The sequence below is a fragment of the Raphanus sativus genome, chromosome 4 (genome assembly GCF_000801105.2).
Source record: "Raphanus sativus cultivar WK10039 chromosome 4, ASM80110v3, whole genome shotgun sequence".
Lineage (NCBI taxonomy): Eukaryota > Viridiplantae > Streptophyta > Magnoliopsida > Brassicales > Brassicaceae > Raphanus > Raphanus sativus.
In genome coordinates, this window is record NC_079514.1 from 49,408,250 (window position 1) to 49,639,656 (window position 231,407).

The window sequence follows — 231,407 nt, forward strand, 5'->3', positions numbered from 1 at the left end:
ATTATTTAGTTAAACGCTAAGTCTAGATTAGTCGTGCGCTTATGCCTAATGTAATTTCGAACATGAAATTCAAGTATAATATTCACTATACTACAGTCTACTATGTTATTATAAATTATGATGCCCAAAATTTTTATCATAACAAAATGGCCCAGTTCAATAATTTAAATTAGGTTTGCTAAATAAAATTTTCAAAAATCTGTACTTATTTTTTAATGTTTTTTTAAAAAAAAATTCTTTATTTTTATTTTTCTGTCTAAATAATGTATTTGTTTTTAAAAATTCCAAATTTACAAAACTTATATTCAACTTAAAAAAAATATTTATAACTTAATTTAACAAAACCTACAAATATATTTAAAACTAATATTTTACAGTTAATGTTTATTTTACCAAATAAAACAAATTAAATCACAATAAAAGAAAAACATAATCTCATAGTCAAAAATGGAAACTCAGCACATTGAACAAGACACAACAATGTCAAAGCTGAATAACGTATGAATCAATATACTATATTAAAAGGTAAATAAGCTTCATAGATAGAGTATCCACGTCCTCAAATTAAATCGGCCAATAGGAAGAGAGTTTTTAACCACGTCAGATGTGTGACTCTAACATTTGGGCTTCGAAATCACTGGCCCATTTCGTTTAAATTTGATGAGCCTGTGAAACTCATCTCACGCTGAGATCATCTTTCTCCTTTCGCGAAGAACAAATCCTATTTTTCCAAATTGATTGTCGATTGATTTCCTATTTTTCTTCTCTTCTTAGTTTTCTCCGTTAATAATCTTTCCCCACGAATAATCAATTCTCTCCCCACTCCTTTTCACTCTTTAATCACATTAATAGGTTCTTTTCGCTTTCTTCCTCTGAGATTCTATATAAGATCTTATTCTCTGTGTTTTGGTTGTCATCAGAAGTTTTCAGTGAAGCGGCGTCCCCTCAACTCCGGTTAAACCTATGGTCCAAATCGGTGTCTCTTCCGCGACGTCAGCTCCATGAAACCGAAAGACGATGATAGCGAGGAGGAAGAAGAGGGACCACGAGATCAGAGTTTTAAGGCGGCTCGACTAATCGAACCAGAGAAGGAGTCTTGGGAAGGAGAATCTGGTTGCCGGAGATTCCTGCGGTTTGTGGATCGGATCGGGTCGTTTCGATGATTCTTCCATCAAGTTGAGTTCGGGATTTGGATAAATCAAATCAGAGGTATTGCAAGAATGGTCTGTGTTTCTAAAACTGATCTCCAATTATATTCCAACAGGGCACTGTGATGCAAGGGTTCAACAATACTTGCAGGACCTCAAACTAGGCACCATTTACAGACTCAAACTAGGACCGGTTCTGGTTCCATTCACATGTGGATTTCGAAGCTAATTGTGACCTCAAAGGTGACCTTTATGGTAAGCTCTCTGATATTCCATATCATATCATCTCTGAGTTATATTGTTTTAAGATTCGATGTAGTCTTTAGCTTTTGCTCCTGCATTTAAATAAAGTAATTAGTTGAATACACAATCGATAATGAAAGAGTCTCAAAATTTTAAAATAATGAATTCGTTCAACTTTAAAAAGTTTTTGTTTCTCTTTAAAGTTTTGGGTAGTGGATGTTACTTGGTGTACCTTGGATTCGAACCTGATGTCATCGAGGTTGAACGTAAGGACTTGCGTCCACATATGGTTTGGAAAGATGAAGAGTGGTTTCGGTGCCAAAAACGAGTAAAAGTCTTTCCCCTTTATTATTGATCTTCAATTAAAGTTTTCATCTTTTTAATTACTGTTTTTTTCTTAATTTGTGTGTGTGGCTGAAGGTATTAGTTGACTTGGAGTTTAGCACTGGAACGAATGTAGAAGTCAAAACAAAGGTTGAGCCTTTTGGTAATATTTGGGTTCCGGCTATAACCATAAAGGAGAATGAAGACAGGAAATTACTGGTGAAGTACAAGAGTTTGAACGGTGGAGAAGATGAATACACCAAGACTAGCGTTCCTTACTCTGAGATCCGGCCTTCACCACCGCCTTTTGGTTCAAGAACTTTTGGGTTGATGGAGAATGTGGATGCCCTGCTCGAGTGTGGATGGTGTCCAAGTGTAGTAAGCATGGTTCTCTGTGGGGACAGATACGGTGTCCTGTTGGGACCATGCAAGCAGAGTAAGGACTTTGAGCACTTGCAGTTAAGACCATCCGTGAAGTGGAAAGATGGAACTTGGAAAACAAAACAAAAAAAAGTAAGTTGTTACTTATGTAGAGATTTAGGAAGTAAAATGGCTAATGCTGTGATGAATGGGAACAACACAAGGAAACCGGAAATAGCAGAAAGTAAGTGTTAAAAAAGCAGAAAGTAAGTGTTAAAAAAGCAACTGCTTTCTCAAGCTGGAGAAACACGGGTTTGATATTGCAGCGCCTTGATCTAAGATCGACAAGCTATTGTCCATCAAAGAAAGCCAGACACGGGCATTGGAAGAGTTGAAAGTTGCTGCAGAGAAAGACAATAAAAGAAGGAAGCTGGAAGACAATGTCGAACAAGCCTCAAAGAAGATTGTTGAGTTGCAGTGACAAGAAGCATTGATGAAGGAAGAGAAAGTGACAAAAGAAAAGGAGATAGCTTGGATGAAGTATAAACGCAGTGGCTCTCGACAGAATGGTTCAGTGGGTGGAGCAGGAGTTTCGTGCAACTGTGAAATCCCCATGGTACTAATAAAGTAGATTAACATACAGTATGTCAAAATCTACTTTAACTTTGTTGCATGTGGACGTGTTGATAGTTATAAAATAATAAGAGCCTGAGTTTTTAAACTGATGCCAGATGTTATTAGTTTTATGAACATTTTTTTTGGAGAACTAAAGCTCAAGAAGAATGTGGCATTGTGGCTTCAACCAATTTTTCAGTTGAATTTTTGTACGTTCTAATTTTTTTGTGTACATTGTTTCAGTTTTATTGATTACTAACTATGCATAAACTGAGCATTGAAACTTCAGCAAAAAAATGCATTACTTATGCCAAAATCTATGTGCAGAACCACAAACATATTATTCTATGACAATATTATTAAAAAGGTAATAATATAGTAGGAAACAAAACTCGAGGCCTCTACAAGTTTGAACCCATAGTGAATAAAATTTATTTAGATGAAAATCTAAATGTATAAAATATATAATATAAGTATTTGGACCATAATTAAGGTTTAACTAAAAAATGTCATTTGCATTCTCGCTCACCGTCTCATATGTACCTTTCAATATTTCAAGACAACAAATTAATGATATAATGATGACAAAAGATATAATATAAACAAAAAAGTTAATTTATTTTAAAACTTGAGGTTTAATTTATACTAGATTTTGATCCGCGCTTTGGAAGCGCGGATTATTTTACGATGAAATTTTTTACTAATAATTTAACAAATATTTTGGTAATTTTTAAAGAGTGTGTATTTAAAATATTTTTGCATTTAAATCAGTATTTTTAAATTCAACCCGATTGTGATTATACCGATTAATCCGGAGGTCTGACAATTCAATTTAGGTTTTTAAAATATTTATATTAAAAAAATTCACTAAAACCCGAGACTAACCGATTGAACTGATGGATGACCGATATGTAATCTAATTGGATTTAACTTGTAATAGTTTCATAATTTGTAATCTTATAATCCAAATTTTAAAGTTCATTATTTTGCAATTTATGAAATTACGACGTTTCTACAAAATTTTAAAGAGAAAATGATAGATATAAAATAACTAAGATTAATTATTGTATTGTTTGGAAACATTGATAATAGTATAAAAATATATTGTTTGGAAACATTGATAGTAATATAAAGAAATAAGTATATTGTTTAGAAACATAGATAGTAGTATAAAGAAAAGAACATTAGTGATTTAATGTAGGTTTAACTATAAAGTATAAAAATGTATTTAATTTAAAAAATTACAAAATAAATGTTAGGTCCAACATAATGTTTCTGTTTTAATAAGATAGATTCCTTCCATTTCCAAAACAGTAAAATCTCTATAACTTAATAATGTTAGGGTTTTCATATTTATTTAATTTACAAATATATCCTTTTTAGATTTATATAAATTGATGTGTGTTTTATGTTAAAATATGAAGAACATATGATTTTACGGTATGTGTATTAATTAAATTTATAGATACAAGTTCTATATCGTTCCTATTCGATTATATGGGGTATACAATAAATGCAAATGCATTTTAAGTGTAAAATGAAAAATAACATCGAACATTTAAAAATATTAAGAAAAACTAAATATATACTTTACTGTGAATAGAAAACAAAATATAAAATATAATGATTATATTTATATAATATTTTTATACATTAATTTTAAATTTATATTTATATTATGAACATATATTTACATAAGTTTTTTCACAAAAATTGATCTTATCGAAATTTGTTATATTTTATATTAGCTCAACTCGGAACTGCATGGTGAAGTTTTTTCTAACGTATAGTGATTATAAATTTCTCAAGTATTAATTATATTTGGATTTTTCACACATATTAAAAGTATTTTAAATTTTGATTAGAATTATTTTATTTCTACTTCACCAAATATATATACTAGATTTAGCGGTATATATAAACTAATAAAGGATAATTTAAAAAGCATAAGCCGCGCGTAGCGCGGCAAAGAAATCTAGTCTATATTAATAACATCTAAACTATTACGTTTATGGCATAGTCAAAAATTAAAAACATATAATTATGAATAATAAATATCCGCGCGGACGCATTTAAATTATTTTACAAATTCATTATATAATTTAAATTTATCAAAATATATAAATAAAATAATATATTACATATAAATTGAATAATATATATCAGAATACCTAAACTTAACGTATAAATGGTTTGATTTAAAAATTTGGGTAGAGAATTAATAATTATTTAAAGTATTTTTGACGTTTTGAGGTATACTATAACTATTTTAAATATTTACATTTGACTATTTATATATATTTTTAATTATTTAAACCAACTTAAAAAATACCATATATATATTCTGGATTTTTTATATTCATTAAATCTTAAAAAATAAATATATATATATATATATATATATATATATATATATATATATATATAAGTATATAAATCTTTTTCAAATACATTTGGATATCCGAAATACTTCGACTCGAATCGGATTCAGTTTCAGTTATTTAAATACCAAAATTTTGAATAATTTGAATATTTATCAATTTCGGTTTGGGTTGGCACTTTTTTTTGGATCGGAATCCGTTCGATTTTTTGGATTTTGATTTTTTGTCTAATTCTAGTATTAACATGAAAAAAATAACAATACATTTTATAAAAAATACATCCGCACGTCAAAATCTAGTAAGAGATGAAAGAAGAAGCCATGAAGATCGAGAGAGTAGACCTTTTAAATATTGAGCTATTTTTAATAAATTGATATCTTAAATATACAATCTGTATTATATTGAGCTATTTTTAATAAATCGAACTCTTGTGGGGATGAAATTGAAAACTTTCTTAAGCTACCGATACGGTGGCGTATTAGCAAGTCCACCTACGGCTCGTGACGCGTGCGGTGGTGCTCCGAAAGCTACAAAAGACTTTTCAACTTAAAGCGAAAACTCGAGAAAGAAAATATCCAACGGATCCGCCATGACAGCTCGCAAGAGAGCTTCTCCAGTTACTAATTCCGACAATCAACAGCCGGCGAAGACGGAGCAGAAGAAGACGACCACCATTGCCTCCGCAGAAGATTTCCGTCTCGCAGCGCCGAAACTGAGCGTGATCTTGGTGATCTCTTCGCTACTCTGTTCTCTCTACCTCTACCTTCTCTGTTTCCACTACAATGTCGACAGCGAGCTCAAGCGTCCGATCCTCATCAACGCGGGGCTTAGCCTGGTGGGTTTCTTCGTCACGCTCAAGCTGATTCCCGTGGCTGCTAGATACGTTCTGAGGCGTAACATGTTTGGTTTCGATATCAATAAACGTGGCACTCCTCAGGGAGATGTTAAAGTGTAAAGTCTTTTACTTCGTCTCTCCTTTTGTTGTGTTTGGTTTCAGCTTAGTATTAGTGTTTGAAATGGATGTTCTGTCGAAGTCTAGGCTTTGATTGGATCTCTGTGACATCTGACTTTAGTTTATTTATTTATGCTAAAGTGTAAGTCTTTACCCTCTTTAGATTTGTCTCCTTTAATTGTTTTAGTTTCAGCTTAGTACTAGTGTTTGAAATGGATGTTTCTGTTGAAGTCTAGGCTTGGTTTGATATCTATGACATGACTTCTGTCTGTGTGGTCGGATTAGTTTATTTATGTTAAAAGTCTAAGTCTTTACATCTTCAGATTTGTCTCCTTTAGTTGTTTAGGTTTCAAGTTAGTATTAGTGTCTGAAATAGATGTTCCGTGTGCAAGTATAGGCTTGATTCGATCTCTATGACATCTGACTTCTGCTTTTGTGGTCTGATTAGTATATTAATGATAAAGTGCAACTCTTTAGATTTTTTTTTTGAGTTGTTTTGGTTTCAGATTAGTATTAGAGTGTTTGAAATGGATGTTTCTATTGAAGTCTAGGCTTGATTTGATTTCTAGGACATCTTGTTTGGTCGGATCAAAGAGCTTCTGTCTTCTGATTTTCAATATTGTTCATCTGATTTCATTGTAGGCCTGAGTCACTGGGAATAGTTGTCGGTATTGTCTTCTTGATTGTGGCGATAATATTTCAGTTCTTTAACTTCACTGAAGACTCTTTGGTAAGTGTGTGCTGTACTCTAATCTACAAGCTTGATCATTCACTTCTTTTGGGCTGAATGGGTCATTGTGTATGTGTAATCCCTATTGTTGTTATGCAAAATGTAATATTTTATCTCACTTATTGAAGACACATTTCATCAATCTCTCTATGCAGTGGCTCGTGGAGTACAATGCAGCACTGGCATCTATCTGCTTCATGATACTGCTTGGATTTGTAGATGACGTCCTTGATGTGCCTTGGAGAGTGTAGGTGCACTTCTTATAATTGTTTGATTTAAGTTCATATGCCAACTTCTATCCAAATTATTAATTCTTGTCAAATACGCAGGAAACTTCTCTTACCATCTTTTGCAACACTTCCACTGCTGATGGCTTATGCTGGACATACAACTATCGTCATACCAAAACCTCTTGTTTCCTATGTTGGCTTGGAGATACTTGACCTAGGTACCGTTCTTCCTTTTGCGTAGTGTTATATCATGTTCTTAATTGAATTTGTTATCCTGGCAGGACGGATATATAAGTTATATATGGCGCTATTGGCTGTCTTTTGTACTAACTCTATAAACATTCACGCTGGTCTGAATGGCCTTGAGATCGGTCAAACCGTGGTTATTGCAGCTGCTGTAAGTTCTGTAATCAAAATGCGTTGGAGAATTTTTTTTTTTGTCCTGTGTTCTTTCCTGTATGATGCATCTCAGTTACTTGTAGATTTTGATACACAACGTTATGCAAATCGGAGCATCTGTGGATTCTGAGTTGCGTCAAGCTCATGCCTTCTCTATATATCTTACTCAGCCATTGATGGCAACATCCTTGGCTATGCTTGCTTTCAACTGGTAATTCTTTCTCTGAAAGCCTTGAAATGGTTAAAAAGCTAATGGTTAATCTAACCATATTCAATGTTGTTAGGTATCCTTCTGCAGTTTTTGTTGGAGACACTTACACAGTCTTTGCAGGAATGACTATGGCAGTTGCTGGCATTCTAGGTCACTTCAGGTGTGTTTTTGCATCTAACTAAAGTGTGAAGCCTGCAATTAACTAACTCAATCCTCCTTTGCAGTGAAACCCTCCTAATCTTTTTTCTTCCTCAAGTGTTGAACTTTCTGTTATCGCTTCCACAGGTTTGATCGCCTTTCTCTCTCTCTCTCTCACGCTTTCTTATTAAGCATCTAACTTGCTGTTGTGTAACTCTTTAGCTTGCTGGCATTGTGAAATGTCCACGGCATCGTCTCCCAAAGTAAAGCTATTTTTTTTCCCCTCGGTTACATAGTTGCAGAGCCGACAACACATGACTCTTTCACTCTTTCTTTTGAACCAGGTTTGATCCTGCTACGGGTTTGTTAACGGGAACAAAAGATGGGACGCTCGTCAACGTCTACCTGAGGATTTTTGGTAGGAAAACAGAGAAGTCTCTTTGCATTCATCTTCTTGTTTTCCAGGTAAGCTTGTTAATGTCCGTCCATTCATCTCTAAACACAAGTTGGCTTGTCACTACTTGCGAGAGAGAGAGATTACAAATTTGGGTTCTGTGTGTTATGTTGCAGGCACTAGCTTGCGCCTTCTGTTTCCTGCTTCGGCATTTTCTTGCTGGTTGGTACAAATAAAATCGTTGCAGCATGAAGAATCTTTCAACGGTTCCTCTGTTTTATCTCTCTGCCTTCACAAAACACACAATACAAACTTTTTTTTAATATATCCATTTAGCATCACTGTTGTAGTTCACTTTTCATCCTTAAACGAAAATAGCAATATATTCAATCGTGGTGTCTTTAACCAAATGATTGATAATAGATTTTGGTTTGATTTGGATGGTTTGGTTCAGTTTGGTTCAGTTTGCCCACTTCTATCCAAAACGTTGTAGCCATCATCAGTTATGTGTCTGTAATGGTTGAATTTGACATTTTATATAATAGTATTAACAACGCTTTTTTTTTTCTTTTTTTTTCACAAATTAAAATTATATAAAAGCCCATAGGCAAGTTTAGGGACAAAACCCACATACAACTAGAACATACACTAAAGCCCAAGAACACACATGGGCAATAACAAAAGAGATAAGACCCACGGCCCAATACGTCGACTCGGATCCACCGACAGTCGAAACTCGTTTTCGACCCGAGTCACAAAACCGATCTAGAACGCCACCGCCGAGAGATCCTCCGCCGGAGAACCTTACCACTGTTGCAGAGCCGTCTTCTCACCGGTCACCCGCGCGCGTACACCTACGCCGCTCACCACTTCACTACCATAGCTTATTCTTTTCGGGGAGAGCGTCGATCGATCCAAGTAGATCGAGATCTCTTCCCTCATGCTTGAAACTCCAAAGCTATTTCACACAAACCCATCTACGAACCGTCGGAGAGCATCGTCAACCGCTTTGAGATCTCATCCGACCACCACTTTCAACTCACGATAACCCTAGAAACCACCGCCTCCATCTCTCAGAGACTCCGAACCAAATGAACCCAAACTCCCACCGAGCTTCAAAATCAAAGATCACAGAAACCGGCGAGGCGGAGCTAACGAAGCCTCCATCCCCCGGGGACGAGAACCGGCGTCGGCGGAGCTCTCTAAGCCTCCCCCTCCCGGAAAAAATTCAACCACGATAAAACCTACATATCTCTTTCTTTTAGATCAACTCACGGCTTAACAATCATTTAGAACAGAAGAGCCGGATCGGCGGTGGCTATGGGAGCCCCTCCGCCGGCCGGAGCAAACTTTCTCTCTCTTAGGTTTTTCTCTCTGCGAGGGTATGTATTAACAACGTTTGTAAACGTAAAAAAAACGAAAACAAACATAAAAGCAAAACATTGTTATGAAATCTATTGTGTGGATGGACCATAACCAAGTACTTAACCAAGTACTAGACAAGTCCAACAAGTACAAGAGGAAGTCCAAGGAGGTTTACATCCGGTCTACATCGGTTCATCTACAAACCGGTCCGAGATGAGAAGACTCAGTCAACCTCGTTATCATCACCTTGACCAAGTCTTCTCTATGACATCAATGTAGTCAATGTAATCAATGTGTAGATTTTATTCCTTGTAAAGCATTTGTAAACCCTTGTATCAAACCACTATATATTGTGGTGTTGGCTAATGAGAAAGACACCCAACTTTCTCACAAATTACTCTCCACATTCTCTTTAGTTTATAACACGTTATCAGCACGAAAGTGTTCTCCACCTGAGAAGTCTCTCTCCACCTGAGCTCTCTTTTCCGGCCATCTTTTCCGGCCAGAAAATCCTAAATTCAGACGTAACTTTAAACCGCTGTATCTCTCAACCCTGTGGAGCCAGACGATGATCCACCTATCAATCTGAAGCCCAAGACGAGAAGAATCCGTTGCCGAAGACGGCTTGTCGATCCGATCTCTGACGCGTCGTCAATCGCATAAACTATCCGCGTCGCCGACTCATGGTTTTTCCGGCCAGCTCCTCCACCTCTCTCTCAACCAGCTCATATGTGGATTAGCTCTCTCTCATGGTGGTCCATTCAGATTCATTTGGTGAAAAGGTAAACAAGATCAAAACTTTAAAATCTAAGAACACCATTATATCTGAAAAGAAATCTAAGGATCTATATGAATCCATAATATTAATCTTGTTTCTATGATCCATTGATCCATAAGAAACTTGTTTCTGATTTATTTTTAATCCATAAAAGTTATAATTCTCTAAAGGTTCTAAGTATCTCAAATCAGATTAAAATATGTAAAGATCTATATGAATCTTGATTATAAAATTCTTATAAAATAAAATGTTAAATCCTAAATCCCCTTCTTGGTTTGTAAGCCATAAATCGGCTCTACCTTTCTCCTATATGATCCGGCCTTAAATCCGGATTTGTCTAAAGGATTGAAACCAATAATCAAACCTTTGTTCATTCGCATCACCAGCTGTTCCAGCAGGTTGTATAAGTCGTTTATCAATACCATCAAAACTCTTAAACCTCTTGCTTGGTTTTTCAACCAGCAAAATCGAAAATCCAAAGATCAAAACCATGAATCCAGTCAACCAAAAATAAAATCGAAATTAAATCCCATCATTGCATATCTTTGAATATTGATGTTTGTTTTGTAACTGTTAAAAGTTTTATGTTTTTTATAAATGCAAAATCGGATTTTATAAATGCATATTTGATTTTATTAAATGCATATCTTTGACTTAAAATGTTTATAAAATTTTTATAACATATAGTCTTGATTTTAATAAGATAGAATAAATATGCATGAAATCATTTGATCATATAGGTTGATAGCTAAATAATTGAACCAACCTTGAATAGATTTCATATCATATTGAATATTGATCACATAAGTTGATAGTTAATCTTGATCTTTTACCATGCTTGAAACTGATGATTGAATTGTATACTGATCATGTTGCATAAGCATATATCAGTTTAGTAAAAATTTGAATCATCTTGAATCATCTTGAACCAACTTTGAATGCAATTGTCATATTGTTTAAAATCTGACCGTGCATAATTGTCATATTGCTAAGACTGATTTTATGTTTGCATATCATTGAAAATCCTGATAATAGTTCATATAAATTAAATTGGTTCATATTGCTTGCATCTAAATGATTCTCTCTGCTTGCATATAATTAGACCAAATCGGTTATTATTTTATGATCTTTGAAAACCAAATATCCTCATGCATTAAGAATCACATTTATATTATTTTTGTCCAATGCTTAAGACAGAACATCCGATTAGTTCTTGAGCCATGCATTTATCATTCGACCATTGTGATTGATTTTCATCCATATTGCTTGATCTCATTTAAAATTATGATTGATCCTTATTCAAAATTCTAAAGGGCTTGGAAACCCTATATGAAATTATATACATATATATAATCAATCCAAATATGAATTATAATTAAAAGGATCACTAGATGCAGTGATCAATTGATCATTGTCATACTAGAAATGCTTAAAGCAAATATATTATATGATTTGGGGGAAGCCTTATTAAATCATTATTAAATCATATAAATTAAATCATATAAATTAAGGCTTCTATTGCTTGCATAAATTCTTGATGCTTGAAAGCAATGTTAATTCAGATGTTGAAAATCATCTTGAAATCTAAATCTTGGTGACTATATCTAAATTTCTCACTTTTGAGATAGATACAAGGCGATTTTCTTAATCATAAGCCATCACCTTACTGAAAGTCTCAATGATCAATATCTCACTATTAAGAATCCTCTCGACCTTTGGATAAAACTTAAATCCAGAAATGATCACCATAATACGGTGCTATTACCAAAGGTCCTATATGATTTGAGGGACCTAAAGACCCAAGACTATAAGTCTATGGATGAGTATAACTCGGCTCTATTCATGATAGTCTCAAAGTTGAAACTGTGTGGAGAGACTATCACATATGCTGACATGTTAGAGAAGAAATTCTCTACATTCCACAAGCAATGTTTTGCTTCAGCAATAATACCGAGAAAAGGGTTCCTCCACATATGCAAATTTAATCTCTTGTTTGTTGCTTGCTAAGCAAAACAATGAGTTACTCATGAGGAATATTGAGATGAGGCCTCCTGGATTTTAAGGCATTGCCTAAGGCACATACGGCCACAGAGCCATATGAAAGAGTCAAACCATGGCCATGCGAAAGGCCATGGAAAGATGACAAGGGTGTGCGTGGATATCACCTACAACATTAGTCGAGGCCGAGGCCAAGGTTATCAACCTAGCCGTGGGTATAAGTCCGTGGGAATAAGTCCGATTTTAAAAACCCAGGCCTCGACCAAATCTGCTTGCCATCAGTGTGGGATGAATAATCATTGGGCCAACCGATGTAAAACTCCCAAACACCTTATTGAACTCTACCAGGAGAGCATAAAGGGATAGAACCCTATGGCCCATTGGGTCCATCTAGATGGTGCGAATAATTTCGACCATAAGAATGATGATCAGCTTGAATACGAGACTTCATATTACCTTAAAAAGGCCAATTAGATTTTGACATCATTTTACTTTGTCTTTGTTCTCTATTGTGGACCAAGCCACATTACATTATGAGACAAAAGATATTTTATTCAAGGTCATGGCTAGTCCAACCTCATGATGCCTAAAGGCATGCATCTAAAAATCTTTGATGCATTACATTCCCCATAAATCAAAGTAAAATTTATCAAAGTTTCAAAGACATTCATATGAATGGTCTACATATTGAAACTATGGGCAAAGGAAAGAAAGAATTCCTTATGATTTATGAAAATGCCCTAGCATTTTGAAAGTCCTAGAGACTATACATACTATATCTATAGGCCTTCTTTGAGCCAAGATAAATATGATTGTGGGTTAATACCCCAAATCATTTTCCAAAGAGTTCAGAGAAGCCTTTAACATATGGCACGACATGTTCGGCCATCTAGGCCCTATTATGATGCATAAAATACTCTTGAACTCAACTGGACATTCCTTGAAAGAAAGGAAAAGAAGCCTGACCAAGGCATTGCCTAAAAGGCATTATATTCACCCTATAAGACCCATTGAATTAAGAAGAAAATATGGTTTCCAACGACGGGTAAAAGGGAATAAGAGTACCTAAATTAAAATCGCCTAAGTGGTCGAGACTACATTCTATATTGATCTAGAGATCAATATGATATAAGGCAAATAGCCAGGGCAATCATAATCATGTTTGATTGACCCACGAAACTTATCACTTAGATGGCATTTCCATACTTAAGCCATCTGAATTATGATGCAAAGATTTAAAATGGCACAAAAGCTATCCCATAAGATCTCACGTTTGTGCAATATATATCTATGCACAAGGGAATTTATTGTCCCAAGCAGCACGAATTAGAGTATGTTCATGAGGGGGAGTGAGGACAAATCCCATGATACATGACCATACTAAAATCCGTGAAACATGGTCCACAACCATATTACATATTGGTTGAATTTATGATATTGTGACCATTACCTATAAGGTTCAAAATCTAAAAATCCATATGTTTGGGGACATCATGAGTTATAAAAGATTAACTTGCATCAGACCATAGATATTATATCAGGCCATATAAATGATAATAAATATTCTCACCTCAGACTAATACGGGTCATGAGTCCAGACATATATCATATTAAGATATTATGAATGAATCCACCACAAATATATGTGTCATCTAAAGATCATATGATCTTAGAATCTCATAAGGAGGATTGAGAATATATGTTGGATATATATTATGAATATACTTTCTCCATAACATTAGAAGAAACCTTGAGCCAAAATGGGTGATCTAATCATAGGCAAAGGAACAATGATTACATAAAATTTATGAATCCCAATATCCAACATTTGAAAGGAGAAAAGTAATAAGCTGGTAAAGAATGGTATCAACCATCATTGTCTTGGCAAAGATCCTCGGACTAGAAAAGATTTATAGACGTCCATATGCTACAATGATAGCAAAATAAAATGCCAGACACATTGACCCGAGAAAGAATGACTATGTCATCCCAGCTTAGCACCACACGGTTTTGATGTCTTAAAGACACAACCAAGTTGCTACATAGTCTAATATAAGACCGAATTGGTTCCAAAGAGAAAAGACCTCGGAAATTAAAGAAAGGTTCAAAAAGAAACTGAGGTCATAGAGTTTCCAGACAAGGCCGAAATGGCTATGCCGTCAGTATCAACACTTGGGGTTCGGGACGCCGGGCCTCATGGTACTGAAGGCATTGATAATGATGAGATCTCAATGAATTATTTGATGTCTGGAAGGAAACCATATATATATAAATGTGTCGACACAATACATTCATAAGAAAAAGCGCGAATATTTAGCACATGAATAATGAATCGAGGATCATGAACCCACGCAAGAGTACTCATAATAATGAATAAAGAAAGAAACGTGGGGTTTCTAAAGTGACAAATTAAAGGCGTATTGAATTGGCCATGAATATGTAAACGCCATATGATGCCCAGTGAATAAATAAATCCTGAAAGAAGGATAAATCGTGAGACAGACCAAGGGAGGTCTATATAATCCAAAGTGGTGGATAATACTACATATGTCACTACATATAATGTCTGGAAGAAATTCAAAAGATGTAGTATGTTATATATGACTCACTGGATGATAATAATATTATTGGTACCTAAAAAGTTTACCAAAATGTATTAAGCTCAGAATCATAAGATGAGAAAAGAAGTTCGCATGAACAAAGCTGTCCCGGGATTAAATTAAATTGCTACATATAAGCAAATGAAGAGTTCTATAAGAACAATTCAAATCAGTCTATAGAGGAATTTTAAATTCCTTGTGTTATACTAACCAGCCTAAGATATGTTAAATGGTTATTTATGAAACCTTAGAAAGGTTATAGACCATCACCACCAATTAGCCAAATTTGGTAATACTTATGGTTGGTCAAAATTCTCAGCATGAACCAACCAAGCTGTGGTATGAATGAATAAGCTATCATAAAGATAAGCTATAAGATCAAAGTTCATCTTTGAACAAAAAGGTGTAGGACCGCATTATGCGTCCATATGCGACCCAACGGGTCCGACCATATTATAAGATTTGGTCCATGATAAAGCTGTAGATCATGGATGTCATTAGACATAAATTTGAGGATCAATTAGATCAATTCTATGTCATGACCATGTCCGGCCTAGATCAGTCTAATCGTCCATATATATATGTGTACGAATTGCCGGCACACTAAGACTGCGAAATGAGTTAGATCGATCATAGATAAACTATGGATATAAGGATCATGATCTAACAGACATGACCTATGTATAAAGTTGTCTATGGCAAATAATATTATACTCATAAAGCTAAGGCATGTCCATAAGTCCTAAAGAGCTAAGTAGCTCATACTTGATATAATGATGATCCATGTTATATAAAGGATCTAAAGTACTAGCCGACCAATATTACGGAAAGGCATATAAGAGTGATTTGGTCAAAGACCATAATCAAACGACCAGAGTATAAAATAGTACATTTTATCTAAAGTACTTAAGTGGTCGATATCAAAGTGGTACATTTTCTAAAGTACCATCAGGATTCTAAAAGACATGATATGTCCGAACAATACAAGATTGTTCAAGTAAAGAATCCATGAACATCTATTCAGCAAGTGATGTTCAAATCAGGGGGAGTAATATGTGTTGTACTCTTTTTCCTTAACTATGGTTTTATCCCAATGGGTTTTCCTAGTAAGGTTTTAATGAGGCAACATTAAGCATATTATGAACTCATATGGTTATGGCATCCAAGGGGGAGTGTTATGAAATCTATTGTGTGGATGGACCATAACCAAGTACTTAACCAAGTACTAGACAAGTCCAACAAGTACAAGAGGAAGTCCAAGGAGGTTTACATCCGGTCTACATCGGTTCATCTACAAACCGGTCCGATATGAGAAGACTCAGTCAACCTCGTTATCATCACCTTGACCAAGTCTTCTCTATGACATCAATGTAGTCAATGTAATCAATGTGTAGATTTTATTCCTTGTAAACATTTGTAAACCCTTGTATTAAACCACTATATATTGTGGTGTTGGCTAATGAGAAAGACACACAACTTTCTCACAAATCACTCTCCACATTCTCTTTAGTTTATAACAAACATAATGTATCCTCTCCTTTTTTTTTTTTTGAAACACAAATGAATCCTCTCCTATGTCCAAACCTTGATGCCGAGAGATCAGCTTAACAATTATTCTGAAAACTGACATCAAAATCCAACAATAAATAAGTCTCGATAGGCAGCTCTGGCCTCCTTGGAGATCCAGTCTTCACAATTCGTATCAAATTGTTCACATAAGTTCTTGCATTGTCCGCACTCGCAGCGGTTCCTCCCGATGTTGGCCAACCGGTCTCCGACACCACTATCTTCACTGATCCAGCTCTTGATTTCTCCAGTGCTGCGTAGACAGTGTCCAGGAGTAAGAAGAAGAGGTTTCCGTATGAGTTCGACCCGTCACTGACTACAGTCTTATTTGAAGTTAACAGAGCGTACTCCAAACTGACGGCTCCCATGTTGTTAACGTAGATGAAGTAAGTGTACATGTTCACGAGCAGAGGAGATTTCTTGCTTACCAAAAACTCTATAACCGGCGTAAGAAAGATCCGAAAATCCGGTTTGAACGATCCGATCTGCGTCGCTACATTTCCGAATTAAAGATCATCGGCAAAGAAAATAACACTTTTAAATCAAATTATGATATCATCAATAGGTTAAGAACTGGACCTGCCGTGTCGAAGAAGGAAGCAAGGAGGAAGTCGTGAATAAGCAGTAACAGTGGTGCTGAGGCGAAGCAACTCGAACGATGATGATACATCTTCAAGAAATAACAATGAAAAGATAATGTTAAGAGACAACGGTTTTGTTTTATTTCCAAGAGTAAAATGGGTGACAATTGTAAGTCAATGAAATGAACCAAAGTCATCGAGTTATATCATTCACTAGTTTTGGAATATTATCCATTAAATCCACCGTTCATGAATGTCTCACTAAATCTATGCTTTGAAAAGTCAGAAGTGTGAATTTTCTTAACTTGTAGCCATGACTGGCCAAAATTATTTTGGACCCTAGGGAAAAGTTTTTTTTTTTTGGTCTTTTACATTTGATTTTTTTAGTATATTTTTGCGTTTTGATAAATAAAACCTTTAGAAAAATTTAGTATAGTTTTTCTTTTGGAAGAAGATTTTGGGATTATGGAACCAAAATAATATATACATATATACATTTTTGTATGGAAAATTTTCAGTTTTGTTTTAATTATTGACATACAGGATTGAGTTGGACCGTTGCACTCCATGTCTCCCTAAGAAGAGGTCCTGGGTGGCTTTCAATAGGGCTTAACCAACTTGACACTAAAATCTTACTGTTAAATGGAACGGATCATCGTCCACCTTCTCTAAGTCAAATACTATAATTTGTTTTTTTTTGAAATTAAGCCGGATCAAAATAGCTAAGCTGAAGAATTGTGAATAGGTAATCTTCTAGAGCAAATTTAGTGATAAATTATGTTAAACATTAAAAAATTAGACATAGAATATCTAACTTTCTCCGAGTAATGGATCTTTCCCTACATACCCCACTGCATAAAACCTAAGATTAATTGAGATGATGACTTGCATTTTGGAATCATGGTAAAAGCCAGTAATCACACGCCTATTGAGGACCATTGTATTGTATCCTAACGTCGTTAGACAAACTAATCATCATCAATTATGGTAAGATGGCTTTCGTTACTAATAGTTCTTGAAATCATCAATGGCACTCTAGTTATTTCTCCTTAGTTAGACGATAATTTCCGAAAGTTCTGAAGTTTTTCTATACAGGAAACATTATAGCCATCTTCAATTATGTGTGTTTCTGTAATGGTTGAATAATTGAATTTGGCATTTGATACTCAAAAGAGTACAATATTGTAAATAATATAATGAATTGGCAAATAAAAATGTAGTGGATACTGGATAACCAAGCATTTAAGGGAACACTCCTATACATATACAATTAATAACTTCATCGTATTATATGAATATTCCTTTTTGGTATGAAAATATTAATGAATATTCTTATACATGTGTGAAATATACATTATGTTCTCAATATCAAGTCGTAGCAGTCTAGAAAAGCAGTACAAAAGATGATGACAAACAAAGAATTTAAAATAGTTTAAAACTCAGACCACAAGTTAAGATTGAGTTTGGTACCAAAGATTGCAACCATGAAGGGACATGTGACATGTCTTAGTTAGAACAGTATAAGCATTGTGTAGTTATAATAGTTAATAGCCAAAGAACTTTCTTCTTGGTGTCGATTTCGGTTTTTGACGACAAAAATAGACGCCGTGTTGATGATGGCTTTGCTTAGGCTTTGTGTTATGTCTAAATGTTTCAGCTAAATATTTAAAAGTTTTTGTTTACTATACTCGAACAACTCTCGTTACATTATTGAAACAGATGAAGTAAAAACAACGGTTAAGGCTCATTAGTCCTTATTATTACAACAAGCTCACACATTTTTAAGACATAAAAAACCCTCAAATAGACAAATACCATTTACCGCATCGCCCTTGCTTCTTCAAGAAGTCTCTCGAAGGAGATTAGTTGAACTTAACACCATATTTAAGCTCTCTAGTAGTATGATTAAACAGCCCAAAGTGCCTCTCAGTCTCGTCATCTGGCTTCCCATTCTCATCGAACATGGCGAATATGTAAGTCTCTATAGGTTTCCCTGGCCTTTTCGGAGATCCATTCTGCACACTTAGTCTCAAATTGTTAACATAAGCCTCCGCATTCGGCACACTTGCCCCAGGTCCTCCCTGTGTGGGCCAACCGCTCTCCGACACCACGACTTCCAACGATCCCCCGCCGGATTTCTCCAATGCCGCGTAAACTGAGTCGAGATTGGCGTCAAAGAGGTTTTGGTAATGGAGCTGGTTGTTGAGGTCATCGAATTCATTATTACTATTCGGTTGTAACAGAGCAAATCTTAGAGAGGCGTCGCCGTTCTTGAAGCCGAAGTAAGTGTAGATATTCACGAGCAGAGGAGATCCCTTGTTCACCAAGAAATCTATCGCCGGTTGGAGAAAGTTCAAATACGTAGCATTGAATTTTCCGTTTGACGGAGGATACGTTTCCGTGAAGGCTCCCATGTATGTAGTCGTGGAGACCTTGATATTGCTGAGGTCTGCTTCGGAAAGCGCTTTATCAATGTTTTGCATAGCCTGGATGAGAACCATTGCCTTCCCGGCTGCGTACTCTGGTTTCACCTCGTTTCCGACCGATATGTACTTGAATCTGACATCTTTGTACATCTTGACGTTGTCTTGGACCCATGTGTTAGCCACCGTTTGACTATTTGCGATACCTTCTACTTTGTGATTGGGAATGTCGAGGATGAACTCGATGTTGGAGCCACGGAGAGCGTTGAGAGCTTCAGGGTTGACATCGTACATCCGCATTCGCGGGATGCTGTACTTCTTGAACATAGCCACAACTTCCGGTGGCTTTGGTAGGTTGTTTCCCATCTGCCCGAAGCATACTCCGATTTGTCCAGCTAGTAATAAAATTAATTGGCATGTAATAAAATATATTCAGTAGGGTTATAGAATATGATTAATGGATGCTACATAAGCTTAGAAGATGACTAAACCTGTGGTGTCGAAAAAGGAAGCCATCAGAAGGCTGAGAAGTAACATCAACATTGGTGATAATGCTAACATCCTAACCCCAGACATTTTCATGCAATAATACTGTGTTTTTTTTTATGTCTGAATCGTACCATTTTGCGCCTATTTATAGTGTGAGTTCGGGGTTTAAGTCAGTCAATGCATGCAACGCCCCACAAATTTACTTCAATACATTTATGTTTGAAAAGTCTACGATTATGAGTTTTCTACACAAATAGCTTTCAACAGCTAGGATCAATATACCCACAGACTGAAGAGTCAAATGAGATGGATGAATTGGTTATAAAAATACTCAAATTTAAGTGGTTGTTGTGTTTTCTAGTAATAGGTTGAATCATGTTATTATGAGACGTTAATCATACGCCAATCTCGTCTGAACTAATATTAACTGTTCTTTTACGTTATCAATAATAGTTCAAGGCACGAATCGGATATCCATATTTTTGAAAATATTTATGATTTGTTTTGTATGTTACGGATATTTAATTTTTCGACTTTTTTGTTTCGGAAAAATATGGATATTTGAAAAAAACGTATATTCAGAAAATAAATAAATATTTGCGGATATTTACAGATATCTTATTTGCTTTGACTAATACAAATAATCTTAAAATTCGATACAAATTTTTTGTAAACTATTTTTTGCATGATATATAAGATAAAGATTAAAAGAAGTAGTGAATCTACGTATTTTGTTAATTTTTTAAACTTAGTTAACAAATATGATAACACAAAACTTAAGAAAAATTTATAATTGTCATAAATATTTTGTCTTTCTTTTAAGTAATACTTGTTTTTATATAAATAATAATGTGAATAAAATCTATCAAATCATATGCTAGAATAATAATTATATAATTTTATAAATTTACAACTTTAAATTTAATCAAGATATACATGTATATTTGTATATTATCGATCGGATAAGATATTCGCTTTCCAAAATTTTAATATTTGTGATTTGATTCGATTTTAACGGATATTGATTTTTAATATCTGTTTTGCTTCGAAAGCTTACGGATATCCGGAATTTTCGGATTGAATCGAAACAAATAACGAATCGAACCAAAATTTACGGATAAAATGTCTAGCCCTGATTAATAATAGGTTTTAGACCACTAAGGATAGACTATTCCTGGAGCCCATCACTGGCACCTTCTTATACGTTAAGACACTATAGTCTTACAATCCGTATGAAAGTTTGGTGAAATAAGATCCACAAGAACGAATAAACCCAATTGATTTTCTCTCAGAAAATTAGTGGTAGGTTCTAAATGGCTCGAAGTCATAACCAAATTCTCAAAAAAAATCAACTACTGTTATACTCTCTCCGTTTCACCTAGATTTTTTCATACAAATTAAGAAAACCATTAGAGTTATTGTTTTACCCATAATTAATATATTGTTTTATTGAATATTTTTTAATTAATAAGTTAAAAAAGCGACACTTAAAATAAAATAAAATTGTAACTCTAAAACGACAATTAATCTGAAGGGAGTATAACATTTTAACATAAACATAGTTAAAAATATTAGGAGCAGGTGATAAAATGGAAAATGTTGCATAAAATAACGATAATTTTATCAGTACACCGAAAATGTATTCAAATTTACAATGTACAAATTACATGTACGTATTTTTTTTTCTTTAAGTACGGCTTTTATATATTTGTTAAAAGGAGGTTACATTTACGTTAAAAAGTTTTAGTGGTCCAAATAAATCTGTTACCATCACTTCTTTACTAAATCATTTTTTGGATGAAGGTTAACATCTATCATTATAGATGAACATGCTTCTTGTATTTAAGAACAAAATTAAAATCTTCTTAGGAGGGGTTAAATGAGAAGAATTTATGTAGACTTGGTTGATTCTAAAAATCAATAGATTTGTTAAAAAAATTAAAAAAAATTGTAATGAGGTTTTCATATTTAAAAAGTTTATCAAAATTTGATGGTGTAATGATTTTAAGAATCTAGAGGTTATATGCAAGAGTTTTGAAGTTTTGAAGTTTTATGAGTAAAATTGTTTAGAATTCAAATCTCTACAACACTAGATTTAAGGGTTTATTTGTCCAATAACCAAAAAAAAAGAGTATTTAGTTTTTTAGTAAGAGGTTAGAGAGAGATAGGAAGAAAACTAAGGAGAGAGATAGTGTTTTTGGTTAGATAGTAGGTTTGTGTTTTTCATGGTTATTGAAGCAAATTTCCCTATATGATTATTTACTGCATGTTGGATTCTGCATGCGGTTTGTAATTGAAAACCACTAGCTTGCGCCTTCTGCTTCCTGCTTCGGCATTTTTTTGCTGGTTGGTACAAATAAAATCTTTTGCAACATGAAGAAACTTTAAAACGGTTCCTCTGTTTTATCTCTCTGTCTTCACAAATCACACAGACACTTATTTATATCCAAAATAGCATCATCATTTTGGTTCATTTACAAAGATAGTTTTAACCCTTAAACGAGTGAATCTCAAAAACATCAATACATCCAGATTTTATAGCATTTTTTTGCATCTAATTTAAAGAGAGACTGAACCGGGGATTGAAGCCAATGAGTGAATCAACACCATTTGTATTGGAACGTATCATTGCATAAACGCATATATATAGTACTTTATAATGGGTGAATTTGACATTTGATACTTATCATCAATGATGTGTGTTCAGTCTATAATGGATGAATTTGACATTTGGTACTTTTATAAATTACGAAAAATATAATGGATTGGCAAATAAAAAAGGGATGACCTCATTGTGATGGTGTAGTGATTTTTTTTTATTTGGGTAAAATGATGGTGTAGTGATTTCTACCAGACGAGGATTCACTTTGTTGGTTTAGATCAAGAATTGATTTCTTTGTTCCACATGTAGTCAGGTCGAATTTTTAGCTCAACGTTTGAAGACGTAAAAGAAATAGAACCAAACTTAAAAGCAAAACAGAAAAAAAAAAATCATCTCCTATTATCATCAAGGCTTGATCATGAAAAATCGATCAGAACAATTATTCACCAACTTGACATAAAAATCCAACAATAGATAAGTCTCGGTAGCTCTCTCTGGCCTCCTTGGAGTTCCAGTCTTCGCAGCTTGTATCAAATTGTTCACATAAGTTCTTGCATTATACACACTGGCAGCCGTTCCTCCCGCTGTTGGCCAACCGCTCTCCGACACCATGATCTTCACTGTTCCGCCACTTAACTCCTCCAATGCCACGTAGACAGTGTCCAGGAGTGCGACGAAGAGGTTTCGGTATTTGTTTAACCCGTCATTGACTACAGTGTTTTTTTCAGCTAACAGAGCGTACACCAAACTGACGGCTTCCATGTTCTTAAAGTAGATGAAGTAAGTGTTGATATTCACGAGCAGAAAAGATTTCTTCCTCACCAAGAAATCTATCACCCGCGCGATAAAAATCCGAAATACCAGTGTGAAAGATCCTCTCGAGGGCGGAAACCCTGTAAGGCTTCTGGTGTCTGTAGCTGTGGACACCTTGATCCCGAGGTCTGAAACAGCTCACTCCATGTTTTTTTTTTGGAATTTATTTTGTTTTTCATTTAGGCTTAATCTAAATTCTTATGGGTATAACTTCTAATGGGTGCACATATAATTTACTTAACATTTACACTATTCTTTAGAAAAATTATGGGTGCCTGTGCACCCCTTCTCTATCATTTGGCTTCGCCCCTGGATCCGAGGGTATCACCTTGTTTCCTACCGATATGTAGCGGAATTGACCCCCTTTGTGTAGTTGCGGACGTTGTTACGGACCCATGTGTCCGCTTCAGCTTGGTTGGAGGCGATACGCTGGATATCAGAGTTGGGAACATCGATTATAAGCTCGAGAACCTCATGGTCGGGATCGTAAAGACGCATCAGCTGGATGTTACGCTGCCGGTAAAACGCAACCACATCTGCGGGACGTGGCAGGTTGTTTCCAATTTTCCCGTAGCACACTCCGATTTGCCCAGCTTCATTTCCAGGTTAAGATCCGCAATAAACAACAAAAATGCATTTAATCAAATTCTGAAAACTCTAAACTAAATAGATTATTCAATATGATATCATCAATAGGTTAAGAAAGAGAACTGAACCTGCCTTGTAGAAGAAGGAAGCCAGTACGAAGCTGAGAATAAGCAGAAACAGTGGTGTGGAGGCTAAGCAACTCGATCGATGATGAGACATCTTCAAGAAAAAACAACCAAAAGATGATGATTTTAAGATACCGATCCCTTTGTTTTATTCCAAAACAAAGAGAAAATGGGTGACTGGTCAATGAAATGAAATTAAACAAAGTCATCCAGTCATATCATTCAGTAGTCTGAAAGTGTGAGCTTTCTATACATGTAGCCATGACTGACCAAATTATTTTGGACCCCAGGGCAAAATTTTTTTTGGTCTTTTAAATTTGATTTTTCAAATATTCTTTTTGCGTTTTGATAAATAAAACTTTATTCCTTTTGTATAGTTTTCTTTTGGTGAATAAGATTTTGTCATGGAACCAAAATAACATATACACTAGGTAGTAACCCGCGCCTTGCGCGGGATGAGATGGTTAGATCAGCAATTTTTCGAAAATATTAGAAAGTATATAAATATAGTTTGGAATTTGGGTTTTGTGTGTTTTTTTGTGTTTAATCTCGGTGGTGCTGATTTTACGGTATAGACGTCACTGAGATAGAAACATATATAAATCCTTTACTTGAGTGACATGTAAAAATTTACTGGAACATAAGAGTAAACACAAAACATGTTACCTGCCAACTGCGAAAGCATGTAATCATTTATTTTATCCACTTCATCATTTGCGGGAGTGAGAATGGCTCGATGTCTATACAAATCCTTAACTGTTGAGGATTGAAAAGCTTGTCCATAAACCTCTTTTTCCATAGTCTCAATAGTTTATACATATCACCGGTGTGATTTATCTTACTCTGATTCATTTGCAAGAACTTGCATATAAAGATATAATTATTATTATACAATTTGATTTTCATATGCATGATTTTTGTATAATAACATACCTTCCTCGTAGGTCATTGACTTCAAACATGTAAGGATTCCACAGAACTTGGCTGTATTCTTTGAACCATGTAAGAAGAACTGATTTTGTGTATAATATCTAATTCGAGTAAGATAAATATTATTAATATCTAATCAAATTATATGTACGTAAATATTTGTGTAATCACACTCTTTGCATAGGTTTTATGTATAAATATTATTAATATATAATCAAATTATTATGTATGTAAATTTTTGTGTAATCAAACTTGTTCTATATTTCTTTCTTTGCATCTTACTCTCGAACTCATTTTGTTTATCTCTCTATGGCTTTCTCTCTATGGCTCTCTCTCTCTCTCTCTATGGCTCTCTCTCTCTCTCTCTCTCTCTCTCTCTCTCTCTCTCTCTCTCTCTCTCTCTCTCTCTCTCTCTCTCTTTCAGATTTTATCAGTATTGATGAGTATTTAAAAAATAAGATTAAATTTTTAACATATTTTTATTTTAAACATACGAATCGTATTAATGCCCCTACACGGGCACTAATACGATTCTTATGTTTTATATATAAATATTACTAATGTCTAATCAAATGTTTGATGTATTATTAAAACTAAATTTGTTCTTCAGATGTTTTATGTGTTATTAATATAAATATGTATTATTCAAATACGACTCATATGTTTTATGTATTACTAAAACTAAATTTGTTCTCCATTCGGTCTTTGTGGTTCAAAACTATAAGCATTTTAGACATTACTTAATTCAATATACTTTGAGGTTTAAATTATTATCGCTCTCTCTCTCTCTCTCTCTCTCTCTCTCTCTCTCGTGTCCCCCTCATCGTAAACCTTTTTTTGAGAAAAATAAAAATGTAAACATTCTTTTAATTCATCGATTATCTTTTAACTACCACAATTTTGTTTTTATGGGAATGTTTCATAGTTTTAATATTTTATCATGAATTTTTTGGGTGAATTACCAACTAATCATAGTTTGCCAATTAATGTACAGTTTTTTAAAATATAAATAAATAAAATAATAGTAATTTGTGTTAAGTTTTTAAAATAAATGAAAAATATTAGTAGCTGCCAAAAGATGAATTTTTTTAACAATTTTAAAACCGTCACAAAAGAGTAAATCATAAACATTAAACACTATACCCTAAACCCTTGGACAAAACTTAAACCCTTGGGTAAAAATCCAAACCCTAAACCCTAAATCTTGGATATACTCTAAACCCTTGGGTAAATCCTAAACACTAAATTGTAAACTCTTGGTATACCCTAAACTCTCTCTTCTCTCTCTCTCTCTCTCTCTCTCTCTCTCTCTCTCTCTCTCTCTCTCTCTCTCTCTCTCTCTCTCTCTCTCTCTCTCGGTATCCCTTCATCGTAAACCTTTTTTTTTTGAAAAATATAAAATGTAAACATTCTTTTAATTCATCGATTATCTTTTAACTACCACAATTTTTATTTATATGGAAATGATTCCTAGTTTAATATTTTATCATGAATTTTTCGGGTGAATTACCAACTATCATAGTTTGCCAATTAATGTACAATTTTTTAAATATAATAAATAAAATAATAATAATTTGTGTTTAGTTTTTAAATAAAAGAAAAATATTATTAGCGGTAAAAGATGAAATTTTTTAACAATTTTAAACCATCACAAAAAATTAAATCAAACACTAAACATTATACCCTAAACCATGGACAAAGTTTTAATCCCATGGGTAAAAAATCCAAACACTAACCCTAAATTCTTGGATATACTAAACACTAAATCTCTCTCTCTCTCTCTCTCTTCTCTCTCATCGTAAAACCTTTTTTTTTGAGAAAAAATAAAAATCTAAACATTCTTTTAATTCATCGATTATCTTTTAACTACCACAATTTTGTTTTATATGGGAATGTTTCCTAGTTTAATATTTTATCATGAATTTTTTGGGTGAATTACCAACTAATCATAGTTTGCCAATTAATGTACAGTTTTTTTAAATATAATAAATAAAATAATAGTAATTTGTGTTAAGTTTTTAAAATAAATGAAAAATATTAGTAGCTGCCAAAAGATGAATTTTTTTTAACAATTTTTAAAACTGTCACAAAAGAGTAAATCATAAACATTAAACACTATACCCTAAACCCTTGGACAAAACTTAAACCCTTGGGTAAAAATTCAAACCCTAACCCTAAATTCTTGGATATACCCTAAACCCTTGGGTAAATCCTAAATACTAAATTGTAAACTCTTGGGTATACCCTAAACACTCTCTCTCTCTCTCTCTCTCTCTCTCTCTCTCTCTCTCTTCTCTCTCTCTCTCTCTTCTCTCTCTCTCTCTCTCTCTCTCTCTCTCTCTCTCTCTCTCTCTCTCTCTCTCTCTCTCTCTCTCTCTCGGTATCCCCGTCATCGTAAACCCTTTTTTTTGAAAAATATAAAAATGTAAACATTCTTTTAATTCATCGATTATCTTTTAACTACCACAATTTTTATTTATATGGAAATGATTCCTAGTTTAATATTTTATCATGAATTTTTCTTGGGTGAATTACCAACTAATCATAGTTTGCCAATTAATGTACAATTTTTTTTAAATATAATAAATAAAATAATAATAATTTGTGTTAAGTTTTTAAAATACAAGAAAAATATTATTAGCTGCAAAAAGATGAAATTTTTTTAACAATTTAAAAACCATCAAAAAAATTAAATCATAAACACAAACACTATACCCTAAACCCATGGACAAAGTTTAAACCCATGGGTAAAAATCCAAACACTAAACCCTAAATTCTTGGATATACCCTAAACACTCTCTCTCTCTCTCTCTCTCTCTCTCTCTCTCTCTCTCTCTCTCTCTCTCTCTCTTGGTATCTCCCTCATCGTAAACCTTTTTTTTTGAAAAATATAAAAATGTAAACATTCTTTTAATTCATCGATTATCTTTTAACTAACACAATTTTGATCTATATGGGAATGTTTCCTAGTTTAATATTTTATCATGATTTTTTTGGGTGAATTACCAACTAATCATAGTTTGCCAATTAATGTACAATTATTTAAAATATAATAAATAAAATAATAATAATTTATGTTAAGTTTTTAAAATAAATGAAAAATATTAGTAGCTGCCAAAAGATGAATTTTTTTAACAATTTAAAAACAGTCACAAAAGAGTAAATCATAAACACTAAACACTATACCCTAAACCCTTGGATAAAACTTAAACCTTTGGGTAAAAATCCAAACACTAACCCTAAATTCTTGGATATACCCTAAATCCTTGGGTAAATCTTACACACTAAACTGTAAACCCTTGGGTATACTCTAAACATCAAATCTCTCTCTCTCTCTCTCTCTCTCTCTCTCTCTTGGTATCCCCTTCATCCTAAACCTTTTTTCTAAATATAAAAATGTAAACATTCTTTTAATTCATTGATTATCTTTTAGCTACCACAATTTTGATTTATATGGGAATGTTTTCTAGTTTAATATTTTATTATGAATTTTTCTTGGGTGAATTACCAACTAATCATAGTTTGCAAATTAATGTACATTTTTTTTTTAAATATAATAAATAAAATAATAATAATTTGTGAAGTTTTTAAAATAAATGAAAATATTAGTAGCTGCCAAAAGATGAAATTTTTTTAACAATTTTAAAACCGTCAGAAAAAAATAAATCATAAACACTAAACACTATACCCTAAACCTTTCGACAAAGCTTAAACCCTTGGGTAAAAATCCAAACACTAAACCCTAAATTCTTGGATATACCCTAAACCCTTGGATAAATCCTAAACACTAAATCTCTCTCTCTCTCTCTCTCTCTCTCTCTCTCTCTCTCTCTCTCTCTCTCTCTCTCTCTCTCTCTCTCTCTACATGGATGGGAAGGTCACGTTTTCTTCTCTTTTTTTTTGCAGGGTCTGGTCTGGTGGTGTAAGCCATGTTTTTATTGTTGAAGAAAGAAGAAAGGCTTGTTGCCTTGTTTGTGCGTTATCTCTTAGTTTAAAGAAAAGAGCTCACACCTGAAATTCTGAACTATTTATTTATTTCCTGTTTCTTCTATATATATTTTTTATTTTTATAAAAATCCTTTCGAGAAAAATAAATATATTCACAAACTCTCTCTATAAGGAAAAATATATACAACTTACTGCCAAGAATGGAATGAAACCCATTAGTATTATTCATATATGTCTTTCTATATGTAGATTTCAAAATTATATTTACTTTTTGTTTAAGATAATTGATGATGCATTATGTAGTTAGAGTTAGAGCTGTGCAAATCAAACCAATTATGTAAGCAACCGATGGTAACATTTTTTTAAGAAATGAGTGTCTAGTTTAATGTGAACGTATATTCATCCGAGAATCTCTGATAACCCGTGCCTTGCACGGGATGAGATTATTTTTAAGATATTAAGACGTTAGGTATATTTATTTTGGATATCAGTTTAGTTTTGGGTTGTTTTCGGGTTTTAAGATCCTATGATATAGATACATTCTAAATTCATATTTATTTTTGTTTATTCGGTTAAAATGGTTGAGATTTTTGGGGTTTTAGTGATAAACTAAAGACTATTTGTATTTGTTTGATTTCATGTTCTTTGAATTTTAGACAATTCTAATATAAACCAATCGTTTCATATTATAAATTATGAAAAAATCATAATAAAATCAAATTTATATAACTGTTGAAGAAAACTAAGATGCCTATAAAACAATTCATTTCATTACAATTTGGTTAATGGTGAAATGAAGATTTTAAAATAATAATATTCTATATTACGCCTGATTTAGAATCTTCACCTCACATTTTGTTATATAAGTACTAACTTTAATGTGCATATTTGTGTGTATGTAAATTTTTTTTAAAGTGTTTCATCGCTATATACATATAGCGTTAACTAATATTGAAAGAAATGTTTGTTCATATAACAAATGAAAGTTTTAATTTTTAAATTAAAATTAATTAAATATAAAATATACTTAGTCATTACAAAATATTTTTTTAAATAATGACAATTAAATTATATACATAAATCGTTGTATAAAAATATATACATAAACAATAACATTAATATATCTACACATTGAACCTGCTGAGTTTAATTCTTACAATGTATTAAACATAAGGCCAATGAATTTTAACAATCAAGCATTATGTTTTAACATTTATTTTTCAATTTGGTCTGCGTAAAACATCTTCACAACCTACGAAATAAAAAAAAACTCGAAACTTAGACATGTTTAAATAAAGAAAACGAAATTTATAAAATGTATTCAGGTGAAGAGTAAAGATGCCTACATTGGAGTCGATAAAAACCATTTCAATAGTTAGACCACTACCAGCAGAATATTGCTTCCACAAATAAAGGATCTTAACCATAATCTTCCACATTGACTTGAATAGTTTCAAATCAGACACATAAGTTACCGCAACCATTATAGGAGAATGAGATAAACTTGTTAAGGTTTCGGGTGTAGTGAATAAATAAAATTATGTGGAGCAGTGAGTCTTATATAGGTTTACTAAACCTAATTCAATAAATGTGGTATCTTGGTATAATATCGTATTAAATGAAAAATATTTTTACCTTGCCAATCACTCTTAGATATATAAATTTCCATAACAAAAAATGTGAAATATATGACATTTAGTATCATCAATTTACCTTGCTAATCACTCATAAAATATAAATATTGTCCAAACGTTAATGCTAGCCGGTCTAATTCGGGATGGGTAGAATTCATTGATATCGGTTTAAAAATCTTAACCATATTATTAAAATTCATGTGTAATAAAATTGTAGTATTTCATTCGCTTTAAAATTTACGTGTACTACATGAGAATGACTCGTAAAGCATACTTGACAATGGGAGACTGTAGTAAGAACTCTTATAGTTTGTATAGAATGTGTTATCGCTTGTGTCAAACTGTTATTGTTTGTGAAAACAAATGCTACAATGTCTCGAGACCCGTACTTCGCTAAATGCAGAGACTGTCGGGTCAAGAACAGAGTCTGCGGGTTCAACACAACCCACCCGAATCAAGACTTCATCTGTTACTCCTCTCAAAGAGAGACAACAACAACAACGACGTCCCGGTGATATGCCTCATCTTCGCTTTAACATGTATCCTCTTCGCTATCTCCGTAGCGGTAGCCATCTTCCGATCAAGAAGAGCGAGCTTATATTAGTTATTTTTTTATGAAATTTTCTTCTTTTCGTAGATATTTGAAACTTGTTAAGCAAGAAAATAAATATTGTTATCTCTACTTAAAAAAATTGTTAATTTTAATTAATAAAAAGGTCCTCAAATAAATCCCACACAAAACGCCAAAAATACCAAAAATACCAAGGTCGAAGATTAATAAAAGGGTTAGATATATACAAAGTTCATAACGTAAACAATTGTTCTCGATCTTCTTCTTCTTCTTCATCTGTATACCATGGAGTTCCTTTATATCGTTCTGATATACCATCTGAAGATTATGTTATTCAAACATAGACGGTCGTCACGATAATGTCCATGTTATTAAATAAAAAATGTGTTTGAAGATTATGTTATTCTAACAGACCAAACTCATCAATTAACAAAACCGTTCTTGCATGAATTAAAAAGGCAAAGGAACGTGCATGAATTGATAACAAAAACAGATTGTATGAAGTCATTATCTCTTCATTTTATATAGTTGATCATTAACAAAACCTAAGAGAGACCTCGACCAACCAACCTCGCAACTCATCAACTGACCGCAAAACTATATATTTACGTGAAAAAACAGAGAAGATACTGAGAAGAAACTGAGAAGAAACTGAGACGATGCGGAGAAGAAACAGAGGCAATTGCGCGAGGTTTATATATATAACTCATCAACACGATTGTCATGATCTTGCTCATGTCTCTGCGTCATCCCATTGCGAGAGGTTTATATATATATGAGCAAAATCATTCCACGTCCCAAGCTCAAGACTTCTAAACCCTCTACATCACATCCCTTTGGATTTTTCTTTACAGAACTAAAGCTTCATGATTTGAACCCGAAGGAGTGCAAGAAGTTGTGCGTAAGTCTCAATAGCATCCTTAACTTCTCCTTTGGCTACACGAACCTTTGCATTCAGACGTAACAGCTTCCCTTGTTCCCACTTCCCTGTCTCGTTAAGCGCTGCATCCACGATAAAACCCGAGCCAGAAGCAACCATACTTGAAGACCAGACTCTGCTGCAACCTTCAATGCTTGCATAGCGTATGCTAACGTTGAATCAAGCTTCCTCTCCTCTCCATTCTCTAATGCAAGATGGTATGGCAATGCATAAGGGAACTCAGAAGAACACGTCTCGCTTTGGGTTATGTTCGCTATGAACAATGGTTGTTCCTTTACATCCTCGCGCCTCCTTGTCTTTACACCGTCTCTTCCTCCTCGCTTAGTTACCTTGACAACTAAAATTAAAGCAAGATACGTACGTTTACGTACGCAGAGAAAACGTTCAAGTAGTGTTTCAGAGAGACAAAGAGACATGAAATAGAAACAGAGAAATCTCACCGAAAATGCTTCTAAGTGTTTCTGGTTCGTGGTGGTGAGTTTAGTACGATCTATATCCTTTTGTTGAGATGGGGATTGAAACTATATGTTGTTATTGTGGTTGTTTCTTGTCGTTTGACGTCAAAGCTATGAAAAAAAAATTTGTTATGTTCCTTTGTTATTTAAGCAAAAAAGAAAAGAAAGTTAAGCATTAAATGTTGTGTTTTTTTTCAAATCGCTCACAGAGTGACACGTGGATCCGAGCCTTCTCATGCATTCTCACAAAAATCATTTAAGGAAAGCCTTAAAAATGCTTCTCCTTTAATATATAGGGGATGTATACATTTTTGTTTTAATTATAGACAAACAGGATTGAGCTGGACCGTCGCACTCCATGTTTCCAACAAAGCGGTCCTGGATGTAGCTTTTAATAGGGCCTAACCAGCTTGACACAAAGATCTTACTGTTAAATGAACGCATCGTCCACCTTCTCAAAGTCAAATACTCAAAATCTCAAATACTATTAAGTATTTTTTTTTTTTGAAAATAAGCGGGATGCAAATAGCTAATCAGAATAACTGTGAATCAGTAATCTTCTAGAGCAAATGTGGTCGGTCATAAATTATGTTAAACATAAAAAGAAACAGAATATCTAACTTTCTCCGAATAATGGATCTTTCCCTACATACCCCACTGCATACAGCCTAAGGTTAAATGCGATGATGACTTGCAATGTTGGATATGGTAATTAAAAGCGGGTAATCACACGTCTATTGCGGACCATTGAATTGTATCCTAACATCATTAGACAAACTAGCCATCATCAGTTATTGTAAGATGGCTTTTGTTACTAATAGTTCTTGAAATCATCAGTGACACTTTAGTTATCTCTCGTTAGACGATAATTTCCGAAAGTAATGAAGTTTTTCTATAGAGGAAACAAACATTATATATGGTAACACCAACTGGGGAAAAAAATTGTAGGGAATAGCACGTTCCTGTCTTTTTTCACCATTTACATGAAAATTTTATCATTTGTAGGAATTGGTAGTTCCTCCACGTTCCTTTTATTATGAGGAATTATAGTGTAAATATATTTCATGTCAAATTAGATAAAGAATAATTTTCCTTCTAATTAATTCCATATCATTCTTTTGGATTATTTTCCCTTTGATTCCTTTCATTTTTAATGTAGTCACCAGTTAGATCTAGTGTGTTTCTGTAATGGTTAAATTTGGCATTTGGAACTCAAAAAAGTACAATATGTGAAGAATATAATGAATTGGCAAACGAAAATGTAATGGATACTGGATAACCAAGTATTTAAGGGAACACTCCTATACATATATTGTATAACTAATAACCTCAGCGTATTGCTGACAAAAAAACCTCATCGTATAATTAAAATGAATGTTCCTTTTTGTTATGAAAACATTAATGTATATTCTTATACATATGTGAAATATACATTATGTTCTCAATATCAAGTCGTATGCACGTAGCTATCTCATAGCAGTCTAGAAAATCAGTACAAAAAATAATGAAAAACAAAATGTTTTAAAATCGTTTAAAACTCGGACGACAAGTTAAGATTGACTTTGGTACTAAAGATTGCAACCAGATATGTGACATGTCTGTCGTAGAACAGTATAAGCATTGTGTAGTTATCCTAGTTAATAGCCAAAGAACTTTCTTCTTGGTGTCGATTTCATTTCTGGGCGACAAAAATAGACGCCGAGTTGATGATGGCTAGCCATGCCTAGGCGTGTGTTATGTCTAAATGTTTTTTTTTTCTAAAACAAAGGATTAAATCCGGATATATTAACGATACAGACCTAACCCCCGGATGGAGGTACAGCCCACGGATAGACTTTTTCCTGGACATTCAAATGAACCGAAAGCAATAGCTCATATCCGTGTGGCCGGTGGGGTTTGGACCCGGATTCGCCGTATTGGGTTTTTAATTCTTTCGAGCGCTATTAGTCCACCACCACCGGTTAATTATGTTATGTCTAAATGTTTCAGCTAAATATTTGTTTGCTATGAACAAACACATCATTCTCTTTTTAGCAAGAAAAAACGAACAACTTCATATATATATAAACAACTCCCATTACATTATTGAAGATTTGAAACAGATGAAGTAAAAACAACGGGTTAAGGCTCATTATTAGTCCTTATTATTACAACAAGTTCACACATTTTTAATAATCTTACATAAAAAAAAATCCTCAAATAGGCAAATACCAGTTACCGCATCGCTGCGTTACTAGCCCTTGCTTCTTCAAGAAGTCTCTCCAAGGAGATTAGTTGAACTTAACACCATATTTAAGCTGTCTAGTAGTAGGATTAAACAGCCCAAAGTGCCTCTCAGTCTCATCACCCGTCTTCCCATTCTCATCGAACATGGCGAATATGTAAGTCTCTATAGGTTTCCCTGGCCTTTTCGGAGATCCATTCTGCACACTTAGTCTCAAATTGTTAACATAAGCCTCCGCATTAGGCACACTTGCCCCGGGTCCTCCCTGCGTGGGCCAACCGCTCTCCGACACCACGACTTCCAACGATCCCCCGCCCGATTTCTCCAATGCCGCATAAACTGAGTCGAGATTGGCGTCGAAGAGGTTTTTGTAATGAAGCTGGTTGCTGGGGTCATTGAATTCATTGTTGCTCGGTTGGAGCAGAGCGTATTCTAGAGTGACGTCGCGGTTCTTGTAGCCGAAGTAAGTGTAGATATTCACGAGCAGAGGAGATCGCTTGTTCATCAAGAAACCTATCACCGGTTGGAGAAAGTTTCTATACTCATCCTTGAATCTTCCGCTCGAGGGAGGATACGTGTCCGTGAATGCTCCCAAGTATGTAGTCGTGGAGACCTTGATATTGCTAAGGCTTGCTGCGGAAAGCGCTTTATCAATGTTCTGGATAGCCTGGAAGAGAGCCGCCGCCCCCTGTTCCCCTGGGTTCAGCTCGTTTCCTACAGATATGTACTTGAATCTGACATCATTGTACTTCTGGACGTTGTCTTGGACCCATGTGTTGGCATCCGCTTGGCTATCTGCGAGACGTTTTATGTCGCTATTGGGAACGTCGAGGATGAACTCGATGTTGGAGCCACGGAGAGCGTTGAGAGCTTCAGGGTTGGGACCGTACATCCGCATTCGTGGGATGCTGTACTGCTTGTACATAGCCACAACTTCCGGTGGCTTTGGTAGGTTATCTCCCAACTGCCCGAAGCATACTCCAATTTGTCCAGCTAGTAATAAAATCGTCATGCAATAAACTATAATCATTAACTAGATTTCAAAAATATATTGCTATTTATTTTTCATATCAATAAAAATTTAGATAAAAAATTCAAATCTGAAGAACCGAACCGATTACGATTCGTAAGAATAATATTAAATCCGAACCAAAATTGATTAAATATTCAAATTATTCAAGATTTTAATATTTAAACAATCGAAACCATAATCAATTCGAATCGAAGTATTTTGGATATCAAATGTATCCGAATAAGATTTATATACTTATATATATTAATTATTTTTAGTTTTAATGTATATAAAAACATCCAGAATATATATGATACTTTTAGATTGGTTTAAATACTTGAAAATATATAAAATAGTCAAATATATAAATATCTAACATAGCGGAAGTACACTCAAAACAACAAAAATATTTAAATTAATTATTGATTTTTGATTCAAAATTTAAACCAAACTAATTTATATGTTAAGTTTAAGTATTCTGACATATGTTATTCGGATTTATATACAATATAGGTTATCTCCCAACTGCCCGAAGAATACTCCGATTTGTCCAGCTAGTAATAGAATTGTCATGCAATAAAATATAATCATTAATTTCAGTTACAAAAAAAAAATATTAATATATATATATATATATATATATATATAATTATCTATCCTATTAAAAGTGAAGTACAAATGAGAAATTACTCTAATTTTTCTTTAATATTTACAATCAAATGCCACTCCACTTAATAATGAAAATTCTCTGCAAAGCTTTTATTCGTTAGTGAATCTCCCAAACCCATTAAGAATATGATGACCAAATATAGTTTTGTGGACATATGATTATTGTTTTAAAAGTGATCGTAAAATCAAATTCATATTAGATTTTTTTGTATTTTGATATGGGATACAAGGTCTCTCGGTCCATATGCATATATTGTTATATTCCTTTTGTATATTAATTACAGCATTTATATTTTGATATCTATATTATTAGAACTAAAATACAAATCTATCCTATTAAAAGTGAAGTACAAATGGGAAATTACCCTATTTTTCTTTAATAGTTACAATCAAATGCCACTCCACTTAATAATGAAAATTCTTTGCAAAGCTTTTATTCGTTAGTGGATCTCCCAAACCCATTAAGAATATGATGACCAAATATAGTTTTGTGGACATATGATTATTATTTTAAAAGTGATCGTAAAATCAAATTCATATTAGATTTTTTTGTATTTTGATATGGGATACAAGGTCTCTCGGTCCATATGCATATATTGTTATATTCCTTTTGTATATTAATTACAGCATTTATATTTTGATATCTATATTATTAGAACTAAAATACAAATTAGGTTTACTTTGAAAACATAGATAACAATTTGAAAAAAATGTTTATTTGAAAATTTGGATAACAGTTTAAAAAATACATTTGTTTGAAAATATGAATATCAATTTAAAATAAAAAATTTGATTGGAAAACATAAATATCATTATTAAAAATGATATAAAGTTATTTGAAAACATAGATAACAGTATATTAAGAAAAGAATGAACTATGTTATTAAAAAAATTAGAAATCTATTATATTATGAGAAACTATCTATTTGGATCAACTTTAAAATACAAAAATGAGTTAATCTAATTACCTAAAAAAATTATTTGTCTAAAATAATCATAAAACAAAATTTAAACTTTATATATATATATATATATATATTTCAAATCAAAATAATAATTTAAAGTTTATTTATATCAAAAATTGATTCAAAATATACATATATTCAAAAATTTATTTTTACTAAAATATTTTCCAATAACTATTATTAAAACTATTTTTAATATGTATAAGAAAAATACAATACAAAGTCAAATTTCATATACCAACTTAAATTATTATTTTTATATTTCACATTAAATTTAAAAAATATAATATATGTGATTATTTATATGATAGTACATATAAAATACTATTAATTATATGTGTGCTGTGTTTTTAAAAGAAAAATTGATTGTGAATTAGGAGTGGGCGTTCGGGTACCCATTCGTGTTTGGTTTGGGTTGTTTGGGTTTCAGATTTCTGGGGTGAAAGATTTCAGTCTCATTCGAATTATAAATTTTGGTTCGAATTCGATTCAGATCTTTGCGGGTTTGTTCAGGTTTTGGATAACCCGTTTAAATTATTTTTAAAATTCATTATATCTTTAAATTTCTCAAAATATATAAAATATATATATATATTACGTATAAATTTGAATAACATATATAAAAATACCTGAACTTAACATATAAATTGGTTTGATTTAAATATTGGAAAGATAATCAATAATTATTTAATTATTTTTGGTGACTTGAGTATACTTTAAACTTTTTAGATATTTACATCTGACTGTTTATATATATTTTCAATTATTTAAACCAACTTATAAGTACCATATATATTTTGAATGTTTTTATTTACATTAAATCTAAAAATAATAATATATATAATTATATAAATCTATTTCAAATACATTCACGTCTCTGAAATACTTCGGTTCGGATCAGATTCGATTTCGGTTTTCTAAATATCAAAATTTTGATATTTAATCAATTTCAGATCGTGTTTGGTACTTCTTTTTGGATCGGGATCGGTTCAATTTTCTGGATTCGGATTTTTTGTCCAACTCTAATATTAACATTAAAAACAACATATTTTATAAAAATATACACTGCACGGGTGTGCGGGTCAAATTCTAGTTAGGGTTATAGAAGATGACTAATGGATGTTACATAAGCTTAAAAGATGACTAAACCTGTGGTGTCGAAGAAGGAAGCCATTAGAAGGCTGAGAAGCAACATCAACATTGGTGATAATGCTAACATCCGAACCCCAGACATTGTCATGAAATAGTAAAAAAGACGTTAGAATATGTTTTTCTTACTGTTATACTTTGAGTTTTTTTTATATATATTTGAATCATACCATTCTGCGCCTATTTATAGTGGCGAGCCCGGGGGTTCAAGTCTGTCAATGCATGTAACACATTAAACAAATACAATCACATATATGCTTTGAAAAGTCTACGATTATATATAAGTTCTCCACACAAGTAGCTTTAAATAGCTAGGGTCAATATACCCTGAGATTGAAGCGTCAAATGAGATAGATGAATCGGTTTTTAATATTAAGTTAGACTATTCTTGGAGCCATCACTGGCACCTTCATACAAACATACACGTTAGACACTTACAATCCATACTTTATACTAAATAATAATAAAAACTAAACTACGGCATTTCCCTATGAAAGTTTAGTGAAGTATAACATTTTACAAAAACAAAAAAAAATTGGTGAAGTAAAGATCCACAAGAACGAATAAACCCGTTGATTTTCTGTCTCACAAAATAAGTGTTAGGTTCTAATGTCTGAATTCATAACCAAATTCTCATAAGATTCAACAAATGTTATTTAACATTTTTTTACAGAAACAGATATAGTTAAAAAAATATTAGGAAGTGGTGATAAAAAGGAAAATTTTGCCCAAAAATAGCGATAAATTTATCAGTACACAGAAAATATACGTATTTGGTTTTAACGGATTTTACAAAAATAAACCAAAAAATAATTGAATAAGCATGTCATTCGATTTATATTTTTTTTTTCATCTATACTTTTCTACGGCTTCAAATAACTGAATCTCTATTTCTTCTTCACATATCTTATCCCACGTTTAAAAGTTTTTAGTTCATGATTTCGAACTATTCTTTTCTCCTATATAATTTGTAATTATTAATTATTCTTCATTTGTTTTCCACTCTTTTTCGAGATATTTGGCTGTAACAACAAAAAACCCATACAAATTGATAATTAATAACTATAGTCAATCCCATTATTTTATCAACAACAAATTTACATATATATTTTTGGTTTATCTTACAGAATTACTTACATAACTTTTGCATCAACTTTAGTATTTCAAAAGAACATACTTGGTATTATATTAGATGCACAAGATGTTTGACAAAAGTTATACTCTAATTAAATAAGCCCATAAGAAATTGAGAAGAATAAGTATTCATCCATACCTGCCATACACATGAAACAACCACAATAATAATGCAATATAAAGTTTAATATTTTAAAATTTTACGGTTTGTAGAAAATATATATAATGGATTGGCAAATAAAAAAGAGTGAATTGGTTTAAAAGTTAAAACCCAAAAAAGAATGATGAAATTAGCAAACTTTATTTTATTTGCCAATCCATTATATATATTTCTACAAATCGTAAATTTTTTAAAAATGTTAAACTAGCAAACTCTTTTTTATTTGCCAATCCATTATATATATTTTCTACAAATCGTAAAATTTTAAAAATGTTAAACTTGATATTGCATTATTATTGTGGTTGTTTCATGTGTATGGCAGGTAAAGATGAATACTTATTCTTCTCAATTTCTTATGGGTTTAATTAATTAAAGTGTAACTTTTGTCAAACATTTTGTGCATCTAATATAATACCAAGTATGTCCATTTGAAATATTAAAGTTGATGCAAAAGTCATGCAAGTAATTCTGTAAGATATGCCAAATATATATATATATATATATATATATATGTATATATGTTGTTGATAAAAGAATGGAATTGACTATACTTATTAATTATTCCATAGTTGCCGATGATAATTTTTATTTTGTTAAAAGGAGGTTACATTTTCATAAAAAGTTTGAGTGGTCCAAATAAATATGTTACCATCAGTTTTTTACCAAATCATTTTCTGGATGAAGGTTAACATCGATCACTACAAGTGAACATGCTTCATGTATTTTTTAGAAAAATAAAAATATTCTTAATTAGACCATGTATATTACATGCAAATGTTTCCTGCATGCTGGGTTATGCATGCGGGTTGTAATAAATAAAAAACTATAAACGTCAGATATTTTATTCACATTTTTCTCATTTTTTTTTTCTCAATTTATTGTTGAACTTATCAAAAACTACCAAGGGATTAAACTAATTCAAAATGGAAAATTTGGAAAAATACACTCACATGAGATTTTAATTTGAAATCTACACTAATATTTTTTTTTTTTTGAAAACTACACTTTTATATATTTAAATTTACTATAATGTCCAATCTGACTATTTAAAATTGCTTTAATATATTTTTATTATAATATTTTAATATTCAAACAAATAAAATTAATCAAAATATAATTGTTTATTTTTAATATAATATTATTAATTTGCACACAGTATCTTCTTAATCTTATGTACATAATAAATATTTTACTAAACTCCTTATGCTAAATTTTCATTTGTAATAAAAATATTAACAGATATGACATGCAAGTTTAGCTAACCTATAACCACTATCATTGAGCTCAGCTATTTTTGGAGAGATGATTTGTTTATTTCATAATATCCTTGTTATTTTAAAAACACTAAAAGGTAAAAAAAAATATTTATCTCAACACAACAAATTTATCTTAAACATAAATAATAATAATAATAATAATAATAATAATAATAATAATAATAATTAAAATAATAATAATATTAATTTCGATTATATTTTAATTTTTAAAATATCTGATATGAATATAAAGTAAATTCACACTGAATAAAGTGTAGTTTTCAAAAAATAAAAAGAAGGAGTAATTTTCAAATTTCAAACTATTAATAGAGTAATTCACAAATTACCCCAATTCAAAACCGTCTGGTCTTAGTTAACGAATACTCTTATATGCATTGTAATATATCACTAGATTCTAATCCGTCATTTCAAAGAACTGATATATTTTTTATTTTTATTTTTAAGTTACTTTATATTTGAGTTTTCTGAAATAATATTTGTGATTAATATTAATTTAATTTATAGAATAATTCTTTAAATAAATAAAATACATAATGGAACATAATATTTATCAATATATCATGTTTATATTTTAATATAATAAATGTTGTCAACCAAGTCTTAATTAGTTACATAATCTTTGATGCAGGCTACAAAGCAATAATGCAAATAAATGAAAAATAAAAATTTGGTATAGTACTGTCAGTTCCGGTTTTAACATCCATGGCGCATCTAACACTCTTCCAATATGCTGCCCCCTAACTACATGTTTCATAAAAATGTGAATATATAATCAGATAATATAAGAAATTATTAAATTTAGTTTCATCTCAGAGAAATAAAAGTAAAAAGAAGTAATATATAATTCATGTAAAATAAGGCTTCTTGCTTTTTCTTCCTACAAAATCATTTATCAACTTTGAATAATAAAATTTTCTCCTAATTCATGCTCTATTGATATTACTGACAGTCCGTTCAAATGCTCTTAAGATATAGTCAAACATAGGTAGCTTTTAATGAACTTCAATTTTGATAAACCTCTCTCTACAGAAACAATTGAAATCAAAATTGTTAATAATGCACAATAAACAATCTCAGTGTTTGGATAACAACCATCCATTCTTTTAAGAATTCCAACATCTCCATAGATTTTGTAATTTCTTTTGGCAACATTCATTTCACCATGAATAACGTAGATATACTATAACAAATAGATTACAATGATGAACGGTCGTGGTTAGGGTAGAGTAGTGATATTAACAGCCAAAATAAACGTCGTTGTTTATGAACAACTTGCTGATGTTATACATCTTTCCACCGCTGTAAAAATTTGCCTTACTCATTCCAACATTATTTTAATATTCTATGTATAAGAAAACAACCGAAGAATCTGATTCATTGTATTTTTTTCGTTTTCTATGATGAAAACGGGGTTTTGTCATATACTTATTTTTTTTTCTGTAACTTGGTTTATTCATATGTTCCATAATTTTTTAAGAAAATTATAATTGATTTAATTTCCTCGTCTGTCCTCAAACTACTGACATGCTTGATGTAAGTAGAGTTCAGGGCTCCGGCTATAACAATTCATTAAGATGATCATGAATTACACCATCGACGTTTTAAAAATGAGTCTTAAATTAAAAACAAAAGCCTCATATATATCATTACAAGTTTACAACCAAATCCATCTTTAATTTATTCATTATATATGTTGATTAACATGAATGTGTACCGAAGTCGTACTTAGGCTGCTTGTTAGGATGAATTTGAAATTTTTATTAGCCCCCTTAAATTGGTACCAAAGTCGTACTTAGACTGCCTGTTGGTGGAAACAATCCCCTAAACTTCTCAGCATCAGGAGGAGATCGGCTTCACATTTTCATCATACATCGCAATTAAATAAAACTTGATTGACAATAAACATGTCGTTCTCTATATATTCTTCTTGATTCAAAATGATGAATATTTTCAACAAAATCTAATCAACTTATGTTTCAACATTTCCATTGAAACGATTCATTTGTTGATTTTCTTTTCAACAGCTCAACTATATACAAACTAATAAAGCCTAAAGAAAATACCAGTGGAGATGGTACATTTTTCACAAAAAAACATAAAGAAAATACCCATATATATATATATATCCCCATATATATTTATATCTTTTATATACTAAAACACAAGTCACATAGCCAATTAAATTCTAACACATGGTATATACTTTAAAAATTCTTTTATTTTAAATGTTGACAAAACAAATTAATTTTATCATAAAGTTTAATAAATTCCAAATAACTAAATTCTAAATCCCTGTTTTTCACATTATCATCCCACGTTTAAAATTAATCATTATTTAAAACTATTTTATTGTTTATATACTGTAACTTTGATCTATTAATTTTACTCTTTGTTGATCTCCCCTCTCTACTTCATCTCTCTTTCTGATATTCCATAACTTCAAATTCTTTACGATTGAAATCTTTGACTGATGCAAAAAAAGAATCATATTTTTGGTTTATTATTAGTCTTAATTAAGAATCGCTTTTCACATATTTTAAGTTTTAAATAATCTTTTGAGTGTAATCTTTTTTCAAATCTTAATTTTCAACCAAAGAACGGAAAATCAAAGCTTCGTTCGCAACGAAGGTAACAATAAGCACATAAAAATCTATTACACTAAATGAGTAGTTTTGTGGCATTTTAGTGTTTTTGAAACATCATTGATATTATATTTCTTTTCAATTATTATTTTGGATATTGGACAACATACTCTATACTGAAAAAGGACATGTAAATAAGATAGGTCAATATCCCATAATATTTTCACAATTGACTAAACTAATTCTCAAAAAAAAAATTGAACTTCTAATTCTTAATTTGTTAAGCAAATTTACTTGTTTATGTGATGATTCAGGGAAGGAGAGTTGGAGGCTCACCTTTAAATCACACGTACATTTCCCCTAAAAAACTTGAGAAAATAACACAAGAAGAAAGAAGAAAAAAAATGGTGATCAATAAGAAACTCGGGTAGTAGAGGTACAATGACTTTGTTTATTATCTAGATTGCCTAATCTCAGGTTAGTCTTCCATATTTTTGTATTTGTGTTTTTATCTATTCTGTTAAAATAGGAACATGATCTATCGATAAATGTTCTGTTCAACTAAAATTTTCATTTTTTCAAAAAATATGAAAACCAAAAATATACACCCCCTTTGAAAGGGCGGATCCGAATCTAGTTATTTAACAAGTCACAAGTCATATATCTTATCAAATTATGATACATGACATATTATACAAAAATAAACCAATTGAATAATCATGTCGCTCGATCTATACATTTTTATCTATACTTTCTACAGCATCAAATAACTGAATTCCTATATTTTCCTCCAGATATCTTATCCCAAGTTTAAAAGTTTTTGGTTCATGATTTCAAACTATTCTTTTCTCCTATATAATTTGTATTTATTAATTATTATTTATTTATTTTCCACTCTTTCTTTTTCAAGATATTTGTCTGTAACAAAAAAAAACTATACAAATTGATAATTAATAACTATAGTCAATCCCATTCTTTTATGAACAACACATTAACATATATATATATTTGGCTTATCTTACGGAATTACTTGCATGACTTTTTCATCAACTTTAGTATTTCAAAAGAACATACTTGGTATTATATTAGATGCACAAGATATTTGACAAAAGTTATACTCTAATTAAATAAGCCCATAAGAATTGTGAAGAATAAGTATTCATCCATACCTGCCATACACATGAAACAACCACAATAATAATGCATAATAAAGTTTAATATTTTAAAATTTTACAATTTGTAGAAAATATATAAAATGGATTGGCAAATAAAAAGAGTGAATTGGTTTAAAACCCAAAAAGAATGATGAAATAAGCAAACACTTTTTTATTTGCCAGTCCATTATATATATTTTCTACAAATCGTAAAAGTTTTAAAAAATGTTAAACTAGCAAACTCTCTTTTATTTAACAATCCATTATATATATTTTCTACAAATCGTAATTTTTTTAAAAATGTTAAACTTGATATTGAATTATTATTGTGGTTGTTTCATGTGTATGGCAAGTATGGATGAATACTTATTCTTCTCAATTTCTAATGGGCTTAATTAATTAGAGTATAACTTTGTTCAAACATCTTGTGCATCTAATATAATACCAAGTATGTTCATTTGAAATACTAAAGTTAATGAAAAAGTCATGCAAGTAATTCCGTAAGATAAGCCAAAAACAATATATATATGTAAATATGTTGTTAATAAAAGAATGTGATTGACTATACTTATTAATTATTTCATAGCTTCCGATGATATTTTTAATTTTATAAAAGGAGGTTGCATTTTGATAATAAATTTTAGTGGTCCAAATAAATATCTTACCATCATTTCTTTACCAAATCATTTTCTGGATGAAGGTTAACATCGAACATTACAAGTGAACATGCTTCATGTATATTTTTAGAAAAATAAAAATATGCATGCAGGTTGTAATGAATAAAAAATATAAACGTCAGATATTTTATTCACATTTTTATGATTTTTTCTCAATTTATTGTTGAACTTATCAAAAACTACCAAAATTTTAAACTAATTCAAAAAAAGAAAATTTTGAAAAATACACTCACATGAGATTTTAATTTGAAAACTACACTAATATTTAATTTTTTTGAAAACTTTTATATCTGTAAATTTATTATAATGTCCAATCTAAATATTTAAAATTGCTTTAATATATTTTTGTTATTATAATATTTTAATATTCAAACTAACAAACTCAATCAAAATTAAATTGTTTATTTTTAATATAATATTATTTATTTGCACACAGTATTTTATTAAATCGTATGTACATAATAAATATTTTACTAAAATCCTTATGCTAAAATTTTCATTTGTAATAAAACAATTAACAGATATGACATGCAAGTTTAGCTAACCTATAACCACTATCATTGAGCTCAACTATGTTATCTAATTTCATGGCCTGCTTGGTTTTTTGGAGAGATGATTTGTTTTATTTCATTATATCCTTGTTATTAAAAAACATTAAAAGGTAAAATAATATATTTATCTCAACACAACAAATTTCTCTTAAAAATAAATAATAATAATAATAATGATATTAATTTCGAATTAATTTTAATTATTAAAATATCTGATATGAATATAGTGTCAATTCACACTGAATAAAGTGTAGTTTTAAAAAAAAAAAATTGATGGAGTAATTTTAAAATTTCAAAATATTAATAGATTAATTCACAAATTACCCCAATTCAAAATCGTCTGGTCTTAATTAGCGAATACTCTTTTATGCATTGTAAATACACTAGATTCTAATCCGTCATTTCAAAGAGCTGATATATTTTTTGTTTTTAATTTTTTATAAATTATTTTATTTTTGAGTTTTCTGAAATAATATTTGTGATTAATATTAATTTAATTTATAGAATAATTCTTTAAATAAATAAAATACATAATTAGACATAACATTTATCAATATATCATGTTTATGTTTTAATAGAATAGACTAGGATAAGACATGCGTCTTGTGCAAGTGAATTTTATGATAAATATTTAAATATATAGTATTGATAAATGATGTCAAGTCAGCAATAACTCGGTTTTATTAGGGGTAAACATGTTGGTTTAATTACAGGTTTAGGTTTTGTTCAAAAAAATAACTACGGGTTTAGGTTCGGTTTGGTTTATTAAGGTATAAGAGAATCTTAACCAAAGTCAATTCAAATTAGTTTGGTTTGATTTGTATTCGGTTTTATTTCGGTTTGGATTGTGTTCGATTCAGTTTTAATTTGGTTTGGTCTGTGTTTGGTTGGTTTTAATTTGGTTTTGTTTGTGTTTGTTTAATTCAATCGAATTGATTTTTCAAGTATTGTTTTAATTAAAAAAATATAATTTAAGAACATAAACAAATCATCATTTGACACTAAGACATTATTTTCTTTATTAATATTAGTATACATTTTTAGTGAAACCTTCGAATAATTCAGATATTGATAAATTAATTGCATGATTTTAAATATTAATTATCTTATAATTTCTTCGCTTATTCACCAATCTTTATAATTAATACAAACATTCTTTTTAATGAAACTTATGAAAATTATATACTACATATATCAATTGCACGCATCATATTGTGCAATATTTATATTCACTAATTATTTTCTATTTTTCTCCAAATTATGAAATTATAAAATAATAATTATATATATTAAATAACTAAGAAATCAATTACTATTATGTAATTAGGTGTGCGCATATAAATCAAACGATCACTCTTGTTTTTTGCAATCATTTTAGGGTAAATAAATCAAAACGATCACTCTTATTTGTCGTATGTAATATGTAATTAAATTTAAATGATATTAACATAGATAATACTTTTAATATTTATTTTATTAAATGAGGTTTCTTCTCATATGATTTTATGATTATTTGCAATATATGTTCAATGCAAATATCAAAATATTAGTATGCATTTTCATAAGATGTATAGTTTAAAATGAAATTATTTATTCATATGGTCTTATAATCATTGTATGCTAATATAGAAAAAAATTTAAACCTTGATCACAAAATTTTATATGAGACTTTTAACAGTTATAGTAGTTTATACTCGTTTTGAAAAATTCAACATACAATATATACAAAAAAACTAATTTTTATTATATAAACAATGTAATGTGTAATTTATTTTAATAATAAAGAATTAAACAAAATGATAAAAAGTATACAAATTGTTATCAAATCTTTATTATTTAAGATTATTAAATGTCGTATATATATTTTAGTCACATTAGGTAATTCCGTAGGTTTTATTTAAGGAAAGATATATGCGACCAATATAATGCTAAAGAGTATAATTTTTAGACTATAGTTTATATAAGGTGCTCTAAAATTCTTTGAAATAGGATTTGGAAGGCATACACAAGTGCCACATAGGATGAAATCCTTTTTTAATTTTTACAAAACTAAGGTTCTTATTTTTTAAAAGATTCTCAAATAATATATAGGTGATGTTGTCAACCAAGTCTTAATTAGTTACAGAAACTTCAATGCATGTTACAAAGCCAGAATACAAATAAGTGAATTTTTTTTTGGTATAGTACTGTCAGTTCCGGTTTTAACATTCATGGCGTATTAAGCACTCTCCCAATATGCTGCCCCTTAACTATATTTTTCATAAAAATGTGAATTTATAATCAGATAATATAATAAATTATTAAGTTTTAATTTCTTCTCAGAGAAATAAAAGTAAAAAGAAGTAATATATAATTGATGAAAAATAAGGCCTTTTGCTTTTTCTTCCTGCAAATCATTTATCAACTTTGAATAATATTTTTTTCTGCTAATTTATGCTCTATTGATATTATCGACAGTCTGTTCAAATGCTCTTAAGACATAGTAAAACATAGGTAACTTTTAATGAACTTCAATTTTGATAAACCTCTTTCTGCAGAAACAACTAAAATTGGAATTGTTAATAATGCACAATAAACAATCTCACTGTTTGGATAACAACCATCCATTCTTTTAAGAATTCCAACATCTCCATAGCTTTTTTAATTTCTTTTGGCAACATTTCTTTTACCATGAATAACGTAGATATACTATAACAGATAAATTACAATGACGAAGGGTCGTGGTTAGGGTAAAGTAGTGATATTAACAGCCAAAACAGACATCCTTTGTTTATGAACAACTTGCTGATGTTATACATCCGTCCACTGCAATAACAATTTGCCTTACACATTCCAGCATTATTTTAATATTCTATGCATAAGAAAACAATTGAACGATCTAATTCATTGTATTTTTTTCTTTCATATTCTATGATGAAAACGGGTTTTTTCATATACTTATCTTCTTTCTTTTGTAACTTGATTTTTGTCATATGTTCCATAATTTTTTAAGAAATTATAATTATTAAATCTTCCTCGTCGGTACTCAAACTACTGACATGCTTGATGAAAGTAGAGATTCCGGGCTCCAGCAATAACGATTTGTTACGATGATCATGAATTACACAATCAAAGTTTTAAAAACGAGTCTTAAATTAAAAACAAAAGCCTCATATATATCATTACAAGTTTACAACCAACTCCATCTTTAATTTATTCATTATATATATGTTGATTAACATGAATGTGTACCAAATTCGTACTTAGGCTGCTTGTTGGAGGAAACAATCCCCTAAACTTCTCACCATATCGGCTTTACATTTTCATCATACATCGCAAATAAATAAAACTTGATTGACAATAAACATGTCTTTCTCTATGTATTCTTCTTGATTCAAAATGATGAATATTTTCAACAAAATCTAATCCACTTATGTTTCAACATTTCCATTCAAACGATTCATTTGTTGATTTTCTTTTCAACAGCTCAACTATATACAAACTAATAAAGCATAAAGAAAATACCAGTGGATATGGTATATTTTTCAAAAAAAGCATAAAGAAAATTCCCTAATATATATCTATATATCTTTTATATACTAAAACACAAGTCACATAGCCAATTAAATTCTAACACATGGTATATACTTTACAAATTCTTTTATTTTAAATTTTGACTAAACAAATTAATTTTTATCATAAAAATTTTGAAATTCCAAATAACTAAAGTCTAAATCCCTTTTTTCACATTATCATCCCATGTTAAAAATTAATCACGATTTAAACTATTTTATTGTTTAAATATTGTAACTTTGATTTATTAATTTTACCCTTTGTTGATCTCCCCTCTCTACTTCATCTCTCTTTCTGATATTCCATAACTTCAAATTATTTACGATTGAAATCTTTGACTGATGCAAAAAAAAACCATATCTATGGTTTATTATTACTCTTAATTAAGAATCGATTTTCACATATTTTAAGTTTTAAATAGCCTTTTGAGTGTACTCTTTTTTTTTTCAAATCTTAATTTTCAACTAAGGAACAGAAAATCATTGCTTTGTCCGCAACGAGGGTAACAACAAGCACATACAAATCTATTACACAAAATGAGTAGTTTTGTGGCATTTTGGTGTTTTTGAAACATCATTGATATTATATTTATTTTCAGTTATTATTTTGGATATTGGACAACATAGTCTATACTGAAAAAGGATATGTAAATAAGATAGTCAATATCCCATAACATTTTCACAATATACTAAACTAAATCTCATAAAAAAATTGAACTTCTAATTCTCAATTTGTTAAGCAAATTTATTTATTTATATGATGATTCAGGGAAGGAGAGTTAGAGGCTCACCTTTAAATCACACGTAAATTCCCCTAAAACTTGAGAAGTAACACAAGAAGAAAGAAAGAAAAAAACGGTGAACATAAGAAACTCGGGTAGTAGAGGTACAATGACTTTGTTTATTATCTAGATTGCCTAATCTCAGGTTAGTCTTCCATATTTTTGTATTTGTGTTTTTATGTATTCTGTTAAAATAGGAACATGATCTATGGATAAATGTTATGTTCAACTAAAAATTTCATTTTTCAAAAAATATGAAAACCAAAAATATACACCCCCTTTGAAAGGACGGATCAGAATCTAGTTAAATAATAAGTTACAAGTCATATAAATTATTCAAATTATGATACATGACATATTTATACAAAAATAAACCAATTGAATAATCATGTCGCTCGATCTATACCTTTTTATCTATACTTTCTACAGCATCAAATAACTGAATTCCTATTTTTTTCTCCAGATATCTTATCCCAAGTTTAAAAGTTTTTGGTTCATGATTTCGAACTATTCTTTTCTTCTATATAATTTGTATTTATTAATTATTCTTTATTTGTTTCCCACTCTTTCTTTTTCGAGATATTTGTCTGTAACAACAAAAAGCTATACAAATTGATAATTAATAACTATAGTCAATCCCATTCTTTTATGAACAACACATTTAATATATATATATATATATATATATATATACATATATGGGTTATCTTACGGAATTACTTGCATGACTTTTTCATCAACTTTAGTATTTCAAAAGAACATACTTGGTATTATATTAGATGCACAAGATATTTGACAAAAGTTATACTCTAATTAAATAAGCCCATAAGAATTGTGAAGAATAAGTATTCATCCATACCTGCCATACACATGAAACAACCACATTAATAATGCATAATAAAGTTTAATATTTTAAAATTTACAATTTGTAGAAAATATATAAAATTGATTGGCAAATAAAAAGAGTGAATTGGTTTAAAACCCAAAAAGAATGATGAAATAAGCAAACACTTTTTTATTTGCCAATCCATTATATATATTTTCTACAAATCGTAAAATTTTAAAAAATGTTAAACTAGCAAACTCTTTTTTATTTGCCAATCCATTATATATATTTTCTACAAATCGTAATATTTAAAAAAATGTTAAACTTGATATTGTATTATTATTATGGTTTTTTCATGTGTATGGCAGGTATAGATGAATACTTATTCTTCTCAATTTCTAACGGGCTTAATTAATTAGAGTATAACTTTTGTCAAACATCTTGTGCATCTAATATAATACCAAGATTGTTCATTTGAAATACTAAAGTTAATGCAAAAGTCATGCAATTAATTCTGTAAGATAAGCCAAAAACATATATATGTAAATATGTTGTTGATAAAAGAATGGGATTGACTATACTTATTAATTATTCCATAGTTTCCGATGATATTTTTAATTTTGTTAAAAGGAGGTTACATTTTCATAAAAAAGTTTTAGTGGTCCAAATAAATATGTTGCCATCATTTTTTACCAAATCATTTTCTGGATGAAGGTTAACATCGATCATTACAAGTGAACATGCTTCATGTATTTGTTTTTTGAAAAATAAAAATATGCATGCAGGTTGTAATGAATAAAAAATATAAACGTCAGATATTTTATTCACATTTTTATGTTATTTTTTTATCAATTTATTGTTGAACTTATCAAAAACTACCAAGAGTTTAAACTCGTATTCCTAAGCTTAATGCGCGAAAACAATAAGAAATTAACTCAAGGAGTACTAAAAAAGGTGCTAACGGCAGTGGGACTCCTGCGGGTAATAAAAAGCTGAAAAAAATTCAAAATCATCTTTTCTTAATTAATGAATACTCTTTTATGCATTGTAATATATCACTAGATTCTAATCCGTCATTTCAAAGAGCTGGTATATTTTTTGTTTTTAATTTTTTTTAAAAAAATTAAATTATATTTGAGTTTTCTGAAATTATATTTGTGATTAATATTAATTTAATTTTATAGAATAGTTATTTAATAAATAAAATACATAATTGAACATAACACTTATCAATATATCATGTTTATGTTTTAATAGAATAGACTAGGATAAGACCTGCGCCTTGCGCATGGTGAATTTTATGATAAATAATTAAAATATATAGTATTGATAAATGATGTCAAGTCAGCAATAACTCGGTTTTATTAGGGGTAAACATGTCGGTTTAATTACAGGTTTAGGTTTTGTTCAAAAAAATAACTACGGGTTTAGGTTCGGTTTGGTTTATTAAGATCTAAGAGACCCTTGACCAAAGTCAATTCAAATTATTTTGGTTTGATTTGTGTCCGGTATTATTTCAGTTTGGATTGTGTTCGATTCAGTTTGAATTTAATTTGGTTTTGTTTATGTTTGTTTAATTCAATCGAATTGATTTTTCTAGCATTGTTTTAGTTACAAAAATATAACTTATAAGAACATAAACAATTCATTTGACACTAAGACATTATTTTCTTCATTAATATTAGTATATATTTTTAGTGAAACCTTTGAATAATTCAGATATTGATAAATTAATTGCTTGATTTTAAATTTTAATTATCTTATAATTTCTTCGCTTATTCACCAATCTTTCTAATTAATACAAACATTCCTTTTACTGGAACTTATGAAAATTATATACTACATATATCAATTGCACTCATCATATTGTGCAATATTTTATATTCACTACTTATTATCTGTTTTCTGCAAATTATGAAATTATAAAATAATAATTATATATATTAAATAAATAAGAAATCAATTACTATTACGTAATTAGGTGTGCATATATAAATCAAACGATCACTCTTGTTTTTTGCAATCATTTTAGGGTAAATAAATTTAAACGATCACTCTTATCTGTCGTATGTAATATGTAATTAAATTTAAATGATATTAACATAGATATTGCTTTTAATATTGATTTTATTAAATGAGGTTTCTTCTCATATGATTTTATGATTATTTGCATATTTGTTAAACAAAATTTTACACTAACGATTTTTTTTAATGTGGGATTTTTAATAGTTTCAATGATTTATAATCATTTAAAAACAATGAAAATTTCAAAATTAAAATATTAACTTTTCAATGTATGTTCAATGCAAATATCAAAATATTAGTATGTATTTTCATACGGTGTATAGTTTAATTTAAACGATATGAAAAAAATATATATATATATATATATATATATATCTTTATACCTATTAAAATGAAATTATTTATTCATACGGTTTTATAATCATTGTATCCTAATATAGAAAAAAATTTAAACCTTGACCACAAAAGTTTATATGAGACTTTTAACAGTTATCTTAATTTATACTCGTTTTAAAAAATTCAAAATACAACATATATTTTTTCTTATATGATTAATATAATTGTGTAATTTATTTTAATAATAAAGAATTAACAAAAATGATAGAAAGTATACAAATTGTTATCAAATCTTTATTATTTAAGATTATTAGTTGTCGTATATATATTTTAGACACATTAGGTAATTCCGTAGGTTTTATTTAAGGAAAGATATATGCGACCAATATAATACTAAAGAGTACAATTTTTAGACTATAGTTTATATAAGGTGCTCTAGAACTCTTTGAAATGGGATTTGGAAGGCATACACAAGTGCCACATAGGATGAAGTCATTTTTTAATTTTTACAAAACTACGGTTCATATTTTGTAAAAGATTCCCAAATAATATATAGGGAATGTTGTCAACCAAGTCTTAATTAGTTACAGAAACGTCAATGCATGCTACAAAGCCAGAATGCAAATAAGTGAAAAAAATTTTGGTATAGTACTGTCAGTTCCGGTTTTAACATTCATGGCATATAAAGCACCCTCCCAATATGCTGCCCCTTAACTATATTTTTCATAAAAATGTGAATTTATAATCAGATAATATAAGAAATTATTAACTTTTAATTTCTTCTCAGAGAAATAAAAGTAAAAAGAAGTAATATATAATTCATGAAAAATAAGGCCTTTTGCTTTTTCTTCCTGCAAAATCATTTATCAACTTTGAATAATAATTTTTTCTGCTAATTCATGCTCTATTGATATTATCTACAATCTGGTCAAATGCTTTTAAGACATAGTCAAACATAGGTAACTTTTAATGAACTTCAATTTTGATAAACCTCTTTCTGCAGAAACAACTAAAATTGGAATTGTTAATAATGGACAATAAACAATCTCAGTGTTTGGATAACAACCATCCATTCTTTTAAGAATTCCAACTTCTCCATAGATTTTTTAATTTCTTTTGGCAACATTCTTATTACCATGAATAACGTAGATATACTATAATAGATAAATTAATGATGAAGGGTCGTGGTTAGGGTAGAGAGTTGTGATATTAACAGCCAAAATAGACGTCGATTGTTTATGAACAACTTGCTGATGTTATACATCCGTCCACTGCTATAACAATTTGCCTTACACATTCCAACATTATTTTAATATTCTATGTATAAAAAAACAATTGAACGCTCTAATTCATTGTATTTTTTTCTTTCGTCTTCTATGATGAAAATGAGTTTTTGTCATATACTTATTTTCTTTTCTTTTGTAACTTGGTTTTTGTCATATGTTCCACATTTTTTTAAGAAAATTATAATTGATTAAATCTTCCTCGTCGGTACTCAAACTACTGACATGCTTGATGAAAGTAGAGATTCTGGGCTCCAGCTATAACGATTTGTTACGATGATCAGGAATTACACCATTAACGTTTTAAAAACGAGTCTTAAATTAAAAACAAAAGCCTCATATATATTATTACAAGTTTACAACCAACTCCATCTTTAATTTATTCATTACATATATGTTGATTAACATGAATGTGTATGAAAGTCGTACTTAGGCTGCTTGTTATGATGAATTTGAAGTTTTTATTAGCCTCCTTAAATTGGTACCAAAGTCGTACTTAGGCTGCTTGTTGGAGGAAACAATCCCCTAAACTTCTCAACATCAGGAGGAGATCGGCTTCACAATTTCATCACACATCGCAAATAAATAAAACTTGATTGACAATAAACATGTCCTTCTCTATGTATTCTTCTTGATTCAAAATGATGAATATTTTCAACAAAATCTAATCCACTTATGTTTCAACATTTCCATTCAAATGATTCATTTGTTGATTTTCTTTTCAACAGCTCAACTATATACAAACTAATAAAGCATAAACAAAATACCAGTGGATATGGTATATTTTCACAAAAAGCATAAAGAAAATACCTAATATATATCTATATATCTTTTATATACTAAAACACAAGTCACATTTCCAATTAAATTCTAACACATGGTATATACTTTAAAAATTCTTTTATTTTAAATGTCAACTAAACAAATTAATTTTTATCATAAAATTTCTGAAACTCAAAATAACTAAAGTCTAAATCCCTATTTTCACATTATCATCTCACGTTCAAAATTAATCACAATTTAAACTATTTTATTGTATATTGTAACTTTGATTTATTAAGTTTACTCTTTGTTGATCTCCCCTCTCTACTTCATCTCTCTTTCTGATATTCCATAACTTCAAATTCTTTACAATTGAAATCTTTGACTGATGCAAAAAAAAAGCATATCTATGGTTTATTATTACTCTTAATTAAGAATCGATTTTCACATATTTCAAGTTTTAAATAGCCTTTTGAGTGTACTCTTTTTCAAATCTTAATTTTCAACTAAGGAACAGAAAATCATTGTTTCGTCCGCAACGAGGGTAACAACAAGCACATACAAATCTATTACACAAAATGAGTAGTTTTGTGGAATTTTAGTGTTTTTGAAACATCATTGATATTATATTTCTTTTCAATTATTATTTTGGATATTGGATAACATACTCTATAATGAAAAAGGGTATGTAAATAAGATAGTCAATATCCATAACATTTTCACAATGGACTAAACTAACTCTCAAAAAAAAATTGAACTTCTAATTCTCAATTTGTTAAGCAAATTTATTTTTTTGTGTGATGATTCAGGGAAGGAGAGCTAGAGGCTCACATTTAAATCACATGTACATTTCCCTAAAAACTTGAGAAGTAGCACAAGAAGAAAGAAAGAAAAATATGGTGATCATAAGAAACTCAGTAATAGAGGTACAATGACTTTGTTTATTATCTAGATTGCCTAATGTCAGGTCAGTCTTCCATATTTTTGTATTTTTTATTTTTATCTATTCTGTTAAAACAGGAAAATGATCTATCGATAAATGTTATGTTCAACTAAAATTTTCATTTTTTCAAAAAATATGAAAACCAAAGATATATACCCTCTTTGAAAGAGTGGATCATAATCTAGTTATATAATAAGTCACAAGTCATATAACTTATCAAATTATGATACATGGCATATTTATACAAAAATAAACCAATTGAATAAGCATGTCACTCGATCTATACTTTTTTATCTGTACTTTTCTACAGCTTCAAATAACTGAATTCCTATTTTTCTCTAGATATCTTATCCCAAGTTTAAAAGTTTTTGGTTCATGATTTCGAACTATTCTTTTTTCCTATATAATTTGTATTTATTAATTATTCTTTATTTTTCTACTCTTTTTCGAGATATTTGGCTGTAACAACAAAAAAGACTATACAAAGTGATAATTATTCTTCATTTACATTTTGTATTCTCTTGTTGTATAATAAATACTCTCTGATTTTGTTTTGAATATTTTACATTGAAGACAACACTTGAATCAGAGATTGCGTCTTATTGATAAGTATAGTCAATCCCATTCCTTTATCAATAACATATTTACATTTTTGGCTTATCTTACGGAATTACTTGTATGACTTTTGCATCAACTTTAGTATTTCAAACGAACATCCCCTTACTATTATTTGAGGAGACCACTTAATAATTAACCTTTGCTCATGTGTTTATTACATGTGTGCCATTTCCTATGTGGCAACTCAAAATTTCACTTCACACCATTTTTTAAAAAGCTCATCCTTGCCTAGAATATTTACCTCTCATGCCATTATAATGGACAAATGTTATATTAAAAAGGGAATGAATGTTATTAATATTTACGTGATGTGCTTTAATAAATGTCCAATGCTTTACGTTCATGTGCACTCACATCGCTACACCATAAACTACATATTATATGCCTCTTTTATATTTTATGTTTTTACAGAAGTTATAATGCTCGCAGGTGATATATTATATGCTACTAACATAATGTATACTTCTTTTATATTTTGGTGATGTATTCTTTCTGAACTGAAGTTTTTTTTTTTTGACGGCAAACGGCTATTCTATTACTCAAACTTGAGGTGGTCTGGGTAACCAGACCGGAATAGAACAACCAATAAAATGTAACTTCCTATGGAAGGATCTAGCTGTCTTAGCTAAAAAGTCTGAGATCTGATTACGCGCTCTTGGAATATAAGAAATCTTGAAATCCAGGAAGCATACTAGCAATGTCTCTATCCTCTCTAGTTCCGTAGCAAAACTTGGCCAAGCATGGGGTTCCTTGATCATAGCAATCAATTCTTTGCAGTCCGTTCCAAAGTTCTGACATGTTGAATGTTGAAGCATATTCTCCATCGCCCATCGCAGTGCTTCCACTTCTGAGTGCAGAGCTGATTCTCTTCTGGGGAAGTTCTGTGATCCCATAAATTGCGTATTTCCTCCACTGTCCAACCAGGTCCATCCACACCCACTAAACCGTGCATGAGGTGTCCATGATCCATCCAGTAAGCAAATATTTCCCAAGCTTATGACTTGGGGTTCCTCTACAATACTCTCTTGGATTACTGGTGATATCATCTCATTGGCATTAAACCAAGCTTGACACTCACTCTCAGCATATCAAACTAGTTCCAGAGGATCTCTATCTATACCCCTAAAGAGTTTGTCATTTTGTGCCTTCCAAATATACCAAATTAGCCAGGGATAATGATCCATGTCTTGCTCTGGTTCAAGTGAACCGTTTTTTTTCCCAAAAGAGGTAGCTCATATTCGTGTATATGCTTGCTGCTGGAAAAACATCAGGATTCGTTGGAGTTGATGAGTGTAACCAAACTTGTAGAGCAGGTGCACATTCGAAAATAGCATGTGTTACTGACTCCTCTGGTTCACCACATCTTGGGCAGTAATTGTCACATCTCATGTTTCGTCTTACTAGATTTCTCGTTACTGCCACATGACCAGTTAACAATTGCCATATAAGATGACAAATTTTCTTCGGCGCCTTTATATTCTAAGCAAAGGCTTGAAGCTTTGTAATACTTGGCTCTAACACTTGCTTTTCAGCTGCATCCTTCAAAAGGTTTTGAGCAACCCAGTATCCAGACTTGACCGTGTATTATCCATGTCTTGTGAAATTCCAGCAAAATGTGTCAGGTCTATGAGTTGTGCTTATGGTTAAACTCCTTATAAGGGGTATGTCATCAGGGCTGACATATTGTTCCAGTAGATTAATATCCCATTCCTTCAGCTCCTGATCAATAAGATCACTTACTCTCATATTTGAATGCATAACTGGCGCTATAGGTATAGCTGGCCTAGCAGAATTCAATGGAATCCAGGGGTCCTCCCACACCTTAACCTCATAACCAGAGTAAATTTTATGTCTTATCCCCAGCAACAAAAGCTCCCTCGCAGCGGAAATACTAGTCCAAATATAAGAAGGACTGTTTACAGAATTTACTCGTAAAGGCGAGCTCAGTCTATAATATCTTCCTCGTAAGACACGGGCGACCAGCGAGTCCGGGTTTTGAGCTAGCCGCCATAATTGTTTCGCCAGTAATGCCAGGTTAAACTCATGAATCATACGAAATCCAATCCCTCCTTCTTCTTTTGGTAGACAGACTTTTTCCCATTTCGACTAGTGTATTCCTCTCTTTGGAGGATTTGAGCTCCACCAGAATTGGGCAATAGCGCTTGCAAGGTTTTCACATATCTCCAATGGGATCAGGAAAGTAGACATAACATACGTTGGAAGAGCAAGAAAAATGGATTTAATCAATACTTCTTTTCCACCTTTTGAGAGCCAGCGACCTGTCCAGCCATTCACTCTATGCATTAGTTTATCTTTTAGGAAGGCAAAGAGCTTGCATTTTGAACCACTAATATCTTCTGGAATACCCAAGTAAGTCTCCATCCCTCCATCATTCTGTAGTCCAAGTACATCTTTGATCTCTTGCCTTGTGGTTGCATTAATCCTCTTACCAAAGAGTAAGGAAGATTTATCAAAGTTAATACATTGTCCTGATGCTTTACCATAGATCCTGATTACTTTCATTACTTCTTCACATTCACGGGGCTCCGCCTTACAGAAGAAAAGGCTATCATCAGCAAATAATAGGTGGGATACCGATGGACACGCGCGGGTAACGTGCATCCCCGTTATCTTTCCCTGGTTCTCTGCGTGATTGAGAAGGCTAACGAGCGCTTCCGTGCATAGAATAAAAATGAAAGGAGACAAAGGATCTCCTTGGCGTAGGCCTCTTCCTGGAATAATGTTTCCTCTTGGTTGCCCATTCATGAGGACTTTGTATTGTACTGACGTAATACATCTCATGATCCATGTGATCCAAGTTTCTGAGAAACCCATCTTTCTCATCACAGCTTCAATAAATGACCACTCCATCCTATCATAGGCTTTACTCATATCTGTTTTAATAGCCATTCTCTTGTTGCGTCTGCTTGGCTTGGTCCTGAGAGCATGGAACATCTCTTGAGCAATCATAATATTATCATAAATCTGTCTTCCAGCAATAAAGGCTGACTGGGTTTCCGATATCAATCCTGGCAGCACTTTCTTAAGTCTCTGGCATAGGACCTTAGAGATAATCTTGTAACTTACGTTGCACAAACTAATAGGCCGAAACTGAGCCATTCATTAGGTTTTGTTGTCTTTGGGATGAGACAAATATTAGTTTCATTCAGTCCCTCGGGCATTATCCCTTCAGTAAGGAACTTATTAACCATAAAAGTTAAATCATCCTTTACTATATCCCAGAACTTCTGGTAGAACAGTGCAGTCATCCCATCTGGCCCCGGGGCTTTTTCTGGATGCATAGTAAAGAGTGCTAATTTAATCTCCCACTCCATTACCGGTGCTGTAAGACTTTCGTTCATTGGCTCCGTTATTGTCGTAGGAACTTCAGATAGAGCTTCTTCAATATCCAATGGATTAGTAGACTCAAGGATCTGTCTAAAATAACTAGTAGAAATGGCTACTAATCCTTCTTCATCTTCCACAATATTTCCATTTTCATCCAGAAGCTGAGTGATCTTGTTCCTTGCTCTTCTTTGTTTTGTTAAGGCATGGAAAAATTTCGTGTTGTGATCTCCTTTCCTTAGCCAAAATACACGACACTTTTGTTTCCAGAACATTTCTTCTGCCTTAAGAGCATCAGAAAGCTCCTTCAAAACTGCTGCAATCTCCTCTGTTGTGGCATCATCATCTGCATATAGACCTTCCACTTTTTCTTTAAGCTATTCCACCAATTTTGCAGAGTTTATATTATTTTGTCTCCTCCACTCGCTTAATGCTTTCCTGCAGCTGGAAATATGTTCCATTATATAGGCATTGGGAGGAAGATCATGTTATTTCCATCCCTCCAAAATAACTTGTCTCAGTTCCTCATTGTCCAACCATCTTTTGTCAAACTTAAATTTCCTCGATCTCCTGGATGGTTTTTTGAGGATGTCAGCAAGTATCGGACGATGATCCGAACCCCATAACCTCATGTACTTCGTCTTCGAATGAGGGAACTTCTCATGCCAGTCAGCATTTCCTACTGCTCTGTTCAGACGACATCTAACAGTTACTCTCCATGCCATCTTACCAACCCATGATAGCATATCTCCAGTGAATGGAAATTCTAGCATCCCACAATCACTTAGCATTTGCTTAAAAGGTAGAAAAGAGCTATCAGTACGTTGTCTGCCTCCTTCTTTTTCATAATGACCAGTAATCTCATTGAAATCACCTATCATAAACCAAGGTCCAGTTCTTGTTGTTGAGAAACGCGTAAGACGTTCCCAAACATGATCTCTTCGTTCTAGTACAGGATCCCCATAAACAAACGTCATAAAGACTTTTATTCCATCAATGACTGTCTCAATGTCAATCATTCTGTTATTTGAAAATAAAACATTAACTTGAAATTCATCCATAGAAAAAAGAGCTAAACCTCCGCTGAGACCAAGTGGCTCAACGGTAAACAAATGATCAAATCCTAAGTCGGTCTGAAAGTTTTGCAACAGCAGCCTCCTATTCTCCGTTTCAGATAGAAACACGAGTCCTAGGCGATGCTTCTGACACATCTCCGTAAGGCGTCGAACTGTAAGGTCGTTTCCAATCCCTCGACAGTTCCAACTGATTGTCCTCATTGATAAGTTTTTGAGGTTTTCTTGGACCCCTCTAACTTATAATGCTCATACTAACATAAAATATATTTTTTTTTGTTGAAAGAACATAGCTACACCATAATATAAACATAAATATATTTATATTTATTTACATCGCTACAGCATAAATAAATTTATATATTTATTTTTAATACAATGCTCATAATAAATTTATATATTTATTTTTATTACAATGCTCATACTTATAATACAACCATAATCACATCCCAAAAAATGCCAATATTGAATATGAAATCTCGCAAATCATGAATATAAAATCTCCCAATTTGGTATGAGAGTCAAAAAATAATTATGGTTGTATCATGAATATAAAATCTCGCAAATCATGATTGATTTAGGAGTCAGTGCCTAATCAGATCACAATCTTTCCGTATTAACTCAATCACCACCTAATTGTTAGACTTAATTGACATGATTAGCGATATTTCTTACACCCTTTCATATTATGGTTAGGGAATTGTCAAGTCAAATTTGAGCCATATTCTTAGTTTTTTGTTACCATAATTATAAGAACTCTTTGTGATATTTTTTATAAAAGCAAAGCCAGGTGAGTAATGAACTACCACCCGTGCTTTTTCATTTCGTTCAGTCCCTACACAAATGGCCGTCTTTAGTTCTGTGCCTTTCAAAAATGTCCTCGATGGATCGCTTAACCCTCATATTCTGATTGGTGATTCTAATATTTTTTGATATATAGTTTTAGTATCAGCGTATTGATATATAGTTTCTTTTACTAATCCATTTTGGTTAATATAGATGTCATGGGACATGTTATGCAAGTGGGTCGCATTCAGATGTTTTCAGTTAATGAAAAAGAGATCCCAAAGATTTCACTGCTGATACGTGATGCAGAGTAAGTTCTATTTAAAAATCATATAGAAAGTATTATGATTAAGGTTGTTATTTTAGAAAAATACTTTTGATACACTTGCTCTATTACAGATTATTAATTTTTGAATTTTCAATGGTCTCTCAGTGATGTTTGAAGATTCAGATATAATGCTCATAGTTATAATATTCATAGTTAAGTTATAGTTATAATATAATGCTCACAGGTTATCATCTAGATTAATATAATGCTCATAGTTATAATATAGGAAATTAGATTTTAAACTATATAAAATTGATTTTGAATTTAACATAGGAATTGCATTTTAAACTATATAAAATGAATGAATATGTATCACTCATCTGGTCATGTCCAGCATTAAAAAAATATATTTACATAAAATAAACATATCAGTCTCAACTCCAATCTATAATACATAACTAGGTAATTTATAAAAAAATATTTTATTTAATTGTAAATAAATATGTTTACATAAAATAAACATATCAGTCTCAACTCCAATCTATAATACATAACTAGGTAATTTATAAAAACTATTTTATTTAATTGTAAATATGTAGAAGTATAATTTAGTTGTACATATAAATTTAAAAATAAAAAATTATATGTATTTGGGTTTCTGACGAATTTTAAATTAATGGACCTTTTATAAAGTGAATAATTAATATATAATTTATTTATGAGAAATATATTCAGATATAAATCAGATTTTCTTAATAGTAATTAATACTTAATTTGTCATAAGTTTTGTGACTAAAATAGGAAAAAATCATTGAATGTTTGGATAAAGAATTTCAATTTAAGATATCAAAACAATTTACACCTATTATTCCTCACAAGTAAATCTTTGTAATTAAGAAAAAGCTAAAAATTAGGTAATCAATATAAATGTTGAATCTTTGGAGTTGAAATACTGGAAATCATTCAAATATTTAAATACTATTTAGGTTGACAATAACTCGAATTATAAGGATGCATAAGCATATTGATGTTATTGTATTTGAATACCATTTAGGTTGACATGGTATAACAACGATTTAAATATTTCAATATAATATGTTAACCAAGTATCAATATAAATATTTGGTCACAAACATTTTTTACTGAAAATAATAGATGCATAGTCAATATCCAATCTTATGACGTTTATAACATAGATGCATGGTGCATGGTGAGTAATATTTTGTGGGTTGTATTATATCATTTTCGTAAAGTTTTTCTAAATATTTGTATTTTTTATAAAATATATTAGATCATGAAAACTGATTAGATTAGTTGTCATATTTATAAGTTAACCTACGCGGATATTAACTATCATCACGTAAATGAAAACTAAAGAATCAGAATTAACACGAATTTAGTCCTTGATTTATCTATACTGAAGTTACTAATATCATTTTTAATATGTAAATTTATATAATTTTCCGGGTTAAGTTCGAAGTCAAATATCATTTTTAATATGTAAATTTATATAATTGTTGATAGGATATTTGCCAATTACAATCCATCAGTTAGAATTCTCTGAGATTTGAGTCACTCGAGTCAGCTTCTAATCTTTTTAGATATTAGGATTGAGCTTATTTAACCAAATCTATATATCTTAAGTGATGAAAATAGAGTTCAAATCCAATAACCGAACTGTAGCCCTTTATCTGGTGGCCCCTCAAAACGTGTTAGTAAAAATACGCTTTTGTAACAAAAGATAAATTAAAAGAGTCATTATTGCGTTTACATTTTTAATATCTATAGATTAAAATTTATAATTTCTTTTAATATATTCACTCCGCGCAGGACGCGGATTATCACTTAGTACTTGGTATTATATTAGATGCATAAGATGTTTCACAAAAGTTATACTCTAATTAATTAAGCCCATAAGAAATTAAGAAGAATAAGTATTCATCCATACCTACCATATACATGAAACAACCCCAATAGTAATGCAATACCTAGTTTAACATTTTAAAAAATTTACGATATTGTAGAAAATCTATATAATGGATTGGCAAATAAAAAAAAAGGATAGTATTTTTTTTTTAAAAGGTGGTGGATACTGGATGCCCAAGTATGTGTGGGCCAGTGGTGTTTGAGGGAAATAAACCTAATACGGCGAATCCCGGTTCGAACTCCGCTGGCCACACGGATATGAGTTATTGCTTTCGACTCATTTGAATGCCCAGAAAAAGAGTATATATGTGGACTGTACCTCCACCCGGGGGTTATATGTGTTTTTAATAGATCCGGATTTAACCCTTTTAAATTAAAAAAAAAAGTATGTGTGGGCCACATAAGATTGATAGCGATGATCTCGTGGGCCATATAATTCATGTGAATGTTTTGTTTCCAGTGTGTTTATTATCAAATGTAGTTGTAGATTTAAGTGTTAATTATATAATGTGATTGTATGATAGATGAAGAATTGTAAATAAAAGTTTTAACATTGAAAACTTCATTGTAAATAATCCAATATTTTCGGGGTAGAAAATTATAAACCACCAATAGACAATATAAGAAACCTCAAAAATATAGATAATAAAGAGAAAATTTAGGTTTAAAAGTACAAAAAAACACAATGCATTACAATTTCCGGTTTAATATTTTAAATGAAGTGGATGTTTTATAAATTACATTTTATATATGTTATTCAGTCAAATATTTAATTCATTCAAATAATTTGGTTAGCATATATGTATGACCAAAACCTAAAATACAAGTACAATCTTACAGAAATTAATATCTAAGTTAATGTTAAATTGAACAGAATTTTTCGATAATATCAAATAATGTAAGGTTTTATGGAGTGTTCATGTTTAATAAAAGAGATATCACTAATAATTTGAAATAATAAATTAAATTATTGCATGCAAACTATAAAATTGTTGTATTTGAAAATATTGTATTAAACTATTAGCAATATGGTAAATATTAAAATTATATACCACTAATCATGTAAATCAAATTAAATATTATATGTATAAAATGAAAATAATCATCCGCACGGTTGTGCGGGTCTAAATCTAGTTTCACATTAAAACAACACTTGAATCAGAGATTACGTCTTATTAATAAATATAGTCAATCCCATTCCTTTATCAACAACATATTTACATTTTTGGCTTATCTTACGGAATTACTTGCATGACTTTTGCATCAAGTTTAGTATTTTTTTTTAGGTTTAGTATTTTAAACGAACATACTTGGTATTATATTAGAAGCACAAGATTTTTGATAAAAGTTATACTCTAATTAATTAAGTCCATAAGAAATTGAGAAGAATAAGTATTCATCTATACCTGCCATACACATGAAACAACCCCAATAATTATGCAATATCTAGTTTAACATTTTAAAAAATTCACGATTATGTAGAAAATATATATAATAGATTGGCAAATAAAAAAAGGATAGTTTTTTTTTTTAAAAGGTGGTGGATACTGGATGCCCATGTATGTTTGGGGCAATGGTGCTTAAGGGAAATAAATCTAATACGACGAATCCTGGTTCGAACTCCGCTGGCCACACAGATATGAGTTATTGTTTTCGACTTATTTGAACGTCCAGGAAAGGGTTTATCCGTGGGTTGTACCTCCACCCGAAAGTTAGATATGTGTCTTTAATAAATCCGGGTCTAACTCGTTTAAATTTTTTTTTTAAAGTATGTGTGGGCCACATAAGATTGATAGCGATGATCTCGTGTGACACTAACAGCAATCAGCTTTAACAATTATTCACTAATTTGATATCAAAAACGAACAAATATAAGTCTCGATATCAAATTGTTCACATAAGTTCCTGCATTGTCCACACTCGCAGTGGTTCCTCCCGATGTTGGCCAGCCGGTCTCGGACACCACGATCTTCGCTGATCCGGCTCTTGATTTCTCCAGGGCTGCGTAGACAGTATCCAGGAGTTCGGAGAAGAGGTTTCGGTATGAGTTTGACCCGTCACTGACTACAGTCTTTTTTGAAGCTAACAGCGCGTACTCCAAACTGACGGCTCTCATGTTGTTAAGATTCCCGAGAATTCTATCACCGGCGTAAGAAAGATCCGAAAATCCGGGGTGAACGATCCACTCGAGGGAGGAAACCCACTAAAACCGCTGGTGTCTATAGCTGTGGAGACCTTGATCCCGAGGTCTGAAACAGCTCTCTCGATTTTTTGCATTGCGGGGAGGAGACACATTGCGTATGGTTCCGAGGGTTGCATCTCATTCCCTACCGATATGTAGAGGAATCTGACACCATTTGTGTAGTTGCGGATGTATTTGCTGACCCAAGTGTCTGCTTGCGACTGGAAGTAGGCGATAGTTGGGAGATACTAGTTCGGAACATCGAGTATAAGCTCAATGTCAGAGCCCTGTAGAGCGGCGAGAACCTCATGGTCAGGATAGTAAAGCCATCCGCTGGATGTTACGCTGCCGGTAAAACGCAACCACATCTGTCGGATGTGGCAAGTTGTTTCCAATTTTCTCGTAGCACACCCCGATTTGTCCCGCTTCATTTCTAAATTAAAGATCATACGTAATGAAAATAATATTTAATCAAATTCTGATACTATCATCAGGTTAAGAAAGATAACTGAACCTGCCGTGTGGTAGAAGGAAGCTGAGAATAAACAGTAACAGTGGTGCTGAGGCTAAGCAACTCGATCGATGCTGAGACATCTTCAAGAAATAACAATGTAAAGATGATGTTAAGATACACCGATTTTGTTTTATTCCAAGAGTAAACGGATGACTTGTAAGTCAATGAAATGAAACAAAGTCATCGAATCATATCGTTCACTAGTTTTAGAATGTTATCCATTAAACCCATCGTTCATGAATGTCTCACTAAATCTATGCTATGAAAAAAATCAGAAGTGTGAATTTTCTTTACTTGTAGCCATGACTGACCAAAATTATTTTGGACCCTAGGGCAAAGTTTTTTTTTTGGTCTTTTAAGTTTGATTTTTTTAATATATTTTTTGCCTTTTGATAAATAGAACTTTAGTTCTTTTTGTATAGTTTTCTTTTAGTAGATAAGATTTTGTTACGGAACCACAATAACATATACATAAATAAATTATCATATGGAGTTTTTTCAGTTTTGTTTTGTTTATTAACATACAGGATTGAGCTAGACCGTCGCACTCCATGTATCCCTACCAAAAGGTCTTAAATGTAGTTTTTTTTTTGAATGAATGTAAAAATTATTCAAACAAAACATTATTACATCAAGTGCAACTTTGATTTCTCTAAGAGAATAGAATGAAAAACTCTATGCACAAAGGAAACCCGAAACAAGCTCTTCATGCATTTGGCTTTGCTCCAAACCAGGTTACCAAACCATCTTCAAAGAAATTCCCCCTCCCTTTAACTGAAAGAAGCTTCAATCTCACATTTTTATCCACAAGCCTAATCAGGGTATTTAAACCTCTTGGTTTCTCTCTGTTTGCGAACATTCCTCTCTAAATGTAGCTTCCAATAGAGCCTAACCAGCTTGACTCAGAAATCTTACTGTTAAATGGAACACATCGTCCACCTTCTCAAAGTCAAATATACTCTGGCTCAAATTCTATTAGTTATATATTTTTTGAAAACAAGCCGGATTAAAATAGCTCATCAGAAGAATCGAGAATAAGTAATACTATCTAAAGAAAAATGGTAATAAATTATGTTGATTTTTTTAAAAAAAGGTTAGACATAGAATATCCGAATAATGGACAGGGCCGGCTCAACAGTTTTACGGACCCTAATGCAAAAAAAAAAAAGTTGGACCCTTCTATTAATATTAGTTCAAAATTTTGATAAATTTTATTTTTAAAAACAAATATTATAAGTATATTTTCAAAAAATTGTGATGAAACAAAATATTTATATATATATATATATATAGAATTTTTTTTAACTCATTTATAGATATTTTTAACATAAAATTACATGTATTTTTTAAACTCTGGATCCCTTAACTATTAAGAAATGGAGGGACATCGGACTGGACCCGGGGCGGTCGCGCCGTTTGTCCCCCACCTAAGCCGGCACTGATAATGGATCTTTCCCTACACACCCCACTGCATACAGCCAAAGATTAAATGCGATGATGACTTGCATTTTGGAATCATGGTAAAAGCCGGTAACCACACGTCTATTACGGACCATTGAATTGTATCCTAACGTTGTTAGACAAACTAGCCACCATCAATTATTGTAAGATGGCTTTCGTTACAAATAGTTCTTGAAATCATCAATGGCACTTTAGTTATTTCTCCTTAGTTAGACGATAATTTCCGAAAGGTCGGAAGTTTTTCTATAGAGAAACATTAATTATAGCCATCATCAGTTATGTGTGTTTCTGTAATGGATAATTTTGGCATTTGATACTCAAAAAAGTACAATATTGTAACGAATATAATGAAATGGCAGATAAAAATTTAGTGGATATATACTGGGTAACCAAGCATTTAAGGGAACACTCCTATACATATATAATCAATAACCTCATCGTATCAATGGTGTTAATTTTTGTTATGAAAATATTAATGAATATTCTTATACATGTGTGAAGTATACATTATGTTCTTAATATCAAGTCACAGGCTAGTAGCCACCTCATAGCAGTCTAGAAAAATCAGGGGCGGATGCAGGTTGTGTGGGGAGGGTGCAGTTACCCCCATAAAAATATGATAAAAAGTTAGAACTATAGCTAAATTGTGAAGTGTACGCTTATCAGAGTGGTTGTGTGTGAGATGTCAATCTAAGTCCCACATTGGATATTAGACAAAGTAAAGTCTAATATATAAAGAGATGTTCAACTCTAATTAGTACGAAGCCTTTTGGAATGGAAACCAAAAGTAAATCCATGTGGGCTTGCTATTAAGGCCCAAAGTGGACAATATCGTACTAATCAGATAAAATAGAGTTGGACATGGGATTTCACAATCCCAACAATTGGTATCAGAGCGGTTTGACGAAAAGATGCAAAAGACCAAAATACCTGAATTGTGGTTCTTAGTTTGAAGGGGAGAATGTGAGATGTCAATCTAAGTCACATATTAGATATTAGACAAAGTAAAGTCTAATATATAAATAGATGTCCAACTCTAATTAGTACGAGGCCTTTTGAGATGGAAACCAAAAGTAAATCCATGCGGGCTTGCCATTAAGGCTCAAAATGAACAATATCATACTAATCAAATAAAATAGAGTTGGACATGGGATTTCACAATCCCAACATTGTTGCCCCCACTGCGTAGAAACCTCTGCGCCATGTTTTCTGTTCGAAACCTTTATTTTTTGCATAACTGTTTTAATTTTGAAGCTATTTATTATTTTGAAATAGAAAATAATCTTCTAATTCCATCTCTTAAACAATGTTACGATTTAACTGTTCTTTATTTCTTTTCTAAAAAAGTATATATACCATTTAATTATTCTAGTCTCATCCTCTTTCTTTGTTTTGCACACTAATTTTATTTTAATTTATTTTTATTTATGTCTAAAAAACTACATTCCAATTTTGCTCTGTAATAATAACTGCATCTAATTTATTGATTTTTAACATATTTTTTGTATTCTCTTACAACATTTTGTATATTTTCTATAAATTGTAGAAAATGTTCAAACTGAAGAATAAAATATATTATTTTTAAAAAAGATTGTAAATTTTTCTATTTTCTTACACTTTTTATTAAGTTGTTGTTTTAGAATATAATTTAATTATCAAATTTTTAATAATAGTTATTTAATTTTGATATTTATTATTTAATTTTAATATTTTAAGATAATGAAATTTATAAAAGATAATTTAAATATTAAATAAATGTTCCCCCGTCAAAAAATATTTCTAGAGCCACCACTGAGAAAAATGAGAATACAAAAGATAATGAAAAACAAAAATGTTTTGAAATAGTTTAAAACTCGGACCACAATTTAAGATTGAGTTTGGCACTAAAGATTGCAACCACGAAGGGACATGTGACATGTCTTACGTAGAACAGTAAGCATTGTCTAGTTATCCTAATTAATAGCCAAATAAATTTATTGCGGTTGATTTCAGTTTCGGACGACAAAAATAAACGACGTGTTGATGATGGCTTTGCTAGGCTTGTGTAATGTCTAACTGTTTCAGCTAAATATTAAAAAAGTTTTTGTTTATTATAATCGAACAATTTAATATATATATATATATTGAAGATTTTAAAACAACTCTCGTTACTTTATTGAAACAGATGAAGTAAAAACAACGGTTAAGGCTCATTAGTCCTTATTATTACAACAAGTTCACACATTTTTAAGACATAAAATCTTCAAATAGACAATAACCATTTACCGCATAACCCTTGCTTCTTTAAGAAGTCTCTCGAAGGAGATTAGTTGAACTTAACACCATATTTAAGCTGTCTAGTAGTAGGATTAAACACCCCAAAGTACCTCTCAGTCGCATCACCCGACTTCTCATTCTCATCGAACATGGCGAATATGTAAGTTTCTATAGGTCTTCCTCGCCTTTTAGGAGATCCATTCTGCACACTTAGTCTCAAATTGTTAACATAAGCCTCCGCATTCGGCACACTTGCCCCGGGTCCTCCCTGCGTGGGCCAACCGCTCTCCGACACCACCACTTCCAACGATCCCCCGCCCGATTTCTCCAATGCAGCGTAAACTGAGTCGAGATTGGCATCGAAGAGGTTTTGGTAATGGAGCTGGTTGTTGGGGTCATTGAATTCATTATTACTATTCGGTTGCAACAGAGCGAATCTTAGAGAGACGTCGCCGTTCTTGAAGCCGAAGTAAGTGTAGATATTGACGAGCAGAGGAGATCGCTTGTTCACCAAGAAACCTATCACCGGTTGGAGGAAGTTTCTATACTCATCCTTGAATCGTCCGCGCGAAGGAGGATACGTGTCCGTGAAGGCTCCCAAGTATGTAGTCGTAGAGACCTTGATATTGCTGAGGCCTACTGCGGAAAGCGCTCTATCAATGTTCTGGATAGCCTGGAAGAGAGCCACCGCCCCCTGTTCTCCTGGGTTCAGCTCGTTTCCGACCGATATGTACTTGAATCTGACATCGTTGTACCTCTGGACGTTGTCTCGGACCCATGTGTTGGCATCCGCTTGGCTATCTGCGAGACGTTTTATGTCGCTATTGGGAACGTCGAGGATGAACTCGATGTTGGAGCCACGGAGAGCGTTGAGAGCTTCAGGATTGGGACCGTACATCCGCATTCGCGGGATGCTGTACTGCTTGTACAAAGCCACAACTTCCGGTGGCTTTGGTAGGTTATTTCCCAACTGCCCGAAGCATACTCCGATTTGTCCAGCTAGTAATAAAATCGTCATACAATAAAATATAATCATTAATGCCAGTTACAAAAAAAAAAAATTAGGGTTACAGAAGATGATTAATGGATGCTACATAAGATTAAAAGATGACTAAACCTGTGGTGTCGAAGAAGGAAGCTATCAGAAGGCTGAGAAGTAACATCAACATTGGTGATAATGCTAACATCCTAACCCCAGACATTTTCATGCAATAATACTGTGTTTTTTTTTTTATATGTTTGAATCGTACCATTTTGCGCTTATTTATAGTGTGAGTTCGGGGGTTCAAGTCAGTCAATGCATGCAACGCCCTTAACAAATAGTATAATTCAATACATTTATGTTTGAAAAGTCTACGATTATGAGTGCTCTTCACAAACAGCTTTCATAGCTAGGGTCAATATACCCATAGACTGAAGAGTCAAATGAGATGGATGATGAATCGGTTATAAAAATACTCAAATTTAAGTGGTTGTTGTGTTTTCTAGTAATAGGTTGGTTCATGGTATTATGAGACGTTAATCCTACGCCAATCTCGTCTGAACTAATATTAACTGTTCTTTTAGGTTATTAATAATAGGTTTTAGACCACTAAGGTTAGACTATTAATGGAGCCATCACTGGCAGAGAAGAACGAATAAACCCATTGATTTTCAGACGAGGAAAAAAAAATAGTGTTGGCTTCTTAAATGTCTCGAATTCATAACCAAATTCTCAAAAAGATTGTATAACACTTTTACAGAAACATATACAGTGAAACCTCTATACATTAATAATGTTAGGACTATACCAAAATTATAATTTTTTATTAATTTATAGAGATTATTAATTTATCGAGATACTAATTGAACCAAAAACTCAATTTGGGACTATGAAATTATATTAATTAATAGAGATATTAATTTATCGATTATTAATTTAAAGAGGTTATACTGTAGTTAGAAAAATTTGGAGCCGGTGATGAAATGGAATGTTGCCTAAAATAAATTTATCAGTACAACGAAAATGTATTCAAATTAACAATGTAAAAATTACATTTTCGTATTTGTTTTTGTAACTGCTTTTACATATTTGTTAAAAGGAGGTTACATTTACGTAAAAAAGTTTTAGTGGTCCAAATAAATCTGTTATACCATCATTTTTTTGGATGAAGAATGCTATCAAGGAAAATTGGATCCAATAACCGTCAAACAAAAAATAATTCATTCATTATCTAAAAATAATAATTTCACCTGTACAACTTGCTTTTTATACATAATATTAACATATTGTCTTCACATGCAACCTGAAAAACCTGCAAAAAAAAATATTAATAATAATAACATTTAAAAGTAACTTGTGGTTACTATTGATGCATATATCTTCTCTTCTTCTTTCTCTTTTTACTATAAGTACAAATACACACTACTAAATCTTTTTTTTTGGTCAAAACACCACCACATCTCAAAGTAAAGAAGAAACAAAAATTATAGGCTTACAAAATTGAGTTTAGAGGAGAAGATGACGCACCGTAGAGAATGAGGTGACATTGCGCTTCTATAATCTATTTTTTTATACTCTATTTCTATTTTTATAATGTGTTTCTGTTTTTATACCATTTTATGTTTTTATACGTTGTTTTATTTCAGTTATCCAATGGTGAAAAATAACAATGGCGGACCGACAGAAACGTCGCTGTGTCGGAAAAAATAAGAGGAGATAAAGATGATCTTTATATGGTGGTGAAGAATAACAACGGTGAACGAAGTGAAGGTATATCAGAACGTTTAGAAAAAGAAGAATTGAAGAAGATGAACTCACCGTCTATACTATATTAGATGAACGAAATAGTATAGTATATATTATTTAATGTAGCTATTTATGTAAAGTTACCATACTATTTGGGATATATTTCTATAATATTTCTTAAAAATGTAATAATCTGGTGACTGTCAATATTTGAAAACGGGATAAACTGTTTATATCTCGGATGTGGGTTGACATTTCCGGGTTAGGGTATACTTTTATCATCTGAGTCGAGTTTCACTAAATTACCATCGTTACTATGTTACTTATATTAGTGATATGACTTCATCTATGTCGTAATTTCAGTCTATTTTATTCAATAATATAATAGTACAACATCCATATAACTTTGCTACTAAAGTCTCCTGAATTATTGGACAAGAACCGAAGTTTAGTTTCCCGTACACTCTAAAGGTACTATACTATATCTACCATGTAGTATAGTATTATGAACCTGGTAAATGTCATTATTTGAAAATAAGGAAAACTGTTTATATCTCGGATGTGGATTGACATTTCCATGTTAGAGTTTAGTGTTATCATCTTTGTGGGGGTTTTACTAAATCATTCTTGTTACTATATTACTTGTATTAGTGATATGAACTCATCTATGTCGTAATGTCAGTTTATTCTATTCAATAATATAGTAGTACAACATCCATATAACCTTGCTACTAAATTCTCCTGAATTATTGAACAAAAACTAATGTTTAGTTCCCCGTACACTCTAAAAGTACTATACTATATCCACCATGTAGTACAGTATTATGAACCTGGTGAATGTCATTATTTGAAAACGGAGAAAACTGTTTATATTTCGGATATGGGTTGACATTTCCAGGTTATGGTATAGTGTTATCATCTAGGTGGGAGTTTCACTAACTCACCCTCATTGTTACCTAGGGTTTAGATTTATAGATTGTATTTGAGTTTATAGGTTCATACCTAAGGTTTAGATTTACTAAATAGAGGTTTGGGTATAGTAAACCATATTATATACATTCTATTTGGGTTTATAATACTTCTTTAATTAGGGTTTAGTTTTAATAATCAGTGGTGTGTTTTGTATTTTTAGATTCTTCATTATGTTTGGGTTTATATTTTACTGATTAAGGTTTAGCTAGATTTTATAATTAGGGGTTTGGGTATACTATTTAGCTGATGTGAGAGAGTTTAATATGCAGAGGTTAGATGTCAGATTGATGTCCTATACTACTTCATCAAAATAGAATCACATACCTGCAAACTGTATGTGATGTGGCTTTTTTATATTCTCTCAAATATAAATAATCTACTGTAAATATTAGCCATACCTTCTTTTGTCTACATCATTTGTACATCCCTCCTCCACCTGCTACTTGTACAAAAGAGGGTTAGAACCGAATGAAAAGTGACACAATTGTTAGTTATCTAAATACTATCAAAATCAATGTCATTCACTTAATTTTGATGTTAAAGTTGATTATTCAGCAAATAAGCCTTACTATAAATGTCAGATATTTTATTTACATTTTTCTCATTGTTTTATTTTCTCAATTGATTCTTAAAATTATCACTTTGTCTTGGTTTACATATATAAAATTAACTGCATACATTTTCCAAAACTTCCAAGAGTTTAAGCTAAATGAAAATCACCTGGTCTTCCTAAACCTTATGGCCAAGTGGATGTGTTAACGTTTTGCTCACTGCAACTTTTTCATTACTTTGTTTTTGCTTGTTTTTAGATCCACTATGCTTGTAAATCCTTTTTTCATTATTACCCTTCAGCAAAAAAAAAAAGAAAACCATCTGGTCTTAGTTAACGAATACTTTTAGCCTCGATTGGTACAAATGATGAAGAAACAGTAGAAATATGCTATAAAAATAGTATGTTACATAAGCTACATAATTTCATTAAATTTTTTAATAAAGTAATTGGTAAAGTAGTAGCGGTATATAATTTTAAAATTATCATAAAAATTAGTATATAATATATTTATTTAAAAATAATATATATATATTAAATTAAAATATATATTAATAGTATTTTTTTATTTAAAATAATGAATCTTATTTAATTATATAAATTCAATTCAATTTTAGGTGTGAAATATGTATCTGCGTTATTTGAACATATTCTAATGGTATTCCATAAATTCAATTAACAAGTGGCATAAATTCAATTAGCAGCCAAATATTTTTCTCACCGTCGACAAGTGGCATAAATTCAATTAGCAGCCAAATATTTTTCTCACCGTCGACTTCAATTTTGGACGTACGACAAAATAGACGTTGTCTGTTTATGAACAACTTTTTTTTTTTTTTTGATATCTCTGGTGTCTGGGCAGCCACTATCCCAAATATCCCCGAAGGGGTCCAGCGCCCCAGCAGTAAGGATGTTAAATCGCTGTGGCCGGGTTTCGAAGCTGGGTGGCGGGCACCTCAGCCGAAGTTCCATTACCACCAGGCTACGAAGCCCGGTTGTTTATGAACAACTTGCTGTTATAATGCTGTTAGATCTGTCCACCCCCATACAGGGGGGTCCTTAAATACTAGAGATCCTAGACAAACAAAAAAATGGGGGCCCATATTACATTATAAATTTATATAATACAAAGAAAAAATGATAAATCAGAAAAACATAAATAAAAAATTGAGTCAGTGAAGAGATAGGAAGAAAAGTAAAAACAAAAAGTTTCTATAAAAGTGAAATTTATCTATGTATTATGATTTTTTATTATTAAGTTTTTCTGTTTTCAGTTTTGATATCATTTTCTTTTGGATAAACAAACCAAAATTTAGTTATAAAAAGAAATAAAAATAAAAAAATTGGGGCCTTAAAAAAGTGGGGGCCCTAACCCCAAGTTTCATGTGGATGTGCTCAAGGACGCCGCTGCCGCCATAACATTCCAACATTATTTTTAATACTCTCTATGAGAAAACAATCAAAAATCAGTCATTGTAGTTTTTCTTTTGTTCTCTGTGATAAAAACGTTTTTTGTCTTATATGATCCATAACTTTTTTAGACAGAAAATTATAATTTATGAAATCTCCCTCGTCGGTACTCAAACAACTGAAATTGAAAAGTCTCCTCTTTACGTCACGCACATTTGCGTCACAGTAACATACGTCATGAACGTAGAGACTCTGGCCTCCGGCTATAAGACCATGATTATCTCTGATACTCAAATTGGGTATCTTATTTATTTTTTAATAATATTAGTAGTTAATGTAAGAATAAGAGACTTATATAAGATATCCGAATATTTAGGTCCTCCAATGCAAGTCTCTTATTTTGGAGTTCTTAAAAAAATTTAAATAAAAATAAAATTTATTTATTATACAAAACATTATAAAAGATAATATTTAAAACATGGATTTAAAAAAAAACACAATAACAAATTTATTTATTATACAAAGCATTATAAAAGATCCAAATTTATTTATTCGAGCTCAGTTGTTGTCTTCATCTGATCCAAATTTATTCCATATATGTTCGACCAAATCAGCTTTCAGTTGTCGATGCATTTGTTCATCACGAATTGTAGTTTCAACACCGATCATTGTGGCCATACTTGGAGGCATTACGTCCTCAAGTTCGGGATCGACATGTGAACTTCTAGTGTCTCCTTCGAAATCTGTAAAATCAACAACATTGTATCCATCTCGTTCGTCATTAACTATCATGTTATGGAGTATAATGCATGCTCTCATAATCATCCCAATTTTGGCTTTATCCCAAAAACATGCTGGGTTCTTAATAATCGCAAAGCGAGCTTGCAAGACTCCAAAAGCACGCTCGACATCTTTTCGCTAAGATTCTTGTTTTTTAGCAAATACCACCGCTTTCTCACTTTGTGGTAGTGAAATAGATTGGATGAAAGTCGCCCATTTCGGATAAATACCGTCGGTGAGATAGTAAGCCATATGATACTCTCTTCCATTGACAGAGAAATTGACTTTCGGAGCTTGACCATATATTATGTCATCGAAAACAGGTGAGCGATCAAGAACATTGATATCATTTGAGGTACCTGGAAGTCCAAAAAACGCATGCCATATCCATAGATCATACGAAGCAACCGCCTCTAAAACGATTGTGGGTTTTCCCGAGCCACGTGCATATTGCCCTTTCCAAGCGGTGGGACAATTCTTCCATTCGCAATGCATACAATCGATGCTTCCTATCATCCCGGGAAATCCACGATACTCACCAACATCAAGTAGACGTTGAAGATCATCCGGTGTTGGTCTTCTTAGGTACTCATCGCCGAATAAATTTATTATTCCTTCCACAAAATGTTCCAGACATGCCCGAGTAGTAGTTGAACCAAGACGGAGGTATTCGTCAACAGCATCAGCACTAGAACCATATGCCAAGACACGAATGGCTGCTGTACACTTTTGAAGTGGAGAGAGACTAAGCCTTCCGAGAGCATCTTTCTTTTGTCGAAAGTATTGAACTTCATTGGAGAGTCGATCAACAATATGCATGAACAATGGCTTCTTCATTCTAAATCGTCGTCGGAATATATTTTCAGGATATATTGGAGTTTCACTGAAATAATCATTCCATAAACGTTGATCGCCTTCTTCCCGATTTCTTTCGATATGAATTCTTTTTTTTCTGTTTTCTATTTCTTCCAGTTGATTAGCATAATCAATGGTAAGTTTTTCGAAAAACTGATCAGAATATTGATCAAAGTATTGATCAAACATATCATCTTCTGATTCTTCTGATTCTTCAAAAGTATTATGAGAACCAGATGCCATAGTTAATTGAGAGAATTGTTTGATGAAATGTTGAGACAGAGAAGAACGATAGAAAGAGAATGAGAGAGTTGTTTGAAGTGTGTAGAAAATGAGAGAATTGTTTGATGTGTGTAGAGAACGAGAGACGAGATGAACTTTATATAGAAATAGATAATTGTTTTGTTTAACTTTCTTGTGACACATACACACACAAGACAAATAAAACAAAACATGACACAAAGCAAACAAAACGTGACACATGACAGACACAAACAAAACGTGACACATAACAACAAGCAATTCTCCAGACACAAACAAGACTACACATGACAGACACATGACTACACTCCGTGACTTCACTCCCACAAGACTTCACTCGCACAAGGCTTCACTCCCGTGACATTGAGCTGACCTGAAACAAGCATTTATAAGATTAGTAACCATATGCATTTATGCATTTATATAATTATGCATTTCTATAATTAAGAAGCTGAGACAAAAGACACAAGATGATGCATTTATATAATTAAGAAGCTGAGACAGAGAACACAAGAAACAACAACTACACGAGTTAAACTTAAACTTAAACTTAGACTTAGACTTCACCTAATTAAACAACTCATTGATGAGCTTGTTCTTCACAACTTCTTCACTCTCAGTAAGCGGTTCAGGTTTTGCAAATAGCCTTTCAAGTAGCTTCATTTTCGTCGTGTTTGCTTTGATAGTCAATTCCTCTTTCTTGATTTCCCACATACCCTGATACTCAGCCAGTACCTTCCCCGCCTTAGTCTTCTTACCATACCCCTTTGCAGCCTTAACACCCGGGGGGCGAATGTTAACATCAGGTTCACCAGTATTGGTTTCAGAGGCGTGAGAGGCTGAGGATTGTGCACCTTCATCACACTTCCTCCTTTTAGAGCTTCTGTCCGTTTTGGAAGTGCTCAGGCTACACCATTTCTGATCATATCTAAGCTCCTTCCACGCATGTTCAAGTGTAAATTTCTTCTTATAGTTGTTTAAGAAGATCTCATGAGATGCCTTGAGAACATCATTGTCGTTTTGGCCGCTAGTTTTGAGCCTGGTGGCTTTCTCATACGTGCCACAGAACTTGCTAACCTGATCATTGATCATGTGCCACCTTTGCTTACAGTTACCATGCTCCCTCTCTTCACCCACTCCAATCTTCGGGCTTGCCGCAAAGTAAGCGGCAATTCTTTTCCAAAAAGAATCAGAACGTTGCTCATTGCCTACTAAGGGATCTTTTGACGTGTTTAGCCAAGAGCTGATGAGGACTATGTCATCTGTATGCGTCCATGTTCTTCGTTCTTTACGCCCTGAAGGAGTGTCACCAACGTTTGGATGCTCCTCGCTTTGCTGTGTGCCAAACACAGTATCTTCTCCTAACTCAAACACAGTATCTTGTTGACTATTGAGAAGGTCAACAAAATTTGATGGGTGTGTGTTATAAGCCATAACGAAGAGAAGGGAGAGACGTGTTTAAAAGATGATAACGAAGAGAAGAATGAGAAGACAGAAGAGATGAGCAGAGATGAGCAATGTTTGAAAGATGATAAAGAAGAGAAGGAGGACCCGTGTTTAATAAAAGGAAGTGAAGAGCAACCATAAAGACAAGACAGATATCTAAAACATTCATCACAACCATACAGACTTGACATTTATCTAAAACATTCATCACAACATCTACATCGATTCCTATCCATTTATTACCAAGCTTTAACCACAATCTTTCTCTAACCAGAACATTAATTACCTAAATTCAACAATTTCTAATACTCAACCAGCATCATTTATTGTCGAGGTTCACCCATAACTAGAATGGAGCAAAGATAAAATATTTACCTGTATTGCTCGTGTCGTCTTTGTTTATGATCAGCCTTGCTCATCTCTCATGATCCATCTCTGATCGTCCTTGTTTATCACAAACCTTCCTAATCTCTCGTGACCTCGACACAGAAACATATCAAAATTAATAGATATGATCAGTGAACCAATATATCATTATCAAAAACGCAAATCATTATCAGAAACACAAATAATAGTGAGCTTGAAACCTTTCTGCGAGTTGAAGTTAAACTGATGCGTCGTCTTCGGCTCTCAAGCTTGCGGTCTCGGAACCGCCGGAGAGTAAATTGGTCTCCGATGAGTTGATTCCTCGTCCACGAACAGAGCCACCTCTTATTTGATTCGTCTTCGAGTTGGAGAGAAGGCCTCGATTTTATTCCTCTTCGAGAAGGAGAGCAGCCGTCGATTTCATTCGTCGTCGAGTAGGAGATGAACCGGAGATTTGATTCGGAGTAGAGAAGGAGAGGAACCGACTGATTTGCTTGACTTCGTCGATGAGATGAAACTGATCTTTGCTCCCCTCGTTTTCTCCTCCCAAATGCGCTATAATGCGACGCATGGCAAATAGCATCCGTGTCTTGTGTCATTTAATTAAGATACGTTTTAAGTGATAATTGCCATTTTTTGTTTTCTTTAATTGCTCATTTATTCTGATACCCAATATAACATACAGCGATAATCATGGTCTAACGATTCGTTATATGAATTATACCATCTTTTTTTTTTTTTTTTTTGGCTCAACAACAACTTTCATTAACCAACAAAGTGAACGGGATTACAACCACAAAGATTTTAACCCACCATACAAACAACTGATCTAATACCACCCAGGAACACTAACTTGGATCCTGCGCTATCTGATCTAGTAGTCGTTGTATTTTTCACCTCTACGAAACGAGTACAACTCACAACCCGAGTTGAACCGTTCCTTGAACCTAAATTGGATCTTGGAACCGATTACACACCATGTACGCCAAGAGTCAACTCCGTGCTTCAGTCAAGCACAAACTGATAACCACCATATGATTAGCTTGCAGAGCATGGGCTACCAATATCAACACCAAAGTGCTTACAGAATCGACCCAAGACTATAAGCAGTTCAGACTTACGGTTCCTAGCCCACCAGTGAGACGAGAGTACTCCACGACTCGAAGTATTCCGGCTCTTAAACCACCTAAATTTGACCACAATGATACGACACCATCTACTAACTCAAAAACATAAGCCAAAACCACGATTACAATCCTAAGCAAGCTAATGGTCTCTAAGGATTGGCATGAACTTCGTGACCCAAGAGCATCTTCACCAACGGCGCATATCGGGGCTGACTCACATCATGGTCTTCGATAGTACGATCTTCAGCCTAAAAACCGGACACTCTGATCCGGACTGAAAGTCGGGACTTGACGACGAGCGCGAGCCGGTTGAAACTGAATCAAGAGTTTCAGAGTTGTGAATCCCAAACCGCCTGATGCATCCTTCTGAACTATTCTGACGCTATTGTATGGGGATTCCACCACGACCACCGCATATTAAATCCTTCCGTTCAAACCTCCGTCGGCGTAGAAAAAGTTGTGTCCACTTCAGATCTGAAGTCGAAACTCTGTCTCTTTTCTGGTTGTAATCTCCTCCATTTGCATCACCGTCACAAGGGGACAGAGATCTAAGTTGAGGAAGGTGCCTCACCAAGCCTCGTGCCGTCGTCAACTAGGAATCACCAGAAATCTGTAAAGGGAAAATCAGATCTGGTTCATCCTCAAACCCTAAAAGCTGACCCACTCCTTCACCGTTGCCGCAAGAGACTCGCCGCTGTTCCAGAGAGACTCGGCGACCGTCACCGACACCTTAATCGAATCGCAGACAGATCTCCGAGAAAACCAGATCCAGACAAGCAAAGAGGCCAAGGACGAGACGATGGAGAAGCGAGCAAAGAAAAAAGAGGGAAAAGGGAAAAGGAGGAGCCTCCGGCTACGGCGGCGGCCGAGCCGGAGCTAGGGTTTCACTGCTAGCTTTTACTTTTAGAGATGGAAGAGAGCGTCTCTACAATAATTATACCATCTTTTTTTGTCAACTGAATACACCATCAATATTTAACAGTCTTAAATTAAAAATAAAAGCCTCATTAATCATTACCACCCACTCCATCTTAATTTATTCATTGTATATATAGATATATATATATATACTATATGTGTATATATAGATATATATATATATACATCATTGTATATATAGATATATATATATATACTATATGTGTGTCTGTGTTTGTTTTTTTAACTAATACAATTGTACTCCAAACCTATAGAATTGCCTAGACTAATCTCAAAAAATTGTAATCCACGTATAGATTTTTATTTCGGATATTCAGATTGACGTAAAAATGTCTATAACTGTGTGGTTATACGCTGAAGAAATATAGTGGGATGCATTTGAACTCATGTTGCTTAGGAACCTAGAGCTGGTTTATTTATATATTTATTAATGTATAGCCTTCCCTCCATAGTATTTAAATTGGTACCAAAATCGTACTTAGGCTGCTTGTTAGAATGAAATAATCTCCTAAACTTCTTAACATCAGTAGGAGTCGGCTTCACATTTTCATCATACATCGCAAATAAGACTTGGTTGACGATAAAACATGCAATTCTCTTTGTATTCTTCTTGATTCAAATGATGAATACTTTCAAAAAAATTTAACAATAAAACCCTTCAACTAAGTTTGTTTTGGGTAAAAACCCTCAAACTAAATATTTAACGAAATAACCCATAAACTAACTTTATTTAATAAATTAAACCCTCTTAGGTCATAATTACCAGTACTAGTGGTAAATCTTAATTTTAGGGGTTTTTACATTAAGTAAACATAGTTGGGAACTTTTATCATTAAAATAAAAAAATAAAAAAATCCAACATACAATAACATTATCTAAAAATTAGTAACTTTAATTTTTCAAAATTATCAGTTTTTAATTTATATAGATATGCGAGTCTGATTTTTTTTTAAACCAACACTATATATGTATAAGTTAAAAATGTAAAAACCCAAAAATAGAAAAAAAATTATCTAAAGCTTTACCTGTAATAAAAATTATCTAAAAATTAAAAATGTAAAAGACAAGAAATATACCAAAATTATATATTATCTAGTAACTTTAATTTTCAAATTAGCATTTTAGAAATTTCTATAAATATATGTCTGATTCATTCAGAAGATAATGTTGATTTAAAAAAAAAAAATCAGACTCATATATTTATAGAAATTTTTAAAAATGCTAATTTTGAAAATTAAAGTTACTAGATAAGATATAATTTTTATTATATTTACTTGTCATTTACATTTTTAAATTTTAGATAATTTTTAATACAGGTAAAGCTTTAGATATTTTTTTATATTTTTGGGGTTTTTAAATTTTAATTTATACATATATAATGTTGATTTAAAAAAAAATCAGACTTATATATCTATATAAATTTTTAAAATGCTAATTTTGAAAATTAAAGTTACTAATTTTTAGTAATGTTATTATATTTTGGATTTTTTTTTATTTTTTGTTATTTTTAATGATAAAACCCCCTCCAACTATGTTTACTTAATGTAAAAACCCCTAAACTAAAGATTTACCAGTTGTATTGGTAATTATGACCTGAGAGAGTTTAATTCATTAAATAAAATTAGTTTAGGGATTATTTCATTAAATATTTAGTTTGAAGGTTTTTATCCAAAATAAACTTAGTTGAGTGTTTTTTACGTTAAAAATCCTACTTTCAACACAAATTAGTCCACTTATGTTTCAACATTTCCATTGAATCAATTCAGGTGTTGATATTTTTTAACAGCTCCATTATAAACTTACTAATAAAATATAAAGAAAATACCCTAAAATATATCTATCCGTAGATTTTTTATTAAATATTTTGAATTACTGTAAAACATTGATATCTAAGAAATATATATTGAGTTTTAATTTTAAAAGGGTCTCAAGATGATTCACATTAAATGTAGAAATCCCCTTGGTCCAATGATTTGACTAAGGGTTCATTATTGTTTCTACACCATAAAGTTTGAATTTCAGTTTCAGTTAAGGCAAAATTATGCGAATTAATGGAGAGAATGCTTATAATAGATCTCCAGGATGGCGCAAAGAATACTGTCAAGCATAAATCCGATAGGACGGCTCATGTGATACATTCAAACGTGAATCCTCATAAGGCATGTAGAATTAACGGCTATAAAATCGTCTTTAATATTCTCATAGTTTGTGATAGCATAATTATCCAGCGTTAAAAGAGATGGTTCACACTAAATTGTGTGATTATTCTATATATGGCTCATTGGTATTGCATTTTAGTTTCTGTATACACAAATCAAGAGAGATTGGTGACCTGGAGTAATCGAATTGACGAAGAAACAGCTGATCGAGAATAATAGTTAACGACGCCACAAAGAAATGAAGATACATGACTTGGTTAGAAGAAATTTGACCTAATAGTAATTAAGAGATTAGTCAAAAATCTTTTGGTGTTATCATAGTTGGTTCAAAAACGGTAATCTCGAAATCAACGTCCAAAATTGCCACGCTACTCTTTTGGAAAAACTTTCGAAATAATTTTGAAAGAATCTTAAGGAACAGGTTGTGGAAAGGAGTATACACGAGCGCAGGGAACACCGACATTCCTCCTCCTAGCCCTAGGGCGGGCACACCGCACACCAAACCTTCCCGCCATGGAGCTGGCACGATCCATAACGCTCACTTCCCCGCCCTAGAGCGGGCACAATCCATAACGCTCACTTCCCCGCTCTAGGGCATGCACAGTCTTAGCTTTCGTAGTCTTGATCAAAGTGGTCTTTGTTTCTTCTCGATTGGATTTACCGTTGAATTTACGATAAAACCACAAAGACCGTCTTTCATAAAAGTTTGACATTTGTCATATAAAACGTATTGTACAAAAGGTGATTTCTCGAAAAGAAATCGTAAAAACGCTTAGAAGTCGAAAGGTGGCCTAAACAGGTCCAAAGCGCGGCAAGAGTCGACTTACCACTCTGCGAAGAGAATGAGCCCAACAACGATGACGGTCTATTTAATTCTCACAGAAGATAAATGGCAAAAGAAGATACATGTCAAGTTTTTGGGATAATCATGAAGACGAGGGAAATAAGGAAGATTTCCCGTGAAGGGTTAGACTCGTACCGAGGTAGAAATGGAAGGACAACTGACCTTGGAAGGACATATAAAGAGAGCCAAGACAAAGGCCAAGAGAATTTAGAACTTAGGTGGCTTGACTAGCGAGTTCCATACTTAGAACTTTTTCTGTTTTGTTCTGCGATTCTCCGTTGTTAATGATTTTCTTCTCATCTTGTTTTCGGTTAAACTTTGTATTTCAATTTATTTTATTCAATAAAACGCCTCTGTGTAATTTACTATCAATATTTTGGTCTTTCTTTATTTTTCGTATTCGTATGTTTACGTAGATAATCTAGATTCTCAGAGAATATCGGTAATCTTCGTTTCCTCCATTAACTAAAATCGACTATGTGAATTTTAGTTTCTACACCTTGGTGCTAAAAGTAAGGGGAAAATCGGATTCTATAACTCCCAGATCACCAAACGATTAAGAAGTGATACGTCTGACCAAACAAGCAGCGGCGTCATCTCCTTCAAGGAGAGAGCAACGGCTGATCAGGCCAAACCTTGCAACAATATCCTTGTCATCGAGTTAATAATCCAAATTATCGATGTCGAAAGAATATTAGTTGACACTTTCATCTTTAAAAACCTATGTTGCACCGGGACAGGTACGGAGACAGAAACGGGACGGGAAATGGTACGGCATATATGTGTCTGTCTATAAAAATATATGTAATATCTATAATTTTAAACTACAAGTCATACTATACACTTGAACTAACAAGCAGAGCAAAGAACATATATTCACAATCATAGATTAAAAAACGAGTAAAAAACATATAGATACAATCACAAAGTTAAAAAAACAAAGAAAATTTGATATAACCACGAGCAGTAATCACTTGCCAAACCGCATCAATATTTAGGTAAATAAAAAACTAGAGTTATAATAAATAAAAAATGCCAAAGAAATGTTTTCTCCCGTGCATCATAGTCAAAAACACACTCGAGAGAAGGAAATTGACCTATCCGAAATTCCCAAAAATCTAAGCCCATTAGTAGGAGTCTCAAGGAAGCCACTATGACCCTCAGATCAATTAAGCTAGCAGTTTTTTTTTTTGTCTGGTTGATTATGCTATTACAAATCATGAGAAACATTACATAGACGATATTAAAACCGACAATACTACTTGTCTTGTGAAGATTCACGCCTGACTGCATCACCCTAAGTCGCCCTATGAGATCTATTCCTGACTGTACTCCTTGCGCGATGCTGAAAATCTCTTGTAAGTCTTTTCTCTAATATTCCTGCATAATCCGTCTTTTTCAGGAATTGAAATCCAGACCTCCTCCTGTAGAAATTGCATTGCCTGGAATTCGAACCCCCGACCTGAGTGTAGAAGTCTTTAAACCTTGACCACTAGGCCACGGTGCTTCCACATTAAGCTCGCAGTTAAAACCGGGAGTACGTATAACGAAAACTGTGGAGTTCTTGGTCATCGATCGCCCCGCATCTTACAATGATTTTATCTCTTCATGAGTCCTCTTGCAGCAACTTGCAAGATAAGCAACGACTAACGAGTGGAATTGATTAGGGTTTAGTGGTGTTGAAATCAAGTGGAGGAATGGAAACGACTAGTTCCAGAAGATAATTGGGTTATTTAAAAGTTTTACTGTCTCGTGGTCACCACGGCAGGCAGCGCAGCCATTTAAGATGATGCACCGAAAAAAATAGAAAAGACTTTTGTTGTCGGTGAGTCTTGAGCAGTGCGTTCTGGTTTTATTTGAACATGCATTAAGATGTGAGGAAAAGTCTGATTGACTTTTAGAAATATATTTTTTCTTGGTGTGCAAATTTTTTTCTATTTGTGAAAGCTCTCTTATTATATTTTTATTTTTGTAAAAAGAGACTTTAAAAATTAGTGAAAATATCTCTTATTCGGATAATTAAACTAATATTCACTAATGAATCTGGATTATTAGTTTCGAATAAAAAGTATTGAATCTATTTTAATTTAATTGTTGTTGTAAAGTAAAGATTTTATTATAAAATAAATATTATTTTAAATTTTTAATACAATATTTATCGACAATATTTACGATTTACTTTTCTATTGATTAAAATATAGTAGCTCAGTGTATAGATAATGATATTTTTATTTTAAAATATATAGAATTAGTTTTTTTCTAATCTGCGTGTACGAATATAAAACAAAATAGTGTAATAGTAATTATAAAGATTAATAGAAAAATGCTTACTTGAAATATTTAGCATATTGTAAATATAATCGTCAATCATTTATCTTTGTAAATGGTTTAAAGTTAGGCAAATAGAACCATAAGTTGTTGACGAAAAAAAAGAACCATAGAAGTTCCACAAACAAATGGAGTGGTCGATCGGTACTGTAAAAAAAGTCGTCTACCTAATATTTATTACAATTTGTAATAGTGATAAATCCTAGAGAAAAAAACAGTCTTTATCCTTAAACTCAACAGACTACAACAATTACAGTTAATACGTGTTTAGTAGTCACTACATTCTTTCTGTAATTCTTTGAGAAAATACTGGTATCTTATGATAAGTGGATATGTGAAAATCCATGTAAGTACATTGTGTGATGCAAAGAAGTATCCTTATGTGCACATGAATGTTTATCTTAATGTTTCTGTTCATCTATGAAAAGCTTTTGTGCTTACTCATTCTTTGAAACCCTGAAAATGCAGTGCTTCAGCTGTTGTCTTCTGGAAGAACTTCACAGCTTATTCTGTGGTAGTTCATCATCTTTGTGTCTATGCTTATTGTTTAGCTATTTGCTTGTTTGATTTCAACTCTTAACGTTGTACATTAGCAGACTAAGAAGCTTTTGCCTGCTGGGCTTTTTACTGTGGTCAGGTGAGAGATCCTTTTGTGAGCTACAAGATATCTAAGTGGATTCATGTAACCTTGGGTTTTGTCTGTTTTATTGCAGTGCTCTCATTTTGTGTTTATATTCGTATGTGGTGCTCTCTGGAGGAAACCCACTTCCAAAGAAATTAAAACCATCTGTTAGTCCTTCATAAAAAAGAAACTTCTTTCCGGCGTTATAGTTAGAAATTTTGTATACTGGTTTCATGTGCTATGTTAACACTTAGAATTGCTCAATGTAGAAGTAGAAAACTTATGTAGGCTTTAATCACACATCTTTGTTTAGAAACAATCTTCAGGAGCTTAAACAAGTTTGGTTAACGAAATCTCAACAAGTATGAATCCAAAATTAAATATGACTTTTGCAAAGTGTGTAGACATGTTTCCAAGAAAAGGAAAATTTAAAGCAGAACACAACTGATTCCAGTGACAAACAAAGCAAAGATTATCAAGACAAACGGGCAAAATTAGGCGTGATTACCGAGCTGCTTGCCCCTGTGAGTGTTCTAAGAGCTGAGTCACTAACTTGTAAGTCCTTCCTGACAAGGCTTTGGTGTGGTTAACCAACTGCTCATGCCTGCATCATGGAAAACAGAGTTTAGATTCTAGAATTTCCAAACATTTAAGTCTTACGAAAAGATTGTATTCTTCTTCTTACACGTTGGGCTGAGTAGGCTCCATTATAACGGTTCCTGACTCGGAATCAATCTTGGCATCAAGCTTTGAGGTACGGATAAGGTTCACAATCCATCTCTCTGCCTCCTCATAGTTCAGGTTCAGTTTCTCAGCAAGCACCCTAACAAAGCCATGAGATTCTCAATATGTTTGAGAGGTGAAAAAGGAATACAACTAAACGAACACGATTAACTTACCCCATGTCGATTCTCTGATGAATTCTGCAATACGTTTCGAAGATAAACAGGCGGGCATTTTCAAGAAACTCATCTTTCAGCGGCACAGTTGAAAAGTTCCCATCATCAACTCGCTTTCCAAGGAATGGATCATTCACAATGACCTATACATCATAGTAACATGTCAGACTGTTGATTATATTATCTTATACCACATGTGAATGGCTTTACCTCTTCACACTCTTTCATCTTCTTCTGAGCTCCGTCAAAGTCATAATTGACAAACACACATGCCAGGAACTCCACAATGGGATCCTTGTAGGAGTAGTGTTCTTGTTGAATGACCTTGATGAATTCTTTCAGCTGAGGCCTTCTCCTTTTGTTGACAATGAAAGCAGTTGCCAAGTAACGCAGCAAGTGTGGAGCACTAGTTTGTATGGCATTCATATACCTAAAATTATATATATATAACATTAGTATACAATAATACATCAACTACAAGCACAATCCAAACACAAGGCCCGGACATAAAGAATGAAAACACTCACACTTATTACACATCAAGACTAACTTTGACTCAAAATTGTTTAACAAACCACCAACAATGCATAACTTCATTCCACTCAGATCTTCCATTTCAAGTTCGGCTAAAACTAACTAAGATGGACAAGACTAACAAGGGAGAAGCATAGATAGGTTTCAAATGATATACATGGAGAAAGTAATTTCTAAATAAAGATCTTATTTGCTAACTGTATACAGGAATAGCGCTATGGGAAGCAGATAACAGAAAGGTTTAAACTTACTTGTCCTGGATAAAAAGATCAATGATCTGTGTCCTTCCGTTATCATGGTTAAAGAAGATATAGAGACCCCAATGCATCAACCAGATCCTGTTCTGCACTTGGTTTAACGGCGATGCAAAACTCTGAAACACCAAAAACACTAATTAGTATCTCAAAAGCTACAGAAGCTAGAAGAAACTCGATAAGCAGACCTTAGAGTCAATAATTTCTTTAACACGATTGAGCTCTTCAAGAGCAATGTCCCAGTTCTGCATCAGAATCTCGGAAGCGAGCTTTCCCCACAAGGCGCTAAGACTTCTCTCGAGGTTAGAGCAAAGGGTCCTGTACTGGTAGAGGTAATCAGCAGCGCCCGAGTAGTTCCCACATTCAAACTGGAACTTAGCGTACTGATACAACGCCTCTATCTGGTCTGGACCAATCTGATAAAAAACATTACATATAAGAAACTGAGTTCATGCCAATCAAACAACACAAAAGATGTCAACTTTATCAACCATAATCATAACTCTATCTGGTCTGGACCCAATCTGATCAACCATTACACATAAAAACGAGTCTTTCCGATACAAAATGCAAACCAAACAAGACAAAATAAGACAACCCACAACTCTATCTGGTCTGGACCAATCTGATACACATAAAAATCGAGTCTTTCGATACTATATGCAAACCAAACAACACAGAATAAGACAAAACCACAACTCTTATCTTGCCCTGACCAATCTGATCAAACATTACACATAAAAATCGAGTCTTTCGATACTAAATGCGAACCAAACAAGACGAAATAAGACAAAACCACAACTCTTATCTGGTCCGGACCAATCTGATCAAACATTACACATAAAAATCGAGTCTTTCGATACAAAATGCAAACCAAACACGACAAACATAAGCCAAAACCCAACCTGATAACGTTCCTTGAGCATCTGGAGATTGTACTGCTTATCAGCCCTTAGCTCCTGAACAGCATTAGGGTTCAAAAGGAACGTCACAAGCGGTGCAGCCGCCTCCTCAAGAGACTTAAGCCTCGCCACAACCTCAGCTCTCCTCTCCACCATATCTATCAAAACACCACAACACTCATCAATCAACCAATTAAGCCTTAGAAAAACGCAACCTTTTACTATATACCTTGAGGAGCGTCTTCGGCGTGGTAAAGACTCTTGTGGATATCCATGGCGTAATCGACCATGTTGGTCTTGTTCAAAAGCTCGATCTTGAACTTGAGGATCTGCTCGTCGGGGTAAAGCTGACGCTCTTGAAGGAACTCGAGTATGGGGAACACCAGGTGACGGTCTAGGTTGGGAGCTACTCGAGGGGTTAGGTCGTAGTTCTCTTTGCTTTCCGCCATTTTTTTTTTTTTTTTGCAAAATCTCTCTCAATCTCGGAGGAGCTCTGAAGACGGCCAGTGGTGGTGTGTTTGAATTAGGGTTATCTTGAATTAAGACTTTCGGTATTTATACATTTGCCCTTATATTTCTTACATATTCTGTTTTTGGTTCTATTCGGTTTCGATTTGGTTTACCTCATTCTCAGACTTTTGGTATCGAAGGACAAAATCTCATTTTGATATTTAATTATTTATAGAGAGCGAATTCAATTTTGGAAGTTCGATTGTTTATATTATCTAAAAAATATTTTAAATTCAAATTAGGTTCAAGTAAAAATTAAAATCTAAAATAATATTTGTGTTGGTTTGGTTTGACTCAAATGATTTTTTGGGTCGGTTTGATTTTTTTGGGTTGGTTTGGTCGTAGTTTTTAGTTTGTTTGTTACTCAAAACTAGGGATGTTTAAACGGGCTCAAGGTCCGCGGACATAACGGGCTTGTATTAAACGGGCAGAACCCGTACCCGTTTAGTTATATATAAATGTTGTAACGGGTCCATCGCGGGCCGGCCCTTAAGAATATTTACTAAACGAGACTGCACGACCTTTTGAATTTGTGTTACAAAAAAAAAACTTCTAAGCTTTGAGACCTTTTTGAAGCTGTACACCAACTGCTCGACGAATTGCCCCAAAGAGTTTGTAAAACAGAAGGGCTTATGGAGGAAGAAAACTAGGAAGCATCCTCTTCAAGCGAGAACGAAGAAGCTGGTTTTGCGATTGATGACGACGAAGAGTTTCAATCAGGACCCAAGTTACAATTCAGGTGGATCTAACTTCATCAACTAGTTTCTGTATGTTAAGCTAATCATCCTCTTTGCTTTCTTTTGTTGTAGAGTTGGATCTTCAAAGGCTCGTTGGATAACTGAGCTAGGAATGGCTGAAGTTGAGGTCAAAAGAGGGAAGCTTTGGACAACAACTGGAATCATTCGCAGCGGGAAGACATACTGTTTCATTGAAGAGACTTTGTATGTTCTCAAACAAAGTTTTGTTTTGTTTTTTGTTTTGTTTTTACTCAGTGAACTGATAGTCTTTTCCTTTTGCAGGTATTTGTGTGAAATAGGAGAGTTGTAGATCTTTGGTAATGATGATGTAGTGATCCCTTTGAAGGGTTTGTATGAGATGATTGCAGAGGAAAAAAGTGGATGCTGTTGGGAAAGCTATGAGGTTTATAGATACTTGAAGGGTCTCGGTTACATTCTAAGCAGGCATGGAGTTCCTTAGACGTCAAAGAGTGCTGCTATCATGACACCAAGTGGTGGTGAAGAAGACGAGTGTACTACTGTCACTAAACTGTTGGGAGACATGCAACTCTGTTGTGATGCAAGAGCCGTGTTTGACGTGTATTTGCCAAACAGCCGGTTCAAGAAGTCTTCTCCTGGTGAACCTAGCTTTGTGGCTTGCTTATCAGGGTAAGCGTTTCAGTTTAGCTCCAACTGTTAAAGCAAGTTTTTTTACATTAAAATATCTTTTTCAACAGGGACTCTCCACCAAGCAAAGAAGATGTTAGAGTCCTGCAAAGCCGCATAGCTGCACCGTTGAGGTTATGTCATATCGCTCAGGGCCGTGTTAGTTTCTTTTCATTCAGTTCCATAAACCTCTCTGTCTTACCATAAAAATGTAACCAAAAAGAAAAAAGAAAAAGCGAAATGTTCTTGTATTCTTTAGAATAATAGACAAAGTAACTGAGAGTTTTACATACACTTTGAGTAATCTTGATGATGCTTATTCATGAGGGAATATGTACTACAACTTCTTATTTATTTTCTACAAGGCATTTAGTAAGAATCTTCCTTTGTGAGATGAGCTTGTATCCTCGTAGATGGAGGAGATACACTAGGAGGGACTGTGAAGCTTTTTCAGGTCATATGCGTTGGCAAACCACGTGGGTATTATCTTTGCCAGATATGGATACAAATCCTTGTATGCTTTTCTTATCGTATATTCCTGAACTCCAGTAGCTTCTTTAATATCTGCAACTCATTAAGTGTTAACATAAGTTAGGTAAAGAAAAGAGTCTGAAAACAGATTGTTGTTTTAGATGGAAAAAAAAATTGTATTGCAACCTTTGACCAGGTTCTTCTCATAATAAAGTTGCGCAATGATATAGACGACTGTAGCTGCAACTGTTGACGGTGCCCTGTCGCTGCAATAAGTAGAAATACGATTCTTAAGTCAGCATCACTCAAATATACATTTTAAGTTCCAGAAACTGCCCATATAGTGAAGGGTACCTGTTAACATGGTCACTACACCTTTCCGCAGCTTCTTCAGCAGCTTTAACGACTTGGCTATCCAATTTAAGGTCAGTGGAATATCGCCTCTGCAGAGGAATATACATAGCATCAGTAAATGAGAAGCTGTTAACCATTAGGAGATGCCACAGAAACTCACTGCAAACTCAACAGCTCGTATGTGCATCAACTGAGGCGGGAGGCCAAGTTTGTGAAGTACAGATCCGACTGCATTGGTAATCTTGGACTCTTCTGCTCCATCGGCAACATAAGATATTTCTACATTTAAAAAACAAAAAAAAAGGTTTTGAAGGAAAAGCAGATTCAACATCAAGCAATAGCAGTAACAAGAATCTTTCCAGGTACCTCTGATACTCAAAGCCATGCCATTTTGTCTGCAGGCTATGTAGATAGAAGCAGCGAAACGGACGTTTCTTCCCTTTATTTCTCCCTTTGTTCGTTCAGAGATCTCAGTAGCCTGATTCTACAGTTCAAGAACACACACATGCACACTAGTTCAAGCTTTCTGTATACTAACTTATCAAAAACACACACACACCATTTCAAGTCTTCTGTATACTAAGTTACTAACTATCAGGAACACACACTAGGTTTACTGACGAACCAAAAACAAACTTACCTTGACTGTCGCGAGAAGATTCAACCTGTAAAACAAACGGATAAGACGATAGTTAACTTCTTTAAATAAAAAGAAAGAAATAAAGAAAGAAAACAAAAAACGCTTACCTATCGGACATAGAAGCGATTATGGTGGCATCAGCGGAAGAAGCGTTACTCTGTTGCGTGGTGGCCACGGCAAGAGGATCGAAGCCAAGCTTCTGCGGATCAGAGATGGAGAGATGATCATCAGAGGAAGCGTTGTTCGGCTCAGTGGTTGCTATGGAGATAGATCTAGGGTTACGCGAGGTTCCAAGATCGGAGGTCAAGAAAGCAGTGTCAGTGGAGGCGATGAAGTGACCACAATCGGAGCAAGTTATCTTCTTCCTCACGTAATCGTACACGACCGCGTCATTAGTTTTGCAGCGACTGCAACTGTCGTTAAAGCCCCACATCGTCGAAACCCTAGAAGCTAGCTATCAATGGAGTCAGGTGAGATTTTGAAGAAGAAAGAAGTGGAGGGAAGAGAGTTAACAGAATAAACCGTTTCCATCCTCCTTTTTATAGACAAAATTGAGAAGGAGTGAGAATATTCAGCTGTTTGATGGTGCACCATAAATGTAAGCGTACAATGGAGTAGGAACCGTCTACGTATTTATTGGACGGTTCATAATATTTTCCATATTTTATTAGAGCGTCTATTTGGAGGAGAGAACTTAGTGCCATTTCATGGCTACGTAACCAAAACCAGTGTCGTTTACCTTAGTAAACTCTTACCATCTCACTCAACGACGTATTTCTTGGCCTAAGAAATATGTACTGGGCCTTAAAGGCCTAAGTTTGCTTCGTTATACCTACAAATATTTCTGTTATAATTGCTCCTTTCATTTCTTTTTTTTACTTTATTTTAACAGTGTGTTATTAAATCACCAAGATTCATATTACGAGTAGATATTCGATATACATCAATATTCATTGTTTCTACTTACAAAATATTTTCATATCTCTATAAGGAGAATATTCTATTTTTAGTCTTATCTACCATTTTGTGATTATCATTCCGTTTTATTGTTTTCTGGAAATATATTTTGATTAAAGCTAGTCCGAAAGAAATTGCATGTAATTGAGACAGGTGTGGTTCTCTTATTTTTGGCAGGTTACCAAAAAGAGTTTCATGAATTTAAAGGAAAAAAATTACATCTATTTTGGTTATGCACATGAGAAAAAACATGAAAATTGGTGTGTGTACCATCAATTATGTCATGACACCATTTTGCAGTGGTATGGATACTTTTAAAAAATTTATTTAAAATTGTTAATGTGGAACATTTTGCTAACTCAAGGGCGGTGAGTTGATAAACCCACTTTGGGACATTTTTTCATTCATACTAAATGGTTCTATCCCAAATTAAAATTTTAAAGTTGGATATGGAAGGAATTAAATGGATTAAAAGTTCATTTATAAATACATATCTTAAACTTAAACTGTCATTTACATTGTAAAACAAAAGTGTTGAGCTGTATTAATAAGTACTTGCTTAAATACTTCCAAATTTGTAAAAATATATTTCCATTCAACTTATTGACAAAAATGCCAACCAGAGATTTATTACTTACCCTTTTAGTATTTTCCTATTATTTGGATAATTCCAAAAGACAATGTACGTTCTCTATATACGTTTTCGGTTACAATATAAAGTTATCTTTAAAAAGGAAATTTGCTTTGTTATAGATAAAAATAAATTTGATTTATTCCAAAATCTCACTATCTGTAGAAACGTTATAGCCACAGCTTTTGCTTTTTGGTTTTTGCTTTATTAATCTTGAAATAAAAGAACAAGAAGACATACTAGTTAATTTCGTTTATCATATTTAAATTTATTTAATTTAAATATGAATTACTATTATATAGACATGGCATAGATAATACCAAAAGATGAACAGTATATAGTCTCTAGAATATGAGTGTTGAATGCGACTTATCATGTTGCGAAAAATACAAAATAAGAAAAATTAAGTTATTCGTACACTTTATTGAATTTTCGGTTGACTATGACCAAAAACAGCTAGAACAATTATTTTACAGTGATATACTCTATGATTAAATATTTTCTTGAAACACGTCAATTTTTGTAAAGAAAATAGAAATTACATTTCCTTGTGATTTTTTTTTTTAAATTAACACCTTGATAAAAGCATCAACTAAAGCAAGCAGAAAAGAAAACCCTAGATATGTATCATTTCTATATATAACAAGAATAAAGAAAAAAAAAAGAAAAGCAACTTGGCAATAGAGAAGAAAGAAGCCAAACCAAACAAGGCGTTATAAAAGGGGGAAGGGGAAAGAAAGTTCCAAAAGAAGGAAGAAGCAAATTAGCAAAGCCACCAAAAATGGAAAACTGCTACTTATAGTAACTCTATCTTTTTTCTATGCAATACCCTAATTTTGGTAATACTTTTCCCTTCCTTCCTTAGCCCCGCTCCTCCTTTCCCAATCCTCATATCAAAATCAAATTCCTATATATATATATAAAAACAAAAATCTCTAAAGGAAAGGGCTTTACCACTTCCCTCTGTATAATCTCTCTCTCTCTCTCTCTGTTTTCCCCTGTTTTTGATTAGATTCAGAGAAGAAGAAGATGGGGAGAGGAAGGATAGAGATAAAGAAGATTGAGAATGTGAACAGTCGTCAAGTCACTTTCTCCAAGAGACGTAATGGGCTGATGAAGAAGGCCAACGAGCTTTCCATCCTCTGCGACGCCGAGGTCGCCGTCATCGTCTTCTCCAGCACCGGCAAGGCTTACGATTTCTCCAGCGGAAGGTAAAAGAAAAAAGATGCTTTCTTTTGTTGTTTTTCGGTTCATTTGAGATTCGTAAAAAGGTTATAGCTTTATGGCTTTCTCTGTCTAAAGAAAGCGATTTGAAAAGAAAAAAAACAGAGCAAAGCGATATGCATGTTTCTTAGGGTTGATGGTGAAGTGTTTGTTCTGGGTTCGAGATTGTGGGTTTGGTTTCGTAAAAAGGTTATAGCTTTATGGCTTTCTGTGCGATTTGAAAACAGAGCAAAGTGGTTGTGACTATGTGGGTTTGGTTGTGTCTGAGATTAGTAGAGATTGAGGATAAAGAAGCAATCTTTAGAGGCTTTTGGTGATTTTGGTTGAAAGAAACTAACTAAAGGAGAGGTTTTTGTTTTTGTTTGAAAATGTGTTCAAGTATGGAGCACATTCTCTCTAGATATGGATACAGTGCTGTGACGGCTGGTCATAGACAAAGAGAAGAAGGCCAACAACTTCTACTTTGTTCTTCTTCTCAAGAAAATGGCGATGTGGTATGTGTATATCTATACTAAGCAGTGATCCTCTTCACCACAAGTTAGCCGTTTTACTTAACATGAGTTCCGTTGTTGCAGTTGCGGACAGATGAATCTTTGAGGAGTGAACTTGAGAGATTACAGCTTGCAATTGAGTAATGTCGACAAAACCTTGTGTGTTGTTCTTGTGTTTAAAGCTTCGGTCTTTTCATTTTTTGTTGGTTCAATGTTATTCAGGAGGCTCAAGGGTAAGGAGCTTGAGGGTATGAGTTTCTCGGATCTTGTTTCTCTTGAAAACACGCTGAATGATAGCTTGCATAGCGTCAAGGATCGAAAGGTGAAGAAGACAAAGAACCATTTTTTTTTTAATCTGGAGGTTGAAACTGTTGTGTGAATCATCTCTGACTTGCAAAGTTTTTGTTTTTGATTCAGACACAAATCCTGCTCAACCAGGTGGAAAGATCCAGGTTACAGGTAAAGAACAAGGCTTGCTCAGATTGTATCATCCATCATCAGTTCTTACTCTAAGTTACATCTCACGATCTGTGTTTCATTTTGCTTATAATCAACCAGGAGAAGAGAGCATTGGAAGAGAACCAGCTTTTGCGCAAACAGGTAAAGATTTTACTTTAACTTCCTTACACTAGTTCAGTCTTGTCTTCACCATATATTTACTGAGTTCAAAGCTAATGTACCTTCAGATAGAGTTGTTTGGATCAGGACCCAAACCGCTGAGTGAAATAACTCCATTCTCTAGCCCGCAAGAAGAGCCTGAGAGCTCTTCATCAGACGACGATGACGAAAATGACAACGAGGAGCTCCAGTCCAACACTTCCTTGCAGCTGGGGTAAGCTGCAAACTAAAACCCTACCTTGTGTACCAAGCTTTTTGCTCTAGACTGTTGAGAGAACTTGTGTTTTCTGGCTTTTTTTTTTAGGTTGGCTTCATCAGCGTACTTTGCAAAGAGAAAGAAGCCAAAGATTGAACCTCTCTGCGACAACTCTGGAAGTCAAGTGGCTTCTGATTGATCAATTAGTATTTTCCTAGTTATGGTGTTTAGTAGAGGTTTTATTGTGCATTCTCCTTTTGTTTCATGCCTGGTCTTTTGGTGTACATCGTATCAAGTAGAGTTTTATGTTCTTAGGTAATCAAATGTTAGTTTCTCTTGTTAAAAGTTTCTAACAGAGAAGAAACAGAAGTTGAGAATGAATCAGGACAAGAAACTTGCATCCAGTTTTTTTATTTCACTTCTAAAAGAAGGGTAAATTGTTCTAAACAAGGTTGCTTGATTATAAATAGGCTCAGACGAAGTATCAAAGCCTAGCCCAATTTTTCTGGGTCAGCTACGTAATGGGCCGTACAATGTGTTTTCTTCTTAGCTCTTGGGCTTTTAAATAAGATTAAGTTCAAATGTGTCGAGGCCACCGCCAAATCTGGACAGCTTGATGGTTTGAAACAGTATGGACAGGCTGTTCTCAGACCAACTTGGTACCAAATCAACAGAGAGTTTGACAAGCGCCAAAAGATACCAACTTGGTAATACCAAGTTGCTTTATTTTCTGTCAAGTACGTACTACAAGATCTACCAATGTATTTAATGGACAGTAAAATTTTGGTTAGATTTAACTTTAAGTAGAGCACTAGTGTAGTTGAAAGCTTTTAAAAAATCTTTAAGTTTAGAAGTCATAGAAACAAGTAGTGTAGTTGAAAGCTTTTAAAGAATTTTGATTAGATTTAACTTTAAGTAGAACACTAGTGTAGTTGAATGGATATTGAATTGTTAGGTGGAAGAAAAAAAAGATGATATGAAATGTAAAAATTACAAATTAGGGTGTTGAATCTTCTATATCAATGTACATAGTCTAATATTGCCTTTGAAGTTTAGAAGTCATCGAAACAAGAAAAGACTCGGAACGATTATAGTGTTGCATTAAAATAGTATAATTTTAGTGTTGGTTGGAGAGGTTTAGTGTAAAAATCACATTAAAATAGTATTTTGAAGTTGGGTTGGAAATGAAAATATTTTTAGTGTTGAAATCACACTAAAATAGTGTTATTTTGATATTATAATAGAGTTTTGGATCGGAGATAAATAAAATAATTTAAGTGCCGACAACAAAACACAATAATTTGATTTGAAAGTTCGGACACATTCCTGAATGCGTACGTGTCACACTCTGATAAAAGCTGATATAAATAATTGTAACAAAAGCGATTGATCGGATTCGGATATAGTAAAGATAAGGAAGGGTCATTTGAGAGGATATCTAAGGTCGGTCCACTTTTCGAGTTTGGTATCACTTGGTCAGTATAATTGAGCCAGTACAATTATAAATGGAACGTGGCCCTCGTGACGTTTATATCATTGGGTTAGTACAATTCTTTATCTATATAACACACAAAACAAAATATGTGTTAAACATACTCAAAAAGGAAAAAAAAATGTATACAGAGGAAAAGAAGAAAGACAAAAACTATGGCACGATCTTTGTTTACTTCGTCCTCTGCTTCGTACTCATCGTGGAAGTTTCAAGATTCGCTAAACCTTATCACAGCAACCTTCAGAACCTAATGGAGACAGAAGCATTAGTAGTAGAAGAAGGATTCGTGGACGTCCTGAACTCAGGGAAACTTCCATGTCCCTTCAAAACATCTAGCTCTGCCTCTGCTAGGAGTCACGAGAAGCTCTCGGGACTAATAAGACGAGAGGATAGAGCTCGTCCTCCATCTTCGTACTGCGTGAAGTTCCAGAATTTTGCCACTATGGCGAAACTGGTCAAAGACAACGGTGACAAGTACGAGTCACGTCCTTTCTCCGTTGGTGGATACAACTGGTACGTACATACTACATATATATGTTGAGATTGAGAAGCCAGCCCATATCGTTATGTATATATTAGGGTCAATGCTATCTCAAATTATTTATGGACCATATTAATAACTTATTTTTATATGATATAATTTTTATAATAATAGCTCCATCATTTATTTATTTTTTAACAAATTATAGATCCTAATATTAAAATAGAATAAAAAATTCAGTAACTTTAATGTACTTATTTTATGATTTTTTTTTCATAATCAGAATTTAGTTCGACCTTCAAATTTAAGCAAAAAAAAAAATTTAGTTCGACCTTCCATTTACACATGCTAAAAGATTGATCTAATTAGCGTTGACAAATCACTAATGATATTTTTTTAGCACATTGCTCTGAATCTATCTCATGATAATTAAAATTTGTAATGTTTTAAGTATATATAGTTTGACCTTCTTTTTGCTTGAAATGTTACAAGGACGTTACTAATCTACCCTAACGAGAACAAGCCAGTGGGCTCGGGTGGATTCGTTTCGATGTACGTTAGAATCGATAACTCAAGCCTCATAGCCAACCCACACGATGTGTATGCAGAGATCACATTCCTTACCTATAAAAGCACTATAGACAGATACCATTTTCTTCAGGGTACTAATTAATCTATAGAAAGCGTGAAAGATTTTCTTAATCTTTTTGTAGTTGCTTCGGACTAACTAATTTTGTTTGGTCTGCAGAGACCGATGCGCAGCGGTTTCATTTGTTTAAACAACAATATGGACAGCTAAACTTTCTTGAGATTGGTTACTACAGAGATCCAGGACATGGATTTATTTTCGACGGTGGACAAAGTGTGTTTGGTGTTGACATCCTCGTTGCTAACCCCTTTGAGAAGTGGGAAGTTTTCTCTTACGAAGAAAACATTCGTGACCCTCTTTTCAACTGGAAGCTCATTAAATTCTCTACACGTAATCTTGACTCTTACACTTCTGATTCGTTTTCTTCTGGAGGAAGAGACTGGTGAGTGGTGGCTCTCACTCTCTCTCTCGCACTATACATGTATATCGCTAGAGACTAGCTAGATATATGATGTTTGTGTACTTTATAGGGTGTTGAAAGTGTATCCCAACGGAGTTGGGCATGCAACGGGCAATTCGCTGTCACTCTTTTTGTTAAGTGCGTCAAATGAAAAGGGTTACGTGAAAGCCAAGTTACGAGTTATTGACCAGATCCGGTCCAACCATTTGGAGAAACAAGGTTAGTGTTGACTATTTAAGCTCATTTGTAATAACAAAACATGTTTCTAATCACTTCTTGATTTGTTTACTGTAGTGGAGGGATGGCCTAACGCAACGGAAAATGGATGGGGGTTTGAGAAGTTTATTTCTTTCGCAGATCTCAAGGACTCAACCAAAGGTTTCATTGCTGATGATGCCATCAAGTTTGAAGTCGAGATCTTGTCCTTCTCTAAGACCGATACTCTCTAAAATGGTCACACGATCATTCTTATGTTGTTGTTTTCCCCTGTTTTAACCGGAGATAGTGCGTTCGTAGAAACCAACACACTAATCTCTGCCGCTATGTAATTCCACGGTGGCCTAGTGAATTAACGTCACTTTGGTTTACTGTTTGTCTAATAATAACTTGTTGGAGCTTTCCTGTGTCAAATTGTGTTATAAAAAAAAAAGCTTTCCTTTGTCAATCTTGACTACAAATATCACATATATAACACCAAGCTGGAAAGATCAAAAGGCAAATGATTAATAAAGCAACGTAGCTTGAAGAGATGACAGGTGGAAACATGGTTTGTTAACATACATAACCAAATTTGTACACCACTTGTTTAATTTTTAATAATACCATAATCAGTTTCTCGTAGGTAAAAGTTATTAATGTGGGATCAAAATGTAGGCCCTGAATTACTGTCCACTTAATTTGAAACTGAGAAAATATCTACAACTAAATAGTTCGGTACGAAGAACAACTTATACTGGTTTGTGAAACCTGTACCTCGTGACATGCATCAAAGGCTCAGCAGTAGAGTATTTAATGTCTATATATAGAGAAAAAAACGAAAACGTTACACACATACTAAAAAAATTGTTTACAGAGGAAATGGAGAAAAACAAACAATGGATCATCAGTCTTTGCGTACTGATCACATAAATGTTGGAGAATGGATACACAGCCAGTTAAATTTGTAAATATGATTGGTGAGTACGCTGTAGGATTTAGGATATGAGAATGAAAACAAAAGAGGTTAAACACACAAAAGCATATAAACACAAGGTAGACAATGAAAACATAGGGGTAATGTCAAAAACACAAGAGCATAAACATATACATAAGCATAAGTCTTAGAAACAAGTCTGACAAAGAAGAGGTCTCCAAAACAGTCTTGAGACAAAAGATGGAAGAGACTTTACATAGAGGGAGAGCGACCACAACCAAGATAAAACAAAAGCAAAGACCTCCCTCCTCCACATCTCTCTCAGACTAACTTCCTGAATTTAACCTGTAAAATTGTGAAAATCAAACATTATGTTTCTGTAAGAATAGGTGTGTGTGTATAATGGCAATTCTCAAACTGCTGATGAAATCCCTATATACTAAATCACAAGTCACCTTACCAATTAAAATATGCCACATAATTTATCTTTAAAAATTATTTAAAAACAGTTAAAACAAGATAAAAAAAAACTTATCTACGATTTCGCAAAACAACCCACTACTGCACTACCATGATCCTCATTCTTCCTCCACGATCTTTTCGTTTTCCTATTCCTATATCTTTCAAACTCGACATTAGCAGTCTGTCACGAGCCAATAGTAAATTACTTATGAGTAAACGAATCTCAGCAATTCAAATTCTCCGGTTACGTTATCAAAATTATGTGTACAGTTTTTGCTTCATCAGAACCTGTTTAGGGTGAAGAGGGTTTGAGAAACAAGGGATATGGTGGATCCAAGTTGATGGAGATTATACCAGTGTAAAGAGATTTTACGGTAAAATCCGGTGGAAAATGAGAAAGACGGAGAAGGTAGATCGAGAACAGACGTAGACGTGGTACAATAGCAGTAATGAATTTTGATACATTTTTCTCTATAATTTTAATGTTTCAGATATTGAGTGAGAAAGTTGGTTTTGGTATGTTATAGGAACTTCAAGTGGTGAAAAGAAGCAAAGTCAGTGCTGCCATAGAAACATTCATCAAATTTCAAAAGAGAACCAACAGAGGTATATACTAGCTACATGTCTGTATTATCTTTTTAGTTTCTCAAAAAATTTGGTCCACCTTCACTGCACTGCAACTCTTCACGAGAATATTTTACTTACATAGTAGCATACACTAAGTAGTAACTATCCTCTATTCTCAAAATAAAAAGTTTGAGAACATATAATTCTCTTGATTTGCTTTCATAGAATAGTGTTTCTCTGTAATATTTTTTTTGGTGCAAATGTTAAGAGTTTCTCTGTAATATTGTTTCTGTTTTCAATTAAAATTCTAAATGTGATGAAAAAGTAACCATAAGTTGCAGTTTAAGAATTACTAAAAACAGGTTAACAACTAAGAAAACACACAAGCAGAACAAGACATAAAAAAGAGATGAAAAGCTTCAAACAAAAAAAATATTATTTTGTGAGCTAATTAAGATCAATGCAATTTTAAAAAAAAAATCTAACAGATATATTTGTGGTTATTCAATGATATATTAATGGTTTGTTTATGTATACTCAACTCTTTCTAATAAATTAATATAATCTTAGTTATATATTATTAAAATTTCTTTGTAAGTAAATTATTTTCGTGCGTAGCACGAGGTCAAAACTAGTTTAATAATAAAAACTTACACTTGAAAGTAGAGCCATGCGTTTCCTTTTGCTGTTGCGCACAAGAGGATGCTTGAGTTGCACTAAGCTGGAACGATAAGAGCAAACAAGTGGGGGATAAGCAGCTTTACAGAGCATGTAGGTAAGTAAGGGGGAGCGGCGTTCGAGTATGAGGGTTTCTCCGAGGTTGACGGAGGATTTGAAGTAGCCGTCTTGTCCAAACACAAAAGCCTTGTGAGCAGTCTTGGTATCGTCTAGTTCAAACAAGACAGCAAGTTTGTTTTCCTCATCAACAAAGAAGCTCCCACCAGAAAGTGAGGCATAGAAGTTAAAACCGTAGCTTGAGTAGGGGCCCGGTTCCACTCGCAAAAACTTGCTCCAGGACGCACGGTTGGGGCCAACAGTAAGAGTAACCCAAATCTCAAAAAAGCCAGATTCATAACCACCAAAGCGGACCGCAAGCTGCTCATCATCACCATCACCATCACCTCTAAGGAAGCTTGAGAGGGTCACAATGTCACCATTGAAACCATCTAAAGAGTCAAAAGGAAGAGGCAAGCGCGGTCCAAACCTCTCTTTGGTAAAATCAAAACAGAGTAAGAAAACTTGAACCTCTGTCACGCATCCAACCAGGCCAATATGACGATTAGCCAAAAAGTAGGTGTTTCCCTTGACAGACACGCCTCGCTGATGTGTCTCTATCGACCCCTCCTCGGGATTCACCTCCTCGAGGACCCTCCATGAATCAGACCTAATATCATAGATTTCGTACGCAACCTCGCGTTTGCGTTCTGGTAAAATGCTGTTATCATCCTCCGCAAACGTCAGGCTGAAGTCATCAACAAACCTCAGGATTTTGTGGTTGCGCTCGTTGGAGTTGGAGTTGGAGTCGTATCCGTATCCGATCGCGTGCCTGTCTTTTATGTTGAAACTTTCTCTCGGACCGATCAACCTTGTTTGACACAGGTAAGGGTTCCACAACACCAGCTTCGAGTTTTCCATAGCCACACATAACACCAATCCATCGCAGTGATATACCTTGGAAACCTCCAGTTCGTTAAGCAAATCCACCTGCTTTACCGATACATATTCTTCGAGATGGAACTGAAAAGAGTAGACCCTGCCATTCATCGTCAGAAACTGATGCTGCTGCTGCTGCTCTCCTGCTGCTGCTTTACCCAAAAGCCATGTTTTCGTTACAGCGTTCCACTTTTTGCAAGTAGATCGAACCGCCTTCAGTGATGTCATCGGAACCCTCCTCAGTATCTCCTCCTCAAGATCGCTGATCATCATCATCATCCTTCCAACTCGAATATTTTAGGGTTCTCCTCGAAATCTTCTCTATTGCCTTGCCTTGGTCGTGTATATCTATCTATATATACCCAATAATTTGCCTAGGTACCGTCTGGCTCTCAACTGGGCTTCGTATAATTTGAGGCTTCGTATAACATTCTTTTGGTTTACTATAAAGTTTAAATACACAAAGAAGAGACACCTTAATTTATAAATGATGATTAACTTAATCATCATGTACACCCCATCCTTAATAAAATATCTTGTTTTAAACCTCTACTAGATTTTGACCCGCGCTTTTGAAGCGCGGGATATTTTACGATGAAAATTTTTACTAATAATTTAATAAATATTTTGGTAATTTTTAAAGAGTGTGTATTTAAATCAGTATTTTTAAATTCAACCCGATTGTGATTATACCGGTTAATCCGCAGATCTGACAATTCAATTTATGTTTTTAAAATATTCATATTAAAAAATTACTAAAACCCGAGACTAACCGATTGAACTGATGGATGACCGATATGTAATCTAATTGGATTTAAATTGTAATAGTTTCATAATTTGTAATCTTATAATCGAAATTTTAAAGTTCACTATTTTGCAATTTATGAAATTATGACGTTTCTACAAAATTTTAAAGAGAAAATGATAGATATAAAATAACTAAAATTAATTATTTTATTATTTGGAAACATTGATAGTAGTGTAAAAATATATTGTTTAGAAACATTGATAATAGTATAAAGAAGTAAGTATATTGTTTGGAAACATTGATAGTATTATAAAGAAATAAGTATATATTGTTTGGAAACATGGATAGTAGTATAAAGAAATGAACATTAGTGATTTAATGTATGTTTAACTATAAAGTATAAAAGTATATTTAATTTAAAAACTTACAAAATAAATGTTAGGTCCAACAAAATGTTTTTGTTTTAATAAGATAGATTTAGATGCGATATAAAAGTAGAGTTATGATCCCAAGCTCACATCTTCTTCAATTGTTCAGAAAATAGTTGAAACTGCAAATATATATACAAAGATTGTGATCTAATGCATGACTTTTTTACAAAAAAACAACAAATACTCCATAGGCAAAATGTGCACTAAAAACAAACATATCTGTTGCTGAATTCGTGATAAGAAAACCCATAATATCACTAAAAAAACTCTGTTTGTAGCTTTCTTTGCCTATTCGTATCAAAACAAGAAACATGCACTATCTCATCAGTCATAACGTAAAACTGTACTAATCGTTTGAAAGGTAAAAAAAGAAGAAGTTACCTCTTTATCCCAGTTTGTGAATATAGTGACCAAGGAAAGACACAACACTTGAACAGCTAGTGCTGTCACGATTCCAAGCCAAAGACCCTAAACAAAAAAATACATGACTTGGCACCACACCTTTAATAGTTTCTATAACCATAGACTAATAGAGAGACACGTAGAAGGCTTTGAGTTTTCAGATTAATATTACCCGACCACCAATGTGGAAATGGAAACCAAGCACTAAGCCTCACGGAACTCCGACAAGATAATACGATCCAAGGTTCACGCACGCTCCTATTTTCTGCCATCCACATCCTCTAGCAATCCCTCATGAGGAACCAGAACCAATGTTTTGTTATATTCGTAAAAAACATTAATATGTCGAGTGCGAAAAGAACATGAGAGAACGCATTGAAGACCATCAAGGAAGTTTCCACATGCGAGATGATTTTTGGGTCACTGCTAAAAGCTCCACCTAGAACCTTTCAAAATCGTTTATAATACCTATTTTTTTTACTAAATCGTTTTGATATAGAGGAAACTCTATATCAATCCGAGTCGTTTTTTTTACTATATAGTTTATAATACCTAGTTATATATATATAAACTCCTAAAGTTGTAGAATTTATATTTGACCGAAAAAATAAATACACATTAGTAATACAAGTAGTCAAAACAATTAAAGATTTCAATACATACCGATAACACATTGTTTCTACATATTTTACAACTCAAGACTCATATGAGTTCCAAGTGTTTTACGTGCAATGAGTAAGAAGACCAAATGAGTCTAGCCGCACACACGAAGAGTCATGGCTAGGCATATATGCATAGAGCTCTGCCTGGATTCATTGATTCTGAAACAACCTTTTGCCTAAACGCAAAACTACAAGCCCATTTTAATTATTTCGTGCAGACCAGGCCCAATTCTTTTACAAATCCACACAGTAGCCCGTTTAATTAACGCGTCCTCACCACGCGCCGATATTTCGACATTACTGAAATGTAAAGCAGAGGAGGAGGGAGGGAGGAAGACGAATGTTAAAAACCCTAAGATTTTAGATTCGTCTCAGACTCAGACATGCTTCATCCAAATAGTTCTTGTTCCTCTTCCTCCTTCCTCACTTCCCGATCTAAAGTCTCTCCTCCTCTTCCACTTTCACTTCATTGGAACTTGTCTCCTAAGCGGTTTCAACTTCACTGCTCCTCCTCTTCTACAAGATGCTCTAAACCGAACAACCCTAGCTCTCGTAACCGCCGTTACGGCGGCGTAATCCCTTCCATCCTCCGCTCTCTCGACTCCTCCTCCTCCACCTCCGACATCGAAACAACCCTCGCCTCCCTCTCCCCCAAAGAACAAACCGTCCTCCTCAAGGAACAAACCCGCTGGGACAAAACCCTCCGCCTCTTCAAACTCTTCCAATCCCACAAATCCTACACCCCAAACGTCATCCACTACAACATCCTCCTCCGCTCCCTAGGCAGAGCCTGTAGATGGGACGAGCTCCGCCTCTGCTGGATCGACATGGCTCGCTCCCGCGTCCTCCCCACCAACACCACCTACTCCACCCTCGTCGACGTCTACGGCAAAGCCGGTCTCGTAAAGGAAGCTCTTTTATGGGTCAAACACATGGAACAGAGGACGATGCTTTTCCCCGACGAGGTCACCATGTCCACAGTCGTCAGAGTCTTGAAAAACTCCAACCACTTCGACGTCGCTGACACCTTCTTTAAAGCCTGGCGCGACGGTCGTATCGTTCTTGATTTCGATTCTTTGAGTAATCTTGATTCCGATTCCTCTCCTGTCAGCTTCAAGGAGTTCTTGTCTATGGAGCTGTTCAAAGTCGGTGCCAGGAGGACGAGCACTACCAAAATCGACTCTCCTTCTCCGAGGAAACCGAGGTTGACTTCTACTTTCAATGCTTTGATTGATTTGTACGGGAAGGCGGGGAGGTTAGAGGAAGCGGCTGGTCTCTTCTCCGAGATGCTGAAGTCCGGTGTCGCGGTTGATACGGTGACGTTTAACACGATGATTCATATCTGCGGGAGTCACGGGCGTTTGTGTGAGGCTGAGTCTTTGTTAAAGAAGATGGAGGAGAAAGGGGTGAAGGCTGATACCAAGACTTATAATATTCTTCTCTCTCTCCACGCTGATGCTGGGGACATTGAAGCAGCGCTTAGATACTATAGGAAGATACTGTTTCCTGATACCGTGACTCACCGCGCGGTTCTTCATGTTTTGTGTCGAAGGAGAATGGTTAAGGAAGTCGAGGATGTGTTGGAGGAGATGGATAGGAATGGTATTCGTATCGATGAGCACTCTGTGCCCGTTGTTATGCAGATGTACGTTGATGAAGGGATGATAGGACAGGCCAAAGCTCTGTTCGAGAGGGTTCAGTTAGACTGCGTGCTTTCGTCGACGACGCTTGCAGCTGTTATAGATGTTTACGCTGAGAAAGGGTTGTGGGTTGAGGCGGAGGCTGTGTTCTACGGGAAGAGAGACGTGAACGATGTTTTGGAGTATAATGTGATGATTAAAGCTTATGGTATGGCGAAACTTCACGAGAAAGCGCTTTCTTTGTTTAAAGGGATGAAGAAGCAAGGGACATGGCCTGATGAGTGCACTTACAACTCTATTGTGCAGATGCTTTCCGGGGTTGACTTGGTGGATGAAGCTCAGAGGGTGTTGGCAGAGATGATGGATTCGGATTGTAAACCGAGTTGCAAGACGTTTTCTTCTTTGATTGCTAGCTATGTGCGGCTTGGACTCTTGTCTGACGCGGTTGATGTCTACGAGGGGATGAGGAAAGCCGGTGTGAAACCAAACGAGGTTGTTTACGGTTCGTTGGTTAACGGATTCGCTGAGAGTGGTATGGTGGAAGAAGCGATTCACTACTTTAGAGCGATGGAAGAGAATGGTGTACAGTCTAATAATATCGTTCTCACGTCTCTCATCAAGGCTTATAGCAAAGTAGGGTGTCTGGAAGAAGCGAGGAGGGTTTACGACAAGATGAAGAAGGACTCAGAAACTGGTCCAGACGTGGCTGCTTCGAACAGCATGCTGAGTTTGTGCGCAGACCTCGGGATGGTGTCGGAAGCAGAAACCATTTTCAACGAGGTGAGAGGAAAGGGGACATGCGATGTGATCACGTTCGCTACGATGATGTATTTGTACAAAGGGATGGGGATGCTTGATGAGGCTATTGAAGTGGCTGAAGAGATGAGAGAGTCAGGTCTGCTAAACGACTGCGCTTCGTTCAACCAGGTCATGGCTTGCTACGCAGCAGACGGGCAGCTGCGCGAGTGCTGCGAGCTGTTCCGCGAGATGCTCGTGGAGAGGAAGCTCTCGCTGGACTGGGGAACGTTCAAGACGCTCTTCACTCTGCTGAAGAAAGGAGGCGTGCCGAGGGAAGCAGTGGCGCAGCTGCAAGACGCTTACGACCAAGGTAAACCGCTTGTTACATCAGCGATCGCCGCGACGCTGTTCTCGGCCATGGGGATGCACGCGTACGCGGTGGAGTCGTGCCGAGAGGTTACGAGAGATGGTGGTATCCCTCTGGAGCATTACGCGTACAATGCGGTTATATATGGTTACGGTGCGGCGGGGGATACGGACATGGCGTTGAAGGCTTATATGAGGATGCAGGAGAAGGGGTTGAAACCGGATATGGTGACGCAGGTGTACCTTGTCGGGGTGTATGGGAAAGCGGGGATGGTGGAGGGTGTGAAGAGGGTGCATAGCTGGATTACGTTTGGGGAGATTGAAGCGAACCAGTCGTTGTTTAGAGCGGTGAGGGAGGCTTATGTGAGTGCGAATAGGCAGGATTTGGCTGATGTGGTGAAGAAAGAGATGAGCATTGCTTTTGAAGAGGGTAAAGAGGAGGAGGAGGAGTATAGTTCGGGATCTGGAGAAGAAGAAGATGAATCCGAAGAAGACGAGGCGTTTTGAAGTGTAGCCACCCCACACGATATGTGTAGTAAAAGATTGTAGAAGAAGATAGGATGAATGTGTATAGTTTTCTTAGAACGCAAAAAGGGAAATGTGCATACTTTCAGTCTCGGAACTGGAAGAAATGTGAATCTTAAAACTGTTGTAGTAAAAGAACAAATCTATAGAAGCTAGCACTTTGTCATCGAACTGGAAGAAATGTGAATCTTTTGTTTGTTTTATCTCTTAGTGTAATAAAGATTGTGCTTCAGTTCTGCAAAGAGAACTCCTTGAATCAGACATTACAAAGCGAGTGTCAGGTTTCTCTAAACACAGTAGACAGCGTCGAGTCGAGACGTTTGTTTCTGATATTAATAGTGGGAGATGGGACTCGGTTCTTCCTCAAGTCTCTCAGCTTAAGCTTCCCAGGAATAAACTAGAAGAACAGGTTTTTGCTTTTCCTTCTCTTTGTGGAATTAAGTGTTGTATATAGTAGTGTGCTTTTTCATTGTAAGTTTTTTTGTTGAAGCATCTGTCACTCTACTGACAACTCTCATGGATTCATTTTTTCATGATTGAACTTCGAGAGTTGGACACTGCCCGAGCTATTTTGAGGCAAAACTCAGGTGATGTGTGTCATGAAGCAGGAGGAACCAGAAAGATATATGCGGATGGAGGAGCATCTTCTTGTCAGAAGCTATTTTGATCCCCATGAGGTAGGGGAGCTGTGTTATTACTTTGACTACTATGTTGAGTGTTTCTTATGTAGTTGCTATGTCAGATAAGCATTGGTTGTCCACTACTGTTCAGCGTTTTAAGCAATGTTGGTATTATTGTCACAAACAAAGTTGTTATATCTACTAGAAATATTGTATTTTGCTTGCTTTTTTGTACTCTGTTTTGTTTCATATGTGCGATTGTTTATATCCTTTCAAGTCTTAAGTAGAACCTGTTGAGCTTAGCATCGGTTAAATATGAAGTTGTTTCTAGATTAGGTTCTTAAACTATAACACATGTTCCGTCTTTGTTAGTACAGTATTATCTTTCCATTTTGCTACTGACTCAGTTTTTACTCAAGGTTTACTAATTGTTTTTTTTACTCCTCTGTTAGCTGTGGCTGCCTTGGTTACTGTGGTACCACCTTCACGGCTAATGGCTTTGATAGGCCAGGCTCTAAAGTGGCAACAGCATCAAGGTGAGCATTTAACGAACTGTGCATGCTTTCATCATCATCTCCTTTTCTTTTAATTTTTTGTTTTGTCAACGTTTATGATATATCAATAGAAACAACATATCTGTACTCATCTCTTTAAAAATTTACATATACTTGTTCTGTGTCAGGCGCCTACTACTCCCTCCGGGAACTCAGTTTGACCTCTTGCAGCTATGAAACAAGATGTGGAAGACACACATCCTAACTACTCTTAATCATACAATAAAGGTTCCTTTGATCCATCAACTTTAATTGCTTGTTTTAGGTCAAATACCCTGTTTCTCTGATTTGCATATCTCGTTCCATGTGCTGGTACAGTTTGGTACAAAGAGTCATGCCGAATGCGCTAGGTTCTCACCAGATGGACAGTTAGTTTCTTGTATCGTCTTCTGTTGATGGTTTTTTTCGAGGTGAGTTTGATGGTGGTATCTTTTTGTATGATTAAAAATATTGTCTTGGACGTCTTAAGACTCATCTTGTGACCACCAAAAAACATTACAGGTATGGGATTACTTGCATAAGTGGAAAGCTGAAGAAGGATTTGCGATATCACTGCATCCAGTGAAGGTACATTGTATATATATTAGTATATATTTTCTTGGGGTTTTCTGGCTTTTCTCCTGTGTAATAGCTGTTTTGTTTTCTTGCACAGGTCTGGGATTCAAAGACGACAGATTGTCTACAAACGTTCAAGCCACCACCTTCACTAAGAGTATGTGTTGTCTTACAGATTCATTTACACCTTTTTTTTTTTAATCTCTTGTAGTCTAAGTCAGCTCTTTTGTTTCCAAATCTGTATTTCTCGAAGACAAGTAATTACTACTGTGCCCTCTAATCAACTTTCTTAGGTCTAAAATTGAAAGGATGGTTGGTTTTATGGTTCCTTTGGTTTGATGCTTGCACCTAACACTGGTCTGCACTAACCTGCAGGAAACTGTAGTGCTTCAGCTATCTATCAAACCGGTGGACTTGAGCATTTTATGATGGTAAGTTTACAAGTTGCAATATCACAAAGAAGAAGTAATAACATTATTAAACTACTATGCAGTCTTATTAGACTTAGGTGTCTGAAAAGTTTATGTGAATGGGCAGGTGCATGAGAAAGATGTGATAGGGCTTATCACACCACCCACATAGAAACCTCATCGCTACCTATAGTGCAGATTGAGTTGTGGAAACCCTGAGCTGCCTCAAACCAGTAGGATATGTTATACTAAAATGAGACTCCGAAGGATCATTTATTTCGTTATCCTAATAACCAGCAACATAGGAATTTTATGTACACTGTTTATTTGATATTTTTTCCTGAAAATGGTTAAATCTATGACTTTGTTTTGACTGAGGATGATCGAGAATCCTTGAATGCTGAAAAGTGATAAATCTCATAAACTAGGCCAAGTGATAGACGAGTCTCTCTCTCTATGTCATGGTTCTGATCTTTTTCTATTACAAGAAGTTGCAATTGAACTAGCAAAGATAATGATCCTGGTGATGATGAGTAGCGTTGATGTTATAATCTAGGAGAGGTGCATCAACATGATGATTCATATCAGGTAAAAACATTTCTCTGTTCAGCTTCTGGCTGTTCTTCATCTTGTACACTAACATAACAGTTCCTGATCTGATTCTAGGTCGTTTCCTTCTCCGGTGCTTCTCTTACTGGCTGTGAAGTGCCTGTCGGTTGTTCTTTCTGTACATTTCTTCTACTGTGTCTGTCTTTAGACGAAACCGTACCTGAAGCCTCCTCCCTCCCATCAGCATCATAGTACTTAGCAATCGCAGCAGGACCGTTCTTGTCGAACTTCACCTTCTCTTTCCACCAAGCCTCTTATGCTGTCGGAGGAGCCACTCACGGGCTTTCCCTTCTCGGGTATGATACCGTACACGAATAACAATTTTAAAAAAGATATTTGTTTGAAAACTTAGATAACAATTTTAAAAAGATGTTTATTTGATAACAGTTTATATGGTGCCAACATCGTGACGAGGTCTAATTGATTTTAGCAAAATATAATGGGGTCAAACAATACGTTCTGTCTTAATTATTCTTGTTATGCATTCGAATTTATCTGTTTATTTGTATATATTATTAACACTGAGTACAAATTATGTTCTGATTTGTTACTGGGTTTGAGAATTTCACTTGAACATTTGCAATCACAGTCTTCTTCCATGCAAGGGGCAAAGCCGCAGAGGGAGATTATCTCTCCATCCCTATTCAACAAGAGAGCAATATAGATCCCGATTTATCAGACTGGTGCCAACATATAGAAGAAAATAAAAAAGGATTATGTGAAGCCTCGGACTTTGCAGACTTCCATCAGCTTCCTCTGCGCTTGGTCAGAGATCTTCTTAGGCTGTCTCCTTCTTGATTATGAAATCGTCTGGGAGGAACCGAGGAACCCTGCAAAGAATTAACAGTTGCGTTAAATCAAACATAATATGATCACTTTGAAAAGTTGAAAGTAAGACAAAAACCCTCAAAATCTCAAGGTTAATATGTGTTATTCTTTGTTTCGTACGGATCACTAATGGGTTCTGTTCTATGAAAATTTTGATTTTTATCAGCTTTTAATGTAGTTTATAATTAGTAGTTAATGGTAATTGACTAGTTGACACGAAATTTGGTCATATACTAATATAGTAAAAAGAAATAGTTGTAGAAAGGAACAGAATCATAAAGCACGAAATCCGCAGAAGAAGAGATACCACGTGTGCAGTAGCATTGTCAGAAGGTTCCAATTATAAAATTAGATCCACCACCGTCAGCAATCAAACACAATCACACACACACACACTTGTTCTCATGGAGTCAGAAACAAAAGTCAAATCACCATTTAATGGGGCCAACTTTTGAGTTCTTACACAGTTAATAATATTAATAGAAAAAGACGAAAACCCCGTTTGTCATTACGACCCCTTCCTCGTGGCTCTACCGTCCGATCACGGATCCTAGCTGTAATCAAGGGTGAACTGGGCCTAACACCCTACTTTTTTTTTGTCAACTAGCACCCTACTAAGTAGTACTACTAATAACTGGTTTCAACCACGTATCTGACATTTATTTGTATTTTTTTCTTTTTTTTTTATTGTAACTGACAATTATTTGTATTTTCCTCCTTGTATTTTGCCATTTCTGAAGGAGGATTATAGTCCAAAATTATTAATAACTGATTGGCATAATTTGTTTTCAGATACACAAATGGGCTTGTTATGAAACCTTTTTCTGTTTGTAAATTCACTCAGATCCATAAATTAGTCACCATTTAACAGAAAGATGTTGGTTAGTATAGTACTCCATTCAATCATGTTCATTACTCGCCATCAGTTGCATTCAACTAAGTATTTTGACCTCAATTCCTAAATGCATTATAATTGTCTAATGGAAGATTAGATAGAAATCCATAAATCAACTTGAACCATATGATTTAAACTATAATCACCACAAGGAGAGAAAAAAATGAGAATTTTTTTATGTATCTGCGCCAAGTGGCTTTCATAGGTGATGCTAAAATTTCTCTTTCAATATTCTCATCTTCGTTGTTTTCTAGTATTATAGTTTTTATTTGGTGGTGTTTTTTTAAAAAATTCTAGGATAATTTTGTTTTTCGCTAGTTTTTATAGTCAGGGATATATTCGTTTTGCTCTAATCTTTATTGTTATTGCAGACTGTTTTGAGGGTTTTTGAGTATTTGTTTTGGAAAATATTTCTTTCGAAACATCATTAACCAAAGAAAATAATTTGTCTTTATCTAAATTTTTTTTTTATCATTTAGGCAATGAAAATGTATTTGTTAGGTCATATTTTCTGAAGGATTTGATTGTTTTCAAGAGTTTGTTTTAGGTTTTGTAATGCGATATATATCATAACAACTTTTGTACTATTGTTTTTGCAGATAAATATTTGAATAAATGAAGTTTTATACGGAAAGAAATAGAAATCCATAAATACAAATCATGTTTTGATAACAAATCGCTTGAAAAGTCCAAGTAAAAGAAAATCCCTTAAACAGGTGAAGGTGATTATTTACACATGCCTAAACTTTTCAATGTTTTCACATGGGTGAGAACGGTCAAACTCGTTTATAAGAATATTACCAGACCATTTAACAACGTGGTAATCAAATTCATTATTGTCATTATTGATAATACATACTAACACATAGGACTCCTTTTTTTAAAGGCTTGATACAATTAACTATCTCATGTGATTCATGAATATGAGTTACCCCTTATTTTATTTTGCAATAAACATGTGATCGTATTAATCATAGCTCATAAAAGACTACAAACTAACATCTAATAACTGTATAGTAGTAATTATTTATTCCGAAAATATTAAATTTAAAACTAGGGTTTCCAAATCAGATTAATCAACATCTCCTGATTATCCTACCCACAATTTTGTTTGTTTCCCAAACAAGTATCTGACCCGGGAGGACCCGACCCGGCCCATCGTTTTCTTGTTGGTTGCCAACAAATAATAAAATGATTTTTTTTTTCTTTCAAAAAAGTCTGTTAAAAGGCAAATTCGAGAAGAAAGCTAAAAAGGAAAGCGAATGCTCTTCCTCACCACTAACCAGAGAAACTCGTAGTGATAGAGAAAGAGAAGAGAGAGAGGATGGGTTTGATATCATCAACGAAAGAGACGAAGAACAGTGGAAGAGGAATGAGTTTCCTCTTCGTCTTCTTCCCTGACCACAACAACAACGACGACTCTCCTTCTCCTTCATCTTCTTCTCCGTCAACGGCAACGACTCTCTTCCGCTCCAGATCTTCCCGTCTCCTCCTCTCCAAAGCCCAATCCACAATCTCAATCTGCATCCTCCTCCTCCTCCTCACCCTCTTCCTCTTCACTCTCTCAACCTTCGAACCTTCCTCCTCCGTCTTCCCCACCGTCTCTCCCCGTCGATTCCTCCTCTCCCGCGACGTCGCCGGAGCTCGCCGTCTCCCAAACCACCGCTTCGCTCTCCAGGGGATGGGCGCTCTGTTCCTCAGAGGAACCAAGAGCATGCACGACCTGATCGTCGCTCATATCGCTTCCGATACGACGGAGCGAGATCTCCGCCTCTTCGTCCGGTTGCTACTCCGCTCCGGAGCCACTTCCCGATCCGACGTCGTTTTGCTATTCGATAATTATTCTAAGAGATTCAACCGTTTGATCGAAGAAGAGAACAACTCGTTCTCGAAACTCGTTAATCTGTACCGGAACTCGAATCAGACCGACTCGGTTTGGTCCCGGTTTACGAAGAACCAATCGAAGAAGGACGCGTCTGAGCCAATCTGGGGGAAGAAGACACACCGAGCTAATAATAACGAGACCGAGTCAAACGAGTTGACTCACGGATCGGTCGTGGGCTTCGACGTGGCCGAGCTGGACCCGGAAAACTCGCTATCGGGCTTCATGGACCACGACGTCCCGATAGCCTTGAGGAGATGGGCCTGTTATCCAATGCTACTCGGACGAGTCAGACGCAACTTCAAGCACGTGATGCTCGTCGACGCGAAGACCTCACTGTTCCTCGGTGACCCGTTAACCCGGGTTCGTAACCGGAGCCCCGAATCAGTCCTCTTCTTCAAACACGGTAATAACAAGATTAACCCGGCGGTTATCATCGGTGGAGCGAAAGGGATCAGGAGGCTATCGAGCGCCATGCACACAGAGATCGCGAGAGCGACGATGCAGCAGCGCAAGAGAAAGAGCTCGGTGTCGGAATCGGGAGTGCTGAGTCAGCTCGTTGGGAACGTTCATATGACGAAGGGCTTTGAGGTGGTTGGTCCGAGTGAGGTGGTTGCGGAGGCGAGTTCGCTCGCTGAGTTGAGGACGATAAACTCGGCGGCGGCTTCGTCTAAGAGTAATGATATAGTACAACGCGGTAATAGTAAACATTTGGACATTACGGCGACTATTATGAAACGTATTTGTTCGTCTGAGTTTTATTCTTCTGTTTATAGTTACTGTTAGTTAGCATTATTATTATATTTTTTTGGTAATTTAAAAAAGAGTAAACATAAAACAAAAATAGGGGGATTTTTGGTTATTCAATTAATAGATTTTTGTATATATTTGACAGTTGTTATCTTCTTAGATTTTATATTTGGATGTTTATTTAGGTCCACGTTCTGTATTCGTTTTGGACCAAAAAAACAAGAAAAATAAAATTATTATTGTACCATTTTCATTATTATATATATATATATATATGTTAAGTGAGATTTATCTTTGTTAATGGCATGCATGAATAAAGATTACTGTTAACCTGATACGACTTAATGTTGTTAGAAGCTTCTAATTAGAGATTATCTTCTCAAAAGATATATTTTTGAAAAACAGTCGCTATATTATTAATATTCTTTTTGCGCAACTCGCTATATTTAACTTATATACTTTGTTTTATGTGAACTTCCTTCACCAATAAGAATTGTATAATAAGATTTTTCAAAAATGACATAATCTTTTGTAAAAGGTTGAAAACTTGTATAAAAGTTAGAATCGATTCTTATACTTATTTATTCTTTTAGATAGTGCTCTACAGTGTTAATTTTTTACCTAATTAGAAACCGGAGATAATACATGCATAATAGTGAAGATTAAAAGAACATTTTTAAGGAGAACTTTAAATGACTTTTTTAATATCATAATTAAAAAGTTAATTATTTAATTAAGTAGCATGTGTTTATTTGGTCTTTTGAGCTGGTTAAAGTCAATTGGTCCACCACTTTTACTTTTGTCCAACACTGAAACTTTTTGGAAAACGTCTTTGCTTCTTCAATTATTGAAATTATTATTTTAACAATCACAATAACGCCATCACGAGATTCATGGTTGGAATCGGATTCTATCAATATCTTGCCAGTATCATTCAAGCCCTCAATAGGGTGACATAGCGCACACACACACACAAACGCTCAAATCTATTCACTTGATTCGGTTGAAAAACCTTTTTTTTATCTCCACTCATTACAGTCTGGCTACCATGCTATGATAATCTTTTAGTACATTAGTGATATAATTATGTACTACAATGGTCAAAACTTTGCTCAATTGATTTAATTCTGAAAAATAAACCGTTTAGTTGGATTATTAATTTTTCTGTGTTTATTATTAACTTTGTTAATATGGTGTAAAACTCCATTGAATGTTTTATTATTTATATTAAGTTTATAACTTCATATTGTGTCACAGCAACATTATTATATTATACATATCGATAATTGTTTAGTATATAGATGAAGTAATTATAATTAGTTATTTAATATAATAGATAAATATAATATTAGTAAAATAAAATTCGTTTTTAATTATATATAAAAAATCATTAAAAGTAATATCAATATTAAAACTCTAATTTTTAATGTGATGAGCCATGACCCATTCCTACTAAAATTTAAAAGAGTACTAGTATATTATATATATATATTTTTGTAACTAGTATATTATATATATATATATATATATGCATGCAATGTTTGTTTATTCTATAGTATGCTTTAACGTAGAATATTGGAGTATGCAGACTACGGAAGATTACAAGAAACTTGAATTTCCAATTGTTTGTTGGTATATATAAGAAACAATCATTATTTCCTTTCAGTTTCATAGTAACTTCTTAAATCGTACAAGCAAAAGTATTTGTTATTGTCAGCATAAAAAGAGTAAGCTGGACAAAAAGGAACCGACACTCTTATCTAGTTATCTTCCTTACACGTGTTGTTATATCATCAGTAATGGACCTTCTAGACTTCTAGTGTAGACAGAGAGTTCGTGCAAGACTATTTACATGTGGGCTGCTTATTTGGCTGACTCAGATGTCGTCAACTCGAAGATTTTTAGTTATTTGTTATTATTTCGGATTTTTAGATCAAATGATAAAAAAATTCTGACCAAAAAAGGTCAATGGTAAATTAATAACCACTCTTATAAAATTTTTCAGCTCAATAACTTACAAGTTCAGCAAACGGTTTTTCTTTTACCAATTTAGTTTTATTGTTTTATAAAGAAAACAATTTGGTTAAACATAAATGAAGGTTAATGCGATTCTTACGAAGTTTAGATTTTCAATTCGCGTAGGAACGTCACAAACATACGTAACGTAGGTTGTGTTTGTGTAGGTGACAACCAAATTCTTCTTTTCCAACGGCGTGTCTCATTTGTTACAAGAATTAAACACTACACTGCAAGTTTCATGAGTTTACAAGTAGACGTTGATCAAAATAATCAAATAATGTAAAATAGAAATCAAAGAATTCATTAACCACAACCAGATAACTACCCTGACCCACAAGAAAAGAAAACACCGATCAATGATTACAATAACACATCACTATGGTAAGAGTATGAAGAATCAAACCAACCCGCCCATGAAGGAACATTTTTTTCTGAAAAACCAAAACAATAAGAAAAAACCCAGAAGGAACTTTTTTTCTCAAGAAGCACAATGGAAATCGCTTCTTTGTTCTTACTATATCTGAATTGCTGGATCACCATGTTTGTCATTTTTGGGCTGTTATCAGGTCATTTCTTCTTCTCACCGGTGAGATTCTTCTCACTAGTGAGAACTTGTGAGAGCAGCCAAAACTGTTTCCTTCTATGACTTTTGACTTGTCAATCCTTATATATATATATTTTTTTTTTTTGTTTTGAATTATACAGAGTTATTGTGGCCTACATAAGTAGTCCATGTTAGTCATGTGTTACTACGTGTTGGTCTTATGTTTCTAACGATGCCGAAATGTTAATTTTTCAGTGGCAAGGACTCGAATCCTGGTGGCTTCATCATATCGGGCTTTTTGCCTTCAAATTAATCACCACCAGACCACAAAACCTGGTTTTGTGGACGTATATTTAATGATGGTGAAGAATTGAACGCGGCTAAAGAATTCAGTTCTTTTTGTCTTGGAACACCTTGATTTCCATTTGAGTCTCGGTTCTGCAGTTAAAGCATTGAGAGTCTCAGTCAACAGATCGACGAGATGGGATGCTAGAAGCTATGATTCGCTAAACATATCAAAGTTACAAACAGAGATAGAAATAAAACTTTAGTTGTGCTTTGTAAAAAAAAAATTGGCTCCAATAGACAAACAAAGAAGAACTCAGAAAAACTTTGCTAAGCAATTTTAGTCTCTATCTCAAGGAACACCTAACGTACGAAGATGTTGACTGATTTTAACGTGTCGAAGGCCTGTAATCACGATCAGTTTCACCTTTTTATATACGTTAGTGACTAAGTGTTACAGTAAATCGTATGAATCAATGTAGAATGAATTACTCTACTCAATGTAGAATACAAAGAATCGACCTCACCAAAGCCAATAGTATACAAGTAGAAACAACTCTAGAACTTTGAAAGGATAAATCCCAATGTACACAGAGAAAGATGAAGAAGAAACAACACACACACACACACAGACTTTTCTGAATGAATAGAAATGATCTTCTCTTCTTCCTTTTATTCTCGCCTCTGCTTCTCCTCTGTTTCTCTTTGTAAAAAACTCCTAACAACTTCGCAACTGCTCATTAAACGTCTGAAACACGTCCTCTTCGACTAAATGAAACTCTCCACCTCTCAAGTATACGTGTACATTCATTTCCTAAAGCACTAGGATCCTCCTCTCTATCATACATTCGGCAGAGCTTTGCTCGAGAAAAAACAACAATTATTATAAATAAATTGAGGGAACTCACCATCATCAGACTCGGACACAAGTGAGAAACAAGTGTTGCTCATCTGAACACATATAGGATGAATCACAGTCTTCACCTTGAAGCTTCCTCCTTAGTGCTTTCGATAAATCTATAACAACCCACCAAGTGTACCGATTACCTATTTGGGGAAGTCAGTGAGGGTTCACATGTGAAAATTTAGAATCCATGCTCTGCAGAGGCAGCATGGGGTCCACGAGACGCATTGTTACACAATCGTCATCAATCAATCTCGATCGATTTACAAAAACACACCCCTAAAAATCAAAATAGGAAAATCTAGAGTTACCTATGTTCTCTTCATCTTGTGCTCCACAGCTGTAGATACGTCGACGAGCGGTGAAACAAACGGATTCTCTGTATCATATGCACGACTTAGTGGAATCCACTGCAAGGCTATAGATCCTTTTTGAACCACCAATCCTAACATCATCATCTTCCCTTGACCTCAACACAATATAAAGAGATCCAGTTGAATGAAATCGATGAAGAAAAAATCTAGTGTCAAAATCGAGGAGGAGTAAGAGATGGTTGGTATCAGAGAACAGAACCGTGACGAAGAGTTTCTGATGAGAGGAGAGAGAGCGGAGAAGGGAAATTGCGACTGTTGACGACAAATATGGTTTTGAGTTGCGCTGTTTTTCAGCACAGTGAAAACATGAATCATCTATCGGTTCTCTTCTTCAACCTCTTTCTTGGAGAAAATATATGTACGAGTGAAACACGAGGAGATTATGATTTAAAAACAAAGAGGGAATTAACAACAACGGTAAGACAATATTTTGTCTTAGGTGTAATTACACGGTCATATCTTGTAAAAAAACATATTAGACCGCTAACTTCTAACGGACCACAAAAATTATAGGGAATTTTAGGAAAATGGAACAAATAATTATCTATGGACAAGATGCTTTAGTTTGGTTTGTTTTCAACATACTAAAAATTATCTCCTAGATTTTTTTTTAAAAATAAAAATATTTTATTAGTAATTAATAACTTTAGTAAAATCCAAAATTTATGAAAGCTTAAAACATTTTGTATTGTTAAAATACTTTTATTTTTGAAAATTAGTTTTTGAAATATTTAGTCTAAGTGAAAATTTTACAATACGAAAAAACATATTAAACTTCTACACTTCTAATGGACCACAGAAAATTCTATGGACAAGATGCTTTATCTTGGTTTGTTTTCAACATACTGAAATTTATCACCTAGATTTTTTTTTCAAAATAAAAATATTTTTTAGTAATTAATAGCTTTAATAAAATCCAAAATGTGTAACCTAAAACATTGTGTATGGTTAATACTTTTATTTGTGAAAATTAGTCTTTGAAAATTTTAGTCTACGTGAAAAATTAACAATACGAAAAACATACACCTCTAACGACCACAAAATATTCTATGAACATGATGCTATAGCTTGGTTTGTTTTCAACATACCGAAATTTATTCCTAGACATTTTTTTTAAAAATAAAATATTTTGTTTAATAATTAATAGTAAAATCCAAAATGTGTAAGATTAAAACATTTTATATGGTTAATACCTTTATTTCTGAAAATTATTTTTTTTGAAAAATTTAGTCTAAGTAAAAAATATACAATACCAAAACTATATTAAAACTCTACACCATTAACGGACCAAATAAAATTCTATGGACAAAATGCTTTAGCTTGGTTTGTTTTTAAAATATCACCTAGAATTTTTTCAAAATAAAAATATTTTGTTTAGTAAGTAGTAGCTTTAGTAAAATCCAAAATGTGTAAGCTTAAAACATTTTATATGGTTAATACCTTTATTTATGAAAATTAGTCTTTGAAAAATTAATCTAAGTGAAAAATTTACGATATGAAAAACATATTACACCTCTACACCTCTTACCGACCAAAGAAAATTATTTAGATATGATGCTTTAGCTTGGTTTGTTTACAACATACTTAAATTTATCTTCTAGATTGTTTTTCAAAATAAAAATATTTTGTCTCGTAATAATCCAAAGTTTGTAAACTTAAAACATTTTATATGGTTAATACCTTTATTTGTGAAAAATAGTTTTTGAAAAATTTAGTCTAAGTGAAATATTTTAAAATACGAAAAAAATTTAAACCTCTAAACCTCTAACGGACCACGTCGAATTATATGGACATACTGTTTTAGCTTGGTTTGTTTTCAACATACTGAAATTTATCACCTAGACCTTTTTCAAATTATTTTGTTTAGTAATTAATAGCTTTAGTAAAATCTAAAATGTGTAATTATAAAACAATTTTATGGTTAATACTTTTATTTGTGAAAAACATTTCTATGGATTGATGCTTCAGCTTGGTTTGTTTTCAACATTTTATATGGTTAATACCTTTATTTGTGAAAATTAGTCTTTAAAAATTTAATCTAAGTGAAAATTTACAATACGAAAAACATATAAAATCCAAAATGTGTAAGCTTAAAACATTTTGAATGGTTAATACCTTTATTTGTTACAATTAGTCATTGAAAAATTTAGCCTAAGTGAAAAATTTACAATACGAAAATAAATATTAAACATCTACACCTTTAAGGGACCACAAAAAAATTCTATGGATAGAATGCTTTTGCTTGATTTGTTTTCACCATTTTGTATGGTTAATACCTTTATTTGTGAAAATTAGTCTTTAAAATATTTAGTTTAAGTGAAAAATTTACAATAAAAAAACATATTAAACCTTTGCACCTCTAACGGACCACTGAAAATTCTATGGACATGATGCTTTAGCTTGGTTTGTTGTCAACATACTGAAATTTACCACCTAGAATTTTTTCAAAATAAAATTATTTTCTTTAGTAATTAATAGCTGTAGTAAAATCTAAAATGTGCAAGTTTAAAACAATTTGTATGGTTAATACCTTTATTTGTGAAAATTAATCTTTGAAAATTTTAGTATTAGTGAAAATTTTGCAATACGAAAAAACATATTAAACCTCTACACCTCTAACTAACCATAGAAAATTCTATGGAAAGGATATTTTTAGCTTGGTTTGTTTTCAACATACTGAAATTTATCACCTAGACTTTTTAAAAATTAAAATATTTTTTTTGTAATTAATATCTTTAGTAAAATCCAAAATTTGTAAGCTTAAAACATTTTGTATGGTTAATACCTTTATTTGTGAAAATTAGCCTTTGAAATTTTTTGTCTAAGTGAAAATTTTACAATACGAAAAAACATATTAAACCTCTACACCTCTAACAAAACATAGAAAATTCTATGGACATGATGCTTTAGTTTGATTTGTTTTCAACATTTTGTATGGTTATTTCTATGGACAGTATGCTTTAGCTTAGTTTGTTTTCAACATTTTGTATGGTTAATACCTTTATTTATGAAAATTTGTCTTTGAAAAATTTAGTCTAAATGAAAAATTTACAATACGAAAAACATATTAGACCTCTACACCCTTAACAAGTCACAAAAAAATCTGTTGATATGATACTTTAACTTGTTTTTTTTTTCAACATAATGAAATTTATCACCTAGACTTTTCTCAAAATAAAAGTATTTTGTTTAGTAATTAATAGCTTTAGTAAAATCCAAAAGATGTAAAACTTAAAACATTTTAAATGGTTAATACCTTTATTTGTCAAAATTATTATAAAAAATTCACTCGTATGAACTCGTATTATCATCTAGTATATATATATATATATATATAGAGAGAGATAAATGGCCTAGAACGACACATCTATAAGCGTCTCTACATACCCATAAATAAGTAAAAGAAATTAGAGCCAAGTTTGGTTAATGACTAGTTTTATAAATTCCGCTTAACTTTCTTTGGTGATAAATCTAGTAAATGTGATATGCAAGAAGTTTATTTTAGATCTCATTAATAATGAGCAAATCATCAACTAAGTTGGCAAGTGAGTATAAATCATAAGTATCAAATTGATTTACCTACTTAAAGAAACAAATGGGGACACACTAAATTCCCTTATACACTCTCCATATCAAATTTAGAGGTGTTTTTTTTTTTTTTTTTTGTTTTATAATAAGTAATAATTTCACTATTCTAGACCAAATTTAATGTCATTTAAAATTTGTAACCAATTATAAAATATTATATTTTTATTGGTTGAATTTGTTTTATTTAATGCTATTTTATGTAAGCAAAATAAATTACATAAAAATTTGTATTTTTTAATTTTGTGCAAAAACTTTAAAATCCGCTTAGAATGATACAGAGAAAATATTAATTTTAAATTTCATATTTTAGACAAGAGTAAACTAATTGAATGCTTAAAGTGTCATGATAATGAAGCAAAGTATATCTTTATGCATTTAAAAAAAAATCAGCTACATTGACCTAAAATTTTAAACTAGGGATCTGACAACCAATAGACACACGTAAAAATCTGTTGACAATAGTACTCTTTCTGTTTCATAATAAGTGTCACTCTGAACTCATTTTCTTGTTACACAAAGAGTGTCACTTTATAATTCCAATGTAAATTATACTAACTTTCAGCTAAAAATTAATTGCAAACTGCATTGATTTTATAAATAATTTTATTTATCTAAAATACTATTGGTCAAAGAGGTATAATTAATTACAACTTACATATATTTCAACAACTTTCTTAATCTGTGTGAAAAATGTTACAACGACACTCTTTAAGAAACGGAGTGAGTATATTTTATTGTAAGAGTTTATATATAAGTTGATAGCGGAAGCATGTCATATTTATTGTTAATTCAATTCAAAAACCGTACGTTACTGATTTGAAGTCCAAATGTCTTAAAAGCAAGTCCAGAAAGTCGTTGATATTAGTCCATCCATCGAGAATCATTTAAGTAAACGCTTACTTTTCAAGCCACTTAATGCGGTTTTGCCATAGTCAAAAAGACCATTTTGTCAACTATTAATTTCCTATAGAAACGTGGAACAAATTTGCTAACTAGTAACAAATAAAAAAGTTGGGAAGGAAGCTGTCAAGTAACGCTAAACCGGTTCTTTTTTTTTCCCTAAGACCATTCTATTACTCAAACTTGAAGTGGTCTGGAGCTAAACCGATTCTTTTAAAACAAAAAAAAATGCCAATTTTACATCTCAGAATAATATTTCAATTTCTCCTAATTCCGACCCTATACTTTGTAAATATATTTGCAGTCCCAAATTTTTCCAAGAAATTGATATTTAGTACCCTAATAATATAATACTTATCTGGTATTTGAAAGTATTATTGTATATCTATATCATAGATCTAAAAATAATTTAATCTAATATGAATATTCTTACCATTTCAAATTAAACATATACAACAATTTTTATTACATATAATTTTTTATTAATTTAATTTACATTTTAAATCAAAAATGTGAAAATAATAAATTTGATAGTAAAATATAAATAAAGTTAAATATTTAACTGTTTTCAGTTTTTGTGAAATCTTCTAAAGACAACTAATTAAACCCGAAGTAGTTAGTTGCATTAGCTAATGGTGGTAAAATAAAAATAACAGAAAAACGAAATAAAAACAAACTTTAGGGGCACATATGAAATAGAATAAAGATAGCGGATACTTCGTTCGCTTTTCCTACAACCTATAAATTCGACGCGACATGAACAAGAAATCTTCATCATCATTTGTCTCCATCTCTTCTCTCTCTTCACGAGAAAGAGAACAAGAAAAATAAAAAAAAATAGAATAAAAGAAAGATCATTCAAGAATGGGGAAATACACGGAGATGTTGGATGCAGGCGTGAGAATAGCGGCGAGGTTTCATTCTCACTGTCCTCAGACGGCGCGTCTCTATTACCATCCTCCTTCCGACAGCCATCACCAACATGGTGTCACCGATTTAATCGGAGGTGGTGGAGTTTTGGGTGGGTCGGGTCAAGATTCTACCGGGATGGTTGGTGAGCTAGGAGGATCCGGGGCTGCTGCTGGTTGCGGTCTCAAGCCTTCTCAAGGTCAAGGGTATGAAGATGCCAGAGATCTCTTGTTATTCTCTGTTGTTTGATTGATTTATCACAAAAAAATATAACTAATATAGAATATTATAACTTTTTTGGTTGAAGAAGAGATTTGATGAGCCAATGTTTTGATATTTTTTTCTTTTTTCTTTTTCTTTTTCTTTTTCTTTTTCTGTTGTTTTATTATTGCAAAAAAATGTAACAATCTCTGGATTACAAAAAATATATTGGATGTTAATGAGAATTTGATTATTATTTTCTTTGTTCTATTATGTTTCTTGATGTTTAACAATATTGCATAATAGAGTGCAATAACATGTTTATAAGCTGTTCGAATCTTTAACATGCTGAACTAGTAAAACCCAACAAAATAATTATAATGACACATTTGTATTTATAGACAAGGGTAAGTTATGTTCTTTACAAGATTATTTTCAATGGTAGATGATAAAGACTAGTTTTTCAATGATAGATGACAAAGACTCTGTTTTTGTTTACAATCAGATGAATAATGATTCACATGTATACATTTTTATTTTTGGTATGATTGTTTTTGTTCATGCATATCTTTGCAAAGAGTGGACCTCAGAGTTTCAGCTGGCTCCATCCGTTCAACGACCCATAAAGTGGTTGAGACTTTCTGAAACCCACAATGTCTTCGATTTCTATGAGTGGTGATGCAATTACTTTGTCTTTATCAGCTGCCATTTCCTTCAAATGATGGCTTCCATAAACGCATATACTCATCGACTTCTTCTTTGGTGCGTCAACTTTTATGTATTCGTCAAAGAAATCTATCAGTTCTTCCTTCTTCAGCTCTCTTAGTGCAGCCACCTAACAACAAAACAACCCCCAAGAAGCTGTGTTAATGGCTTCATGTCTTTGTTGGTAGACTAACAAATTTGGCGTTATGTAAGTCAGAGGATCTCATTTAAGAGCAGCTAAAGTATTTTACCTCTTCATCTTTACGGTTGAACTTGAATGTCCCGTTTTTAATCTCTCGCCAATAAAACAAAGATTCCTCGTTCAAGTTCTTGTGTTTCTCAAGCTTCATGTCTATCAAAGCTGTTACATTGCCCTGAGAAGAAAGTCATTTCACTTCTTTGTACCACAATGTTTTCTTAAGCAAATAATATAGTATCTGGTTTGGATATCTCACCTTGAATTCCTCATCGCTCATCTTGTAAAGTTTACTCTCAAGATCCTTGAGAAGTGACTCAACCCTTGAATCAATATGTCCAGGACCCTATTGAAGATGAACTCAAAAAGGAAACTAAGGACATACGCATTAACTATACAAAGTCTAAGTGCCAGAGAAGCAAGAAACGTTGGTACCTTAACTGAAGACTGGACAATAAACTGCACACCATAGACACCAGAGTGGTTGCTGTGTTACAGAAAATGTGGTTAGACATATAACATAATAACTCAGCGATATTATTCAAATGAAATCAATGCACACCTCTGAGAAAGTGAAGTGATGTAACCAAGCTGTTCCACCGTTCTAAGCTGGTGAAAAGTGGCCTGCTTTGCGATGAGTCGGAAAAGCTGAAGTTTACTATTCATTGAAAATTCATCTTGATGAACCTGTTTATAACAAAGAGTTTTTAAGTATATCAAGATCTACAAGAGAAGCTTTATAAGACATGCAAGAACTTGCAGATGATATCACTTTGTTTGAAGACTAACTATACCTGAATATAATGCACTAGGGCCGAGTTTTCATCACTAGGGTTTGAGCCTTCTTGATGATAGAAGTACTTCATTCCTGTTCCCAGATTTACAACCCTATTTTTCATGGACTGGGATGGAAATATCGGACGAGAAATAGGTTTTGGATCATTGAATAGAACATCTTCAATATGCTTGACCATGGCTTCAGCGTCATTCTTTCCAACATTTCCTGAAAATTTGTCTAGTTATATAATTGACACCAAAGAATCATACAGCATATTAAGATTGGTACCTGCTATGTAGCACTCAACAAATGTCCTTGATAACATCATGGGAACAAAGTTCACTAAGTCTTCAGCTTCCAAATGAGTAAGAGCATCTAGTTTCTCTGTCCAAGGCCAAGTGCGATCTTGTAAAACCATTGAGCAGTAGCTCATTCCTTGATCATATGGTTGTTGGAATTTGATATTTTGGTATGCCTTGGTGATTGTTTCCTATAACAAGATAGGGAAGCAGAAAACATGGATTCAATGAACATGGTAACAAGGCTTATTGGATGCAGCATGCAGTGAGGAAACTTTAAAGTGGTAATGTAAAAAGAGAGACAAGGTTTATTAACAAAGGCTACCTTGATAACAGAAAACCTGTCAGGTTTAACTTCGAATTTTGCTATCTTTTGCATGATAGCTTCCAACAAGATCCTCAATTTATGGTTAAAGCCAGCAAGATAGAGCTAGAAAATGAGAAACAATGTTGTCAAACATGAAACTTATTAAGCAAAGGACAAGAAAACATCAAAATCATTATACAAACACACCTCAAAACCATTGCCCGAAAGACTTAATCCATAGTAAAGACCAGCAGCCCCAGCATAATAAGCTGAAACATAGTTTTGACTTTTCATGATATAAACAAAAAAGAATAGAAGGCTCCTAACTTTATTCTTGTTAAAAAAAACTAGAAGGTATATTTATCAATCTTACCATATTCATTCAAACAGTCCCTTAGCAACCAAACAAAAATATTTGAAAGCACGAAAGCATCAGGAGAAGTGTTTGCAAGGGGGCAGTTGAAATATATCTTAACATAGGCCTTCGGTATGAAGAACTTTGTATCAGGCTTGTACCACAATCTTGAGAATGATGTCTTTCTCAACAAAACAGGAAAGATGTCCTACTCCAGAAATTAGTTACACAACACCAAACTGCTTCATACATCAAAACTTTACAAGACATTTGTAGTATGTAACTAGCTAGAGTGATGAAACTAAACCTCATCTTTAATATCCTTGAGTGAAAAATCTGTAGGAATAAAGACATTAGGTACTGGTAGATGCAGCTTTACATCAGGGGCAGACTGCACCCATTCCTGTAATTGTTAAGAACATATCAAAATTGAACTACTTCCTCCATAGTAATAATTTGAGCATACAAGGAAAATAATATATCAAAAGCCGACCTGAATGGTGAATTCGGTTATATTCTCAAAAGAATAAGCAGTGTTGTACCATGGCTCAGCCTTGTCAGTTTGTCCTTCAAATTTCTTTGATCTCCAAAAGATTCTACAAATATAAGGGCATTAGATTCTGCGACACGACTAGCTAACTTGGCAGAATGTAAATTCTAACACAGCACATTCAGACCTTAATGGCTGCTTAAAGAATACACTAGGTTATTTTTTGCTTGTTGAAGATGCATTCCAACAACAGAGACTCACCTAACATTGCTTCGAGAAAGATCGTTTAGAACCTTTTGTATAATAGCTGGATTAAATTTCGAAGGTAATGATGATCCAACGAGCCAATGCTTGGTTGGGTATATCTGAAGCAATGTTTGAAAAGGAACATAAATGTTTAGCCACGAGGTGTGTTTGGTTAAGTAGTGCTTAATGAAATTGTAAGAGAGGTAAACATATACTCTACTTTTTGTTCAATATAAGCCACACATATATCAGGCAGAAATAGATATATAAGAAGCTTAATGATATCAAAAGTATGAGGAGATATACTATTACCGTCATTTTTGAAGAGATTGCCATTGCATAAGAAATTGGCTTTATTTTGGCTTGATAATGAAATTTTGCCTCACAAATAGCAGAGAGCTTCAACAAGAATAGAATATAAACATGTATCAAACTCTTTAGGGCAATGTATCAACTGGAATGCTAACAAAGTTAATTATACCAATACCTCATCAAAAATCCACTGGGAAACACCGGACTCTTGTAAATGCTTAATGTATCTGAACAATAACCCTAAAATATCTTGCATATGCTCTGTTAACCAAGCAAGATACAAAATCAAAACCAATTCCCAGATAATATCAAGCACACCGGTAGCATCTATTCAACATAACAAAGTGCTTTTAATGAAACAAAAGTGAACTAACATAACAAAGTTGTTCCAAATCTTTGTAGAAATATCAAAATAGAACAAGGAAGAATACTAAAACCTACCATGGCCAGCATCAGTAAGATCTACTGATACATTGAAGAAAGAATACTCCATAGTCCAGTCTGCTTCACCGGCATATAGTCCAGTTGCCCAACCTGTGCAAGTATTAGGGAAGTGTTAAGCAAGACTACAAGATATAGAGGAGACAAACCCATCTTTAAGTTTTATCTTGGCTATTAGCAGCAATAGCTTACCCGCAAAAAATGGTAAGATTTCAATTTGAAAATAAAAACACATGGAGCTGAAAACTATAACTGTTTTGAGTTTATTACCTCTTTTGAATAGAATGTGCTAAAAATTTATTAGTTTGCCCCCAAAGTAAACTTACCTAATGTTTTTAACTCATGATACAAACTCCCTTCGCCTTCATGACCAATTAGTTGACCAAGGTACCTGCATGGGGCTTCTTCATAATGATGGATGCTAGGTGCAATAGGCCACGAAACAGTAAGCTTGTGACCCTGCCTTATAGGTACAGACTTCACAAGAACCTAAAACCACACCAAAGTACTAAGTAAGAAACAATAATTACTGTTGCTGAAATAAATGCTTAATCTGAAAGACAGAATATAAAACCTGCAAATGGTCCAAACTACAAGGCTGGCCAGGAAATATAGGGATACTCTTGTTGGTGTTTGGAATTTCCTGGAACATTTCTTCCACTAGACCTTGAGTTTTATCAAGGTTTTCTGAAAACATCAAGAGCAGAGAGATGTAGAGTGGTTATATATGTTAATACTTTTGTTATCAGAGTTTAAACTTGATTTTTTGGGTTAGCTTCAACACCTACCCTTGCCATAAACAACCAGATGCATGATACTGGCAGAATAGTGCTTGTCATAGAACTTAATAAGTTCACTCCTTGTATCAATTCCTTTTGCTTCCGGCCGTACGTGAAGAGTATCCATGTTCCCTAAGAAAACATATCACGTTCTTAGCAGAATAGTTGACACAACAAATAAGAATAGGTTGGACATGTACCGGTGCTAAATTTGTGATATGGATGGTCTTCTCTACTTAGATGCTTCTTTAACTGTATGACGAAAAAAGGAAGACAAAACTTTCGAGTTAGATGCTAGGTATACATCAAGTCATCAACAGACCTTTCGGTTTATGCTTGGCTTTTTAGATATGAGTACTACAAGTTCAAAGAAAAATTTCATTGTTCATTTCTATGTTCCTTTTGTGAAATATCAAACTAAGTCTTACATTGGATAATTAGACAACGAGTATCTAATATATAAAGAGAAGTCCAACTATATTAGTATGAGGCTTTTTGGAAAGGAAACCAAAAATAAATTCATGTGAGCCAGCTTCTAAAGTCTAAAGTGGACAATATCGTACTAAATACTAATCGGATAATAAAGAGTTGGACATAGACTTAACAAATCTTATTCAGAGCTGTTGACGAAAAATCTGTAAAAAAACCAAAATACCCTTCGAGATATGAATGAGACCCTTCGAGTTATGATTAAGACGTATTTGTAGTAGAGATAAAGTCAAAAGATCTTGAAATTCAGTTATATGACACGAGATGAATGTGATCATTAGTTTGAAGGGGATAATGTAAAATATCAAACTAAATTATACATTAGATAATTAGACAAAGAATATCTAATATATAAAGAGAAATTCAACTCTATTAGTATGAAACCAAAGTAAATTCATGCGAGTTAGCCTATATATAAAGTTCTAAGCGGACAATATCCTACTAATGGGATAATAAAGAGTTGGACATATGACTTAACAAATCTCAACACCTTTCCATAGATGATAATCGGTAAAATGAATTCTTCAGTGGTAATTACTAAATGGATACAATTAAGCTAGTTGTTTTCTTGCAGAGCATGAAAAAATACCTGACGCAAACGTCGAGAATCAGACAACATGTTTTGCTGATGCTCTGGATGAGACAGAGAACACGTAAGAATACAAACTGCAACATGAATGCTATCGAGAAAGTCAAGAAGCTAACCAGAGTCGACAGCATTGATCTCCCTCATGGTGGCATCAGCCGACATAAGTGGTTTGATAAAGAACTGTGCAAACCTGGTTAGGAAATAACAAGAAAACATAAAAATGCAACTCTGCAGAAAGGGAAAGCAGATAAGAGCAGCTTATACACAAGTGTAAGTCTACCTGTCTAAAGCCTCATCAAAACAGTCTGTGTTGATATCGAAATGGTAGTTTGTATCTTCACTGGATGTATAAGCATTTGTGCTCCCTCCATGCTACAAAATACATCATAAATTCAATAAGATATCTTATTTTCGGAGCTGGAGAAGATTTACGCAAGAACCTGAAACATAATTCCATTATTACCTCTGTGATGTACTTGGAGTAACTATCTTCCTCTGGATATTTTTCACTTGCATAAAACAGCATATGCTCTTGACATCCCACAAAAATAAAATCATATATTATTTTTCCATGACTATCAAATATTCAACATTAAAACTCAACTTTTGATTTTCATGAATATATAAAGACCGACTCAGCTTAGTGATTGAAATCTTGCTATGAAGAAACGTACCAAGGAAATGAGCTAGACCATCCAGTCCTTCAGGGTCCGAGAACGATCCAACGCTAACGTTCATTGACGCAGCACACTAAGAGCACCCACGTACACAGACGATGAATCTTCATTTTATTGTTCTTTTAAGCAGTAAAACTCTAACATGAATCGATCTTACCTTGTCAGTCTCTGGATCGCTAATTAACAACACTGTAAGAGAATTTTTGAGAACAATCCTCCGATATTCTCTCTTGTCCGTACGTGGCTTCAGTATCTCGCCACCTTTATCCGACGCCATGTTCTCCGTTCCAACCACCATCGCCTTTTGATTACTTGGAGTAGTTGAGTCTACGCTGAGGTCTTGGCTCTTGTATGTTCCAACGGTCTTTCTTATAATAAACTTTAAGAAGGCAGCTGAGAAGAAAATGGCTAGTGGGTTTTGTAGTCTACGTCCGACTAAAATATCAACGGTCTATCTTTGCCCTCACGTCATAATGTCCAACGACGATTACTTGTTATAAGTTAAAGTCTTCTCTCGTATACGTCCAACGTCTTTCTTCTTTTATATTTCCACTAATCTAGAGCAAGACAAGGATAATATTATTAGAATCTACTTCTGGCTATTATTTCAACCGCCACCAGTGGCGGACCTAGGAATTTGTATTAGGTGTGTCAGACTTTGATTAAAATTAAAAAAAAAAATCTGTTATGAGAAGAAGTAATAAAAAGAATCACAAGGAAGAGAACATTTTGGAGCTTCCAACCTAAGTTTTTGGTATGTCAAACTTCCCTACTTTAACCAAATTAGTCAGAGTAACTTACTTAACTTAGCCTATATTTTTGTTTCATATAATTTAACTTGTATCATATGCAACACTTTTTTATGTCCGCCTCTGACAGCCACAGTCCAGCCCCAAAATTTAGCGCATGTGGCAGATGGCAACACCACCGTTGATTTGTTTAAAGGTGGTAGAGTCGGTCCAGAGGTTTTTGTTAGAGTTTTAAACAATTTAATAAAGATTTAAATATTTTCAAGATTTAAATATTTTCTTTTTACAAAAGAATAGAAATTTGTAACTATGTTATAAATATTATGTGATATCCTCGTAGAAAGTACTAGATTTATTTAATTAACAAGTATATTTTTTCTTCAAGTTCTACTTGAGCTGGTCGTGAGATCGTTTTGTTAGTTTGGCATAGTTTAGTATATATTAATAATATAGAATATTGTAACTTTTTTGGTTGAAGAAGAGATTTGATGAGCCAATGTTTTGATATTAATTTATTTTTCTTTTTCTTTTCTATTGTTTTATTATTGCAAAAAAAAATGTTCTTTTTAGTCTAAAAAATGTTCTTATGAGGTTTTGTGATACACTTTAACAATCTCTGGATTCCAAAAAAATTATTGGATGTTAATGAGAATTCGATTATAATTTTATTTGTTCTACTTGTGTTTCTTGATTATGTTTTCTGGGGCTAACAATTATTTGCCGATTTTATATAATAGAGTCAGCATCATGTTTATATGCTGTCCGAATCTTTAACATAGTGTAAGTTATGTGCTATGATGAATTGATGATACATGTGCTGTTTTGTATTAAAACGAAACGACAGAAGACAATATAATTATATTAACACAAGGAAGTTATGATCTATGATGAGTAGATGTTTTGTTTTGTATTAAAACGAAACGATACTCAAACTCTGTTTTTGAATGATAGATGATAAAGACTGTTTTGTTTACAAACAGGTTTATAAAAATTTAAATGTATACAATACAATTGTTTTGGTATATGAGTGTTTTGTTCATGCATATCTTTGCAAAGAGTTTTGGACCTCCTCAGAGTTTCAGTGGCTTCATCCTTTCAACGACCCGTAAAGAGGTTGAGAGTTTCTGAAACCAACAATGTCTTCGATTTCTATGAATGGTGATGCAACTTTGTCTTTGTCAGGTGCCATCTCCTTCAAATGTTGGCTTCCATAAACGCATATGCTCATCGATTTCTTCTTTGGTGCATCAACTTTTATGTATGTGTCAAAGAACTCTATCAATTCTGTCTTCTCTAGCTCTCTTAGTGCAGCCACCTAACCAGAAAACAAAACCCTCAAGAAGCTGTGTTAATGGCTTCAAGACTAACAAATTTGGCGTTATGGAAGCCAAGAGGTTCTTAATTCAGAGCAGCTAATGTCTATTACCTCTTCATCTTTGCGGTTGAACTTGAACGTCCCGTTTTTAATCTCTCTCCAATAAAAAGAAGATTCCTCATTCAAGTTCTTGTGTTTCTCAAGCTTCATGTCTACCAAAGCTGCTACATTACTCTGATAGAAAGCATGTAAGTTAAAGTCTTGTAGTGTAGGCTGCCTCTTTTTACCACAATGTTTCTCTTAAAAAAAGGCACAAAGCCAAATGTAATCTATATAATATCTGGTTGGGACATCTCACCTTGAATTCCTCATCGCTTATCTTGTGAAGTTTATTCTCAAGATCCTTGAGTAGTGACTGCACCCTTGAATCAATATGTCCAGGATCCTAATAACGGTAAACTCAAAAGGCAGGTAAATACATATGCATTAACTTTACAAAGTCTAAGTGGCAGAGAGGCAAGATAAGTTGGTACCTTAACTGAAGACTGGATAATGAACTGCAAACCATAGACACCAGAGTGGTTGCTGTGTTACAGAAAATGTGGTTACACATATAACATAATAACTCAGCGATATTATTCAAATGATATCAATGCACACCTCTGAGAAAGTGAAGTGATGTAACCAAGCTGTTCCACCGTTCTAAGCTGGTGAAAAGTGGCCTGCTTTGCGATGAGACGGAAAAGCTGAAGTTTACTATTCATTGCAAATTCATCTTGATGAACCTTAAAAAAAAAAAATCATGATGAACCTGTTCATAACAAAGAATTTTTAAGGCTTTGTAAAACATGCAAGAACTTGCTGATGATATCACTTTGTTCAAAGACTAACAATACCTGAATATAATGCACTAAGGCCGAGTTTTCATCACTAGGGTTTGAGCCTTCTTGATGACAGAAGTACTTCATTCTTGTTCCCAGCTCTACAACCCTATTTGTCATGGTCTGGGATGGAAATATCGGACGAGAAATAGGTTTTGGGTCGTTAAATAGAACATCTTCAATATGCTCGACCATGGATTCAGCGTCATTCTTTTCAACATTTCCTGAAAAAGAGTTGTCTAGTTATATAATTGACACCACAGTGTGTACAAGAAAGTACAAACAAAAGGATAAGAGACCAAAGAATCATACAACAGATTAAGATTGGTACCTGCTATGTAGCACTCAACAAATGTCCTTGATAATAACATGGGAACAAAGTTCACTAAGTCTTCAGCTTCCAAATGAGTAAGAGCATCTAGTTGCTCTGTCCAAGGCCAAGTCCGATCTTGTAAAACCATTGAGCAGTAAATCATTCCTTGCTCATATGGTTGTTGGAATTTGATATTTTGGTATGCCTTGGTGATTGTTTCCTATAACAAGATAGGGAAGCAAAACATAGATTCAATGAACATGGTAACAAGGCTTATTGGATGCATCATGCAGTAAGGAAACTTTAAAGTGGTAATATAAAAAGAGAGACAAGGTTTATTAACAAAGGCTATTAGTGATGAGCCTAACTCACACCCAAAAGCTATTTCAAGAGTGGAGGGTTATCCATACACATATATATTTTCCAAAGACACCATATTTACACGATGTGGGGCATCTAATAGCTCCTCTCGAGATGTGAGTGGGAAACGGTACAACGGAAACAGTCCAAGCCCAACATCTCGGACATACCACAGCAAGATGTGCCATTTTTATAGGCTACATAAGCTTTAACCATGGGCTCTAATACCATATCAGTGATTGGAGTAACTCACACCTAAAAACTAACTCAAGAGTGGAGAATTACCCATACACCTATATATTGCCCAGAGACACCATGTTTACACGATGTGGGACATCTTACCTTGATAACATAAAACCTGTCAGGTTTAACTTCGAATTTTGCTATCTTTTGCATGATAGCTTCCAACAAGATCCTCAATTTATGGTTAAAACCAGCAAGATAGAGCTAGAAAATAAGAAACAATGTTGTTAAACATGAATCTTATTAAGCAAAGGACAAGGAAACATCAGAATAATTTTATAAACACACCTCAAAACCATTGTCTGAAAGACTTAATCCATAGTTAAGACCAGCAGCCCGAGCATAATAAGCTGAAACATAGTTTTGACTTTTCATGATGTAAACAAAAAACTAGAAGGCTCATAAATTTATCAACAATATTGAAAAAAGATCACGACCAGTTGAGAAAGATTATGTCTAATTATTATTTTTCTATTGTAAAATAAAATTAATTAGAATAGATTTTTATTAAGATTTATACTCAAATTTGATTATAAAAACACAAATATGATTTAAAGAAAAAACAAATATAAAAATTAAATTTCTAAAAAAATATAGGGGAATTTTCAAAAATACCACTTTAAAAGTACCATTATTCATCTTTACCACTACTAAGTACACATTTCAAAAATACCTTAATTATGAAAATGTTAAAGACTCTTATATCTTTATTTTTATATGCTTTTCAAAATTTTAATCCAAAATTCTAAATCCTAAACCCCCAATTCTAAACCCTAAACCCTAAATCTTCAACTCTAAACCCTAAACCCTAAACTATATACCCTAAATTCAATATCCTAAACCCTAAACCCTGAAACCTCAACTATAAACCCTAAATCCTCAACTCTAAACCCTAAACTTTATACCCTAAACCCTAAAACATCAAATCTAAACCCTAAAACATAAAATCTAAACCCTAAATCCTAAACGTTCAAATCTAAACCCTTCATTAAAAGTAGTGGTAAAAGTGGTTAGTGTAAACATGAAAAGTGGTACTATGAAAATGGTATTTTTGGCAATTTCTCAAAAATATAAAACAAAAAATTAATCCGCTCTTTGAAGAGCCTATCAGAATCTAATCCTTGTTAAAAAATTAAACTAGAAGGTCTATCTGTCAATCTTACCATATTCATTCAAACAGTCCACCAGCAACCAAACAAAAATATTTGAAAGCACTAAAGCATCAGGAGAAGTGTTTGCAAGGGGGCAGTTGAAATATATCTTAACATAGGCCTTCGGTATGAAGAACTTTGTATCAGGCTTGTACCACGTTCTTGAGAATGATGTCTTTCTCAACAAAACAGGAAAGATGTCCTGCTCCAGATATTAGTTACAACACGAAACTGCTTCATACATAAAAACTTTACAAGACATTTGTAGTATGTAACTAGCTAGAGTGAGGAAACTAAACCTCATCTTTAATATCCTTTAGTGAAAAATCTGTAGGAATAAAGACATTAGGTACTGGTAGATGCAGCTTTACATCAGGGGCAGACTGCATCCATTCCTGTAATTGTTAAGCACATGTCTAGATTGAACTACTTTCTCCGTAGTAGTAGTAAAATATTCAATCAAACAAACAACAAATTTGAGCACAGGAAAGAGACTGATATATCAAAAGCCAACCTGAATGGTGAATTCGGTTATATTCTCAAGAGAATAAGCAGTGTTGTACCATGGCTCAGTCTTGTCAGTTTGTCCTTCAAATTTCTTTGATCTCCAAAAGATTCTACAAATATAATGGCATTAGATTCTGCAACACAACTAGTCTTCAGATTTACAATGCTTGAATGTAATTCTAACATAATCCTTCAGGTCTAGGTGCTGCTTATAACTAAAACCGCCCAAAGAAAACGCTAAGTCATTGTTTACTTGTGGAAGAAGCATTCCGACAACAGAGACTTACCTAACATTGCTTGGAGAAAGCTCATTTAGAACCTTTTGTACAATATCTGGATTAAATCTTGAAGGTAGTGATGATCCAACGAGCCAATGCTTGGTTGGGTATATCTAAAGCACATTTTCAAAAGGAAGTATAACATTTTTGTTTACTATAAAGGCCACAAATATATCAAGCAGAACTAGAGATATAAGAAGCTTAAATAATACCAAAAGAATGAGAAGAAATTCAACAACTAAAAAGATACTGTTACCTTCATGTTTCTGGAAATAGCCATTGCATATGAAAATGGGTCTCTTTTGGCTTGATAATGAAATTCTGGCTCACAAATAGCAGATAGCTTCAACAACAGAAAAATATAAAAATGTATCAAACTCTTTTAAGGACAGTGAATCAATAGGAGTATTAGCAAGATTAACTATACCACTACCTCATCAAAAATCCACTGGGAAACACCAGACTGTTGTAAATGCTTAATGTGTCTGAACAACAACCCTAAAACATCTTGCATATGCTCTGTTAACCAAGCAACACACAAAATCAAAACCAAATCCAGATAATATCAGGTACTGGCTAAAAAAATCAAGCAAAGTGGTAGCATCTATTCAAAAGTTGTTCCAATTTTTTGTAGAAATATCGATATAAAACAAGAAAAAAATACAAAAACTACCATGTCCAGCATCAGTAAGATCAACTGAAACATTGAAGAAGGAATACTCCATAGTCAAGTCTACTTCACCGGCATGCAGTCCAGTTGCCCAACCTGCAAGTATTGGGAAAACCCTAAGAAAGACTACTATATAAAGAGGAGACAGCCCATTTTTAAGATTTATCTTGGCTATTAGCAGCAATAGCTTATCCTCCAAGAGATGGTAGGATTTCATTTTGAGAATCAAAAACAAAAAGCTGATCACTAGAACTTTCTTTCAGTTTATTACCTCTTTCGGATAGAATATGTACTAAAATATTTATCAGCTTGGCACCAATGTAAACCTACCTAAGGTTTTTAACGCATGAAACAAACTTCCTTTGCCTTCATGACCAATTAGATGACCAAGGTAGCTGCATGGTGCTTCTTCATAATGATGGATGCTAGGTGTTACAGGCCATGAAACAGTAAGCTTGTGACCCTGCTTTATAGGTACAGCCTTCACAAGAACCTAGAATCAATGAAAGCCACCATCAAAGTCAAGATACCATGTAAGAAGCATTATGGTAGCTGAAATAAATCTTAAATCTGAAAAAAGAACAAAAACCTGCAAATGGTCAGGAGTACACGGCTGACCAGGAAATATAGGGATACTCTTGTTGGTGTTTAGAATTTCCTGGAATATCTCTTCCACTAGACCTTGAGTTTTATCAAGGTTTTCTGAAGACAACCAGAACAAAAAGATGTACAATGGCTATATATATTACTACTTTTAAAAATCAGAAAAAGAAACTTGAGGTCTAGGTTAGCTTTAACACATACCCTTTCCATAAACAACCAGCTGCATGATACTGGCGGAATAGTGCTTGTCATAGAACTTAATAAGTTCACTCCTTGTATCTATTCCTTTAGCTTCAGGCAAAACATGAAGAGTCTTCATGTTCCCTAAGAAAACATATCGCTTTCTTAGCAGAATAGTTAACACAGCAATTAAGAATAGGTCGAACATGTACCTGTGCTAAATTTGTGATATGGATGGTCTTCTCTACTTAGATGCTTCTTTAACTGTGTGAACGAAAAAGGAATACAAAACACTTAGAGTCTCATTGTTCATTCTTATAATTAAGTACTATTACAAGTTGAAAGAAAAATCTCATTGTTCATTCTTATGCTCTTTCCTTTCCATAGATAATCAGGAAGATCAGTGCTAATTAATAACTAAATGGATACCTGATCAAATCGCCGAGAATCAGACAACAAGTTTTTCTGATGCTCTGCATTACAGAGAACTCGTTAGAATACAAATTGTAACATGAAAGTCGTTATCAAGAAAATCAAGAAGTTAACCAGAGTCGACAGCGTTAATCTCCCTCATGGTGGCATCAGCCGACATCAGTGGTTTGATAAAAAACTGTGCAAACCTGATTAGTAAATAATAAGGAAAACATAAGAAGATTCCAACTATGTGAGTAGTAGTACGCAAAACGGAAAAATAAAAAACAAAATGTAAGTTTTACCTGTCCAAAGCCTCATCAAAACAGTCTGTGTTGATATCGAAATGGTAGTTTGTGTTTTCACGGGATGTATAAGCATTTCTACTTCCTCCATGCTACAGAAAAAATAATAATAAATAATTCCAATAAGCATATCCCATTTTCAGAGCTGGAGAAGACACTGAAGCAAGGACACCAAACTATGATCAAGATTGTATTTAAGAGCTGGAGAAGAACAATATTACGTACCTCAGTGATGTACTTGGAGTAACTATCTTCCTCTGGATATTTTTCACTTGCATAAAACAGCATATGCTCTAGACAATATCACCAACATTAAAACTCAACTTCTTTTTTTACATGAAAGAGTAGATAAATAACTGTCTACATAGACTCAGCTTTACTAGATGTTAGAATGAGCAATAGAGCAACGAAACAGTTTGAAAAAAAAACAGATTTCAGCATCAAAGTGATCGTTTTAAGAATCTTGCAATGGTCGTTTAGATGATGTAGTGAGCAGACACTCAAGTCTACGGATACTGTTCACTTAAAAACATGGTTAACCACTTCTAACCTCTTTTATAACCAGTTTCAAATGTTTTTTTTTAATTTACTTGTAACCAAAACCTATTAAAGTTTCTTATGAGAAATTGAATTATATTCTATTTTCTGCAATCTCATTCTGCAAATTCTATCATATTGTTTGAATCTTTATACGAAGAAAAGCATTTAACGTACCAAGGAAATGAGCTAGCCCATCCAGTCCTTCGGGGTCAGAGAACGATCCGACGCTAACGTTCATTGAAGCAGCACACTAAGAGCACGCGCACACGTACACAGACAATGAACTTCATTTTTTTTTGTTTTTGTTCTTTAAGCAGTAAAACAAGAACAGGAATCGATCTTACCTTGTCAGTCTCTGAATCGCTGATTAACAACACCTCAAGAGAGTTCTTTAGAACAATCCTTCGATATTCTCTCTTGTCCGTACGTGGCTTCAGTATCTCGCCACCTTTATCAGCCGATACCGCCTCCATGTTCTCCGTTCCAACCACCATCGTCGCTTGAGTAATTGGGAGTAATTGAGTCTACGCTTAAGTCTTCGCTCTCGTATATCCAAACGTTTTTATTTTCTAAATTTTTAGACAAGGAAGCTGAGCAGGAAGCTGGGTTTTTAGTCTACGTCCGAGTAAAATATAGCGTGTCCACATCGTTTATTAACATTCCCATTACTAATATAAAATATCAGCGGTCTATCTTTTCCCTCACGTCATAGATATCCAACGACGATTAGTTGTTATAGTTAAAGTCTCCTCTGTCCTCTCATATACGTCCAACGTCTTTCTTCTTTTATATACCCTCCTTTCTACGAAAATTGCAATATAGCGCAAGACACGGATAATAATTAGTAAATGAAATTAAAATAAAAATAAAAAATTACAGTATGTATTGTTAAAATATAAAAATGTTTTAAAGCTGAATGATTTATTCGATTGAAATTAGAATTGTATATATATATATATATATATAGTAAACCGGTGCCTCCTCAAATATTGAGAGTATAAGAAAATGCAAGGTGTATAATCTAATTAATGTTCAATCAATTTATATCATAGTTGACTAATTCGTACCGAATAAGATCCATAGACACGCAAAATTGAAAATTTTCCCCAGTCATACACTAATTACATAATTTTAAAGTTGAAAATTGTCACGCATGTAGTGTATGACTAAGTATCTACATACATAAACAAAAACATCATATGTACTAATAGCGAGAAAATCAATCATAACGACATGATTGATAATCGCAGAGTAATTATAGGAAACATATATATTACTACTGCTGTCATTGGATCTATTGTCAGCCCACAAATATTTTTTTCCTTTTACTTTTGGTTTTGTGGTACTTAATCTATTCTTTATTTTATAATTGTTTTCCTTTCTTTTGTTTAGTAATAATTTCTTCAAAAATTTAAAATTTTCAAAAAAAAATTTCATTAAGTTTGTTTCTAACAATTAGATTAAAACAAAACAATTTTAAAATATTTTAATCACTTTGTCACAAAAATAATTTTTCCTACTACATTTTTGTGTTACCTAAACTATTCTCTCTTTGTATGATTTTTTTCCCTTTTTATTTAGTATTTTTTTTCAAAATATATAATTTATTTAAAATTTAGTTAAATAAATATTTTTTTTTTTTTTTTAGAAATTACACTTAAATAAACATAATTGTTTCATACCGAATTATTATGTGCAATATATTATTTATTAAAATTTCTTAAACTGGATATTACGTTTATTTACAAATTTACAAAAAAAAATTTAGAAATTACTTAAATAAACATAATTGTCTATTTGTTTTATTTGATTCTTTTTAAAAATAAAATATAATTTTTAAGGTTTAATGATTTTTTTTTAAAAATTATTTTAAACTTTTTGAAAAATCAATGTACTTTTTAAAACATTATAATTTAAATTATTAAAATATATTATATGTTATGCACCATGTTATATTATTTTCTAGATAATAATAACTTATTCAAAGGCAAAGAAAGTTTTGGCATCATACATAGCTTTCATTTTAAGATCTTTATGTTTGTCAACGTCTGAAACTCCCATAAAATTTATGAATCCGTTTTTTTCTTTTATTTTTGAACAACTAATCCGTTTTTTATGAGTCTACATTTCTATGATTAAACAGAGAGATGAATTTTGATCATGCATATATGTTGTTTTTCATATACAGAAAATAAATATATCAGTGAATCTCTTTTGTTTGTTAATGTAATTTTGTACATGTATTTTTTTATTTATAAAAGGAATACTTAGAATTTCATGTTTCGTATAATGCAAGAAGTTATTTAATGGTTCTTGCAAATATATAGACGGCAGCTACAAAAACATGCAATGATAGTTGTAATTAAAGACTCTTTCATTGTTTCCATAAATTTATAAACGGACGTATAAAATCAAAAATAATATATGATGATACCAATGGCAATATCTGTAAATAATCTAGTAAAAGAAAGACAATTAATTATTAAGGCTGAGGAGTATTATGAGCTTGACACATCAGCATAGCATAAATGTAAATAACTTACACATTAAAGGTTATTCTTTAAATTTGCTTCCTTATTAATAAGTAAGGGATTATTAGAGTCTACCTTTTGCTATCATTTCAACTCAACGCCAAAACTTAGCGCACGTGCTAGATGGCAACGCACCGTTGGTTTTATTTGTAGAAGTAATATGTAAGTTCAATATGATATCCACCGTTAACAAAATATCCAAACGGTTTATTGAAGGTATATATTATACCATCTCCAATGGTTTATTCTAAAATAGAGTAGTTCTATAACAGAGTTGGAATTTAGTCCTATAATACTTTATTTTAGAGTATAAAATAGAGCGATGAACAAAAAAATAAACTAATTACTATATATCTGGAGTAAACTTATTTTCACTATATTTCACTCTATTAATAGAGTGAGAAATAGAGTACTACTAAAACTTGTTTAATTTAAATTTTATTTTAAAGTGAAAAATAGAGTGAGATTGGAGATGTCCTTAGTACTCAACATAAATCTAAATTTACACATGGTTTCTAATATATTTCCTATACTAGAAACCCTGAACGGACCAAACGAAAACATATCTAAAAAAATGTGATTTTTCTGATTTTTTTTAAATGGCTAGTACAACAATAAAATGATACACAAGATCGACATTAGATTTTAGAGCATTAAATAATTTAACTAGATTTTGATCTGCACGGTTTTAACGTTTATAAAATATATATATATATATATATATATATATATAATATATATATACACACACACACATATATACATATATTGAAGTATTTATTGAAATATATATATATATATATACACATATATTGCATAGTATATATTTTTAAGGTAACTCATATATTTAAATATTTATATAATTATTTAAAATACAATGATTTATACTTTTTATGCTGAAAATTAATTAATTATTTTTAAATCATCACATATATATTGTTTCTTATTATGGATTTAGTTTGTTCTCTTGAATTTCTTTCGAATATTCAACCAAAATATTTTAGGCATGAAAAAGCATATTTGAAAATTATTTTGTATTTAGTTAATTCAAAGAGTTAGATTTTATTTAGCATTTTTTTGTTTATTCATTTTATATAGTAAATTCATGTATATATAAGATTTTAAGATAAGTTAATTTTTATACATGTATTATATAGTCTACTAATATTAAAACATTCTACCAACATATTATATCTTTAGCAAGTTTCATATTTATGAAAATAAAATATATTAAATTATCAATTTAAAATAATTTTATCATATTTAGTTCAATATAATGGTTTTATTTAAAATGATAGATATTCTTATAAAATGGATGGATAAAATAGGATAGAATTTTATTTTTTTCATTTTACAAAACATAACTGAATACATAATATATTCAATTTTAGACGATTAAGATCTTGTTATAATCTTTTCAACAGATTTGTTAAATTTAAATTAAAATATATCAAAAGATATTATGATTAGAGTAGTTAAAAAGGTTATATATTATTAACATTAAATTTACATTTAATAAATTTTCTAAAACATGTTCCAAATAAAAATATCACACATGAAAGAAGTCATGACTTCTCTTTTAATATAATAGATAAAAGATTTGATAAAAAAATATTTTAAAATATTTTAAAACAGTTTAAAAGTTTATATTTATTAGTTCATTGTTTTGAGATTTCAGTACCGATTCACTTGGTTATACTGAGAATTAGAGATGAACAAAATATCCATAACGACTGATTAAACTCATTGTCCCGTTTTATTTCAATCCGAATTTTTTTAGATATTCATAAGTTATGGATCATATCAAATACTAATATCAAGTACCCTATAAATGAATCGAATCTACTAGAATTTAAAAATTAATATCCAATATGATCCACTGTTTGTATACAAAATGCACAAAAAAATAAGATTAGTACTCCAGACGATATATACTTATTTTTATTTATTTGAACCAAATATCTATAATCTATTTAAAATACATATTTTAACAAAATATCCAGATACCAAATATTTGTATGGTAGCAAAACAAACAAAATAATAAGATTAGTACTCCAGACGAAACGAAGCATCATAAATAACTTCAAAACCTAAAATATCCGATTCGTGTGTACTCTTACTCCGAATCTGAATCTGTATGGATGATACAGTTCACAAGAATATGTAATCACCTCACTTACGTAAGCTTTAGAAGTACGTCAGAATCTCAGATTCCTTATCGATATGCGTGAAGTAGTTCACACAAATATGTAATCACCTCACTTACGTAAGCTTTAGAAATACGTCAGAATCTCAGATTCCTTATCGGTATGCGTCAAAAGATCCATCGATCACGAAACTCTCTTGCTCCATTTAAGTCAAACCCTCTAATTGGGTTTAGAAGCCAATACTCTCATAACTCACCCGTTTAAGCTCAGCTTAGACAATTTTATTCATTTTTTTACTGAGGTATAGATGTGTACATAAACTCTTTTAGGGTTCTGGTTCTTAATGATCAATAAATTTAACAAATTATTTAAAAAAAAGTCATAACTCATGCTGAAATATCTATGTTATCTTCCAATCTTCTTTTTATTAGTTCAACCGATAATTTTTTTTCCAATTTCTATTTTCTTTGTTGGTAAAAATAGATATGTTGGGGGTATTGATGCTTTTCCTGGAAAACATTATTAAGCTGACACATTGATATATTCAATATATATATAAGAAGAGGAGATAAAACAAGATGAACAAACCCCACCAATGATGGAAGAAAAATAAATATCAATAATAAAACTAATTATTACATAATATGAAAATAACTAATATTTATTAAAATTATTGTAGCTCTTATTATAAATATTTAGCTTATATTTTAATATGATATTTAATAATAGATTAAAATTTCATAATATATAAAACAAATTTAATATAACTTTATTTTTAATATAACTATTTATCATAAAATATTGCTATTTATTTAAAAATTTAAAATAATATTAGCATATAATTTAGTAATATAAAAGTGTTGAATTTATAATTTTTCCACCATAATCTATTAAAACTCACTTTTCCATTTAACGAAAATTTTCTTTATATTTATATTAGCAAAAACACAAACCTGCGTTTTTTTCATTTCTTTTATCATTCCACAATTTTTTTGATTGATAAAATATTTGCGGAATTCGTGAAAACGTCATTCCGCCATTCCGCAAGGTTACCAATCAAATCCGATATCATCTGACAAGAGTTTACAGTCAAATAAAGACAAAAGGCTAAATCTAACTCAGTTACTAGTGAGTTTATAGATAAAACGAATCTCTGTATATATACTTTTCCCATCTGAAAATATCCATTCATAGTGAAATATCAGGTTCAATACATAAGCTGGCTGGATATCATGAGATCCTCAGAAACAAAAGCCTAAAGGAAAGGTAGTAAAATCCACCCCAAATCAACTTACGAACAAGAAGCATGTAAGAATAAACATATATTAATTGGTAGCCATGCGGGATGGCGTAATCATGTTTTAAACACGATTATGCATGTATTTTACCGATCATTTATGATAATGTTGCGGAGTGAAGAAAAAACGCCAAAACACAAGCTTGCGTTTTTGAGGAAACATACTCATAGCCATTGATTAAAATAGTGATGGGTTTACACTAAACAAAAAAAAAAGGCTATGCCTTGGTCCTGGATTTAGTATCCTTAATGATCCAGATCAAAAGAATTTCGTAACAATAAACTCAAACCATCTTTTTTTAGAAATTATTATTTTCCACTGTTTGTAATCTTTAGATGTTATATCATTAAATCTAACAGATTGGTCATTAACATAAATGATCTGCTTAGTAGTTTTCATGTTTGATATGTAAACTTTTGGTCTCGCATATATATCTGTTAGACCCAAACTTTTAGTCGCTGATGCGGGCATAATAATTTTCTAATTATTTATTAGTATATATTATTAATCAAAGATAATAATGATAATTTATCGTTTATGTTTTCAATTATTTTTTTTTACATTTAACAATATGTTTTTTAAAATTGTTTTTGTACACTATACTCATTGTATAGAAATAAATCTTAAAAGATCAATAAATATTCTCTTTTCAATTATATAAAATCAAGAATTATACTTGAGTAATATTTAATTATATATTTTATGTTTTTGACTTTTTATTAAAAGATATATTCAGATAACAACACAATATATATATATATATATATATATGTTATCTTTTTATTTTAAATATGTATTTTTATATTTTGGGTAATACTAATTTTAATCAATTATCTAATCAAATAAATTAGATTCGTTTTTAGCTTTTTTATATATTTTATTCATTAAGGGTATAAACGATATTTTAACGTGAATTTTAAGTTCTCTCAGCTGATGTCAAAATTTTCATAATGTTCAGCTAATAGATTCATCTCTCCTGTATAAAAAGTGAAAACCCTCCAATTGTTACTGTTTTTCTTTCATCCCAATGTATCATCAAACCAGATATCAATTCTTAATCTAAAACCATCTCTTCTCCCTACAGAAAAGAAATGACTATTGTAATGCCATGTAAGCTGGACTGCAGGATGCAAATCATTAATCCCTTGTAGATATCCTGTATTACTTTCAATAGCATTATCCTTTTTCAAGTTCCATATTAAAATTGGCCGCTAGTAGATGCAACATCTTTTTTAGTAGGAAGATTATGGGTTCTTTCGTAAGTATTTTGCCGTTCGTAAGAACCAATCGTAGATTATGATTATGATTATGATTAAAACCGATAAATTTATACTTATTTTTTGCTGGAAAGCTCCACTTTCTCGATTTTAGGCGGAAAAATTGTGTTTTACCGGATTTTATAGTTTTACCAGAAAATTTTTAAATTTTACGGTTTTGTCTCCCGTAAATCTTTGAAATAGACAACAATGGAGTTAAAGACTTGCATTGGTTTTATACTGCTTTATATAGACTTGCATTGGTTTTACAGTTGAGTAAAGTAAATCTACAGTTCTAGTTTAAATTGTATCTGGTTTGATAACTAGCCACGCCACATGAGGTTTGGACAAAATTGAGCTGTTTGATATCAAAAGACTTCATTTGCTCTACCTCCGTTACTTCATCTGAAGTCTAGTTTAGTGGTATTCAGGGAGCCTCGTGGTGGAAGAAGTGCGCTCATATAAAATTGAATTGAAAGAAAGCAATGTATATAAGCCTGTTACAAAAAAAAAAAAGCAATGTATAGATTTATAACTACGTAGTAACTGTAGCTTTTGTGTGCACTAAACACATAGAACCTAATCTTGAGACCCTTGAACAGTTATTTCAGCATCTAATTATGAAAACAAAACTATTATTGGAGTCTGAACGAATTGTAGACACTAAAAAAATTGTCTTTTGGGATAACAATGGAGTTAAAGAGATTAGCAGCACTCCAAAATATCTGGTGAACATAGGACTGGGCATTCGGGTATCCATTCGGATTTCGGTTCAGTCTATTCGGGTTTCGGGTTTTCGGGGTTAAAGATTTCAGCCCCATTCGGATATTTCTAAATTTCGGTTCGGGTTCGGTTCGGATCTTTGCGGGTTCGGTTCGGGTTTGGATAACCCATTTAAAATGTTTTTAAATTTTCAAAATCCATTATATACTTTAAATTTTCAAAATCTATAAGAGAGATAATATATTACATATAATTTGACATATAAATTGGTTTTCTTTGAATATTTGGATAAATAATCAATAGATATTTAACTATTTTTGGTGTTTTCTGTATATTTTAGCTATTTAAACATTTACTTTTGACTATTTGCATATATTTTTCGAGTATTTTGGAAAACTTAAAGGTATCTTATATATTTTTAATATTTTTAATATACATTATATATAAAAATAATGTATATATTTAAGTATATAAATTTATTACGGATATATTTGGGTACCCACAATACTTCGGTTCGGATCGGGTTCGGTTTCGGTTCTTTAAATACCGCAATTTTGAACCCGTTCGGATATTTAATTAATTTCGGTTCGGGTTCGGTGCTACTTTTTCGGATCGGATTCGGTTCGGTTTTTCGGGTTCGGATTTTTTGCCCAGCCCTAGGTGAACAGATCAAAACGGCATATCATCATCAAAAGTAATCTTAATGTGATGGGATTTTATAGACTGTTTTTTACTCTTTGGATGTGTATGCATGCTCCAATGAATTCGCTAGCAATAAAAATAACAAAAAAAATTGTTGCACCAGCCGGGAATCGAACCCGGGTCTGTACCGTGGCAGGGTACTATTCTACCACTAGACCACTGGTGCTTGTTGAACGTTTTGTTTTTTTAGAGATACATAATACAGACTCCTTTCCATGAGATTCAACACTTGATTGGCTCAAGGCTCAAAGCACAAAGCAGACATGGATTTCAAACACATAATTTGCACCGAAAAGAAAGCAATTGTATTAGCTGAAGAAACAAACATGGAACACATGGAACACATAGAACCAGACATCTCTTGACGACCCTACACCGTTATTTCAGCATCTAGTCATGAAAAGAAAAAACTATAACCGGAGTCTCGAGTCTCTCGACTAATTGTAAAAACTAAAACAGTTTTCCCTTTGGGACAACCATGTATTAAAGAGATTAGCAGCACTCCAAAAATATCTGCTGAAGAGATCAAAAAGGCGTTTCATCATCAAAAAGTAATCTTCAAAGCCTCCTTCCTTCTTACTGTCAAAGTTCTCTGTTCCTGCAATATTTATTGTTCTACAAGATGAGAAGAAAGGATGATTCCATTAACAATGTATACCTTCTCCAAACTGTTTATTATATTAATGATTTAAGGTTGATTAAGAGGCTGATGTAACCAAAAGCAACCAGATCAAATCTATATTTCAAGGTGAATAAAGTACCCCAGTGTTTTGACTTGGAAACATAATCGAGTTTGTTGTACACACTCTTATAATGTTCATAGAATAATATGGGGTTTTCTAGTGCTATCACCACTGACCTCTGTGGTTGATAGATCTTGAACAATGACTTGCAGCTGATTTGGATTATCTGCAGAAGAAGAAGATGGAGCTGGAAATGTGAAATCAGATTCAGTTGAAACCAAAAACTTGGTACTTACTCTCGTCCACCGATTGGGAACACATGGAGACTCTTCTTGATTTGTTCAAATGCTGCGCCTATTTTTAGAATCCCATCATATTTTTTGGGACATCGAGAATTGTCAATTTCGAATACGATATAAAGGCCATAGATATACTAGCCTCATTTGAGTTAAATCTCTTTACTGTATCCATGATCTTTTATATCGTTCTGAAACTCACAGTTCCAATGTCCCAAAGAATTATGATGGGAGCTTGATCGTAAGAAGCACAAGCCGAACGAGTGCCCATAATTATGCTATAAAAAAAAACAAAATCGTTTATGAAAAACGGATTTATAAGAAAAATCAACAAAACAAGGTTAAATCGTCTATGATAATTTTGACTATTCATTCTCAAGTAAATGGGAAAACAAAAACTTTGCGGACTTACTAAAAGCAGATCCAAGTACATTAGTTATAATCAGTTGGCTAGACAAAAAAAAAATTTGCGATGTAAATCAACTAAAGTTGCGATGTAAATCAACTAAAGTGATCAAAATCAACTAAAGTGATCAAAAGTAAAAAAGTTGGAGAAGAGTTCGTGCTGGTGATGAATGAAGAATGAGGAGTCGCGTTCATTAATAGTAGTGGGGAGGAAGGAGCTCTTGGTGAGGAAAGGAGAGATAAACTTGAGCTCCCTGTAATCAATTTTCACTGTCCTTTTGAGGTGGGTAGGTTGAGAGGTAGTTACAATAATTTTATGAGGTGAGCACGTTTATCATGCAGTCGGATACTAGAAAAGTCCTAAAAAATAACTAAAATCTCAACCACATGACTTATAAATATAACCGAATCATTTAACTGAACCAAACTTGCCGAACCGAACCGAAAAATTTTGTTTTTGGTTAGTTCGGTTCGGAAGTTTGAGTTGGTTGAACGGTAACAAAAAAAAGTGTTTCGGTTTTTGGTTCGTTTTTTTCTCTTTTAAAATTCAAACAGTACCAAAATATCCAAAATTGAGAATTGATCTAAACAAACAAATCAAAATCCAAATCAAAATAGCTGAACCGGCTAAAAATTAAACCGAACTAACCGAAATAACCAAAACTAATCAAAAAATTTCGAATTTTATTCAATTTAAATCAAAATTTTTGGTAATTTTTTTTTGAAATCAAACTACCCATGAACCGGACCGAACCAAATATTTTTACGGCTTAATTCGTTATTTATCCGAACCGAACTATCCGAACTACAAATGCAAAAATTCAAACCAAATTTAGTTTTTGTATGCGCTTGTTCATGGCAAAAAATAATATACCACGTTCAATTAAACAAAAGTATCCAGAATATTTATTTTAGCTAGTGGAATCATCAATCATCCATAATTTTTGGATTTACCTGCTCTGCATTATTATATAAATACCCATATATCATAATTATACATTTGTTTAAGTATTCCTCTGTATTGATGTTTTGCACTTTGGAGTTATAATAAATTCAAAAGATGATCAAATATCTCACAACTATACATGCAAAACTATTTAAAAATCTGACGTTCAGATTTAAATTATACTCCATAAAAAGCAAATATCAAAATATTTAAGAATACTTTATTTAAAGTTGATTAATCAAAATATTTAAAGTTCACAAACCATGAAGCATCTCAAAATCCCAAAAAGATACACAAACTAACCAACCAACGGCAGTAAAAAAATGTTTTCTGAAGGTCAGGTTAATCCTAAAACCAGTAACCGACATGATACAAATGTTGACTTAAGCTAGAAGATAACTACAAAATATCCTAATGAGGTTAGGATTAGAATAACTGAGAGTTATCTATAAGTTATGTTTTTACTAATGAGTTTAGGTTTTCATAAGTAGTATATAAGGAAGTGCCAATGTTGTGGCATTACTTATCCAATTTAAAAGAGCTTTAGTTTTGTGAAGAGTTTTTCTAAAGCAATAGGAAGTTTGAGTTTGAGATCTTGAGTTCTAGTTCGTTGAGTTACGATCATAAGGTTTATTTCAATAATTGGTATCAGAGCATAATATTAAAATCAACCCTAGTGAAAGAAGAAGAGACCAAACGTGATGGGTGATCTAACGGTGGCTACTACCAAGGAGAAAGAGAATGGTTCTTCTGCAATTAAGTGCCCAATGCTTACCACCACCAACTATACGGTGTGGAGCATGCGCATGAAAGCAATGCTGAAAGTGCATAAGGCGTGGGAGTCCTTAGAACCAGAATAAGTTGCAGGAGATAAGAAACCAGAAGGTGGCGAAGGAGACAAAGGAGACTTAGCCAGAGCACTCTTGTTTCAATCAATTCCTGAATCACTAATTCTCCAAGTTGGTAATCTTACAACAGCTAAAGAGATATGGGAAGCGATAAAAGCAAGACACGTAGGTGCTGATCGGGTTCGTGAGGCAAGGTTGCAGACACTTATGGAAGATTTTGGTCGAATGAAGATGAAAGATACAGAAACCATAGATGAGTTCTCTGGTAAACTTGCAGAAATATCTTCAAAATCTTCGGCTTTAGGAGAGGTTATTGAAGAATCAAAGCTAGTGAAGAAATTTCTTAGCAGTCTTCCTAGGAAGAAGTATATTCACATAATAGCTGCCCTTGAACAAGTCTTGAATCTAAACACAACGACCTTTGAGGATATCGTTAGTAGGCTAAAAGCCTATGAGGAGAGGATTCGTGATGAAGAAGAAAAATATGATCAGGGAAAGCTTCTGTACGCTAACTCTGATTCTCAGCAAGAAGGTTATGGAAGAGGAAGAGGACAGGGAGGTCGATATAATAACAGGGGAAGAGGACGTGGACGCAACAACGGACGCGGTGACTGGAAACAAGGAAACGACTGGAAATAAGGGCAGAGATGCATCGCGAGTTGTCTGTTTTCGGTGTGACAAAGCTGGTCATTACGTCTATAACTGTCCGGATCGACTTCTTAAACTCACAGAGACACAAGAAAATATCGAGAATGATAGTACACATGAAGCTGAGGAGTTAATGATGCAAGAAGTGGTTTATTTAAATGAAGGAAAAGTGGTGCCTAGTAAGTTCGAAACTCAATCATGCGATGATAAAGTGTGGTATCTAGACAACGGGGCAAGTAATCACATGACAGGAAACCGCAGCTACTTCACCAAACTCAATGAGGAAGTCACAGGTAAGGTGCGATTTGGCGATGACTCTAGGATTGACATAAAGGGAAAAGGATCCGTCTTGTTTATCACTAAAGACGGCAAACGGAAGCTCTTGGCAGACGTATACTACATTCCGGGACTAAGAAGCAACATCATCAGTCTTGGTCAAGCCACAGAGTCGGGGTGTGACGTTAGAATGAGAGACGATTACTTGACTCTACTCAATCGAGAAGAAAACTTACTAGTTAAATCGATGAGGTCGAAAAATAGACTGTATAAAGTTGCCATGGAAGTAGAAGGCACAAAGTGTCTCCAACTTGAGAAGCTCGGAGACTCAACTCTTTGGCATGCAAGGCTCGGTCACGTCGGTGTGGATGCCATGAAAGAGATGATACACAAGGAGTTGATTACAGGTATACCTAAAATAGATGTCATAAAAGAAACATGCTCTTCTTGCCTCTTAGGAAAACAAACCAGAGCATCTTTTCCACAAGCAACTATGTATCGTGCCACACACACTTTGGAGCTGATTCACGGTGATCTCTGCGGTCCAATATCACCAACAACAGCCGGAGGAAGCAAATATATCTTTGTACTGATCGATGATCACTTTAGGTACATGTGGGCGTTATTGATGAAGGAGAAGAGTGAAGCGTATGAGCGATTTAAGAGCTTCAAACGTCTTGTGGAGCAAGAAACTGGTGGTACTATCAAGACATTGCGAACAGAAAGAGGTGGAGAGTTCACCTCTCAAGAGTTTAAAGCTTTCTGCGACAGCCATGGAATCAAACGTCATCTAACCGCACCGTACTCGCCACAACAGAATGGAGTCGTAGAGAGGCGAAATAGAATGTTATTGGAGATGACCAGAAGTATTATGAAGCACATGAATGTGCCAAACTACTTATGGGGAGAGGCTGTGAGGCATTCAACATACTTGATAAACAGAGTCGCGACACGAAGCTTGAAACATCAGTCCCCATACGAATGCTTCAAAGGCAAGAAACCTAATGTAGGACATCTAAGAGTCTTTGGTTGTGTATGTTTTGCAAAAAGAGACACTCCACATCTCAAGAAACTTGAAGACAGATCAAGAGAATTAGTGCATCTCGGAACCGAGCCAGGATCCAAGGCCTATCGGCTATTTGATCCTAACAATCAAAAAATAGTGGTCAGTAGAGATGTGAAATTCATTGAAGACAGAGCTTGGGCATGGAACGCAACCAGAAATAAGACAGAGGTAATAAACGATGAGACACTCGAGTTTCCTTTTCCTATCTATGGAAGAGTTACAGAAGAAGATATACGAAGAAATTTGAATGGTGAGTCCAACGAAGAAGATGAATCAGAGGAGAGAGAAACATAGGAGATAGAAACAGAGGATGCGGAAGAAGAAGATAATGAAACTGGAGTTGAGCCGAGAAGATCAACAAGAGTAAGCAATCGTCCTGGATATTTGGATGATTATATTTTAATGGCGGAAGTACTTGAGACTGAGAGGATTTTATTGCTCATAAATGATGAGCCGTGAGATTGGAATGAAGCTAAGGGAGAGAAAGTGTGGAGAGATGCTTGCGAAGAAGAGATCACTTCGATAAAGAAGAATAAGACGTGGACTTTGGTTGACTTACCTTATGGATGTAAAGCTATCGGATTAAAGTGGGTCTTTAGGATCAAACGCAATGCTGACGGGAGCATAAAGAAGTTTAAAGCTCGGCTAGTGGCAAAAGGTTATGTGCAGCGTCATGGGATCGATTTTGACGAGGTCTTCGCACCAGTTGCAAGAATTGAAACCGTTCGTGTCATTATTACTCTTGCTGCGTCTAATGGCTGGGAAATCCATCATCTCGACGTGAAGACAGCGTTTCTTCACGGAGACTTGAATGAAGAGGTCTATGTAACTCAACCGGAGGGGTTCAAGGTTAAAGGCAATGAAGATAAAGTGTATAGATTGCATAAAGCTCTCTATGGTTTAAGGCAAGCGCCTAGGGCGTGGAACGTCAAGCTAAAGTCTATCTTGAAGGAGTTGAACTTTGCTAAATGTTCCAAAGAACCGTCTCTGTTCAAGAAGCAAATAAGAGGGCATTGTCTCTTTGTAGCAGTTTACGTGGACGACCTCCTAGTCAGGTTCGAGTCTGGATGCTATATATGAGTTTAAGGATGAGATGGCGTCGAAGTTTGAGATGAGTGACCTCGGTCGTCTCACTTATTATCTTGGAATCGAGGTAACTCAAAACGAAGATGGAATAGTTCTCAAACAAGAGAGATATGCGGCCAAGATATTGGAAGATGCAGGGATGACTGAGTGCAATGCAGTGAGTATACCTATGGATCCAGGGCTAAAGCTGTCGAAAGCTGCAGAAGAAGATGATGTTAGCGAGAAGGATTTCAGACGAAACATAGGATGCCTTAGGTATCTGATTCATACTCGTCCTGACCTTGCTTACTGTGTAGGAGTTCTTATCCGGTATATGCATCAGCCGAAGACTTCTCATGCTGCTGCTTTGAAACAAGTATTAAGGTACCTTCGCGGAAGCTGCTCTCTTGGACTCGTTTACAGACGTGAAGCGCAGAAAGGTTTGGTGGGTTTTAGTGATAGCAGTTACAATGTAGACCCGGATGATGGCAGAAGCACGAGTGGTCACATTTTTTATCTCAACGAGTGTCCAGTGTCTTGGTGTTCAACCAAACAAGAGATCGTTGCACTCTCGTCTTGTGAGGCAGAATTTATGGCAGCGACAGAGGCGGCGAAACAAGCCATTTGGCTTCAGGAGCTCTTAGAGGAGATTGTGACTGATAACAAGAAGGTTGTAATAAAGATCGATAACAAATCAGCAATCGCGTTGACAAAGAATCCAGTATTTCATGGAAGAAGCAAGCATATTCACAAGAGGTTTCACTTCATTCGGGAATGTGTTGAAGATGGGCTCATTGACATTGAGCATGTGGCTGGAGTAGAACAGAAAGCAGATATACTCACCAAGGCACTAGGAAGAATCAGGTTCAAAGAGATGAGAGTTCTCATAGGAGTTCAAGATGTGAAGAAAGATGACTTCAAGCTTAAGGGGGAGATTGTTGACTTAAGCTAGAAGATAACTACAAAATATCCTAATGAGGTTAGGATTAGAATAACTGAGAGTTATCTATAAGTTATGTTTTTACTAATGAGTTTAGGTTTTCATAAGTAGTATATAAGGAAGTGCCAATGTTGTGGCATTACTTATCCGATTTAAAAGAGCTTTAGTTTTTTTGAAGAGTTTTTCTAAAGCAATAAGAAGTTTGAGTTTGAGATCTTGAGTTCTAGTTCGTTGAGTTACGATCATAAGGTTTATTTCAATAACAAAGCTATGTTACAGTGGAAGCAAAGCGTATGAAAACGTAAAAGCGAGATTTTCTGAAAATTAATCTTCAAAGCCCCCTTCCTTCTTACTGTCAAAGTTTTCTGTTCCTGCAATATTATTGTTCTACAAGATGAGAAGAAAGGATAATTCCAATAACAATGTATACCTTGTGCAAACTGTTTATTATATTAAGGATTTAACGTTGATTAAGAGGCGGATGTAACCAAAAGCAACCAGATCAAATCTATATTTCAAGGTGAACAAAGTAGCCCAGTGTTTTGACTTGGAAACACAATCGAGTTTGTTGTGTACTCTTATAATGTTCATAGAATAATATGGGGTTTTCTAGTGCTATCACCACTGACCTTTGGCCTCTGTGGTTGTCTGGTTGATAGATCTTGAACAATGACTTGCACCTGATTTGGATTATCTGCAGAAGAAGAAGATGGAGCTGGAAATGTGAAATCAGAATCAGTTGAAACCAAAAACTTGGTACTTACTCTCGTACATCGATTGGGACATTACATTGGTCACAATAAAAGATAAACTATATGAACTAAGTCTAATATATAACTGAAACAAAAAAGTTTTAAGAGAATCGTATAGAAACTTTTGTATTTAATGAAACTTGGTTAAGTTCAGCTGCTGTTTTGATATAAGAGTTACTTTTCCTTTTTAATCAAAATTTTTGACTATATTAGGATAGAAAACATATGATATTGAATAAAATATAAAATATGTAAGTGTATTGAATCTGAAATTTGAAGTGATTTGATTTTCAATGAGTTTTTAGATGATTGCAAGAGATTATAGAATTTGGTGTGATTTTTGTTAAAACACTATAGAATCTTATCTAAAATAGTGGGATTTGGATTTTTATTTTTATAACTAAAGAACTCCCTTCAAATATTTTATAAACATTTAAAGCACTCTAAAATCTCTAACTTAAGTTTTGTTCGATAACAATGGATTTCAGAGTATTTTATAAAATGTCAAATTTAGTAACACTGAATTTTAAAGTATTTTTTAAAATCAACATTTGAATAACAGCGTATTTATCATTTTAATACAAATCACTTCAAATCTTTAATTGAATACATCCTCTACATGTCTTACGATTATAGTATCTTGATATTACTTTTATGCTTAATTAAAATAATTACATAAACGCATTGTCTTTTCGGGAACCGAACTGTTCATGTTGGAAAAATCTTTAGCTGAATAATTTTATAATAGACTTTGATGTGGTTTAGATCAGTTTGGATTTTATTGGTTTGGTTTGACTCATTATTACTATAATTGATAACTTTTGTTCATGGAGTAAGATAATAGACTAGTCCTATAAAAGAAGAACAAAATCTCAACCACAAGACTTAGATATATATAAAGTTTAGAACCGAATTATTTGATCATACTACAATGTATGCGGCATAAAAAAAATAAAGGTTTTATACCTATACAAAGTGCCTTTCAGGATTTTAATGGATCCTAAAGCATATTGAAAAATTGTGTAATATATTAATACGTACTAGACCTTGACCCGCCCGACTGGGCGAGTATTTATTTGTTTATTTTTTAGTTTTTTGTTATACTAAATCATGCATTTTTAATAGTTAGTTGTATTATTTTGATTTTTTGTTTGTATTAACAGTCAAATGTGTCACAGATAGATTATGTATTATATAAAGAAAGCAAAAAATAAATAGATTGATATTGATACATTATATATGAAATATATAAAACAATTTTGATAATTTCAAATATGTTGAAATAAATAACTATGAGTTAGTAAGATACATGAAATAGATAAATAAGGATATAATTTTGAAAGAAAATTTATTTATTCAGCTGTATGGAGATATAAAATATTAAAATGTTGATTTAAGATTTTTAAAGAATTAAAAATGATTTTTAAAGTGAATTAAGAAAATAAATTATATTATTCATCTAAATTTAGAAGTTAGCGAAATTTTCGGATACAGTTTCTATGTTTTATAGGTATATTAAATATTTGAGAGTGATTATAGGTTAGAACTTATCCTCAGCAAAGATATTCGATTAGATATTGAATTTGTTTTTTTTTGAAAAAGTAAATATTGAATTTGTTGATTTGGTTGATGTAGAAAAATTAGATTATCGATTATTATAGGTATTTTATATTTTTAAGTCATAACAAATATAAATTAAATGTGTTCCTTTTATCTCTATTATTAATTTGGTTCGTGTGAATTTAGATGTTTGTAACAAACTAAGTTATCATATGTTGGTATCTAAACATACCAAGCTCTACGTGAAGAAGTCTTCCGATTGAAAGTTCTTAATAATGTTACTCTTGATGCTATTCGACTTATCACACATATAGCAGGTGGATGGGAATAATTTATCTTTACAGTGTTATAATATGATTTTATTTACCTAATATGATTGTATTTGCCTCAAAGCTTTCACGTAATTTTAGTTAATAACAACACATCTCTATTACCACTGAAATTATTATTTTGTTTCCAAATAGATTCAAAACTAATAGACTTGCGGAGTACTCAAAGATTAAATACCAGATTTTGTGAAAAATGACCAACGAAATCATTGACTACATTCTTGCTAATAACATTATTTTCGGAAACAAAATATTTGCATTTATTACACTGAAAACCTTTTAAAAATCACCAACGGCTGGTCAATCTGACATGCATTTAATAATCGGAAAAGATAAAAAAAAATTAGAGATAATTTGTAAAATAAAGAATGATTATTAATAGTTTCAGTGGCATTGTATGGTTAATAAAGACACATTTAATAAACTGGTTAAAACATGCATTATTATAGGATTGTTAATTAATAGGTTCAGTGATATAGAAGTGTAATTAACATTGAAAATTCAGGAGCATTGTATAAGTGTATTTCTCTTTTAATAATAGACGGTGCGAAGTTGGGCCGAGAGGGTTAATAATAATTGGTCGCATTTTCAGCAGACTCCAATCAACTAGCCCATATCATAGATTAGGTCATTAGGACATGGTCATGTGATTTTTTTTGTTGACATGTCACCGAACGAAATTTGACGGATACCAATAAGAATTATGACCGTTGGAAACTTGTCAAAAATCAAATGCTTGGATCAAACGTTGGAAACACGTTAGCGTTCGCATCCACAAGGAGACCAAGTCCTAGTCCACGACGTTGCCTCATACATTCATATAATACTAGTAGTGTCACACATCATCTTTTGGTATTTACAAACAAAAAGAAAAGCAATCAACCAAAACAGAAATGGATTCTTTTCTACATCAATATTTAAAAGTTCAGTTTAATTAAGTTCTGTAAAGTTAATATTATTGTCTTCTTCCAAGTTCCATTTCCTAGAGTTCCATTCGTAGTACTCAAACCTGAATTTATAGCTGGACCGAATCTGGCATCAACATCATCAGCTACTATATTCACAAGCATATACATAACAAAATTGTAGCCAAACCTAGTTTTTAAGTGTAAGTATTAAGTGTATATACTGCTTGAAATCCGGCTTCCAATATGAGATATCAAACAAAGTCCCACATCGGATATTAGACAAAAAAAAAAGTATAATATATAAAGAGGAGTTTAACTCTAATTAGTACGAAATCTTTTGGGATGAAAACCAAAAGTAAATTCATGCGGGCTTGCCATTAAGGCTCAAAGTAGACAATATCGTACTAATAACACAAGATAGAGTTGGACACGCGGTTTCACAATCCCAACAATTGGTATCAGAGCGGTTCGGCGAAGATCTGCAAGAAGATCAAAATACCCTTTAAGTAAGAACGGGATCCTTTAAAGTGAAAGAGGAGGTCAATGGCATAATCATCAGAAGATCATGAAACTTGTGGTGTTGTGGGACAAACATCTTTAAAGGAATGAAAGATGTTATGGAAGATACATTCTCAAAGAAAACCCTGCAATTACTGGTACAAGGTGGCGCCGAGATGATCCGCTAAAGAAAACACACAAGAGATGAGTTGTGGTCCTTAGTTTGAGAGGGAGAATATTGTGAGGGACTAAACTCACTACCTGGTTTTTAGATCAGGTTAAGGTTAAAAGGAAAGATAACGTGGGCTGAATCCCGTAAGAACTTATAGAATGAATGATGATTTTATTGATGATTTTGGTAAAAAATGGTTACAAAGAATGTATATCAGAATGATTACAAAGATGGTAAATATTTTAGAGATTGGGTGTATGATCGTAGGAATGAATAAGTGTTTAATCGGATCATCTCTTCTTGATTGACTTCTCCTTTAAATAGTCTCAGGCTTCATTTGATCGCCACCAACTGGTTCCCGAGATCCCCTCCGTGATTTGAGGGATTTGTAACAGCTCCTCTTTGACCGGGTCATGCGCCTATTTATTTGTCCACGAGCTACCTCTTTGACCGGGTCCTGCGCATGTTTACTTGTCAACGAGCTGCCTCTTTTCCTTGACCTCTCTGATGAACATCTCCAGCTCACAGCCTCCGGATCTGACTTAGCTGTTTTTGAAGATTGAATTCATGATGGGCCTTTCGCGGCCCGTTATCATTTCTTATTGTCTATCACTAGCTAGGGGGTCATATTTGGGCCCAACAGTTGCCCCCAACTTTCGAGATAAGATTCCTTATCTCGGAAGCTAGACCTAGCCGCCGAGCATCAATCTTTTTGTTGAGATCTCGAGCAACAGTTATCTTTATTGAAGATTTCTTTTGCTTAATCTGATGGCTACGATTGCGTATGAAAAGGCGCAAGTATCCAACTTCTCGGCCAGCAAGCTTCCCATTCCTCAATTCTCAGAGAGTTCAGGTACTTTCGAGATTAACATGTTTAATCTATCCTTTTACGGAGAGTATGGTTCTAACTTAGGTTTGGTGGGCCCTGATTCAGCTCCAGTCGAGACGTCCTAGATGGGCGATGACAAGGAGGCAGATGAGGGAGATCCAGCCAAAGAAGGATGTCGGGACGAGGTCCCATGATAATGATGTCTAAGAGCTGCGACTCTTTTTGAATTGTAATGTTGCTTTTCATAACTTTTGCCCAATGGGCTTTGTTTACGTTTCGGACTTATAGCCTGAGGAGGCTTTTAAACCTTAGGGTCTTCTGAACCCTCGTTAGCCTGGGGAGGCTTTTAAACTCTTTTATTCAAATTTCGGTTTTGTTTTTCGTATTAAGTCATTTGACTTGGTTTGATCGTTTCTTGGATGAGATTGAATTTTGTCAAGTGGAAGTTTCGGTTAGGACATGTATTGTGATTATTATATACAATGTCCAATGACTTATCAGGTCTCGAAGATTTCAAGTGTATTCAATTACGAGGATCCTTAGAAGGAGTTCCTGAAATATTGAGATTAGCTCCGGGTTTTTAGGAACCTGAGCTACTCTGAAGACCTTAGGAGGGGGTTCATGGGAACCTGAATTCGTTTGTGGGATTTTAAGACCCATTGAAGTTTGCTTAGGATTTTAAGACCTTTTGAGATTTGATAAGGATTTTAAGACCTTTTGAGATTTGATAAGGATTTTAAGACTTTTTGGGATTTAATAAGGATTTTAAGACCTTTAGTGGTTTCTAAGGATTTTTAAGACCTTAGATTTAGGTTTGTCGAAGTTTGATTTCGCCTGAAGGATTTTATGACCTTCGAGGTTACTAAGGATTTTAAGACCTTAGGTCCAGGTTCACGGAGATCTGAATTTGTTTGAAGGGTTTTAAGACCTCAGGTTCAGGTTCATTGAGACCTGACTTTGTTCGAAGGGTTTTAAGACCTTAGGTTCAGGTTCATTGAGACCTGAATTTGTTCGAAGGATTTTAAGACCTTAGGTTTAGGTTTGTAGAGACCTGAGTTTGTTCGAAGGATTTTAAGACCTTAGGTTCAGGTTCGTAGAGACCTGAATTTGTTCAAAGGGTTTTAAGATCTTGGGTTCAGGTTCACTGAGACCTGAATTTGTTCGAAGGATTTTAAGACCTTAGGTTCATGTTCGTAGAGACCTGAGTTTGTTCGAAGGATTTTAAGACCTTGGGTTCAGGTTCGTAGAGACCTGAATTTGTTCGAAGGTCAAGTTATCGAAGATAATTGCTTTATTGATAATAGGATACATAGTATCACAATAATCATACAATCGCTGTTTGGGCTATATGTTCTCAAACATATGCCCCTTTTCGTCATGGTGGAAAGAGTGTTAAAATGAGATTGGGGTTGCACTCATAACACAATTGCCTACGTACCCAGTCAAGGGGTCAAGCCTAACGTAATTCGAGGAATTTAAGTACCTAATGATAGTATTTCTTCAGATTTGTGGCATTCCACGATCTGATTTCAGGTACTCCGGTTCGCACCTTCAGGAGCTTATAGACGCCAGGTCGTACCACGTGGATAATCCGGTAGGGACCTTCCCAATTGGTTCCTAAATTTCCAGCATCTGGTTCCTTGGTTCCTTCGAAAACTTTCCTAAGTACTAGGTCACCTACAACAAATTGTTGGGGCCTGACTTTGGAATTGTAATGTCGGGCCATTGCTTGCTGATAGTTTTGAATCTGAAGCAAAACTCGGTCTTGTCGTTCCTTGATTAAATCGAAACTGTCTGATAAGAGCTGGTCGTTAGCTTCGGGATCAGACGTACAGAGCTCTCGACGGAGACTCCCAGTGGAGGTTTCCGCCGGAACGACAGCTTCCTTTTCGTAGGCTAAAGAAAAAAGGGTTTCCTCTGTAGCCTTTCTCGGGGTGGTTCGTCATGCCCAAAGTACTTCAGGTATCTTTTCAGACCAGGCTTTCTTGTTGGTTCCGAGGCGTTTCTTGAGATTTGCTAATATTGACTTATTAGCAGCCTCCGCATGACCGTTACCTTGAGGTCGTCGAGGTGTTGAGAAGGTAAGGCGGATATTTCACTTGTCGCAAAATGCTTTGAAGTCGCGAGAAATGGACTGTCCTCCATTATCGGTTACGATCTCATACGGGACGCCGTGGCGGCAGACAATGTCTTTCCACACAAATCTTCGACTTCGAATCTAGTTATCTGTTGGAAAGCTTCAGCTTCTATCCACTTCGTGAAGTAGTCTGTCAAGATCAAGAGGAAGCGTAGCTTCTGCCTTCCTCTTCCTGACGTTATGAGTAGTTCTAGGATGTCCATGGACCACCTCATGAACGGGTACTGAGCGGATATTGAGGATAATTTTTCCGCAGGCTGATGTATAATCGGTGCATGCCTTTGGCATTTATCACATGAAGAAAAGTAAACCTCGCAGTCACCAATAATGGTGGGCCAGAAATAGCCATGTCTTTTGATTCAGATAGCTAGAGCTCTGCCCCCAGAGTGGTTTCCTCAGGAGCATGCGTGCATTTCTTTCATAAGATTGATAGCATCGAGGCCATGGACGTATTTTAGGTAAGATCCGGAAATGCTTCGTTTATGGAGGGCTGACTCAATTATGCAGTATCTTGCGCTTAATACTTTGAGTTTTCGGGCCTCCCACTTATTGAGGGGGAATCTTACCTTACAAGATGTACTGCATGATCGTTATTCTCCAATCCTCTCTCCCAATGATTTTGTCATGAAGAGATGAGGGCGGGTCTTGTTCAGGTCCCTGAGTGTCGTGACCTGATGTGTCTTGTTCAGGTCTCTGAGTGTCGTGACCTGATGTCTTATTGCCCCCGGAGATATTGGTCGGATTAGGCTCGAAGGAGTCTGAATTCTGAGGAATATCTCCAGTTCTGGTGTTTTTCTCCGGAGTCTGGGTCGTTTCTTCGGATGCGCTTTCAAAAGCAGAACGACTCCTGGTCCTGGCTGCGTGGACAAGTGAATCCGAGGTCTGGATCTTGCCCCCGGAGGTATGCTTTTTAAAGCTACGAATTCTGGTTTTTGGGAACCAGTACGTTGTAAGAACTTGGGTTGCTACCGTCTGGGGGTAGCTACCTTCCGTTTGCTCTTTCGGCTTGCTATCGATCTCAGCTTTGGTAGCTATGTCGATACTTGGCTTTTCAATTCCCTTTACGGATATGATCGTTTTACGAGGGGGTCTGATGTTGACGCTAAAGCAGCCAGCGCGTCTGCTGAGGAGTTTTCTCCTCGTGTGATCCTCGTTAGTTCAAATATGTTGAACTGCTTAGTGAGGTTCCGGACAACTTCTACGTATGCCCCCATTCTTTCGTCCCTTGTTTCATACTCGCCGTGGAACTGGCTAGCTACTAGCTGTGAATCACTATAAGCGTTCAGCTCTCGAATTCCGAGGCTTAGGGCGAGTTTTAATCCTGCAATTAATGCTTCGTATTCAGCCTCGTTATTAGAAGCGCTGAATCCGAGCCTGTAGGATTGTTGGATGGTTTCTCCAGCTGAGGACGTCAGCCTTAGACCGATGCCGGAACCTTGTCTTGGCGAGGCTCGTCAATGTACAGACTCCACTTCGGAGCTTCCGTTTCCAAGTCTAGTTGTTCGGAAGCTAGCTCGATTATGAAATCGGCAAGGACCTGAGCTTTTGCTGCTGCTCGAGGTCTATACTCGATATCGTATTCACTGAGCTCTATTGCCCATTTAGCAAATCGTCATGATTGGCTAGGGCTGTGCAAAATTGTTCGCAATGGTTGTGAAGTCATTACGACGATTGAGTGCGATTGGAAATAAGGTCGCAATTTTCTGGCAGCTGTTACGACAGCTAAAGCTAGTTTTTCCATAGTAGGGTATCTAGTTTCGGCGTCTATCAGACTCTTGCTGGTATAATAGACAGGTCTTTACTCGTTTTGCTCTTCTCGTACCAGCACACCACTAACTGCAGCGGTTGACACAGCAAGGTACAGATACAGTGGTTCTCCCCTACTGGTTTAGCCAGGATCGAAGGTTCGGAGAAGTAAGCTTTCAATTGTTTGAAGGCTTCCTCGCACTTTTCGTCCCATAAGAATTTCTTATTATTTTTTTAGAAGTTTGTAGAATGGGAGGCACTTATCGGTGGACCTGGATATGAATCGATTTAATGATGTGATTCGTCCAGTCAATCTCTGTACCTCTCTGGTTGTCTTAGGTGACGGCATTTCAAAAAAGGTAGCTATCTGTTTCGGGTTGCCTTCAATGCCTCTTTCGGTTACGAGGTAGCCTAGGAACTCGCCTGAGGGTACCCCGAAGGTACATTTAGTGGGATTGAGCTTCATATCGTACTTGTTAAGGATATCGAAGCATTCCCTTAAGTGGGAGATATGATCTTCTCCAGCTGAGGATTTGACTAGCATATCGTCAATATAGACCTCCATGGTTTTTCCGAGTTGTCTAGTAAACCTCTTATTTACTAGCCTCTGATAGGTAGCTCTTGCGTTCTTTAACCCGAATGGCATAACCTTGTAACAGTAGGTACCTCGTTCGGTTATGAATGCAGTTATTTCTTGATCCTCAGGATCCATCATGATTTGGTTGTACCCTGAGAAGGCATCCATGAAGGATAGGAGTCGATGGCCAGCTGTTGCTTCAACCAGGCGGTCGATGTGAGGTAACGGGAAGCTGTCTTTAGGACAAGCCTTGTTTAGGTCAGTGAAATCTACACAGATTATCCATTTCCCGTTTTTCTTTTTTACAACTACCGGGTTAGCTAACCAGTCGGGGTAGTGCACCTCTCGAATGGACTAAGTCGATGAATTTCATCATTAACAGCTTGAGCCTTTTCGAGGCCCAGCTTGCGACGCTTTTGTTTGATCGGTTTGAAAGTGGGGTCTACTCTTAGTTTATGGGTGGTGACGTTCGGATCTATACCTTTCATGTCACTGGTGGTCCATGCAAAGGTTTTGACGTTGCTTTTTAAGAAGTCAATGAGCTCCTTTTTGGTCTCGATAGGTAGCTCAGATCCGATGCTTTCATGTCTTTCAGGATTTGCGTCGCCGATGCAAACTTTTTCGGTGAGGTTCCTAGGGGGACCTCAAATATTTTGTTGCATCTCGCGACCCTCCTGGATCTGTAATTGCTACTGGGAGGATTTTTTGAGGATTTCGAATCCTCCCAGGTAACAGATTCTGGAGATCTTCTAACTACCATGTTCGGTAGTTACCCCTTCAGGTGTTGGGAATTTCACACATTGATGATAAGTCGAGGCTACTGCTTTCATCTTGTGAATCCAGGGTCTTCCTAGGATCGCATGGAACGGGGAAGGTCTGTCGATGACTACTAAGTTGGTCATTTTCTTTATTCCGCCAGCTATGATTGGGAGCTTGATAGTTCCCAATGAGGTAGCTGTTTCTCCGGAAAAGCCTACGAAATTAGCTTTTTGGCCAATAATTTCGTAGTCGTCTATTTCCATCTCTTTCAGGGTGTTGTAGAGAATAAGGTCAACAGAGCTTCCTGTATCTATCATAAGTTTAGGCACCTCGTATCTCTATAGAAGGAAATCTTAGTATTGGACTCGGGGTTAGGAGGCTTAGGTCAAGTGTTAGACACAGCTTTCCGTACGTGATTTTTAATAGAATTAACGGAGTCTTGACATATGTCGGATCCTCCAAGGATACAGTCCACCCTCGAATCGGGGCTCGATTGAGTTGACGGTTTACTCAGGAGGGCCTCGATTTGTAGGCTCTTTTCCTATGGAAATTTTCCAAGGATCATATCAACTCTCTTCTTGGGAGCTGGGGGTGGCGAATTTGTCTCCTTCTCAGGTGACCTTTCGCGTTTCGGAGAGGTATCTCTGGGACCTATTTTTGATAGGGCTGTGGCTTTTTGAGGTCCACGCCTTTTATTTCTCCGGCTGCAAATTTGGCTGCCAGTTGTCGTAGGAGATCTCAAGACTCCTCAGTTGAATGTCCTTTCCGATCGTGATAGGAGCAATGTTTGCTCTCGTCGTAGCCTTTCGACCAGGGAGCTTTAGTTGTCGCGGCGACAAGTTTTTCCTCTTTGTAATCCTCGACTGCATAAGAATGCTCTCCTTGGGTCTCACTGTTTCGGAAGTTTTTCTTTTTATGAGGTCCTTTCCAATCCGAGGCTTCACCTTTTGGGTCATTCTGGGGTTTCTTGTGGAGTTTATCTAGTGCAGCTGTTTCCTCTTCCAAGGTAACATATGTAGAGGCTTTATGAAGAGCATCATCGATAGTTGGAGGAGGGTTGAGCGTCAGCTCCGACCAGAATTCTGATTTATACCAGAGACCTCTTCTAAGGGTCTCGATGGCAACTTGATCGTTGGGGTTTGAGAGCTTAGTTCTCACTGCTCTTAATTTTTCGATGTAGGCTCGTAGCGAGTCTCCCACTCCTTGTCTAACTTTCCAGAGGTCAGCCTCGGATGCTTGCTTTAGGATATGAGTCGAGTACTGCTTCATGAAGGCATTACTTAACTGGTCGAAACTGTCTATCGAATTTGGCTCAAAACCAGAGAACAATTCGAGGGCTGTTCCGACCAGGTTTTCGGCGAATGTCCTGCAATTACCTGCCTCGCATTCTTCTTTCGTAAAGTGAGCCTTCACGATAGCTAACCGGAAGACTCTTAAGTAGGCCTTCGGGTCTGAGGTCCTGTCGTACTCGGGGATCCTAATTTTTCGGGTATCTCTTATGTAAGAGCCGGTAATTCTGTCAGTGAATGGAGTCCCACTGGTCTCCTCGATCAAGCTCTCGATCTCGGGAGTTAAGCTCGTTGCCTTGTGGACTTGAGCACCCAGCTTTTGGAGAGCTGCGTGAGTCCGCTCCATATATCTACGAATAGCCTCAGGTCCCTCTAGAGGAAGGACAGTCGGGTCATCGTTAGGTACCTGACGAACATGTACCTGGCGAACAGGTCCCTGATGGAATCGTGTTCGATCATTTTTCCAAGTGCTCAGTGGGCTGATTTGCTCACTGGCTATTGGGTTATTTTGACGAGTTAGGTTAGTGGGGCAAGCTGTAGGATCAGCATCCGTCCTTTGATGTTCGCCCGGATTCGTGTTTAGGTTTCTGGCCCGAAACACCGGAGCTGACGTTCTGCCCCCGGACGGGTCGGATACTCCTTCTCCTGACCTAAGAATAGGTGTTGGAGGAGGTAAGCGAGCGCTCTGACCAGTAACCTGATCGGGAATAGAGCTAGTCGATGCTATGTTGCTTCCCATAGCACTGGTGAGGGGTGGACTGAGCACGGGAGCTGTCCTAGCATAAGGCGTTTGGAAAGCTGGTCCCTGTTCTCCCGATCCAGTGTTATCAAGGGAAAAGTCGAGACGTCCTCGAGGGAACGAGGGGTCAGTTATTCGATCTCGGAAGGTCACTCCCGAGCCCTGACGTTGCGGTGGTTGGGTTGTTGCGGTTAGAGATCTAGTGACCTCTTTGAATCGTTGCTGCCGAGCGGCTAGTTGTTGCATTGTACGCTCACCTTCTTGAGCTTTTTCTACCAGCTGCATCATCATGCGACGGATCTCAGAGAGCTGAGCCTCCGTCTGGTTTGGAGCAGGTTGGTGCTGAGGGGTAACGAGGGCTGGGAGCCCTGGATCGATCCCACTGGAGGTTCTCGTGTTGGCTGCTCCAGCACTGTTCATCGAGATACTGTTCATCGAGATACTATTCATCGAGATACTGTTCTTCCAGTAATGTTCATCCGAGTATTGTTCATCGGGATACTGTTCATCGAGATAATGTTCATCGAGATACTGTTCACCGAGATACTGTTCATCGAGATACTTTTTTTCCAGTACTGTTCATCCGAGTACTGTTCATCGGGATACTGTTCATCGGTTAGATGAATTTGTTGTCTGATCGACTGGATTCATCCTTAAGTTGGAGTAAGGGATTCCATTGTTTCTTCCCCACAGACGGCGCCAATTGTGAGGGACTAAACTCACTACCTGGTTTTTAGATCAGGTTAAGGTTAAAAGGAAAGATAACGTGGGATGAATCCCGTAAGAACTTATAGAATGAATGATGATTTTATTGATGATTTTGGTAAAGAATGGTTACAAAGAATGTATATCAGAATGATTACAAAGATGGTAAATATTTTAGAGATTGGGTGTATGATCGTAGGAATAAATAAGTGTTTAATCGGATCATCTCTTCTTGATTGACTTCTCCTTTAAATAGTCTCAGGCTCCATTTGATCGCCACCAACTGGTTCCCGAGATCCCCTCCGTGATTTGAGGGATTTGTAACAGCTCCCCTTTGACCGGGTTCTGCGCCTATTTATTTGTCCACGAGCTACCTCTTTGACCGGGTCCTGCGCATGTTTACTTGTCAACGAGCTGCCTCTTTTCCTTGACTTCTCTGATGAACATCTCCAGCTCACAGCCTCCGGATCTGACTTGGCTGTTTTTGAAGATTGAATTCATGATGGGCCTCTCGCGGCCCGTTATCATTTCTTATTGTCTATCACTAGCTAGGGGGTCATATTTGGGCCCAACAAATATGAGATATCAAACAAAGTCTCACATCGGATATTAGATAAAGGAAAGTCTAATATATAAAGAGGAGTTCAACTCTAATTAGTACGAGGTTTTTTGGGATAGAAACCAAAAGTAAATTCATGTGGGTTTGCCATTAAATCCCAAAGTAGACAATATCGTACTAATCAGATAAAATAGAGTTGGACATGTGTTCACACAATCCCAACATCCAATACTTCACCAACCACATCATCTTTATACCTTTGCGTATGCATAATTATATCGTAATTTATATTGTTTTAACTCAAGGTTATGAACTCAAGATTTATAAGAACTCACTTATATTAGCTTAAGAAAATACCTCAAAACTTAAGCTCACAACAATCTCAATCTCTCAATCTCTAAACCTCTCAAATTGATGTCACAAGTCGACACCTTATATATAGAGATATATATTCCTAAACTCATTAGGATATTCTATTTAGATAAACACAAATCAAATAAGATCAATAAGACTTGATCCTTAAGTTATCCTCAAGTTTATCTCCAACATACTCCCCCTTAAACTTGAAGTTAACTAAGTCTTGAACACCAACCAACTCCCTCATTTCCCTGAACTTAATCCTTCCTAGCGCCTTGGTTAGGATATCTGCCTTTTGCTCTGTTCCGGGAATGTGTTGTACGTCCACCTGCTCATTCTCCACACACTCGCGGATGAAGTGGTAACGCTTGTGAATATGCTTGCTACGCCCATGGAAGACTGGATTCTTGGTGAGGGCGATGGCGGATTTGTTGTCAATATGTATCATCACTTTCTGAACCTTACGCTCAGTGACCTCCTCGAGCAGCTCCTGCAGCCATATAGCTTGTTTTGCGGCCTCAGTAGCTGCCATAAATTCTGCCTCACAGGAGGAGAGAGCCACTGTTTCCTGTTTTTGGGAACACCAAGTGATCAGGCAATCATTTAGATAAAACATGTGGCCCGTAGTACTTCTTCCATCATTCTCGTTAATGTTGTGACTTGAGTCACTGTACCCTACCAGTTTAATTCCTTCAGCTCTGCGGAACACAAGACCAAGTGACAGTGTGCCCTTTAGATACCTCAAAATCTGCTTGATCGCAGCTGCATGAGACACCTTAGGACAGTGCATGTATCGACTAAGAAGCCCCACACTGTAAGATAGATCGGGTCTCGTGTGTAGAAGATAGCGTAAGCAGCCAATGTTGCGCATGTACTCCTTCTCATCAACGCTCTGTTATGTCTCTGCTTTAGAAAGTTTCAGACCAAACTCCATTGGCGCATGTACTGCATTACACTCCTCCATTCCAGTTTCACTCAATATCTTCTTTGTATATCTCTCTTGTTTCAACGTTATTCCTTCATCAGTCTGTGTAACTTCGATTCCAAGATAGTAGGTGAGCAACCCTAAATCACTCATCTCAAAATTTTCAGCCATCTCTTTCTTGAAATCACTGATCATGACATAGCTTGAGCCACAGACAAGAAGATCGTCTACATAAACAGCAACCAGGAGGTGATGATTGTCTATCTTCTTGCGATACAGAGATGGCTCTTTGGAGCAACGCACGAAGTGAAGCTTCTCCAGTACCTTATTCAGCTTCTCGTTCCATGCCCTCGGAGCCTGTCTTAATCCATACAACGCTTTATTCAATTTATAGACCTTGTCTTCACTTCCCTTGACCTTGAATCCTTCTGGTTGGCTAACAAATACAGTTTCCTTTAGATCCCCGTGGAGAAAGGCCGTTTTTACGTCTAGGTGGTGCACTTTCCATCCTCTTGAAGCTGCAAGTGCAATGATGAAGCGCACAGTTTCAATCCGTGCTACATGGGCAAAGACCTCTTCAAAGTCGATTCCGTGTCGTTGGACATACCCTTTCGCAACCAAACGTGATTTGTACTTGTTTATGCTTCCATCGGAGTTTCTTTTGATCTTGAAAACCCACTTCAAGCCTATTGCCTTGGCTCCTTTTGGTAACTCGACTAGATCCCACGTTTTGTTTCTGATTATCGATGCTATCTCCTCTTCACACGCATCTCTCCAGACCTTTAGTTCCATTGCTTCCTCGAAATCCCAAGGCTCTTTGTTTAAGAGGAGTAAGAGTCGTTCTCCTTCTTCTTCAGCAAGGTACACATAGTCATCTAGGTAGCTTGGCGTCTTGCTCTCTCTAGTCGAGCGCCGGAGTGGTTCAGGAACATCTGTGTTCTGTGGCAACTCCACCATTGTTTCATTCTCTCCAACAGATGTATGCTCCTCGTCACATTGAGACTCTCTTTCTTGTCGGCATTCTTCTCTGATACCTTGGTTGCCAAACGTTCCCACCTCAATAAACAACCTTCCTGGCTCATTATCTTCACTACATTTATTTTGATCCCACTTCCAGCCTTTGCACTCATCGAACACTACGTCTCTGCTCACTCTTATCCTCCTTGTGGTTGGATCAAACATTCTGTAGGCCTTTGATCCCGGCTCAGTCCCGAGATGTACTAGAGCTTTGGATCTATCTTCAAGTTTACGCAGATTTGGCGGTTCTGTCTTAACATATCCAATGCATCCAAATACCTTGAGGTGTCTGACACTAGGTTTTCTCCCTTTGAACACTTCATATGGCGTCTGTTCCTTGAGAGTTCTGGTCGTCACACGGTTTATGAGATAGCATGCATGCCTTACGGCTTCTCCCCACATATAGTTAGGCACATTCATGTGCTTAAGGATGCTCCTCACCATCTCAAGTAGAGTCCGGTTTCGTCTCTCAACAACCCCGTTCTGTTGGGGCGTGTAGGGAGCAGTTAAGTGTCTCTCAATTCCAGATTTCTCACAAAACTCGTTGAATTCATTAGAAGTGAACTCTCCACCTCTATCACTTCTGAAAGTTCTGATCTTTTCTTTTGTCTCTGCTTCAATGAAGGTCTTGAAAGATTTGAACTTCTGGAATGCCTCTCCTTTCTCCTTTAAGATGATGGTCCACATATAACGTGAGTGATCGTCGATGAGAACAAATATGTATCTGTTTCTCCCTGCAGTTTGTGGACTTATAGGACCACACAAGTCTCCGTGGATGAGCTCCAACACTTTCTCAGCTCTGTACGAGGTTGCCTGAGGAAACGCCTGCCTTGTTTGTTTTCCTTTCAAGCATGATTCACATAACTCAGTCTCTACAACGAGGTTCGGTATGCCTAACACCAGTTCCTTGCGCATCATCGTTCTCATTGACTCAGCATTAATGTGACCAAGTCGAGCATGCCACTTTGCGCAGTCACTATTCGCCATCGACTGTAAGCAACTTGTGTCTACTAGCTCCATCACTACCTTGTACAATCGATTTCTAGACCTTCTTGCACTTGCAATGAGCTTGCCACTACTGTCGTGGAGAGTTAATGTATCTCCCTTCATCCGTACATCACACCCTGCTTCAGTAGCTTGCCCCAAGCTGATGATATTGCTCTTGAGATCGGGTATATAGTACACATCTGCAAGCAGTTTCTTCTCCTCATCTTTGGTAATGAACAGAACAGAACCTTTACCCTTGATGTCAATCCTTGAATTGTCGCCAAACCGAACCTTTCCAGTGACGTCTGTGTTTATGGCTCTGAAGTAAGACCTGTTACCAGTCATATGGTTACTAGCCTCGTTGTCTAAGTACCATATGTTGTCGTTGTCCATTCCTGACTCAAACCTTTTTGGCATTACGTTCTCCTCATTGAGGTAGACCACCTCATGCATCAACAGTCTGTCCGCCATATGCGTATCTTCTTATTTTGTCTCACATGCCTCTTGCAACTTTAACACTATATCAGGACATTCAGACGCAAAGTGTCCAATCTTATCACATCTGTAGCATGTGATCTTAGACATATCAAATTCTCTGTTGGTTCTACCACGACCTCGTCCTCGTCCATAAGATCGTCCACCTCGTCCTCTACCTCTAAAGTCGTTATAACCATGTTGTGTTTGAGGATGAGACTCCGAGTTAGCATACATCAGTTTACTTTGACTCTCCTGAGACTCTTCTTCTTCTTCTCGAATACGTTCCTCATAGGCTTTCATGCGCCCTACGATGTCCTCGAAGCTTGTATTCTTCAGGTCAAGCATCTGTTCTATTGAAGCTACCATATGCACGAATTTCTTCCTTGGAAAACTATGGAGAAATTTCTTGACAAGTTTCACCTCTTCAATACTTTCTCCTAAAGATGCAGAGTTAGATGCAATCTCAGACAGCTTTCCCACAAAACTGTCAATTGTCTCTGTTTCCTTCATCTTCAATCGATCAAAATCAGCTTGCAGAGTGGATAACCGAGCTTCTTTCACTCGGTCTGCTCCCACATGTCTTGTCTTGATAGCCTCCCACACCTTCTTTGCATTACTAATATCCCCATATTGAAGAATAAACGTCTCTGGTACTGACTGAAAGATCAGCGCAATAGCCAGGTTGTTCTTCTTCTTGTCTTCTGCTCCAGTTTCAATCACTTCCCATGCTTCGTGCACCTTGAGAAGAAGGCTCATACGAATCACCCAAACTGTGTAATTGGTTGATGAAAGCATTGGACAGCTTATGGACGACGTTCCACCATCTCGTGTCTTCCCTATCACCTCTGTGTTAGTACTCGCCACAATATCCTTAGTATCTCCCATGATCTCACGCTCTGATACCAAATATTGTTTTAACTCAAGGTTATGAACTCAAGATTTATAAGAACTCACTTATATTAGCTTAAAAAATACCTCAAAACTTAAGCTCACAACAATCTCAATCTCTCAATCTCTAAACCTCTCAAATTGATGTCACAAGTCGACACCTTATATATAGAGATATATATTCCTAAACTCATTAGGATATTCTATTTAGATAAACACAAATCAAATAAGATCAACAAGACTTGATCTTTAAGTTATCCTCAAGTTTATCTCCAACAATTTATACCTTTTTTTTTTGCTAAATTATGGCTGCTGGGTGTTGGGTGCTGGGTGCTGGCTGCTGCATATTATTAGGTGTACTTATTTATGTTGATGGCTAGTAAGGGCATCTCCAACCCAACTCTATTTTTTACTCCAAAATGGAGTAAAAGTGAATATGGAGTAACATATGCTCCAACCCAACTTCATATCTCACTCCATTTTGAAGTTTACTCCATAAATGGAGTAATCTATTTTTTGTTTGTTCATGACTCCATTATGGAGTGAAAAAAATGGAGTAGGGTTGAAACAATTTTACTCCATATTCAATTTTACTCCATTTTGGAGGAAAAAATAGAGTTTTACATTGCAGATGCTCTAAGTCTTAAAATATTACCCAGCTTATATATACTTTCAATTACCTGGATTAGTAAAGTAAACTAATATTATTGGTTAACTTTTATACAGTTAGGATACTTTTAAAAAACTCGATTGACACGCCATATAGCCGATGGATTGCACACATCTTGACAAATATATAGATTCAAAAGGTGTTTAATGTCGATCATGGATAATATTCTTTACGCAAATGGTCATAGTGGACTCGTCTTTGTACAAAGTATTGAAGTAATGAAAAAAGAGAATGTTAAGATACAATATGAGGATGAGGGCAAAATCATGGCATGTTCTGATGTCCTTATCCCCTTTTCATATTCAACATTGTAGAGTTAATGGTTTGGTCAAAATCATGTCATGTTTGAATGGAAGTTTGAAATTTGGAGGACAAAATCTCATGTTTCTAACCAATCCCATATGGCCTTGTGTCCTTGTCTAACATTATTGGTCCAGTTTCACATTTCAAGTCATTATATTATTGTTACCATCTTCTCTACGTTAACTCATTGTAGTACTTTTTGTTAGTCGCCTGAAAATTCTTCCAAAGTCTACTGTTTTTGGCTTGTCTCCAGAAGAAGGTTTTTAAATTTTCAAGGTTACTTAAAGCCAAACCCTTAAAACTGCAAGATTCATGCATCAAATTTTGTTTTTAACTTTAAGTAAAAAAAAAAGTTTTTGAACAAAAATACCAGCTATATATAAGAAGAATGGAATAATTGGTGGAGTGACTGGTTTTTAGTTATTTCTCTGTAAGAAAAAAAAACGCAAAAATTTAGTCAAAAAAAAAGATCTACTTGAATATGTTCTTAAAACAATTTTTTCTCCACATTTGCTTCAAAATGGTTAAAATTGCTATTTTCAAATAAAACCACATTAGTCTTTCAATTGAAAAACTATTAACCTGTCCATAAAAAGATTTCACTCCCGACTAAGAATGAAACTCTATCTTTATACCAAATTAATAAATTAATATGTGTTCGAAGATACTAAGACCATTTATTAACCATCTCTTATTTTTGTTTTTTTTTTCCTCTAAGCTCTTACATAAGATAATTTTCTGTTGAATTTCACATTTTATAAAATAGTTTGTATTTTAAAAAATTATAACTAGAAAAAACTATCTATAAATTAAAAGTCTAAATCTAAAAAATTATAAAAACCAAAGTTACAATTATAAATGTTCAACTTTCAAATTTACATATTATTTTAACTACTAATCATATAAATGAAAATCTAATAATTCTTTAATATTTCATTTGCATAAAAAAATTGATGTTTCAGGTTTTCCACATATATTAAAACTAAATATTTATTTATTTGTGAATTTTTACATTGTTTTTTTGTTTTCTAATAAATACTCAACCATTCATAATTTTATAATATAAAAAGGTCTCAAACATCAATCTTTTAAATACAAACGAAAATTCTAAAGTACATTTTAAATAGGTACATTATAAGCTAATAAAATTTAAACTTAAATTGAATAATAACTATATAATTTAAGTTGAACATTGAAAACTATAATTGTATATTTTTTTTCAAAAGGATCGTATAGCTTTCCTCACACCATCCATCTGTCTCCAAGTTGTCTTGGGACTATGCAGATACATATATATGCTTCCCATAGCTGATTGAGAAATTTCCATAGCCATATCAATTCCCACAAACCAAAAAAAAAAAAAACTGAAAACTTTTTTTTCTAAAATCGATCAAAAGCCTTCGTCTTTCCTCAACGTTTTCATATTCGAGGTAGAAAAAATCGTTTTTTTTTATTAAATTCCTTTCTGGGTTTGGGTTCTTTTGTTTCATCGACCGTTTTTGTTTCGTTGGTTCTGCAGAAAAGGTCTAACCTTTATGTTTAGAGGTTTAGAGGACATATTATTATTTTGTAGTCTAGGTGTGCGTTTTTGATTCTTTCTTTTGTGATTGTGCCCATAGCTCAAGGCTGAGTTTTGTCTTCTTGGAAGCTTAGAAAAAAAAAGCCTATATGGTGAGCCTCGATTCACTTGGTTGCTCTTCATTGTTCATAGATGTCTTAACATTGTTTTGTTTTGGATGATTTTGATTTCTTGTTAAATAGGGAGGACCACCAGCTTTCTTTGTGGATCATCTGGAGAATGGACACACTAATGGCGATTCATCAGTTGAAATTGGAGATCGATCCGTAAGCCTCTCAGTTTGATGTTTTGGAATTTTGAAATTGATATTTGATTTCAACATATCTCTTTTTTTTTGGCAGTATGTGATTGGTGGAAGTCATGAAGGGAACCCATTGTTCCTTGGAGTTCAGATTCATGACAAAATCACTAACAAGTGGTATGTGTTCTGTCTTGCTTTATATTTGTTTCTTCTTCCATAAATGTCAAAATCTTAAGGAGTTGGTGTGTGTTTCAGGTCTAGTCCTACTGTTCTTGGAACTGGCCCTAAACCCTGCAAGGCTTACTCTTCCATTGTTCTTAAACAAGGCCGGATCTTGATTATCAAAAAAGGCTCAGCTTCCGACGACTCTATATGGTTCCTTGAGGTTAGCATCTGGAGACATCAGTGTTAACATACGAATATAATCTTGTCTGTTTGTTTTCTCATGTCTCTCTTAACATTGACTTAGGTGGATAGTCCTTTTGTCCGGGAACAAAGGAAACTATTAGGGAAAGAGGTTGTTGCTTGGAGCAAAGGAGTGAGAGGAAACGCAGAGAAGCCTATAGTCATAAGCGGTCCCTCCGGAGTCGGCAAAGGAACGCTTATAACAATGCTCATGAAAGAGTTTCCTTCCATGTTTGGATTCTCCGTGAGCCACACAACTCGTTCTCCCAGGTGCATGGAGAAGAACGGTGTTCACTACCATTTCACTGATAAAAATGTGATGGAGAAAGAGATTAACGACGGGAAGTTTCTTGAGTTTGCTTCTGTTCATGGTAATCTGTACGGAACTAGTATTGAATCCGTTGAGGTTGTAACAGATTCAGGAAAGGTAATTGAAAAGATCATCATCTCTGTTTCATGTTACTGATCTTTAAAATGATCATTTTTGTTGTTGTTGTGTGTAGAGATGTATACTTGACATTGATGTTCAAGGAGCGAGGTCTGTGAAGGCGAGTTCTCTTGATGCGATGTTTATATTCGTGTGCCCTCCTTCAATGAAGGAGCTTGAAGATCGGCTCCGTGCCCGGTAAAAGAAACTCAGACTTTTACCGTATGAGTTGTTGAGATTCGTATCCTCAAGTTTCAAATGCTGTGAAAAACAGAGGAACTGAAACAGAGGAGCAGATCCAAAAGCGGCTTAGAAACGCTGAAGCGGAGATTAAAGCTGGGAAATCCTCAGGCATTTTTGGTCATATCTTGTATAATGACAACCTTGATGAATGCTACAAGAGCCTTAAGGTGACTTATCTTGACTTTTGCTTAGAAAAGAATCCTCTTTAAGCAGCTTGGTGATTGAATAACAATGGATCTCTGTTTCAGAATCTCTTGGGGATAGACAATGACACTCCGGTGAATGGTGTAGAAGGTAATAAAACCAAAAATCAATGTATATACTAATTAGGTTGAAAAGTAATCTTAATGGATTGTTTGATTAAAAGCAGTAGAAGGGATCAATCTTCCAAAGGAGCATACAGTAACAAAGATGGAAGATAAGATTTTGATTCAAGAAACAGGAGAAGCAGCTAAGAACATGTACACATGATGACTAAAGTTCTTGATTTATTTGCATCTCTCTATAGAGTTTTTTTTTTGTTGTTAATGAAACGGTCTTTTGGTGAAGCAGGATCGTGTTGGATTTATCTTCAATTAATGGAGGAGCACCGGGAAGAACAAGAGGGATCGGTTTGGGGACGTTGAAGTCCAGCTAACAAAGAGGGAAACATTTCGTGTTGTTTTTTATTCTTCTGTTTACTGAAAAGACTTAGAGGTTGAAAGGTTTACTAGATAGGCACTGATGATGATGATTATTATGATTATGATGATTCAAACAAAGACATGATCTCTTTTGAGTGATATTTTTTTTTGTTCCTTTTACTGGTATAAAGTTTTTGTTTACTCAAATCTTGTAAGAATCTCTATTCTTTGTTGGTATTATTATCAGGACATATATTAAGTATCAGAAGGTTGAAAGCACTGCAAGTGTTTTTTTTTAATGAGATTCCTCATCACTAGACACTAGCGTTTAGTATTTGTACATGACTCAAGAAACAGTTAGTGCCAGTTTACAGTTGAAATCAATCAGCCAATCAATTTGCTGAAAAGCATCTAAATAAGAGAAAAAGAAAGACAAAAGCTATTAAAATGAGAGAGAGCAACTTGTGGGACTTTGGAATCTAAATGGGTCCTCGAAAGATTGAGACTTGGATAAGATTCGTCGGTCCAAAAGTCGGTGACTGTGAAATGAAGGCAGGTTCGTTGTATACCCTACCCAAGCGTTACTTTACTTGACGAAGACGACACCCATGATCCATTCCTGCTCCACCACACACTTGTCAAGTGTCACTCTGTGATCTGTAATACCAAATTGACAAGCGTGGCTCTCACATGCAGTTAAAAGTATCTTTCTTGGGCCAACCCAACAACATTTCATCTGGGTCAAGTGAGCCAGATAGTTAAACTTGGTACTACAATTCAAAGTTTGTGGGGGCTCTGAGTCCAGAAATAGTTAACCTTGGGAGGCCAAGCCTCTAAGATGTTAACCAATTAGTCATGTCGGTTTTTTTCTCTCCTCTCCTATATAATCCTATCTATCTCCACATATGAGCCATTTAAAATCAGCAACTAACCAAACCATGAAAGATCTAACTAAGATATATTCTTCTGAGCAAGAGTGTATCTATCTATATTCTATACCAAACAACTTGGATCGGCTATGGCAAAAAAAATCAATTGCCACTACTAACTGAACCTATATGCCAGCACTGTTTATTTGCTTGAATCAGATAGGTTGACAAATCTATAAACAGTAACATAGCTAAGCAACAGAACAACTTATTGTATCCAAAAACGTAAACTTTCAAGACTAAGAAAAATCATACAACCAAAAGAGCTGCCAACAAAAATGTTTTCTAAGACTCATGATAGCTTTCTCTATCCCAAAACGTAAACTTTAAAGACATAATCATAGAACCACAAGAGCTGCCAACAAAATGTTTAGAGTCTCATAAGACAATCATGGGCATTCTCACTTGATTTTGGATCACCCAGTAATCATAGTACCAGCTCCTTCATCAGACATAATCTCATGAAGCAGAGAATGCTGTCTCCTCCCATCAATAATACTAGCTGTCTTCACTCCCTGTGCAAGAGACCTTATACAACACTTCACCTTAGGAATCATCCCACCACCAACTTTCCCATCTTCAATCATCTTCTTCACTCCCTTTATATCAATCTCCTTCACCAAGCTCCCCACATCCTCTCTATCCTCCAATATCCCCGCCACATCCGTCAACAGAATCAGCTTCTCAGCTCCCAGCGCCGCCGCGAGCTCCCCCGCCACGGTGTCCGCATTGATGTTATAAGCCTGACCAGCTTCATCAGCAGCCACGGAGGCAATCACCGGAATGTAACCGGAGCCAACGAGCGGACGCAGCACGCTCGGGTCAACCCTCGCGACTTCTCCGACAAACCCCAACTGATCCGAGTTAGGAACCGGCCGCGCGGTGAGGAGACGACCGTCGTGTCCCGACAGCCCCACCGCGGTGGCTCCGGCGGCGTTGATCAGAGAAACGAGATTCTTGTTCACTTTTCCGACGAGGACCATGGAGACGATCTCCATCGTGGTGGCGTCGGTGACGCGGAGCCCGTCGCGGAACTCGGCCGGGATGTTGAGCTGTTTGAGGTAGCGGTTGATGTCGGGACCTCCGCCGTGGACGAGGATGGGGCGGAGGCCGACGCACGCGAGGAGGACGAGGTCGCTCACGACGGAGGCTTTGAGCTCCGGGGAGGTCATGGCCGCGCCGCCGTATTTGACGACGATGGTTTTGCCTCGGAATTTTTGGATGAAGGGTAGGGACTCGGAGAGGATCTCGAATCTGTAGTCCGGTGAAGGTGAGTTTGGAGGCGGTGGTGATACGGCGGCGTTTATGGATAAACGGTGGTGGTGATGGCTGTTGCGAGGTGGAAAGCGGAGGGATGGAGATTTGGGGGTTAGGGGTTTGAGAGGGTTGGAGATGGAGAGGGAGAAGGATTTAGGCGGTGTGTTGGATGTGACGGTGGCCATATCTCTGAGTGAATCGTACCAGAGGAGGCCGCGGCGGCGATTACTGAAGCGAGAGAGTTTCGTAGTTCACTCTATATGAACCACTAATTATAGCCCACGTGGACTTTAGCTTCGGACACTTCCGACGTCTTAAAGCATAGCTAGAAACGACGCCGTGTGTACGTATATCAGATTCTCAGGTTTACCTAAATTATTAAACGGTGTATGTCGCAGTCAAACAGTAAATGTACCAATAATAATTCTCCACGTGGATTTAGAATCAAAAGAGTCCGCCTTGGTTCTAGCCATTTACGACGTCGTAAAGCGTCACTATAAACGAAGTCGTCTGCTTGAACCGCAACGACCGTCGTTTAGTATTGCTGTTGTATGTCTGTCGTAACTCTGAGTGAATCGCACCGGAGGAGGAGGACGCGGCGGCGATAATACTGAAGCGAGAGAGAGTCTCTCAGTTCACTCTATATGAACCACTAATTATTCTCCACGTGGACTTTATAGCTTCGGACACTTACGACGTCTTAAAGCATAGCTAGAAACGACGCCGTGTGTATATATCTCATCTAGGCCTGGGCACGGATCGGATATCCGGATTTTTGAAGGTATTTGCGATTTGCTTCGAATATTACGGATATCTAATTTTCCGATTTGCTTTGATTCGGAAAAATACGGATATTCGGAAAAACGGATATCCGGAAAATAAATAGATATTTGCGGATATTTGCGGATACTTACGGATATCTCATTTGTTTTGATTAATACAAATAATCTTAAAAATTTGATACAAATTTCTTTGGAAAATATTTTTTTTGCATGATATAAAAGATAAAAATTAAAAGATATAGTGAATCTACATATTTTGTAAAATTTTAAACTTAATTAACAATTATAATAACACAAAACTTAAGAAAAAAATTATAATTGTCATAAATGTTTTTTTCCTTTTATGTAATACTTTTATATAAGTAATAATGTGAATAGAATCTGTCAAATCATATGTTAGAATAATAATTTTATACATTTAAATTTTTAAATATAATCAAAATATACATGTATTTATATATTGACGGATCGGATCGGATATTCGATTCCCAAAATTTTAATATTTGTGATTTGCTTCGATATTAACGGATATTGAATTTTAGTATTTGCTTTGCTTCGAAAGCTTACGGATATTCGGAATTTTCGGATCGAATAGTAACGGATAACGAATCGAATCAAATTTCACGGATAAAATGCCCACCCCTAATTCTCATCATTCTCAGGTTTACCTAAACTATTCAACGGTGTATGTTGCAGTCAAACAGTAAATGTACCAATAATCAAAGACTCCGCCTTAACTTCTAGCCATTTACGACGTCGTAAAGCATAACTGTAAACGACGTCGTGTGCTTGAACCGCAACGACCGTCGTTTAGTATTGCTGTTCTATGTCTGTTGTGCTGATCTTTTGTTTTCAGACTTGCACTAAGGCTTCGAATGGTAAAAGCGGTTCAAGCAGTGCAGATCAAGCGGATCAAGCGGATCAAGCAGGAGAAGTGTAGATCAAGCAGATCAAGCAGGAGAAGTGCAGATCAAATGGATCAAACAGAATATGCAGAAGAAATGCGGAACAATCAGAACAAACAGTTATTATAGTTCAGAACAAACAGTTATTATAGTTCTAAATGAAAAAGTCCAAATAAAGTAGATTAAATGTTTAAAAGATTATAATAAAATATATCAAAGTATATAATATATAAATATAGTACATAAATAACAAAAATTATTGCACTAAATTCATAAAGTCACAATTCTAAAATAAAAATTTAATGATATATCTCTTCCATTATTGTTCATATTTCAATTATATTACTATATATTTTCATAATACATATCATAATTAAATATATAAATGAAATATACATCTCCTCTTCATAAGTATACATATTTAAATTATATTACTATATATTTGCGTGATACAAAATACGCATCTCTTATATTAGTATACATATTTAAACTATATTACTATAGATATACATAATATATTGAAATATGTATTATATTAAAATGATTATTTTAAAAAGTAAAAATTATATGACAAAAAATAATAAGTAAAGATATGATAATTTTGTATTGTTAAAGTTGTAAATAAAATAAAGTTAAAATATTATATTTATAAGACTAGATAAATATATTTTAAAGTTATGTGTTGTAACAAAGTTATTTATTGACCAAACAAAAAAAAAGCAGATCAACACCACCAAATGTTAGCGGATGAGATCTGCATGCAGATCTCCTGCTTTTTCACAAAAAGACAAAAAATATTGAACTGCATGCAGATCTCCCGCTTGAACTGCTTTTACAGACAGAAAATGGTGAATGGTGAATGCAGTGCGGGAGAACTGCATGTGACGGGAGAACCGCACTTGTCCCGCTGCTCCATTCGGACCCTAAATCCTGTCCAGATTGTGTAAGTATTGATACGTCAAGTAACTCTGCCCCAGATTACATGATTCATTGTTTAATTGAAAGATAAAACTGTGTTACAAAAAATAAATTGAAGACAAAACTGATTGCTTATCTATACTGAAACCGTAAACTGAACACTAAATTGGTGAAAAGCCCCTTCCTATTCCATTTCGTCTATGCATGCCAAACGTTATTATCAGTACTTCTCAAATGCTCCCTGAGTCTGCATTGTTTTGCCCGAAAAGCTCTTCCACCTCTTGTTAATTCATTTCCTCAAAAATGTTTTGCCCGAAAAGCTCTTCCACCTCTTGTTAATTCATTTCCTCAAAGTACTTTTTGACTGCTTACACTCATTTTGAATTCCGTTAAATCTGTTTGTAACTTGTTTTAATCTAATGCAGTTCATACCTGCGCTTTGAGGTTCGAGCAGATTGTATACAGGTCCTATATTCTCTGTCATATACCATCTAAAGTATAAACTTCTCCCTTATGCATCTGATCTACTGAAACTTGCCCTAAGGTTTCTTGAACACGGATCCCAAAAGGTACCAGAAGACAAGTCACAGAAACGATATTGTGAAGTGTCGTTTTCTTTCCACATGAAACTAGTCACGTTATGCTCGTGATATATATAATATATTTGTTTTGCGTAGGAGAAGCTCTCTAGTGTAAAACTGATGGCATCAGTTATGGTGAGTGAAGACGTGATACTGGCAGGCCTGGATACTGGAACACATATCAGAAGGACTTACTCGAAGTAAGATCAGTTTTGTCCAAAGCTCTTTGTCAGATCCTCCTCAAGACGTACGTGAAGTCTGTGATAAGCTATTGTCATGTAACCCCCCTCCCCCTCTCATAATGTCTTTTTCTTCACTAAGATCAGACTGTATACATATATATTATTTATTATATATTTTACCTTTTCTCCATTTTGTGTGTCACGTGAGAAAGAAATTAGTATGTAGATGTTTCTGCCTTAACTATGGCAGAATATTTCCGAGATTTAGTCAACATTAGTATGTAGATATATGTGGCATTTGTAGCAAGCGATGAGCCTAATCATATTTTTTTTTGCATTTTTCTCATGGAAAATTAGCTTTTAAGCAAAAAAGAAGTATCAATTTAAAACTTTATTTTATTTAATGTCGTATAAATTGTTTATGTTCTGCTAGAAGTTGCTACTAAAAGTGAATGTGCACTGAGCTAAATTAAGCCTACCAAAACAAATTAGTATTACAAAATCTTATTGTATAAAGTTGAACACTTCAAACTTCGAACTTAAAATTTAATCTATAAATTTTGATGTGTTAAAATTATGTTTTATGTTAAACTTTAAAAATAAGAAAGTTTTTGCTTTAATAGTTTTACCTTTTTATTTTAATTGTTTCTATTTTATAATTCAATTTTGAAAATTCTATTTAAGTAAATCGAATCGACACGTTAGTAATTCCAAGTTTCACAAACAACATGTACATTCTAGATTTCCAATTATAAAGAACTTACGTTTAATAGATACAATAAAGAAACTGTTTCGAGCTTGGGGCAACACAATGGAAATGGATTACAAATATAGTACTTGATTGCATATATATAGACCAATTATTTTGCATACGGTCAAATAAAAAATAATTGGTCTAGTGTAATGTATAATCACTTTTATTTTACTACTAATAAGTAAATGGATTTCAATAAGCAACATGGTCATTAGTAGGATGTGGGGAATGAGCATGGGATATAGATGAAGGGAGCGGCGAATAAATCTGAAGAATCTCTAAAAACACTTTCGAGTACATCCTCACGACAGAACACGTGATTCTTGTGTGTGTGTGTGTGTGTGTGTGTGGCTCGTGACTTTGCCTCTCTTTTCTCGCTTCAGTCCAATTCTCCTCCTCAGAACACCTTTACATTTTCTCACTATATATCACTCTAATAACATTGCACATAACTAAAATGAATCCAAATGAACAATTACAATCAGAAGTTAGAGAAATTCGTCTCAATTATGTTTGCAGCAATGTGAATTGACTATATTCACAAAATTTTAACAATATATTCCAACATTTGAATCACCACACAATAACAAAATCAAAATTTAAATAATTTTATTATATTGGTTTTTTTTTTGAGAAAAGACATATTGGTTTTATTGGTATCATGGTTTCGTAATGAACGACGCAACAGAATTGAGCAAATTTAGATTTACAAAGTTATTTTTATTAAAGTTTTTCCAATTGAATCAGAACCAATAAAAAAATGCTTACACTTTTCTTTTGCTCAATTATAGTTTGATCAGTGTATTCTTTTACACCAAACAGATAAATTGGCATTCAATATTGTTACTGTTTTGAGATCCGGATCAGAATTTCTTATTAATAAAAAAATGTGGCTGAACTGTTTAAAAAAAAATCTTATCAACACATAAGTGAAAAATATATTGAAATGCGCCCAGCTTTTTAACCGAACAGGTGAAAACAAAGTTTCAAAGGGTAAAATTTTCCTTCGAAAATGTAAAATCGAAAACGAATGGAAATACAGTATAACCTCTTTAAATTAATAATCGATAGATTAATATCTCTATTAATTAATATAATTTCTTAGTCTCGAATTGAATTTTTGGTTCAATTAGTATCTCGATAAATTAATAATCTCTATAAATTAATAAAAATTTATAGTTTTGGTTTAGTCCCAACATTATTAATTTATAGAGGTTTCACTGTATCAGAATATGCCTAATCGTCTCTAATGAATTGCCATGAGTGTGAAATTTCAATCATCAAAGTGGATAGCAATATGGCATTACTACTACTTTTTGAAATATAATTTGATATCTACAAAAACTAAGGATTATTTTGAAAAATCTTTTCCGACAAGAAAAGAAGAAGACATCAGACTTCTTTTTCTCTCTCTGAAAATAACAGAAGAAAGCAACGGTCACATGCGCGGGTGAAAAAGAAAAAACTATTCTCTTTGAAGAGAAGTGAACCGTGACACTATTTAAACACTCAGCCCTTTCTAAGTTTATCACAACATCCTCTCTTCTTTCTCTTCACTCTCTGCAACACAAAAAATGGAGAAACCATCCTCAATGAAACAATGGAAGAAAGGTCCAGCTCGTGGGAAAGGTGGCCCACAAAACGCTCTTTGTCGGTACCGAGGAGTCAGGCAAAGAACGTGGGGAAAATGGGTGGCTGAGATCAGAGAACCCAAGAAGAGGGCAAGACTCTGGCTTGGATCCTTTGCTACTGCTGAAGAAGCAGCCATGGCTTATGACAAAGCAGCGTTGAAACTCTACGGCCATGACGCTTATCTCAACTTACCTCATCTTCAGCAGAAACAAGGGCCTCCTCTGAACAAAACTCAGAGGTTCAAATGGGTGCCTTCAAGGAACTTCATCTCAATGTTCCCTTCTCGTGGTTTGCTTAACGTGAGTGCTCAGCCTAGTCTTCACGTTATCCAGCAAAGACTAGATGAGCTAAAGAGAAACGGACTTCTATCTCAATCCTATTCTTCTTCCTCTACTTACCTTCTTGATGAGCAGAAGAAACCAGAGATGGACCTGAACGAGTTTCTTCAGCAGATGGGGATCTTGAAGGATAAGTGTCAAGCAGAAGCAAGAGAAGCAGCAGAGTGTCATTACACTCCACCATGGAAACAACAAGAAGAAACTGTAAGTCCTTTCACATCTCAGAGTCTAAGCTGGGAGACAGTGATTGATGAGATGCCAGGAAGTGAAACCTCAGCTATGCATTTCGACCTCAGCAATTTCGAAACCTATGATGATCTAGGTTTCCCTTCCATCTGGAACTTCTGTGGAAGCTTAGATGAGTGAGAGGGATATGTTGTAGATCAGATTCAGAAGTACTGAAGTACACGTGTGGAGTTAGGTTTAGTGTTTTTGTAATAGTGTAGCTAGCTGCATGGATAGAAAGAGATATGCTCAGAGTGCAGTCTCTGCAGCAATAAAATGAGTCAGTGTACTTCTGAAAATGAACAAGTTGTTCTGTTTTTTTTGGTATTCATTTTTTCTCAAGAGTTACTAAGAAGTAGTGAAAGTCACAGTACTTAAAAGAATGATATATGTTTTGTACATGCAACCATGCAAAAAAGCTTACCTACCCTGTATAACAAACAGTACATAAAGATCATGAGATGGTATGAACAAATCTACCTGTAAAACAAGATGTTTGCCTTTAAAAAGACCAGCAGCGCAAACTTGCTGTCAAGAAAAAAAAACGACAAAACTGAATAACATAAAGACGCATCACATGATGCATTAGCACCCTAAGAAAGGTTCCAATGCCAAAGACTAATCAGAATCTGAGTGAGAGAGGCATTATCTCCGTGACACTAATCTTATAGAATGTCCTATCCGTTTCAGACTTTCAGTCAATGTCTACAGATCTTCTGACAGGTGGAAAAGGATGTACAGTAAAATCAAAAACGAAAAAGTAAACTTCAAGAATTCAAACAAACTCAATTCCTTATTCCTCTTCATTCCGATATAAGAAACAATTCAACAGGATACATTTAGTCACTACAAAAGCGAGTAATCATCTCAAGTAACTTGATGCTTCATCAAATTTTTAAGTCTGCGGAAGAGCCAAAAAAGTATAACCTAAAACTCATTTATATATAAGGGCATCACGACCAGGACCAATACCAATGTAATGAATGGGCACACCCACTAGTTCCTCAATCCTCTCAACATATTGCTGTGCAGCCTTTGGAAGATCCGCGTAGTTTCTGATGGAGGATATGTCAGACTTCCATCCAGGTAACACTTCATACTCCACCTAACATACATTTTCACATATATAAACAAGAGTTTAGAGAAGTTGCCATACCAAACATATGTTAGAGAACAACACTTACTTGCAGTTCTTCAAGAAGGCGAAGATCACCAGGGAAGGAGTCAACACGGGTGCCATCACTCTTTTTATAGGCCACACCCAGCTGGATTTCTTCTAGGTCAGAAAGTACATCAAGCTTAGTGAGATTAAGTGACGCAAATCCATTGATCTGACAAGAGAATCTCAAGGCAACAAGGTCAAGCCAGCCACACCGACGAGGACGACCAGTTGTAGTCCCAAACTCCTGTCCAGCCAACCTAAGAAGGTCACCACCTGGTCCCAAATTCTCTGTTGGGAATGGTCCTGAACCCACTCTTGTAGTGTATGCTTTCACCTGACACAAAAAAAACAGAACCATCACAATGCTTTCATGTCTCTTCACAATATATGAGTGAATATTATACACTTACCACTCCAATGAGATCACCAACAGCTCTTGGAGCAATACCAAGACCAGTACAGATCCCACCAGCTGAAGGACTAGAGGAAGTAACAAAAGGATAAGTACCAAAGTCAATGTCCAGCATCGTAGCTTGACCACCTTCAACCAAAACCTTCCTCTTGTGAGAAATAGCATCATTCATGAAATGAACCGTGTCAGTTATATAAGGCTCCAACCTCTCAGCATATCTCTTATACGCTTCAACTTCTTCCCTAAGCATCTCCGGAGTATACTTAAACCCTTTAAACCTTGCAGCTGCATCTGCTAGCAAAACCTCAAGCTTCTGAGGCAAAGTATCCATATGCCTGAGATCACCGACTCTAATACCATTCCTTATCACTTTACTAGAGTAGCAAGGACCTATCCCTCTCTTGGTTGTGCCGATGAACGACTTCGCAAGCTCGGACTCTCTGAGTCCATCAACCTCTTGGTGGAAATCAAACAAGAGATGAGCTCGGTCTGAGACCAAGATCCTTCCTTTACAGGAGACACCGTTGGACTCTAAACCATCAATCTCTTTGAAGAGACCTGGTAAATGAACCACAACTCCGTTGCCAATCACACAAGTGGTGTCCTCGTTGAGTATACCTGAAGGCACAAGGTGAAGAGCAAACTTCTTTCCTTCTGAGTTGTAGATAGTGTGTCCAGCATTAGCTCCACCCTATGGTTACAAAACCAAAACAAAGAAAGACTTAAACTTTGCAACTGCCCTCTATACAAAGTTAACAACTTTCAATACAAAACCACCAAAGACTTAAACTTTGTAACTGCCCTCTATACAAAGTTAACAACTTTCAATACAAAACAACCAAAGACTTAAACTCTGCAACTGCCCTCTATACAAAGTTAACAACTTTCAATACAAAACACCCAAAGACTTAAACTTTGCAACTGCCCTCTATACAAAGTTAACAACTTTCAATACAAAACACCCAAAGACTTAAACTTTGCAACTGCCCTCTATACAAAGTTAACAACTTTCAATACTAATGTTTGTGATTCTCTAAGGTTAACGAAAGGGTCAGAAAGAATCTGAGGGAGAAAGGTGTGAAACTGTGAACTTTTCTACCTGACAGCGAGCGACGATGTCGAAGTGTTGTGCTAAAATGTCAACGAGTTTGCCTTTGCCTTCGTCTCCCCACTGGCAACCAAGCACACCTGAGACTTGACTCAGTGATTCGATTCGTTGGAGAGGTTGCTCGGTGGTGGTTGAATCAGCGGTGACGCTTAGTGACGCTGAGACCGTTGGACGTTTAGGAGAGCAGGGGAGGAAGCTACGAGGGTGGTGGGGTTGAGGATAAAGGCGGTGGCATGGAGCTCCGACGGCGAATCTTGGCTTGGAGTTTAGAGAGAGAGAGGATAGAGACATCTTTGGAGAGAGAAAGAGGGGATGAAGAAGGGGTTTCAAGTGTTAGGGTTCGCCGCCACTCGACAAGAGATTGTTCGAACTGTGTTCAGGTGAATTTAAAATGACCGTTGGGTCCTTTGGCTCATGGAATATGTTCTCTGGATCAACCAAGCTGTACCGAAACCGGGTAGAACAAAGCGATTTAACAAAGAATCCTTCAAACCGAACCGAACCATACAAAATTGTTTTTATATCTGTTAGTATTGGTTTTTGGTGTTCATTTGAAATGTTCATATTTTTTTTTTATTGTTCATACTTTCTAGTTACAGTCGGTTGAACCAGTGCCGTCCCTGAAAATCCAGTGACCTAAATCAATACAAAAGATGTGGCCTTTATTTTATTTTTTTTAGTTTTGAATTTTATTTATAATTACTATATTCTTTTAATATGAATATATTTTGTTTTATACAGGAATATATTTGTTTCATATAGGAAAATGTATCATACTAAAACTAACAATGATTGATATCTAAAATGTAAAATGCATGGTTATAAGTTATAAACTGGTACAGATAGATTAAAATTATTCTACAAAAAACACTAAGAAAGGATGATGACAAAGGAAAAATGATGACTAGATAGTTATCTTATACTAACCGAGTATTTCTACACATGTAAAGAAGATATCAAATAAATCTTTGATCATTAAGTTTATGCATACAATTTAAAATTTTGTGGCTTTAAAATTGTTAAATATAAATGTGGCCTAAAGCTAAAGCTTTATGTGCCTTATGGTTGGGACGGACCTGAGTTGAACCATAAGTATGGTGTGAATTTCAGTTAAACCGAGACTAAACCGGTCTAGGCTATAAAAACACAAATCAGGAAGCCAGTAACTAAACTGAATTAAACATGATATGATTGATACAGTGTTCCAACTATTTTTTATTAAAATTTTGACCAACTTGTTTATGGAAACATTTTCGAGTCAGACTTATCCGCTTTACAACTTGTACTCGTCTCCATGGATCATTATGTAGATTTCAATGCAATGTTATTGTTTTGTGGATCATTATGTAGCTTTCAATGCAATGGTATTGTTTTGTGGATTGTAATTTGTTACAATTTGAAAGCAAGGTTCATGGATTTTCAGGCACTAAACGAATGGTCTAACATCTTAGTAAATATATGTATACACATGATAAGAAAATATTTCTACAAACAAAATCAAAGAAAAACCTCATCAAGTCACTGAAATCTTAATATGAAATGAAATCAATAATGATATAGCAAATTATAATGAAATGAATGAATTGTAAATTATAACTAGTTACGGACTACAAAACATCAGTGCCAAGTACCAGATCATCCAAGTATATGAAGAAACATTAAGTGTAAATTGTAACTAATTACGTCCTACAAAACATCAGTGTCGGATCATATCTAGGAAATCAATTTTACATCATTTCATATTACAAAACAACAATTCAGTTGCAACAAAATCTGCACTATGATTACACAATTTTCATGTTGAAGACAAGCTCCAAAAGTTGATCTAACACTACAAGAAAAATCGGTATTAGTAGCACCCGAAAAACACTATCATAAGGTTTTCATAGCGTTTCGAAGAACGCCGTGACAGCCGCAGCTATAATAGACCCTCCACTTATTGTAGCGTATTTTCATGTGCTATAATAAATATACATATTGTAGCATTGAACGTGTGCTCTTGATTAGTTTTTTTATAGCATTGGTCTACTGTTATAATGTGTTTTTTTTATGACGTTTTTATAACGCTGTAAAATATATTATAATTACATAGATATAATGCTATGTTATTATTTCTCATTTATATTTTTAAATTCATAATTATTAATTAAAATTATAAATTAATATATTTTAATTCACGTTTTAAAAATTAAAATTAAATTCTAATATAACTGGTTTTGTGAATAAAATTATTTATTATTTAATTTTTGGTTTACAAATGTATTGGTTTATTACAAAAAACCGGTTTACATACAAACCCGGTTTATTAACTAACCCTAACCAAACCTAACTGACCCTAACTAAACCTAACTAAACCACGTTCTTTTTCGATCTCCGCCGCACTCCTCGTTGACGCCGAGACCACCAGCCACGAACACCACCGTTCGATCTGCCCGTCATCTTCCTACTCCATCCTCCTCCTCCTTGCGTCTCTGTCTGCTCTCCTTCTCCGCCTTTCTTCTTCTTCTTCTTGCTCGGCTCCACCACATCTGTCGTTTGTTATGCCTCTGCCTCCGCCTCTTCTCTCCATATCCGGCTGTTCTTCATCTTCTTCATCTGTTTTTTCTTTGAATACAGTTTTCAAAACAAAAGCAGAAAAAGATTCAAACTTTCATCAACAATTTCAGACAGGGAGACAATCCAAATTTTTATAATAAAAAATGGGGAGACTTTTACTTACTCTTCTCTGTAGCCAATCCATCGTTCTTCAATATAAACCAAACAGTTACAGATACGCAAAGAGGAAACAGATCGGAAACAAGATCTGGCAAGCAGACTCATCATTCCAGATTCGATAAGAAAAAAAAAGATGAGAGGAAGACACAGAGTAGAGAAATGTGAAAGGGGAGAATTACGGGGTAAGAGGAGAGAGAGAGACAAACACATCTTTACACCTTATGAATTCTTGTCCGTTAGATTTAGGATAATCAACGGTTGTAGTTAAAAGAAAGACTGATCTTCGTCCTTGTGTATTATTGGTCGATTTGTGGTTAAAATAATAAAAAAATCGATTAGTTATATCCATTAGATTGACATAAATTAACGGTGAAGATTGATCTATTGGTTATCCTCGCCATTCTCCCTTATTGGTCAAGGCTTTTTTTTCTTTTTTTCTTTTTATTTCTTCTTCTTTGTTATACTGTTTTTTACATTAAATTAAGTTTATAATTTCAAAAGTATAATTGAAACATTTATAATAAAATTAGCATATTTAAATTTAAGACTGATGTTAAAATATTATATTAAATTAATGACTTTGTATGTAGAGATTAAGTTTGGGGTTTGAAGTTTAAATATAGAGTTTAGGGTATAAAATTATAGTTTTTAAATTTGGAATCAAATATATGGTTTGAGATTAAATTTTCAAAAATTATTAAACTTAGAATTTTATATTTAAGATCTGTGATTAAATTTTTTAAAATGTTAGAGTTTCATCTTATAGAAATTATAATTTATTACAACTTAAGATTTGATGTTTTATGATATATGTAAATATGAGGTGTGTGGTTTAGGGTTTAGATTTAGAATTAATTATAAATTTGAGTTTTAGAATATAATGGAGTTTAATTTTAAAATTTATATTATAACTTTGAAAAAGTTAAGATTTATAACTTTGTATGCAAGGCTTAAGTTTGGGGTTTAGGGTATTAGATTTAGGGTGTAAATTAAGATTTGGTTTTGAGGTTTAGATTTTAAATTTGATAATAGATTTAAACTTTAAGCATAAGTTTAAGATTGAAAAGATTGAATATATGATTTGAGTTTTTATATATTTGGAGCTTAAATTTAATCTTTCTATTATAATGTTGTAAACATTAGATTTATGATTTTGTATATAGGGTTTAAGTTTGGGGTTAAGGATATTGTATAGGGTGTAGATTTAAAATTTAGTGTTTGAGGTTTTGAATTAAAATTTAAGATTAGATTTTTAAACATATTAAATTTTAAATTTAAATATAATATTAAAGTTTTATTGTGAAAATATTGAAGTTTTTAAATTTATGTTTAGAGTTTTAAAATATGTTTTAGGTTTTGCTTAGAATAAAGACAAAATATAAATAAACAAAAAATATTCTTATAAATCGATTTTTTAAAGATTTAAAGTAATAAAATTCGTTTACTTTTGTTAAAAAAAGAACATTCGTTTACTTCTTCATTTTATTTTTATGAACACAAGAGAATCATTCACTTTTAACATTAGTTTTATCCAAGTCCATGAATTGAGCTCAGATATAATCAATTACAATTCCTTTTCTATAAAAACCAAACTAATATAACAGAAAATCTCATACTCAGAATTTTATCATATAATTGTTGAACACAACTTGGGCATAAAAACATCAATGAATCGATGAACAAGATATCAAACCACGAGTTCTGGGCAGTAACGATGCACACCACACTGATGAACAGAGAGCTATGGGAGGTGGTGAAAGATGAAGTTCCAGATCCCCCAATTAAGACTGCAACAACATCTGATACAGACTATGCAAAGAAGATTGCAAGCTTGCGATCTCTCAAAGCAAACGATACTGCAGCTCAAGCAGGAGCTTCGTCTTCAGTGGAATTTGAAGCTTTTTGAGCCTGTACCATCCCACAAAATCTCATCAGTAAATTGCCAAGAACACACTTGAAGCTAACAGCTCTCACTAATGAAAGTGATTCGTTCCCTTAATATCTCAATAGAAACAAGATCAAGACAGAACACTAGCTTGCTTATAAGTTCATCTAAAGGTGATGGTTTAATAACACACACAACTGTCAAGATAAAGAACATTAAAAGAGAGAGTAAGAGACAAACCTTGGAGTCTCTTTTCGTTTTTCTCAACTCCGAGAAGAATGCTTCTTTTCTTAGCTTCTTTAACACTGATGGATGTTCCAATAGAACAAAAAAAAAAACAGATTTAGAAGCCAAAAACAAGAGAGTGGACACCGAAATATTCAAGCTAAAGATCAATATCTAAAACCTCTACCTTGAGAGTCTTTTGACCTTGAAGCATTCAATCCCTTCTGAGCATGTTGAAACTTGTTTACCTGTTTGAAACAAAAGTCTTGAATAAGATGAATCACTCTCTCAGAGACTAAACAAATGAATTACAGCATTAAAAAGCTTCACCACTGGAGTTCATGGAGGAAAACAAAGTCAGTACCAAACAATATGAAAGAGAGAGAGATAAATCAACAAAACAGAGGCAGTGCTGCTCTAAGCTTCACAAAAAGAGACAAATACAACACGAACCATGAATCGATTTTCGAAAACGAGTCATCTCAAGCTTTGAACCCAAACCTTTTGTCGAAATGCCATGGTTGCTCTTCTACAGTTTTGATTCCGGTGACGACGAGAACGGAACAAGACGGAGATGCCGGTTGTGAAGCAAGAACGCGCCAGAGAAGCTTGATTTGGAGCAGGTGCTATCGTGTTGTGGTTTTGTCACCGACTCAGCGATGGATGAGAGCTCCGACGTGACAAACGACGGTGACACTGTTGCGGTGTGAAGCAGAGAGCGGCGGATTGAGGAGCATAGACACGGCGGCGAGGCTCGAGAGTGGACAAGATGCGCCACCGTGTTCGATTGCCGGTGAGTGGAGACCACAGAGTAGTGGTCGGAGCTCGAGAGGGGAAACGGGCCAGAGACGACGAGAGATGAACTCTCTCTTTTTTTTTTTTTTTTTTTTTAAAGAGAAGAGTTATTTTTCCTGGTAAGAAGCTAAGGTAAACCCAAAAAATTGGCTAAGTATTGGCTCCAAAACAAATGTTCACCTATAGTAGTTATTTTTGCTTTCCCGCTTAATAAAATTCTATCTTAGCGCGGATTTAGTGCTACTGTATAGTTATGATCAGATTTTGGCATTTTTGGTAGCAGTTAGTGAATTCGTGCTACTGTGAACTGCTACCAATACTCATATTTCTTGTAGTGTAAATAAAGAAAATGTATACTAATGAAATAACACTATCACAAAATGTGTGATGACTGTTTCCTTCATACTGATGCATCACGTTGCTGAATTCAAAAACTTCTTAGCTGTCCAAGCCGGTTAGAGAATGTTCTCCTGAGGCGAAAAAAATAGTCGAAAAAGCTACAAAACTGATTTAGGTAAGAAATACTTGAATCAGTGCCAATAACCACATGAGAGTCTCTGGCAAGGAGAATTGATTTAGCTAAGCACTATTTGCAACACTCCCAAGAAATAGATCATCCAAGTAAAGAACACTCAACTGAACTTATATCTCTGATATTAACTTGTTAATCTTATATTCTTAGTCATATTAACTGTTTATTGTTCTAGATTGTCATAATGAAAACGGTTGTACTGACCATAAAACTATAATTTTTTTTTCCTTATATTTCCTGTTTTAAATGAAGGTCTGATAGATGAATTGAATATCAGGTACACATATTCATGCATATTACAATGTTAAACAGTTCACCCAAGCAAGGTTTATTGAACTTGTAAATAAAAATGTGAAGATGTATCATGTATCCAATGCCAGTGAAATCATAAATTTCTCACTAGGTAAAAATCAAGGATTTAGTAAATAAAAAACAAGCCTCATCAGTTGGATGGAAGACCAACTATTATTATTACATGAACCACATGTTTATCTGCATCAAGGAAATGGAACACAAAGGTTTTCAAGCATTGGTCTTGCTTGAGGAATTAATAGATTGACAATTGTATTTATAAATCCATATAAATAAACAATTTCACATCCTTTTATTTCACAAAATAACAATTTAACTACAACAAAAACTACGCTATGCTTACACATTTTGCGAAAACTATTGAAGAACATCTCCAAAGTTTGATCTAAATTAAGAAGGTGTATACTAAGGAAATAAACTACAAGTTCAAGTAGTTGCATTATTACTCACAAAGCTGGTGTTTCTCATGAAAATATCTCCAACATTTTAGATATAGTGACTACATATCCCGGCCGGTCCAAGAACACTAACCATAAAGCTGTCAAGAAGCATCTAGACAATCATTTATCTGCAATGTTTCAAATCCACAATCCTATACAACAACCTCCAAAAAAAGAATATAAATAACTGACGGAGTCATTGGCCAAGTGAATTGAGTTAGCCAAGCGATAGTTGGAAAATTCACAAAAAAAACGATCACCCATGTAAAAAGAACTCATCTGAATTTATTTTCTCATCTTAATTGTTTTTATTGCAAATTTTGTTTTGAAAAATATTTTGGACATAATCAAGCTCTCAAACGTACATGAGCTAAGATGGTGAGCAGGTGATTAATCCTAGCAGCCAACATCACCATTTTTTGAGATTTCAAGAATCTTGTGGTATCCAGTTACATTTGTTGATTAAAAAAAGAAGACGTTGAAAAAAAAAGGATCAAAAAAAGAAGACCAGTTACATTTCTCTCTAGCAGTTGTATTTATGAAACTTCTGCTCGAGTTTTCATCTAACAGTAATAATACCTTTGTACCTCTATAGTTATATAATAACTAGGTGTTTAGCCTGTACATATGGGCACAAAAATTTTAAAATTATTTATAAATAGATACATTATCATTCAGAAAACCTTTATAATAATTTTTTCATGTATTCAAAACATTTAATAATAAATTAAACAACATTGTATATATGGATTACGAAATGTTTTAAATTATTTATAAATAGATACATTATCATTCAGAAACCTTTATAATATTTTTTTCATGTATTCAAAGCATTTAATAATAAATTCAACAACATTGTATATATGGATTTATCTTTCTTTTTAAAAAATATTATAATTTTATGATATAGATAAATTAAAAAACAAATTATTTATATATATATATATATATATATTTTAAATGTTATAATATTATGATATAGATGATGGGTAACACGATATAAAGTATTTTTAGATAATTATTAATATCAGAACAATAAATTCGTTTTTAATTTATAAAATTATATATTATTTTATTATTATTAATTAAGGATATAAAAGATATTAATCACTATAATTTTTCCTGTATTTCCTTTTTATGTTTGTATGTCGTTCCGATTCAAATTTATGAAAAGCATTTTTTCAAAAAAAAAAAGATAACAACAAAATATATAAGTTATCTTATTTTATTAAAAAATTAATCTGATTAATATAAATTCGTTTTAATTATATATACAAAATCATTAAAGGTAGTATCGATATTAACCACTTTAATTTTTAACGTGGGAGTTCAGTTGCGAAAAATTACTTCGCAAATAATTATATAGATTATAAAAACAAAATTTGATCAAAATGAAACAAGTTAAAAGACTAAAATTAATTTAAACAAATATGAGACACACCAAATATTTTGATTATCGTACAGTTATATTTATACGAAATTATGTTGTTCTGTAAATATAAACTATTACGTTAGGATACCTTATGTTATATAATTATATATAAATTAAATTTCTTTAGAATGTAAGAAAGAATTAAAGAAATGTTTTACATATATTTGTGGGTTAAGAACTAAATCATACAAATATGATTATAAAGAAACGGAAATACATACATATGCATATCATTACAAAGAAAACCGAATGTATACCGGATCAATTTTTTTAATTGTTATTATCTTATATATTAGATTTTAATTAAAATTTATATACAAAGAAAAACATAAATATGATAAAAAAACATAAACATTAAAATTAAATTAAAAATAAATAATTAAAACAAAAAAATATACCAGTCTCTGTTTCAGTTTTAGAAAGGTCCATCTGATTAATTAATTAACAATAAGAGATAGCGGAAGCTTCCAAAAAATATAAAACAAAAATTGAGGGGCTAGATTGAAATAATGAGAGTTGCCGCTTGGGATTCCTCAACAGGAAGAACAGGATTGGCGTGGATGATAAAGCATCCAGCTTCTAGCAACCAGGAATCAGGATCACAGACAATCGATAGCGTCTCTTCACCTCTAGTGGCAGAAGCACTAGCACTTCGCTTAGGGCTCCAGATCGCAACATCGAAAGGAATCTCAGAAATCTTCTTTCTTTCCGACTACTCAACGCTCATCAGAGCTATCTCAAGCAAATCCCAGATCAAAGAGATCTTTGGTATTCTCAAAAATATCGATCAAATCTCTTCTGCCTTTGCATGTTCTCGTTTTTCTCACATCTCTGGTTCTCAGAATAGAGACGTGGACTTCATCGCAAAACAGGCCTTTAGAGCTTTTTCCTTTTCTGCTTCTGTTTGTAACCCAGTGATGGGTTAGCCCGTTTAGGGTCCAGACTCCTTTGCTTTCTTATTAATCAAATCGTTGCACAAAAAAAGATTGAAATGAGAGTAACGCCCATTCCGTGTTGAGAAATTGTTGAAGTGTCATCGTGATCATCTCCTTATATAACTCAAATCAATAAATTTGCAAGCTGTCGGGTGTTTAAACTCGCCGTTTAGTTTTTACGTAAATCTCGGAACGAGTTTTGCAGTATTGGAACTTGCTCCGTCGCTGATTCCTTCCCTGTCATATTAGTTTACATGGCGATGGCTGCAGCTGTAATCGTGCCTTTAGGCCTTCTCTTCTTCGTCTCCGGTCTCCTTGTGAACCTCCTTCAGGTGTTAATTACTCCGCCTCGTGAACCTCTCTTCTTCTTTTTCTACCTTATCCGTATTGGATTCACTGCTTTTTAGGGTTTCGTACACTGAATAGTCTCTTCTCCATATTTAGGGTTTTAAGTATCAAATTCCTTGAGATTTATATTGATTCTCTAGAATAATGGAAAGTGTTGCTCCATCTCTATAAGTGTCGAAGAGCCTTGTCTCTGTACTTGGTTTACTTCAGTTTGATGTTTACAATTATTTTTATTTTTTTATTTCAGGCAATTTGTTATGTACTCATTAGACCTCTGTCTAAGAACACATACAGAAAAATCAACCGGGTGGTTGCAGAAACCTTGTGGCTTGAGCTTGTCTGGATCGTTGACTGGTGGGCAGGAGTAAAGGTATCCTCTTTTCCCTATTTAGTAATATGACTAGGAAGCAGACCCGTGTCTGCGCATTATCATTTTTACGGTAGCTTATGTAAGTCAAGGAACAGAGTGAGATTAGTGTACACATTACCTCATGTAGATTTTTTTCTTTAAGTTATATGACTTCCTCTGAGACTTTCTTTTTTTTTGCACTAGATCAAAGTGTTTACTGATAATGAGACATTTAATCGAATGGGTAAGTTTCTGCTTATCGGGAATCAAAAAATATTGAAATATCCTATATATGTATACAAACGTGTAACTTCAGTGACTGTTTCTATACTTTTGTTCCAGGCAAAGAACATGCTCTTGTCGTTTGTAATCACCGAAGTGATATTGATTGGCTTGTTGGATGGATTCTGGCTCAGGTACATGGTTTAATCTCAGGTTTTCTTGTGTCTTGCTCCAAGACAATCGTTTTTGCTTGAATGAATTAATGGGGCTCATGAACATAGACTTCTTCGTGAACTAGCTAGTATAGTATGTGCACTGGGATCAAGTGTTGCTTTCTAGTTTTATTGAATATAGATTCTCTTAGTAGAAGGTTACAGTCCCCAATAAATCAACTGACGAGATAGGAAAGAATATAGCATCATATCTGCTCTAAAAGAGTCCATGTATGCTGCTTACATCTTTTAATTTATTGTTTCGTATATCTTGTTCTTGCAGAGGTCAGGTTGCCTGGGAAGCGCATTAGCTGTAACCAAGAAGTCTTCCAAATTTCTTCCAGTATGTGAATTTATTAAGTTTACTGATCTGCTATTTAAAAAAAAAATAGTAATCTTGAATTGTATCTCTTATGATCTGCTTTAAGTTAAAAATTTAATAACACCTTTTCTCTTTCTTATTCTGTCACATACTTTAAAGTATTCATAAACATAGAATTGTCACACATATATAGGTCATAGGCTGGTCAATGTGGTTCTCGGAGTATTTATTTCTGGAAAGAAATTGGGCAAAGGATGAAAACACTATAAAGGTATGTGTCTATATTCTTCTTGTGCACCTCATTTCTCTGCAAAACGCCATGTTGTTATACCTCATAACCTTGAAGATGAAGAATGTTCATTTCCAGACTATGACTATGTGTGTTTATCTAAATTATAGTCAGGTCTTCGACGCTTGAGCGACTTCCCTCAACCTTTCTGGTTAGCTCTTTTTGTGGAGGGAACCCGCTTTACAGAGACAAAACTTAAAGCAGCACAAGAGTACGCAGCTTCGTCTGAGTTGCGTATCCCTCGTAATGTCTTGATTCCTCGTACCAAAGTAAGTTAGGAATTTTATATGTTTGAATCTTTTTATACTTATGTTTTCATCACATCGACTTGGTGGTCACTATTTCAGGGTTTTGTGTCGTCTGTTAGTAATATGCGTTCATTTGTCCCATCCATTTATGATATGACCGTGGCTATTCCTAAAACTTCTCCACCCCCAACAATGCTAAGACTATTCAAAGGACAACCTTCTGTGGTAAGCAAATAAAAATATGAAATAGATCTTCGTTAATTAACATTTATTAGTTACATCTTGCTCTCTTCTCACACCATATTTCATAGTATTCACTTCATTATCCATTCCCCCCAAACCATTGCTACTGGTTTCAGGTGCATGTTCACATAAAGTGTCACTCGATGAAAGACTTGCCTGAATCAGATGAGGCAATTGCACAGTGGTGCATAAATCAGTTTGTGGCTAAGGTAAATATTATATGTTTACTGAATTTTTACACTTCTTGGTTATTGGCAACATACTTGGTTAAGAATAGTTCATTTTGGACACACTCTCATCTCGGTTGTGGTATAGGATGCACTGTTAGATGAACACATAGCTGCAGACACTTTCCCGGGTCAGCAAGAACAGAACATTGGCCGTCCCATAAAGTCTCTTGCAGTGAGTCTCTCAAAACATTCTCTTGTATCCATCCATAAAAAAACTCAAAATAATATTTTCATCTTTTCTTTCAGGTGGTTCTATCATGGGCCTGCATACTAACTCTCGGAGCAATGAAATTCTTACACTGGGCAAATCTCTTTTCCTCATGGAAAGGCATGGCGTTGTCGGCGCTCGGTCTAGGTATCATCACTCTCTGTATGCAGATACTTATCCGTTCCTCTCAGTCAGAACGTTCGACCCCAGCCAAGCCAAATGACCATCATCACGCAGGATCACCATCCCGAATAGAAAAGAAGTAAAAAGATGGATCTAACAATAGTAACATATTTTACAACAAACACGACAAGAACCGTATCAGTTTTGTTCAGCTACTGCTACTGCAACTACTACTATTACTAATACGATTTACTCAGCCTATGTCTCTTAGTCGTTTGATGTAAAGTGTAATGTAGGCCTTGTGTAACTTTCTATTATTAGATTGGAATATGGGATTGATCTTAAGACTTTCCTTCTTGAAACTGTTTTTAGTTTTCTTTATTATTTCTTAAAATCATTCGACAGAAATTGTTGTTACAAAAGATTCTTGGACAAGACAAAAGATTCTTGGAAAAGATTCTAGCTTGTAGAAGTTGATATAATTGAAGGAGAATTGAAAGAGACAATGACGGTTATGTTTTTGAGGAAGTTGGAAGATGTACAGAGACTCGCATGAAAATGCACTGTAGAACCAGCTGCATAAAGGTTGAGAAAGACACGGATAATAATGATAGATGATTCTGTAAGTTGAAAGCAAAGTAAAGATGAGGATGATGACGGTGAGGGTATAGAGGCTGATGATCTTGATGAAGATGCACAGAAACGTAAGAAGCAAGCAACAGATGAGCAGGGCTATGAGGAAAGTTGTGACGATGAGAAGAACGAACCATCGTCACTAGTGGAGTAAATGACCATGAGATGGATGATGAGGATGAGAACACAGAAGGTTGGTTTACACACTTTCTTAAAGCTGTTGCCCTTATGACTGATCTGTGTGGTAAGCCCTAGCTCATTCTAAAGGTTGGTTTATGCATTTTCTTACACAGCGAAGAAGTTTGTAAATCCAAAATGCTGGAAAGATGTAACGGTGCACAGTGGCTTATTATGGTGATCGTCAAGTGATATGGGAAGAGTTGCACAGTCAACTTCTCCTTTCTGTAGAATGACATTTGAAGCAGCCACTAAGTTCATATTGTCCAACCAGCTAAGCTACTTATGGAGAAGTGGACATACTAAAAACCCCCTCGGCTAGAATATGTCTTGGTATGGAGCACTGAAGGACATACTAGAAATTCTAAAGGAGACTACTGCCCGATTTTTTTTTTTGTAAACTGGCTTTCATCATATTAAAAAAAAGAAATAAAACCCATACAAGCCCAAGGGCTTTAGTTTGTTATGGGAAGCCCAGTGTAAATATTACAGGAACACATATCAGTGGAACTCGAGCCCAATCAAATTGAAAGGCCCATTTAGAAAGATGAAGCGGTTGATGAAGACAGAGAGAAAGAGAAGCTTCGCGACTTAGTTTCCTCCGCAGAAGAACATGATCATCGAAACCACAGTTGCATCATTGCTGAGGAAGCCCTTGAGTTTGCATGCCGGAAGCTTTGTAGTCGATTGCGCACCTGCTTGTCGATAGAAGAGACAATTGATTGAGGCGGTTTGAAGGTCTGCCGGTGAAGTCTTGAGTTCCTTTCAGCCCAGATATGATAGATGGTGGCCTGAGTCGCAAGAAGTGAGAGGCGAAGCAAGTCCTTGTTGACACGGAGCGACTGGAGCTGAAGCATAGTATCTTCCCAAGAGACAGTAGATTGAAGATCACATCTGCTAGCAATCGGATTCCATATTGCAGCGCTGTAAGGACACTCAAAAAACAGGTGATTCCTACTCTCTGGTCCAGTATTGCAAACTAAGTAGTTAGCATCAACGCTAAGCCCCCATCTAATTAACCTGTCTCTTGTAGGAAATCTATCAAGCAAGACAAGCCAAGTTAGAAAACTATGGCGTGGGATGCCATAGGAAAACCAGACAATCCTAGCCCAAGGAACTAGCGGCCGATGGCCCTTCAAGTAAGTATAGATCTCTCCCGTATTGTACCTTTGTTTTACCTTCCCATCAATCACCCACTCATTCTAGTCCTCCTCTTCCGACAGTACCACCGTTGTTAAGTGCACCTGGAGAGCAAGTTGTTCATCAGTTCGCGCAGGAGGAAGTAGCCAACCAGCTTCACCACATAGAGAAGCCACCGATGCCGTGATTGGGATGCCAAGTCTCGAAGTTCTAGCGTTGAGAAGTGAATGAAGGTTCCCAAACGGAGTCCAGTTATCAAACCAAAATCTTGTCGCCTCACCGTTGCCTACCCGCCTTTTAAGTAACGGGTAAATGTGAACTCTCGCCTTTATCATCTTGTTTACTAGCCATGAGTTACTGCTCTTTGGATTAACGGTCCAGTAGTTAGAAATATCACCTTTTAAAATAACCTCTTTGAACCAGCAAACCCATACTGAGTTAGGACGGAAGAACAACAACCAAACAAGTTTGAGGATGCAAGCCAAGTTCCACGAGTGGAGATCTTTAACACCAAGACCACCTTGTTCCTTTGTAAGTGTAACAGTCTCCCAACTTACTTTTGCAGAATGATGACCCTCACCACTCCCTGTCCATAGAAACAATCCACATAGTGAGTTTATCCTATTGATACATGACTTTGGTAATATGAAGCTCGAGCACCAAAAAGTGGAAAGCCCCGCTATGACCGTCTTTATAAGCAACAGCCTCCCAGCAAATGACAAGGCTTTTGCAGACCAAGAAGAGAGTCTCTTCTTTATTTGCTGCAAGAGTGGCTCACAGTTTTGCAAGTTCAATTTCTTTGTGCAGAGAGGGACACCCAAGTAGCGCATAGGTAAGCTTCCACACGGCATACCAGTTGAAACCTGTATGGTAGGAATTTCTTGATCAGAAAGTCCGTTTCTCAAACTCATGTAATATTTGCAGGACTCTTTGCACCGATTCAAGAGATCCATCTATGAAGATTAGGAGGTCATCCGCAAATGATAGATGAGTCAGTTTCGTTTTCTGACAACGGTGATGGTAAGACAGATATCCTGACCTTGCTTCTTTATCCAACATTACCGACAAGTAGTTCATGGCAATGACAAAGAGGTAAGGAGATAGAGGATCTCCTTGCCTTAGCCCACGCCTTCCTTTAAAGTAGCCGCTCACTATCCCATTATAACCTACCATAAATGATGTTGTGCATATACAGGCCTTGATCAGTTTGACAAAAGGGGCAGGGAGTTGCATGCTTTCCAACGCTGAGAAAAGGAAGTCCCACGACAAGGTGTCGTAAGCCTTTGCAATGTCCACCTTAATGGTAATCTTCTTGGATCCTCTGTTCTTATGATACCCATTCACCAATTCACTTGCAAGCACTGTATTCTCCACTAGTAGTCTTCCTTCTACAAAAGCAGTCTGATTTGGCACAATTAAGTTTTGTAGAATAGGCTTTAGACGTCTCACCAGTAGCCTAGAAATCACCTTATAGATAGTATTCAAACATGAGATTGGCCGATACTCAGATATTTTAGACGCTCCCACAAACTTTGGCACCAGAGATAATATTGTTGAGTTTGTTGTTTTCGGCAGGAACCCGGTGTTGAAGAAGTCCTGAATCGAGTTTATACACTCCGGTCCAATGAGCGTCCATGTAGCCTTGAAGAAACCTGAGGTAAGACCATCCGGACCAGGCGCCTTATTTGGATTCAACGAGAACATTAGTTTTGTGATTTCTTCTCCTATAGGCATTAAGAGGATGGTGTTTTGTTGCTGCAGACTGCATCTGAAGGAAGACAGATCATAAAACCAATCTCTGGGAGTGTACCAGTAGTATGGCAAGAAGTCCGGGCCGAGAACTGATTTGAAGTGGGATATAGCATGGGCACTCATTTCCATAGGGTCAGTGATGATGACACCATTGAGGAGAAGGAATGATCGGATGGCGTTGTAGCTTGCTCTCGCTTGACAAACATGATGGAAGTAAGTTGTATTGAGATCACCTTCCCGCAACCAAGTGATCCTGGATTTCTGCTGAAAGAAACATTCCTCTATCTGTCTTAAAAAGTTTAGCGCATGTTCCTCAGCAAAAGTTTGGGTAGTTGGATCCGTGAGAGCTTGTACCTGCGCAAGTTGTAACAAACCGTAAGCCTCTTTTACTCTCTGTTGAATATTTGAGTAATTTTCTTTATTAAGATTTTTCAAACTCCTTTTGATGTTTTTCAGCTTCCAACACAAAGACGCCAAGTTATCGGACAAGCTTCCGGCGTGAAACCAAGCATCAGTAACAACCTCCAAGAAGCTCGGGTGTTTGGTTAGGTAATTGAAGAATCTAAAGGGCTGGGTACCGGCCTTGGGGAGTTGGAGGGCTAGGTCAGTGAGGCAAGGTGAGTGGTCTGAAAAAGCTGGAGGCAGGAAGGCCGAGGAAGCATTAGGAAAGGTGGTAAGTATCTCACTGTTTACTAAGCATCCGTCTAGCTTTTTGGCAACTGGAGTGATGTCTCTCTTATTTGTCCAGTTGTGGAGAGGACCATAAAACCGAAGATCGAAAACACCCAACTGGAGCAAGGTATCACGAAATTGGTAAATCGCAGAGGAATGAGTGCTGTGACAGAAGACTGAGTGTTCTTGGCCATGGAGAATTTGGTTGAAGTCACCTCCTATCATCCAGGGTTGCGAGTCTAGAGAGAGAGAGCAGAGTGTGTATTCAAGAGCTCCACCCAAAGGTCAGTCCTCTCCTCGCTTAGATTAGAAGCATAGATGGCTGAGTATATGAAAGCTGGGTAGTTAGGAAGCTTAACTTCACATGTAATCATCTGTCGCGATTGAGATATCATACGAACTACAGCAGGATCCCTCCAGATAATTACAATTCTTCCGTCTTCATCAGATAAATGGTTTGATAGGTAGTGCCAATCTCGACAGAGAGAGGTCATTAACCGGGCTAGAGAAAGTTCCTTGATATGTGTTTCCAAAAGAGCATCAAAAATAAGTCTGTGGCTATAGAGCCAATCCGATAAAGTCCGATGTTTGTCCGGTTCATTTAGACCACGAACATTCCAAAAAAAAGAGTTTTACACTCATTAGGAAGAAAAAGGGGGGGGTCCCCAGTAGACTGGAGAGAATCGACACTAAGCAAAGGTAAAAAAGGGTTATTTAGCGTGGGGCTTATGAAAGGGGAGTCAGATAGGTATTTTAGAGTACCAACCTCAGGGAAAAGAGAAACTTTGGAAGGTTTTGAGGATTGGTAAGAAATTTTAGGCTGAGAAGGGGGTGAAAAAGTGGGGGAAGAACGTCATCTCTTTAGGGAAGGCTTGTCAGAAGGACTTTCAGTGGCTGAGGGGGGATTTAAAAAAGTTAAGGAATTGATAGAAGAAGGCGGTTTAGGGGCTAGGGGCTGGAGGGGAGGGAAAGGGAGAGAGATGGGATTAGAGGTGGAACAGTAGGAGTAGTAGGAGTAGTAGGAGTAGCCTTAGGCATGGTTTTCTTTACTGCAACATACTGCATAGTCCCTACAGATTTTTTTGGAGTTTCTTTCTGACTTGCAGAAGCTGTTTTCTTTGAACTTGCAGAGGAGCAGAAGCAGCATTGGATTGAGGGGCATTGGATTGGGTAGATGGATTGTCTTTCGGTGGAACAAATGTCAGACAATTCCTTACCACATGTCCAAGCTCATGACAATGAGAGCAAGTAGGAGGAAGCCACGGGTAGTCAACATGCACCTCCACTACCTCACCACTTTGCCTTACAAATTCAACAACTTTCGGAAGAGGCTTGGTGAGATCGACTTCAACCTTTACATGTGACAAGGTAAGACTCACCAGGTTAAGAGTGAAGTCATCTGTTTCTTTGGGTTCACCAATTAATCCAGCAACTAGACTGAGTCCGTGTTGATACCGCAGGTCAAGTGGAACTCCGGTAAGATGAGCCCAAATCTTAATGGAACTGAGAGGAGGCCTCGCTGATGAGTGCTCCGACGACCATTGAGCGGTATGGAACATGAGTCACCCACGTACCAAATGTTCTTTTCCAATATCTTTTGTCTCAAGTACTCACTCGGAATTCGAAAAATTGCAGATCTTTGCAGAGGATTGTTGTGAATCTCGAGTCTCCTGCCCTTCCCCCACATATGGCTAAGGACGCTTTGGATCTGGTTAAACGGTGGAGGACGGCCATTGAAGTAGCAGATAATGAAATCTTTATGAAGTTCTGCTCCTTTTTGAAAGACTGAATCCGGTATTAGAACTCGAGGCCTACTAGTATCATAAATGGTTACAGGAGCTACTCTTTTGAGAGATTTGTCACCTTTGACTCGAAGTTTCTCAGCAAGTGTTGGAGGTGAGGGTGTAGAGGAAGGCATAGAAAAAGTAGGTGGGAGGAGGAGAGGCGGTTGCGGGGCAGTGGGGGAATGGAAGGTTGAGGGGGAGCGGAGCTGATAGGGGAAGGAGATAAAGGTGGGTTTGCGATAACAGAGGCGGGCTGGAGGGAAGGAGGAAGTTGAGGATGGGCAGCACGGTTAGTGACCAGAGGAGAGTTATTGGTTTGGGAGGTTGACTCTCATAACGGTTTGGGCAGAATCAGTCATTGTGATATCAGGCTCCTCAACAGGTACAGAAGAGCTTGTAGTTGAAGGTACAACAATAGGTTTTACTGTTGCAGGAACAGTGGTTAGGGTTTCAATTTCAGCTAGTGAGCCAAATTGGGTAGTTGCCTCAGGAATGACAACATCATTAGTGGAGACATCAGCCTGGGTCATAACAGTGTCAGAAGAGGAAGGGCTCAGATGGGATCTACGAAGTTCAGCACGGGATTTGGGTGGAGTTGCGGCTAGGGAGGGGAGGGGTTGGATCCGGGGGGTCAGGGGGGAATGACGGAGGAAGGAGAGCATCTCCGGAGGTTGGAGATGATGGTTTCACGGCGGAAGCATGGCCAGAAAGGCCCCAGCGATTTTGCATCGGGAACTGTGTCAGGGAGAAACTGACTTTTTGGACTTAGCCTACTACTGCCCGATTTTCTCTGTGGTTTTAAAGTTATACTATAGACTGTGCTCCCATTAATAGTTATATATCTGCCGACCTATTGAGAAAACGGTTGGAGTGGAAAGAGCTGCATCTTTAGTGACTTTTTGATCTGATTTGATGTGTGTTTACATGCAATAAAGATGCTATTAGCTCACTTTTGTATTTATTTCACCTAAATTATGTTTGGTACTTTTTATTTTCTTAAATAATCTTGTGTAGGTTTTGGATTAGGGCATCTCCAATAGTACACAAAAATTCACTCTATATTTTATTTTAAAATAGAGTAATTCTATTATAGATTGGATTTGCTACAATTGTTCACTCTATAATATAATTACTCTATAAATATAATGAATTATAGAGTAATGTTGATTTTCACTATATATTAGAAAATCAACATTATTCTATAACTCACTCTGTTTATAGAGTAACTCTATTATAGAGTGAAATATAGAATAAGTTTTTGTGTTCTACTGGAGATGGTCTTATGTTTTCTTAATAATATTGTACCTTTTAATTTACTTAATTTATGTTTCATACCTTTTAATCTATTTCTGTGGACTGGATCATAATCAAAATTTTGTAGGCATATAAAATAGAAAAATTTACACTTAAAGACACATTATGATTTTGCAATTACACTACGAGGTATTTCTTATTTTTGATACAATTTTTTCTGTGTGGTTTATTTTTTTACTTTTTTTTATGATTCTGGTATCCCAAACCTCGAGAGTATCCAACTAGCGCCACTATCAGAACTTAGCTGAGGAACCCGCCAAAGCATCCAGTAGAGTTGGTGATCACCCCATATAAATTCCACCAGTGGTCATATGTTAGTTTACCCTTTTAAGTAAACTAACTATCCTAAACAAAATACACAACTCAATTGCTATCTCTTCTCAGTATTTTACTTTATTCTAACTAAACAAAAGATTTTTCTCTCCTGTTTCAAATTTCAAAATCAGCTCTCACATTTTATTCTAACTAAACAAAAGCCTTTTTCTATTTCTTTTTTCATTTATTTCTTCTTTCGTTAGAGAAGTCTGCTTCATTCTTTTCTTTATATATAATTTGTGTGTGTATATGTTTATGTACAAAGTCTTCATCTTTTATGGATTGAATTTATATTTGTTTCTTTGTAAAAACATTTGTTTATTGTTTTGTTGTTGTTGTCACTTTTTAAGTTTTAAAATAAAATGTGTACGATAACTTAGTTTATTGAGAAAACAATTTAAATGTTATATGGACTAAAACATCAAAAATAGAAAAACACAAAAAAAGCTTTTAAAGTTTTGGATGAAATTCTCTACATATATGTATGTCCATAAAACGGAGTCCACAAAATCTTCTGTGATATGTAGAAATATATATAGCACGAAACTATATCTACAAAATCCCATCAATGTCCATATATGTCCACATATAGCTATCCACACTTACCCTATTAAATATTTACAGACTAAATTGACAAACTATATATGTAAGAGCTTTTCTATGTTTGTATATAAGAGTTTTCTATGGTTTTTTCCCATCCATGTCCACATTTTTCTGTTAACATATTATTTTACATGTCTACAATTTTCCGTCCACACTTCTTATGTCCATATACTTTTCTATATAATGGTTAAAATATAAAGAAAATATTATAATTGGTTGTAGTAATTATATTTGCTTAATATATCTTAAACTTTGAGAAAAAACAAATCAAAATATAAAAACTTTGATAAATAAATAAATAAAAACTTTGAGAGAAAACAAATAAATAATAACGTTGGAAACTAAGTCATAACAAAAAAAACATTAACTATTTTGACTCCTAAAGAAACTGAATAAAAATAATAATTCCCTCTCTACTCAATACTCTATCCACACATCCACTAAACATATGTTAAATAAACTAAAATTATAATTAAAAATATAATCTAAATATATGTATATGGATATCTAAATACATATATTATATATCTGTTTACATATTAGAAAATATCAAGGATCAAAGCAAATTTTATGAAAAATGAATAGTTTTGTGTTAGCGATTTCTATTCATTTAGGATAATAGCAATATATTCACGCTTCCACCGTCCACAGTTCTTCTGTACATATATAAAACATAGCATATAGTATGCTTGTGTAGACCAATGCATATGTTTTAAAAATATACATGTTTCATATCAAAATAATATGCTTGTTATTTTTGTTTTTAATGAATCACAGTTTTTATATGCCAAATAATTTCAACACTTGCAACACCTAAACTAATAACTAATTCAAAGTTCATTGTGAAGTTTAATAATATTTGTAGTGTGTGTTAATATAAGATAGGCTAGCGGTTTCCTCAGGGATTTTCTTGAAATAATTGGTACCAACTAAATTATCTATACTATTATTTATGAAGTGATTTTGCTTATGTGTCGGTTTCTCCATAATTTTAGGTATTTGATTTAAATTTTCCCTTTATGATATAATTAAAACGAAATTACATATTAATAATAGAATATTATTATATTTTTTTAAATGATAATTCTCATATAGATATTTTATTGTTATCAAGAAAATCAAATGTTTATATTATAAAGTATTAAGACATAAAACAATTTATAAATAAATATGAATCAATCAAAAAGTAATTTTTTATGTGTCATATTTTTTATGATTTTAGGTTTTTTATTTATTATATAATTAAAATAATTCTATATATAATAATATTAGTTTATAAGTTATATTAGTTAATTGATTATAATTGCTTATGTGTCAGCTTCTCCATAATTTTAGGTATTTGATTTAAATTTTCCCTTTATGATATAATTAAAACGAAATTACATATTAATATAGAATATTATTATATTTTTTTAAATGATAATTCTCATATAGATATTTTATTGTTATCTAGAAAATCAAATGTTTATATTATAAAGTATTAAGACATAAAACAATTTATAAATAAATATGAATCAATCAAAAAGTAATTTTTTATGTGTCATATTTTTATGATTTTAGGTTTTTTATTTATTATATAATTAAAATAATTCTATATTAATAATATTAGTTTATAAGTTATATTAGTTAATTGATTATAAACTAATATGATAAAATCATTGAAACATATTTTAAAAGTAAGATAATTCTTATATATATAATGTTGCTATGTGAAATTAATATTTTCTTATTATAAAACATTAAGGTATAAAAAAATTTATAATTAAAAATTAATCAATCAAAAATATTTGTATAAAATATTTCTAATATATAAGTGTTTTTAAAAAATTTCACAGTAATAAACATAAATTTAGGTATTTGACTTATTATATATTTAAAACGAATTTTATATTAATAATATTAGATTAAATTTTATATTTCCTAATTGAGTATAAAATATGAAAAAAAAAATATTTTTAAACAAATAAGATAATTCATATATTTATCTTTTTGTTACCTGGAAAATAATATTTTCTATTATAAAAGATTATGACATAGTATAATTTATAATTAAATATTAATCAATCAAAAAGTGATTTGTCATGTGTCATATTTTTCATAATTTTAGGGATTTTTCTTATTATATTGTGAAAAATAATTGTATATTAATAATATTAGATTATAAGTTATATTCACTAATTGATTATAAACTAATATGATAAAATCATCAAAATAAAACATACTTTAAAAACATAAATAAGATAATTACATATATATATATATATATATTGTTTTTATCTGGAAATAATATTTTTTTTATTATAAAAGATTCAGATACAGAACAATAAATAATTAAATATTAACCAATCAAAACTAATTGTATAAAATATTTTCTAAAACATTTATAATATATATGTGACTTTAAAAGTTTATCACAATAATAAATGTATATATATATATATATATATATTTATATTTGATTTAAATTTTTTATTAAAGCATAAAAAAATATTTATTATAATAATTTTAAAATTAATAAGACATAAATTAATAATTAGTTTTAAAAAGATTATTCCCGCATGTGCGGGAACAACACCTAGTTATATATTATTGAGAAATCATTAATATAAGATAACGCAAGGTTTGGAAATATAATTATTAAAATATTTGGATATTCAATGATCAAAATTGTAAATAATTTAATTATGTGTAATAAAAATAAATGATAAGATAATGAAGATTGTAAATAATTTTTTCAAAAAGATAATGAAGATTGTGTTTGTCTACAAATAGAAAACTTTACTTATTTATTAAAATGGAAAATAAATATTTTAAATTTATTTTAAAGAAAATATATTATAGGAATATTTTGATATTCTTTTCATTTATAAACCCGATATTCTGGTATGGATGATTATTTTTGTTTAAATTTGTAAATATAGTTTTATTATGATTTAACTAAATATTGATTTATAGTTGTGATTATGTCTATTCATATTTAAATGAGCACATCCATTTTTTTAATAAAATCGAATCAAATATTAAAAAAAATTATTCAAATTATTCATTTAAATTTATTTTTATTATTCGTTTGTATTTATTTATATTTTAAATTTTATATTATCTATATTTAAATTTAAAATAATATATAGTATTTTTACACTAAGATAATCAAAATATATTTTCTTATGTTACAGATGAGTATTTGCACTAAAATAATATAATTTTTCATATACACTATAGTGTATATATATATCATAACCGATTTATTATAAAACCAATATATGATTTAATATATATCTTGTATTGAAAAATATTGTATATTTATCAATGCATGTATGTTAACACATTAATTATATAAATATTGATATATGTACAATGCATAAAATGATGAATAATAATAACATAATTCTACATAATTTATTTGTACATGAAACTGGAGGATATAATATGAGATTTATTGTTGTGATATTATGATGTAATACAAAAAATATATTTAATAAATTTTCAAGAGATGGTTTAAATAAAAAATCTACACATGAAAAATGTCATGATTTTTTATTAATAGATAAGATGACTCTATTTATTTTTATTACATGTATATATTTATTTATAATATAACTCACATTAAAACTTTATAAGTTAGTTCAAATCCACTAATGATTAATGAAAATAACTTTATGAAGTTAACTGCATAATAATATTTATCAATATTCTGCATAATATTCTTATATGCATTTGAGTTTTACATTTAAAATTAATTATTATTTGAAACTACATTTAATTTATTTATTAATAAAATTTTCCATAGAATTCTGTTTACATAAATACCAAAAAATATTATGAAATATTTGAATGAAAGTATATATTTTCAAACTATATGTTCTAACTGATTGTCGTTAGGGTGGGTCAGGTGGACGATCTAATTATATGATTGCTTAAATCATATTCAATTTGTATAAATTTTTAACAAGTAAAATGTAACATTCCTGATTGTTCACGGTTAATGGATTTTCCACAGTTATTCATTCGGTCTGTGGGCTATATTTTGTGTGATGGCGGTGTGTTAAATCTTTAGAGGCTTGATAGTATTGTTTACTAACAATGCAATCACTTTATAATTTTTCTCCGTGCTTCGGTTTTACTCGCCAATATCGTGAATAACTTTTTGATAGGTCATTCATCCTTCTACTGTTCCAGCCTAAAAACGTTTGACTTAGATTTCTAAATGAACCTCTAACCAAAAAGATAATTTCAATTTAATGACACAGATAATCAAATCAATTTTATTAATTGTTTTATATATATCACAAATTAAGATGTTACAAAATAGCAAATGTTTTGTCATTTACTTGGCCAGACGAAAATGTAAACATATTCTAAACTTCATTTAAAAATCTGAAACTAGACTAGTTATCAGTAATTACAAAAAAAAAGACTAGTTATTGGTATTATCTTGAAAATTATTTGGGTTTTGATCCAGATACCCCAAAACAAATACCCCAAAAACAAATAGAAAAGGTTTTTTTTTTCTTCTTTAACTCATTCTGATTTGAGTCACCAATCCATAGTAATACATCAATCTCACTCTTGGGATTGTCCCTAGTGCTGTCTCCAAAGTTCCCCTTGTAAATTTGGTCAATCACGTCCTGACATCTCTTTTACTACGTTGTACTCTCTATCTATTTTAAAAATGTTTTATTTATTAAATCTTACTATTTTCTTTTTTACTAAGTGATCGTTACTACTTTTTCACAAATTAACTATAAATTAGGTGTTTTGATATACCATGTGAAGAAATAAAAGTTTTAAATTTTAAACTACATTAAATAAAATTATATTAATTTTAGAGTTTACTACTTTCTTACAAGATTTTATTTTAATTTTAATTTAGTTATATGTAAAAAAATAAAATAAATAATTTAATTTAAATTTATATTATTAATATATATAATTATATTTTTGAAACAATTTTTATCTATTTATTTTGGTTAAAATATACCAAATCAACTTTATAACATTAAGAGAAAATATTGTTAGGTATATATCAAAACGTAAAACTAAATAATATTTCTAAAATTTGTAGATTATAAAAAAGCTAATAGTATTGAAATAATAAAATTATAATTTTTTTAAAGTACCTAAAATTTGAAGAATTATTTTAGCAATAAAAATATATATTTATAAAATAAAATAATATAATATTCTGAAGATTGTAAAATATTATTATATTTCTATTTATACTATTATATTTTACTGTTGTATTAATGATGATTAATGAGTTATTATCATATTCTAACAACTTACAAAAAATATAAATCAACATTAAATATAAATATTTATGTCACAATTAACTTCATGTATGTCACTATTGTTACGTATGTTTTGTCATTATTTTAATTTTAAAACCAATGTGATTATGACATATTGTAAATCATTTCTCAAATATGTATACTGAATATATAGTTTTGAGTTAATCTAGCATTATATATCTGGTTTCGTTCCACTTAGATTGATGCCCTCCATCGCTGCAAAAATGCTAGCATGTTTCACTACTATTGACTCTTTTCTTCCCCAAACCCAAAGCATATAGACAATATGGTCGCTTCATTTATTTTATTACTAAGCTAGGATGAGTAGACCCATATCGAGATTTATTTTGAACCGAGTTTCTTGGATTTTGAGTAACCGTGGATTCTCGAAGCAGTGATATAATTGATGGTAACAGTGCATAGATAGTATTGAAATATGAATTCTGAACAAGTTTTGTTGTGTATTACAGAGTAAAGTCTTGGAGACCAAACAGATTCTATTTGTTAATGGTTTAAAAATAAAATCAAGTTTACGCTTAGAAAAAATTAAGGGAATTATTTTGTCCGATAAATATACATATGATAAGCCTTTATAAAAAAAAGACTATATATATGAACGTTTTGTTGTACTAAATATAACGCTCGCGATAGGTCGCGTTACTACTTCTGTACATGCAATTTCATGGGAAATCGGTTAATTCATACATCAATAGAGGTCTGTGGTCCCGATCAGTACATATACTAATGACATGTGCTAAAACATACATCAATTAATATTTATTTTAAATTTCATATACGAATTAATAAAAATAGGCTAAGTCATACATTGACCACTTTCTGTTAGTCAAACGTTTAGAGATGATGACATGTCATTAACGTAAGCTTATGTGTCACTGAGCTGTTTATTTACGATTTAAAATAATAAATATTAAAAAATATTAATATTACCAAACCTGTTTTTACGGGATTCGAACCCGGGATGACCAGGATAAATTTATTGACGCTAAACCACTGTGACAAATCAATACATTATCTTTATTCTCTATGGTTTAATATATCTTTGGTAGATATTTAATTCTGATATTTTTTTTCTTCTTCCCATCTTCTCCAACTTTTATCTACCATAAAAAAATTCATAGTGAGTTTATTTCATCAATTATATATATTTGATTATTTATTATTATCTATTAATTATATAACATTTCTAAAAATCTAAATAATTATGAAGATATTAACAATAAATAAATTTAATTGTAAATTTAAGTTTACTTTTAATTCTAACAAATATGTTTAAAAATTTGGGTGAGTTTATGCAAGATGTTTTTAGGGCTATTATAAATTTAATAAATTTTCATATTTAATATATATATATATATATTACTTTTATTTTAATATAATATATACTATAGTTATAAAATTATAAAATAGCATAGCATTACTTTTTGTTTTTATAACTTTTTAAAATTAATTTTATAATAAAATATTAGATTAATACTTACGAAATTAATGAATAAATTAATTTAAAAATATTTAAAATTTTTAGTAAAATTTTGTTAGATGTTTTTAACAGAATCTGTTATAATTAAAGTAAATTTAAATTTACAATTAAATTTATTTATTATTAATATTTTCATAATTATTAATATTTTTAGCAATATTATATAATTAATAGATAATGTAAATAATCAAATATATATAATTGATGAAATGAAATCACTAATAATTTTTATGGTATAAAAATTGGAGAAGATGTGAAGAAGAAGAAGAAATATCAGAATTAAATATCTACAAAGATATATATTAAACCATAGAGAATAAAGACAGTGAATCAGTTTGTCACAGTGGTTTAGTGTTCGTACATTTACCTGGGTCATCTTGGGTTCAAATACCACTTTCAATAGATTTGGTAAAACAAATTTTAATAAGTATTATTTTAAATCGTAAATAAACAATTTAGTGACACAAAAGCTTCCGTTAATGATATATCATCATCTCTAAACGTTTGATTAACAGAAAAATTGTCAATATATGATTTAGTCTACTTTTATTAGTTTGTATATGAAATTTAAAATAAATCTCAATTGATGTATGTTTTAGCACATATCATTAATGTATGTACTGATCGGGACCGCAAGCATCTGTTGATGTATGAATAAGCCGATTTCCCACAATTTTCCCTATAGACAGTCATGGATGATCGCGAGTAAGAGACTGAACGGTGTATCGGAACATTTTTAGATTTGCACAAGTATGAATATAGTATATATGTTTTAATTGGATTTCTTTGTGGACTTCGTTAATAACTATGTCTCTCTATTTGCACAATTATGAATAAGTACATTCGTCTATTTCGCTTTTAGTTGTTAAAACTAGAGAAGTAAATTTTTTGATTTCTTTAACAAAAAAAATTGTTGAAACTAAAATATCCAAGTCAACCTCAGTTCTTGAAAGTGATGTATAGAAAAGCTAATCCCCAAAATAAAATAAAAAATCTGGACAATTAAGATTTATAGATTGTAATCTAACCTCTCATGTATTTGACCTGGTCGCAAACTTTATCCTCCTTCGAGCTAGGAATCAAACTTAAGAATTCAAGGACATGCACTAGTAAAAATCTGCGGTAAGTCAATGTCGTGCCATTGCAGCCACGGGTTATCCATAGTCAGCTACGCTTTAGAAACTAGTCACAATAAAAGAAAATTCGTGGCTAAACTGTGGTTATGATAGCCACGACATGGCCACAAACAGTAATATAGTAACAACAGCCACGATTTTGCTATAATTATTTCGTGTCTTTTGTACAATAGCCATGATTTCACCACGATTTCTTACCACTTATGTAATATTACTGTATGACAGTATGAGTGTGAACATATTGTGACATGACCAAGTCTATGAATCGAAATTTTTTGTGTATCCCGCAAAATCGATCTCTTTTTAACCAGTAAAACAAATTTATTAGATTATGGGCTTTCCATTAACTATGATACATAACAGTCCAAACTAACTAATATATAATTACAATATATGACGTAAATTCTTATATTACATCATGTCTTAGAAGGACGCTTTAATAGGGAATGTAATGATGCATGAAAAATATGAAAACATGTTTCAAAAAAAAAATGAAAACAAAAAAAAAGCATATAAGAATATACAAAATTTCCACTTAAATCATTGAAGTACAGTATAACCTCTTTAAATTAATAATTGATAGATTAATATCTCAATTAATTAATATAATTTTATAGTCCCAAATTGAGTTTTTGGTTCAATTAGTATCTCGATAAATTAATAATCTCTATAAATTAATAAAAAATTATAGTTTTGGTGTAGTCCCAACATTATTAATTTATAGAGGTTTCACTGTAGTTTAGTCTAGATTTATCTATTTAGCATTTGTTTCTTTTTGTTAAAGTTTAGATCATTGAAGCAATTCTTTCTTTCTTGCTTTCTTGAATTTCACTAATTTTCTCGTATGTGTACCCACCAAACAAGAAAAGGTGGTCTAAAGATTTTATTTAAACTTTATTTGAGTGCTGCATTCATCTTTCCTCCTTTTGTAACATATTCACCCTTTTGCTTTAGATGAAAAGGTAGAAAATTGGGAATTTAACAACCTAGCGGCGATGTTCTTATATACAGAATTATGATTGTATTAATAAATACTAAAATGATAGCTTAAACGATAAAATACGCTCCTATCTATCATACCAAATTATGTAAGTAAGTACTATATTGTCATGAGTGTTGTGTGTATGCGATCGTGTAAATGTAATCAAAATAGTTGGTAATATATACATTAGGTGAATCCTAGAGTTTGTGGTACACTTCCTTTAAGTTTGAATTGTCCAAAACAGTTTAATAGCTTACTATTTCTCTTCTACAATGTCCCCACCAACACATTATATATTAATCTGCACAATTGTATAGGGTCCAAGTTTATAATGGAAATAGTCGTGCAGAACACAAAAACAGATAGATCGAGTACAAATATGGTCAATGAAGAAAACAAACGAAGCAAATGAAGTAAACCATGAATAAAAAGTAGACTAACTCAAAAGTTCAAATGATAATTTCCAAAAGTATACTACTATGAAATTTCGACTAATTGTTGATTTAAAAATATATGTGTGTATTTATTGCGGTTCTACCATTTCAACCTCAGCAAACATAATCACTATTTAAACCTTTATTGTAGTATCCATCAAACTGTTCAAAATAGAAATATCACATGCAAGATATATGTGTTCTATATAGATTAATAATCTCATGATCACACATAAATTTTAGTTTTATCATAAATACATAAAACGTCACATCCAAAATAAAACCTAATAGCACAAAGAGGGGAAACCCGCATTGAACCATGCATGGTGATGGCTTCTCTCTCCTTCTCTGCTATATATAGAAACACATAGATACAAATAGTCACAAGGTTTCTTAGCAAAAAAAAAATAGTCACAAGGTATAAAAAAATAGTTACAGGGTCTGGATTGGAGGGGCCAGTCTCTTGTAGATACAAATTGCTTGTGACTGTCAATATTCGAAAAGCATTTAGTAATTATAATACGGGCTTTTATCAAGACAAACCTAAGAATTCAAGTCAATTGCAAAACTAACCCTTTTTTTTTTCTCATTACTATTCATCAATGAATTTTCCAAACCATCCTTATGTTTTCGAAATATTTACAAAACTGCTATTATTATTTTTTTTTTAAATATTTTCGAAAATGAGAAAAAACCTATTACACCCTAAGCATTTCTTCTTATTTACAACAATGCCATCATCATCAATTTTGCAACCACCATTGAACCACCATGTTTGAGCTCATAAAAGCTCAATAACTCAATTTTAACCACTTTTTCTCTTCTCTAACTCAACAAATCTTTCATTCCCTCTACATTTTTATCTAAAAAACTCTCACAACTTTCATTTTCATCTCACAAATTTCACATTTTCGAGTTTCTTCATTAGTAAATCGTCAAAGATGCTTCCTTTTGCTCAGTTTATGAGTTTGGACGGTTGAAAGGGTCGGAATCGAGGTTCACACCGGCAAAAGGTAGTTGTTTACATGGTTTTCACCACTTTTTCAGTCTGTGTCGCGATGGTAGACTGCTTTATATGTCTACACAAATGTGTAGACGTACGATTCCGTCTATTTGTCAACGAACAAGTCAGTTTCGCAATTGACTTTTTAACTTTTTTTTGTAACGCAGACTTCCCCAGCAGTCTACATCCTTACTTTTGACTACAAAAACAAAAATCTACGAAGACCTACCAAGACGGCTACGTAAAAGAGGTTGGTTTTACATTTGACCTCACTTTTGACTTTCTTAAGTAGACTTCAAAAGAAGTCTACGAAATGTAGGCTGCCAAAGAAGTCTACTTAAGGTCAGTTTTGCATTTGACCAAAACATTGACTTCGTTGAATAGGGTTAGTTTTGTATTTGACTAAAATATTTTTAAATAAAATAAATATTTTTTAAATTGTAGACTTCCAATGCAGTTTACGCATTTTTCACAAAAAAATATAGACTGTTCGTGAAGTCTACATATTTATTTTGGTCAAATGCAAAACCAACCCATGGGTTTTGAAGTTAGACCTTATGCGAAGTCTACGAATCTGTAAACTACATATGAAATCTACATTCGAAAATCAAACAATGGTCAATTGCAAAACTAACCTTTTTTCAAAAAAAATTGAAACATGTAGACTACATATGAAATCTACCTTCGAAAGTCAAAACTTGGATGAGTTCTGGTCAATAACAAAAACTAACATTTTTTATGTGGTAGACTAAAAAGGAAGTCTAAATGTATAAAGTCAAAACTTGGATGAGTTCTGGTCAAATAAAAAAAGTAACCCGTAAAATTTTCAATTGCAAAAACTAACCCAAATAGTAGACCTATTTGACCGTTTCTACAAATGTAAACTAAAACGAACGTCTACACTGTCGTAGACTGATTGAACAGTCTACATAGGAAAATAAATTAAAACTGAATTTATGTATTATTCATAAATGTTTTGGTAGATTTTTTTGTTTGAAAGTGTGTGTTAGTTAACCCTAATGGGTTTGAGTGATTTTAAAAAGAAAAACAGTTGTAATTATGAAATTATAGTACTTTTGATTTTACTATGTTGTTAGGTGTTAATTGTAGACATATTTGTATGTCTACGTTTGTAGTTTTATGAAACATGAAATATTTATTCGTTAATTATGTAAACTTGTATTTTTTTGGAGACAATGACTCAATTACCGGCCGTATACGGAGAATGAGTGGAGACAGGCTCTTTGTTGGAGTTGGGAGAATGTTCTGTATATATGATGGTTGTACACATGGTGAACTTATGCATGTCACGAATGATCGACAAGTGCAGAATTTGATTGAGTTATCTAATACACACTTTGTACGTCTTTGTGTATCAAGTCAAAGCTAAGTACACTACAAATTTTTGGTTTGGATATATGTTATATAACAAGTGTAGACGTCTTTCTAAATTTAAGAATGTAGACTACATTTGAAGTCTACGTCATAAATTCTATTAGAAGTGCATTTGTGTATTAATCATCATATATTTTTACTATATAGTTATGTTACAGTGTGTGTTAGTAAATTTTAATGGTTTTGGATGAATTTCAAAAGTTAATGTGTTATAATTATACACTTGAATTTTTTTGCAAAAATTTGTGATTAGTTTTACTCTTAAAATTTCTTGAAATTTTTGTTTAGATTTTCTTCTACTCACATGTGTGTTAGTTATTGTTTTACCTCATGGTGGTTTCACTTGTTTGGTTGATTAGTTCTTGTAAAAAATCAATATCTAACAACAAATTAATACTATCATACAAGTGAAATAAAACTAAAAGTGAATACAATTTTTATTGATTATGCATCCAAAATTATTAAAAATGAATATTTTATTATGAGAAAATATTACAAAGGAATTTATTTGACTGTGTTTGATTTTTCATAATCTTGATGCCTCAAATAAAATCTTGGAAAAAGTACCTGCAAAGTAAGATAAATTTATGAGAAAAAAATAAGATACAAAAATAAATTATATTTTAGTAGACTTTTTATTAAGTCTACTTAAAGTTTATTGTTCAATAGACTTCAGTTGAAGTCTACACTAACGGAAAACTTTCAGACCCAAAATTGTACATTTAGAAATTTGAAATTTTTTTTTTCTGAAGATATTTCAAAAACTAATTTTTTGTCAACCTTGTATCAAAGAAAAAATATAAAATATGAATCTATAAATTTAGTTCAATATAAACACAAAATATATCTATAATGAATAAATGTAAATCTTACATTTTTAGGAAGATGATTTGAAAATTTTGGAAGAGAGTATTTGCAAAATAAAATAATTTTATGAGAAATAAAATAAAATTAAAATAATATTTGAGTGAGTTTTAAATGAAATCTACTTAAAAATCAAGGCTATTAGACTTCAAGTGAAGTCTACCAGCCCTGACTTTTAGATAGACTTCATTTGAAGTCTACCATATAGAAAAAAATAATAAATCTGAAAAATGTATATATTAAAAAATATCAAATAAGTTTAAATCTAAAAGCTTTAGAAAATATAATTTATATGAAAATAGTAATAAACTAAAGACATAGAGTTTGAATATGTAGCTTTATTTTAATATAATTACAGAAAGAAATATTTAAAATCTATAAATGTAATTCTTACATCTTTTGGAGGAGGAGATAACAACCATGGAAGAAAATACCTGCAAAATAAGATAAATATTAAAAAAGCATAAGAAAAAGACTAAAATCATATTTTGGTAGACTTCCAGTGAAGTCTACTTAAAATGTGTGGTTTAGTTAACTTTATAAGCAGACTTCATTTAAAGTCTACACTGTCAGATAATTTTCAGATTTGAAAAAATCTATACATTTTGAAATATGAAAAACAGTTTTAAATCTGAAAATAATTTAAAATAAAATTTATCAGATAAAATAGTATAAAAGTAAATGCACAGAGTTTGATCTATAACTTTATTTGATTATAAACTTATAAATACACATTTAAAATCTATAGATCTAAACTTACATTTTAGAGGAGGAGATGAAAACCATCAATGGTAATACCTGCAAAAAGATATGTGAGAAAGAAATAACATAAAAATACACATTTAAAGTCTATAGATCTAAAACTTACATTTTTAAAGGAGAAGATGAAAACCATGAATCATAATACCTAAAATGACAACATAACTTTGTGAGAAAAACATGAGAGGATTTTAGAGAGAAATGAGAGAGTTTAGAGAGAAGGGAGAGAGTTTTAGAGAGAAGTGAGAGAGTTTTATAAAATTGTGCAGCCATTTTAGAGAGAGATTGTGTAAATTTCATTTATATATGGAGACATAAATGTAACTAGGTTAAAAGATTGCCGACATTGTAGACTTCTTTTGAAGTCTACTAAAATTAAAAATTAAGAGTAGGTTTTATTGTAACGTAGTAGACCTTATTGAATGTCTACAATGATAATTTTATTATTGTTGTTAATTCATTATTGTTTTAATAATTTTAACATAAAATTTACTGAACTTTATTTTTATTTTTTATTTAATAGTTATAGTATGTGATTTCACATTTTATTCTTAAAACTCAATTTAATTTAAAATAATAATTTTTTGTTAACAAAATTTAAAAATATAGACTGAAAACGACGTCTCTGGCATTATAGACTTTATTGTAGATCTACGAAACCCTAAACCACAAATCTCAAACCCTAAATAGTTTGTTTGATAATCAAAAAGTTTCCTTTACTGTATCAAATATCAAAATTACACAAAATATAAACTACAAAAAATTAATAAGCAGATTTAAGTCAATAAAACAAAAAAAATCAAAATCTAAAGTCTAACCCTAAAAATTTACCACTAAGAGACATAACATGTTACAATTTTTTGTTTCTAAACTATGAACATGGTTTAACATATGGTTACCAATTTAGTATATATTCCTTAAAATTGTTCAGTTATATACAATATTAATATAGTTACTTCATATTATCTATTATATTGATGATTAGTTCAAATCTATCACAATAATTATTTTTATGCAATTTTAAAATTAAATTAGTAGATTAAATTTTGGTGTAGACTACACATCAAGTCTACAATTTAGACTTCGCTGGAGGTCTAAAAATATGTAGACTTCAGTCTTCTACATGTAGACTTCCAAAAGGATAGAAACGTAAATACAACCCCGTTTTTTTGTTTAGTCATAAAGACTAAATAGTATTTTCATCAGCCCTTTAGGTTGGTTCTGCATTTGACTGAAATTGGGGTACACCAATGTATTTGACTTCAATATTTAGGTTAGTTTTAGCAATTCTCCCTTATAATACACTCATGAATTCTACATAACCCAAAAAGAAAAAGACAAACAAGGATTTGTTTGTATTTCATCGACAATGAAAATAGTTATCTTCAGCGTTTCTTCGACCAATAATTCATTCTTCCATTGTTCATCGATTTGCCAATATTTTAATTGCGTTGGTGTGCGTCTAATATAGAATTATAGATGGATATTGGGTAGAGTTATTGGAGAAGAAAGGAACACTGAGACAGGATCTGCGGACATTCACCGTTTGAGGGGAAGCCGACCATTGATGCGCACCAATGCAATTGTTCTCTCCTTCTTTCTAGAGGAATTTTGTTTCTTTTTGGTTTTGTCAAATCATATCTCCCAAAATAAAATGGAATAAGTAATAACATAAGCAAAAAATAATAATAATAATAATATATAATGGTTTTATCGGATTAATCATGCATGTAAGTATAATAACAGTAGACAATCACAACCCCAACAGCTTAATTATTGCAATTAAATTTGAGTTTTCTCTAGGGTCCTCGCACTTGATTAGCAATTTTTATTAATTGTCGAATTCCTATATGTGTTTTTTAACTTTGTATCCCTTTTATATTAGTATGATTAAGAGATCTATGATGAGGACAGCCATTTGTGAAAGTGTATACGCTAAAACAGATGTAAAAACTAGCAAAAATGTGGGATAACAGCTCATTTTAGCACAAAATCATACACTTAAAAATTTATGGTATTAGTATCGTTTTAGGCAATTAAAAATACAAATATTTTCTATCAGTATTTTTATCATTTCTTTTCTTGTATTTTATACAATTTAAATATTAAAATCGATTGTACCCTTGGTTTAGATTTCTAAATTATTTTAAGAATCAATCTGTTGAGATAAGTCATTATTGAATACTAAATAAAAAAAGAAACAATTTGATATTGTGTATGCCTTTTGTTTTTGTTTCTTTTGTAAAACTGTTCACTATAGTGATATATATGTCCTCTTAAAACTAAACGTTGGGGTAAAAGTACTCGTGTTTTGAAAACCCTATTTGGATCCGTAGTTGAACCGATAAATCCGATAACCCAAAATATATTTGGTTTGAATTTTGTGAAAAAATCAAAATTTAAAAACCCAATAAAACACGTAAAAACTCACTAAAACCCGGAACTCAGTTACCAGTTAAACTAATATATAACTTTTATTTATTATTTTAATAGTTTTTATTTGAAGAATATAAACTGAACGATGGTAGAGAAATCAAAATTAGTTGATTTGATTTAGTGTTAGTTTATTTTTGTTATCGATAGTTTGTTAATGATGTTTTACTTTTGATTTATTTTAGATTTGAAGTTTAATTTTATTATTCACATTAGATAATTAAATATTAATGAATTTGTTAAATTTCATAACTCTTAGCATGTTATAAAATTTATTTAGATAGTCTAAACTATTTTTCGATATTTGTATGTCAAATGAAATAAAATATAAAAAATTAAAGTTAAGTATTTTCTAAATATCCAAACTGTTATTCTATTTTTTATAAAAACATTTAGAAAATACTTAATATATTCATTTATCTATATGATAAAACTACTTCATTTATTAACTTACTGTTGATTTGTAGTTGACCTGATGACCCAATGATTCAGAGCGCCATCCATTTAACGTCGGATCAGATTTAAAAACATTGGGTAAAAGTAAATAATATTTTATTTTAAACTTTGATTTAATATATTTATTTATCTATAAATGAGTATCTAATCCTTGAATTTATCTTGTTTTCAAGGTCCAAAGTGATTAAAATAAATATATTAAACTTTGATTTAATATATTTATTTATCTATAAATGAGTATCTAATCCTTGAATTTATCTTGTTTTCAAGGTCCAAAGTGATTAAAATGGCCTTCTGTTTTTTTTTCTGGGAGAAAAGGTGTTTAAGATAAGAAATTTTGCATTTTGTTTGGGATGAGAGCAGATCTCCAGAAAGGAGTGGCATTATCTTTGTGTGATGATGTATCTGCACCTCAGATGCTTTATTATCATTTTTTCCAAATACGTACTTTATGTTTCTTTTTCTATTTAAATAATTCTGTTTCACTCATATTAGATATAATAAATTCCAATTATTCCATACAGCCAATTTATTACGATGGAGTATCTTTTTTTATGTCATACTGGCTAAAACTTACTGTTTTTGGTGCTTGGTTTTCTTTTGCATGATAATAATATTTATACTCTTCAACCTAGCTAGCCCTAATCTCAATAGGTAGTCATTTAATCTCTACTTAACCTAGTTTTTCTTACTAATACATTTTAAGCTAGTCGTGTGGAGCTAACCCGTTTTTTTTAGGCTAACCCGTTGTTTTAAGCATATAACCCATAGATACGAAGTACGTATACTTGCATGATTTTAAAATGGTAAATTAGTAATTCAAAACCCCTATAACACAACGGAGACAATATCTATAATTAATTTGTTAATAATCAAACCAGATCTGTAACTAAAAGTAAAGAATTAAAAAATTTATCATTTGTTTTGTTTTAGAGAATTTTATCATTTTATCATTTCTAAAATAGAGTGAAATAGAATGAAATATGAAATTGTGTTGTTAGAGTAATTTTACTCTATTTTTTCTTCTATTCCATTTGAAAAAATGAAATTTTACATCAGATATGCTCCTAGTCTAAAAGATTACATCAACAAATTATCATATCAAGCATTGTCTTTTTTTTTATTGGCCATAGTTCCACATTAAAGTACGTGACTTTAGATTTGAATATGGCATATATATGAACAAACTTTATTTACATCATTAAATGGTATTGCATTGCCTCCGTTGTGATCAATGTATAATTAGACATACAATTTTGGTTAAGGATCAAAAGTTCGAATTCTTACGGTTTAAAGGAAAAATGAAATCAAACGGTAAACAGAAAAGTTCCAGTTAATAATTGTAAGTTAATTACACCCCAAGAAAATTGTAAGTTGAACAAAGAATAAGGGCCTACATATATATCTGAATGAAATAATTACTTTGCGACTAATATACATTCGTAGTTGACTTGCTCATATATTTTTGCGGGTTGAAGTCTGTTTTTTAGTTTCCACTCCAGGTTGAACAAAATAAATCACTCCATAATCTCTCTCTCTCTCTCATCCCATCCCATCCCATCACAATCTCCATCTTCATCTCCATCCTTGTGTCTTCTTGTATAAAGATAATCCCACAAGCCAAAAGAGTAAAAAATTATTCCCTTCTCTCTTCACCATGACTGATCCTTATTCCAATTTATTCACAGGCTGGTTCAAGCCCAACCCGTTTCACAATTATCTTAATTCATCCACTAACCTTCCTCCTCCTTCTCCATTCTTCTTGATACCTTACTCCGGAGACCTCCGCCGTCCACCACCAACTCCTCCTCCTTCCCCTCCTCTCCGTGAAGCCCTCCCTCTCCTCAGCCTTAGCCCCGCCAACAAACAGCAAAACCACCATGACCTAATTCAAGAACCGCCTTCGACCTCCATGGATGTTGACTACGGTCATCATCACCAACAAGATGATCATAATCTCGATGACGATGACCATGACGTCACCGTTTCTCTACGGATAGGCCTTCCAAGCCCTAGTACTCGAGATATGACCTCTTTGCTCATGATGTCTTCTTCCTCCTCTTCCTCTAGGACTACTCATCATCATGAGGACATGAACGATAAGAAAGATCTCGACAACGACCACCATCACGGAGGAGCCGGAGGAGGAGAAGATGACGACGAAGATT

At 33.7% G+C, this 231,407-nt stretch overlaps 21 protein-coding genes, 5 long non-coding RNA genes, 1 other non-coding gene and 6 pseudogenes across 34 annotated transcripts; 12 read left to right on the forward strand and 21 right to left on the reverse strand.

Moving 5' to 3' along the window:
• The first annotated feature begins 1,001 nt into the window (after window positions 1-1,001).
• On the forward strand, window positions 1,002-2,345 carry LOC108831226 (DUF724 domain-containing protein 7-like). Its single transcript, XM_057008403.1, has 4 exons — window positions 1,002-1,113; window positions 1,265-1,347; window positions 1,576-1,719; window positions 1,812-2,345. Exons 1-4 carry the CDS (start codon window positions 1,002-1,004, stop codon window positions 2,328-2,330), a joined length of 858 nt encoding a protein of 285 aa, XP_056864383.1. The 3' UTR covers window positions 2,331-2,345.
• Window positions 2,346-5,606: 3,261 nt separating this feature from the next.
• Window positions 5,607-8,682, forward strand: LOC108831224 (uncharacterized). The gene is made up of 11 exons (XM_018604786.2): window positions 5,607-6,022; window positions 6,666-6,753; window positions 6,909-7,000; window positions 7,083-7,201; window positions 7,265-7,380; window positions 7,466-7,593; window positions 7,667-7,753; window positions 7,818-7,878; window positions 7,954-7,994; window positions 8,076-8,196; window positions 8,302-8,682. Exons 1-11 carry the CDS (start codon window positions 5,661-5,663, stop codon window positions 8,359-8,361), a joined length of 1,275 nt encoding a protein of 424 aa, XP_018460288.1. The 5' UTR covers window positions 5,607-5,660; the 3' UTR covers window positions 8,362-8,682.
• A 7,560-nt stretch (window positions 8,683-16,242) lies between these two features.
• On the reverse strand, window positions 16,243-17,191 carry LOC108831225 (probable glucan endo-1,3-beta-glucosidase BG3). Its single transcript, XM_018604787.2, has 2 exons — window positions 17,012-17,191; window positions 16,243-16,925 (listed from the first exon to the last, which is right to left on the reverse strand). The coding sequence occupies exons 1-2, from the start codon at window positions 17,100-17,102 to the stop codon at window positions 16,471-16,473; spliced, it is 546 nt and encodes a 181-aa protein (XP_018460289.1). The 5' UTR covers window positions 17,103-17,191; the 3' UTR covers window positions 16,243-16,470.
• A 1,484-nt stretch (window positions 17,192-18,675) lies between these two features.
• LOC130510418 (glucan endo-1,3-beta-glucosidase-like) lies at window positions 18,676-20,059 on the reverse strand (annotated as a pseudogene).
• A 2,784-nt stretch (window positions 20,060-22,843) lies between these two features.
• LOC108829668 (probable glucan endo-1,3-beta-glucosidase BG3) lies at window positions 22,844-31,138 on the reverse strand (annotated as a pseudogene).
• A 3,430-nt stretch (window positions 31,139-34,568) lies between these two features.
• LOC108829665 (glucan endo-1,3-beta-glucosidase-like) lies at window positions 34,569-38,690 on the reverse strand. Its single transcript, XM_018603280.2, has 2 exons — window positions 38,551-38,690; window positions 34,569-35,748 (listed from the first exon to the last, which is right to left on the reverse strand). The coding sequence occupies exons 1-2, from the start codon at window positions 38,639-38,641 to the stop codon at window positions 34,802-34,804; spliced, it is 1,038 nt and encodes a 345-aa protein (XP_018458782.2). The 5' UTR covers window positions 38,642-38,690; the 3' UTR covers window positions 34,569-34,801.
• Window positions 38,691-58,795: 20,105 nt separating this feature from the next.
• Window positions 58,796-61,833, reverse strand: LOC108829657 (uncharacterized). The gene is made up of 5 exons (XM_057008404.1): window positions 61,069-61,833; window positions 60,299-60,933; window positions 59,996-60,149; window positions 59,427-59,656; window positions 58,796-59,102 (listed from the first exon to the last, which is right to left on the reverse strand). Exons 1-5 carry the CDS (start codon window positions 61,831-61,833, stop codon window positions 58,796-58,798), a joined length of 2,091 nt encoding a protein of 696 aa, XP_056864384.1.
• A 4,602-nt stretch (window positions 61,834-66,435) lies between these two features.
• LOC108829658 (probable glucan endo-1,3-beta-glucosidase BG3) lies at window positions 66,436-67,858 on the reverse strand (annotated as a pseudogene).
• Window positions 67,859-70,894: 3,036 nt separating this feature from the next.
• Window positions 70,895-72,275, reverse strand: LOC108829656 (glucan endo-1,3-beta-glucosidase). The gene is made up of 2 exons (XM_018603273.2): window positions 72,140-72,275; window positions 70,895-72,021 (listed from the first exon to the last, which is right to left on the reverse strand). Exons 1-2 carry the CDS (start codon window positions 72,273-72,275, stop codon window positions 71,072-71,074), a joined length of 1,086 nt encoding a protein of 361 aa, XP_018458775.1. The 3' UTR covers window positions 70,895-71,071.
• Window positions 72,276-77,212: 4,937 nt separating this feature from the next.
• On the reverse strand, window positions 77,213-78,657 carry LOC108829659 (uncharacterized; annotated as a pseudogene).
• A 488-nt stretch (window positions 78,658-79,145) lies between these two features.
• LOC130511425 (glutathione S-transferase T3-like) lies at window positions 79,146-80,012 on the reverse strand. Its single transcript, XM_057008405.1, has one exon. The coding sequence runs from the start codon at window positions 80,010-80,012 to the stop codon at window positions 79,146-79,148; it is 867 nt and encodes a 288-aa protein (XP_056864385.1).
• Window positions 80,013-88,772: 8,760 nt separating this feature from the next.
• On the reverse strand, window positions 88,773-91,521 carry LOC108829654 (eukaryotic translation initiation factor 3 subunit E-like). Its single transcript, XM_018603272.2, has 8 exons — window positions 91,228-91,521; window positions 91,002-91,156; window positions 90,285-90,512; window positions 90,094-90,215; window positions 89,519-89,738; window positions 89,309-89,451; window positions 89,095-89,232; window positions 88,773-89,013 (listed from the first exon to the last, which is right to left on the reverse strand). The coding sequence occupies exons 1-8, from the start codon at window positions 91,445-91,447 to the stop codon at window positions 88,914-88,916; spliced, it is 1,326 nt and encodes a 441-aa protein (XP_018458774.1). The 5' UTR covers window positions 91,448-91,521; the 3' UTR covers window positions 88,773-88,913.
• A 176-nt stretch (window positions 91,522-91,697) lies between these two features.
• LOC108829667 (uncharacterized) lies at window positions 91,698-93,287 on the forward strand (annotated as a pseudogene).
• A 30-nt stretch (window positions 93,288-93,317) lies between these two features.
• On the reverse strand, window positions 93,318-94,788 carry LOC108829666 (transcription initiation factor IIB-1-like; annotated as a pseudogene).
• A 1,849-nt stretch (window positions 94,789-96,637) lies between these two features.
• Window positions 96,638-98,891, forward strand: LOC130510837 (agamous-like MADS-box protein AGL18). Its single transcript, XM_057007514.1, has 9 exons — window positions 96,638-96,782; window positions 96,956-97,154; window positions 97,547-97,661; window positions 97,743-97,798; window positions 97,881-97,980; window positions 98,076-98,117; window positions 98,217-98,258; window positions 98,345-98,490; window positions 98,581-98,891. Exons 1-9 carry the CDS (start codon window positions 96,764-96,766, stop codon window positions 98,669-98,671), a joined length of 810 nt encoding a protein of 269 aa, XP_056863494.1. The 5' UTR covers window positions 96,638-96,763; the 3' UTR covers window positions 98,672-98,891.
• Window positions 98,892-100,050: 1,159 nt separating this feature from the next.
• LOC130510508 (uncharacterized) lies at window positions 100,051-102,124 on the forward strand. Its single transcript, XM_057006889.1, has 5 exons — window positions 100,051-100,477; window positions 100,938-101,107; window positions 101,194-101,476; window positions 101,565-101,713; window positions 101,789-102,124. Exons 1-5 carry the CDS (start codon window positions 100,086-100,088, stop codon window positions 101,941-101,943), a joined length of 1,149 nt encoding a protein of 382 aa, XP_056862869.1. The 5' UTR covers window positions 100,051-100,085; the 3' UTR covers window positions 101,944-102,124.
• An 823-nt stretch (window positions 102,125-102,947) lies between these two features.
• Window positions 102,948-105,726, reverse strand: LOC130511426 (F-box/kelch-repeat protein At3g13680-like). The gene is made up of 2 exons (XM_057008406.1): window positions 104,310-105,726; window positions 102,948-102,971 (listed from the first exon to the last, which is right to left on the reverse strand). Exons 1-2 carry the CDS (start codon window positions 105,585-105,587, stop codon window positions 102,948-102,950), a joined length of 1,302 nt encoding a protein of 433 aa, XP_056864386.1. The 5' UTR covers window positions 105,588-105,726.
• A 2,133-nt stretch (window positions 105,727-107,859) lies between these two features.
• LOC108829651 (pentatricopeptide repeat-containing protein At1g73710-like) lies at window positions 107,860-111,055 on the forward strand. The gene has a single exon (XM_018603269.2). It carries the CDS (start codon window positions 107,935-107,937, stop codon window positions 110,800-110,802), a length of 2,868 nt encoding a protein of 955 aa, XP_018458771.1. The 5' UTR covers window positions 107,860-107,934; the 3' UTR covers window positions 110,803-111,055.
• A 1,177-nt stretch (window positions 111,056-112,232) lies between these two features.
• LOC108829652 (uncharacterized) lies at window positions 112,233-114,510 on the forward strand. The gene is made up of 5 exons (XR_001946041.2): window positions 112,233-112,404; window positions 112,496-112,561; window positions 112,647-112,706; window positions 112,925-112,980; window positions 113,087-114,510. It is a non-coding gene; the product is annotated as an uncharacterized LOC108829652 (long non-coding RNA).
• Window positions 114,511-116,273: 1,763 nt separating this feature from the next.
• LOC108829664 (uncharacterized) lies at window positions 116,274-118,162 on the forward strand. The gene has a single exon (XM_018603279.2). The coding sequence runs from the start codon at window positions 116,616-116,618 to the stop codon at window positions 117,957-117,959; it is 1,344 nt and encodes a 447-aa protein (XP_018458781.2). The 5' UTR covers window positions 116,274-116,615; the 3' UTR covers window positions 117,960-118,162.
• A 3,078-nt stretch (window positions 118,163-121,240) lies between these two features.
• LOC108829663 (uncharacterized) lies at window positions 121,241-122,522 on the reverse strand. Of its 3 annotated transcripts, none has more exons than XR_001946045.2 (3): window positions 121,987-122,425; window positions 121,680-121,870; window positions 121,241-121,608 (listed from the first exon to the last, which is right to left on the reverse strand). It is a non-coding gene; the product is annotated as an uncharacterized LOC108829663 (long non-coding RNA). The 3 variants fall into 3 exon arrangements; XR_001946044.2 differs by having other exon boundaries at window positions 121,241-121,593; window positions 121,987-122,422; XR_001946043.2 differs by having other exon boundaries at window positions 121,241-121,870; window positions 121,987-122,522.
• A 4,780-nt stretch (window positions 122,523-127,302) lies between these two features.
• On the forward strand, window positions 127,303-127,903 carry LOC108829673 (uncharacterized). Its single transcript, XM_018603286.2, has one exon. It carries the CDS (start codon window positions 127,402-127,404, stop codon window positions 127,693-127,695), a length of 294 nt encoding a protein of 97 aa, XP_018458788.1. The 5' UTR covers window positions 127,303-127,401; the 3' UTR covers window positions 127,696-127,903.
• A 116-nt stretch (window positions 127,904-128,019) lies between these two features.
• Window positions 128,020-134,693, reverse strand: LOC108829670 (insulin-degrading enzyme-like 2). 2 transcript variants are annotated; one of them, XM_018603283.2, is made up of 26 exons: window positions 134,468-134,693; window positions 134,308-134,383; window positions 134,097-134,164; window positions 133,914-134,005; window positions 133,750-133,823; window positions 133,634-133,677; window positions 132,756-132,807; window positions 132,565-132,687; window positions 132,351-132,463; window positions 132,103-132,265; window positions 131,777-131,869; window positions 131,511-131,596; window positions 131,336-131,422; window positions 131,039-131,142; window positions 130,781-130,883; window positions 130,595-130,690; window positions 130,306-130,495; window positions 130,140-130,201; window positions 129,951-130,055; window positions 129,615-129,816; window positions 129,343-129,551; window positions 129,111-129,235; window positions 128,984-129,035; window positions 128,808-128,894; window positions 128,604-128,726; window positions 128,020-128,482 (listed from the first exon to the last, which is right to left on the reverse strand). In XM_018603283.2, the coding sequence occupies exons 1-26, from the start codon at window positions 134,606-134,608 to the stop codon at window positions 128,234-128,236; spliced, it is 2,919 nt and encodes a 972-aa protein (XP_018458785.2). In that variant the 5' UTR covers window positions 134,609-134,693; the 3' UTR covers window positions 128,020-128,233. The 2 variants fall into 2 exon arrangements, with proteins under 2 accessions (XP_018458785.2, XP_056862710.1); XM_057006730.1 differs by lacking the exons at window positions 134,097-134,164; window positions 134,308-134,383; window positions 134,468-134,693 and having other exon boundaries at window positions 133,750-133,813.
• A 1,290-nt stretch (window positions 134,694-135,983) lies between these two features.
• LOC108829672 (insulin-degrading enzyme-like 2) lies at window positions 135,984-143,438 on the reverse strand. Of its 3 annotated transcripts, XM_057006691.1 has the most exons (26): window positions 143,161-143,435; window positions 142,991-143,066; window positions 142,502-142,569; window positions 142,277-142,368; window positions 142,107-142,180; window positions 141,990-142,033; window positions 141,773-141,824; window positions 141,582-141,704; window positions 141,367-141,479; window positions 141,108-141,270; window positions 140,781-140,873; window positions 140,541-140,626; window positions 140,364-140,450; window positions 140,117-140,220; window positions 139,837-139,939; window positions 139,622-139,717; window positions 139,335-139,524; window positions 138,460-138,521; window positions 138,271-138,375; window positions 137,587-137,788; window positions 137,271-137,479; window positions 137,035-137,159; window positions 136,908-136,959; window positions 136,733-136,819; window positions 136,486-136,608; window positions 135,984-136,374 (listed from the first exon to the last, which is right to left on the reverse strand). In XM_057006691.1, exons 1-26 carry the CDS (start codon window positions 143,308-143,310, stop codon window positions 136,147-136,149), a joined length of 2,907 nt encoding a protein of 968 aa, XP_056862671.1. In that variant the 5' UTR covers window positions 143,311-143,435; the 3' UTR covers window positions 135,984-136,146. The 3 variants fall into 3 exon arrangements, 2 of the variants coding, with proteins under 2 accessions (XP_056862671.1, XP_056862672.1); XM_057006692.1 differs by lacking the exons at window positions 138,271-138,375; window positions 138,460-138,521; window positions 139,335-139,524; XR_008944049.1 differs by lacking the exons at window positions 135,984-136,374; window positions 136,486-136,608; window positions 136,733-136,819 and having other exon boundaries at window positions 137,035-137,185; window positions 143,161-143,438.
• Window positions 143,439-151,569: 8,131 nt separating this feature from the next.
• TRNAG-GCC (transfer RNA glycine (anticodon GCC)) lies at window positions 151,570-151,640 on the reverse strand. The gene has a single exon. It is a non-coding gene; the product is annotated as a tRNA-Gly (tRNA).
• A 116-nt stretch (window positions 151,641-151,756) lies between these two features.
• LOC108829655 (uncharacterized) lies at window positions 151,757-153,191 on the reverse strand. 2 transcript variants are annotated; one of them, XR_008944372.1, is made up of 3 exons: window positions 152,454-153,155; window positions 152,334-152,383; window positions 151,757-152,072 (listed from the first exon to the last, which is right to left on the reverse strand). It is a non-coding gene; the product is annotated as an uncharacterized LOC108829655 (long non-coding RNA). The 2 variants fall into 2 exon arrangements; XR_001946042.2 differs by having other exon boundaries at window positions 152,334-153,191.
• A 25,918-nt stretch (window positions 153,192-179,109) lies between these two features.
• LOC108830879 (guanylate kinase 2) lies at window positions 179,110-181,627 on the forward strand. Of its 2 annotated transcripts, none has more exons than XM_057009678.1 (11): window positions 179,110-179,260; window positions 179,450-179,501; window positions 179,592-179,675; window positions 179,751-179,827; window positions 179,906-180,035; window positions 180,120-180,482; window positions 180,559-180,680; window positions 180,757-180,892; window positions 180,974-181,019; window positions 181,096-181,186; window positions 181,275-181,627. In XM_057009678.1, the coding sequence occupies exons 2-11, from the start codon at window positions 179,499-179,501 to the stop codon at window positions 181,360-181,362; spliced, it is 1,140 nt and encodes a 379-aa protein (XP_056865658.1). In that variant the 5' UTR covers window positions 179,110-179,260; window positions 179,450-179,498; the 3' UTR covers window positions 181,363-181,627. The 2 variants fall into 2 exon arrangements, with proteins under 2 accessions (XP_056865658.1, XP_056865659.1); XM_057009679.1 differs by having other exon boundaries at window positions 179,115-179,260; window positions 181,278-181,627.
• An 820-nt stretch (window positions 181,628-182,447) lies between these two features.
• On the reverse strand, window positions 182,448-183,871 carry LOC108838945 (acetylglutamate kinase, chloroplastic-like). The gene has a single exon (XM_018611799.2). It carries the CDS (start codon window positions 183,717-183,719, stop codon window positions 182,694-182,696), a length of 1,026 nt encoding a protein of 341 aa, XP_018467301.2. The 5' UTR covers window positions 183,720-183,871; the 3' UTR covers window positions 182,448-182,693.
• Window positions 183,872-189,222: 5,351 nt separating this feature from the next.
• LOC108836297 (dehydration-responsive element-binding protein 2F-like) lies at window positions 189,223-190,097 on the forward strand. Its single transcript, XM_018609472.2, has one exon. It carries the CDS (start codon window positions 189,231-189,233, stop codon window positions 189,990-189,992), a length of 762 nt encoding a protein of 253 aa, XP_018464974.1. The 5' UTR covers window positions 189,223-189,230; the 3' UTR covers window positions 189,993-190,097.
• Window positions 190,098-190,622: 525 nt separating this feature from the next.
• LOC108833210 (adenylosuccinate synthetase, chloroplastic-like) lies at window positions 190,623-192,924 on the reverse strand. The gene is made up of 4 exons (XM_057008539.1): window positions 192,525-192,924; window positions 191,424-192,116; window positions 191,036-191,347; window positions 190,623-190,956 (listed from the first exon to the last, which is right to left on the reverse strand). Exons 1-4 carry the CDS (start codon window positions 192,822-192,824, stop codon window positions 190,786-190,788), a joined length of 1,476 nt encoding a protein of 491 aa, XP_056864519.1. The 5' UTR covers window positions 192,825-192,924; the 3' UTR covers window positions 190,623-190,785.
• A 4,031-nt stretch (window positions 192,925-196,955) lies between these two features.
• LOC130511605 (uncharacterized) lies at window positions 196,956-198,035 on the reverse strand. The gene is made up of 4 exons (XR_008945100.1): window positions 197,860-198,035; window positions 197,546-197,606; window positions 197,374-197,438; window positions 196,956-197,156 (listed from the first exon to the last, which is right to left on the reverse strand). It is a non-coding gene; the product is annotated as an uncharacterized LOC130511605 (long non-coding RNA).
• A 3,302-nt stretch (window positions 198,036-201,337) lies between these two features.
• Window positions 201,338-204,949, forward strand: LOC108833211 (1-acyl-sn-glycerol-3-phosphate acyltransferase 2-like). The gene is made up of 12 exons (XM_018606644.2): window positions 201,338-201,637; window positions 202,054-202,136; window positions 202,400-202,522; window positions 202,706-202,745; window positions 202,844-202,917; window positions 203,219-203,278; window positions 203,451-203,528; window positions 203,657-203,815; window positions 203,894-204,019; window positions 204,154-204,246; window positions 204,353-204,439; window positions 204,514-204,949. The coding sequence occupies exons 1-12, from the start codon at window positions 201,379-201,381 to the stop codon at window positions 204,739-204,741; spliced, it is 1,410 nt and encodes a 469-aa protein (XP_018462146.1). The 5' UTR covers window positions 201,338-201,378; the 3' UTR covers window positions 204,742-204,949.
• Window positions 204,950-225,188: 20,239 nt separating this feature from the next.
• LOC130511524 (uncharacterized) lies at window positions 225,189-226,816 on the reverse strand. Its single transcript, XR_008944999.1, has 4 exons — window positions 226,460-226,816; window positions 226,352-226,389; window positions 225,986-226,025; window positions 225,189-225,294 (listed from the first exon to the last, which is right to left on the reverse strand). It is a non-coding gene; the product is annotated as an uncharacterized LOC130511524 (long non-coding RNA).
• Window positions 226,817-231,407: the final 4,591 nt, after the last annotated feature.

Bases quoted from the DNA above. Each gene is read 5' to 3' on its own strand.
- LOC108829670 (XM_018603283.2), bottom strand. From the start codon at position 134,608: ATGGTGGTTGGAACGGAGAACATGGCGTCGGATAAAGGTGGCGAGATA. The intron at 134,165-134,307 runs GTACGTTTCTTC...TGGGATGTCAAG, and splicing joins TGGTCTAGCTCATTTCCTTG to AGCATATGCTGTTTTATGCA. The intron at 130,884-131,038 runs GTGAGTCTCTGT...TTATATTTGTAG, and splicing joins CTTTCTCGAAGCAATGTTAG to AATCTTTTGGAGATCAAAGA.
- LOC130510837 (XM_057007514.1), top strand. The intron at 97,799-97,880 runs GTAATGTCGACA...AATGTTATTCAG, and splicing joins AGATTACAGCTTGCAATTGA to GAGGCTCAAGGGTAAGGAGC. The intron at 98,118-98,216 runs GTAAAGAACAAG...ATAATCAACCAG, and splicing joins TGGAAAGATCCAGGTTACAG to GAGAAGAGAGCATTGGAAGA.
- LOC130510508 (XM_057006889.1), top strand. From the start codon at position 100,086: ATGTATACAGAGGAAAAGAAGAAAGACAAAAACTATGGCACGATCTTT. The intron at 100,478-100,937 runs GTACGTACATAC...AAATGTTACAAG, and splicing joins TCCGTTGGTGGATACAACTG to GACGTTACTAATCTACCCTA. The intron at 101,477-101,564 runs GTGAGTGGTGGC...TGTACTTTATAG, and splicing joins TCTTCTGGAGGAAGAGACTG to GGTGTTGAAAGTGTATCCCA.
- LOC108830879 (XM_057009678.1), top strand. The intron at 180,483-180,558 runs GTAATTGAAAAG...TGTTGTGTGTAG, and splicing joins TTGTAACAGATTCAGGAAAG to AGATGTATACTTGACATTGA. The intron at 181,020-181,095 runs GTAATAAAACCA...GATTAAAAGCAG, and splicing joins TCCGGTGAATGGTGTAGAAG to TAGAAGGGATCAATCTTCCA.
- LOC108831226 (XM_057008403.1), top strand. From the start codon at position 1,002: ATGAAACCGAAAGACGATGATAGCGAGGAGGAAGAAGAGGGACCACGA. The intron at 1,114-1,264 runs GTTGCCGGAGAT...ATATTCCAACAG, and splicing joins GTCTTGGGAAGGAGAATCTG to GGCACTGTGATGCAAGGGTT. The intron at 1,348-1,575 runs GTTCCATTCACA...AACTTTAAAAAG, and splicing joins TCAAACTAGGACCGGTTCTG to TTTTTGTTTCTCTTTAAAGT.
- LOC108833210 (XM_057008539.1), bottom strand. From the start codon at position 192,824: ATGTCTCTATCCTCTCTCTCTCTAAACTCCAAGCCAAGATTCGCCGTC. The intron at 191,348-191,423 runs GTAAGTGTATAA...TTTTTGTGTCAG, and splicing joins TTGGTGATCTCATTGGAGTG to GTGAAAGCATACACTACAAG. The intron at 190,957-191,035 runs GTAAGTGTTGTT...AATGTATGTTAG, and splicing joins GCCTTCTTGAAGAACTGCAA to GTGGAGTATGAAGTGTTACC.
- LOC108829673 (XM_018603286.2), top strand. From the start codon at position 127,402: ATGGGGAAATACACGGAGATGTTGGATGCAGGCGTGAGAATAGCGGCG.
- LOC108829654 (XM_018603272.2), bottom strand. From the start codon at position 91,447: ATGGCGGAAAGCAAAGAGAACTACGACCTAACCCCTCGAGTAGCTCCC. The intron at 90,513-91,001 runs GTTGGGTTTTGG...GTTTTTTATCAG, and splicing joins TGCTCAAGGAACGTTATCAG to ATTGGTCCAGACCAGATAGA. The intron at 89,739-90,093 runs GTAAGTTTAAAC...ATATAATTTTAG, and splicing joins GATCTTTTTATCCAGGACAA to GTATATGAATGCCATACAAA.
- LOC108829664 (XM_018603279.2), top strand. From the start codon at position 116,616: ATGGGTTTGATATCATCAACGAAAGAGACGAAGAACAGTGGAAGAGGA.
- LOC108831225 (XM_018604787.2), bottom strand. From the start codon at position 17,102: ATGTATCATCATCGTTCGAGTTGCTTCGCCTCAGCACCACTGTTACTG. The intron at 16,926-17,011 runs GTCCAGTTCTTA...TCGGAAATGTAG, and splicing joins TTCCTTCTTCGACACGGCAG to CGACGCAGATCGGATCGTTC.
- LOC130511426 (XM_057008406.1), bottom strand. From the start codon at position 105,587: ATGATGATGATGATCAGCGATCTTGAGGAGGAGATACTGAGGAGGGTT. The intron at 102,972-104,309 runs GTAAGTTTTTAT...ACAATTTTACAG, and splicing joins GCATGGCTCTACTTTCAAGT to GTTAAATTCAGGAAGTTAGT.
- LOC108829672 (XM_057006691.1), bottom strand. From the start codon at position 143,310: ATGGTGGTTGGAACGGAGAACATGGAGGCGGTATCGGCTGATAAAGGT. The intron at 139,718-139,836 runs GTTGGCTTTTGA...TAACAATTACAG, and splicing joins TAACCGAATTCACCATTCAG to GAATGGATGCAGTCTGCCCC. The intron at 136,960-137,034 runs GTGTGCATTGAT...TCTGTAACACAG, and splicing joins ATCACTTCACTTTCTCAGAG to CAACCACTCTGGTGTCTATG.
- LOC108829665 (XM_018603280.2), bottom strand. From the start codon at position 38,641: ATGACAATGTCTGGGGTTCGGATGTTAGCATTATCACCAATGTTGATG. The intron at 35,749-38,550 runs GTTTAGTCATCT...TTTTATTACTAG, and splicing joins TTCCTTCTTCGACACCACAG to CTGGACAAATTGGAGTATGC.
- LOC108831224 (XM_018604786.2), top strand. From the start codon at position 5,661: ATGACAGCTCGCAAGAGAGCTTCTCCAGTTACTAATTCCGACAATCAA. The intron at 6,023-6,665 runs GTAAAGTCTTTT...ATTTCATTGTAG, and splicing joins CCTCAGGGAGATGTTAAAGT to GCCTGAGTCACTGGGAATAG. The intron at 7,381-7,465 runs GTAAGTTCTGTA...AGTTACTTGTAG, and splicing joins CCGTGGTTATTGCAGCTGCT to ATTTTGATACACAACGTTAT.
- LOC108829651 (XM_018603269.2), top strand. From the start codon at position 107,935: ATGCTTCATCCAAATAGTTCTTGTTCCTCTTCCTCCTTCCTCACTTCC.
- LOC108829656 (XM_018603273.2), bottom strand. From the start codon at position 72,275: ATGGTACGATTCAAACATATAAAAAAAAAAACACAGTATTATTGCATG. The intron at 72,022-72,139 runs GTTTAGTCATCT...TTTTATTACTAG, and splicing joins TTCCTTCTTCGACACCACAG to CTGGACAAATCGGAGTATGC.
- LOC108829657 (XM_057008404.1), bottom strand. From the start codon at position 61,833: ATGAGGACAATCAGTTGGAACTGTCGAGGGATTGGAAACGACCTTACA. The intron at 60,934-61,068 runs GTTATTTTGGAG...TTGGTGGAATAG, and splicing joins ACAATGAGGAACTGAGACAA to CTTAAAGAAAAAGTGGAAGG. The intron at 60,150-60,298 runs GTAAGTTACAAG...CCATGCTCTCAG, and splicing joins GGCCTATTAGTTTGTGCAAC to GACCAAGCCAAGCAGACGCA.
- LOC108833211 (XM_018606644.2), top strand. From the start codon at position 201,379: ATGAGAGTTGCCGCTTGGGATTCCTCAACAGGAAGAACAGGATTGGCG. The intron at 202,137-202,399 runs GTGTTAATTACT...TTTTTATTTCAG, and splicing joins TCCTTGTGAACCTCCTTCAG to GCAATTTGTTATGTACTCAT. The intron at 203,816-203,893 runs GTAAGTTAGGAA...TCACTATTTCAG, and splicing joins TCTTGATTCCTCGTACCAAA to GGTTTTGTGTCGTCTGTTAG.
- LOC108836297 (XM_018609472.2), top strand. From the start codon at position 189,231: ATGGAGAAACCATCCTCAATGAAACAATGGAAGAAAGGTCCAGCTCGT.
- LOC108838945 (XM_018611799.2), bottom strand. From the start codon at position 183,719: ATGGCCACCGTCACATCCAACACACCGCCTAAATCCTTCTCCCTCTCC.
- LOC130511425 (XM_057008405.1), bottom strand. From the start codon at position 80,012: ATGGCTTATAACACACACCCATCAAATTTTGTTGACCTTCTCAATAGT.